The sequence below is a fragment of the Phallusia mammillata genome, chromosome 3 (genome assembly GCF_965637545.1).
Source record: "Phallusia mammillata chromosome 3, kaPhaMamm4.hap1.1, whole genome shotgun sequence".
Classification (NCBI taxonomy): domain Eukaryota; kingdom Metazoa; phylum Chordata; class Ascidiacea; order Phlebobranchia; family Ascidiidae; genus Phallusia; species Phallusia mammillata.
This window is the reverse complement of record NC_137254.1, coordinates 31,162,408-31,390,209: the sequence shown is the minus strand read 5'-3', so window position 1 is coordinate 31,390,209 and position 227,802 is coordinate 31,162,408. Positions and strand designations below refer to the sequence as shown.

Genomic DNA, 227,802 nt, shown 5'->3' with positions numbered 1-227,802 from the left:
CATCAACGATACTCTGACATCCACATACGTGCCTCTTGTCACGGGAAGCGCCAAGATGATTTAGCGAAAGCGGAAATAACGTCACATTAAGTTATAACGTTGCCTGCCAGCTTCCACTGTTGTTTATATCAGTGACAAAATCACATTATTGCTTCACAAGAACCTATAAAAGCTTCGTAAAACACACACCAATGCAAGGAACATAAATAATCTGCCCAACATATGCAGAACAATACTGGTGTGTTTAACTTTTATTCTTAACTGACCAATTCTACCCTAAATGCTTCTCTAAATTCGTCTAAAACATTAAATTGATCAAAACATACTTTGTTGGTATCGTTACGTTTCGTTTCATTGCATTGTCGTAAGTATTTCGTAAACTATGCAGATATTTTACGGATTTAACAAGTTTTTATACATCAGCTATAAACTAAACCATAATGGTAAACTGTACAATACAGTACTAAACTCGTAACCTGCTTCGTTAACTGTTACAACAGCAAGCTACGAATTTGCTTTTTTACTTCTAAGTATAACAACAACCACACTGTTAACGACGTCAACCTTCCCGCTGGTGAAACATCGAAAGAAAAACTACTCGCTCATCGAATTCGTGATAATGTAGACGCAATTTTCAGTTCTATCGCTTGAGTGCCTTTTCTAACCTCAACCGTGAATTGTGAAGGAAAACTGTCGACAATGGATGTTCATCGAGAAAAAAAAAGCGAAATGCCAGGGGGCATTATTTCGCGTCAAACCCAAGTATTTTTTATTGTTACACAACAATACTTCGAAACAGCGACTCGCTGCAAACAATTGATTCTTCCTAAGAACAATTCTGAAGAACAGTTATCACCAAATAAAGGTAAGCATGGGAACTACACATTCACATAAGAAGGCCTTGCATAATTGTCTTCTCCAATCAGAGTTGTAAACGGGCCTAAAATTGGATCCCAAACCCTAAGTACAAGCCCGAAACCCGGCCCGACCCCGAACCCGATCCGTTTTTGAGAAGCCCGTTTACGCCCAAAAGTTTGATTGATTAATTATAGGCCTATACATTGAAGCCTCAGGAAAGACCAAGACAACAAACACAATAGACAATTGGTCTGGAACAAGGCGTTTTCGGGCTGTTTGACATTAGGTAAAGCCCAGCAACTATAGTTACTTAACTAGTTAATTGTTTCAAATACTGACGTAGAGCGTAAAGTCAGCCCCGAATCCGTTTTTTTTTAAAAGCCCGAACCCGAACCGACTTACAGCTCTGCCTCCAATACACTTTTCAGTCATTCTGAAAATCTGCGTTCCTTTCACTATCATGTTTATACGTTCATGTTTTTTTAAAATACATATTGCTTGCCATAAATTACAGAGCGCGAACCACAAATGCCTTGCGACCCAATTCAAATGCCACAATTGTCGCAAACGGATAACCACAAAAACCATAACATATTGCTAACCACAATACAAAACAAACATATTGGAAAGAACGCCACAAAATAGTTACAACACATGAAACTAGAAAGTTGGCTTTTCCTATATATTTCCATTTTATATATTCTATATCCTACTTACAAATTTACTATACACGTCACTATATACACCATTTGATCTACACATATGATTTTTTGCAAACAAAAACGAACGGGTCCCCACACGCGTATTTATGCGAGTTGGCTAAGGTAAAAATGGTGAGATCATATAACGCATTGAAAACAACAACAATACAAAACAGCAACAACAAATTCAATTAACTTTAATTTGGAGCCCGAATACACGGCTGAATATTTGCGAAACTCCGTCTTAAACCTAACACTTGTGCGCGTTTTCATTCTCGACCTGAACGAACTGTTTACCCAACTTCTTAAATCCCGGCACTTTGCGCGAGTTCGCTTCACTTCCAGACGACAAGCGACAAATGGATTCGACGAATTTTTTAACAATAGCCGAGTGATTTTGTTGTTGTTATAGTAAACTTGCGAGGCGAACTGGAGTTACTTAGAAGTCGAAGACCACTTTAGATTGCCACGTAAACTTCGTATCCGGGTTTATACGATTTTCGCAACTAAATTAGAACTTTTGATTTCAAATCCTAACAACCTGGGAACAAAATTAACGCTTTTTAAAATTCAATGCCCTTGAAGAAAAACGAAACTAGCAAGCCCGTATTATGTGAAGAGGCGTTATTATAACATCATAGATGACAAAACGAAAAATTTTATGCACAAAACGGCATTAAGCCAATGTATCACATATACCACATGGTTTGTGTATATATTTAACATGTTTTTAACATTTCTGCACCAGTCAAACATATCGATATTACAACGTTTAAGCATTAACCATCGTCATAGTGATTCAAAAAACAAGCACAACCTAAATATCTTGCTTGGCATTAAAACGGAAAAAAACGAACAAAGCGTTTTTTTCAGATTTTAATGCAAATTTACTTTTTGTTATAACAGCGGAAAGGATACAAATTTCTAACACCAAGTGCACAACTGACACACTTAATCCATGCAGACATAAATAGACCGTAGCTGTACAATTTGACCACAACCATTAACGTAATCTAAAACCACAACATTGTGCTCCCACGAAAACAAACCACAGCCCAACCCATGAACCAATTTCAACGTTTATTTGCTAACAATTGTGCCATTGAGTCGCTGAATTAACATTTGTGACAAATTGATCGGTTTGTTGATTCAGAAACCGCCACTTAAACCGAACATACGAGCGGTTTTAATATCGAAGTTTTGATCCTTAGCGGGTTAAGAGTTTAGATGGGAGGCGAACCCGAAAATACAACTTTAAAATATGGCCAATACCCTATCTGCTTTTTTGAATTATAGCTCGAATTTGGTGATGCAAGTAACGGCCCAAATAGACGTAAAAAGCGACATGGTTTATTGTTTAAACGTTTAGGCAAAAGCTCATGCCATCATCAGTGATATGAAGGGCCACAACAATTCGAATGATTTGTAGTTTTTAGAGACTGACGATGCCTGTATAGGCGAAATAGACATCTCGATTTTAATAACTTTGCGTTTACTGATTTTGAGTCAGAAGCATTTGATTCTTTAACAGGGTTGAAATTAAGGGCGAAATTTGGTATAATTGCGTCAGGCCCGAATCAAACTTAAACCCGAACCCGAAAATCCAACTCCGGCTTACAACACAGGATTATGTATCAACCAACCAATTACTAATTCCACGACCATTATTTAAAACCATCGCGTATAATTGCTTCGATTATGTTCTACAATAGATTTATCACAACTCACTTTGTTACGTCAGGAAACCATAACAACTAAGCATGTTCCGAATCTGCCCCAGGCAAATTATTATCACTCTCGTCTGTGACGAAACAACAGGGATTATCTTCGACCAATCGGGAACAATGGATAACAAGCAAACGTGGTTTGAACTTTTTTCTGTCAACAACTTTTGATGGACTTCTGACTAAAAATTTCTTCACAACTGCAACGCTTATGACGTTTCAACCAGTGACTGTATGATGTCACAATGGTTTGTGACATCACGACTTTGCACGTTTCAAGTGAGTTTTGAACAAGTTTCTTTCTTCTTGCAACGTAACGATGTTCACCAAGAATCACAACAAGAGCTATTCTGATTTTAACCAACACCGCTAAAACTCACTGGTAGAGTTGCATATACAAGTTAACCTCGGTTAATCCGGACCCGTTTGGACCAAAAAATAGTTCCGATTGGGCAAAATTCCGGATTAACCGATGTCGATTAGTTAATGTCTCACCACATTACAAATCATTTGTACCTCAAATTTTGACCGAATTATACGAAGGACCGGATTGGCCTATGTTAGCGTATTTTGAAACAACACTGCTGGAAACAAGAAACAGCGTTAAGTGAACACAAAACCCAGAGCAGGGTCAAAACAGCGATTTTTTACCACATCCGGGTATAGCGATAAAACACACGTCACAATCGATTTATTCGAAAGCAGACAAACAATATCGGTCATCGGATCGCGGGGATATCCGGGTTTCCATTCGAACACACACAATCCCTTTCGCGGTCGCGCGCGATTCGGACAAACACGGTGGGAATTGGAATTCCAAAACCAACAAATTTGTGTCGAATCGTTCACTCGGTCAAGTGCGTGGTTGCCGTGGTTACTGTTGCCTAGCAACGCTGGTAACACGTGATCAGGCAGTACAAATCGTAGACAAAAATGAACGTTTTCTGACTATTTTTACTTTTTTGGATATTGATGTATTTAAACCTAAATAACACACCGGGAGTTCCCCGACATTGTTGCTCCATTGTGACGTTACAAACGGAAAGTTCCTAATTAGAAATTAAAAAAAAAATTTCGCGCGCAAAATAAACGATTTTGATAAAGTAAAGGCACGTTTGTTTACAAAATATGAACCATTCAAAATTGTCTTCACAACAATTGTTACTTAAATCGACATCATATTTACTTTATGTTGGGTTAAAAAAAGACCGAAATTTATCTTAATCATCAATTATTCATCTTGCAAGCCGATGTCTTGATTCCGGTAAGCTTGGACTCAGATAAGGGATCGAATACACGCTGCCAGTATTTGAATGCCTTTACGAATATCTCGTTGTATCAGCTGATTTCCAACATAACACAGGACCATGTAAAATACACCAAGTTAAATTCATGTTGTAAATTTAATAAGCATGGGCCACAAGTTTATTGAATCCCTCACTCTAAACCAGGGGTTCTTAACCAGGGGTGCGAGAACTGTTCGTAGGGAGTGCGGGGATGCTTGTATAAAAATTAAATTACAATGGTTTTGTTATTTGAGCAATTACAGAAGGGGGTGCGAAAATTGGTTGGTGATTTGAAAGGGGTACAGAAAGGAAAAAGGCTAAGAACTACTGCTCTAAACCATTTTTCTCCACCAGGTTTGCATATTTCTGACTTAAAATAAGTATGACAGAAAGCTATTCGCATACCACCTAAAAAGCCCTGGCGTACAACAGGTTTAAAACCACTGCTCTCACCCATGGCTATGCAATTCTTTTGCTACTATCAAATCACATCAAAAGCTTTAGCTGTAAACACGAAACTGTTGACAAGCCCTGGACCACTTGTTCACAATCAGTATATTCGCAAGGGAATAACCTGCCCCGAAACACAAATAATTGTACTCTCTTGCTAGCACTGAACTTTAATAGTCTAGCAAGCCACGCTTTAGTTAGATGCAAAAGTCTCAGTGGGTCGCTGGTTACACACCTCTGCATTATAGACAGTGGTGGGATTCAAATTTTTTGTCAGCCGGTTCTGTCACAAAAGTCATTTTTTTCAGCCGGTTCTGTTACAAAAAGTCCATTGACAGTAACCAGTAATGCTAACCGGTTCGCTGATCTCATAAAATTCCGTGAGACGGTTCTTTAGAACTGGTGCGAACGGGCTGAATCCCATCACTGATTATTGACCATGTTTGTATCCACCGAAGCTTTGCCATTTTATCAACACCGGCCGGAAAATCAATGCTTGGCTTAAACAAGCGCATAGAACAAAACCGGGCGATTTATTCTGCTTTAAATCACTTCCAAGCGTTTAGGAATATTTAGTTTTCTGATTTATATTTCAGGAAACCTTTAAACGGATTAAGTATGAGTGTGCTTTGGTTTAATGTGTCGTACAGGAAAGCCATCAGCGTGTGTGGGAGGTATATTGACCCATTTTTTTATAGAAAAAAACACACAATAGGAATTTCTAACTGACACAGGAAGCTTATGACAGTTGAATAAAATAGATTGTAGATTGTCTGTCTGTTTGTTTTTCTAACCAATTGTTTATTATGCAGAATGATTGGCAGTTGTCGTTCCGTGGCTGTAAAAAAACACCACAACGAATGCTGCAACGTAATCGAACTGCTTTCGGCTCTTAACAACCTCTAAGATATTCTAAACTGGTCGGTTTTCAGTTAAAAAGTCAAAACGTTTAATATATCGCCTGTAGTTTTTTGCCGGGGAACATTTCAACTGTTGAGTTGCAATTGACAGTAAGAAACGCGTTCTTACCCCTCAAGCCTGTTATTAAACGTACAAAAAACAGAGGCAAAAACTGTTTTATAGTTAAAGTGTTGTTGCCAGGCATATTTCAAGGGTAAAACCAAGGCAGACGCCTAAAATCAGACGCCGAAACGTCGGATGAGTTGTTTGTAATTGATTAGCAAGAAGTACTGTTTTCTGGTTGTTGCCTGTAAACGTCCAGACGACCTTGATCAAGGTCATTCGTTGAGTTCAGCCCTCGTCTTACTCTGAATACACAAGAGACACGCGAAGCATAACAAGAGTGGGATTTGTTTGGCCACGACCGTCTGAAGCTTATATTGCGCGCTTTGATTGACATTTCTCTGCTAAAACAAACCGTGACGCGGGTTTATACGGGCTACCTTGGTACGCCAAACTGGCATTTGTCAGGTTGATCATTCCTTCGTTCTGGTAGCATTTTCAACCAGGTTTTAAGTGCTATTAAGTGAGAAATGCGATAAAACCAAGTAAGGGTATTAACTACCTCTACTGATCACGCCAAAACCTCCGTCTAAATAATTCAGTACACGTTTTTTTCGGTTTTTACGGCCAAATATAACTACACAAACTGTTAAGTTCAGTTTCTTCATATTAAGGCAAGAATAACGGACAAACTAAGCAACACATGATTGCCTACTTTCTATAATCAAGCCTAAACCGTCTCTAAATAATTTAAGACATGTGTTTCTCTGGCTGCTACCCCTGATAGCTTTACAAATAGTATAACAATATTTTTTAACAGTTACAACATTACAATCAGTTCTCACGTATAGGTACAGCTCGAAGTAGTTCTAAACCGTTAAACAAAGTTTAGTCCAACCCAAAATAATACAAATCCTTTGTGGGTTATCATTAACATGCGGTGACATTACCAAACCTTCGTTAAACAAAACCAACAACTGCAACGTATATAAACTACATAGCGTTCTTCTGACAAATATATTGTTTTAACCGACGTTTCAACGTCCAGTTCAGGTCGCCTTCATCAGGGTCATAACCAGGGTTGCCATACCGTCCTTATTTCTAAGATTTGTCCTTATTTTGGGGGGGTTATGTCTTAGAAAATGTTATTTTCATCAATTACAAGTCAAATCCCTGCTACAGGTAAAAGCAAACCTAGACCTGGGCTGTGGTGGCATGCACAAAGAACAAGGAGTTGCACGAACAGCTTGTTTCCGACCAAAATATTGCCAGTGATATGTATAACTGCCAAAGATTTGTTAAAACGTTTGTTTCGTTTCGTATGAAAATTTGATTTTTCGTTTGTCCTTATTTTTGGTTTCAAATCGATGGCAACCCTGGTAATAACACTCTAAAAGTTCAAAACAAAAAACACAATAAACAAAACGAAAACAACGACACGATAAAAGAGCAACGTATACTGCTTTTAATAGCTTTGCTAATAACAGCTGTACACCTCATTGAACAGATGATAAATTGTAAACAACAATCCTGCTGACTGGTTGAAAGCAAAACAGCAACCCGACTTCCACAGCAGCCTATGTTTGTTTACAACTTGCCTAACTCGTAGTCCTACTCATGACACATACATACATACGTGATGAGGGTGCTTACTGACAGTCGTTCAGTCTACAACACTTAACAGTGAATCATCATAAAAGGCTGCCACGAATACTTGAAGCTGTACTGGACACATTTCAAGCTGGCAAAGGTTTTCGTTTTAACTGATGATGCACATCGTGGCGGCAGGCGATAAGTCAGCAAAATTTCTTTACTGGACAACGGGTGTTTTGAGTCACTTTACCCCAAACAATACGAAATGCTTGTTAAGTACAAATTGTTCAAGCTACTGGTCGCATTAAACTAGCAACGGAGTTTGTTTTCTGGCTTTGATGATGTCCTTCAGTTGGTCAACAAAACGAACGCATTATATAAACTTAACACGAAGATTTCTTCAAGCTATTCAACACACTAAGCTAACAACAGTCACTGGTTGGCAAAACGTTACAAAAACTACAAGTTATTTAACTAAAAAACGTTTTTTCGTATCACTTTGCTTCAGTTTGACGAACACTGAACTTAACACGAAAGGCTAGCTCAATAACATCAAAACAAATCCTTCAAACCTTAGAGTATTTAAGGGCAATGCACAAGCTGGATCCTACAAGTGCTGCTAGTACTGCTGTGGTGACGATGTTACGAGGGAAATGTAGTTTGAATTAGCGGAAGTTAGTTGCACGAAGCAGTCTGTCAGTAGGGGGAGTTACGCTAAATTATGCTCAGCATCACAAGCCTGTATTAATATTTCAAACATCGCCTGATACCGCTGTTAGTAAGCCACTACCAAGTTTTTCTACAATATGCCAGTCAACTGACTTGCTTGCACGACAAGAAAACGTCTAACAAGAAATTAATATGTAACTGTAAATAGTGACCGGGTTTAGTGCAGTTTGATTTTAACATAATAGTTGGCTTTTTGGCCGCTTATTTTTAACAAACTGGAGTGCCGCGATATGGCTACACTATAGCCAATGCGGCATATTTCTCGTCACCAGCTGCACTAATGAGATCTTATAGGTCGAAACAGTGTGCACTGTCTAGTTTTAGTTTGATTTTAAGTTGAGCATTTCTTTGAGTTTGTACCTCGCAGACCAAAACTTGTTTATTGTTTATTATCAGTTTTCAATATCTGAATGAAGGTCAAATATATGAATGAAGGTCAAATATCTGAATGAAGGTCAAATATCTGAATGAAGGTCAATTATATGAATGAAAGTCATAATATATTGCGAAACGAAAAATTAACGAAACGATTTTACCGTCGGTTTCACGCCTTATGTTGTTTGCCACTCTTTACACAAACGCACTACGTTGATCTGAGTTAAAGTTCAATAAACCAGTAACATTTTGGGTCCGTTATCCCACAAGGTTCGATTTTAGAGTTTTATTAACTTTCAAAAATGGTTTTTATAATAGGTTTACAACGCCTCCAAACGTATTGTTGTGCTGATCTGGCAGACTAACAAACTACACATCCTGTTGTATTAAACTTTTGCCACCGTCAGTGAATACAAAGGAAGGAAACTCGTTGATACATAAAAGTCACCAGCCAACGTTTATTAAAACACAACAATGTGGTAGCGCTAGCGCAGACAATCAAGGGACACAAATCACTGGTCAAGAACCAATTAAGAATGACACAACCGTGTTATCGATGCGTCTTACAAGTGTCAACATTAAATTCTACAAACGAACTTAAATGCTGTTGAGGACGGGAGGATACAGCAAAGTGACCAGTGGAAGCTAACCACGCATTATCTAAAACCATGTAATGACTTCCACAGCGTTTCTATAAAATGTTTGGCGTATAACTTTTCTTCACCACGATAGATAAAAAATCCAAACATGGCCTGTTTTAACCAATTTTGCTCCTTCCTGTGTTTTAGGACTTAATTTCCAAAGTGACATATTTCACAACTTTTGACATCCTAGGGAATTAACCGAACAAGGCAGGACAAAAACAGATTTGAGTCGAGATGGAAAAGGGACAAAAATTTCGGCCTAAATCTGGTTTAAACCAATGTTTTTACAAATCTCTAACTTGGCTCAAAAGTTTTAGTGAAACTTCAGTACGAACCCACAAAGCTTATGGATTAAAAACAACATCGGCAGAAGCGTCCGGTTTTCGACTTAATAGCTACAAACTTTCACAAACGCCAACAACGGAAGACACTAACGCGGTAAAACTGACATAAAACTGCTTTATTCCGAACAACAACAACGAAAAGAAGTAAAACCATGACCACAACTGCAAAAATTACGAAACAACATCTTCGATCGACTTAAGCCTGTGATAGAAATCTGTTGCAGAACTTCAAGAAATCTGTTAACTATCAAACGTTTAAAGAAGATAAATTAAAGATGACATTCGCCCAAGGCGGATAAAATGCGTCAAACATGAAACGCCTGAAGCCCTGAAAAACGAAAAACGCGGCTACATTACATTAAGAATCTAATTTAAAAGATTAGACCCAAAATAATCACTGGACCGCTAAAACTAAAAAATAATCATTGGAAGCTTAAAACCTTAAAAAGGTCGTTGAGATTTATATGTGAGCTTCACAATGTACTTTTTATCCAGACTAACTACTAGAAGTTCAACAGAAAATGGGCTGAATCATAATGTACAGACAACAACACATTTCTGGAAAATACTGAACAGGCGTTTCGTCCACCAGGTTGCATATTTAAACAAATTTGTCGTTCAATTGGTGTAATGCTGAACAAAATACTAATTGTTGTTTTTAAGAACTTGTATTTCGCTAACGTTTCGCCCACCAGAACGGTAGGGCTTCATCAGAGCAATGAACGATATAGTGCAAGCATAACAGATTTTCTGAACACGTTTCTGCTTCTCCAAACATTGAACGGCACAAGCTCTTGTCACGGTCCGTGAAAGCAGAAGAAGGAAGCTATCAACAAACTGCCGATGTCGAGTTAATCTTTACGCTTATAGAGACAGAGATAGTGTATTTTGTTGATTTAACTTATGACATAATTCACGCTGTGTTTCAACAAATATTCGGTTCTAAAACCTCCATTCAATCGTACGCAACGTTGCCTACAATCGTAGAGACAAAGGCAATCTATCCATTTGAAAAGAACGTGTCGCTTCGCCACCAGCTTGTGTAATTCTTAGTTAAATGCTGTCAAACCGTCATGCTCTGCAGCAGGGGTCGGGAACCTCTGGCAAGCGTGCTAAAGTTGGCAGTTGGCACTGGAGGTGATTTTTATGGCACGCTAAACGATTTGCGTGTTTATATTAAAGTACTAAATAAACTTGTTACATTGGCTTTTTCAGTTTTTCTCATCCACTAGTCTTACATCCAGCCTACACGCATAAATATGTCTGTTTTTTGTTTACTGTTGATATCAGCTGGCACGAACCCCCCAAAAAATGTTGGCACGTCTCGCCCTGTTCTGTATAGCATACAACATTCGGACTGCTTAAAACTTCTTTGAAAAAACACAGCAAGCGTTGCACTTAGTTACATGGATGATGAAACATATGCAAAGCCAAAACAACCGCAAACAAATTAAACCCATTACGTCCCAGTAAATCTAATACAGCATAACCAAATTGGTACTACCTTCTTAAACGCCTTCCACAACACAAACACGGTCGGTCTGGTAACTCTCTGGAGCAGTGCTTTTCAACCGGGGTTCCGCGGAACCCTAGGGTTCCGTACAACCCTTACAGGGGTTCCGTGAACTGTAAGATTCGCACAGGGGTTCACAGCGGTTTGGTGTAGCAATTCAAACAAGAATGATTCATAATGTCATTGTTGTGAACAGCAATGCTCGCCTGTACGATCGAGTTAACCTTGGTTACACCATTGATCAACTGTGACATAATAAACACAGTCTTGATACACTTTGGCTAAGTTGCAAGAATGTAGAAATGACCGATCCAAGCAACATGGAAATGCGTTTCAGTGAATCGTTTAATTGAAGTCAACTTTGCGCTTGGGGTGTGTTAAGGAAATGTATGTTTTTTCTTTGACACTTGTATTACAGTAAAATTATAATTATTTTTAAACGAACAAAGCGTTTTTTTCAGATTTTAATGCAAATTTACTTTTTGTTATAACAGCGGAAAGGATACAAATTTCTAACACCAAGTGCACAACTGACACACTTAATCCATGCAGACATAAATAGACCGTAGCTGTACAATTTGACCACAACCATTAACGTAATCTAAAACCACAACATTGTGCTCCCACGAAAATAAACCACAGCCCAACCCATGAACCAATTTCAACGTTTATTTGCTAACAATTGTGCCATTGTGTCGCTGAATTAACATTTGTGACAAATTGATCGGTTTGTTGATTCAGAAACCGCCACTTAACCCGAACATACGAGCGGTTTTAATATCGAAGTTTTGATCCTTAGCGGGTTAAGAGTTTAGATGGGAGGCGAACCCGAAAATACAACTTTAAAATATGGCCAATACCCTATCTGCTTTTTTGAATTATAGCTCGAATTTGGTGATGCAAGTAACGGCCCAAATAGACGTAAAAAGCGACATGGTTTATTGTTTAAACGTTTAGGCAAAAGCTCATGCCGTCAGTGAAGTGATATGAAGGGCCATAAAAGCTCGAATGATTTGTAGTTTTTAGAGACTGACGATGCCTGCATAGGCGAAATAGACATCTCGATTTTAATAACTTTGCGTTTACTGATTTTGAGTCAGAAGCATTTGATTCTTTAACAGGGTTGAAATTAAGGGCGAAATTTGGTATAATTGCGTCAGGCCCGAATCAAACTTAAACCCGAACCCGAAAATCCAACTCCGGCTTACAACACAGGATTATGTATCAACCAACCAATTACTGATTCCACGACCATTATTTAAAACCATCGCGTATAATTGCTTCGATTATGCTCTACAATAGATTTATCACAACTCACTTTGTTACGTCAGGAAACCATAACAACTAAGCATGTTCCGAATCTGCCCCAGGCAAATTATTATCACTCTCGTCTGTGACGAAACAACAGGGATTATCTTCGACCAATCGGGAACAATGGATAACAAGCAAACGTGGTTTGAACTTTTTTCTGTCAACAACTTTTGATGGACTTCTGACTAAAAATTTCTTCACTACTGCAACGCTTATGACGTTTCAACCAGTGACTGTATGATGTCACAATGGTTTGTGACATCACGACTTTGCACGTTTCAAGTGAGTTTTGAACAAGTTTCTTTCTTCTTGCAACGTAACGATGTTCACCAAGAATCACAACAAGAGCTATTCTGATTTTAACCAACACCGCTAAAACTCACTGGTAGAGTTGCATATACAAGTTAACCTCGGTTAATCCGGACCAGTTTGGACCAAAAAATAGTTCCGATTAGGCAAAAATCCGGATTAACCGATGTCGATTAGTTAATGTCTCACCACATTACAAATCATTTGTACCTCAAATTTTGACCGAATTATACGAAGGACCGGATTGGCCTATGTTAGCGTATTTTGAAACAACACTGCTGGAAACAAGAAACAGCGTTAAGTGAACACAAAACCCAGAGCAGGGTCAAAACAACGATTTTTTACCACATCCGGGTATAGCGATAAAACACACGTCACAATCGATTTATTCGAAAGCAGACAAACAATATCGGTCATCGGATCGCGGGGATATCCGGGTTTCCATTCGAACACACACAATCCCTTTCGCGGTCGCGCGCGATTCGGACAAACACGGTGGGAATTGGAATTCCAAAACCAACAAATTTGTGTCGAATCGTTCACTCGGTCAAGTGCGTGGTTGCCGTGGTTACTGTTGCCTAGCAACGCTGGTAACACGTGATCAGGCAGTACAAATCGTAGACAAAAATGAACGTTTTCTGACTATTTTTACTTTTTTGGATATTGATGTATTTAAACCTAAATAACACACCGGGAGTTCCCCGACATTGTTGCTCCATTGTGACGTTACAAACGGAAAGTTCCTAATTAGAAATTAAAAAAAAAATTTCGCGCGCAAAATAAACGATTTTGATAAAGTAAAGGCACGTTTGTTTACAAAATATGAACCATTCAAAATTGTCTTCACAACAATTGTTACTTAAATCGACATCATATTTACTTTATGTTGGGTCAAAAAAAAGACCGAAATTTATCTTAATCATCAATTATTCATCTTGCAAGCCGATGTCTTGATTCCGGTAAGCTTGGACTCAGATAAGGGATCGAATACACGCTGCCAGTATTTGAATGCCTTTACGAATATCTCGTTGTATCAGCTGATTTCCAACATAACACAGGACCAGGTAAAATACACCAAGTTAAATTCATGTTGTAAATTTAATAAGCATGGGCCACAAGTTTATTGAATCCCTCACTCTAAACCAGGGGTTCTTAACCAGGGGTGCGAGAACTGTTCGTAGGGAGTGCGGGGATGCTTGTATAAAAATTAAATTACAATGGTTTTGTTATTTGAGCAATTACAGAAGGGGGTGCGACAATTGGTTGGTGATTTGAAAGGGGTGCAGAAAGGAAAAAGGTTAAGAACTACTGCTCTAAACCATTTTTCTCCACCAGGTTTGCATATTTCTGACTTAAAATAAGTATGACAGAAAGCTATTCGCATACCACCTGAAAAGCCCTGGAGTACAACAGGTTTAAAACCACTGCTCTCACCCATGGCTATGCAATTCTTTTGCTACTATCAAATCACATCAAAAGCTTTAGCTGTAAACACGAAACCGTTGACAAGCCCTGGACCACTTGTTCACAATCAGTATATTCGCAAGGGAATAATCTGCCCCGAAACACAAATAATTGTACTCTCTTGCTAGCACTGAACTTTAATAGTCTAGCAAGCCACGCTTTAGTTAGATGCAAAAGTCTCAGTGGGTCGCTGGTTACACACCTCTGCATTATAGACAGTGGTGGGATTCAAATTTTTTGTCAGCCGGTTCTGTCACAAAAGTCATTTTTTTCAGCCGGTTCTGTTACAAAAAGTCCATTGACAGTAACCAGTAATGCTAACCGGTTCGCTGATCTCATAAAATTCCGTGAGACGGTTCTTTAGAACTGGTGCGAACGGGCTGAATCCCATCACTGATTATTGACCATGTTTGTATCCACCGAAGCTTTGCCATTTTATCAACACCGGCCGGAAAATCAATGCCTGGCTTAAACAAGCGCATAGAACAAAACCGGGCGATTTATTCAGCTTTAAATCACTTCCAAGCGTTTAGGAACATTTTGTTTTCTGATCTATATTTCTGGAAACCTTTAAACGGATTAAGTATGAGTGTGCTTTGGTTTAATGTGTCGTACAGGAAAGCCAGCAGCGTGTGTAGGTGGTATATTGACCCATTTTTTTAAAAAACACATACAATAGGAAATCTTTAACTGACACAGGAAGCTTATGACAGTTGAATAAAATAGATTGTAGATTGTCTGTCTGTTTGTTTTTCTAACCAATTGTTTATTATGCAGAATGATTGGCAGTTGTCGTTCCGTGGCTGTAAAAAAACACCACAACGAATGCTGCAACGTAATCGAACTGCTTTCGGCTCTTAACAACCTCTAAGATATTCTAAACTGGTCGGTTTTCAGTTAAAAAGTCAAAACGTTTAATATATCGCCTGTAGTTTTTTGCCGGGGAACATTTCAACTGTTGAGTTGCAATTGACAGTAAGAAACGCGTTCTTACCCCTCAAGCCTGTTATTAAACGTACAAAAAACAGAGGCAAAAACTGTTTTATAGTTAAAGTGTTGTTGCCAGGCATATTTCAAGGGTAAAACCAAGGCAGACGCCTAAAATCAGACGCCGAAACGTCGGATGAGTTGTTTGTAATTGATTAGCAAGAAGTACTGTTTTCTGGTTGTTGCCTGTAAACGTCCAGACGACCTTGATCAAGGTCATTCGTTGAGTTCAGCCCCTCGTTTTACACTGAATACACAAGAGACACGCGAAGCATAACAAGAGTGGGATTTGTTTGGCCACGACCGTCTGAAGCTTATATTGCGCGCTTTGATTGACATTTCTCTGCTAAAACAAACCGTAACGCGGGTTTATACGGGCTACCTTGGTACGCCAAACTGGCATTTGTCAGGTTGATCATTCCTTGGTTCTGGTAGCATTTTCAACCAGGTTTTAAGTGCTATTAAGTGAGAAATGCGGTAAAACCAAGTAAGGGTATTAACTACCTCTACTGATCACGCCAAAACCTCCGTCTAAATAATTCAGTACACGTTTTTTTCGGTTTTTACGGCCAAATATAACTACACAAACTGTTAAGTTCAGTTTCTTCATATTAAGGCAAGAATAACGGACAAACTAAGCAACACATGATTGCCTACTTTCTATAATCAAGCCTAAACCGTCTCTAAATAATTTAAGACACGTGTTTCTCTGGCTGCTACGCCTGATAGCTTTACAAATAGTATAACAATATTTTTCAACAGTTACAACATTACAATCAGTTCTCACGTATAGGTACAGCTCGAAGTAGTTCTAAACCGTTAAACAAAGTTTAGTCCAACCCAAAATAATACAAATCCTTTGTGGGTTATCATTAACATGCGGTGACATTACCAAACCTTCGTTAAACAAAACCAACAACTGCAACGTATATAAACTACATAACGTTCTTAACCGATGTTTCAACGTCCAGTTCAGGTCGCCTTCATCAGGGTCATAACCAAGGTTGCCATACCGTCCTTATTTCTAAGATTTGTCCTTATTTTGGGGGGGTTATGTCTTAGAAAATGTTATTTTCATCAATTACAAGTCAAATCCCTGCTACAGGTAAAAGCAAACCTAGACCTGGGCTGTGGTGGCATGCACAAAGAACAAGGAGTTGCACGAACAGCTTGTTTCCGACCAAAATATTGCCAATGATATGTATAACTGCCAAAGATTTGTTAAAACGTTTGTTTCGTTTCGTATGAAAATTTGATTTTTCGTTTGTCCTTATTTTTGGTTTCAAATCGATGGCAACCCTGGTAATAACACTCTAAAAGTTCAAAACAAAAAACACAATAAACAAAACGAAAACAACGACACGATAAAAGAGCAACGTATACTGCTTTTAATAGCTTTGCTAATAACAGCTGTACACCTCATTGAACAGATGATAAATTGTAAACAACAATCCTGCTGACTGGTTGAAAGCAAAACAGCAACACGACTTCCACAGCAGCCTATGTTTGTTTACAACTTGCCTAACTCGTAGTCCTACTCATGACACATACATACGTGATGAGGGTGCTTACTGTCAGTCGTTCAGTCTACAACACTTAACAGTGAATCATCATGAAAGGCTGCCACGAATACTTGAAGCTATACTGGACACATTTCAAGCTGGCAAAGGTTTTCGTTTTAACTGATGATGCGCATCGTGGCGGCAGGCGATAAGTCAGCAAAATTTCTTTACTGGACAACGGGTGTTTTGAGTCACTTTACCCCAAACAATACGAAATGCTTGTTAAGTACAAATTGTTCAAGCTACTGGTCGCATTAAACTAGCAACGGAGTTTGTTTTCTGGCTTTGTTGATGTCCATTAGTTGGTCAACAAAACGTACGCATTATATAAACTTAACACGAAGATTCTTCAAGCTATTGAACACACTAAGCTAACAATAGTCACTGGTTGGCAAAACGTTACCAAAACTACAAGTTATTCAACTAAAAAACGTTTTTTCGTATCACTTTGCTTCAGTTTGACGAACACTGAACTTAACACGAAAGGCTAGCTCAATAATATCAAAACAAATCCTTCAAACCTTAGAGTATTTAAGGGCAATGCACAAGCTGGATCCTACAAGTGCTGCTAGTACTGCTGTGTTGACGATGTTACGAGGGGAATGTAGTTTGAATCAGCGGAAGTTAGTTGCACGAAGCAGTCTGTCAGTAGGGGGAGTTACGCTAAATTATGCTCAGCATCACAAGCCTGTATTAATATTTCAAACATCGCCTGATACCGCTGTTAGTAAGCCACTACCAAGTTTTTCTACAATATGCCAGTCAACTGACTTGCTTGCACGACAAGAAAACGTCTAACAAGAAATTAATATGTAACTGTAAATAGTGACCGGGTTTAGTGCAGTTTGATTTTAACATAATAGTTGGCTTTTTGGCCGCTTATTTTTAACAAACTGGAGTGCCGCGATATGGCTACACTATAGCCAATGCGGCATATTTCTCGTCACCAGCTGCACTAATGAGATCTTATAGGTCGAAACAGTGTGCACTGTCTAGTTTTAGTTTGATTTTAAGTTGAGCATTTCTTTGAGTTTGTACCTCGCAGACCAAAACTTGTTTATTGTTTATTATCAGTTTTCAATATCTGAATGAAGGTCAAATATCTGAATGAAGGTCAAATATCTGAATGAAGGTCAAATATCTGAATGAAGGTCAATTATATGAATGAAAGTCATAATATATTGCGAAACGAAAAATTAACGAAACGATTTTACCGTCGGTTTCACGCCTTATGTTGTTTGCCACTCTTTACACAAACGCACTACGTTGATCTGAGTTAAAGTTCAATAAACCAGTAACATTTTGGGTCCGTTATCCCACAAGGTTCGATTTTAGAGTTTTATTAACTTTCAAAAATGGTTTTTATAATAGGTTTACAACGCCTCCAAACGTATTGTTGTGCTGATCTGGCAGACTAACAAACAACACGCCTCTGTTGTATTAAACTTTTGCCACCGTCAGGGAATACAAAGGAAGGAAACTCGTTGATACATAAAAGTTACCAGCCAATGTTTATTAAAACACAACAATGTGGTAGCGCTAGCGCAGACAATCAAGGGACACAAATCACTGGTCAAGAACCAATTAAGAATGACACAACCGTGTTATCGATGCGTCTTACAAGTGTCAACATTAAATTCTACAAACGAACTTAAATGCTGTTGAGGACGGTAGGATACAGCAAAGTGACCAGTGGTAGCTAACCACGCATTATCTAAAACCATGTAATGACTTCCACAGCGTTTCTATAAAATGTTTGGCGTATAACTTTTCTTCACCACGATAGATCAAAAATCCAAACATGGCCTGTTTTAACCAATTTTGCTCCTTCCTGTGTTTTAGGACTTAATTTCCAAAGTGACATATTTCACAACTTTTGACATCCTAGGGAATTAACCGAACAAGGCAGGACAAAAACAGATTTGAGTCGAGATGGAAAAGGGACAAAAATTTCGGCCTAAATCTGGTTTAAACCAATGTTTTTACAAATCTCTAACTTGGCTCAAAAGTTTTAGTGAAACTTCAGTACGAACCCACAAAGCTTATGGGTTAAAAACAACATCGGCAGAAGCGTCCGGTTTTCGACTTAATAGCTACAAACTTTCACAAACGCCAACAACGGAAGACACTAACGCGGTAAAACCGACATAAAACTGCTTTATTCCGAACAACAACAACGAAAAGAAGTAAAACCATGACCACAACTGCAAAAATTACGAAACAACATCGACTTAAGCCTGTGATAGAAATCTGTTGCAGAACTTCAACTTTATCAAACGTTTAAAGAAGATAAATTAAAGATGACATTCGCCCAAGGCGGATAAAATGCGTCAAACATGAAACGCCTGAAGCCCTGAAAAACGAAAAACGCGGCTACATTACATTAAGAATCTAATTTAAAAGATTAGACCCAAAATAATCACTGGACCGCTAAAACTAAAAAATAATCATTGGAAGCTTAAAACCTTAAAAAGGTCGTTGAGATTTATATGTGAGCTTCACAATGTACTTTTTATCCAGACTAACTACTAGAAGTTCAACAGAAAATGGGCTGAATCATAATGTACAGACAACAACACATTTCTGGAAAATACTGAACAGGCGTTTCGTCCACCAGGTTGCATATTTAAACAAATTTGTCGTTCAATTGGTGTAATGCTGAACAAAATACTAATTGTTGTTTTTAAGAACTTGTATTTCGCTAACGTTTCGCCCACCAGAACGGTAGGGCTTCATCAGAGCAATGAACGATATAGTGCAAGCATAACAGATTTTCTGAACACGTTTCTGCTTCTCCAAACATTGAACGGCACAAGCTCTTGTCACGGTCCGTGAAAGCAGAAGAAGGAAGCTATCAACAAACTGCCGATGTCGAGTTAATCTTTACGCTTATAGAGACAGAGATAGTGTATTTTGTTGATTTAACTTATGACATAATTCACGCTGTGTTTCAACAAATATTCGGTTCTAAAACCTCCATTCAATCGTACGCAACGTTGCCTACAATCGTAGAGACAAAGGCAATCTATCCATTTGAAAAGAACGTGTCGCTTCGCCACCAAATTGTGTAATTCTTAGTTAAATGCTGTCAAACCGTCATGCTCTGCAGCAGGGGTCGGGAACCTCTGGCAAGCGTGCTAAAGTTGGCAGTTGGCACTGGAGGTGATTTTTATGGCACGCTAAACGATTTGCGTGTTTATATTAAAGTACTAAATAAACTTGTTACATTGGCTTTTTCAGTTTTTCTCATCCACTAGTCTTACATCCAGCCTACACGCATAAATATGTCTGTTTTTTGTTTACTGTTGATATCAGCTGGCACGAACCCCCCAAAAAATGTTGGCACGTCTCGCCCTGTTCTGTATAGCATACAACATTCGGACTGCTTAAAACTTCTTTGAAAAAACACAGCAAGCGTTGCACTTAGTTACATGGATGATGAAACATATGCAAAGCCAAAACAACCGCAAACAAATTAAACCCATTACGTCCCAGTAAATCTAATACAGCATAACCAAATTGGTACTACCTTCTTAAACGCCTTCCACAACACAAACACGGTCGGTCTGGTAACTCTCTGGAGCAGTGCTTTTCAACCGGGGTTCCGCGGAACCCTAGGGTTCCGTACAACCCTTACAGGGGTTCCGTGAACTGTAAGATTCGCACAGGGGTTCACAGCGGTTTGGTGTAGCAATTCAAACAAGAATGATTCATAATGTCATTGTTGTGAACAGCAATGCTCGCCTGTACGATCGAGTTAACCTTGGTTACACCATTGATCAACTGTGACATAATAAACACAGTCTTGATACACTTTGGCTAAGTTGCAAGAATGTAGAAATGACCGATCCAAGCAACATGGAAATGCGTTTCAGTGAATCGTTTAATTGAAGTCAACTTTGCGCTTGGGGTGTGTTAAGGAAATGTATGTTTTTTCTTTGACACTTGTATTACAGTAAAATTATTTTATTGGGGTTCCGCAAAGTTTGACAAAACACCTTGAGGGGTCCGTGCCACTAAAAAGTTTTAAGAGCACTGATCTGGAGCATGTCGCAACTACAACACCACATCAAGTTACTGAAAACCTTTTGAGACAAAACTTCTCGGGTATCAACTATCAACCCCAGTCTGATGAGCTCTTGCAAGCATTAACGCGTTACAAATGACTGCACAATGCCAACGAACCGTTACATGGGAAATGTCTGACAATAAATAGATCAAAACAATTAGTGATGATTTGTATCAGTCAACTGAATAAAAGCAGGGCGGTTAATATTAATTGTACTTGTTTTGTTTTCATAAACAACATCTCTTTGCAAACTTCCCGCTTAAACTCACGGATAAATTCAACTTAGTTAAGTTTAGCTTGTTAGTACTGAAGATCAAACGAAAATAGGAAATGGTAATTTAAAGATTATACTTTAGATTATCAGCCAGTCAGCGTACCTTTTCCAACTGCCAAGTAATTGTCCATCAGCTACCAAACTGCTTGTTAATTGACTTTTCTTCCGGCTTGACGAACATGTAAAACACATGTGGTGTGTTTTCTCTTTACATTAAGAGAAACAAACTTAGTTATACTGCAAACTTTTGTACATGGTTTTTCAATTCATTCAGTTGTTTAAGTTTACTAATAGAACCAGTTTCATTAGCTAGTTACTGTAAACTGCTAGTTACATCAAAGTGCTGACAATATGCTTTAAGTCTGCAACTGGCATTTAGCTGAAACTGGAACCGTCGGCGCCCCGAGCTATTACAGCAGAAGACCAGAAGTGCCTTCATATTATCGATCGAGTACCGTCCGTTCCCTTTTTCCCTCGACATTTCGGAAGCTTGCCAGAAGCAGCAGGCGAAAGCCATTAGCTTGCCTATAGTCAAAGCAAGCTGTGTTGTTGTTCAGCTGCTGGTAAAGGTTCGGTTAAGCACAGCACGCGTTGTTGCTGGGAGGTTATGTCCAAGGCTACAAGTGTGTTGAAAATGCCTTTACGAATTTGGCACTTTACTTCCCGTGTTAAATGAAGTCAGAAGTTAAGGGGAAAGTATTTTTGTTATAGTGCGAAATGCAGGTTGTACTGTTTCACAGGCGACCAGTTGTGTAGCTTAGCTTGTTGTAACTGTGAGTTTATGTATTTACGGAAAGTATTAAGGTTGTATGTTATTAAGCAGGTTCAACTGTTTCACTTGAGACCATTCGTGTAGTTTGTGGTTATGTCTACGAGGCTATGTTCGAAGATGTACTGGAAAGTGTTTCTCATGAACATTGCGTCTTGTGCAAATAAAAGTGTAAATAAATCCAGATGTTAGAGGAGATGTAAGTTGTACTGTGAAATGATAGTTTTAATGATTTACACACAGCCACGAATGTAGTGTGCTGCTGTGAGTTTTGTCTTGTGTATTGAAAAACCAAATTTGGCTCTTTGATTTTTGAGAAGGCCGCTTGTGCACATCTTTTTGTACATCTAGTATAGAACATGTGCTGAAAGTATAAAAGTTATAATGAAAAATGTATGTTATAATGTCGGCCACAAGTGCGGCTACTTGTTCATGTTATATTGAAAAACATTTCACAGACATTTTACACGTTACTGACAGACGATGTATGTTAGGTTGTGGGTAAAACGTAGCAGACAAGCTACGCCCACCTTACCAGTTGCGGCTCTTAGTCATGATTCCATGTTGTTATGATTGATTTCTTGTTCATCAATTACAATGCCCTTCACGCCACTTCCCCTAATATTGGTGTTACCAGGTAGAACGTTTAAAACAGGCAGCTGTTGTTGTTTTAATGGCGGCTTCTGTAATTTTACACGTGGCTTTGTGAGGTTATACTTAGTCGAGTTGAGTTTACTTCGCTTGGTGAAAGAACACATTGCGACCCAATAGCAATAAAACAATCACAAAGCCGGAAGTAGCCGCTCAACGTTAAAATATTATGAAGCGCCAGAAAGTAAATGACACAATGTGTTGATAGTGGCTAAACGAGCTGCAGCTACACCGCATGTATGCTCCGTGTACTGTTTTTCACAGTAAGTTTATCATCACTTAGTTACGTTAAGTTCTTTTCGTCATAGTCAAGTAAAGACCACATAGCGCCCATGTGCAACAGCAATTACTAAACAGGAAGCCAGTCAAGCAATGGCTGGGCCTCAGTGCCTTACAAAAGAGAGTAGGCGACTATATTTGCCAGTAGTCAGTTTCCCGAACAGGATATTTGTATGTTGTGTACATAAACGCGCTTGTGCTTTATTTCACTGATGATGACAACTGTTTTTGTCGAAAGGTTTTGTCAATGGAATGTCTACGTTTTATTCTACATCGCTAGTAATTCTGTTTTGTACAGTTCAAGGTAGATGTGATAATTTGTATCTTTGTTGTTACTTATTCGCTTATGGCCGTTCCTCAGGTTGGATTTTTAGTCATGTTTGTATTAGAACTGAATTTGTAATATTTGATAAACTTTGGCCGGTGTTGTTAAGTGTTAAACATGCGCCAATTGAGGTTCAGGAAGAAGATATGAAAGCCTAACCATTAAAGTATTGAACAGTTCTGCGCGTAGTGTCTCATAGGAAATCCCTTTGTAGATTTAGTTTTGTTGTAACCGGGAGCTGAAAACCTGCAGCAGTAGTTTCTACGAATTTATACGCCCGCGTATACGTGTTATGAAACAGACTAGTAATCGCAATTGTGCTGTGATAAAACTCGTGACTTCTGAACAGCCCTGGAAAGGCTTTTGAGTTTAGTTTAGAAAAATAAACAGTTTTCATAGTAATGGCCAATGGACGTATGGTTCCTTTGAATTTATGTGGCTTCAACTTTTACGAATACAACCGTCAGCAATAGAAAAAGGCTCATGTGTGGAGCATCGTGTATTGCTGTATAAATAAGCGCAAATGTCATACGAGTGGCTGTGTATTAATACACAAGTTCTGTTGAGTGATGTTATGGTGATATGGTATCGTTCGAAACAACATGTATATAACTGTCAGCGACAAATAGTGAATTATAGGTGATAGCAAATGATACATAGCTAATGTTAACCTTTACAAGCATCAAACCGCTACAACATATCGCTTAAACTTGGCTCACATAATAATGTTGAAAAGTGGCATGATTGTGAATTCCTTGCAACTTTGGACATGTTTTCCATGGCCACTTGCGCACATAGCCTGAAAACATGGCCTGTTCATTTACTCGGCCCCAACGAACAGGCGCAAAACCGCTCGCGTTTCCATGTCCGTTTTGTGATCAACCAGGCGTATAAATGTAGGGGAAGCACCGTACGCGGTATAAGCAGAAGTTGTCTGGCTGAGTATCGGACCAAATCAAAAAGCAAGAAAACTTGTCATGGATCATCAAATAACTCAAGATTTGATTCTCTTGACTGTTTTTGCAATGCACATATCAGTTTTAGCTATTTTATTGCATAACCAAAGTCATTGCCTTCAGACAACAGGTATGTTGGTTGCACAAAAGTCAAATAGTTCAGCTACAGTTAAGAAGAGAAGGTTTTGGATGCTTCAGAGGTATGTAACGTGCATGATGTTCACTTTTACAAATAACTAATGTTATTTTTATGCAAAAACAAGATCTACTGATTGGTCAGATTATAACAACATAGTATTGATGAATTATAATAAAACTATAATGATATGAATTTTTAGATGACAGATCAGTTAGAACACCAATATCACTTGAAAAAGGGATTGCAGTTGCCATATATAAACTAGCTTCAGCTGCTGAATTTAGAGTTGTGGGAGTTACATTTGGTATTCACAAAACATCTGTACATCGATGCTTACACAGGTAAACCTGTAGAATAAAAAGTGCAACAATAACATTTATTTAAACTTCACTGTTATTTCCAGGTTTTGCCAGGCCCTGTGCAGAAAACACAAAGAATTCATTTATCTTCCCGGTTCCAATGAAGCACAGCAAATTGCTTGGAGATTCTTCTGTTGGAGCTTGGTGACTTGCTTGTTGTGAAAGTGTTTCTGTCTGCAATGGTGCGGTGGACTGGGTAAACATGTCAGACTGTGCTAGTGTGTACAACTCTTGTGGAGTTAACGTTTCCTCAAGGATTGTCACTGTATAAAATGCAAAATGTCAAAATTAAGGTAATTGAGAGTTGCAGAAATTATTATGCCGATTACTAACCATCATCAAATTCTGTATATTCTTCAAGTGTCTGTGGTAATGGTTGTTTTCCAGACTCAAAGCCTGAAGCATGATGCATTGCCTAAAAACATGTTAAACATTTTAGGAAATATGATTCAAAATAAAAATGTACACACACACACCAATGATCGTGGTCGTGTTCCAAGAATTTCATCCATTTTTTCAAAGTGAGGCCAGTCCAAACCTTTGGATGAAGCACCGGATCTGTTTAAACCACCTTTGATTTTGTTATATTGGGATTTTAAGAGTCTCCACTTTCGTCGAACTTGGTGTCTGAAAATTTGAAACCTCTAGTTGTACTGCATGAAATAAAAGTGATATTGAAACAAAATACTTCACACATGTCATAATTGTGTCCCTTCTTTCTCATTTCATTCACTGCCTGCTGCATAACATCTTTATTTCTTCTTGATTTACTGTCACTTTGCTCTACCAAATTAAGTTGTTTTGCAATATCAATTAAGTCATTGGTTTCAGCCTCTGTCCACTTTTTAACTGCACCTACCACTTTCGCCATATTTCTCGACTAATGCTGCACAAAATTCTTCGTCTTAATTCACAACTACCCACATCTGCGTTTTCGCTGCGTTGAAATTTCATATCAAAACTCTTATCACTATTTTGAACACGTGCAGAATGACACAATCAGCAAAACTGAAATCGCTTCGGGCCGAGTATACTGCGCCTCAAATCCTTCAGGCAACCCCTTCTAGACCGCCTGACCGATCGGGAGTTGAGGCGCAGTAAAGCGCCTGGTTTCGTTACGTCACTTCCGTTTTTTGACGTTGAGGCGTAGTACTGCGCCTCAAAAGTGGCCATGGAAACGTAGTAATTGTCCGTCGGACTACACAAACTTGCAGAGGGAAATGCGTGAATATCAGTTAACTGCACGAAGCTGGTTAGACCTAGAAACGTGTTTTCCATGTTGTTTTAATTTTCTCCATCAGTTTTAAAAAGTAGTGCTGGCTTCAAGTGCTCTTGTGACATCACAGTTAGCAGAACAATAAAACAACAAACCGATTGTGACCACGACATGAATGTAATACGGACAGACGAGTCAATTCAACTCAACATCATATTGCAGACTACATTTTTCCAGCAATAACTTCATTGAAAGTTTGAACATACAACGGGAGGAATTAAAGTTTAGAAACTTTTCAACAACATAACAGAACCCGGTTATTTAAATGCCTTTAAATCAGTGGTTCTCAAACTTTTTTATTGTCGGGGCCAAATGGTAGTATTTCAAGTGTGTAGGGAGCCGCAAAAAAACGAAACCTGGAGAAAATCACTAGACTATTACCTTGAAAGCTAAAATATCAATGTTTGGTGGTTTTCTGAGGTCTGGTGCGAGCCGCAAAATAAGTAGTTGGGAGCCGTATGCGGCCCCGAAAACCGGGTTTGAGAACCACTGCTTTAAATTGCATAAAAAGTTTAAATACTGCTAATCTTTGAATTTGCATATGCATGAAATTTTATTTTTGTTCAACCGGCAAATATAAACAAACTACCCGATGTTTCGACGTCCTATGCAGGGCGTCTTTATCAGGGTAATTTTTTTACATCCCAGATAAAAAATAAAAGTTTATGAAATATACCTTGCAACAGCACGATGTTCATTGCATGTAAATGATGGAATATTGCAATTTTTTGCAGTGAGCAAGCACAATAGGTTTACGTAACAGCTAGTGTATGTGATGTCACAATACTGAGACCACATGATCACACATTCTTCTGGAAGAAATGCTGTCAAAACGTGTTTCGACGATCGCGTTCAGTTTATTCCTCTCAGCTGTTTTCCTCTACCTCTGGACGAACAATGGAACTGGAATACCAACAAATGAAAACTCGAATTATTACGCGCGACCGAAATACAAAACAATGAAAAGCGCGAGCGTCGGTTGTGACGACATACCTGACAACAGTGACGTCACAATCACTGTCACTGACGTTACAAAGGCTGATAGTGACGTCACAAAGACTGAAAACAAAATCGCGGATAGTGACGTCATAAACTGTGATGACGCAAAGGGAAAGCGCGTTTTTGTTGAAACTAAACTTTTGGAGAATTTGAAACGCGATTGTGATTATTCGGTGGACGATGGCGACTTGGTAAAATGCAAAGATAATTCCTGTGTTCGGTTTTCAAAGTATAAGAGCCAGAAAGCCAAGGAATTTACAGAGAAATTCGCAAATCCTTTCAAGAAAACGATTCCGACGCCCATACTTCCAAAGTTCACGGTTTGTAAACTAATGTTTTCTTTTGTAAAATTATTTACCTTGTTTTGTTTGTGGTATGATTTCAAAAACCAATGCAATAGCGACCTACACTTTTTTAACTGGGTTGTGAGTCGGGTCGGACTTTTAGGGTCCCGTTTGGATTGGTCTTTACTTTGTAAAGGTTTAAAACTTATTGTTTCATAATTTTACCAACTTTAGGAACACTCACTGTCCGGTGGTAACACCGCTTTATTCGTCGTTCCGAAATCCTGTTTACCCGAAAAGAATCAACTAGAATAGTTTCTAAAACATAAACTAATCTGATTTCTATGTTTCTTTGTGGAAGTACGATTTCTATGTTTTTAATAGCACGGCGGTTCAAACGTTGTGAAAAATCCGAAGGAATCGATCAACGAAGGTCAAATCGAATCTGAACTCGCTGTTGAAAGAAAAAGAAGACTCACTCTGGGGGACGATGACATCACCAAGGTGACTTTTACCGAACCGTTCAAGTACCCACTTGATCACGAGAAAAGTTTTACCGCTTTTTCCTGTAAAATTGGCGAAGTGTTATAATTTAATTTAAACTACATACTATAAAAAAAATCACAAGTTGGGAAATTTAAGGTTAAAATTAGTTGATAATCTTATAACGAACAAATACATTTTGCTTAGAAAAACATCTTCAGTGTCTTAATCAAATAGAACCTAGGATTTAAACCAGGGGCGGGCAACATACGGCCCGCGGGCCGGATCCGGCCCGCGACGGGATTTTGAGCGGCCCGCAGACACTTTCTGGTCTTACATGAGTACTTGCTTACTACGTCAAATTATAGTTGTAACAGACAGTAACGCTCCCCAATAGCAAAAAACTTTCCCGCCTTTGTTACCATTGCACTATACATCTATTGTTACGACATAACCCCCAACCTTGTGTGTGGCCTGCTTTCACGGCTTCCTTTGTTTCCACACGTGTAGCCTAGTTAGTGTTTCAGCAATATCTAAGTCTGTGGTGTATGCATTCAATTTGCTGTGGTAAATAATTTTATGTTGTATCAGTTAGATTGTTTGGACTGTATTGTAATTGTGACGTTCTTGATTGTATTTGGTTTAGGACGTTTAGGTGGTCAAAAATCCGTTTTAAATCACTGGATAAATACGCGATTAATGTACCGACTCGGGTATCCGGCCCGCCAAGTACTTCATTTTCCCATATCAGGCCCGCCGACTGGAGAAGTTGCCCGCCCCTGATTTAAACCATACTATATAAATGATTGGTTACTGTTGGCTTTGGCTGAATGACGTAACATTACTCAGCACTGATATGGTGGCGTAGTGTGACTAAGCAATAATATTTTTCCAGATCCCTGAAGTAATTGAAGCGACCAAAACCGACCGAATACCGAACATTATCCACTTCGTTTACTTTGGCCATTTGAGAGTTCGAGTTATTGAATATCAAGCGTGAGTGCAAAAAGAGTTTATGGATTTGTTAATACTTGTGAGTAGGGTGGGGTCTTTTAGAATAGCGATTCCGGGGGATTCGAATCGAAAACTATCCGAAGCTAGAGGTCAATTTGTACCGGATAAAAATTAGTTATGTTGATTTTCGTTTGCTTGTTTGCAGTGCAAAAAGTCTTTGCTGTTTAAAACAGATACCTGCAGGTTAAATGAGAGTTGTAAACGGGCCAGAACCCACTTTTAAATAACACCCAAAGTAGCACTGAAATTAAGGTTTAACAAAATGAAAAAAAAAACGTCTGAGGTCGAATTAAGCCCGATTTATTTAAATTACCTGAAGCCCGAACCTAAAAAACACGGCCCAAATTAGGCATTGGGATTTTGTTTTGTTTACGAAGAATCAAAAGAAGATATATTGCCTCCGATTTTTTGCTCTAATCAACCACTTTGCATTTAATATCCCATTTACTGTTGTTGATTGCCAGGTTTGTAGGAGCTTTACGTTATCAGAAACCAGACTTGATATTATTCCACACTGATAGCGAACCTTCAGGAGAATATTGGGACGCGTTCAAATTCCTGGCTGGGAAGAAATTAAAGATTGTGAAAAGGTCGCCGCCGAAATCTATCTGGGGGATAAACATCAATGTAAGTCAAAACGAAATATCAAAACATAGTTGTGTATGAATCCAAGCAACTCTTTTGTTGCGCTTTGGGCCAGGGTTTGTGTGTTGTGGTCAAATTGTAAAGTATGTAATTGCAAACAAAGTTTGGCTAGAGAGCTTGCCATTGCAGTGTATAACGACCTTAAAGAACAAAACCAAAAACAAAGTCCCAAACGATATTTTTTTAGCTGATTATAAACTTAAAAATGATCGAGCCAATTCATGATATAGCGAGGGACCTTGTAAATCGAAAACAGTGTGCATTATCTGCAGCTTATAAATGAAATTTTTAACAAACCTTGCGACTTTTCCTTACTCTTGTTCGAGTTAACCCTTGAACGCCTCTATAATAAAATCCTACTATTAAATGATCGTATCGGGGTTCAACGCCACAGTTCATATGACCAAGTTGTCACCTGACTGATAGAAATGTATTTTGTTTATTTTTAAGCCCATTTTGGTCCCAGAGTTTGTAATATTGCAACACAAATGAGGCCAAATGTCGGGTCTGAATTAAGTCTGTTTTATTCGATTTATGGCCGAACCTAATTTGAAAAGCCTGGCCAAACTTACAACTTTGGTTGTGCCAAATGACAACATACTTTTGACCAAAGGACAAGCAAAAACTAAAGCTGTACCGCTTTTACAGACTCACAATCGGCGTCAGAGCAAATAAACCATCCATTATAGTTACGTAACGTGGAGGATATAGATTTTATTTCGTATTCCTCCCTTCCCGTTTACACAATATAAATTCAACATTGAATATTGGTTGAGCAGATCCTGAACAAATAAAGTTTCCCGTTTTGTTTGAATATTGATTTAACACTGTAAGGTTGGACTTGAGGCTTTACTATAACTTGAAAACGTCTTGTTTTGAAAGATTTATTGCTTTTTGTGGTTTACGGCGTTCGGAACCGAGTTGTTCGCAATACTTTAGTCCCACTCCCAACATGACAATTGATTTAAAACCCTAACTAGGTCAACAAGTCAAATTTGCCAAATCAGGTTATTTTTGATCTATTTTGGGGTGCAGCCTTTGGCACAGTGGCTAATTTTTCATTACACACCAATCTCTATTTGCAATACACTTTATACCAAAGGTGGGCAACCTTTTTGCATGCGCGGGCTAAAAAGTAATGATATATTGTGGCGGCGGGCCGCGACGGTGGTCATGCAATAACATAGCAGTGCTAGGCAAAGTCAAATACACAATCATTTTGTCTTTGTACGTAACAATGCCTCTTCTCAGTAATAAACTAATAACTCTCAACGTTTAATGTAACAACCCTTTGGTATAAAAATGGGCTTTGACACATACATTCCGTTCGGCCGATCAAAATAAAATACGAGTCGCGCGCCGCTCAAAAGTTGCTCGCGGGTCGGATGCGGCCCGCGGGCCGTAGGTTGCCCACCCCTGCTTAATACTTTAACGCAGGGGCGGGCAACTTCTCCAGTCGGCGGGCCTGATATGGGAAAATGAAGTACTTGGCGGGCCGGATTCCTGAATCGATACATTAATCGCGTATTTATCCAGTGATTTAAAACGGATTTTTGACCACCTAAACCAGGGGTGGGGAACCTTTTTGTTTATAAAAGCTACCTAACGATTTATCGACACTCGTGTAGGCCGCATAGACTATTTCCCAGGCCAAGGGCAGTGATGTTCAAACTTTTTGACTTACAGAATGGTCGTTTTGCTATTTCCTCGTAGTTTGTAGGACTTACGGTCCCAGCTAATTAAAATCCCTCACTACATTTTCATCTTCACTACAACATTCAGGATTTATTTAACCTAGAAATTGCTGAACCTGGAGTTTTTGGTAGTCCTAACTATGGAAATCGCTTTATGTACCACTATGGGACCACATGGGTCTTGTTTGAAAACCGCTGCCCTGGAACTAATCAAAAAATAATCTGCAATAAAGTCAAAAATACGTTTCTGTCTATTTTTTTCAGCGCCTGGTGCAGTCGGTTATATGAACATCTTAAAAATGTATTTTGCCATCGAAGGCCGCACTTAGTGCCCTGAAAGGCCGCATGTGGCCTTTAGGCCGCAGGTTCCCCACCCCTGCCTGAACTAGGCTATACGTGTGGAAACAAAGAAAACCGTTAAAGTAGGACACACACAAGGTTGGTAGTTATGTCGTAACAATGGACGTATGGTGCAATGGTAACAACGGCGGGAATTTTTTTTGCTATTGGGGAGCGTTACTGTGCGTTACAACTGTAATTTGACGTAGTAAGCAAGTAATGGGGGATTGCGGCAGACTGTGGCCGCGGGCCACATTATCATGTAAGACCGGAAACTGTCCGCGGGCCGCTCAAAATCCCGTCGCGGGCCGGATCCGGCCCGCGGGCCGTATGTTGCCCACCCCTGCTTTAACGGTACTTGTCGAAAACCTTACATACAGGCACATATGCGTCTGTTTTCTGATTGCTATTCAAACCAGCTGGCAAAAAACATTGTTACAAAATGTAGGCGCGCGAAGTCATTACCGTTTATTACGTAACAAATAAGTTGGCACGCGGCGTAAAAAATGTTACCAAACAAATAAAAGTTGCAAAATACAACCTTTTGATTTTGGAATTTGCTTTGAAGCTCGTTGAACACAAAGCTGACGTAGCAAGGCTTCAGATTTTGTTGGAAGTTGGTGGAATATATCTCGACACTGATAGTGTTATCCTCACATCGCTTCAGCCGCTCATGGGCAACGATTTGGTTCTTGGAGAGGAGAGTGAAATGGATCTCGGTGAGAAATTCAGCAATAATTTTGATTTTTAAATTGCACGAGTTAGGCATTTTTGGCAGGAAAAAATGTGACATAGGCGCTGGCAAGTTTAAGTACACCGTATAGTTTGTGACAAGATTAAATAGTTTAATCCACGTGTCGGCAAACTGAACAGCATTTCAGGGTTGTTATTTCGGCGTTTATAAGATTGCCGACCCCTGCTTTGATACAAAGTAATTCTTATGCGCAAATACAGCGCCAGAGGATACACTTGGGCCCTGATTCAAGTCTCACCAGAGCGCTTAAATAACACAAACAACTAAACAAAGAAGTTGTATTTAATGTATCGCTTTCAGACGCAAAATATTATGGAACGAATCGTGTTAAAGACCAAACTTGTTATCCATAGTTTTATTGACGTTGGAATATCTTCTTCAGGAGAAAATTCAGTCATAAACTGTTACGACATCATAAATAGGCTTTTTTGCCCATCAGATTTTTGACGTGTTTCTTAATTTTATGACACTCAAGGCCACAAAAATTTGTTCGGATCGTGATAAAGTTTTTATGATGCATTTAAACACAATGTTGCCTTACAGCCAATGGAGTGATCTTGGCGAAGCGGGATTCCTGGTTTTTGAAACGATGGTTTTGGGAATACAAGTATTTTGACGACGGACAGTAAGTTACTTCAGTTTTCTTCGTATCAACCCAAGGTTGGGTATAAACGTAAATGAAGACGAAATTAAAAGCCTTTGTTAGGGAAGGGACAATTGAGTTTTAGATGCAAAAGTTTACAGACTAAAAACTGACCTAAAAGCTTAATACCGTTTCACTATCTGGTTAAACAAATTTTTCAGTCACATATAACTACAAAGCATACCTTAATAGAATACCAAACTTTTACTTTCCCAAACTATTTTGCACAAATAACAAAATTACGTCCGCTAGGTGGGGTAAGAGCTCTGTGGTCGTTCCCTGGGGTCTGTGGAAATCTTTTCCGGACAAAATCTTCGTTGTAAAGCAGAAAATCTGTCGGCCAAACTGGAAAGAGGTGAAACTTCTATTTCACGAACTGATAGAATGGAAAGACCACTACGTTATGCACCTTTATTCCAGGTTTGTGACGTTGTGTATCTTTGTTATGTGTTTGTGACGTCATAGACTTTTGTAACCAGGTTTGTGACGTCATAGGCCCTTTTGTTATTAGGGGTTATTGTGTTTGTTTTTGTTTTTTTTAAAACACCGATTTAACTTACAATGGAATGGGAATTATGCGCTGGCGAACAATTATTGTTTCCTGAGCTTGCCTCCAAAGTCAGGAAACTCAAATTACGGAGTTACGGTGAAATTTGTTGAACACAATTTACACTCACTGTAATATTTTGGGATGTAATTCCCGTTTTCCGTTTAATCACATGTGATTCTAAATTCCAAACCTATCATTTGTCATCATAAAAATATAATTACATAGTAAATGAATTGTTTATGCTTCATACATTTTATGGCAAACGTTTGAACAATTGCTGTTGTCAGTGCAAAGCATTTAAAATATATAAACACAAATACTAATTGTTGCTCACACAATTTTGCTCGAAACAGTTTATAAGTTGTGTTACGCGACAGAGTCTCAACAATGGGTTGGACACGTGTTATCATGTAGACCAGGGGCTCTTAACCAGGGGTGCGAGAACTGTTCCTAGGGGGTGCGGGCATGCTGAATCATTAAGGTTGGTTAGGGCTATTCTATATTTAGGCAATTACAGAAGGGGGAGCGAAAATTGGTTGGTGATTTGAAAGGGGTGTGGCATGGAAAAAAGGTTAAGAACCACTGATGTAGATTTTACTTCACACGAAGTAAAATATCGACTTTTTAGGTTCATGAAAGATTTGGACGGAAAAACTGAACGACCTTTAAAGGAACTGGCTGTCCTCAACACAACTTACGGGGAGGTAGCCCGCCACGCGATATGGGGAAACTACCGGGGGCGTGACGTCACAAACTGGATTGTGACGTGCAATCTGACGCAACAGTTGATCAGGTAGGTTAAGTTGATCCCCATGTCGCACAATACGATTCAGAATTGTAAACGGGCTTGAAACTGGAGCCCGAAACCCGGCCCGAACCCGAATCGTTTTGGGGAAGCCCGTTTAGACCCGAAAGTTTGATTGACAGGCCCATACATTAAAGCCTCAGAAAAGACCAAGACAACCAAAACAATACACAATTGGTCTTGAACAAGGTTCTTTAGGGCTATTTGACAATATAGGTCAGGTTCAGCAGCTGGCTACTTAGCTAGTTAAATTTATTCAAAACAAAATACGGACACAGAGTGTAAAGTCCCGCGGCTCGAATCAAGCCCGTTTTTTAAAGAAACCTAAGCCCGAACCCGGCCCGACTTATTAAAAATTTGTTTCTTTTTACAGCGAGTACAACTCCACAGCGCCGCGCAGTGATGAAAGATGACGTCACCGCGGGATTCCCCGAGACTGAAACCGATGACTTCAATTCTTGCGAATCAAATTTAGGAGATTTTGTCACAACTCTTTGTTTTTTGCCATGGCAGTTCGCAAAATAGTGTTTTTTTTCCAGAGAATGAACTAAGAGTCGCCGGTCACTGTGGATATTCTGTGATCTAAAAACAAACGCGTTTTTTTTCAAAGAACAAAACAAAAGTAGAACTCCGTCCGAATATCGGTTATGTAAAAGTATGCAAACGGTGCAATATTTCAAAACCGTTAATATTGCCATGTGTATTATTTTTATGTTATTATGCCTTCATAGAAGGGGACATATATTGTTTTTGTCCGTATTTTTTTTTCTTTTTTCTGTCTAACGCTGGTTTGTGAGACGCGTTTGGTCAAGAAACAGTGCTTTAAATTTATTCAAATTTGGACAAATGTTAGTTATTAATCCAAATTTGATCCTCCTGAAACAGTGTGAGAATAGTGATCAATGTTACAAAGCATAAACACACTTTTTTCATCTTTTTCACCAGTTTTTTTTCTTTGTTTGTTGCAATATGTTGATGCTGATTCTTGCTACTCTCGGGATTCGTGGTTTCCTTAATAAAATTAAATAAAAGAAGGCCCGCGCATGCAAAATTGTTGCTCACATTGGGTCAAAGTTTATACAAAACATATACTTTGTTTTATATATACTTTGCTTTGGCCTATCCCTAGACATTGTAAAAAATCGTTTTTTACGTTGCAAAGTCGTTTGTTACGTTTACAACGTGTCCATTTACGCAGTAAATTGTATGTGACGCATAATTAAAGTTTTTAGCTGCTCCAACAAGTTCAGTTTCGCAGGCGTTCTGCTCCAATGGTTTCAAGTATCGTTTGTGATTTAACAATAAACGTTGGGAAGAATTTTTTGCGGTTTTCTTTTTTTTCGGTTGACTAGTCGTGAAAGGATTTACTACACAGTTGGCGACGTAATATTATACGTAGCGACTCCTAACCTCCCGTAAGCCAGTTCCTGTACCTCGTTTAACATAGGCCTACCATACGTCCTCTTTTTGGAGGACCTTTTTAACAAAAAGCAAGTTGTCCTCCAAGGACAAATAATAAAATACCCAAATGTCCTCCTTTTTGAATTTTCTGTATTTACTAATAGCTAAGCTAAATTTCAATTGCGCCATTAAAATCGGCCAAATAGTGCGAGTTGTGGTTATTGTTAATTGAAATTCATAATTTATAGTAAGTTAAACTTCATCCAAATTGCACTATAACAAGTGACTGCGTGAAAGTCGTTAAATATCTTGTGCGTTCATTTTCACAGCAGAAAGCGTTAATATTTTTTGTCGGGAATGTGTCCCTCTTTTTGGTTATGAAAATATGGTAATTTTTGGTTATAAAAAAGCAGCAAAATAATTAATACTCTCAAAAAAATTCCTATTTTAACAACAACATTGACGTGCCTTTAATGTTTCAATTTTAACCTCTCGAAGAGGACAATTGTTTTTGACCAGTTCATATGTTGAGAGCATTTAAATCAATTGTGTTCGTTGCGGAATAATAATTGGTCGGAAATGTTTCTAAGAAGTAAATAACGCATGACTAACGTTGGTCTGATTTTTGGGTATGCGAAATAACTGACATGCACGAAAAAGGGCATTAAAATCAGTAAAAAAACACATGTAATTGAGATCTGTGCGTGTCCGTCACAATGCACCAAAGGCCGATCCCTGGTACCAAGTTAAAAGCTATGAGCACTGTCTGCAATCAGACTTGGACAATTACATAATTCTAGTTGTCTAATTGGGCAAATTAGAGCAAAATGGCGGCAATTCTAATTCCAATCAAATTCACAGTTTTCCCAAAATCGCTAGTTTGTCCAACGGCACTTTTAGGCATGTGATCTGAGCAGGCATTTTGTAACCAAAGCGCTCAAAACCATGCAATTTACAAGACCACCAAAGCGCTCAAACCATGCAATTTACAAGACCAAACTACATCACTGAAACACGTTTATCAGTGAAATTTGTCACTCAGCTTCGTTTAAACATGTTTTAGATGCACCGAATCGTATTGTTTTAAACGTGCAAATCTACAAATTTGAAACAAACTAAAGTTGGTTGGCTTAAATCTAATTCTATAGTTTAATTCTAAAATTTCTAAAAAAAGGAGATGCTCTAATTTTAATTCTAATCTAATTTGAAAAACCTAAAAAAAATCTGGTTGTCCAAGTCTGTCTGCAATTAGTGGTATTATGTTGAATTAACTCTCAGCATTTTTATAGGACTTTAAGCGCTTAAACATCAGTTATCACATTGACATTGTTTGTGAAATAAAATCTTTTTGTTTGATTTTTGTTTGTTTAAAGGGGGCGTTTATAAATTATGTAGACATATAAGAGGCGGTACAGGAAAAAAGGTTAAGAAACAATAGTTTAAACAGTTACAAGTATAAACATTTTTTTTTAAATAACAGGACTTGTGTACCTTTGAATACCTTTAAATATTTTTAGTTTTTTGATGAAATAATATAAATGTTGTTTTTTGCAGTGGAGTAATTTCCTGAAAAAATGAGGTCAAAATGTTTTTCGAAGTTAGCCTTCAGTTTATTTGTAGCAGTAGCTGTAGTTTTCTTTTACTTCTGGACGAAGAATGGAAACAGCGCGAGCGTCGGTTATGACGTCATACCAGTAGGCGACAGCAGTGACGTCATAAACGCTGTCATTGACGCAACAAACGATAACAGTGGCGTCACAAAGACTGATAATAAAAGCACGGATAGTGACGTCATAAACTGTGATGACGCAAATGGAAAGCGCGTTTTTGTTGAAACAGAACTTTTGGAGAATTTGAAACGCGATTGTGATTATTCGGTGAACGATGGCGACTTGGTAAAATGCAAAGAGAACTCTTGTATTCGATTTTCAAAGTATAAAAGCCAGAAAGTCAAGGAATTTACAGAGAAATTCGCAAATCCTTTCAAGAAAACGACTCCGACGCCCGTACTTCGGAAGTTCACGGTTTGTAAACTAATATTTTTCTTTTATAATTGACTTGACTAACTAATTTACTATGTTATATATAAGCTATTGCTGCCAGGCAAAATAGCAAGCTTATATAGCTCTTCTGGAAAATGTAGTTTTATTTCGCCTTCAAAATTTCTGTTTTTCTTTGTTTATCGTGCACTGTAGTACTACGCGCATTCAGTGTTATTTACCCTGATGAAGGCGACCTGTATAGGACGTCGAAACGTCGGAATAAAAATACAAGCAGAGCTCTATAAACTTGACATTTACTTTGTCGTTTAAGCTTTAAAACTAAAACCACAGCGAATCGGTCTGGTACTTTTAGGTCAGGGCTCCAATGTCAGGCGTGCTTAATTCTTTGGTTTATGCGTGGTTCTAAAATCCCTAGTTTTAATTGTTGTCGATTAGTTATCAATTATCATTTATCAGAAAAAAATCAACTACATGAGTTTCCGACTCTTATAAGTCATCATATCAACTAATATGATTTCAATATTTGTTTTAAAGTATGATTTCTATGGGGGGTTTTCAGTACGGCGGATCAAACGTTGTGAAAAATCCGAAGGAATCGATCAACGAAGGTCAAATCGAATCTGAACTCGCTGTTGAAAGAAAAAGAAGACTCACTCTGGGGGACGATGACATCACCAAGGTGACTTTTACCGAACCGTTCGAGTACTCACGTGATCACAAAAAAAGTTTTACTGCTTTAAAGTAGCGAAATGCTATAAATTAATATGAACTGTGTTGCATTAAACAGATAATTTGCCTAATTTGGACAAAACCCGAGGTACAAATGATTTATAATGTGGCAAGCCTGGAACTAATCAACATCAGTTAACCCGGAAGCTATATATATACATAAATATATATATGATGGGCTACTGTTTAGCTTATGATGACGTCAGCAATGATGTCTTTTTCCAGATCCCTGAAGTGATTGAAGCGACCACGACCGACCGAATACCGAACATTATCCATTTCGTTTACTTTGGTCATTTGAGAGTTCGAGTTATTGAATATCAAGCGTGAGTAAAGAAAAAAAAGTTCATAAATCACTAAGGCTTGTGAGCGGTAAATCTACTAACACCATACCTCACGGGACACCTAAAATTAGCTAATTTTCGATAGGTGGCGCAAAGAGCACTGTTTTACATTGAAAACGTTATACCTCCAAAAATGCTCACGGTTAGGGCTATTATGGTCGGGGTAAGGTATTATCATTTAAAATTCAATAAAACTAACCCCTCTTTAGCCGCTAAATAAAACTTTCAGCTCTTTACGCCCCCTTGTGAAAGTGAATCTCCCGTGAGGTATGGTGTTAACTATCCTTGTGAAAAGGGTTGGGCAACATAGAATAGCGAATCCGGGGGAAAAATTCTTTGCTGCTGAAAACAGATACTTGCTGTAAGCGTAATAATAGCCTCAAACCCAAAAATAAAGGTTCAAGCAGATCTGAAATTTAGGTTCACCAAGTGTGACCGAGTATAAAGTCAGATCCGAATCAAAAGCTCAAATTTGTTCAAACTAACTAAAATCCAAAGACTGTCGCGAACCCGGTACGACTTGCAACTCCTCATTACTAGAAAAACCATTGTGTTTTTTGAACACGCCGATGTGTTGGGACCGCGATATTTTCTACTTCGACCAACCACTTTGCATTTAATATCCCATTTACTGTTGTTGACTTCCAGATTTGTAGGAGCTTTGCGTTATCAGAAACCTGACTTGATATTATTCCACACTGATAGCGAACCTTCAGGAGAATATTGGGACGCGTTCAAACTTCTGGCGGGAACGAAATTGAAGATTGTCAAGAGGTCGCCGCCGAAATCTGTCTGGGGGATCGGTTTAAACGTAAGTCACAATAAAAAATCGAAACTAAGTTGATCGAGCGACCGCCTATTGCCGAAATTGAATTTCCATTTTGGTCGATGCCTTGGATTTTTGCAAAACCCAACCTCTTGACCTTGAAATTTGTTTTAAAGGTCGTTGAACACAAAACTGACGTAGCAAGGCTCGAGATTTTGCTGGAAGTTGGAGGAATATATCTTGACACTGACAGTGTTGTCCTCACATCGCTTCAACCGTTAATGGGCAACGATCTAGTGCTTGGAGAGGAGAGCCAAGTGGATCTGGGTGAGAAGTTCTGCAATCTAATTTCGGTTAAAAAATGCACGATTTACATGACATCGTGATCTTGGGATAGCAAAGTCGTTGGAATAAGGAATTACGACATGGTTGTACGCTTGTAGGGTGGTAGAAATTAGCCGGTTCCCACCGGTTCTATATAGAACCGTCTCACGAAATTTTATGAGATCAGCAAACCGGTCAGCATTACTGGTTACTGTCAATGGACTGTTTGTAACAGAACCGGCTAAAAATATGACTTTTGTGATAAAACCGGCTGAAAAATATTTGAATTCCACCACTGCGCTTGTAAAAATTAAGCTACAATGTGGTTTCAAATTGTAAGCAGCTTTTTAGTGCAATTTATTTTAAAGCAGTGGTCCCCGAAATTCTGTCAAAACATTGAACAATGATTTTTTCGTTTTAAAAAGCGAAGCTGTGCATGAGCTTCACACGCGCCGGTGCGTGGTTGAAAGCAACAATGATTTTTTCTGGTTCTTGTGGTAGAACAGCATACACCCCACTTATGCTGCTGTGTATGGCGTTGACTTTGTTGGAAAATTAGAAGAAAAAACTGAAGATAGTTATTGATAATGATGATAGTTTAACGAGTTTATAGAGTTTTCTGGCAAATGTATGTTTATTCCGACGTTTCGACGTCCTATACAGGTCGTCTTCATCAGGATAAATAACACTGAATGTGCGACTAGTACAGTGCATGATAAACAACGGATGATAGTTAATCTCTGATTTTGTCCACAGCCAATGGAGTGATCTTGGCGAAGCGGGATTCTTGGTTTTTGAAACGATGGTTTTGGGAATACAAGTATCATGACGATGGAATGTAAGCTTGTTCAGTTTATCCTATTAGCCAAAGTTTGGATGTAAACCCGAATGTATAGTAATCAAAAGCTTTTAAAGAGGGGTGGGCAACCTGCGGCCCGCGGGCCAAATGCGTCCCTTCATTAAAGGTTGTGCGGCCCGCAGAGACGCTTGGATTTCAAATGTACTGACAACCGAGTCCAACTATTATATATTTTTGAGCAGATTAATGCGCCCGTGCTATTTTTCTGCGACCCGGCAATATATGGCTAGAATCAAATGTGAATTTTACTTGTAGTTACGTATATTTGGTAAGAAACAAAAAATCCCCCGTGTTATACACAGGTGCGGCCCGCGAAATAATCTTGGCAATTGTATTTGGCCCCACAGTGGCAAATTTGCACACCCCTGCCTTAAAGGAAGGGAAAATAAAGTTTGAAATGCAGAAGCTTATAGGCTTACTGTGCAAAACTTTATACTGTGCGGCTATCAGGCTAAACAAATTTGTCGCACATGTAACCGGAAAGCGTACCTTAATAAAAGACCAAACTTTCACTTACTAAACTTTTTGCACAAATTACAACAGCTATTTACTTCCGGTAGATGGAGCAAGAGCTCCACGTTTGTTCCCTGGGGCTCTTATTTGACGAACTCATAGATTGGAAACACCATTACGTCATGCACCTTTATTCCAGGTTTGTGACGTCATACACGTTTGTAACCAGGTTTGTGACGTCATCCGCCTGTTTGTCATCCGTTTGTTGCTTGTTTACATATTTGAAAAAACAGTGTTTTTAAGAGGTATTGAATTTGTTTTTTTGGAATAACACCAATTTAACTTATAGTGGAATTGGAATTGTGCATAGTTTTGTTTTAAACAAATCCTTAACACATTTTATGAAAACAATTTTCAATTTGTGCACCTCATTGTTACGCGACAGAGCCTCAACAATGGGTTGGACACTTGTGTTGTTATCTGTAGCAGTGCTCTTCAACCTTTTTTGGTGTGGTGAACCCTTAAAGTTGTTGTGACGAATCCATGCACCCTGTTTACTTAAAATCAAAACTTTTAACGTAAACTTTTTTGAACAAAAACTTTTGACGTAAATTAATGTGAATCTGCACTGTGCGCAAAGCGTATTTTGAAGTAGATCGCACTGAAAGTGTTAGATATCAGCATTTCAAAAAAATAAAATGTTCATTTATAAATCAATTGAAACCTACACCCTTTTTCTAATATCCTGAAGGTCAAATATTAATTATCATTCAAAGTTTGTGATGCACCCTTGTATACCCTTTCGTATTGGTGCACCCCATGCATATTTTGGTGCACCCTAGGGTGCACCGTGCACATCGGTTGAAGAGCACTGATCTAGACTTTACTTTATTGTTAACAAAGTAAAATATCGACTGTTTAGGTTAATGAAAAAACCTGAACGGCCTCTGAAAGAACTCGCTGTCCTCAACACAACTTATGGGGAGGTAGCCCGCCACGCGATATGGGGAAACTACCGGGTGCGTGACGTCACAAACTGGATTGTGACGTGTAATCTGACGCAACAGTTGATCAGGTATTAAGGTTGAGTTGATTTCTATTTCCAACAATACGATTCATATAATTTTCTTTCCGCAGCGAGTACAACTCCACAGCGCCACATAGTGGTTAAAGATGACGTCACCGCGGGATTCCTCGAGACTGAAATCAGGGACTTCAACAGACTTCTTTTGAGAAGAAATTCGTCCGACTGTCGGTTATGTAAAAGTATGCAAACCATACAATATTTTAAAACCGGTAATATTGTCATGTGTATGTTTTTTGTGTTATTTTGTGTATTATCGAAACGGTTAGAATTTTGGACAACCTCGCAAAGCATATACACATTTTTATGGGTCTCCTTCCCTATTTTGTTTTTGTCCGTATTTTTTTCTTTCTTCTTTTTTTGTCTAACGCTGGTTTGTTCTACGCGTTTGGTCAAGAAACGTTTTTGCAATTATATGGCAATAATGATGCAAAAAAATGATGCCTAGAAGGAGCCCAGAAAACCCGGCTATTACAAATTTCTAAACTAATCTACTTATGGAAAGATTCAAAGTAAAATCGTTCAAACCGTACCTACGTGTAATAGTTCCATCGGTTGCTTTATGTGAAACACCAGGTCCGTTTGAGCGACGATCCCGTCCAGTTGCAGGTAGCACACTTACTTCAGCACCACTGTCGATTAAGAAGTTGGCTCCTGTGTTGCGGTCTGACACAAAAAGGAGTTGGTTTTGTCTGCCGGCCGTCGCAGCCAATCTAGGCAGCCGGCTGGCTCCAATCCCTGACAAATGCGTGGTTGGTGGCAACGACGTGCCTTAAGCCCAAAGCGCTGATTGAAAAGGCCTCGTGGATCAAGAGAAGAATTGTTGCTTTTACTCGGCACTTTTGAAACAACAAAATTTGGGTCGCGCCTTGCTTGCCATGAAACATCTGCTCTCTTGGCGAAACTTCGAAGGTCGTCGATGTTTTCTTTTGCCAAAATAATTCTGATGTATTCTGGCATTTGTTGTAGAAATAAATGTTCAAAAAGGAAACACGGCTTGTGATCGCCTAATAAAGCCAGCATTTCATCCATTAGGGCTGAAGGTTTTCGATCCCCTAAATCAGGCAAATTTAAAAGACGAGCGGCTCTCTCTTGCTTTGAAAGAGAATATGTGTCCAACAGTTGTTGCTTAAGCGCTTCATATTTTTCTTCTGCAGGCGGATGTTCCAACAAATCAATTAGACGTTGCGCTGTGTTTTGATCCAATGCAGAAACCACATAATAAAACTTTGTTTTATCGTCAATTATCTTTCGCAAAGCAAACTGTGCTTCTGCTTAATTAAACCAAACATGCGGTTGCCCGGTCCAAAATGTCGGCAACTTCGAAGATACTGCATGCTCTTCCATCCTCCTGAGAAGTGCGTGCTCAGGTTTTCGACAGGTTGCAAATAGAAAAAGGCATGTGACGTATTGTGCGGTTCGGTTACGGGTGGATGAATACGCAGTTGGGGAACACACATAGTTGTCGCCACAATATATTTCAGGGGTCACCAAGCTATGGTCATTTCATCCGGCCTGCGACCTTATTTTTTGGTTTGCCAAATCATGTTGATGACTTTGTAACATTGAAAAATTAATCTACTCCTTACGAAAGTTTTCCTATCGCGAAATGTAAAATTAATATTACGTAGTTTCATAGAATTACAACGCCCAGGATTGATCCAAAGGCAGCTTGTTACGTCACAGACAAGACTGCAGGTGTTAATTGTGCGCAAACTATTGCCTTCTTTTGTGACTTGTGACGAAATATACAGTTTAACAGTCGCATAACCGGATTTTAAATGGGATCGTGGAAAGACTATATCTTGGCGCCCCGATAGAATTCGCTTCGAGGGCTAAGTTTGGAAAGACGGCGCTAGAACATGTAAACTATGCGGCCCGCGCGAATTATTATTAAACTTATCCGGCCCGCAGTGAAAAAAGTTTGGTGTCCCCCTTTCTAGTCTTTCTTCAATGACCAATTTTTTATTTCAACAATGCTTTCTTCCTTATTTGTTGCAATGTGTTCATGCGGCTCTCGGGGTCCATGATTTGTCCCATAAAATTCATCAATGATGAAAAGGTAAAGAATTATGATTTGCATCCAGTAAGCTCTAGCACGCCCCCTAGCGGGTAATAAATTCGCAAAAAATATCTGAAAAATAATTATCCAAAAACATGTTTCGTTGTTGCCACAAAATAGATCGAGAAGTCAATATATTTAGACCTGTATTAGTTCAAGATTGCTTGGAAAAAAATGCGTTCATATACAAAATACAAATAATGACGTCATCACTCATCAAAGACGTCATCACTCGTATAACGTCATCGGCACAAAGCGCAAGGTGTAATATATAAGATGAATCAGCAAAAAAAATACTGTCGATAGCACGATGGGTAAAACACACAACGAAAAATTTCGATAAAATGCACCAGTGGTATTTACATAAAGTAGGTAAGGTGCTAGTGGGAATAGCACCAAAGTTAGGCAACCGATTGTTAAAGCATGTGATAGCTGTGATTTGAGTTCAAATGGTCGTTTAATGGAACTAAAAAAGAATTTTTGGGGGTTGTTATTCCGTATTTATCTAATTGTAAGCCGCAGATTATAAGGTTTTTCCCCCTCAGTTTGTGCGGCTTACTATCGAGTGAATACGGTGATTGTAATTTTGCACAAATAAAGTGGGTTGCTGAACCAGCTATGTGCAGTCAACCGCAACGATGTATTATATCGTATTGATTTTAAGGAAACGATATTAAGGGCAAAACAGTACTACTAATTACACATAAGCAGGAAATGGCTAAATAGGGAACCTTTAATGACAAACCATAACTTTATTTCACAATCAAATTATGGCATCATGGGAAAACAGCACTTAATTGATGACCACATCTATGTATCTACGGTCAAAACGGGTACTCAAAATTTAATTTTAGAAAGCGATTTTACTTATTGGTTGACTGCACAGAGCTAGTTGTGAAACACACTTTAAATGTGCAAAGAAAAACGTTCTGGGTTTGAAAACATGTAAAATGGTTAAACTGTTGAAATGGCGAATCTCCGCAAAATATTTGGTCAAATTTTGACACAAACCTGTAACAGGTCCTTAACATGTAAAGCAGCATAATAGTTGGCAATAAGGTTTGGGTTGCTGAAAGGAAAAGCCCCTTTGCTTCTTAGTTTAAATAACATAAAGTCTACTTGCATGTGACATTAGTTGATTGTTCAATAAGTTTGGCTGGAGTTGGTGAAATTGCACCAGGCCAATTGTAAAGTGAAACATCAATCAATTGCGAATATAACAATAACATTAAGTAAAAAAGCGGGGGACGTTTAAAGTACGTTTGTTAGTTTGAATCAATTTATGCATAAAATAAACAAAATCAGGCAGAATTTAGCAATAAAGTGTTTACAGTTGTGGGATTCAAATGTTTTGTCAGCCGGTTCTATCACAAAAGTCATTTTTTCAGCCGGTTATGTCACAAAAAGTCCAATGACAGTAACCAGTAATGCTAACCGGTTCGCTGATCTCATAAAATTTCGTGAGACGGTTCTGTAGAACCGGTGCGAACCGACTGAATCCCACCACTGAGTATTTATTACACAGTAAACCTCGATAAGCATGGACTTGTTTGAACCAAACAATGCCTGAATATACAGTTACCTCGCTTAAAATTGACCAGTTGGTTTAAACCAAAAATGTCCGAATTTGGCGAAGATCTGGATTAACCGATTTCGATTAGTTAAAGCTTCCCACATTACAAATCATTTGTACCTCAAGTTTAGTCCGAATTAGGCGAAGATCCGGATTAACTGAATATGGTTTAACCGACGTTTACTGTGCATTATATACAGATATTTATTCGCTCAGTCGTAATCTTTCCTTATTTGGCGTTTTTTAAAGATTGGTGAATCAAATTTGCGTCTTTCGGTTTATACCAAAATCATATAATCGACATTTAGTACAAAAATACAACATTTCGACTAATAAACTTTTCTTGCATGTGGCTGAAAAAATAATGAAATGACTTCATATATCAAGAGGTTTGTGAAACACTGAAAACTAAGATTTGACTAAAGATAGCCACAAACATTTAAATTTGTTCAATAATAATCAATGAAGCATTTATATTAATGTGAGTGTCAAATATTCCACAAAAATCATTAACAAAAGACAGACAAGCTGAAAAAATATTGCCTCTTTATCATACTTTTTGGGTATTACCTACTTGATTTTATGTGTCATTCGAAAATGACAAAAGAATTCTCAAAATTTTTGTATTTTTTAGTACTATTTTGGCTTGTCTGTTTCTTATTAAACTCATCTGAGCGACACAATCTTGCTGTTTTCCAACACAATATGTCTGCAAACAATGTTTTGGCAATATTCTAGTTTCTAGGTGAAAGTTCAGTAGGTGACACGACCCGGGGTCAAATCCCCTCACGGTTTCTTGGTGAAGTTTTCAGGGAAAACACCCATACAGGAAGTTGACCCCGTTCCCTCCCATGCTGAACGAGCAATCCCCATCTGCCATCCATCGTCCTATAAAGGAAAAGTTATTTTTTGTGCAACTTTTGCAGAATATTCTGGTTTGATTGATTGCATACGGAGTCTTGCCAACAAAGTATTCCAGCTAATTGCAGAGAAAGCATAAAATTTTTCAGTTATTGAATATTTTTTTCTACAAATGCAGTTTAAACACAAATATGGGAAAGTGGCAAAACCATGCTAATGGCGACAGAAAATTCCTGTTGCCTTGAAGTAGGATGCACAACTTTTTTCACAACAGCATCACAGGTTCTAATTTACCAACAGCTGTGTGCACCTGGTTTTTGCTTACAAATTACATTTCAATAGAGGTAAGATTTATTTGATACTATCTCGTCTGCTTCAGGCTAAAATCAAATTTGGTTTTTAACTTAATACAACCACAGGTTATGCATTTCTGCTTTAAAGTGAAAAAGTATACTCAGGAAACAATTCATGTTAAAAGTGAAGTAGCTATGAGCCTAATTCCGTCCTCTACATTGAAGTTACAATAACAACCAACAAACAACCTAAAACACTGATTTTTGCACAAACACCATTCAAAAAGTTCTGGGCCATAAAAAGTATTAGACAACCTATTAAGTTACTACAGGCTTTATGAATTAAGTGACTTTTCTGTTCCCTACATTGAAGCAAGCAACTGACCTGTTCTTCAGGGTCGGGAAACTCAACGACATAAATAATGTCACCTTTCCCGAAAGTTAGCTCATCCTCATCTGCACCTTGGTAAGGATATAATGCTTGTACCTGAAAAATATAATACAAAGTGTAAGTGTGCCATCCAGCGGTGGGAATAAAATGTTTGTCAGCCGGTTCGATGACGAAAGTCATATTTTTCAGTCCGTTGTATCACAAAAAGTCATACTTTTCAGCCGGTTCTGTTACAAAAAGTCCATTGACAGTAACCAGTAATGCTAACCAGTTCGCTGATCTCATAAAATTTCAGGAGGCGGTTCTATAGAACCGGTGCGAACCGGCTGGATCCCACCACTAGTGCTATTATAAGTAAAGTAGGATTCAAAACATATGGGACATATGTGAGGTATATTAGTCCATTGGGAGCAGACTAGGTTTTGAAATATTACAACATTCAAGTGGCTACTCAGTATCAATTAGGAAGCAAAACATAGGTGAATATACTGTGTACAAATAATGATGCAGCGGGCCTATGGGACCACAACCAAAATTTTATATGCTTTGTGTTGATTTATGTTTTTGTATTTTTGGGGCCTGTTCCTGAATGGAACTATTGAAATACAACACAAACATACCGTGTACAGATAATGTGGAGGCAAAATCACATTCTCATCAGATTTTTCATCTTCCTTCACAGGAGACTTAACTGAATGAAAAGTAATAAAGTTAGTTCATGGGTTCAAATTCCACCACAGGCTAGATTCCAACTGTGCCTTGATATTAACAATAACATTTCAACCTTCTTGTGTAATACTGGCAGATATGTTAGGCTGGTTCAGAAAATTTTTATCAGTATTTTAGCACCATCATAAATATTCGAGTACCACATGTATATACCTTCGATACAGAGTACCGAGTACGATTACCGAGTACTTAAATGTAGTATTGTACTTAGTTGTATATCACTCGATAATTTATCTGCCATGGTTGGGGTACAGGCGTGCACACGCACATGCCGAAAAATGTAATCTCCACGTGATAGCGAAAAAGATATACATAACCTGGCGGAACTTTTTTCCAATTTTGTACTGTCCGAAGCAAATATTGGCATAAATTTGCCCGTATTCTTATGGTGTAAATCGGCCTTTGGTACTCGCACGTTAGTATCGAAAACTGAGACAAAATATTTCGATACCCAGTACGAGTATCATTACCACTGAAATCGTTCGATACCATCGATACCGAGTACCGGGTACCCGTCCCATCACTAAATATTTACCTTCATTTTGTTTCGGGCTTGGTGTGATCACGTCATCAATCTCTGGGACAGTATCATACAAGGGGGATACCCCATTAACCTGACTTGGTTCAACAGGAATCTGAAAAAATACAAGAAAAGTTGTTTCCCTGCGTATTGAGAATTGCAGCAATTTCCTTTAATGGTGAATGTTTTAATAAATTAATGCAAGTTTTAGAGCAAATTGTGTATGACATTTGATAAACATAAATGTTATACGTTGCTATGTTAGTTCATGCGCATGCAAAAATATAAAAACAACAACATTTAGTTTAAAGGAAAAATCAAGAAGGGATTAATATTGCATCAGCTGTAAAACAAAATCAAATAGATTTAATGAAATATACAGAGAAAAATAAAAGGGACAAAAACATTGACAGTAAATTGAAATTGCACTTTTACAAAATCATGAAACACAGAATAAATTGCAAAAAACCTGTTGCTTAATACAATGTTTCTCAACCTTCAGCCTGTAAAACTGTAAAGCAGGGGTGGGCAACCTGCGGCCCGCATCCAGCCCTTCATTAAAGGCTGTGCGGCCTGCAGAGATGCTTGGATTTCAAAAGTACTGGCAAACGAGTCCAATTATTACATATTTTTAAACTGATTAATGCGCCTGATGCTAGTTTTCTACAATCTGGCAAAATGTGGCTAGAATCAAATACGAATTATACTTGTAGTTAAGCATATTTGGTAAGAAACAAAGCAAAATCACTTTGTGTTATGCACATGTGCGGCCCGCGATCCAATTTTGACATTTATAATTGGCCCTACAGTGACAAAGGTTGCCCACCCCTGCTGTAAAGGTTTTCATTAGTCCATGACAACCCACAACATATTAAAAACTATGTTAACTTTTTTTCCATAATTTTTTTGGACTGCATTTGATTCTGCTGGGGCAAATATGGTCCAAGACCTGAAAGGTTGAGAAACTGAACAGACACAAAAACAAACAAAAGTGATTGCACAGTATTGGAAAAAATCAAAAGTACGACAACTTTCAGATGTACTATGTTTTATTGTGAACAGAATTTTGCTTGTTCAGATAATTACAATTGCAGATCAACATGATACATGAATTTGATGGATTGCATTTTGCTTCATTTGCGAGATTTTGGAGCTGCCACAAAAATTAACAACCTTATCATCATTCCCAGGCTTTGTGACATCAGAAGCACTTGATTGTGATGTCACACTCCTAGCATCCACTGGGGTGTTTTCCCCACTTTTGATGACTTCGTCAGAACTTTCATCAAAATCTTTAGGACTTAATTTAGTTTTTGGAACAAAATCAAAATCGTCAGTATTATGACTTTTTTCATCATCAGTAATGACATCATCAGATTGATGAGCGGCATTTTCCTGTTCAAGCATATCTGATGATGTAATGACCTTCTTGATGTCATCATGTACACTTGTTATGTTAACAGCAACAGATGGTGGTTGGACGTTTTGAGCAAAATCATATAAATCTTCGAACGGATTTTCATCAGTGGCTTGTGGTGGAATTTGCTCGTGGTTCGAGATTTCAGGAGTAAAAACATCATCTTCTGCCCCCTGCTGGTGATCGGATGTGTTTGAATCGCTCTCATCAGAAGGAACGACATCGTTTTGACTGACAAAGTCACCAGCAAACTCGTAAAGTGGAGCGCTATGCTCAACTTCCGCATTACCATCATTCCTTGTGACATCATCATCATGCTTTGCGATGTCACTATCACATGGTGCACCATCTAAATCTCTTGTGACATCACTGGGTGTGACATCATGTTGTTGTGGCAACACCAACTCAAAATTTGCCCAGTTTTCAGCCCCACCTTGGTTTGCAAGGCTCGTCCCCGATCCGAAAGGAGTCGATTGTGCCGAAACACTCGAACTCCCACCCAAGCTGACACTGACATCATCAGGAGCAGTGATGTCATTATTATGGTTTATGACATCACCATCAGGATCAGTGATGTCATTATGGTGCTTTATGACATCACCATCAGGCTTTGTAACACCGACTTCCATGTCTTCGTACACGTTGTCGCTGTTTGTCGATTCCACACTTCGTTGGTCGAGATTCTCATAAACATTGTCTTCGCTGTATTCTTGTGTGATTTCTATGTCAGTATTTTCAGCTGCATGAGGCTCCAGACTGCCACCTGCTGACTGAAATTGTGGAGTTTCTACATTAAATGAAAGTTCATCATCGTGTGTTTGAGGCATTGGCTTGAAATCGGGAGATTGTACTTTCTGGAACATCGGCACCTGTGTGGGGGTTTGGGTCATGCTTGGGGGTCCAGTAGGGGCTTTTCGGTGGGGTTTCGGCCCATCACTTGTCGGAGTTTTAGGAGCAGTGGGTGTTTTGTCCTTTTTAGTGAAAAATCCACCTTTTTGTTTGACCTCGGACGATTCTTGTGAACTTTTCTGAGGTTTCGTGAAAAGTTTGTCCAATCCCGTGAAAGACAGAAGTGATCGACGTTTCATCTTCGTGAGTTCATGAAATAAATTTTGTGGTTAGAAAGCAGAGCGTGAAAAGATGGTTGCTTGGCAACATGCAAAGCCAAACGTGGATGAATCCATTTTAAACTGCTAAATTTCAGTCCACAGTTTTAAATTAGTAAAATGCTACCTATGTAATGTGTAAGTTATGTGAATTAAAGATACTTCACATATCGTTCCATATTTACCAAATGGTAGTTTTTTTCTGAAGGTAATTTGGGATTTATATAGATTTATATAGTACCAAAGATTTTTTGCTTCAAATTCCACTGTATTATCATTTTTAGTGTAAGTTTACTTTTATTAGTCAAAGACAACAGATTCAGGACAAATTCTACGTGAAAAACAAAAGGATAAATAGATGTTTCATCCATTTTTGTGTGGAGAAGTGTTAAGATTTTGGTTATAATGCTGTGCATGAGTTGTTAGTGCTGAGAATGACAAGTGAACAACAATTTGTGGTTCACAGAAATGCAAATTACTTATATAGTGCCAAGTTTTTATATAAGTTTATAAAGTTTTATCATTTATTGGTATTATAGTTATTTGGTTGATATATGTAATAATAAAGAAACAAGCTTATTCAATTAGTGTTGCATATTCATGTTTTCTAACATGGTAAAAAGGTTAAAAGTTTTGTCCCTAAAAGTCCCTAAATAAAAAATTATTATAAATTCCACTTGTAAGCGGAAATATATAAAGTTCTATATTTTTCAAATATTCCACTTTGGGCAATATGTAAACCGGTTAGATATGAAACTCGTGGCAATGCATAACCCGGTATCAATCTCATAATCCCCCTGTTACAAACCTCATCTTTGCTAGGTTTCGGAGCACCAGTGTCTTTATCTAAAGTTTTGGATTTATTCTTTGTCCGTTCCATTCCCTGTGGTTTCTGTGCTTCAACTTGTGAATCAGGAAGCGTCATCGTACGAGGCCTCGCCTGTGGTGTGGCATCAACACTTCCACTGGTCGATGACGACGCACGATCATGAGAGAACTCTCGGACTTTAATTCTCGGGGACGGGCGTGGTTTGTCCTCGACATGTTTGTATCCTTCTATGTCAGGTTGGGCTTGTCCGTGCTGGCTTCCCTAATACATCATGCCCATGCAAACATAGGTCCGACATTTACAACATGCAACGCAAGTTTTAGAAACAAATTAAGGGGTAAGGATCGGTTGGTTTATATTTTAGTCAACACCTCGTAATTCAAGTTAGGTTTAGTGCGAAATTATTACTTTTTCAACAGCTAGTTTCCACAAAAAAAGCTAAATACTGCAAACAAACATACTAACTAGATGAAAACAAAATGTGCAAACTAAAAAAACAACAGTTTCCACAAATCAACCTAAAAACTGAAAGCAAACAAACCACTCAAAAACTAAAAGTGCAAAGCTCAGACAGAACTTAAAAACAACCAACAGTCAACAAACAAAAGTGTACAGGGCTACAACTACAAACTATGTGAAGCATGTGTTCTACAATTTTTTTAACACTACTGTGATTCTACAATGCATGTTTAACACATACAAACAATCCAAACCTCATCCTCTCCTGGAACTTCTGTGTACTGATTCTTCACTTCATCCCCATGGTCGTGTCCATTTGTGATTTCAGTCTGCTGCCCAACTTGGATATTCACATACTGATGAGATCTGTGCAATAAAAGTATGTTTATCCTGTTGTTGTTTCGCAATATATTTGCCATTAGAACATCTTACAGGTATAGTTCTGTTGTCAACCACAATTCGAACCACACAAAGTTGCCCGAGGGCAGAAATAAGATTTATAAAATTTGACAACAAAAAAACAACAACAATTTGAACAGCAATTCCAACAAATAATAACAACATCCGAGCAGCAGTGGTTTTTGTACAAAAAATCTGCCAACCCAAACTATTGACAAACATTTTGCTGATACTAATGCTACTATAGTGTTTTACAACATGGGCTATTGCTTTCTGTGCTCAAAAGAGTGTTGAAATCAAGGTATCAAGATTAACTTACGAAGCATCTTTGTCCGACCGATTTGACGAACTTCTTTTCCTCTTCCCTGACTCATCATGTTTGCTGCTACGATGTGAACTAAACAAAAAGGCAAGGATTGATTTAAAGAGGGTAGAGAAATTCAGATTACCCAATAGTGATTGTAGCACAAATGATTATTGCATAACAACTGTTTCACTTGTCACAGTCTGGCAAACCCATTTAAGGCGTTATACTGAATCAGCCGGTCACCAAGCATTCCCATATGGCAAGGAATAGGGTAAAAAAAAATAGCCTGTGGTGGGATTCGAACCAACGACAGTGTGTTTCCAGGACTCGATCTTTATGGAAAGGCTTGGTGACCAGCTGATTCAGCATTACGATAGGCCTGGCATACTATGATTTCTATATGAGTGTTGTGATCCCTGGTCTCCATGAGCACCTTGGGAGTGATCCCAGTTATCATGTTTGCCGCTACGATGTGAACTACAGCTAAGCAAGAGTTTATTTAAAGATGGTAGAGAGATTCACATTATCTAATAGTGATTGAAGCACAAATGCTTATTGCATAAATCCGTTATCTGTTTCTCTTTTCACACTCGGGCAACCCTATTAAAGGCGTTATACTGAATCAGCCGGTCTCCCAAGCATTTCCATGTGGCAAGGCGGAGACTAGAAAAACTTAGACTGTGGTGGGATTCGAACCCATGACAGGAGTCTTTCCGGGATGTGAGGCTTGCTATATATGAATGCTTGGTGATCGGCTGATTCAGTATAACGCCTTTAATAGGCCTGGCGTACTATGATTTAGTAATGAGTGTGCCATGATCGCTGGTCTGCATCATTTTGGGGCTGATCCCAGTTACAAATGTATGTTCCCCTTAACCTTTTCCTCTTATTTACCATTTGGTAATTTTGAAAAGATTTGAACATAAAAATATAAGTATTTTTAACACATTAATCCTCAAATTTAACACAGTAAACAAATGTTAAAGAACCCTATTGGCTGGAAAAGTGTGCACTGTCTGCAGCTTATCATGTATTGGCTGGATGCTTTTATATTGTAATGTTAAAAAAGTTTGAAAACAGATTTTGCATAATACATCAACCTGTTTTGTTTATGTGGTGATGATGACCCGCTATGTCTTCTATCACCTGACGACCTCTCAGAATGACCACGCGACCTTTGACCTGTAACTTCATCAGCTGGGAGAGTGGCAGGGGCCGGAACTTTCGGAGATGTCTCATTTCGACTGTGACAATTATGGTAAAGTGAATGGTTATGCATTTTTTTACAGTAGGCATTGTAACTACAAGTGTCAATAGCACTGATTTGTATAGCGATTTGGTAACAAGTTGGGAGATTTTAACTTAAACAAATAAGTTACACTATTTAGTTGCAAGGCACTATATTTTCAATATTCTTTTTCAGTTCAGAGCCTCTGACTATGGTTTTCATTTGCCATAAAATCTCTACAACATTATTTCCTTGTGTCTCATTATTTTCACAACTTTCCTGATACATGTAAAAACTACATAGTTGCCAACTACATGTTGTGTTGTTAACAAACATATTCCTACATGGGAAAGTTAAGTCTTTGTAGGAATTTCGTTAATAACATAACAGTTAATATATTTCTTACATGGGTGAATGTAGACGTTGTATCCTGTACTCTCCATTGTCGAAGGCATCTCTCACATTAGTGGTGACGTGGTTCAGTTTGGTGCGAACCTGAACAAGATGATATGGTTGTTAAGTTACAAGATAGTAGTGGCATTAGAAATAGTCCTATTCTAGTGCAGATTATCATACAAAACTGAAGCTTTCAATAAACCTAAATCACTTTGTTCTTTTTATATCCATTTAAATACATTCTATTACTAGTTTAGAGCTAAGATAGTCATTCATAATGAATACTAGTGTCAGATTGCTTAACAAAAAGAAAAACATGAAAAAGGAATAAAAACAATGGAGATAAATTCAACCTACCCCGACTGTTCAATATTTTTACAGTTAAAATGTATTTTAGATTGAGCATTATTTCAGATGGATTATGAACAAAGTCCCTACATCCTGCTGAATGTAGGAAATTGGCGTTAATACAACTAGGTGCAGGAAGACTGAAGGATTTTGTCAACAGATACAGAAACGCTACTAGTTGAAAGAAGTATCTCCAAAGATTTAATACAGTAGTATCTCAATTAAACCCCATTAAAGCATAGTATGCCAGGCCCAAAGGCGTGATACCGGCTTGATTTGGGCCTCACGTACTATGAATTACAATGAGTATGCCATGATCGCTGGCTGCATTGGTGCTTCAGGGCTGTTACTAGTATGAATATACTCATCTCAAACCCTATTAAATGTTAAAAATAACTGAGATGATATTATTGCAAACAAAAACAAATACTTAATATTTCCTGGTTATTAAAAAGGATTAGCATTTGTGATTTAGGTCAAACAATAAATGAAGTTACAAAACTTACATCACACAATTCTTCGAAGAAAGATTTTTCAGCGTTTGCAATGTTTGAAATTATACCCGTGCACAACGTCACACGAGAATCATAAAGATCAGGCAGATCATCGTGAAGTTGACTGTTCAGTGTTTCATATGTATCGTGAGCTTGAGTCACATGATCCTGGGCCTGTTGAAAAAAAAACACAAAAATTTGATGGTAAGAAATTGAGAGAAAATTTTTCACAGCAACAGTAGCTTTCTGAATTGTAGTGTAATTGTACATTGAAATATTTAAGACATGATGTGTATTAGAAAAGAACTACAAAATAAAAGAGGTGAATTTCATAACAGTTAATGTTCCACATGTAACTTAAATGTACATGAATTGTCAGCTAGATAATATGTTCAACTTTGAAAGAAATCACTCTTGTAACTTTCCATAGCACTTTTGTTGTTGCAATGTGTTTTTCTTATTAATAGTTTCCCTTTTTGTTTGTAATTTTCATCATCAAACCAACAGAAAAAATATTTTTTATCAACATGAAGTTCAACTCATATTCATACCCTGGTTAGTTTGGACTCCTCCAGTTTCTTAGCACCTTGCAAACTGGCAAGGGCTCGTCGTGAGGCATCAAAATCGACCAGTTTTCGTCCCCGCTTGTTCACTTTCACTTTCATATCATTGCACTGAAAAACACATTAAGCTAATTTACTATCTGATTATGATAACAATATCAAACAAAGGAGTAATTTAAGACCGTTTAATCACTGTACAAGGCATGGGTGTAAACAAAGCATTAGGCTTTCAAATATTGTCAGTGACATTTTTGCCCGATAATGATATTTAGCCATTCAACATCTAAATTGCCTCAAGCAAAATGTATTTTTAGCGAGAATATAAGTAATGGGAGAGCTAAAATTTCAAAGACCAGTTTGTCTTGCAAACATATTTCAGGAATCACTATTGAATTCACAATAAATATTTTAAGTACAACTGTTTGCAATGATTTTATGTCACTGTGTACAGATTATAGTAAGGCTTTTTTCCAGCACGTTCACAATAATTCTGTACATAAAAGTGCATTACCATGTTGCAATGAGCTAAAAACAAGCCACCGTTATAAACATAACTGGCTTTTACTAATGTCTACATTGTATTTATTTCAGTTATGGATTTTGAGGCACTTCATTAGCAATGCAAAATATGAAAGCTTTGTAGCAACATTATCACACAGTGCTATGCACAAAATAATCGAATACACTTGTTACATCCTGTGTTTGAGGGTAAAACAAAACTGCATCCAGCACAACATCCCGTTTAGAAAGGAACAATAACATAAAGATCCTATACCTTATAACACTTTCATTCCATTTTGCAATGTAAGCATGTGCAACTAAAAATTTGCGTAAACATTTAAAACAGCTGCCATATATGACATAAGTTTTGGTAAAGCTTTTTATATTACACATGTTTTGGAAATGTAACTCATGTGGATGAAATGATTTCTAGGTCCTTGTTACTTTTAACATTGGTTTATCAAATTGTTAGAGCCTGGAATTGAGTACTCCTGAGTTTTGGGTGAATGGAGCCAAAGAAATCACTATAAATTTAGACGAAACTGTAGCTAGCAAAGAGATTGTACATTTGATTGATAATGTTTCAAAAATTATTTGTCTGTTGCTACTTGTTTAAGTTATTTCAACCTAGAATTATGTGCTGTAAGTTTGCGTTTGTTGTCACAAATTACACACCAAAACCTTTGTTAAAAAAACTGTGTATAGCGGGTCCATCAGTACATCTGAATGCAAACTTTTAAGCAGTTTTACTGTGATTTTTGCTATTAAGTGACTATGACAAAACAGGAGCTGATGTACAAACCTAAATAATAAGTTTTGTTAACTAAGTATTGGCATTAGACTCAAAATTTATGCACTGTACGTTTTGGGGACATTTCCACAAAAAAACACTAAAACTTATAAAAATACAAAACAAACAAGTGATTGTGTATAGTAATGTAAACTTTTAATTAGTGTTATGATGCTTTTTGCTATCAAGTGACTATAACAGACAGGAGCTGATGTACACACCTGTGTGAGGTGATCTTGCAGAACTGTGATGACTTCATTGTTCAGTCGGGCGTGAAGATCTGTGTAGAGAAGATCGGTGGTCTGGAACCAAAATATTTACAAGCTGAAAATTGTTGTGAGAAGCCAGAAATATTTCGGATTCCTGATTGACTTTAAGTAGCGGAGATTGTTAAGTTACTACAGTATTACAAAAGTCACGTTGTAGTGTAGGGTGTCGTATTTTGCAATATCACTAAAACTAGAAAGGTGGCTTTCTTATATATGTCCATTTTATATAGTCCATGTCCTATTTACAGAATTTCGAGCCATATTGCAGGGCATGGTGCTGTGGTTTGTAACATAACTAAAATTTATTTATCGGAAAAACTCGATTTTTGAATAAAGCCATAAGTTTTATTTTACTTATAAGAAAGGCACAATAAAGCTAACACTGAACTGGAATCAGCTGCTATTTGAGTGTTGTAAAATTCTTGTGGTATTCATTTAATATCGCCTCATAGGCATTAAAAATGATATTTGAGCAAATTTCTTTGGTTACCACAGGTGCTTAGGAGCAGATTCAAGCCCCCCAAATTGCACTAATTTGTAAGTAACAACCGATACAATATGATAAGCTCCTATAACAAGCAATATTTTTTTGTGCTCAAATGTGAAAAGCAAAGTGCCCAATTAATTTCAACCCACACAGTTATGGGTTCTAATGCAATAAACCAACCAATAAATGCCAAGTGCAACTGCCTTGTGTTCACTAGGTCGTGAGTTCTAATCATGTCTCGACCACTTGTGTTTTACCAAACAAGAAATTTAAGCGGCATTGCTCCAACCCAGTGGAACCTGATGGGTTGAACTAAATTAAAGTGAAAGTGATTCCACAGAGTTCCAATATAAACAGGCAGCTTAAGGGCGGACTCATTGTGAGCATAACACATCCAGGTGTTACTTGCTGACTGGGGATAAAAATATAACACACAAAGTTACCTTAGCAAGTGTTCCTAGCATATCCTTCCCCATCCAGTCATCCTCGTATATTTCACCCAGAGATGCATAGAAATCACCTGCTGCCATTTTCATTGCTACAAAATACCAAGAAGATGTTAGAAAACACAAATCCTAATTATTTTAAACAGTGGTTCTCTAACCTTTTTTAATGCTTATGGCACATCAAACAAGTAAATTATTATTTGCGACAAACTCTTTAGTATGAAAACACATAATATTGTTCCAAGAAATTAGTTGACAACATTATTAAGATGGATGAGACTGATTTTGGTAGCAAATAGTAAAGATGTGAGGTTCTAGCACTGTAATAACCAAATTTTATGATCAAATCTTCAAACACGAAATGGGAGTAGCGCTCAAATTTGTCACAGCACATTTGGAAATTGCGTTGTTCTATGGTAACAGTTTGAAAACTACAGATTTAACTGTAGTTGGGTTGTAACTGAACTTTAACTTCTTCCTTGTTTCAATTTAAGTTCTGCAACACCCTTTATGTGATTTACATCTTTTGTACTTGATATCTTATAGAAGGTGTAACATGTGCAAAACACACACAAACCTGTGATGGATTGCAGGTATCTCTTCATGTCGTGCTGGAACTTGCTGAACTGAGCCTGGAAACGAAAAACAGAGGATTACAAACTGGATGAATCACAAATGCCACAATATTAAGGAATTTGAAATGCCAAATACATATCTGATGGTCTGACCTTTAGAACAGGATGTTATTAATATAAAAAGGTAGGAAAGGTATTTATAATATATACATGGGAGAAAAAGTTATCAAGAATTTTTCTAAGTCAACTTATTGTATATATGTTGTCCTTGAAATTATAGTAAAAAGTTCAAAATTATAAAAAGAGGTTTCAAGACATTGGGAGGTAAACTATATAGTTTGACGAAAGTAAACCTTGGTTAAACAGGATTCGGTTAATCCGGATCTTTACCTAATTCTGACAAAACTTGAAGTACAAATGATTTGTAATGTGGTAAGACTTGAACTAATCGACATCAGTTCTTTGCCTAATTCAGACAACTTTTTGGTCCATATAGGTCCAGATTAACCAAGGACTGTATATATTTTGTGCAAGATATAAAGTTAAAACGATAACTTAGGACAAATCAGTGGGATTTGGCGACAAAATATTTAACGGCGATGAACCTGACATGCCTGCTAGTGTACTTGATACAACAATCAAATAAAATATCTCAAGTCAGCCATTGAGAAGCTTGTCACAAGCAAGGACCAACAAATAAAAGAGCAACAAATAACATCTGACAAGTTCATAATTACTGTAGGTGAGCGCCCTCAATATCCTGATATTCCAGGTGCAAAAGAATTCTGCATTACAAGTTGCGTGTTGTGGTTATATCCAAATTCGATGACAATGATTAAAACCATAACATGAGATGTTAAGTGCCTGTGGTTCACTTTTTGAAGAGGTTTTATATTGATTTATGCCGGCCATGATAGTGTGGGGAAAACAAAACAAAATTCATCTTATAACTGTAGCACAATTGGATCATATTTTTACTATGACATAATTGTTGACATTTGGTGGGTAATATTTCAACCACGACAACAGAGTTTCCTTTCACACAAAATCTTATTTACACAAGGAAATACTATGAAATCTTTCAGGTGTGTAAAAACATACAGTTGTCAATAGAGACATATATTGGGTTAAAAAGAGCAGAAAATACAAAGTAATTCTCAAGGAACTAATACGCTTTTCAAAAATGATGATATGTTATTTTGAAAAATGATGTAAAACAGTTAGTTAGGGAGTCAAAATATTTTTGGATCATCATTCAATTCTGTCATTGCTAAGATGGTTTCGTAAAACAGCAAGGCCACCAAAAACCATCCGATATTTATCAAAGGTAATTACGTGCTGCAACAAAGATTAACAATATGATAAAACATATTTTTTTCAGGTCATGCTTTGCCTCTGCTTTATTTTTAAACAATTTCAAATCAATTGAATGTAAACAGAGCCTGTTTAGTAATCCTGCATAATCGTAAGAAGTGGATTTGGTGTCGAATGAATGGAAATTTGACACCACAGAAAGAGGTCTGGACAAAGCGCTCTAACGTTTTTCGGTTTTGAATCTGTAATTAGGTGTAAACAAGACGGGTGTGTGAATGAAACACGCGGCACCCACTGACCCTAATTCAAAAACATCTGCACAATTTTAAAACCTTCAGTTGTTGACTGTTAATTAACTTAAATTGAAACACGATAGGTGACAGTTAAACAAAGCGACATTTTTCGCACAATACTTCAAGGTATTTCTTTCACATATTCTTGTTTATGCTGCAAACAATAACATTTACCAATTGTGATTATTTTTACAGTTGACCTTGTGATATTATCTTACAAGTATTGAATACATAATGGTTGCTTAAGCATTTACACATTTTTAAGTTTTTACACATGTTGTTTTGTCACATAATCATTGGTGCAGCTGCATACAATAGTTAATCAAATACCAGAACCAAAAAAACTAATGTAACCAAAGTAAGAGCGATTTCGCATGATTGTAACTTATATTTGTGATGATTAATCACTAAAATATGTGTCATAGCCACAATTCCAAGCTCAAGAAAATTTAATAGCGTTATCGGACTTAAAACATGTGCATGACATTGCATTAAAATGTGTTTGGTCCATATTGTATTAAAAGTCACAAAAAAATGTTTTTAAATGCTACACACAAATGGAGCAAAAATGCCGAACACTATTATGAAGTCCAGCACAGAAATGGGCAGTTAACTACATGGTAAACATGTCAAACATTTTCACGGAGTATGTAAACAAAAAAGACGAGCTACGGTTTGTTGACAGACGTGTAATGCCGTCATGATGGAATCCATCCCTTACACACACACACATGCAGTCGTAGCTAATCATCAACTGACACATGCAGTTGTGCAAACAAAAAACTATGATGTAACCTTTGCTAAGGAGCAGAGCTGCAGAAAAGCAGCAATCCTCCAGTAGTAATGTAAAGTGCAGTATATGCACACAATGCACCAGTTACATATTTACTGTACATTGCATGTGGAAAGTCTGAATTGTTTTCAGCTTGACATAAAAAGTGCCTTTATCATAAGTTGAATCCTGTGACTGTGATTATGCTAACATGATAACATGAGGTTTTGTACAAGTTTTTTATTTAACAAAATTTTTCAAAACAATTTTAGCAATACATTTGCCATCCGAAACTATTTTGAGTAAAATGTGACAAAAATTGAAAACACATTTTTTAACATTATTTATAATATTCTGGTTGCAAAGTATCAACATTTATATTTCAAATTCCAGTTGACAAGCCAGGGAAATATAAATAATTAATTTTAAAATAACATTTCTAGAGTAGTTGACATAATTTTTAGGTCATGCATAATAATATGCTGCTATGTTGTAACATATTTAACCACAATGCTACCGATAATATTGTTTATTTTAAGTGTATTTGATGTGCTTGCAATTGTCTTCCTAACCTGTTCCATATGATAATGGTCACTGTATTTTTATGTTATGTAATAAATCTCTTAAATTCAATACATTATTTTGCATTAAACAACCAAGAAAATCTATCAAAGAGAAATGAAATTCAGACAACAACTGTTTTTTTTTCGCTTGACAAAAATTCTTTATAGGCAATCCACATTATTAACCTTAATTACAGTCTGAATGCCAATGTCTATTTATAACACAATAAAAAGATATGGATAATCTCTAATCCAGTGCATGGCAATGAATTTGTCACATAAGCTGCCATGTTCACTTAAGCATGAAATCAAAAGCTTTACTGATTGCTGATTGGTAGTTACCTGTTGCTTGGTAACCAGATGAACGTAATTGTCGATAATTTCATCTTTTGTTTCGTCGCCCCTGCCCAAAGTTCTCAGCATCTGAAATTTATAAAACAAGTGAAAATGTTATCAGAAATACAGTGGCTTCTCTGCTATTTTTGCCTTGTTTATTTAAATGGCAAAGAATCATCCGGTTGCTCATAAACTGCGGGGGGGAAATGTTCAGCTCCAAGAAAACATGCAAAGCATTATACTTTATATCACATGTTTTTAACTTCTATATCAGGGGTCGGCAACCCGTGGCATGCTTGCCAAGGTTGGCGCGCGTGGTGGTATTTCATGGCAAGCCAACCGGTTTCCGTGTTATATTAAAGTAAAAATTGTTTCAGTGCTTGTTTATAGTTTTTATCATGCAATTGTCTTAAAATACAGCCTTACAGGCACAAAACACTTTGCTTTCTGTTTATACTTAATATTTGTTGGCATGAACCACTATTATTAGGAAAAACGTTGGCATGCGAGGTCATTAACACATGGAAACAACAAGTAAATTGGCATGCGTCACCTAAAAGGTTGCCGACCCCTGTTCTATATATTGGTAAAATGATCCTATATCTTACATTTTTGAGATTGCTCTATGTTCAAAAGGCAAAGAGGTTTTATCGTTTTCTTCAGTATTTAACTACATCAAGCAGAAAATAAGCCTAAGTGGTTCTATAAGTTCTGACTTTACACTTCAATCAGATTTTGTATTGGGTAGTTCGGTATTTAAATTTGCTTAATCTAAAAGTTTTTACAGTAATTTGAATTCACACTAATTCACAGATGATTATAAACTGATACTGGTAAAAATGCCCTTGATTCAAATGTATTCTTTGTACTAGTGTTTTTAGTATTCTATTCAAGCGGTCTTCATACTAACACAGTGGTTCCCAACCTGGGGTTCGCGGACCCCCAAGGGGTCCGTGAGATGGTTTCAGGGGGTCCGTGGAGGCAAACATTTGTAGTAGCATTAACAACAGTACAATATTTTTAAGTTCCCAAACCGTTTTTACAATCCTGTATATGAGTACAAACTGTTTATCAAACCCTTGGATCAGGAAAACTTCGATTGTTACCTCCATTGTGACATCACAACACACATTAACAATAGAACTTATTGTGCTTTGTTTAAAGTATTGAACACCAGAAAATTTATCTCTTCGTTGCATTGACTGCTACAGTACAAAAATGTATTGAGATTAAAGAACTGTGAAGGTTGATTAAATTCTGCCCCCAAATGCGAAAGTATAGTAACGTATAATGCAGGAAACGAAAAACATAACAAGACTAAATTACGTTGGGGGTCCGCGGACCAATAAAATTTGTAGAAGGGGTCCGTGACTACAAAAAGGTTGGGAACCACTGTACTAACAGGAGTTTTACTTATGTTATTGCATTCAGATTTGCATGAAAGTTTACCTTGGCTTAAAACTAAATAGCATGATTCCAGCACTTATTAAACATTTTAAGTATTTAGTTTTACCTTTTCTCTTCCTCGAAAAGCCAACTTGGTGACATTTCGTTTCAGTCTTGCGCTGTTTTCCTTTCTGCTTGCAGCCGTGTCCGACATTGTTGACGTCCTTTCACCAAATTAAAACACAGAACAATACAATACACCTAAAACTAAAAAATATATACAAAACAAAGTTAATGTATGGTTATTCACACATGCACAGAGGACACAGTGGTTCGCACCAGTCTGCAGAGCTGCATGCTCAATTTGTAAAGAAAAACAATTTTGCACACTAATTTTTACGGTTGCACGTTACAATTCTGAACTAAAGGCAATTGTCCTGCCTTCACCACTATCGCTTGCCTTGCAGCTAATAAAATTGGTCTTGCCTGCAGATTTATGGGTTATGTACATGTGTATGCATGAGGCGCATGTTGGTCCTGCATGCCTAAGATCTCGTTAATGACTGCCATATTTTACAGACAAGCGGTCTTGGATGTTATGTACACATGTGGAACTAAGTGACTTAGGACTTAGTGCCTGCAGACTCAGGGGTTATGCATGCGCACATGTAGGAAAGGTGAGTCTTACGTGCCTGAGATCTCATCAGCAACTGCCATATTTTGTAGACTAACAAATGTGGTGCAATCTGGTTTTTGTTTTTGGAACTGATAAACATAGCAAACATATGGGCAAGGATGCAGTATGTTATAAAACAGATTTAGCAATTAAAACTAACAAAACCGTCTTAACACAAATATGCTCAGTCTGAAGAACATGGCAGTTCCCGACGAGATCTCGCGCGTGCAGGACCTACATGTCCCACGTGCGCGCATGCACGACCCGTAAGTTCACGTGCAAGACCAATTTCAGCAGGCATAATCCAAGTAAAAGAGGTCAAGACAGCCCAACTAAATGGCTTTGGAACAAAATTTTCGCGTGCAAACCCCAAAACTTGGCGTGCACAAATTTTTTTTCAAAAAAAATTGTGCATGCAGCTGCCACACTCTGCAGACAGGAATATGCTTGCACAACTTTTTAATTCCACAATTAAATATTTATGTAACTTAAGACTGCAATACTGAAAGCTTGGTAAATAAAAATTAATTATGTTAGTTCTGCATTGCAACTATAAGTAAACGCTAATGGCAAAGGACTTAGGTAACAGGCAACAATCAGTAAACAAGCCACCAATTTTTGTAACTCCCTGCTATTGTTTGTAACACAATCATTCAAATTCAAGAACTTTGCTGCCATGACATTAAACAATGCATGCATTTTGGTCGTTGACATTTAACGAAACTGCTGCAAACCATTTCTTTGAATTTTGCACCACTAAAGGTTAGCCAGCAATTTTACTTAACAACTACAATTTGCAAATACACACAATACACACATTATTGTTGACAAGAACTGAAGAAAAATCGTCAGTACAACTCACTGCAATCAAAGAATCACAAAAACACTGGACTAAAAAAGTAATTTCTCCAAACATACAAAATCGTTCCGCTTATTGGATTTGAGCATGCAACATTTTTTCGTATCATTGAAAATTAAAAATCCGCTTCCCTTAAATTTACGAAAATTAGAACAAAAGTTTTACGCGACATCTTAAAATTACTATGAACAATATGTCACAATACACTGTCATTGTGGAACACTGCACACGGATCTGTTCATAAGTTTAATAATGAATATAACGGCCCAAATAGACGTTAAAAGCGACATGTTTTATTGTTCTAACGTTTCGGCAAATGCTCATGCCATCATCAGTGATATGAGAATGAGGGACTACATCACTTACAACCGTTATTAACCCCTTGAGTCACATAAAAGATTAATAAAAAGGGGCGAAACAAGCGTCGCCTACAACTATTTCATTACGCAAACAAAACTGTATTCCTATTTAAAGAACATTTTGTAATCGGTGTGCAAATGAAAATATTCAAATAAATACTTTTCCAATGCAAGAATTTGCATTTTTTAAACCTTGAGCGGACAAACGTTTGATTGATATGAAACAAAACACCTTAATGACGCAAGGAAACGTAACAATGGAAAGAGAAGTCTGAAGGGAAATTGGTCGACGTTGATTAGATTCCTTCCAAGAAATTCTAATAATCACAAAAGGGCTTTGCATGGAGTTAAAGAATTTCGCCACAACAACAAACTTATTGTGAAGTTTTAAACGTTTTTATGGATTGCATTATGGAAAGCCGCATCTTCAATTTGATATTTTAAACTGGTAATTTACGCGATAAATAAGGTCAATCTATAAAATCAAAGGCAGATTTTAATAAGATAGCAGAATGAGATGCACAATGAAGAAGTGAAAAATCGTTTAGAATTAGTTTACGAAGTTTAAGAAAGCAAAAAATCTTTTACACCTAACTTCAGTTATCCGTCAAACACTTAAAAACATATCCAGGAAAACAGAAACAGGATTTGCAAGCGATGGCTTAGGTGTGCTTTCGAACCATTACCAAAGAAGTTATAGTTCTAATATATACTAAGAATAATAACCTTTTTAGGCGTGTGGGCGGTAATGTTTTTGGTCACTTTGATTAAAAACAGTTTTAAATGTCGATAATTTGGTTTCAAACGTGCTCAATTAGGGTAATTTTATGCGTTACTTGTATACATGAAGCCACGGACTATTGTATTTGTTGATATGTTATTTTTTACCGGTATTGCCCTTTTGTAAAAACGGGTTAACATGTAAAGTCTGTTACATGAAACGCTAAAAAAGCAGTTACATGTTAGTTTTTGTAGCAGTAGGCAAGTTATTTTTCATGGGTTATGCCTTTCTGTAATATCGCGTTAACCTGTGAAGTTAGTTGCATGAAACGCAAAAAAAACTGTTAAATGTGTTAGTTTTACATAAAGTGATGGGCTATTTGGCTTCTTGACACTGGGTTTATTGTGGATATGTTATTTTTATGGGTTATGCCCTTCTGTAATATCGCGTTAACCTGTAAAGTTAGTTGCATGAAACGCTGAATGAACGGGTGGCATCAGGCAAGGAAAGGTCGCAATATAGGAATGCTGCATACAAAAGCATTAGCGGGATAGGTGGTGTTGTGCTAAGCTAAGCTACACCCACATACTTCAGGGAAGGAAAAGGTATCCCACTTATTTCCTAATCCACAACTTATAGCAGAAGAAGATATACGCGCAGAGGCCGAGCGGGGTTAGATAAGACTTAAAAATAATATTATGCTCAGTTCTAAGTAGCCTGCGTTACTGGGTGTGGCAATTGGAGGTTGTGATTTGAAAGAAAATCTGATTCAGTGAGATAAACAACTTTGACAAAGTTTTTATGACGACATTATGAAGCCATTGTTACAAAGTGGCATATGTTTGTTTATGTTGATTTGAGGATAAACACAACTTACGCAATTATGTTTTGACTATGTTATTTATTGTTTTGTTATTTAGGAGGACTTTTGGGGCAACACATTAGCATTAGCTCATGCCACTACAAAAATAACAGCTTAATAAGAATAAAGTATTAGCAGAGTTTTCATGAATCAATAGAAATAAAAAGTTGTATTACATAGAAGTGTGTCAAGCAATGCATTCGTACAAATGTAATAAGGGTTTAACTATTTTTAAATAATGGATTTATGTGTTACAGAACACAGACAGCTTATGTAAATATCTACAAATAATTGTAAGCACTCGATTAAACGTGATTTTAAAGTAAACGTCTTTACCATTTCAGGACTCGCACAATATCAGTGAATCTTCGTATATTTATCGCTTGTCGATCACTTGCCGACATATTACTTCCTCTCCTTCGACTATTTATACCCTGGGAAAGACGTTTTTCTGAGAATGGAAAGCAACCTAAACGGCTCATATTACGAAGATTATTATTATTTCAATCAAGATTGGAAACTAAACAATGAAACTTTCAATGTGACCGACATTGGTAGGAAATAAAAAAAAACATTTGCTACACTTTATACATTGTTATATGTTTCTTTAGTAAATGTTTGAAACAATAAAAAAGAAAAAAGACTCATTGCACAACAAAAAAGAATTTTAGTTAAAAAAGCGTTTGTCAGAATTTAGTTCTAACATTTTTGTTTTGCAAAATGCAAACGTAAAAAGCCATAAAATAGGCTGTTGCTGCCAGGCATAATGTATAACCAAGTATTGCTCATCCAGCAGTTTTTATTGTAAACAATCGACGTTTCGACGTCCTACACACGACGCCTTCATAAAAAGTCATGTTTTGCAACACTTGTCTAAAACTTTCGAGTTAGGAAGCTAGTAATAAACCGTAACATTGAGCCATTCCTCCTTAAGATTACGTTTCGAGTATTCAGTGAAGATTCAACAACCAAAAATACATCAAAGTATTTTTGTCAATCTCTACTTAAGCATTTTGTTTCGTCAAATGCAACACATATTCTTTAAGCTTGCAACTCTTGTCGAAAATGTTTGTAGTCAAACCATCAAATGCTTTACCCAACATTAATGCCAATTTTACTTAAAAACGCGCTTAAGTGGGTAAAAAACCACTTATATAAACAAAAAGTTTTGCAATGCTTTTCGATAGCGTTATTATCACTACACTTGAGGCAACTTAACTAGCAATGCTTTAGTTGAGCATGCCGCTATCTCCACTTAAGCAATATTATTTCGCAGGATGTGAAAGTGAGAGTGTAGTTCCAATTTGGATTCCAGCTTTAGGAATCGCAATCTCACTTACGGGGCTGATTTTCAACGCCATCGCCATATTCGTCATCATCGTACTGAAAGATTTCAAAAAAAGCATTTCACACTGGTGGGTTAATTGTACCTCACAATCAGAATTATATTACGTCAACGTGATTGTGACGCATTATGCGTGACGTCATTGTGAAAAATTTTGTCGTAATTTTGTAGAAACCTGTTTAGGGCGCATTTTTTGGTGAGCTTGATAAACGGTTTTGATTGATGTCCTTAGTTTTGGAAGCAATTTTAGATCGTCATTTTAAAGATTGTTTTTCCCCTGTGTAAGCAGCAATAAATATAAAGCCGTCTTTAAAAAATGAAAGTCCTTACGAGCTCATATAAAACCAACGCGTTCTTTTACATCAGGGGTGGGCAACCTTTGTCACTGTAGGGCCAATTACAAATGTCAAAATTGGATCGAGGGCCGCACTTGTGCATCACACAAAGTGATTTTGCTTTGTTTCTAACCAAATATGCTTAACTACAAGTATAATTCGTATTTGATTCTAGCCACATTTTGCCAGATCGCAGAAAACTAGCATCAGACGCATTAATCAGCTCAAAAATATGTAATAATTGGACTCGTTTGCCAGTACTTTTGAAATCCAAGCGTCTCTGCGGGCCGCACAAGCTTTAATGAAGGCGCAGGTTGCCCACCCCTGTTTTACATATAGTTTTAACACCACTCGGATAGAAATGTCTTGTTTCTAGAACTTTTCATTCCATCTTCTTCCTTCAGATAAGCCTCCAAATTCTCTTCATCTTCTTCCAGGTATGTCCTCCAACTTGCGATCGCGGACTCGATCTTCCTCGCGATGCTCCCGCTCCGCATCCTCCAGGACATCCGGGGAGTCTGGAGTCTTCCTCCGATCTTCTGCAAGATGTATCAGGGTTTCTTTATGCTCAACTACTACTCCGGGATCTTCTTTCTCACTGTGAGTGATCTACAAGACGTGGGTTCGAATCCCACCTCGGGCTAGAGTTTTCTAGCCTATATCTTGTCATATGAAAACAAGAAAGACATTTTTTATTAGGTGATGAGTTTTGACCGCTATGTGGCGATAGTGCATCCCATGTCGGCCGCTTGGAGGCGATTCCGTACCCATGGCAACGCTGTTCTCATCACGATTGGGGTAACTTAACCTGTTTCAAGTTATTATTGGGCACATGAGAATATATATTGCGTACACGCTGTTCGATTAAAAACGTTTGGTAAATAAATTAAATTAACAAAGCAGATAAAATTTGTTTACTATTTTTTTATTTTTGTTTTAAACCGCAAATTTGAAATTTAAATAAGATTGAAATACAAAAAAAAGGAGAGTAATAATAATTTTTCAACATTCTAAAACTGCCACCTAAAAGCGATTTGAAACACAATTTTACTAGGTGTGGATTCTCTCTCTCGTTGTTTCCCTGCCGCTGTGGATATTTTCGGAAGTAACATGTGTGTGTCAATACAAGTTTCCGTCAACGGTCGAAGAATTCGCTGCACATCACGAAATAAACATCACTGTTGCCCGAACAATAAGTAAAACATCAATTTGTGTCAAAAAAAATCAAATTTTAACATCAAAAACGTTGTATTTGAACCAAAGGTTTTACAGTCCATTAAAAAAGGTTTTTTAAACTCCTTTGCGCGATTTTTATTGCACTATGACGTCAACACAAAGGTCTAATTTAAAGAATAACAGCTTTCCTAAAAAACATTTACAAAAAACGAACAAAACAAAGTTCTTGCAATAATAATTCGCTACTTTATAGATCGAAGATGGAAAGAATATCGTCAAAGCAAAGGCTTTAGCAAAGTTGTGAATCGGACATTTTGTGTCTAAATCGGCCTTCGTGTTTCTAAAAAAGTGTTCGATCTTGTACCTTTTTTGTGTTCAGATTTAAATTTCAGGTCCGTTTCCACTTAGTACTATATAATTGCCCGGTAAATATCGCTGAACTAATCTACAAACCTCAATTTTCATTTTGCCTTTTAAACCAGGCGTGCTTGTTATTTTTTCAGAGTCAGAGAATTTCGTGATGGACCCTGATTATTTCACGGTAAGTTTGTGCTGACATCAGCAGATATTTTTCTAATTATTAAATCCGCTTTAACTTGTTGGTTACAGGATTTGTACACAGAAGGAGAATTCGGTAAGCATTTTTCGCTGGAGGCAGTGTGGAGCTAATTTAAATAAGACTGTGACGTCATCGAACGTCACGTGACACATGGTGACGTAGACATAAAAAAATTAGTTTAGTTTTAAATCTAAAACGCGACATTAGCGAACTTGTTGATTTATTTTATTGCCTTTTTTATGTAGGCATATTATGACGCAAAAACAACACACTTTTAAAGCTAAAACAACAGTTTGTTTCAACTTAAACTACGACAGCTCAAAATGAAACCGTAACACGAACAATAAAATGTAGTTTAAAGTGAAATCAACCCCTACAGTTGCAGTAACACAGACATTTACACTGCTATAATCTCTAAAATAATTTCTCTGGAAATAAACTTTTAACAAAAAGTCGGTTTAACAAGCTTGGACGCCAGGCCTACTAAGACGTTGTACCGAATCTCCCAAGCATTTCCATATGGCAAGGCACAGGCTACAATCTAGTCTGCAGTGGGATTCGAACCCACGACAGGAGTCTTTTCGGGACTCTACATACTGAGCTACACAGGCTCAGTGGAGAAACCGCCGAAAGTCGAATCACAAGCACCGTTGCCTGCCTTGTATGCTGCACATGTCAGCTTCGTAGTAGGGGATCGCCAGATCGACCAATATCAGTTGAGATGGATATATTCATCTTACAATTCCTTCTACTTTTAGTTGTACCTGATGAATTCGGGGAAAGTTTTAACTCGACGAGTGAGGAAAGTTCAAACACGACGAGCATGGCGTGCATTCACAAACCTTACGCTTCGTTCAAAGCTTGGGTTTACGGCAATTTTATCGTCGCATTCATTCTTCCCGTTCTCATTATGACGATTTGTTACAGTCTCATTCTGTGGAGGGTTTTGCATCCGGCTGTCAGGTGAGAAGCGGTGTTCGGTGTGTTGTCTTCGGTTTTGTCTTCTGTTCGGTGTGTTGTCTTCGGTTAAGAGCAATGTTTTCTATAATCTTATGCGTGTCTTTTCACACAACCTCCATAGTGTGCAGTAAGTTTGGTTGAAACTCACCACAGACAAAAGCGTGACAAAAAAGCAAAATCGTTAAACTAAGTGTATGCCAGGTTTATCGTGGCGATCAGTGTTTTTTTAAGGTGTTTTTCTCCAGCGGTTTCCCAAAATTTGGGAAAAAGCAAATATGGCTATTTTTTGGTATTTAAATGAAACACCTGCGGTCTCTTAAAACTACTTAGCGGTCACCCAAACCAAACCTTAAAAAAAACCTGGTGGTGATCATGTTACACGAAGTTTTATTCGTCAGAAATAACTTCCAAATAGTAGCCCTGTATCATAGCCAACACACATCTGTTGATTTGCATATATCATTCAATCAACTTCTAGTTTTTACCTGTAATTCAAACCTAAACTTAGAATCACCCGATTCGTTGCTCGGTGGATGAAGACTATATAATTTCACAGTGTAAAGTAAAGTGTAAAACCATTTATCTCACTTGTTTTCGTTTTTCGGTTTTTAGATCGGCGAACAGGACCGCTGGGCGGCGCAAGAGCGCGGGAGAGGCGCCACCACGTGGGAAGTTGCGATCGTTCATCGGATCTTTGAGATCTTCTTCGACTTCTTCATCCGGTTCAGGAGGAAAGGAGGCAAAAAAATTGTCGCAGAAGCAGAAAGTCACCACGATTGTAGTAAGCATAAGGAAGTGATACTTAAGCTTTCCCAGCACTTGTTTGGGCCAGTTATCTGTAAAAAATCGCCAAACTTTTCTGTAGTTTTAGTAAAATAAATATCTTATCAAGTGATAAAACACAATTTCTCTTGTCACCAGCTGCACTGATGAGACCTTATAGGTCGAAAAAGTGTGTACTGTCTGCAGCTTATCATGTATTGACTTTCACATATAAACACAGCGAACATTTAAGAAAACATTTTGTCAACTCATCAGTGCAATTGGTGACGATTCTTTCTCAAGCACTTGTTTAGGCCAACTGTTGAACCAATTCTTCTGTTGTTACTGCCAAGCTGTGGCATTAAATAGAATAGGTGAGGCATAGCTTTCAGCCTGTTTATACTCCCAACAAACTGGAGTGTCAATGGATGGCTAGACTAGCCAATACGGTTAATGTCTTGCACCAGCTGCACTGATGGAAATTCAGAAATTGCATTTTTGAGCGCTCGGCGACACTAGAGAGCCGGTAACAAGCAACACGATTTCCATCCCAGATTTCGCTGGTGATCATCTTCATCATATGCTGGCTTCCCTTTCACATAAACCACCTCGCCAAGTTCATAGGACTTCCCTACTCCGAATCCACCTGTGTGGTCATCAATGACGTCACGTCGCTGATAGCTTTCGCCAATTCGATGCTGAACCCGATTTTCTACACATTTCTCGGTGAGGATTTGGCAAGTGTTGATTTTTGGTCGTCCTAGCTAGAAGATTTGGGTTGGGTTGAAATTGAAATATAGCACTGAAAAAATGGCCGAAGTCAAAAAAGGAGTTTAGATGCCAAAATGTTGTCGTTTGTTACGTACTCGTGAAATCGCAACGTGACTATCGTTCTTATACTTTAAGTTTATAGAGCCCTTCAAAATATAAATGTAATTTTATATTGACGTTTCGACGTCCTATACAGGTCGTTTTCATCAGGGTAAATAACACTGAATGCGACTAGTACTGTGCACGATTAACAAAGGAAAAAAGAACTAAACGCAAGCACGTCACAACGCAACGAAAACACCGCGCGATAACGAATGATTGGGCCTCCATTTTTTGAACAGGTTCCTGTAATACTCGTGTTTTGTTTTTGTCCAGGTTCGAGATTTTATCGGCGCTTGAGCACCGCCACGTGGTCGTTTTTCCGCGGACGCGGGAAGTCGACACGCTTCAATGGTTTCTCGTACAGCAGGGCGAGTCGCGCTCGGGCGCCCAGTAGCGGACGAAATGGCACAGGGAACGGAACAAGAGTGAGTTTAAACATTTAACAATCTACAGAGCACTGTTTCACGTTTAAAACGTTATATCTCCAAAAATGCTCACGGTTAGGCCTATTAAGGTCGGGGTAAGGTTTTAGCATAAAATTCAATAAAACTAACCCCAAAAAAGTTACTAATGTAAAATTTTCAAAACCTTATTTCCTAACCCAACCCCCCTTTAGCTGCTAAATAAATAATTCAGCTCTTTACGCCACCTATCAAATTAGCTAAATGTGAGGTATGCTGTTAATAGCTCTACCTTAAAGATTGACAATCGATATTCGATTATGACTGTTACGTCACTGACACAAGTTCATTTTTTCATTCATAGATGTCCGACGCCGCTCACCACACGGTGCATTCAACCGTGACGAGCGTGAAAATCTTTCATCCGGGAGATTTGCACAGCGAGCGACACCTAGCGACCGAGGACTTCAGCGAAAGCCAGAGGGCGCCCGATAGCGTCATTGAAATGAAACAGATGACATACTGACTATTTTACGACGCGCTCTATAACCAAGAAGATATTACCGACGTTTGATTGTGACGTGTATTTTTTGTGATTGTGACGTAACATTATGCAGTATAAAGGGTTGGGTTTGTTGAATCAATGCGTCATCTGTGATTGATTGTCTACGATTTTAAGTTTTATTAATAAATGTCGAAACACATTTCCACGCGACCAAAGCAGAGAGTCTATCGTGGAACGAATGTTATTTTGAAGTAAGCTATAAGGAGAACATACACACTTACTGGGATCAGCCCTGAAGTGTTCATGCAGACCAGCACAACGGCACACTTCTACAAAAATCGTAATAAGCCAAGACAATTGAAGGCGTTATATTTAAGGGCCAACCATTTCAGTGCAGTGCTGGCAAGTAATAATAATTTTGTTTTGTTTCGCAATACGTCGGACGATTTAAATTTTAGATAGTTAATGTAATGTTAGAGTATGGTAGGCAACAAAGTTAAGACAACTTAATTGTGTCATATAAAGTGCGATCTGATGTCTTATTATGTTAATAGTTGCACATCCCTCACACGGGTAAGGTATGAAGCGGTGGGATTCGAACCCATGACAGAAGCATTTCACATGTTTACTAAGAATTCAAAATTGGACAATCAATCTGCACAATCGCCTGTCACTTCTATAGCTGCGCGGTAAACAATGGAAATAGATTAGGAAGCAACCGGCTCCAAATTACTTCTTAGAATGATTCCATGGGAACGTTCTGATTTAGGAGTTTCGGTTTCGCAAAATTCATTCTTGCATCGGTTTGCTGCATTAACCAGTGCGTGCAGAATTGAAAAGTTTTGCTTATATGATGATGTCACATTGGTGATGTATGACGTTGTTATGACCGTTATGACGTCATTATCCTTGTGATTATGACATGTATTGTAAATGGGTTTGTTGATAGTGAAGTCATAGAGACAACAAAGGAGTTATGATCCATTTTATGAAGTCATATAACGTGGAAATGCATGCTATCAGAAACTGTGTCAAATCGTTGTCACAGATAAAAGTTGATGAAGTACCCAGAATTAGACACGAAACTTTGGTTTGAAGTAAAATTGTGGCAATTGTGTGAGCGTAAAGTCAGTCCATTGACAGTAACCAGTAATGCTAACCGGTTCGCTGATCTCATAAAATTTCGTGAGACGGTTCTTTGGAACCGGTGCGAACCGGCTGAATCCCACCAATGCCTATAACTTACTGTTATACAAGAAGCAAAGAGACTTACAGTGGCTGATTAGAAGTGTCGGGTGAAACAGGGATAAAGAGTTATGCTGGTCAGCCCACTCATGAAGGAAGCCTCCCACTTTCCATGCTGCACTGTCTGCATAAAACAAACTGATGTCTGGTTTATAACAGTTAACATAAGTTGCATAGAAAGCTACAGAAGATAGTTGAGGTTCTTAACTGTACCTCTCTAGTGAGAATTTGAAATGTTTAGTGTTTTAAAGTACGACACACTTGTACAATCCATAAAGGTTTAATCAAATTTAGATATTTCATTTTCTCCTTCTGGAAACTGAGTATTCACTACGGATATGGTGTTAATTCTAGTGATAGTGGAGTAATCTGGATTGAAATATTGGCAAATCTGAAATTCGCTTTTCATATTTGCAGGTACAGATTTTTGTGTAAATTGATGTAATTTTGTGTCAACGAAGACACGAGGTTTGATCAAGTTCTACCCAAGACCTCAAAAAAGGTGAGTTAAAACTGTTGTTATTGATTGTCTTAATGTCAAATTGTGCTGTCAAAACGTGTGAAAAAAGAAAGAAAATGAAACTACACGAAAAACACAATATTCTTAGAATGAAATAAATAAACCCAAGAGTACAAACACTATTGCTAAAAAGTCACTCTCCAAACACGTTTTTACATCTGTTACATATTTGTAATAGCAAAAAGTGTAGAAAATAACATTACTCTAAAGTTTAGGGTCTAAACACATATGATTGCAAACGTAACAAATGAACATAAAGCTACAAGCAATACTGCTAATAATCCACTATAACACGTTTTAATATCTGTTCGCAACGGTTCTACAAAACCGTCTCACGAAATTTTATGAGATCAGCGAACGGGTTAGCATTACTGGTTACTGTCAATGGACTTTTGTAATAGAACTGTCTAACAAAAAATTTGAATCCCACCACTGGTTTTAATAATTTTCAATCATGCGCCAATTGTGGCCATCGACAAATGGATAGACCACGTGACCTGTCGTGCGCAAGGATGCGTGACGTATTAGTGACGTGACGCGTATAGGAAGTTGTCAAGGGGAAAAGTTGGAAAGGAATTTGTGGCGAAGTTTTATTGACAAATTGTGTCCGAAATATTATTACGTTCTCGGAAAACCGGCGCCAATATCGAGGCCAAAGTTGGTTTGCGCCACAAATTCGGTGGTAGGATTTATTGTACTACTTGCAAACCAAAAGTTTTTAACGTTTCCAGAGAAATTGCGTATAAAAGTTGGTGAAGTGGTTAGCTCTAGTATTTACTACCTCAGGTAACTTTAGATTGTTCAGTTTTCAAAACTTTTGTATGTTTTCATCGAAATTGAATAAGAGCTACAATAAAACCAAGGATTATCTGTAGATTTGGACTACAAAGTGTTATATTGCGCTGAAACTCAAAAATACTGGGATGAAATGATGTTTAAGTCGTGCAGCCGTTTATTAGGACCGGATTTGTAAACCCAGGCAGTGTCTTCTGTCACATTTAAGTTGAAAATAAATATCTTGAATATATTTAGTAATTTAGCCCGCAAAGTGGTATGGTGTGCTGCAACGTAAAAATGCTGTGAGCCTCTGGTAATAACAGTCGTAAGCACGCAGCATTATTAAGAAAGACCTTATTACTCAAGATTTAATTAATTGAGCAATTGCAAGTGAACGTAGCTTTATTCTTTATTACTTTTTATTGCAAGAATGCCTAGGTCGTATGCATTGAAAATGTGAATCTGAGTTTAATAGAGTTGATATGATTCTGTTGATATTGCTTAAACCTTCCATACCTTTGTTATGTCCATTGTGTATCTTTGTTCTAATCCATTGTATACCTTTGTTTTCCTTTGTTCATCCATTGTCCGTCTCGTTCTTTTTCCTTTCCGGTTTGCAGGTCGCGATGGGTTTGCGAATGTTGATGGATATGCTGCGGATATTCTGTGGCGCTCGCATTAGTGGAAACAAATTCGATCCGTTTGTTTCTGCTCGTGCTTCGCGTTATGCAAGCGACAGCCACTCGTATCTGTTGTTATCTGGCGGGTTGAGTCCGCAATTTTCGTGCCGAAATTTCCGGTTACTGAGATTTGTTGTTGTGATTCTGTTGTGGCTCGTTTCGAGCTCTCCAGAGCAACACATCAAAATGTCCATTACGCTGTAGTGGGTTCAGAGTAGTAGTGCTTTCCACCGTAGTTGGAAGTAAATGGTGGCCAGTCTCTGCAACTAGTATTTTTGTCAATTTTTTTTAAAAAGGTTTAAATAAAAAATTGCAATCAATTTAAAAGCTGTCTTTATTTGATTCCAAATAAAATTGAAGCACTGTTGCTGTTTTTTTGCGCTCCATTAAAATTGTAAATTTAACTGTGGGTGGTGCAGATAGGAAGCACGTAGTGGCCAGTCTCTGCAACTAGTGTTTTTTGTCAATTTTTAAACCAGGTTGAAATAAAGGGATTGCAATCAATTTGAAAGCTGTATTAAGATTTATTATAAATAACATTAAAGCACTGTTGTTGCTATTTTGCGCTCCAAATCAAATTGTGAACTGAACTAGTAGTTGGTGCAAATTGCAAATATATAGTAGTCAGTCTTGGAAATTTTTGTTTAAAAAAAGATTTTTGAAAAGAAGTTTAAACCAAGATTGAAATAAACAAAGGATCTGCAATCAATTTGAAAGCTGTCTTTAAACTTCCCGTTAATTATACGATGTCACATTCCAAATAACATTAAAGTACTGTTGCTGCTGTTTTGCGCTCGAAATCAATTTGAACTAAACTGTTAGGTATTAGTTGGAAAACATGTAGTGGTCAGTCTTTTTTGTCAAGGTTTCAAAAAACGTCGAAATAAAGGAATTGCATTTAATTTGATAGTTGTTTTTGGATTTCCCGTTAAATTATACGATGCCACATTCCAAAATACATTAAAGCAAATTATGAAATAAACTGTAATGGGTGTGGTTGGAAATATATAGTGGTCAAATGTAGTGCCAAACAGTTTTATTTTTAATTGAATTGTTTTTTTGCTGTCAAGTTTAGACATTTTAAACACAAAATTAATCAAGAAGAAAAGCCATGAAATGACGTTAATTGCCATCTAAAGTGGATGTTTAACCTTTTCTTGGTTTTCTCCGCAACGTAATGACACAGATTGTGATTCTAATTGTAGTGTCGGTTTGATTGAACCTTGTAACTTTCATGATTTGCACTTTAATCTGTTTTTAAACTTAGGTCTACTAAACGTGTATTTTAAATATTTTTGCGTTTTTTTTTTCGAGTTTAAAGAGCTTAATATTTCAGTTTTAATGTGAGTTGATTGCATGCAGCGGTCGTGTTTTGGGATAATTTATGGGAAAATAAACGTGTCTTAAAATATTTGCGAGTATTTTTGGAGTCTGGAGAGATGGATATTTTAGCTTATAAGTGGGTTAAGCGTGTAATGTAGCTTTGTTTTGCAGATAAATTTGGTTTTTCCACTTTAAAGCAACGTAACTTTGATGGTGAAAATAACGGCCCATATAGACGTAAAAAGCGACATACTTTATTGTTCAAACGTTTCGGCAAATGGTCATGCCATCATCAGTGATATCACTGATGCTTTTTACGTCTATTTGGGCCGTTATTTTCACCATTAAACTTATGGACAGATCCGTATATAGTGTTTCAACGTAACTTTGATTTGCCAAGATTCTGCTGGTTTTGATGTTGCACTTATTTTATTGTTACAAATTAAATGCTAAATGTAGATTTGATTTGTATTGAAGCATTCAAAAAAGCAGAGTACAAACTGTAAACAGAAATCAAAATGCATATATTAATCTTTGAACGGTTTTTCAACCCCCCTGAACATTTACGCCCTTTTAAAGGCATTATTTTGAACAACTGAAAATGTTTATTGAAGAGATAGTTTTTAGAAAATACAGCTTTTTGTAAATAATTTTAAGTACATAATTCATTGGTTTATAAGTTGTTATGCCACATGATTTAAAGTGTCGCTTGATTTTGGGATTTCATTTGTAAACATAGTTAAGTATCTAAAAGTCGTTGGGCGTTTTGACTCTGTGTATGCGTTTAAACCTTAAACCAAGCTTGTATATTGCTGATGTTGTACCAGGCTATTAGTTGTCAATCATACGATTCAATCAATTAGTCGCATTCGAGTCGATTGTTGTGTCACAAATATTCGTGGAAATGGCCGCTAACTTTATTAACAACTTTGCCGGAAACTTTAGTGGAACGACGAATTTTACGGACAATTTAGCGGACAACAACACCATGGAATATCCACCCTTGCCACGTATGTTGTTTCTATGTTTATGACTTATTTATCTCTACTTAGTTGTGTACATGTAGAACAATCTGTTAATTTTGCCTTCATAAAAAATGATTAGTTTTATCCATTATTATGTTTAATTAAGATAATAAAGTCTAATGACGATTATAACAGTCCAAATAGGCGGGAACTTGGCCGAATCGGGATTCGTCCCCGGGAGTATCCTCGGTTCGAATCCCGTGAACGACAAAGGGCAATTCTCAGTTCTCGGACTGCCGCCTGATTGTCGAAAAATACAATAAAACAAAACAAAACAGCCCAAATAGACTAAAAAAGCGACATGCTTTATTGTTCAAACGTTTTGACAAATGCTCATGCCATCATCAGTGATATTTGAAGTCCACATCAGTTACACCCGTGTTGCTTTTTACGTCTATGAGCCTTTGTAGTCATTAAACTAATGAACAGAACCGTGTATAAATAGTGTCTCAAGAGTTTCTATGTTTATCGGAACATTGATGAAATATATATAAGCTATATATTTTGCTTTATATGATAAACCGTGGATGACTTTACGCCTAATATATAGTTTACAGTGAGCCAAAATCATGTTGGTATGTTTACGGCAAAGTATATGTAAAACACAAGTAGTCCAACCCATTGTTACGCGATAGAGCCGCATGGACGCCATTTTGTGTCCAAATTAATACAGCAGGTATAGGGAAAAACACATAAATTGTCTGATTTTTACAAACTGGTGGGCTTTAACGCGAATTTGATAGGCCAAATCGAATAAAGCTTTTGAGTTGTAACATTTGAGCGTGATAATGTTCGCTGAACGCAAATATTTAAAGTTCACATGAAAATTAAGCGGCCAAATTTACATGAAAAACAGCAATTTAGCTTTTAATATTGCGTTGAAATGTTAGAACCCGAAATGTTCATTCAATTTGGCGAATCAAATTCGCGTCTAAGCTCTTCATGTTGTAAAAATCAGACAATTTATGCGTTATTTTTCCATACCCGCTATATCATTTTGGACACAAAATGGCTCCATAGGCTTTATTGCGTAACAATAGGTTGGACAACTTGTGTTTTATACAGACTTTTGTTTACGGCCATATTTGCATGTTAATCTTCAATCAAAAAGATTAAGAAAGACATTCATAAACAAAGTGCTTGCCTAATTATCATGTTAATCTTTAATTCCAGACTACGACGAACATTAATAAACATCAGAACGCCTGTGGTTTTCGAAATAGCATGGGGCCGTTTAAATTATACTGACACAATATTTTAGAAAACGTACGTTACCTTTATGGTACATGATTGCCATTATAACCGCTAAGATATTTCAAACCTAAAGGATAGAAATCAAGTAAAAGAAACGCTAAAATATTTTCCTAATTACCTTACCTACAAATAACCACAAAGCACCATAACCAACCGCATAGCGGCAGAACAGGAGGCCTTACACAATAGGAAAGAAACCTTAATAACTGCCAATTGTAACCCGACACCGAAGCGACAGGTGGATCGTGGCGTTGTGCGGTTTAAGGCTGTTAAACCGGTATTTTACGCGATGATGTTCATATCAGAACCAAGTGGAAATCATTACCAGCGTAAAAGGGCCTGGATCACCAAATACCCTTAATATTCAATACAACGTAGTTCACTAATTTTTACTTGACAGCAATGGTGGGATTCAGCCGGTTCGCACCGGTTCTATAAAACCGTCTCACGAAATTTTATGAGATCAGCGAACCGGTTAGCATTACTGGTTACTGTCAACGGACTTTTTGTAACAGAACCGGCTGAAAAATATGACTTTTGTGATAAAACCGGCTGACAAAACATCGGGATTCCCACCAGTGTTTGACAGGCCTTTCTATAGTTGTGTTAGTATGTGGTTTATAAACTGGGTGACAAACCATGTTTTTTTCAGACCTAAGACCAAACACGTTTATTATCTGTTTATTTATTATTAGAAGAAAAGGGAAATTATGACTTGGTAATCGATTGAAATAAATTGATTAACTCTTAACACTAAATTAGCGCGTAAATGCCGCTAAGTCAAATTAGACAAAGAGATTTTCCGATATAGTATTTTGTGACCATTGTAAGTCAGTTTCCTCTGTGGTTAATACCTAGTTGTGGCATCGAACGGCGAGGCAGACCGTTACTCCCAACAAACTGGAGTGCCGTTATAGATGGCTACGTTAGCTTATACGGTCTATCTCTCGTCACCAGCTGCACTGATGAGGCCTTGAAGGGTCGACCGTATTGACGTGTAGCCATATTTATCACTGACAACAGCAGTATAAAACCCACCCACCCTATATGATCATATTCATGTTTCAGATCCACTTGACGACTTGGAGTTCCACCGTAACATGTGCATAGCAACAGCAGCCAACATCCATCCAGCATGGGTTCCTACCATGACTTCGATCATCGCTATCACTGGGCTCATTTTTAACGCAATCGCCATTTTCGTTATCATTGTGCTGAAAGATTTCAGGAAGAGCATCTCGCATTGGTGAGACCTTGATCTTAAACCAACTAGGATCAGCAGTGATTGCGTTTAAAGCGGGGTTTCTTTTCAGCTTTTCTCATAGTGGTTGTTACATGAACGAAGCGGGTTTCCTAACGAGCATTGTGTGGTCAACCAAGCGCTTGTTACATAATAGTGTTGCAATCTCTAGTGTTGCAAGAAAGTTATCTAAAGAGCTCTGTGTAATCCACAATGACGACTTTGCACACTTAAAACGGGGTTTCAAACAAGTTTTGTGCGGTCAACCACAACGCCTTTTACATGAACGACTTTATGCACTTAAAGCGATTTTCAAACCAGTTTCGCAAAGTCGACCAAACCACTTGTTACTTGCACGACTTTGCAAGCTTAAGGCGCGTTTCCTATAACGAGCTTTGTTCAGTCAACCACAGCGCTTGTTACATGAACGACTTTGACCTTGACATCCACGACCACGAATTGTCTGCCACTCGTTCATGACGTAACAATGAATCAGTTGCCTGAGATTAACTTTCCCCTGAAAATATATTTTACAAAAAACCTGCAAGGATTTTACACACCTTCCTTAAGATCATGTCCTCTAACATTTTTCACCATCATCTTCTTCCAGGTATGTCCTCCAACTTGCGATCGCGGACTCGATCTTCCTCGCGATGCTCCCGCTCCGCATCCTCCAGGACATCCGGGGAGTCTGGAGTCTTCCTCCGATCTTCTGCAAGATGTATCAGGGTTTCTTTATGCTTAACTACTACTCCGGGATCTTCTTTCTCACTGTAAGTGGAGTTAAAGTAAAAATAATTTCTTTAAATGTTTAAAATGATGAAAAGCAAAATCAGTCGATGTAAAAAATAGAAACATATATTTCGCCTGAAATTGACATCGTCAGTTATTGTAAAACCACCAATTTTAGGCGACATATATGGGAACTTTGTGTTTCAATATGTGCCATTATCCTGATAAAGGCGTCTTGTATGGGACGTCGAAATGTCGATTATTTACCTTAAAAACTGCTGGAAGTGCAACAATTGTTAACACAGTATGCCTGGCAGCAACAGTCTATTATAATTTTATGTATTTATACAAGCAAATGTTGTCAAAACTGAATTTGTTACAAGAAGTTAAGCCCGATATAATAATATGACGAACTTGATAGCAAATGCGTTAGGCATTTAAGTTGGCAGGTACTTATTGAGTTAAAACAAGTTACCGAATATTAAACAGTAGAAGCAAAACTTACCAGGGTTTACAAACAGGGTAACAAATCAATAGAAACACATTATTAGATCTAGCTGCTCTGATGTTCATATACGGTGCATACGTCAGCTCAACATGTCTCTGCTGAACGAAATTCTAACCCAAACTACCAGGCGGTATGTATAGAAAGCAGGTTTTAAGCAAAGAGCCTGTTTACTTGATTGATTTCGTATTACGCCTCTAACACTAATGCAGAATCGAACCTACAGGAATCGCATGGTAACCGGTACTCAGCTGTTGTGTTTTAGCGTGGAGATAAACTTAGTGTTTCTATGTTGTCCAGGTGATGAGTTTTGACCGCTTCGTGGCGATTGTACATCCGGTTTCGGCGCCATGGAGACGCTTTCGTACCCATGGCAACGCTGTTCTCATCTCGATTGGGGTAAAAGTTCTTTTTTTTGTTTTTTTGATCAGAAAAACTGTTACTACATGTTGTTGATTTGAATTCCACCATTGTTTTTCTGCCTAGAATTTTCCGCATAATGTTTTTTTGCTTAAATTATTATCGTCTTAAAACATTTTTTTTCGTATCTCTATCTGCTCTCTCATTTGTAGCTTGTACTGCGCAGGTGTGGATACTTTCGATCGTGGTGTCCCTGCCGTTGTGGATATTCGCCGAGGTGAAGTGCGTGTGTACTTACACGTTCCCCTTCTCACACGACGAGTTCGCCGCTGAACATGGAATCGATGCGCAACTGGCCAAGGATATCTGTGAGTCACGTGATCGCTGTTTCTGTGGTAACCGCACTACCTGTCGGCGTGGGTTTCACGTTTAACCCTTCGTGTTTCACTCACTACGGGCCAAACTCTCTTGTGATGGCCTTATAGCTCCACAACGCTTTGCAATACGGTGCAATTGCAGCGCGTTCAACCATGTTCCACCAATTGTGCCCTCCACTATTTTGCGCCCCATAACGTTTTAACGTTGCGCAGCTATTTCCGGCTTGGTGATTGTTTTAGTGCTATTGTGTCGCTATGTGTTCTTTCACCAAGCGAAATAAACTCAACGCAACCCTTTTATATCAGTGTTGCTCGAACGGCACGCCCTGCATGAACCATAAAGTTAACGAAGATAAACATATTCATACTGGAAACAGCCCTGAAGCGTCGATGCAGACCAGCCTGGCTCACTTTGATCCAAAGTTAACGATTGATTTTGACTCTGTTTGTTTTCATCAGCTGAAGAAGACCCGTACGAGTTCAAGTTCAACGAAGATTACGATTATTACAACGTACGTAACAATGAAACAAATTGTTAAAACCTCCAAACCCGCTATCACAAATTTGTTTTACTTTTCAGGGAACTCTCTACGATGGAGAATACGATTTAGGTGAGAAGATGAGATTTTTTATGTGGGAAAATGTATTTTTTCGCATAAGACAATAACGACCTTAAAAGCAAAGCAACCTTGGTTTTTGTATGGTGTTGAATTCCCACAAGCACAAAACCGCGTTACATTTATGATGTCATAGACCAGTGGTTCTCAAACTTTTCTTTGTTGCGACGCCCCTGGACAAGTTTTTCAGGACTTGCGACGCACCAGCAAATAAAAGTTAATGAGGAAACTGATTATTAAAGTTGTGTTTATTGATACAACAACAAAAAGCCACGAAACGGAACTATTCTGCGACGCCCTTGGAAAATTGAAACGACGCACCAGGGCGTCGCGGCGCACAGTTTGAGAACTACTGTCATAGACGATCATTGTAGTATAGTTGGTAAAACAATTTAAACTTTCAACTGAAACACAGCAGCGATACAACAAAACAAAACAATACTACTTTAACCAGCGGATATTGTAGAACTGACAACATTGCTATTTACATTATGACGTAAACACATCTTCGCGCTTTACACGATTGTCCAAACCGCTCGCCCCGAATTATGACGTCACAACACGATTTCGAATTTTATAATTTACAGAAGATCAGTGTTCCTGATAAATTTACCGGTTACTTTTGTTTTTCAGGCGAATCTCATGGAAACTGGGTAAGTTTGAGAAGCGTATGTTATCGTCATGACAACGCGTGTGATATAATAATGCAAGTTACCAGTGGTGAAATTCAATTTTTTTGTCAGCCCGTTCTATCACAAAAGTCTTTTTTTAGCCAGGTTTGTTACAAAAAGTCCATTGACAGTAACCAGTAAAGTTAACCAGTTCGCTGATCTTATAAAAAATCGTGAGACGGTTCCATAGAACCGGTGCGAACCGGCTGAATCCCACCACTGATGTCAAGGACAAATATAACGACGCGTTGGCAGTTTCTAAGAAACGATTAAGTTTTGGCGATGCTCAGAAGTTTTGCTATATATTAGCGCTTATAGTGTCTATAAGCAATAACCTGTAAAACATTTAATAACCTGTAAAAACATGCCACTTTAAGTATACAGTTACCGTAGACACACAAGTATGAGTTCATCTTCTGTGACGTCACACAGACTAATTGTGACGTTGTTTTATTTCCCGTGCAGGCATCGTGTATCCACAAACCTTACGCTTCGTTCAAAGCTTGGGTTTACGGCAATTTTATCGTCGCTTTCATTCTTCCCGTTCTCATTATGACGATTTGTTACAGTCTCATTCTGTGGAGGGTTTTGCATCCGGCTGTCAGGTGGGAAGCGGTGTTCGGTGTGTTGTCTTCAGTTTGTGTTCGGGTTATGAACAATGTTGTTCCTACTTTGGTAGTCCCCAGGCTAAAGTTGGCGGTTTTTTGAAGGAACACTGGTTTCCAAACTGTAGTTAATGAAAACGTTTTTAAGGGGTCACAGTGTATGGTTAGACCTTCGTTTACTCTAATTCCATGGGCCCCAATCTGGTGCTTTTGGTTCCCAAGTGCTGCACTTGGATTGCTCTTAGGATCCATAGAACTGACATACTTTTCTTAATCTCGGTTTTGTAAGTAAGCTGCAGATAATGCGCATTGTTTCGACATATAAGGTCTCATCAGTGCAGCTGGTGACAAGACCGTATTGACTAGTGTGGACATCCAACGGCACTCCAGTTTATTAGGAGTATCATTTATTGGCCAAACTTGACTAAGTTAAAGTCTAAAAATGTGACTTTTTTTGTTTCAGATCGGTAAACAGATCCACCGGAGGGCGTAAGAGTGATGGATTGAAGAGAACTTCCCTCCTCGGATCAGTGAGATCTTCATCATCATCCTCATCAGGGTCATCCGGATCAAGACAGGGAGGTCTGACACAGAAGCAGAGAGTGACGACCATTGTGGTGAGCGCCGTCTAACGGGATCAAAGTTTAGCGTTTAATGAAACTTTAAAAACAAATGAATAGTGGAAATGTCTCCGAGTAATGAGCAGCGCTGTGTTTGATAATATTGTTGGAGCAAGTGTAGTCGTGGTTGTTATTAAAGAACAGGCGTGGTTTTCCTGTCGCCTTTTTGTGCTTTTTTTCACATTTTAATAAAGATTGAAACTACTGACAACCAAAAAGTGTGTTGCACAATTACTAAATTTCTCCCCGGGGAGAAATGCTCCAAAATAAAGCCATTTAATCAATCAAGGCTTATATTTCTTCCAGGTTTCCCAATTAAACACAGAGTAAATGGAAGACGCTAAGTTCCACAAACAACATTTAAAGATACGAGCCTTACATACAAAAATGAAGTGCAATTCCCTGGCCCTGAATTTTGAATTCCTCGCTGGAAAAAAATCCTTATATTTCAAGCCAATCACATTCAACAATTCTCTTCTTTCTTCTAGATTTCCCTGGTCATTATCTTCATCATGTGCTGGCTCCCCTTCCACATAAACCTCATCATGAAGTTTCAAGGTCACCCCTACTCCCACCACACTTGCGTCACCATCAATGACGTCACTTCCATGCTTGCTTTCGCCAATTCGATGCTGAACCCGATTTTCTACACTTTCCTTGGTGAGACACAGCTTAAGACTTGTATGTGTCACTATATTGGGCCTGCAAAAGGCGTTCTGACAAGTTAAATAGTTAATAGTCAAGTTAAACTACAGACAGTGCGCACTTTTTTAACATATAAGATCTCCAACAGCACTCCAGTTTGTTGGGAGTAACAGGCTGAAAAGCCATGCCAGCCTGGGGACTACCAAATTAGGAAGAACGTTGTTCTATTGCTTTCATGTTTGCAGCTTGCTTATAAATTCACTATAATGTTGCATATTCCCGATCGATTTAAAGTTCAACCAAACGTAACCATAGTAACCACGATGTCTTCCTTCCAGGATCCCGCTTCCATCGCCGTCTCACGTCCGCAACTCTCTCCTTCTTCCGCGGCCGCTCCTCCGCAAGGGTCAACTTCTCCTACTCCCGGACCAGCAGAGTGAGAGCATCGAGCAGCGTCCGATCAGCCGGAGGAAATCCCACGAAAGTAGGTCCAATATTCGGATATATAGTAAACCTCGGTCAATCCGGACCAGTTTTTAACCGAAAAATGATCCGGATTAGGCGAAGATCCGGATTAACAGATGTCGATTAGTTAAAGCCTTACCACATTGCAAATTATTTCTTCGTCGAGTTTTGTCCGAATGAGGCGAAGATCTGGACAAATTAAATCCGGCTTAACCGAGGTTACTGTACTTGTTGTGTGACACCGTAATGAAACGGCTCATTTCTGTTTCGTTTAACCACTTCGAAAATTTCAGAAGTTAAATTTAACCTCAAGGTTTATATCACGCTTATTTCCTGTAACTGCCCTGGCTGAAAATTTGCGGGCACTCCTGGTCAAGAACAACTGGTCTATAATATTATGACGTAATACATTGTAACTTGTGTGACGTTATAACATGATGCGTGATCCTTTGTGACTTGTGTGACGTCATAATGTGACGCGTGATCTTTTGACAGACGGGAGATGGACATCAGAATTTTTACGCGGGCGTGAGTGCATCAAAACCGCCGAACCACATCGAGCCGCGGAGCAAACGGCCTCGACAGCGACATCTGTCGACGGCGGAAAGCGATGCGAGTGACCACCAGGTGGGGCAAGAGATGGAGATGGAATTGCTCAAAAAATGAAATCGAATTTCACATGTAATCTCGAAAGAAATGTGGAAATCGAATAAAGACTGAAACTGACTTTTGTACTCTATATAAAATTTCGCTTTGTTTAATCGGGATATTGTCATTTAATGATTTGTCATTTATTCGTGTTTTTTTGCCATTTTTTTTGCTTGCTGTCCCATTCTATTGTGCTTTTGCTCTTTATTGAAAAATATGTAAATGCTTTTTCTGTGCAAACGCCTGTGTTCATTATAATTTTCAAAGGAATTTTGCATTAAAAGTGTTGAAAGTTCCACGACATGGCTTGTAGCCGGATAAACTTACCAAAAACAGTTTACAATTTCATCTATCATGAAAATTCGACGGTTGCAAATAAACAACACAAATAAAAAAACACCGGGGCCAATTTAATATCAGATAATTTTTTCAATACTTATTAAAGTAAACCAATAATCATTTTCAAAACCAGCAGCTGTTGGGTGAAAAATCAAAATTGTTTGAATTAAAATGGTAATTTTGTAGAATTAGAAATTTCTAAAAATTACAATCTTTATGTAAAAAGTAATTTTGAAAGGTAAAAAGACATAAAGAAAACCAGTTTTTGCACCAAAACTTTAAAGGTTTATCATAGACCGCGACATAACTACACTGGCGACACCATTCAATGTGTTTGTGAACAAATAATTACATCAAAAAGTTCACGTGTGGGAGGAACTTGGCCGAATGGCCCAGGGCGCCTGACCCACATAGAGTCATTAAAACCTTGATCGGGATTTGTCCCCGGGAGCGTCCTGGGTTGAACCCTGTTAAAAAAGCTTACGTGACAGTATATTGTAATAGCGGAAAAGCATTATAAAGAGAAACCACATGACAGCCTTATTAGTTCCGTCCCATGAGCGGAGGAAACGACGGCTTCCTTAATGTATCACGTGTTAAGATTCGGTTTCGTAAACAACAAAACAAAATTCAACAAAAAATCTGAATTATCTCAAGTTTTAAAAGCTGGAAAACCGAACACGATTCTACGACACAAATAAATCTCTAGCAGAAACTGACGTCACAATTACTCGACACGATTTAATTGTGACGAAACTAACGTCGTTATGTTGCCCGCGCACGATTTTTGACGTCACACTAGTTGTTGGCTTTATCTGGGCCACGAAATTTCGGGTACAATGTGTTTTCATGTAGTAGGACATGTTTAATTCATGTTCAAGCAGAATGGACTATGTTTGTGTCTTCGTTTTTTTTTTGTAAGTCGTTTAAATTATTTGAGAATATAGTGGTCAGTACAAAAGTACAAACGTAAATTTGAAGCCAGTAGTACCCAATATCTTAGAACTGTTTGTTTATTACAAATCTAAGCTGTTGCTATCAAGTTCATAGAGCTCTTCTGACAATTGTATTTTTATTCCGACGTTTCGACGTCCTAAGCAGGTCGCCTTCATCAGAGTAAATAACACCGAATGCTCGTTGTACAGTGCACGATAAACGAAGAAAAAAGAATTAAACGCAAGCACGTCACAACGCAATGAATACACCTTAAGTAAACTATGTCAAAAGCATCATGTAATGTAGAAGGGCAGGTTTAATATAGAAATTTATTACAGATGTAACTCAAAATCTTACATTAAACCTTTGTTAGTTCATTAGCCCACAGTCAACATTTTTGAAGGCTTAGCTGAAATGAAGTATCTTAGCTGACAATTTCAGGACGATTTCTGTGTTAGTACAAATTGCTTTAAAGTATTTGCAGAAAACACTAGATTTTTACCATATATCTCCTGAATTTACCAATGCTCTTGCCTATTAGTATTTTGTATTGTTTTTGTAGAAGTTCGCAAAAATAGCTTTAGCATGAATTTACGAGAAGTTAGCCATCATCGGCTCGTTTTACTTGTTTTATGTTTTTCTTGTGCAACTTTAACCTCTGGATATTCTCCCAGGAAAAACGTTTGTCCACTCGTCACCGGGTGCAGGTAGGTTTATGACGTAACTAACAGGTTTATGAATCACACTAAAATCAGTTATCTATCTCATATAGAACAAATACATTTTGCTATAGAAGCATCGCAGTGTCTTTTTATAACTGAACCACTTTTTTCCATTATCTTTTTGTTGACTTTAGATGCAAAACTTCTGTATTAAGTTCACATGCCGGGGAGATTTTCGTATCGTGTGAAGGGGATGACCCTAAACTGGAACTGCTGGATTTCGGCAACATCACAACATTTCACTTTCGCAGTAAGACGAGGAACACCCTTAACCTAGCAGTTAAAGCCGTAACTTTACGCTGTGTTTCCGTAGATATAAGTTTCACTGATACGTCCCGTCTAGCTCTCATCGGACGGGCAAAGAAACTGAGGAAGCTTTACTCCTTCGGTTCAAGACAAGCACTGTACGACTGGAGATGGTTTCCTGGTAACAACCACGTGACAAAATTTTGTTGTTATTTTAACCTTGTGCGGAGTGTAGCAGAGTTGTAAGTCGGGCCGGGCTTTTCGGGCTTGGTTTCTTAAAAAACAGGCTCGATTCGGGCCTGACTTTACACTCTGTGTCAGTTATTTTTTGAATAAACTTAACTAGCTAGGTAGCCAGTATCTGGACCTGACCTAATGTCAAACAACTCTAAAACGCCTTGTTCGAGACCAATTGTCTTTTGTGTTTGTTCTCTCGGTCGTTTCTGTCAACCAAACATTGGGGCCTAAACGGGCTTCTCAAAAACGATTCGGGTTCGGGCTCCAGTTTCAGACCCGTTTACCACTCTGATACAGTGTACTGTGGTGGTTGACTGCACGAAGCGTGCTTGCAAACCCACTTTATGTTTTCACACAGATTCGTGCGGCGCAGTGTCTATATCCTATCCACAAGTGGATGTCGTGTTCAGAGCTCATCCGACATTATGCGACGTGCAGCCAACCCTCAACATAAGCTTTCTATCTTACATGGGAAAGGATTCGAATTCAACAATGCCTCATTGTTTCCCTCCCAACCTGCGAACGCTCTCCCTGAAAGATATTCCGTTGCGTAATTTCGCCACAAATACGTCATCAATCACGTGGCCATCGAGATTACGAGGTCTTCAAATCAAATACTCCTCATTTCCCGCCATCGGTGACCACGTGTTTCGTGACGCGCCAACCACTATGCGTACCCTTATGATATCACAATGCAAAACTCCTCTTACGAGTTTACCAAGAGTTTGGCCGGAGAATTTGAAAGTTATCCAGATTTCCCAATGTATGTCGAACAACAGCCATAAGTTGAACTTTGAACTCTTGTCCAACCTCACAAAAATCATATTGCACAACAACAACTTGGTGGCGGTACCGAGCAACCTGCCGCGGTCGCTGTTTAGTCTTAATATCGGTGACAACCGGATCCGACTCGTGAGCGACACCGCGTGGGAAAACGTTTCCGGTTTGTATTTTCTCGCAATGACAAATAACCTTCTACATGCGATCCCGCGTCACCTACCGGCCAGTTTGGTGAGCCTCACACTTTCACGAAACCAAATCGAATATTGCGACCCGAGAGCCTTGCGCCACCTAACGATGTTAAAGGACCTGGATCTATCGCGAAACAGGTGATGTGAAAATTTGATGTGAAGACGTTGATTGGAGCTACTGTGATTTTCAGTGCGTTAAATGTAACAGTTATTAAGTTTATAATATCACTCAAATTTCATGCATCACGACATTTCATTGTGACGTTAAATCACAACGTTGCATTATTACGTAAAAAATTGTAACGTTGTATTATGACGCTGCGTCTTGACGTCTCATACTACAACAGCAAATGTTATCAAACGCCAATTTCAAAATATGCCTTCAGTATTGTTTACTTGTGTAATATGGTTGCATTATGTCGTTGCGTCGTGACGTTTCATAATGACGTCACATCATCACGTTGCATTATGACGTCACAGGTTGCTGAACATGCCGGCGAACCTCCCTCCCACGATGTCTAACCTGAGGCTGAACGACAATCGGATCGCGCTTGTGAAATCGACAGACGATTACGTGTATTGCGGTAATTGTACGTCGTTGAACCTGCAGAAGAACCCGTGGATTTGTAACAGCAAGTTCATCGACATGCTTGTGTGGATGGGAAATCACCTGAGCCTCGCCTATCACCAGGACAACGCGTTACGTGGCAGATGCGCTCCTGTACAAGAAGGTGGGTGGGGTTTGAGTTGACCTAATTTAACCTCACCAAATCATTTAACCCAACTTAACCTCACCAAATCATTTAACCCAACTTAACCTCACCAAATCATTTAACCTTAATTTAACCTTAAACAAATAATAGCATTTTTTTTCTTTTTTTCATGAGAAAGATGAGAAAATCAATGAAAAAGATTTTTTGTGATTATTTGTAATTTTGACGATTGTGAATTTCATTTATCCAAAGGTTTCCGGCTGGAGGATTTGCATGCTGTTTTGGCATACAGAAATCGTTTGACCCAACTTAACCTCACAAACAACTGCCTATTCAACGTCACTTCCCTTTATTGCGTTGACAATGGGTTAGGGGAATTCCCACCGAACCCGCCGGTGCAGATCATCGAAATTGAAATTCGTCGAAATCCAAACCTTACAAAAGTCCCGGATGGGATCTACGTCAACCAGACCAAGATGAAGCAGCAAGTTTACTTTGACTCAGCAAATTCGCCTTATTCGAAATATCTAACAAAATTTTTTTTAGGTTAATACTAGACGAAAATTCGTTGCTCTTTTTTCCACGTGACCTCCCTACGTCACTAACGCGCCTTTCATTAAGTCACAATCGCATCAAAGCGATCACGAGGGATGACGCGTCGACGATTTCGCGTCTAACCAAGTTGACGAACCTCTACCTAGACAACAATGACATCACTATGGTTTACGATTATCAACTCACTCCTATGACGTCACTGAAGTGGATCGGTCTCTATGGCAACCCGCTGGTAGGCCCGATTCGTTTTTCAAATCGGTTTTCCAAGATACGAGTAAATTTGCGAGACGATTAGCTGTGAAACGGTTTGACTCTTTTTGCATCTATTAGTGATGCGCCTTTTAAAATCAGATCGTTTAACTCAGAGGTCGGCAACTGCCGGTCCGCGACATGTTCGTCACCGGGCCGTATAATTTTTCAGATCAAACAAATGAAAATTTGTAGTTTTTTAAAGTCCAATCCGCGATAAAATTTCAGATTTCAAAAACGGTCCGCAGGACAAAAATTTCTGTTTCTGAATTAATTTTGTGTATATATCTGTTAAAAGAATCAATTGTAAATACAAAAGCATCAACCCAATACATGATTTCGACCTATAAGGTCTCATCCGTGCAGCTGGTTACGAGAGATCGGCCATATTGAGCTAATCTAGAATCAAGTGTGATTCTGTAACTTACATCACTCTTAACACTTCACTCATCCGTTTTTGCAGCACTGCGACTGTTCCATCCAATCACTGGTGGTTTATTTGAACGACAACGTGAACTTGGACTTGACGATCTTAGGTCTCATTCACACAACCCCTCGTTGCGCTTCACCGGGTTTGTCAACAAACCGATCAATAGCCCACCTGCACGGGCTGTTCACGTGAGTATGACGTCATAATGAATTTATTGTGTGAGGTAACACAGTTGACGTTTGTTCCGTCATCATCAGCTACCATTACGAGTGCATCCCAGGCCTCTGCAATTGGCTGAAGGAAAACGCTACACTAGACTGTTCTCGGGCGACACAAGCGGTAAGCACTTAAATAAACAGTGAGACTGTGATATGGTTTGGGACTAAAATTTAACATAAAGAACGAGTCCCAGAAAGACTCCTGACGTGGGTTCGAATCCCACCGCAGGCTAGATTTTTCTAGCCTGTGCCTTACCATATGGTGGTGAATGCTTGGTGACAGGCTGATTCGGTATAGCGCCTTCAATGAGCCTGGCATACTGTGATTTACAACTAAGTTTTTAAGTTGGTTTTATTATTGTTATTATTATAAAAACCTCACCCCAACCCTAATAGCCTTAACCGTCAGCAATTTTGCACAAAATGCATTTTAAATATTCGCTAAAGCTCTTTGCGCCACCTATCGATATTTAGAAAATTGTGTGCGTGAGTGATTTCCATTCTTTTCAGTCTTCATGGAGCCACACTAGTGACCCACTTAACCCTCGCAAGCAACCTTACTTACCGGAGAACTCTTACTGGAGGGGACTCGACCTGAGTGGGTTGTCACTCACCCAAGATGACGTCAATCTGATGAACTTAAGCCGAATGGAAAGTTTAGACTTGCAAGGTAGAAACACATACAACTTTTAAAGGTTTTTACTTGTTTTTTTTAACAAGGATAGACGCTTTATTGACCCAAGAAATGATAAGCTGCAGACAGTGCACACTGTTATGACCTAAAAGGTTCGGATCAGTACAGCTGGTGACAAGAGATAGGCCGTATTGGCTAATGTACCAGCACTCCAGTTTGTTGGGAGTAACAGGCTGAAAAGCCATATTCCTTACCTTCTAGTATTGCTTAATGGTGAGAGAATTAGAGCAATTTCAAAGTGGTTTCCTGACAAAGAATTTGTAGACATACTCTCAAACAGATCATGAAATATAACAATGATATCTTTTACGATCTCAGGAAACCATCTTACTTCACTTCCCACAAAACTTCCTCAGAGCTTACGTCACCTGAACGTTGCCATCAACAACATGACGTCACTGTTTGCGTCATCCAACCAATCGTCATATTTTCAACTTCTCAGTTCGTTGGATTTGAGAGGAAACCAACTGAGGTAAGGAAACGCACCTATGACGTAAAATAAACAGCGAAGTTATGATGTCATAATGCTTAGGACATTACATAAGCTATTGCTGCCAGGCATAATTACAAGTTTTTTGTTTATCGTGCACTGTAATACGCGCATTTATCCTGATGAAGGAAACCTGTAAACAGTGGTGGGACTCGCACCGGTTCTATAGCAACGTCTCACGAAATTTTATGAGATCCGCGAACCGGTTAGCATTACTGGTGACTGTCAATGGACTTTTTGTAACAGAACCGGCTGAAAAATATGACTTTTGTGATAGAACCGGCTGACAAAAATAAATTAATCCCACCACTGCCTGTACAGGACGTCGAAACGTCGGTATAAAAATACATTTGCCAGAAGAGCTCTATAAACTTGATGTTTAGGACATTGTCGAATGATGACGTCGCATTTCTGGGAAGGCTGGATCGGGTAGAGTTGACGGGTAACCCCCTGCAGTGCGACTGCGACTTGAGGCCTTTCGTGATTTGGCTGAAATCCAATGCAGACTCACAAAAGTTCAAACACCTCAAGGTAAATATGAACAAAAGCGATGGCGTATCCCTACTGTGACGTCACACTAGTGTATTATTTGTGTCGTAGAATTTAACCTGTTCCGTACAATCCGGATCCCAGTATGACGTCATCAACATCACAGAGGCGCAGTACTGCCACCAAGCGGACACGAAGCATATTTTTATCGCTGCCATTTGCGGCGTTGTTGCGCTTCTACTCGTGGCGCTTGTTATCAGTGTGTTCGTACACAAGGTATGAAACAGCTCTGTTTGTAACAATATTGTGACTTGCTCTAATCCGAGAAAAGTCAACAAAATGTTGTTTATTTGTTTTATTTCTATCTTCGGGCAACGATCGAGCTTTACTTACAATGAGTTCGCCGTCGAACAACCTATACTGTATTGCGAGTCCATTGGATCCTTCTAATCGCTTTGCTTTGTTGGGGGGTGGGGGTGGGGGGGGGGGGAACCGCTGAAGTTTTTGCTCAGAGACGCATGATGCTAAGATGGGATTAGAATCCACAACCTACACATTGTCCATTGATCCATTAATCGCGTCGCGCAAACACGATAGATTAAAAAGGTGCACAGCAGTGATTGACGCGAGGTTGTAGCAAGGTGTAAGCTGGTGCAGAACAACCATAACAATATACGATAATTAATTCTAGCACAAGAACACAATAACAAAACAAGCATTTGCAAGAGGAAATATAAAAAATCGTCCATGTTTTTTTGTTGCAGCGTCGTAAGAAAATGCAGCGTGACGTCATAGTAGAAGGATTCCAGAATCTTTTGTGGCGGCAAAATCAGGCAACTGAGGAAAGTTTTGCCGCCAAATCGGGAAATTCCCCGCTGCAGTTCGAATATGACGCGTTCGTTTCGTTCTGCTCCGATGACGACGAGTTTGTCTTCACACTGGTTGAGGTAAGTGGAAACTTTATTACGAATATTTTTGCTAATTATAACCTGCGCCTTTATGACAAAATCGTCCAAATCTTACTCTTAAAAAAACTAAACTGAACCACCTTTAAGAATATTTAAATGTAAATAAGCTGATCAAATTTTTAAATTCCGCAAAAGTTAACAAACCCAATTGTTTGCAAACAAAGGAACTCGAAGTGAAGCGACAAAGGAAGGTTTGTTTCCACATTCGAGATTTCCTCCCCGGGAAATCGATCGCCGATAATATCGTGCAACTGACGTCACAATCTCGTCACGTGATATTAGTGTTATCGCGAAAGTTCGCAGAGAGCGAATGGTGTCGTTACGAAGCGACGGTTGCTATGAACCGGTTGCACGTCACAAAGGATCGGAAACTTGTTGTTCCAATATTAATTGAGGTGAAACAATAGATGTTGTTTTAATTTTTCTTCAGAATAGTCCAGTTTATTGCATGAATTGCTATTGATAAATCCGGATTATTGCATGGTTCATTTGACTATTTTTTTGCGATTAACCGGATTCGACTGAACCAGTTCATTTACCAGCGAAACGTTTATTTGTTATCAGACTTTGGGGGTCGTTTATGTTTTTTTTGTTTTTTAAAAAAAAAACAGAATTAAATAAATATCATGTTTCTTCTATAAGGAGTAAATAGGAATACAAAAATGTAAGCAAAAAAGAATATAAAAATGACGATAAGGTCATGTTTTCAACTAATTTTAATAAAACGGTCGTTTTAAACTGACCAAAATTTGTTTAGATGCGTATCGTAGCCACGGTACAAAAACCTCATTACAATGTAAATATTAACAGCAAGAAATCAACTCACAAATTGCATTTTCAATTTAATTAGGTTTTGTGTATCTTATCAATAAAACGAAATTACTTTTTGTTTTTAGGATTTTAGCAAAACAGACGATTTCAGTCGAAACCTTCAAACCATGATTTCTGTAAACCCTGTAATCAAATGGCCGCGAGGTGGCGGTATTGAGATGGAAAAGTTCTGGAACAAAGTAAACAGCGCCGTTAGTGGCAGAAAAATTACATCATAACGTTTTTGTGTTTTCCAAAAACTTTACATTCCAGTTAAAATAGCCAGTGTGTGACATTCTGTTATCACGGCTGATATATGCACATTGTTTTATTACAACAATATACATTTTTGAGACTGTTGTTTGGGAAAATGTTTGCCATGAAAGTAAGTCACCACCAATATTTTCTTCATTTATTTGAAAGGAACACTGTGAGCAACTTTAAAAGTACACGCTGTGGCCATGCGCTAGTTATAATGCACCATAGATTTCATGTGTCTGGACATACACACAAGCTCCCTGGGTACACTGGGGACCACTGTGAGCAGCATTAGGTGTGCACACTGTGGCCACACACCAGTTCATGGGTCGCATAGATTTCCATGTGTCTGGACATACACACAAGCTCCCTGAGTACACTGAGGACCATTGTGAGCAACATTAGATTAGATATGCACGCTGTGGTCACTCAACAGCCTAAGATTAAAACAAAAACTGTTTCCAAATCAAAAGCCATGTTAAGTTGAGCAGTTTATTTTGAAAACCAGTAAAACCGAAACAGTCAAGAAATAATTAAAACATTTTCAAACACAAATTTCGTCTATAACCAAATGTAGAAAAAAACGCCTGTGAATAGTTAAACACTGAAAACAGCACTGACACAACAATGTCCCATTTGTGACGTCACAAGCACAAGACAAAGGCGATTAACGTTGGAACAAAAGCGAAATTACTATTGCATTGTGACGTCACATCGAGGTATTGTTGCGTTGTGCGGCAGGGGCTTGTAGTAATTAACTTGGAGACTGCCAGGCTGCAGGGAGATTAGAAATCGATCGTCGCTAAGCAACGCGGCGACGTAATCGGGTCAAATGAATTATTAACCATCTGTCGGGGACAAGCGGAAAGGTCGTTTGCAAGGTCATTCTAAAACACGACAGAAAAAAACAGGTTTTGCTGAAAGAAGCAAATTTGCTATGTGGGTCAAATATACAAGTCCGCAGAATAAATGCTTCACAAATAGTTTTTTTTTTTTTTCAGTTCAATTTCTTGCCAGCCTGACAGTAAAAATTTCACTCATACAAGTTACAAGGTGTAAAATATTTCGTGTTGCAGTCAATTCTTGATCTAATCGATTCTTAGTACAAAGCTGTAATACCCAACTTTCATTCTCATATCATCGATGATGTTCTTTGCATAAACTTTGCAACCAACATTAATATCTTGTCCTCTCTGCAAAACAAAGTGATAGTTCTTAACAACATTGCCACAAAATATTAAAAGCAAGTTGCAATTAAACGGCCAAAAAGCTGAGAAAAAAAAATATCTCCCAGTAACAGAATCTTTCAATGAATTCTATGGAATTTATACATGTTACCTATTTAAAAACTAAAATGTTTGTTTTTTTCGGTCTGACAAACACATTTATACTTGAAATTTTTTTTTCATACTGTGTAAAAAAGCACATTTTTATAAGGTTGCTGCATAATATTTACTTTATAGAGCTCTTCTGGCAAATGTATTTTGTACCAACGTTTCGACAGCCTACAGGAGCAACAGCATTAGTACAAAAATGCAATTGCCAGAAGAGCTCTATAAAGTTAAGCTTTTTGAATGTTACCAATGGGTAAGTTCTTGTAAAATAATCTTATGTTTAAAACCTAACTTAAGTCAGAATAATTGACGAAGCAACAGCGCTTCCTAATCAGAATCAGTCAACAAATGTTATTTAACGATATATATTTCACCAGTCGTCTTATTCAAATAGAATCAAAAATGCCTAACTTTAGTAACGGACAAAAACAAGGCCAACTTACAGTAACATTGTTGAACTGAACTGCAACAAGAGGAACTCTGTAGTTGGGATCACGGTTGTTTCCGTAGTAAGGATAATATTTGAATTCAATTCCTCCAGATCTTGGATAGTACGCAGTTGCTGAGCTGACTTGGTTTGTATCTCCGTTAAGGTTCACCATATCTGCCTCTTTCTGCAAAAAACAAAAAAAAGTGTTTAAATTTGTCATACTTATGATTTTCTTATGATTACAGATTTTTTTCTACAGCTGCATGTAGAAATAGGCAGACAGAGCTACTAATTTTAACTGATTTAAGTCTCTTTATGTTTACTACTACAACCACATTTGTTATATTTTGTCGCATTTGGATACAATTTGGTTAAACGTGCTTGTCTACAACAGTAAAATAATCGATAAAGGTACCTAAAAACCAATTTGTTTACGAAATAACATAAATAAGACTATCACGATCAAAGAAGTGTTAAGGAAGTAGTGTAATTTAGCTATAAAACAATAACAAAACTCCTAAAATTCTGTAATTACTGAAGTTTAAGGTTTTGTTCAACTTACCCTTCCATAGCAAGCAACATACATAATCAGAGGATCGTACACAACACCTCTAGTGGTCAAAACATCTCGCAGTGGCGGAGCTTTTGAGTCACTAGCAGCTACTGCATTATCCAAGTTTGTGAACCCGACCGGAAACCAATTGATGATCTGAAAATAAATTTAAAGTTTATTTTTTGCTGACATTTATTGCTAAATGAGGAAATTCATGCACACTAGATGGTTTGTAATAAAAAAACAAGAATAAAAGTTGTTTTAAACTGATGATACAGGCCGATGTGGTTGATATGTTTACTCTTTTAAGTAATGTAGAGTAAGAAAGATCATTTAGGGCAGGGGCGTGCAACATACGGCCCGCGGGCCACAGTCCGGCCCGCCAAGCTATTTAGTGTGGCCCCCATCAACACACTGATTGAGATTAAAATGCAATTCTTCTGAGAATTTAGCAAAATTTTCCACTAGTTTTTGGTAAATCTTCTAAGTTGCTATACTATACGTATAAGCTAAATCGGCGTTTTCACACCGGTGGATCATACAGCAGTGACAGCAAGTAGCCTCCTGCACCGAATGTGACGTAACAATGCCCTTTGTCTAGTAAACAGTTGTTTTGTGCGAAAGCCAGTGTTGCGCTGAAACTCCGTATGTTGTAGAGAATAAATTTATTGATTCATTTGAAAGAATTTTGAATTTATTGTGCACATGAAAAAAGTTATGTGGCCCTCGCTTGAGGTCCGGAATTGGTTATACGGCCCACCGACGAAAACTGTTGCACACCCCTGATTTAGGGTAATACAACTCGTAATATAGCTCCCCTGCCAAAACTCAGCTTTTAAAAGGTTTGTTTGAATCATGTGGTAAACCATAGAATTCACAACATAAAAAACAGCAACAAATTCAACAAATTTTGTAAATATCTTAAGTCATTACTGCACATGTTTAGTGCTTTAATATTTCTTGAAGTCATTTACCTTGTTAACCTTTACAAGAATGCATGGTTTTCCCACATCGTAACCGTAAGGTTTTACTGCACAAGGTCCGAGAGAGTTTTTGTCGAAGAAGCATGGGGTGTTAATGTTATCTCCAGTGAAAGTGCTGGGGACACCTGGTTTCTGGTTGGTGCAATTCTTAGCCTTGGTCTGGTTTACCGCAGCATAAGCTGAAAAACAAACGCACAGTTAGAGAAGTTTAAAGTTATTACATGTTATTTGTTGCAATGCACACTGTTTTAATCTACAAGATATCATCAGTGCAACTAGATAATGCCTTCTGAACACAGTTATGCTATTAAGCAATAAGAAAAAAGTTGCAAAAGCGTAAAGCCTTTACATGTAACTAAGCTACAGGTAGTGAACACTATTTTGACTTGTATGGTCTCATTACTGCTGCTATTAAAAAGGCAGACTTCACTATCATCCATGCCTCGTCAATACAGTTATGCTACTAACTGCAATATGTTTTAAATATGGGAACAAACAACATAATCAGTTGAGAGCATAGGGGTCGTCAATTGTAGATGTTTGTTAAGAAACTCGGCTGGTTCAAAAGTTTGGCAAAATGGCAATGTGATAAATCGATTCAATTGGTATGCATTAAAACAGAATAAGCGATAAACCTGTGTGCAACTAGGTAAGTCCTAATACTTACGATAGAGGAATTTTTCGTACTGGTTGACAAAGACATTTCTTGAGTCTGCATTACTAACAGTGTACTTGATGTCAGAGCTCAATGATTGACGAGAGTTAAGTCGAGGCTGAATGCTCATTCCTGAAATAAAACACTCAAGTTTATGCATCAAACGACAAGAAATTCACAACTATGATATTTTCAACTACACATACTTATTCATACTTATAGTATATTTGACAACATTTGGACTGATGTTGCAAGTTTAGTTTTTTGAAAACGAAAAATGCTGATTTATTGCACAACAGTTTTATAACTATGCCCAGGCACCTATTCCATATTATTTTTGTATCTGTGAGTGATGTTTTCAGGAATTAACTTGCTTGCAGTTCTTAAAAAAACACAAAATACTGATTTTTAAGGCCAATCATTACTGTGATGTGGAAATTAAAACGTTGGACGAGGAGGAGAAAATGAAACTCAAAAGTGAATATTTACGTTTGATTTTATTATTGTTGTGGGTTTCAAGCAGTGGTGGGATTCAGCCTGTTTGCACCGGTTCTACAGAACCGTCTCACGAAAATTTTATGAGATCAGCGAACCGGTTAGCATTACTGGTTACTGTCAATGTAATTTTTGCAACTGGACCGGCTGAAAAATATGACTTTTGTGATAGAACTGACTGACAAAAAAATTGAATCCCACCACTGGTTTCCTGATGTCTATTTTAATTTTCTACTAATTCCTACCTGGGGTTTGGAGTCGAGTTTGGAATCTTGGGATATCGTTGCTCAACGTACTTAGCACGATGCTGATCGAGGCAGCAAACAAAGCGGCCAAGAACGAGTAGTAGAACATGTAGAAGATCAAGATACGACCTGGAAACAAAACATGATAATAAGTAAATTTCGAAAAAATACAAAACATGCTTTTTAAGAGCAAACCAGGGGCATATCCAGAATATTTAAAGGGAAGGGGTAGACCAACATTTTATTTTTGTGAATTTCACAGAGACACTCTATACATCATTTATCCTGCTTTGGAAAGTTTTACTAGAAGTGTACAAAGCAGAGCATGATAATTAGCAAATTGTGTGGTATTCAAAATCATAAAACAGGCTCTTTAAAAGCAAACTATGTATTTTTGGGCTTAATTGTGTGCTAAAAATGTACAAAAACCATAAAAAAATTTAACAAAAATTTTGATGGCTACTTGTGTTTGTTTAGTTTTGTTTTCAGATTTGTTTGTATTTTGTTGTTTATTGCAGAAAATGTTTTGATGTCAATATATTTTTTACCCCAACTGTTGGCATCGCGACCAAGGACAGTTTTTTCGTCGGTGTTGATGAGAAACTTTCTGAAATCATTGAAAGTTCTTCTTGCCACAACCTGCCACGGTTCCTTCTTTTTTTCTCCCATATTTCTCACAGTTCAACACAATTTAAACCAAATAAATTATGTACCAGCTAAATGAACAACCAAAACACAATTATATAAACTGTGGATCCGAGCTGATTCAGACACTTTGCCGCCAAAAGAAGTCTTAGACAAGTCAGAATTTAACCAAAAAACAAAATTACAACCTTAAACATCATCCACTAAGCTACACAGAGGAGTGAGCTTGCCATAGATCAGCAATGTCTATCGAAAGTTAATAGCTGCAAAGACATACCCTAAGGTCCTTTTTATTTTCGCAAAAAAACATATTTCATTCACTCTAGGAATTAAGAAGATCTACGAGCCACGAGTAAAACAACCAGAAAATAGCTGGTACAAAATCTTTGAAATCATAATGTCCTCAACAGAAATCAAGCAATTTCAAAAAACTTATAAATCAAAGAGCGTTAGCAAAAGGCGACACACCCCCTCTGAGCAGCTCACATTACTCTCGACTAACTCACTACAATAAGCCTTCGACCAACCCAATTTATAGAGTTTCGACCCTAAACAAAAGCGCACACAAAGCCCAGGTAACAGAGTATCAGAGAGATTTACTGGAAACTCAAAATGCTTTACAGCGAAGCCCTAATAATTTAATACAAGCTATAAATCAGAACAATTCAAACCCTAACCTCAATCAACACAAATCCTACTGACTGCTTCCCTTTGTCCTTGAGCTCCCTAAGTTTTATACTTAACTCTAAACCAAGCAACCAATTTGGAGCCGGTTTCATGGAGCACCGATTCCGCCACATCAGCAGCATCAGCACATTTGGTCACGCAAGCGCGTCTCCTAGTAACTTGGTACAGGACGGGATCTATAGGACACCCAAGTAAAATCTGATACCGTTGTCCACGCTTTAGTGAAGCTAGGTAGCCACTCAATGACCGTTTACCAACTAACAGTGCGATTTTATAGAGGGTTGATTCTTATAACATATGGCGCAATAATGCTAAGAAGCGATTAGTAGATTTTGAGAAGATTGAAGGATATTTTAAAAGATTAAAACCGTTTCGACCGATTGTTCGTTCAGTATTAGAGGCGTTTTTCAAGGTCAAACGGCTTTGCCCAACGAAATAGTGAAAAAACGAACGACTAGGTATAACAGAAAGCAAGAATTTGTCGCAGAAACTAAACGAAGTACTTTAAATTTACTGCAGTAAAAAGGATAGAGACTTTAGAAGCGCGAGAAAAATCTTACATTCGCGCTGAAAACTTAGTCGACAGGACAAGAGATAAGCCAGAAAACTTTAAAAGAGCGCATTAACCATAAAATAACAAGTTCTGCTATTTATCACATAACGGCTTCTGCAATCTTAACCTAACAGTAGAAAGATTCCCAACTTAATATGTACAAACAAACCAGCAACGAGAACAAGTTTAGCGGAAGTGTTACAACTATAACTTGCCGCTTTTTACAAAATGTGTTTCAGTATTTGTCTTTGCTTATTTTGTATCAACCGGTTTCTGCCCTCAGGCAAAAGAGCGAAACTTGTTTTACGTTTCGTGTTTCAACGTTCTTTACGGCCAACTTGTAAAAAAGGGTTACTTTGTAAAGTTTCAATGGCGAAATTCACGTTGAAAGCGAGTTTCGTGTTACGTTGTAACAAAAGAAAAATGTTGTAAAAAGAAAAGAGGGAATAATACATTAGGTTTTTGCAGGGCTTAAATCAACACGCTAAGCCATTACACCTAAAATAGTTTTGTACTAATTTATAAGAGTGCAGATTTTCACCTTTGGTATCGCATTTAACTTTTTGTGTATATATATGGCACTAACCATGGTGTTTTTGTTTGTTAAAAATCCAGGTTAAAAATAGTTGCAATATTATGCTTGAACTTCTGTCGTTGTATATTTACTGCGAGAAGAACGGTCGATATGCATTGTTGTGAAGATGCAAGTTCTAATTCGGTGGTCGTTTGCAGTAAGGTAAGTTTCGAAATTAATGATGTCACGTGACGTAGTGCGATGATTTTATTGGGCGATGGTTAAGCGGAAGTTACGTGTGGTTATGACCAACATCTATTGTTTGTTTACTGGTGTGACGTGTCTTAATGGATGGACACAACAACCTTGTTACAGTAACCTAGTTAACCCATTTAGTTTTTCGATTTTTTAACTACAACGCTTGCTTGGTTAAGTTTACGGTTTATTCACCAAAAATAATTGGTTTATATTTTACCAAATGTTAGTAATTGGTAACACAAATAAGAATTGTCTTGTTTAGAACATTTTGTTGAAAAAGTTGGCAATTCACTAAACCATTTGCTTGGTTTCCAAACAAATTGCACTTTTTACAACGTGAAAATGGTTAAATACAACGTTGTTTAGGGTTGTTTAGGCCAAGTAAACGTTTTAATAAAACTACAGTTTTCTTTTTTCGTCGCTTTGTAGTGAAACCAAATAATATGGATGGAAACCACGCATGTGTGTTTACATAAAACGCCGTAACTAATATTTTATTAACAGAGTGAAAGTCTAATGAATAACCTTCAAAACGCAGCGGCAACGAGCACGAGGCAGTCGGCGGGCGTGGTTGTCACGTGACCACGGCTGCGCGCGCATCGACGATACCGGCTTTCGGAAATTTACTGGAAAGACGAACACGCTGTAGCCTCGTGTTCACCTTGCTTGCCCAACAACCAATGTCCTTGCGATCACAAGAAAGGTCGACCTATGGTGGGTCTACTTTACTAACACAGGCATTTGTCACTTTTATATTTCCCTTTTATGATATATCTGCCATTAGTTTTGGACGCATATGTGTTTAATTAAATCCCTTGAAAAAGTTGAATAAATGTTTCATATCGCATAAAATACGACGTACACACAGTGGTGGGATTCAGCCGGTTCGCACCGGTTCTATAAACAGTCTGGATAGAGGGACATGTTAGCATACCGGTTAGCATTACTGGTTACTCAGAACCGGCTGAAAAATATTACATTTTTAATGGAGCTGTCTGACAAAACATTTGAATCCCACCACTGCGTACAAATGTCTTGTCATTTTCCCATTCATGGTAATTGATGCCATTTTCTTAATGCATCTGTGCAATGTTTAATTAAATCCCTAAGTTGAATATATATTCCGAGTTCAATAGAATACAGTGTACATAATTATGTTTCACCACATTAGCACATATTTAGGCTATTTGTCAGTCTCACTCATGGTAAAATCAGTCATTTGTGTTTTGTAAATCAGGGCCATTTGTGATCCTATGATACACACAAATATGGAACTAAGGATATGTTTTTGTGTAGACATCTTCCAACCATTGTATGTGGTAAGAGATGGACATTTCATTGATATCCAGGAATGGGACAAAATAAAGTAAGTAAACCATTGAATGTAAATTAAACAGAACAAACCAACAAAAGCCTGAACAGATTTTCATCACATATACATATGAGGCCTAATTTTGCCTACATGAAGGCAGTTAAACATTAAATCAGCCAGGGAACTTTTAAACGATTAAAACGAAACTTTTCTGAGCATATTTTAGTTTTTATATTATGCCTGGCAGCCACAGTTTATACAAAACCTATTGCTGTATTGGGCAATGAATTTGGTTCCTACAAATGTGGTTTTTATTTTTTTGTTCGTCAATCCAGTGTATGTTGCACTATACATATCTTGGTGCTTAGATAATAAACTAAATTGAATCAAATTGACATGTTGGTCTATAAACTTTTTTGCTGATTTGCAGGACTTGGACATTTTACTGCAGTTGCTGATTTTGGAAATTCATGCTATGGTTTCTTTGTTCAAAGTTCCAAAGTTTTATGAACCTGACTCAGCAAGGTACAGAGCAAATATTTACCCAAGGTTGGAACTTTTTTATTGTTTAAATAGCATTTTGTAAGTTATGGGCCAATAGAAATACTGCATAAGCAAATAGCAGTACCAAAAAAACCCGAAAATTCATTTTAGAAGTTGTGATTATATGTTAATAATTGTTAATTGTCGCTGTATGTTTGCCAAAGGTTTTTGAATCACATTACTGCATTTGTTTGTTAAGAATGTGAAAGATGTGTAATTTCAATCACATCATATTTACTTTTTGCCAACAACATTGAAATTTACAGCTTTATCGAATAGTAATTACATGCTAATCATTGTTTTGTTCATTCCTATAAGTTGCCAAAGGTTTGTTTGTTAAGAATGTGAAAAGATTCGCAATCTTAATCACATGATATTTACTTCAAATTTTGCCAGCAATATTTGTTTGAAATTTATAATTAAAACGTTATTATTCAGATCATATATATATTCCTAAATTTTTAAAGTTGTTGCTTGAAAAAACATAGATCGTTAAATATCCTTACCCCAGCTTTTTCCGCCTCTTCCAAGGACAGTTTTATTCTGTGGGTCCCACAAAAACTTGCGGAAATCTGTCCATTTTTCGCTGATGTCGCGACTGATCGCTTGGCATCGTCCAACCTCCTCTTCAGAGTCTGTACTTCCCGGCATTTTGTTCAATTAGTTAGCAGAAAATAACTAGAATTGCACCTAAAAACACACACAAAACTCAGTGTTCAAAATCATTGACTTTTAGATCATAACAGACATCTCTTTATAAATTCAATCCCACCAATTAATACAATATAACAAACACATAAAATGGTCCTCTAACCAGTGGTGGGATTCAGCCGGTTCACACCAGTTCTATAGAACCATCTCACGAAATTTTATGAGATCAGCGAACCGGTTAGCATTACTGTTCACTGTCAATGGACCTTTTGTAACAGAACCAGCTGAAAAATATGACTTTTGTGATAAAACCAGCTGACAAAAAATTTGAATCCCACCACTGTTTGTAACACAAACTAAAATCAAGACCTTTATATCAAACTTGAACGTTGTGCTTTAACACAAGAAACAATAACCATTACCTTTTTCCATAAAACTAACATTAACAAACTTGCTCTCAAACATAAAGCCAAGCCTAATGCCTTAGTTTACCATCTGAATTCTCTTTTAAACATCACAAACGAGGCTCATAAATTAATTAGGCCAGCAAGCCCTAAAGAAAAAAGAGAACGGCGTCCATTTTAAATACGGCGGCAGCTGTGCATTTCAATCCGCTATCCCGCGTTGCCTTTGTCAAACCTATCACCAGTCATTTCTCTGTAATCTATTGCCAGTATATTGAGTAATACAAAACATCGGTATGTGGTTGTGGTAGCATTAAATTAATGTACTAACAACAAAACGGTAAACACAAATGACAGCATCCTTTACAGAATCTACGTTTAAATATTTCGCTACCAGTTCTGAAAAAGCACAAAGCTTTGCGTAGCCTACGCTAGCTGGTTGAATACCAGGCATTTCATTAAAAGTATGTGGCTTTTTATTGCAGGTATTCAAACACGTGTTTTGAAGAAGTCATCTTATCAGAGCTACAAGCAACAAACATCGTTTTGCTGACCACAAACTTCTTGTAAATTATTAACTGCTCCCCTTTATACCAGAAAAAATTCAATCGAAGGCGCTCCGGTGGGAAATCAAATCCCATGATTGCAAGTCGTTGCTGAAGTTGGTCCAAACATTTGTCAATACATTGATTTATTTTTGTAAAGTGACACGCATCGATATTACCAATTGATTTTACCCACTAATAAACTATCGGTGTAACATGTAATCCCAATGCTTTTCAATCAAGCTTTACAAAGAATTTCCATCTACAAAGTTGCTATAGCTTTTAGCACTTTAGTGTGAAGCTGGTATTACAAAATGGGGTACATTTGCACTCATTAGTCACAGAATCGTGGTCTCACAATCTAAAACATGGCAAAACTTTAGGTACAATGTACCTATCACCACGCATATTGGTTCAAAATGGGGTAATATATGGGTTTTTGCTTTAAATTTAACGATTTAGCCCAGGGTTATTCAACGGGGGCGATTACGTCTACCGAGGGGGCGATGGTGACAATTTTGGAAGTTAGGGGGGCGATTTTACTACAAAGGGGGGCGATTTCAACATTACTGATTGTATAAATATGTACAAGAACTGTGAAACTCAGCTAACTTTAACTTACAAGCAGATACAATTCGTCTTGCAAACAAACACCAGTGATAAGGGACGCATCAGCTTAAACATGCTGCTATTTGAATACATTGTGTTTACTGGTGATTGTTTGTACGTTTTGTGATCTTGAGAGCAAGGTTGGGCATTTAATTTGCCACACGGGACACTTTATTGAGGCTATGTATGGTGACGGGCCATACTTTTTTAATAAGACGGTAATGAGCTTTACCTCAAACTTGTTTCGCTTTCACACTTCTTACAACCGCTTCCTTAACTGCGAAGTATTTGTATCATTTAGGATTCTCCTCTACAGAGTAATGGACCACTGTTTTCAACAAAAAAGGCGATTATTTGCGCATAATCGTAACATTGTTTTGTCTATGATGTAATAATTTTTAACAAATCTTGGATGCGTTAGTTAGAAGAATTGCGGTAAAATGGACCTTACGTGTTGTAGTAGCAATTAAATTAAGTTTTAGCTGTTATCTGAAGCTTTCGTGTTGCTGGATGAATCTAACCGCCCACGTCTGCTCAAAAAGCAGAACTTTTGTACAAATAACAATCTCATAGGGGGACGATTTGGAGACAATTCCTTAATAAGGGGGCGATTGAGCCAAAAAGGTTGAAGACCCCTGATTTAGCCTATTTTACGTTGCTAGGTTTTTTCCTTCGTTTGTGGTTGATAACTTTAAAAACTCAAGCACTTTTTGGGGTACAGTTTTATTGGGTGATATATTCGCATTTACAAAGCAGTTTTTTGTAAGTGCAGGGTGCTTCTGTTTTCTCAAAGATCAATTATATACATTGCATGATTATCTGGAATTTAAAAAGCACAGGAAAGACCAAGACAAAAAATGTTCAACAATCGGTTCTAAAAGTTGTTAACGAAAACATAATCCACAAAGAATTTAAAATTATAGTTAACCCGTCAACACAATGGCATAGTAATGACGTGCTAACAGATGAAGAATCCGACACCAATTGAAGGTGACATTGTAAATGTGCAAAGTTCATAAGTTCACAACACGAAATCCAAGGTGATAAAAATCAAATAGTTTACCGCAAAAACATAAAAATCAATTTGTTCTTAATTGTTATCCTGTCCACTATAACGTCATACAAGGGGACCGTGACTTAATAAACATCTCAAAGGACATTAATAGATTCTTCTACCACACTATAGTCATGGACATGCACTGTGGCAGCAGTTCCGTTTGTTCCAAGGTCATCCAGCTCGTAAACTTCTGATACCTCTTGAATTTCTTCCAGATCTCTCTCCCCTTTCTCCTCTCGCTCCTCTCGCTGCTCTTGCTCCTCTTGCTCTTCGTCTTCCTCGAATGCCTCATTATTGTAGATGACATCACGAGGGGGGTTGGGGACCTCGTTTTGGGGTCTATCGGCAATCGATTTGCGTTTGGCCAGAAGTTTTCGAGTCGCTGGGCGCGGTTTACGCCGGGCTGTTGCCTGGAATTTGGATTTTCGAATCTGGACAACAATGGATGAATTGTAAGTTTAAGTAAATTGGCTCGGGTAAGTTTAAGCCCCAAGCAGAAATTAGCAGGTCACATTTTATCAAAAACAAAGCAGCAGAGTAAAAAATTAACTACAAACGTTGAATATAAAATCACCACTTAAAAGCAGTTTGTCTAAAGATAGCGCGTTAACTTGCACAAAAGTAAAACAAGAATTTAAAGAAAAACTTCAAAAAGGAAAAAAAAGTTACAGTCAACTGTTACAGTCAAAATTTGTTAAAAAGCACACCAATCGTGTTTCAGTTGCTGGAAAGAACCCGGTTAAAAATGATTGCATGCAAGAGACCAAAAACAAGCATTTAGTTCAAAGCAAGCAAAAGGCAGCAGTTGAAAAAGTGGTACAAAGCCCAAGTTGTCGAAAGCCCAGAAGATAAGTTTCAGTCTGCAAGAATTCAACCAATCACAAAGCGCCACGTCATGCCACATTTCTCCAAGCGCCCAAACCTCTGATGTTTCTGTCGATAGTGACGTCACAGTTGTTCGTTTGACGACGTAAGAATGGGCAGGACAAATTGTTTTGGTTTGAAAAGATATTGGTTTAGTGTGTGTAACTTTGTGGGAGTTTTCATTGTAACAAGTCGCTTATAGCAAAAAATATGTACAAGTATGCATAGCCTCAAAGTTGACATTTACATATTACGTGTGTTCTACAAGCGTGTATAAGACTTATATACAATTGTTTCGTGTTCGCGTCTGTGTGTCTGTTATGTTTTAGTGTAAGTTTTTTACTTGTGATGTGTGCGTGTCTGTTATGTTTGTGTGTGTGTGTGTGTGTGTGTGTGTGTTTGTTTGTTTGTGTGTATGTGTGTGTGTTGTGTGTGTGTGTGTTGTGTGTGTTTGCGTCCATTCAGAACTTGGTATCGGACGCAGGCACGCCCACAACCTCCTCGTAATGCGGGGAAATCCCATGACCCCCCTCTTCAAGCACCAGATCGGAGGGGGTTTCCCCTGAGCCATCCGAGACGAATCCAGCGTTGTCTTTCCCGTTCGATTCGGTGGCGTCGGGCCGATAACGCAGAGAACTGCGCTCCTTGCGACGTTTAGAGGCCGAAGCCAAACGCTTAAACTGCGACAACATGCGGCAAAAATAATAAATTAAAATCCCACCACTGGGTGGGGCGATTTCGAATCGGATTCGAATAATTTGGTTAATGAACAAAATAAATTATTATGACTTAAATTTGTGGGTTGTGACGTAACAAAAAATTGATTATGACGTAACAAAATAATTTGTTATTACGTAACTAAAAAATTGGTTATGGCGTAACAAAAAATGGTTATGACGAAACAAAAAAATCACTATGACGTAACTAAATAATTGGTTATGACGTAACACAATAGTTGGTTATGACGTATTATTTAAATGATCATGACAAATAACATAAAGGTTGATTGTGACGGAACATAAAATAATCTTGTATGATTAGTTTCAAATTATAAAAATGGCGGTAATTTTGAACGAAATTGAAATAATAAGGAGACTTACCCTAGACTGGACGCCTCCACGGTGGGAGACACGGTGGCTCTCAAGGTCTGGAATAAGAAATCAGAAATAAAATAAACATACTACTTGCTAGAAAATACAATAAACATGAAAAGTGGAAATGTAGTGGCGTTGCCAGACATACAATATTTAGTGTGAATTGTAATTGTAAGTGTCAACAATGGTATTTTCCAAAATTACCTTATGTAAACAACAGATTGCGACTTGCCTATTCAAATTTTAAAAATGAGCAAAAGGCAAAAATACTGACACAAAAATGAAGCTCTTATTAAACAGCCTTAGTTTATGCATTACTCTTTAAAAAATTGTGTAAAGTTCATTTTTAAAAACATTCATTTTTAAAAAATTGTGTAAAGTTCAAATATACAGTTGCCCCTTGGGCTTGACATAAAGTCAGACACTAGCTATATACTCATATAGTTGAACACCAAACTCAGTAAAGCGTGCAATCACGTGACATACCCTTAAGCTGTTCTTCATCTTCTTCATCCTCCTCGTGGTGGAAGTATTGCTCCGAATCCTGGAGGACGTCGTTGCCGAAGAAGTCAGCCACCATCTGCGGGACCCAGAGATCCATGGCGACGATGATCACTCCGCACAGGAAGGATATGATACCTGGAAGAATTAAAACACGTGATAATGTTATTACTACGTCCGATGAACTAAGATGAACATATACCTGGAAGAGAATAAAACACCAGGTCACTATGTCGTCATACCGATGACCGACCGATGACGATTATGTTAAATTTGATTAAAACAGAAAAAATCTAACTAATGTATAAACACAATGACTAAGATTTGTATTTTTTTGCCAAAAATATGGTTTTTATTTAGTTTGTGGATATGTGTTTGAAGTATAGGCTATTTCTGTGATCTAACATAGTTTGCTAATGTTTCCTAAGTGATCTTGTTGTTTTAACAATGTTGTCGCAATGATGTTAAAGTCACGAATGTTGTATTTTTCTGGCAAAAATGTGTTTTGTTGTTTATTTAACAAATTATTAACGAGTCCGTGGGACTTTGATAAACCTTGTTAGCAGTTAGTTTGTGTGCTAAAACATACTTTGCAAATGTCCTAATAAATTGTTATAACTTATGAAAGTTGTCTAACTATTAGCACATAGAGGCCTTTATCAACACCATGACGTAACACCGGTATATCACGTCACAATAAGGTTTATCATTTACCTCCAGAAAGCACAAGCCAGAAGCTGGGTCCATAGTGAGTGTAAAGGGCGGCGTCTTCAAAGGGGATCACCAGCGGTTGTGTTCCCCATTTGATGGTCGCCCATATTACGTTGCTCACCAGCATAAAGGTTCCAGTGAGAATGAACATCCATCCGGCGTAGAAGAGAACGACCGCTGACAGAATGTTAGCGATCAGCCAGCAGGGAAAAGCAGTCCTGTCAAGCAAAACAAGACCGATCACATCACATGCGTAGTGGGGTTCAGGTTTAGGTATAAGTTTGAATATTTTGGGCACATATAACGTGCTTTTTTGCAGAAGTTTTCGTTGGAAGGTTAAATTATACGTTGCTGTTACGAAGCACACAACACCGTTTGCAACTACAGTACAAGGTTCTTTAACTGAAGTTGTATGCGTTGGTAGAAACGTATTGACTTCACATAGCAACTGGTTAGACAAATGGTGTGTTGACGTCAGTGCAGGTTGTGAATTGTTGAAACGTCTGCATGATGTATTCTATATACACCAGTACTATGGCAGTAATGTTTATGATTAAATTACTTTTCAAGTCCGTGCATAGTGTTACTAAGTTGTAGGCATTTCGGTAACTAAACAATCAGTTTGTAGTGCTGCTTTCTCACCACAAGACTTGATAAGCGAACCATCCAGCAGTTCTATACGACCTCCCCCAGCGAATAAGTTCACCGTCGAGCGCAAAATATTCGGCGATCCACAAGATTGGGAGGGGGAGTCCCCTAAACTGAGCGGCACGAAGTTCTCGGCTGATGCGACCGGCTGGAGGAAAAAAACATAGAGTAAATTAAACGTTAAAATTATGTACAGATAAAATTTGTTAACAAAACAAGGAAAATGCTGCCGGTTGGTGTCGCTCTTGAGCAATATTCTCACTTCCCCAAATCTATTACATCTATCGTATTTTTGTATTCCATTTATAAAATAACACGTTTAATATCGAGATAACAAAGTTAATTGCCGTAACAATTAATGAGCTACCGATTAACCAACGGGCCACGATACGTATTCTATATATTGACAAAAACTGTTGACGTTTAATTATTACTTGGGGTCGCTCTTGCGCACCCTTACTACAAGCGCTGCGTTTTGTTGGGTTGAGTTTATACCGCTAGATAAAACAATCGTAGAAGCACAATTGCGCGAAAATATTCACCAAACCGGAAATAGCTGCGCAACTTAAACGTTATGGAGCACAAAACAGCGAAGGGCACGATAAGTTGACAATGGTTGAACGCGCTGTAGCTACACCGTATTATGAAGCGTTATGAGTTTATTTCGCTTAGTGAATATAGCGACAAAACAGCATCAAAATATTCACCAAGCCGAAAATAGCTGGACAACGTTGTGACGTTAATGACTCAAATGGTAAACGCGCTGCAGCTACACCGCTAAATGACTTATATATTTTCCAAGTCGGAGATAGCTGCGCAACGTTAAGACGTTATAAAGCGGGACAAAGTAGAGGACGCAATTGGGGAATACACGGTAAACGCGCTGTATCGCTAAATGACTTACCTTGTGGGCCGAACCCAAAACGTCCCTGTCTCCAGGCCCAGTAAAATCTCTCGTTGTAGTTGATGGTTTCGGTGAAGTTAAGGAAGTCTGTATGATCTACTCGTTGTTCAACCGGCTCTCCTGCGATAAAATACAGCATAGAAAAAATTTAGATGTTTCGCGTATGTAACAAGTGCGACTTGCAAGGAAAACATTTTGTATTGGGCCAAATTGTTAATGTGAAAGCAAAAGTGTACCACAACAGTCACATGAGGGGGATCACCACGATTGTTAAACTGTAATTTTACGTGTATAGTGTGACGAATCACTAAACCAACTGCAACAAATTTCAACATGGGAGCGCTCCTTAACCAAAAATACAAGTTAATATGACATGTATGTAACAAGTGCTATCTGTTTGCGAGGAGAGCGTCTATAAAAGGTTGAAATGCACTAAAATCGGTTTGTCATAATCTCGAGTTTTGACTGAATTGTGATGTATCTTAGCTCATAATATGCCAGGCTCATTGAAGGCGTTGTACCGAATCAGCCAGGCAAGTAATCACCATACTTTACCACAGGGCTTAATATTTACACTTTTTGTGTCAAAGGAAATCGTAGTGGAATAAAAGCCTACAGTTCCAAGCAATCTATTGGTCTACGAAACAATTTTTAGAAATTCGGGGATAAATTACTTTCAAAGGAAGTTTTTGCTTTACAGAGATTTATTAATTTTTGTCATGTAGTTTTGATGAAAATGTTAGTTAATATTCAACCGATGTACAAGTAACAAGGGGTCATATGAAGGTGGCAACGATTTAATTTTATATTGGAGAAACTAAATTGAAAAGATGAAACGAAATTGGATATTTTATTGCCTTTTCACAATTATATTTTTTACCTCACTTTTAGCATTGTCACTGCAAATTAATAAAAGGTAACTTTAAAAAATGAAACAAGTTTATATTTTTCAACACTGAAAGTTGTGTACTTGGATTCATATAGAGATATTTGATCTTCAAAGTTGAAATTCAGGTTACCGTATGACCCTTGACCCCGCAGCAAACATTAAATGCTCACCACAATGACTCACATTCAGGAGTTAGAATTACTGTAGTTTAATATTCACCAGATTTCGCCAAATTACCTTCGGTGGTTTTAACACAACTGGAGGAGAAATTAACACAAACAAATTGGTCGGCCCCGTGCCGGTACGTGAGGGGTTCGTTACCGGTCCGCATAAAACTTGCTCAAGGTTCACATTAAATCAAAGTTGTAATAACTCTAATTAATTTCAGTGCTGAACATTTGCGGTTTTAGGGGCCGGTCCGTAATAAAAATTTCAGTTTCAAACCGGTCCGCAGTGCAAAACAGGTTGGCGACCCTTGTTTTAGGAAAAAAATGTTAAATTCTGCACAAAATGTGCGAAGTTGTCAAAACTGATAATAACTTGATACAGCGAATTCTATTTCAGTTTGAATAACACAATATGAGTTATTTGGTTGGTTCCATGAAATAGAGAACTACCAAACCCTCAAAGTCAACAAACGAGGCGCCCCCAAATATCCTTCTGAATATTTCCAGCTCTCTAGTCTAATAAACATTCCATCTGACAAGCACGTCACTCGTTGCCATGACAAGCAGAATTTTCGCCCCCGCGAAACGCAGTCAAGCGCGAAACCGACTGTGGTTGGTGCAAACATCTTCGTCACGTGGCATAGCTCGTTTCGCTTGATTTGCGTCGAAAACAAGAGCATTGTCACGTTTCCAAATACTCGAACTGAAGCTATTGTGATGTAACTGACGCGAGGGCCGCAACGGCGGGTAAAATCAACGGGACCGAAAACCACCATGTTTCGGGTGGAAAACAAGTTTCTGTCGTAAACTAGTTTGTTAATTTTGCGGCAAAACTTGGAGTGGATTTGCGATCTATGCAAAGTAGCAGATGTCTCGTGTTAAGTTTCTCGTCTTCGTCAAACCCTAGCACTAGCTCCTCACGTCACAAAGGAATCGCGAAGCATTGATAGCTCCCTACGTCACAAAGGAATAGCGAGCATTGACCTTCACCAACCTTTCAAGGTTATATTCACTGACGCAAGACCGATCTTCATCCCGATTTTAGCATGGATCTCAGTTTTTGTGAAAGCCTTGTATGCAGTTCGGGTCGAAATTTCGGCGCTCTCCCATTCTTGACCGAGAACTCCAACTAAAAGATGAAGAACGAAGCGATTTAATTTGTGTAAAAATTTACAGGCCAGTGTTATGTGTTAAGTTATATATTACAACAAAGGCAAGTTTGTTAAATACCGTTAGGTGGCGTAATGAGCAGCACGAATACTTAAAATGCAATTTGTGTAAAAATGCTGACTGTTATTAAAATCAACCTAAAACCTAGTTCTTTATGTTAAATTTAGTTCCTAGCCCTATCCCAGTTTCACTGTTAATTTAAATAACTGCCTTTCTTACGCCACCGATCGGTATTTTGCAAACCCTTTCTACTGTGAGTTCCTGTGTTAGTAGCTCTACCAAATTTTCAAGATACAAATCATTTTACTTACGTAGGATCGCGGATGCAATGAAGAGAGATACCACAACCCGAATAACGAAGAACAATCTCTGTGCGAAAAAAACAAAACAAAATTACAACTAAATTCAACTATCGTGACGTGAAAGTGACGTCATTGGGTAACTGACGTCATGAACAAGTGTACGTAATTAAAGGTGAATATGGATGTGTTTTTATTTGATTGTGACCGTTGCTTTTTATTATTACTATGATTAAAACTAACAAACAACCATCCGTTTTAAATCAAATTAAAATGAAGTTCATTAATTGTGACGTCATAGGGTATCTAGCGGAAACAGCAAAGAGACAAAGTGCATCTGAAAACGTGAATATGGATGGGTTAGTTCATTCGCATGAGATCTTTACTTTGTATTATTATAAAATGTTACAATTATTTTTGACTTCACATCTACAGTAATTTGAGTGTGCTGATTAGAACAAGTTTAAAACTGACGCACATTCGTGTGTATTTGTGTGGGTTGTACCAAGTTACGCCACTGAATAAATATAATGTGATGTAATACGGTCTGTGTGTTGTCGATGTGTGTTGTGACACTTGTCGCGACAGTTGATGAATAAGGGGAACTGATACTAGTGTGTTGAAACCAATGTTTTAAATGTGTGCTTGGTTTGTCATGCCAATATATGTTAAGCGAACATGTGTCTTAATTATCCGTGTTAGTTTAACCGGTATTTGATTATTTGGCCCTTTATTCTGAAACTGTTAATGGTGACAAATTGGGTTAAAAATCGCGAAGCTTTGTATTGTATTACACACGTTTCCATTTAGTGTGTCGTGACCAACTCCGTCTCGTTTAACCGACTTTCAAATATCCGGTTTCCTTATGTACCGTTTAATAGGGCGATAAATCGGGTTAAAAAGTCTTGTATTGTATTCTATGTGTTTCCATGTTTAAATCATTAATAAAAACGATGCCATATCTTAAATTTCGAGAAACTTCTAAAATGAAAAAAAGAACTGTTTAAATTGTTAAAGACAAGCTGAAGATGTGGTTCAATATATGAATTTATTTATCTGCCTTTTGGGCTATTGTGTTTGGATTTCAAATTATGAATGCATTACCGTTCGAATGCGTAGCAAATAAAGAATTGAATTGAATTGTGGTCGCAGTTACGCTAGATAATTTAATTTAAAAGTTCTGTAAATAAAATACGGGTATCAAAGTTGCATATGAAACACCCCGAGGCAACATTTTAAAACTAACTGCACCCCAAAATATGTGACTACATAAAATAGGTTTTGAGATGAATATGACACTAATCATTACAGCCTTCCTAAATTAGCTTGGGAGATTGTTTCGCTTTGCAAATATCATGTCTAGCTTTGTGTGAGTTTCCACAACAGAACGCTGGAGGCTGAATTCCCCCAACACCCAAATAAAACTTCCCAACGAAACTAGGAGCGTCTATGCGGTTTGGAAACCCCGAGCTAATGGCCGGAGGGAGTGGGAGGGTGGGAGCAGGAGGAGTGAAGAGGAGCAAGGGGTATTTGTTCTACTTCTTTATTGTTTTCCTTTTATAGAAGCGGCAGACACTTCGAGGGGGGCTGTAAAGGTATTTTCTGTGTGTACGGGGATTTCTGCAATTGAGTCCATGCAAATATTGTCTATTGTGTTTTCACGTTTCATGTTATCCAATCCACGGGTGAAAACCACAACAATTATCTTCAACAATGAACAGGTTCCATTTCAGACAGACCCGTCTTTGACGTAACAATCACATTTATCACAAATAAAACAGTCTGTTGCGTAACACTTGGTATAGCATGGATTTTATCCTACATGATGTTTTAGTATAAGATGGCAACGCAAAAAGCCTTAAACTGTTGCAGCAAAAAGCTTTAAAACGTTTCTTGCAAAACTTGACAAAAGAACTCGCAAATCCTCACAAATCCAGACCATTTAACGCTCCAGCGAAGCGAAATGATGGAGATTTCTATAGACTGTGCCTCGTTTCTATGGTAACGGGTCGTTTCTCAACTTCGCAGACAAATATTTCTGACTATTTTCGGGGTAAGCTTGTCCCGTGAGCGGTAAAACGCATTTATAGCAGCGGTTGTACGTGAGCAAATATAAAAGACTTCCGAAGATTCGAATCGTTTCTCTTATGACGCGATAAGCGCGAAACGACCATTGTTCGTTTTTGACCTCAGTTTCGTCCAGTCATGACCCAACAATTTCCAATTCGCGACTTAAATATTTGGGGAAAAGTCGTAAAAATAAATGAAACCCATTTTTGCACCTCCGCTTCCATTACCACGTGACTGCGATTCTGACGTCACAACGGCTAGGTTATTTTCGTTCCAAACGGCCGTTTGTGATGCAATAAAAGTGCGTTTATGGACGGTGATTATTATAGAATGCTGTGATTTGTTTTACTGTTGTGTTTGCTAATATTAGAAATTAGCTTTAGAACAATATGGCTATGATAAAGCTGTTCGTGCTGTGACCAAGTTGGAAATATTTCGCACACAAACTTTACGTTAATGGTGAAACTAATCCAAGTTTCGTTCCAATAAATAAACTGACCACTTGACAAATCGGTTTGTTGCTTATTGAACGCGCTAATGTAACTAAATTTCCACACTATACGTTCACGCTGTTGCGTTTTTTTAACAACAAAATCAGACTTCGCAACTTTAAAAGTTTTAGCGCAACTAAGAACGCTAAAATGCATTGAAGTTATATTTCACAGTCGTTGACGCCGTGAAATTTTTTGTGGGTTTATGCAAAATGTGTTAGTTGCACGCAAATGTATTCGTCAGGTATGGGTGTGAGTTTTTTCATGACATCATATTCTGTAGACAAGTGTTTAACGCTTGTTCCTAACGACGATATTTGCATTATGTCTCTTTGTTTAGAAAACACGAATTCTATTCTATTCTTTTTTTCCTTTGTTTATCGTGCACTGTACCAGTCGCATTCAGTGTTATTACCCTGATGAAGACGACCTGTATAGGACGTCGAAACGTCGGAATAAAATCACATTTGCCAGAAGAGCTCTTTAAACTTGATACTATGCCTGGCAGCAATAGCTTATATACACGAATTCTATTTTGCATAATAGTTAATTACAGATTTGACTTTAGCAGGGAACGTGAATCACAGAGTAAAAAAATAACTTATTCAAATAGAATTCAACAAGGCAAACCATGTTTTTATATGCCTGGGACACAAATGATTCTTTACAAACATAAACACGTGTCCTAAATTGTTTCTTTTGCATGATATGTAGAAATAAAACTCATGTTGCTTAAAAAACGGCATCGGTACCTTATATATAAATATATATATAAAATAGAAAATCAATTAAAATACAAACATTCTATTTGAATAAGATACTAATGATGCTGTTAAGACGAAATATACACACCTTAAAATCTTAAGGACGAATAGCGTAAAGCTTTTATGAGTTGAAATCAATAAACATAAGGTTCATTATAGTCTTTATCCACCAAGAAAATGTTTAAAAAAATTTCGCCTAAAAACTGCATCAGTATCTTACCTTATTCAAATAGAAAAAAATACAAAACTTTATCGTCTTAACTTACCGACCATCCTCTGTATCCAGGAACAATCAGAGCAAAGGAAAAGGCAAGAATAGCGATCGCGAACACGAATCCAATTTCTAGGACATCAGCTGTAACTGCTGTTGGAGTTGGGCCGTGCAGGGTCGGACCCCCATTAACCCTAAATGAGTCGTACACCATTTTGGAGGGGTTAAAATTTGCAAAACAATTGATAACAAAAAACCTGTTCGTCAAAACAAAAGGAAAGTGTGAGCAAAACAATAGATCAATTGTTATCAAACTGTGACGTAACAATAACATTTTAAATTATGATATAACGCGAACACAACAACTGTTTCCAAAAATCTGATACAACTTTCGTTTTAAAGTCTCTGGTAAACTTTTTTGTACCCTTTGTTTCCTATTGTTAAAACTACGAAATACGTTTGCACTGTGACGTCACAAACAAACAGGTCTTTAGGAGTTTCTTCGAACAGATTTAAAGTTTGTCCACGAAAGAGCTGCGATTATGAGCAAACAATGGTGTATACTTTGTGACATCATAATGTCTGGGCATACTGTCGTTAAACACTGTATGTTTAGATAAGAAGTAATAACTACCATGACTTGTTTGCGGAGCTAAACAATCGGAATGAATGGGGCCGTTGGTGGGAAACGAAAACAAATTTCGAAACACAAACATGGCATCAAAGTTCAATAAACACTATATGTTGCTATTAAACATTACATAAAGATAACATATCTGCTCTGACTAACGTATGTTGCATTCAATACGCTAATCAGGCCGCCTTTATCACGATAAATAGCACTTGAAACGCGTTGTATATTCACCAGTTTGTAAAGTAAATTAGTTGCAGGCCACTGTATCATAAAGAAAACCTGTTTTACTTGTAAACAGCTTAAACCTCGCGGCTTAGAATTCAGATTTATCAGTTAAACCACAAATCCCAGTAGTCGTGGGTGTAAAGCTTTATTCAGTGTTTATTCCAAACACGTCAACAAACCAGCGGCGAAAGATCAAATAAACTTCACTAAACAAAATAAAAAAGCTGTTGTTGCCAGGCATAAAGTATAAACAAGTAATGCTCTTCCAGCAGTTTTTTTTTTCCGAAACGTCAATTATTTGTGATAAAACTGCTGGAAAAGCAATACTCGTTTACAAAATTCAAGCAATTCTAACTAAAAATCTTTCAGCCGAACGTATACACCGCACAAACCACAGCTATAGATCCAAAAAACTAACAACATTCTATACTGAGTCCAACTTAAAAAAATCTTCCAACTGAACGGGGACACGCTTTAAGCAACTGACAGGCGAAGTTGAAAACGTTTTGCCCCAAAGCACGGTTGAGGGACCCCGGCTATCCGCACAAACAAGTGCAGCCTTCTTCTTTCTGTGGTGAAAAATTCGCAGAAAAACCCGTTCCCCCGCTCACCAGGAACGCGTAAAACTGGAGCATACCTGGGTAGCGTCTGTTGTGTCACAATGCGGTCAGTGGCGCGGAACGGGTGAAAGATGAGCTTCGTTGCACAAAGAGCAAAGATTGGGAACAAAAGATTTTTCTGATTCACCGAGAAATGGTAGCGATATCCTTTACCCGGCTGTTGCTATGATATTACCGGCATTTAGATTAAAACATCGCCAACTTCAATGCTTCTGTGGTTTATTTGTAACGTTGCAATTTTTTACATTTTTTATGTAAGATGTTGCTGCCAGGCATAATATCAACTTTATTGAGCTCTTATGGCAAATGTATTTTTGCATAAACGTTTCGACCGGCTATACAGGTCGCCTTCATCAGGGTAAATAACACTGAATGCGCTTAGTACAGCGAACGATAAACAAAGGAAAAAGAACTAAACGCAAGCACGTCCAAGCGCATTGAAAATACTTTGCGATAACGAATGATTGGGCCTCCATTTACTTTCATTTTAAGGCTTTTGCAGAAACCCCCTCAAAATAAGTTGCTTTTAAATTACTTTGAAAGGTTTTGAATCACTTTGTCGTACCCCTAATACAGTTTTTTTGGGAAATAGGCTTTCATAACACCCAGCTTATAGGATAGTATTCTATTTAAATAAAAAACTGAAAATGCTTGCATAAGCAAAACATATTTGTTCTCTATACTAAAGCTAACTGATTTCAGCCTCGAAACAAACTTTTCCAAACTTGTGAGCAGTGTTTTTTTTAAAGTGTTTTCAAATTTCTCCAGCGGTTTCCCAAAATTTAATAAATAATTCGTTTAAGCAAATATGGCTATTTTTTGGTATTTAAATGAAACACTTGCGGTCTCTTAAAACTACTTAGCGGTCACCCAAACCAAACCTTAAAAAAAACTGCTTGTGAGATACATAATATGAAAAATGGAAATCGTTACAACAATGGTAACAGAATAGGGAATGATTACCAGAATCAATTTACCAGTTTATAGAAAGCCACTATCATATCATATCATAAAGCAAAAAAGCAAATGCAAAAACAAAAAGTGATAAAGTACAATGTTGAAAATATTACAAACATCCTGTTGTATATCCAGGCACAACAAAATCCCCATCAATCTTATCTGGAAACACTAATGTGGCATCGAGCTCAAAACAAACAAGTTCTGGATAATATTTCATATTCTACGAGGCCTGTCAACCCAGAGGTTCCACAAAGCTGCGTCGGTCGCGTTCCAATACTTACACACTTCAAACTAAAGCAGCGTTCTATAATGATGTTGACGTATTTAGCAGTATAAATTTTACACAATCCCAACGTTTTTACAATACGAGTTCTTCTTGCAAAATAATACTTGATTTCGAAAAACAACTTATCAAATAGTAAACAAAGCTTTTTGCAACTTAAAGACAAAGTAGCGATTGTTCAAACGTCTATATTACATTGTTCTATATTTTATCACAACATACAAACTCTCTTGCAGTTTTACGTTCAATCAAACTGCTTTTTTATGTCCAGTGTTACTAAATAGATCTAAACAATAACTTTATTTACCGCAACAACAACAGTTCAAACAATTTTGTTTACACTTTTTATGTAAAAACAAAACCGTCAACACATAACGGTTTTTACTTATTTTTTAAAATAATTCGAAAACTTTTAATAACTTGCGCAAAAGCGTCGTTTCCGAACTACTGCGCTGCACCATTGTTCTGTCTATTATGACACAACAATGCAGAGCGCGATGTGTCTGTACATAGGAAGCTATCCATGATTGACATACATGAGTCAGATATCGAAAACGTCCGCTCAAAAAATTATGCATTGTGATTCATCAATTAGCGATTGTGCATTGTAAAAGAACAATTCGAATTGTTCGGTATAAATACGTGAATGATTTTGCATTATATATATTTATAGTTTTGTTTGTATTTGAATTTCAATTCGCTGTTTTTTATGATTTCCCTTTTAGTAGCAGCAAAAACTGATGCCAATCAGCAAAAATTGCTATTTTGCACCATTATTCCATATTTTATGACAAATATACAGGCCAATATGGTTGTTTTAAGCATATTTTTTTAAATAACATCAGTCGTTATCAGTGATATTCGTCTTTCCGTTTGTTTAGATTTAAATCAAAACGTATTTAGGACAATTTTACAATTGCGTTTATTTTGAAGTCAAAACTTTAAATACAATGGCCAAAGTTTGCAAATTAAACCAGTACAAACTTAAAATCAAAGTGCTTAATGATGCTAAAAGCTAAATGACTTAATGTGCTAAAATCATCATAAACATGTATTGAATCGTGTAACAGCTGTTGTTTATGAGTTGTGCGTATAAGGGCAATAAAGTTTCCTGTCCTGCGAGTCATAAACAAAACCGGATTAAAAGTGGACCAACATGATATGACTGATGGCTACGCACCAGAGACTAAATGGACATTAGTTTTTTAACCAGTCTGTTGTTTTTGCAACTATTGAAAAGACAAGAGTACACATCTAGTCTGACACCTTGTGGAAATACAGAAAACCTAAATTAGTTATTTTTTCGTATTTTGTTTTTATGGTGACAATTTTTCCAATGTCGTTTTGTTTACATTGTAAGAACAACGAAAAAGAACAACGTAATTTCACAAATAAACGTCAAAATAAATTTGAGTGAAATGCGCTTTGCATTGATGGTTGCATCTGATTTTTATCAAAATTTACATTTAAATCATGGAATATTTTTTGGTCGAAAAAGTCTGAATTGAGATCTGTAAATCGTTGTAAAAAAATCCTGCAACATAAAGGTTATTTATGTCTTCGCATTTTCATCTCAAAACATTCTTGCTTTTTAACATACTACAAATAAAATTTTACCCGTTTCAGCGAAGCCACCTAAAATAGTTTAAGTGCTTGGAAACAAATTGTGACGTGTATAATAACTTTATTGCGTCATATAGAGTTCCTTGTGTGCATGACACGCATGGATGATCACACACTCGTAACAAGTGGAAGAATTAAAACAACTTATTTCGTCACAATGATGCTAAGTCAACAACAGCTGCAGCGGTGGTTGCTTGTGATTGGCTGAACGCAGACACGTGACCATATTGCGTGTCGTTGCAAGTTTCACGTGGAGAATTGCAGTAGATGTAATAGAGTCGAAAAAATAGGTGTGAGTGCTGTAGTGTGATTTGCAAGGCTGGGTTTAGGTTGGACAATGTTTTGTGGCCTGGTCTGTCTATACTTTACACCCGAACTAAGCTCTATAGCGACAAGAGTCCTAATCATGCATTTTAAATCAGAAAATATCAAAGTGTCTGTTGGCATTATTTTGTTTACTGTCTTTAATAAACTTTGCATATTTATTTTAGGGAGCGCATGCGGTTGTTTTGCCGCTACACTTGATTTTACTGAAGGTAGTATATATATGCGTCCAGTCTATATAATTTATTGCTTCTGATATGGATCCCTTATGAACATTAAGAACTAACATTAAAACAGATATTTTATGCAATTGCAGAACAAATTTTAGGCTTGACACAACTTGAAGAAAATATGGCCAAAAAGAAGGAAACCAAAGAAAAGAAACCGGCACAAGAAGTTAATAAAGAGAAAAAAGCCTCAGAAGCCAAAAAATCTCCAGAAAAGAAAACTGTTCCTGACCAGAAAAAAGTTCCAGAGAAAAAAGAAACCAAACCGAGCCCTACTGGTCCGGATGAAGTCAGACAAAGAAAACAATCAGAAAATAAGCAGGAAAATTCCTCTAAACCTGCTCCAGTAGCGCGCGAAAAATCGCCTCCCGCCCAAACTAAATGGTCGCCGCGTCAGGAAAGAAAACAAAAACAGGCCAAAGCCGCAAAACAGCGCGAACAGAAACGCGAAAGACGGCAGGAGAGAATAAAAGAGAAGAAAGTAAAGAAGGTCCCTCCGGCTGTCAATCATTTCTGGGTGACGTATCTGCGCCCGTGGTGTCGACGTCATTATATTCTGGTGACGTCATCGATTGCTTTGGTGTTTTTGTTGTTTGCTCTGTTTCTGGCCAAAGATACGATGGATAAACAACAGCAGCAGCCGAGGTTTAGACATCCGACTGTAACGGATAAGGTAAAGTTATATCTACGGATAAATTGTTGTTGGAGATCATAGTGGGGAAGGGGCACAAATTTAGACCCAACAAAAAAGAATAACATGCCTCTTATGTAAATCATAGTACGGTCATTCAAGCATTCCTATGTACGGAAAGGCGTGTGGTGGGATTCGAACCCACGGCAGGAGTCTGTCCAGGACTTGCGTTATACCAACTGAGCTACACAGGCTAAGGGGGGAGTTTGTCGCCGAAAGTCGAATCACAATCACCGTTGCTTGCCTTGTATGCCGCACATGTCAGCTTCGTAGTAGGGGATCGCCAGATTGACCAGTACCAGTTAAGATGAACATAAATTCATAACTGGGATCAGCATAAACGTTTCAGGGCTGATCCCAGTAGTTATAAACTTATGCATTTCGTAACATGCCTTTGAAAAGCAATTGAGAAAACTAAAACAATTGAAATGTGTTGTTTGTTGTTCTAGGTAACATTCCATGTGAATATTAACAACGAGACGTCGGGAGATCTGGTGCTAGGTTTGTATGGTAAAGACTGCCCTCTAACGGTGGAAAACTTTGTAAAACTTTCAACACACGAGGTCGGATACGGATACAAGGGAACAAAGATACACACCGTATTCCCAGGACATATGCTTATTGTAAGAAATTGTTTGATATTTCAACTTCTTTAAACCGCAAGCTATTTTTACACTTTTGATAAAACCTTATGTATCGCCCGAATAGACGTAAAATGCAACATGCTTTATTGTTCAAACGTTTCGACAAATGCTCATGCCATCATCAGTGATATGAAGGTCACATCAGTTACACCCCCCATGTAGTATAACCAGGTTTTTTTTAAGGTTTGGTTTGGGTGACCGCTAAGTAGTTTTAAGAGACCGCAAGTGTTTCATTTAAATATCAAAAAATAGCCATATTTGCTTAAACGAATTATTTATTAGGCTACTGGAAAATTTTGGGAAACCGCTGGAGAAATTTGAACACCTTAAAAAACACTGAGTATAACTAAAACCAATTTCCATTTTTGTTTAAATAAAAGCGTTCATCCGATTTTAATCAATGCCAAGAGGATGGAAAGCGCCGCAAAACTGTAAAAAACTTTACCCTATTTCATAGTTACCGATTAGTTTTCGGTAAGTTTCTGTTTTTATGCTTCAATAATCACAATGAAAAGTGCAACAAGATTTAAACTGCATATGTCATATATTTTTACCACAGACCATCAATTTTAACATAAATTAAGAGGTAAAAAGCAGCACACAGGTTAAAAACCTTTAACTTTTTTCTATAGTTACTCATTAGTTTTAACAGTTTTGACTTTCTTCCTTTGGTATAGAGTCAATAATCACCATGAAAACTGCAACAAGCTTTAAAGCCACAAATAGCAAACATGTCATATATTCTTACCACAGGGTGGCGACGTTGTGTTCAACAACGGCACTGGAGGGCGCAGCGCGATCACAGAGAATTTCGAAGAAGAAAACTTGAAACTGCGCCACCTATCTCCTGGCACACTAGGCATGGTGGGATTGAAGAACAACAACGACAGTAGCCGGTCGTCGCAATTCTACATCACATTTGGTGAGGCGACAGGCTTTGATGGGATCGCCGTCGTCTTCGGGAGGATTCTAGAAGGTATGACGTAATAATCATTAGCACGAATTCGTCTTTTCGCGTTTGCTATGACGTCATAATTAATTTTGCGAGTTTATCTTTAGGGTTTGCTAAGACGTCATAATTATTATAGCGATTTCGTCTTTTTATGTTAGTTTGACGTCATATTTATAAATGATGTAACAATAAGCATTGTGAAGAGATGCAGGTGGCGATATTTCGATGAAAATCATTTAACGATAATTTACCAAAAAAATGAAAATTAAATCCAATTTCTCTGCATTTATCCAGGTTTAGAATTTCTCAAGAAGATCGGAAAAGTTGAAGTGGTCGGCAAAAGCATGCGACCGAACAAACTCATCGTCATAGAGGACGCCATCCACGAGAAGGCGTGATGACGTCACATTACTATGACGTAATAATATCGGGTTGTAAAGTTTCGGGGCACGTTTGCAACATGTTTTTTTGCGTATTTGATTCGTTTTCGGGATTGCGTGAAATTACTGCGGTGAATACAAATGCGGTTGTATTGGTTTCAAGTTGTTTAATTCAGATTTTTTTTCACGGGGTTCGAACGTAGGACACTCCCGGGGACGAATCCCGATCAAGGTTTTTTTATGTCTGTATATGGGTCAGGCAAACGGGGTGATGTCGCCCCCAGGGGGCTATTTATTTCGACTTACAAACAAGTAAGGGGCGTATCAGCTCAAACATGCTGCCATTTAGATAAATTGTTTAAACTGCTTATGTTTTTTGGAATCTTGAGATTAGGAAACAATGGTTGACTTTTGAATCCAAGAGATGGTCATAAATGAACAATATTGGCATTGATAGGTTACAGCAGGGGTTCTTAAACAGGGGTACGTGTACCCCTTGGGGGTACGAAGCATCAAAGCAGGGGGTACGACATGCAGGGTGAAATTATACGCTATTTAGGAATATTTGTGAAGAATGCGTAACAAGTTACTTTGTTATATATCTAGAACGGGTTGGTTTTGTACTACTTACAATACTGTTTTAATGCATGCATTCAACACCCAAATTATAAATACACTGAGTTTAATTATTACAATTTTATTTACATCCGTCGGCCATTTTAGACAGGGGGCACGAGAAAATTTTATGAAAGCTCAAAGGGTACCAGCGCAAAAAAGGTTAAGAAACACTGGATTATACAGTCATTGTTTAAACATTATTCCAATATTATTGATCCCAAATCTTGGAGTTCCAATTAACAATTGAACTCAGAAAGGTCATGTGCACTTAATTTGGGGGTCATTTGATGCTGCAACTGTTCAGGAACCAAGTGTAGGTCACGAAATTCAATTGACCCCAATCAACAGATGTGAAGCGAAACTTGAAACAACGATCGTAGCGTCACGGAGTCTCAGCTACAAAAGCGTAAATGATCGAAGCAAGAATACGAAACCTGCTGCCCTTTGGCCATAAATCGCGCCGGTTATCGTAACTAGCCGCTAATTTATATTCAAACCCTCAAAGTGTGTAAATGCAATTGGGGCAGAGGTAAAACACATTGACTGTGTTTATACATATCCCTGTATAAACACAGTCAATGTGTGTGTTACCTCTGCCCCAATTGCATTAGGATAATTTGTAACATTTTTTGCAACGCAATTATATTATTGCCCAATAACATTAGGTAAAACACAGTTCCTCGGCCCCACGCTGTTTCTTATGGCCAAAATGCAAGAGTGATTTGTAAATTCATAATTGTTACAAATTATGCAAGAGGATATCGCTAGTAGCTATATTATAATGTGCGTCTTCTATTAAGTTATGATTCCCAACCTTCAAACACTTTTATGTTTCCAGTCAAGTGATGTCTGTAAATAGCAACGGAGCCGATCGAAGTCTATTGTTTGCTCACAATTGTATCGACTGTTTCGGTTAAACCGACGCAAATGGAACGTTCTATTTGTTTGTGGCGCTCGATTTGAAAGCACGATGCGCTTTTGTAGATTTACGCGGGTCACCATACAAATCTTAAATCACGATGACTCACCACCAATATTTAATTAAAGGAAAACCGCAACGCTATTTATTCAGGTTTGATGACGAGCTTCGGTTTAAAGGTAAGGCGAAAGCAATAAATTGAGTTGCTCTTATATTTTTATGGGAAGTATTATGGCCTCAACAAAAGCGAAAAGTCACATGCTTTATTCTTGATGTCAACAAATGTCCTTATTGATGTTCTCCTAATCGCACTTGTCGAAAGATGAGTTTTAATGATGAAAATAACGGCCCAAATAGACGGAAAAAGCGACATGCTTTATTGTTCAAACGTTTCGGCAAATGCTGTCATAATCAGTGATGAAGGGCCACATCGTTACACCCGTTTATACACACATGAGTCACTTGAGATTTGGGTTAGATGTATTTTATATAGGGCCTACACAAGTTATCTGGCAGTAACGTTTTTCATTGGCAAGGCATTTTACCCAACTACATAACCTTTAAAGACAGCACACGCAGGACATTTGAATTGGCTCAAATAGGCAATTTATATCTTTTAATTTCTTTTAACCGATAAATTGAAATTTGAGAATTCCGTTAAACGGCGGCGGTTTCCAAAGCGGTCACGTGAACAAGTATTGAATAGAGACCGGCTTGTTTGCGAAACCGAAGCGCTTTTTCTCGTGACGTTTGAGCGACGCTAAAAAGTGGGTGTGTCCACCCGAGCGAAGGAGTCTTACTAGGCTAAAGTTTGTCGTGAGTGTCACGTGTGTGTTACGTACGGTCATAAAAGTGAGGCTCGATTTTTTGAGGAATACCATATAATAATGTTTTGCAGTGATAGATCAAGGAATAACTACTGTTGATTTCGAAATAGTTATGTATATATCTAGGGATATATATATATTTAACAAGCATATTAACAAGTATGCTAACGCGGGTAAAGATTCGTTGGAGAGAATTAATTCGGTTGTCCCTTATCTCATGCGACAAGCAACTTACATCACTTCTGTTGGTTTCATTCACATAAAGATGATAGTATAGTCAATATGAAAACGTTGAAATGTTTTCATACCGATGTAGTTGTGTAGTAGCCTACTCTTTAGCTAAGTACATCTTGTTTACAAGGAACTAGATTATATTAGTGGAAAGTTTTGGGGTTAGATCGCATGTGATATCAATGTGTCACTGCACGAGGAGATTTCTAAGTATATTTGTGGCGATAAACATTAAGGAAAAGCGCCAGTTCATGATGTTAGTGCGAAATAGAGTGTTCAGTAGAAGGTCAGAATACGTTGGCCCGACTACTTGCTTTTAGGGAAAGGGTTTCATATACGTCCAACGAAGCGTGTATAGTTTACAACAGGGGTGGGCAACCTTTTTTGCACTGCGGACCGTTTTTGAAACTGAAATTTTATCGCGGACCGGTCTTAAAAAAACTACAAATATTTAGCAATAAAAACGCTTAAATTAGTTTATCATTCCCGGGATACATGGGCAAAATGCTTTATAGCATTTAACCTGAAAAAGTATACGACCCGGTAACGAACTCCTCGCGGACCGGTACCGGGCCGCGGACCGGCAGTTGCCGACCACTGGTTTACAACGTGAAGCACCCAGGCATTAAATTACTCAGAGTGAAATAAACTGCTCACACCAAGCTTGTATTGTTTTCCACTATGAACACGCAGTATATGGTTACCATATATGCGTAAGCAAAATCCTGGACGGTTTCAATAAATATATTTGGCAACACCAAACATGCGTTATAGCATGTTGTTGTATGCTAACAACCCAAATGGAAAGTTTTCAGTTCGCCAAAAACGGATGGGAATAGCTTCGCTGCAAAACAGTATTTTTGCTAGCTTTAAAAACATAAACCCAATTGCCTTTCAATTTGTGCTGATCAGTTGTTTCCCATGAATGTAGGTTGTATGGAGCATCAAATACGGCACAAAAAAAACAGTTAAAATGTGAACCATAAAGGGAATTTTCGATCGTCTGGTGGTAACCTTATCTTAGTACGACCTGGAATGTAGTCATGTGCGCCCCAAGATAAGGAGAAAGTAATACTGATACATGATTTCTAACGTAGTGAAGTTAAGAGTCACCGCTATAAAGCAATGGTAGAAATGTTTAAAAGATTGTTGGGTTCACCAAAAACAGAAGTCCCAGACTGTATATTGCAATTTGAAAAGAAATGCAACTATTTGATTGAGATGCTTTTAATCAAACTATTTCCCTAGTTTGTGTTTAGTTGTTGTAAATTTTGATTGTAAATCGGTCCATTATATTATTTGACTTTACATAAAGCTCAAAAACGCCCTAACCCAGTAGTTTTCAAACTGTGCGTCGTTTCGATTTTCCAAGGGCGTCGCAGAATAGTTCCGTTTCGTGGCTGAACTCAGTTTATCTCATAGGAATAAGAATTAACACTTTCAGTGCGGTGACGTATATCTACGTCAAAAGTTTTTGATCAAAAATGCGGCTTCCCGTTAATGTACGTCGAGACCAAACAGCCTTTACAGCAAACGCTTGTCTGAGGCGACGCTTGGCGGACATTAAACTTGGTTTTAAATTCCTCTTTAACTTATATTTGCTGGTGCGTCGCAAGTCCATAAAATTTTTCCAGAGGCGCCGCAACAAAAAAAAGTTTGAGAACCACTGCCCTAAACCGCTAAATCTAAAAGCGAACTTTAAAATCTTTATGTGGCATTTGTGTGGTGGCGGTGATACAATGCTTACACAACCAAGCCATTGTTAAACATCACAACGTCACAATGTAAATAGAAGAGGACAATAATGCGGGAAAGCGGTAAATGGGCTGGACATTTTGAGGTTACAATGTGAAACCGCCATGTTTTGACAGAGGAAAACTCAACCGAAAAACAGTGTAGCACGTATGGTGCATTTTAAACTTTGAAACACAGGAAACACCAAGAAAGTTGTGGGTAGTGTATGTGCATCTGTACATAAGGTATTACAAACGTTATATTTGCTCTGAATTGGGTATGAAAACTTTTACAGCAACTTGCATTTACTCCATAAGTCTGACAGTTGTTTCAAGTTTGCAGCTTTTGTCTTTTTGTATCGGTTTTCTATGGCATTGTCCCTGTATGAAACCAGTGCGTTGGTGGACGAAAATTTCGTGTTGATTGTTACCGCACAAAGCTTATTGTCATAGTTGCTATACTTAGACCAGTCACAATGCCATCGCGAAACGAATTTCCGCACTTAAAACAAGCACCTACTTTGACAGAAAATACAGTTAGTGCAAAAAAGCAACCCTGCAGTGGACGTTTAGCGATAAATCAATTCTATTTGAATAAGGATTTACGGTGAACCACATCTGTTTGTTTAAAGATCTCTGATAAAAGTTTTTTCTGCATTTTGTATTTCGTAAACCGATAATTATTACGTACACGTACGCACGCGTTCTTCAACGCCCAGTGAGTAACAAACTGCGTTGTGACGTAACAATGCTATGTGGATTGGTTTCTTTTTGCTGACTCAGCAATGCGCGAAGCACTACAACTACGTCACAATGCCCATCATAGAACGGAATTTTAATGTTAGACTAAACACGCGTTGTTTAAGGCGTGATTTGCGTAAGTGCAAGAGCGTAGACTCCAGCGGATGTTTGAAAATACACGCAGGTTTATAAAAGGTGAGCGTATCAGAGGATGTCAGTAGGTTGTGTTGGCGGGGTAACTGGTAGCGAGGAATGTGCCGTTGTAAGTATCAGTTGCAGTTTATAAGCTATTGCTGCCAGGCAAAATATCAAGTTTATAGAGCTCTTCTGGCAAATTTATTTTTATACCGATGTTTTGACGTCCTATGCAGGTCGCCTTCATCAGGGTAAATAACACTGAATGCGACTAGTGCACAGTGCATGATAAACGAAGGGAAAAAAAATTGAAGGCGAGCTGTATAGGACGTCGAAACGTCGGAAGAAAAATACATTTGCCAGAAGAGCTCTATAAACTTGCTATTGTAAGTTGTTTCGTTCCAAAATTTGTTTAAAATAACAAGTTGAATAGACAAATAGTATTGCATGACTACATAAAAAAAACCAGTTGTCTTTTTAAGTACACAATGTACGGTTGACAAACAGTGATTGATGAAACGTTGTGAAGTTAAACACACTGATATTGGCTTGTATTTTTGCTGAGCTTGCGTTTTACTGTGACATTCATGACAGACGTTTACCGTTTACAAGCAGACGGCGTTGTAATAAAAGCTACATCCTGTAAATTGAAATTAGGATGACAGATTGTGAAGAGCAATGCAGTCGCGAATGGCTGCTCTATGCTAGTTTGTAAACCTGCTTAAACCGTGCATGAACATGTGCAATAAATATTAAGCTGGCATTTTTTCTTATTTTACAGAATTTTGTTTCAAATAAACTCAACAATTGAAAAGAAGCGCACAACGATAATGGCAATCGAAATGGATTCAGGTAAGACAATAGATCTTGTTACGTAACAATCAACGTAGAATATTAGTCATTGCGTGACTTTGGTATAGAGCACAAATCATGACAAATGTGATTGTGACGTCATTAAGGTTGCGCAGACAAAAATGTCTTGTGAATTTTCTGTGTCAATATTGACCGACACAGGTTGGCAAATAAAAATGGCCTCGTTATTACTGGGGCGTATCTGAAACAGAACACTACATAAATCTTTCAACATAAATCTTTGGACATGGCTTTGACAAAATGAATAAAAAAAGCTTTTTATTTCAAAGCTTATTTTTCCCGCTTTTTTTAGAATTCCGATGCGCTTCACATACACTAGCTTTCAGTATGGGCAGATTTTTGGAAATAGCTATTGCAAATCACTACGTTAAGACAACGTAAACATTTGTGCTGTAGAGATATAGATGCTGGCTTTTCCTGTTTTACACGTTAGGCATAAGTTATATCGTTACTGCAGGCTTATTTACTGTATTGAAGCAATGTATTATGTTTCAAGCTCAGACAATTTAAAACCGTATTTACCCAATAAACATGTACTAATCTCACAGTATTAAGTATAGTTTTGTTTATTGTTTAAGCAGCGTTTCAAATTGTTGTCTGTGAAATATATAATAGTGTAATCTCAAATTGTACAATGTCCAATATTAGCAATTATTTGAGCCTTTAAAGCAATGTTTTTTATATATTATCTTTAATTATCATTTGGTTCACGACCACAGCAGAAAACAAACAGACATTTATAATTGAGTTTAGGGCAAAATTTTTTCTCATTATTTGATTTTAATTTAATTCCGTCGCAAAGAATTTAAGCGGTCGTAGACTTAGCTTTCGCCCATCCGGTTAAATATCTGCCAGTAATCTATACACAACAGCGTTTCCTGTGTTCTAGCTAACAATTGCATGTGTTACGTCATACAGGACGTGACGTCGAATACGCCTTCGAGAAATGGTTTCGCGGGGGAAACCACATCATGCAGAACCTCACGACGAAATGGGATCTTGCAGTGGTTCTCACACTAATGTACGTCGTCATGGTGTTTTGTGGAAGAAAGTTTATGGAGTCAAGAAAAAGGTGATTATTTTTTCCTTCTTTTGAACGACACCGAAATTGCAATAAGTGTGTGCACTATGTAAATAAATAACTCTCGACAAACTGCTGGAGCTGGTTCATGGTATCATGTATTTGCAGATGTATTCATTATTTTTCCCCATTTTTTTTTGACTGAGTTCGAATTTGCAATGCGTTTGTTAATACGTAATCGTAATGTGAATACATTTGCCTCTTTTGTCACTTAAAAATAAAGTAAGGAACCACTTTTGTCACAGAAGACTCATTATTCTGCCAACTTTTACTTGTATAATCGCAAGATCTGCTATTACGTAAAATTGTAGAAATCGCAGTTCCTCTAAAATGGCGCTATATTAATAAAGCACACTGAAAAGCGGATTGACCAAACATGAACTAACAGACAGATTGTGCAAAATATTTACAAGCTCGCCGCAGTTTTATGTTTGATTAAACATTGCCATCTGTGACATTAACACATAACACTTGACCTAGAGTAACCTTCTGTTTGTCACAGATTTGACCTGAGATCACCCCTTATATGGTGGTCGACGTTTCTGGCAATCTTCAGCATAATGGGAACAATACGAGTTTGGAAGTTCGCATTTGAATTGTATTCTGAAGGCGGAATCAGGGCATTGTTATGTGACACTGCCTATTTTGACGCACCAATCGCACAGTTTTGGTCATTATTGTTTCTATACAGCAAATTTCTTGAATATGGTAAGCGAGATTTTCTAAATGTGGTTCTGATGGCTATTTAAATGGTATGTTTTATAAAGTGGTATACTATATGCGAAGAGATAGATAAACCGTCTAAAATAGCTTTTAACAAATTGCTTTCTGTTTATAAATCTTGTATGCACTTGCATACAGCAAATACGGTTTTAGGCTGTCTTATAATTATTTGAAATGTATTGGCTTGAATTATTGGAAAAGTATTAGCTGAAATTTTGCGCACATCGTTTAACTTCGCTTAGATAATCCGCCTGTTTGGCAAGAATAATAGTTCATGACCAAGGTTCGACCCAAGTTCTGTGTTTTATAAAAGTTGTGAAAGGAAGTTAACTTGGGGTGGCCAAAGTTTAGGTAACAACCTTCAGGTTAAACGTACACGAGAAGGTTGGTATCGCTTGATTCGAGCCTGACTTCACGCTCTGCCACATTTGTATTTGTATTAATTCGAGGTTTGTAATACAAAACATTTTGGGTTCGGACCCCGATTCTGCCTGCAACTATGCGTTTGCAATCAAATGTTTTTCAAAAAGCAAGTTCTTATAGTTAAAACAATGTACTTTAATTTAATCATAAACATTACTGCCAAAGAACTGGTGTATATAGAACACGTACAGACGTTTCAACAATCTCTGTTGTCTGCATGATTCTACATACATGAGTTCTTTTACTTTTTAAGACCGTGTAATGTGCTTTAGCATTTACAAAACTTTGAATGTTAAAATGTTCATGGCTCGTATACCAAATAAACAGCAACTACTCACATTTTTTGTTGTTATTCCAGGAGACACTGCGTTCATTATTTTACGCAAACAGCGACTGATTTTTCTTCACTGGTACCACCATCTCACTGTGGCACTCTTCTGCTGGATGACCTGGAGAGGAAAATATGCTGGTAGGTCTGGATGTAACAACAGTGTTTCAAAAAACTTTTTTACTTGCGTGCAGATTGAAGCAGTGGTTCCCCCAAAACAACAGCTCATGCAATTATTGCATCATAAGTACTTTTGCTTGCATTTTGTTTATGACCTATCCAAGAGTACGGCAATTATTGCAACGTTTTCAAATAGCTTATTTTTCGGATATAGGTCAGTGGTCGGATTCAGCCGGTTCGCACCGGTTCTATAGAACCGTCTCACGAAATTTTATGAGATCAGCGAACCGGTTGGCATTGCTGGTTACTGTCAATGGACTTTTTCTAACAGAACCGGCTGAAAAATATAACTTTCGTGATAAATCCGGCTAAAAAAAATTGAATCACACAGCTGCATAGGTGGTACGCGAACAGGTTTTTGCGAGATAAGGAGTGGTACGCAAGTTACGCGTGTTTGGGTAGCATTTGCAAAACTAACAAGTTTGAAAGCATGCTAGTTTGAAGTATTCACGAAAAATTGCGATGCACGAATCGTGCTTTAGGTTGTAATTGTGAATCTGTGACCTTTTTGTATTGGTTATACCAGTGGTGAACAAATAACAAAAACTTAACGGCAAAAGCGCATAAAACACAAAGCGCTTCTTGTGGAAGTTAAGCAAATAACGGCTGACAACCTGACATTTATTAAGCCCGTTCACAGCGATTGTTGCTAACATTTCCTCTTTGTTGTGTAACAAGGGGAAGCTTTGTTCAACCGCGTTTTTGCAAACAATTGCAATAGATGGATGTTATTATTACTACAAAAAGCGACCACTTTTTGGGGTGTTTGGCTATGAACCAACGCAGACACTCTGTTGAAATTACTATAATATTGTTTGCACCTATTATTATATCTCATGTTAATAAGTGTCAATTGTTTAACAGGTGGCCTAGTCTTTATGGCTTTGAACTACGCAGTGCACGCACTCATGTACACTTACTACGCGTTTAAAGCGGCAGGATTCCGAATCCCACGACAATTCGCAAAACTCATTACCACGTCACAGGTACGTTGTGTTACGTCACATAAGCATATATATGTCTTCAAATGCAAAGTAACAAAAGAATCTTTATGACGTAACAGATACTTCAAATGGTAGTTGGGTGTGCGACGGTGCTGGCTGTGGCGTTCTACGGCAAAACCGGACAATGCAAGTCTTCAAGAGAATACGTCATATGTGGTTGCGTTATGTACGCGTCTTACCTTGCGCTCTTTATGCATTTCTTTTACCAAACTTACCTCACGAAACCAAAACAGGTTGGTACTTGTTCGTTTTAATATGAATAAAATTGTTTGAAATTTGAACGAAGGTCTAGGTTTACGTTGGAACGCTATATACCAGGGGTCTGTCCATGAGGTTAATGATGAAAATAACGGTCAAATAGACGTAAAAAGCGACATACATATTTATCGTGTTTATGCGGCGCTTGTTTCACACCCTTTTATCACTATTTTATGCGACTCAAATGGATATAAACGGGTGTAAATGATGTGGCCCTTCATAGCACTGATGATGGCATGAGCATTTGCCGAAACGTTTGATCAATAAAGCATGTCGCTTTTAACGTCTATTTGAGCCGTCATTTTGACTAGTAAACATATGAACAGATTCGTATGTAGTGTTTCAGTTAGTTGTAATCTTGCAAAAAGTGTTTTAAATTGGAAAAAAATACTAAAAGAATTCAAATTTAATGCAAATTTATGCGAAAATAGACGCAAAAAGCTGCGAACAATGCCCCACATTCGGCAACTGACAATGGTAACACTGTGATGTCACACTCGGAAGATCAACGTCATAATGGAACACAAGAGACCGATTTACGCGCCAGGAAGTTGCAGCATCAGAACGGAACGCAGTAAAATGCAAATATGGGGAAAATTGTAATTATGTCATGTAACCAATGCAAAGTTTGTAGATTAGATAAAAGGCTATGAAATTAACTGATGCATATCAAATGTGATTGACGTTGCTTCTAGCATGCCTTGCGTTTATGCAATTGTTATTTATCATCAGGATTTTGTATTTGTTTTAGAAATGCCGTTTTTTCGATTATTATTGTGTGTGCTCTAGTATTTTTAAAAAAAAATTTGTGTTTTATATACTTTTTTACGTTTCGTATCGTAGAGGTCAATTGGTGAACTGGATTTTTGCAAAATTAAGTCAAATAAAAGAGTGCTAACAAAAAAGTGGCTTGGTACGCCGTTGGGCGGCTTTGTGCAACTTTTTTTTTTTTTTTATTTTTTTTTTTTTTATTGATAAATAATAAAAAGAGCGAAAAACGGTAACAAACTACATCACACTTCAGTACATAACAGGCGACACCACTTTTTGCGGTAAGCAAGAAAGTTTCCACGTTTTTTTGATACATGACATTCTGATACACGTACTGAGTTAAGGAAGCATACAAATCTAAATACCGTCGGTTTATTTTCACTATATTTGCATTGGTAAATGACATATCTGGCACATAACAACATACAGTTCACCAATTTATCGCCGGATCCACCATTGTGGACACCAAAAAGTAAGTTCACGGGAGGTAACGTCAGTGGGACTCGGGTTCTAGCACTAATCCATGCACAGACGTTTTCCCAATACAGTCTAGTTACATGACAAGAATAAAAAACATGGTAAACGTTTTCTGTAGCATTTTTACAGAATGTGCACAAGTCGGAGTCAATTTTCCCAAAGGAGTGCAATATTTGGTTGCACACGATGGCATTCAGATTTAATTTAATTTGAAAACTTCTCAACCTATTTTCAATAGTGGAATTAAAGTTGTTAATATATACTTCTCGCCACGGCATCTCAAAATTTATGAAAAGCTTGTTTTTCCAAAATTCTTGGGACTTAACTGGCACGCGAGCCACGCTGTCTTGTAGCTTTGTGTAAATTGTTTTGACGCTGTTTGTGTCTTGCTTTGTGCAACTTTGATGTATTGAAAACTGTAGTGCATCCTGGCGCCCATTTTTGGAAAGAAATAGGCTAAAGTGTATCCACAAAGGGGCGACAAAAATACCAAACATTGAAGATTCTACATAAACAAAATCGACCTATTAGAGAGTTAATTTTTAAATCATTAGTTTGTCAGCGATTTGAGAACAGAGTTAATGGCGAGTTAAAGATTACGAAAATTTTGTAATTTGAAACCGAATAATTTCTTTTATTGTAAATATGCCCGTTCGGTTTCGTTGTAGCGAACTTGAAGGGGGCTCGCGTTGAAATCTTTTTCTGTAAAACTCAGTTTGTGAGGTATAACAATGCGCTCAGCAAACACAAGATATTGGCGCAGAAAGAAGTCATTGTTAAACCACCCGACCTTTTATGACGTAACAATACGAATCGAAGCGATTTTGCTAACAATGCAAAAGAAAAATATTGGATTAACGGATTTGTTACATCATAAACTAAAAGGATGACAAGAGTTTTAGCGAATGGATGGTGCATTAAAAGAGTGAGGTCGTGTTTTTTGATTGTTGGATCAACAAACTTAATAAACTATCCACAACCATCATGTTTATTTCCTAAACTGTTTGTTGTTTGCAGCAAAAGCAATGCTAGGTGGGAAGAAATTCGCAAATTATTTTTATCCCAGCTACAGATTGCAATCTTTTTTCCGGTCGCCCACATGCAACTGACGTCATAGACCGATTTATTACGTAACAATGAATGCACAAATTATTAACGTTCCGCTCCAGTGCTCGTGTCACGAGCGAGAAAAAGTTTTCAATTGTGGCGTTTGTGACGTGATAAGCGCTATTGTTGATGTAGAACACGATGTCACTTTATTTTGCAGAAGATTTCCCTGAGTCAGCAAGGTTACGAAAGTTTAAACTTGTTTACGGTGTTTTTAAGTACTGCTAGCCATGGCGTTATTTGCTTTGCAAGCATTATTTAAAAAAAAATAATGAAAAAAAAGATTGGTGAATAATATTGGAAGGTCACAATCAAATTTGCAGTTTTAATTTGTAGTTGTAACTGTAAGAAATTGCGTTGTTGTTTTTCTATCAGCTGCATAAAATTAATTAAATCTCTGAAATTTCCGCGACAGAAGTTCAATCTAAACTAGCTGCACGGTGCAATCAAAATAACAGTTTTAGTGTCAACATATGTAATTGTGCGCAATTGCGTTGTTTCTTGCAAAAATTATTAAACTTTGCATTTTCAATTCGACACAAGTTTAGTTAAAATAGTTCTGCAGGCTGCGATCAAATTTGCAGTTTTTAATGTCAACATTTGTGACTGAACGCGAGTTTCGGGCGCTCAAATGTGCTTGAGAGTTAAGTGGAAAGGGTGATGACCAGTGGACAGTGTTGGTCACTCGAGTTTGAGGCTGTTGACCTGAAGGGCTGAGTTATGTTGTTGTTGTTGTAGGGATGAAAACCTGATTTAGTTTACAATATCCGGTTCAACTGTTGATTCTTAATCAGACTTGTAAGTCGGACACTGAATTTCTATCGAGTTCGGGCCTAGCTTTAAACTAGGCCACATTTCTTGTAATTTCGTCTTTGTAAATTCAACTTTCGGGCCTACAGGCTCATTTTTTTTTAAAGAATCGGGTTTTTCATCGAATTCGGGGCCGCTTGCAGCTCTGTTCTGTATTAAAAGGATTGTCAAATGTTTTGCGAACTTAAAGTATACTTAAAGTAAGGCCAAACACCAACAAATTACAATATGCCATCGCCAGTATCAACGACAGCGATTGTTGAAAGGTTTTCATTAAAATGTTATCACTTTATACAAGTTCTTGTTTTCGATAAAATGCATGTTGGTTGTAATAGGTAGAGGAAAACAAGTTTGTGCAAAGTTTTCGCATATTGAGACCAATTTACGTTTGTTTTATTATATACCTGTTTTACAGTTTTGAACCAAAACGGTTTGTTCTGAAACAGGTGTGACAGGATGCTTTTGCAAAAATTCAACGCACAAATAGAGTTGCAGCGACGCTTCAGGCCAAATAACCATTAACAACACGCTGAGTTTACCACGTACAAGAAGGCTTTTAAGTTATCCGCGGTCAATAATTGACACAAAGTTGAAGTGGACCTGAAATTGCTAGAAGAACCAAAACCTGAAAGCATAAAGCCGAATCCGAACTGTTGTCAAAAAAGCCGAATAAGGCCCGAAAGTCAGATTTACAAGGTGAAATTACGACACAAATGCAAAAAAGTGTAAAGTCAGGCCCGAATCAGACCCGTTTGGTCAAACTATAGTATGAACTCATAAGTCAAGCCTGGCCTGACTTACGACTCTGGTTTAAAAAGTTAAACAAAGCTTTTTCGCAAATACAAACTTTTCGTAATAAACACCTGATTAATACGAACGCACAAACAGCATGTTTTGAAATATTCTACATTCATTTTGCCTGACTATGACGTCATAGAAACGTTGTGACGGCATACACAGAATTTTTATCTTTGCATTTTCTTGTGCGGACTAACATATTTTGACTGTTGTTCATATTAAGGATGTACCACCGTGGACCGGTGTCCAATAAGCCAACTTAGTTTACGTGTTTACGTTGACAAGCTTAAGTGACGCCCACAGCATCAGAAATTTGGAACAGACTCAATTCAAGCAGGGATTAAAATCGTTTAACGTTTTGCAAGCGACGCGCGATTCGCTCTTTAACGGAGCTCGAAATTCCATTGTTACTACACTATGAGCAATTGTTACCTGATAATCGGTGCTTGAACAATACTTTCGAATGCCGCAATTGTTAGTCGTTGCAGAACTTTAAGTTTAAACACACTTCTAAACTTACATGATAAAGCAAGCATTGTTTAGTTTTAACTTATATTTACTTTGTTACTTTTCATAGTTACTGTTATATAAACTTTTGCTGCCAGGCATAATGTCAAGTTTATGGAGCTCTGCTGGCAATTGTATTTTTATTCCGACGTTTCAACGTCCTATACAGGTCGCCTTCATCAGGGTAAATAACGTTTCATTTGCCAGAAGAGCTTCATGAACTTGATAGTTACTGTTGTTGCTTATATTTTAACAACATATTTTTTTCCTTGTCAGGGATTTATTTCGTTTCCAAACTTGCATAGAGTTCTCCTAATATGTCGCGTCACAGAAGAGTTTATCGTACTTACATTGTTCCATTGTTGACGGAATTTACGTCACAATTCATGGTGACGTTTTGGGGCAGCATGGCGATGAAACCTTACGGAAACGAGGGAGGAACTGGAACTGACAAAAACACAACGTAAGTCCAATCCCATCACAGACTACATTTTTGTAGCCTACGCCTTGCCATATGGTGGTGAATGATTGGTGACCGGCTGATTCCGTATGGCGCCTTCAATGGGCCTGGCGTACTGTGATTTATATAAGTGTGTCTGCACGAACGCTTCAGGACTGAGCCCAGTTATAAATAGAAGTTTCCGTCTATCTTGTCATTTCTAAGTCTAAATTTAATTTTTTAATTTAATCTTTTCCAGAACAACCAACGAAGAAACAAACGTTAGAAGTTGTAATAAAGAAGACGATTATCTCCTCACAGTGTTCATGCCGGCGTTTCAAACAGGACTCTCAGTGTGGATGATGATTGCTGTGTTCTGGAAGATCAGGTGGTCGCGGGTTTGAATCCTGCCTAATATTTATTATTACAAACATCGCATCAGTTTTTAATGATAACACAAGTCAGATGTCCGTCTAAATAAATAATTACATTGTATTTTAGTGGTCGGCAACCGAAGGTCCGCGAGGAGTTCGTTACCGGGCCGTCTAAATAAACAATTACAATGTAGAGTAAAGCATTAAGTTATAGTTAATTCTGCTGTAGAAAGATTTGTCAAATACGTTTTTTTATTACAAAACATTGGTATTTACCAAGTAGATTTATGAATATTCCTGCAATATCAGAAAATTCTTAGCTCTGTTTGCAACTTCTGTGATGCTAAAACAGTTTTATTTACAACAAAACTGTTTGGATTCGCTTTATTTGTTTCATTAATTTGATGTTTTTTGGAACTGTTAGACAAGTTACAAGGTTTAAAACCGCATACTAAATCAAACTTTTTATTTTTTTGATATTTTTTTGTTATTAGCCTTTAAACTTACCATTTTTCCCTTCCAGCGGAGCTCACTTTAACCCAGCCATCTCTATTGGTTTCTTGGTAGCAGGAATACTCAAACCAATCATGTTCATCCCGTATGTTCTGTTCCAATGTCTCGGATCAATTGTAGCCGCCGCTGCTGCAAAGGTGAGTGTAGCGTCGCACCTTCAGTGCAGCGCCTGGACAAGCTACCAGTGCGAGCAACAGAATTTTATTTCGACCAAGATGAATGACGCGCGCAATAAACGCGGTTTTCTGCAAACATAACAACACTAGTAAAAGTCAGAACGAGGAACAACGACAAAACGCATTTACAGGAGAGAAACAAAATAACGTACCAAACTTTGATCGGTCCAGGCATAAGACTTCCCAGTTGGAAATCACAGATTACGGTTTTCACACTGTAAATATCGTAAGTCGTAATCAGTAAAACACATAAAAACACACCAAGATACAGGCCACTACATTAAAACATACCGGCATACAGCAATGCAACCGAGTCACTTCGTCGCACAGATCGATGCAGGCCGAATCTTGCCCACAGTAAATTAATCGGGTCACAATAATCCAATGCTCAGCGCAAAGTTCACAGGTTCAGTTCACTTAGGTACAACTTTTGCACATTTACAATATACTTTCTGTTTCAAACAGAATCAGAAATACGTTACTTAGCTATCACAACTCACTTTCATGCGTTCAGCACATCACAGACACTAATAAACTAATAACCATGCGGTCTCGCACCACAATGGATTTTACGTCACAAAGTCATTGTTGTGACAATAGCAATGCCAGGACGATCTCCCTGGCACCCGTACATAACAGTTTGCGCCGCTAGAGGCAAGAAATCTTACATCCTCCCCCACCAAAATGGGAAACGCTACAGTTAATGCGTTTACAATTTTTTACAACAATTAAAAGATTTGCGCCTCATTAGGCTCCGACGCGCTCGAAATAAACGTTCATGACAGTCCAAATTTTCTACATCCTTGGCTCTGTTTCTTCTTCGTCGCCCCCAGTCTCGGCAGGAACGATAACGCACAGCTTTGCAACAGGTCTCTTCAGAACTCCGCTGGAAGTCTTTACTTCAACGCTTCGGACAATTCCGTTTTTGTCGTGGAATATGTTAAGAACTCGGCCCATAGGCCAGCGCCCCCTCGGGGTCGAATCGTCTACCAACAGCACAATGTCGTTAACGGCAAAATTCTTCTTACGTTCATGCCACTTCTGTCTGGCGATGACCGTCCGAGGGTATTCTTGCATCCAACGACGCCAGAACTCGTCAGCAAGGTACTGAACAGCACGAAACCGGCGTCTCGCGTAGCAGTCGGTCTTCGAAGTATTCACTGGCGGCAAACCGACCGTTGGCTTTAGCTTCAGCAAATGGTTAGGAGTAAGTGGTAATTCCTCTCCTACTTCTAATTGAACTTGAGTCAGGGGCCTCGAGTTCACAATATCTTCAACCTCAAGGAATAAAGTGTGTAGCAAATCGTCGTCGAGTGGTTTGTCTGGAAGCAGCGTCATCAATATGCGGCGGACAGATCTGACCATCCTTTCCCAAGCACCTCCAAAATGACTGGCACTAGGAGGATTAAAGTGCCAAGTTACCGCCCTTTGTCTCAAGTAGTTGTGTATTTGCTGTTGGTTCCATTCATCGACGGACTCTCGGAGAACTCGTTCCGCTCCGACAAAGTTTGTCCCGTTATCTGAATACATGTGCTTGATTGGTCCGCGACGTGCAATGAAGCGTCGCATAGCGTTAATGAAAGCATCTGTCGAAAGGTCGGGGGAAACTTCCAGGTGGATGGCGCGACTGGTCATACACGTAAAAAGGCACCCATAGCGTTTCACTTCACTTCGGCGTATCTTAATTGTGAAAGGTCCAAAGTAGTCCACCCCAGTGTGGGTGAAAGGGGCCTCATTTAATTGTAGTCTGGCCGACGGCAGATCGGCCATTTGCTGCGATCCTGGGTTGGCATCACGTCGTCGGCAAAGTTGACATTTTCGCAAGGCACGACGGATTGCAACTCGCGCGTTAACAACCCAGTAGCGCTGACATAACAGGTTCATTGTATGGTTGACACCTGAGTGTCCCGCTTTCTTGCTGTGGTAGTGTTCAATTAGCAGATCGGTAAAGTGAGATTGGTGTGGGATAATGGCGGGATGTTTAGCCTCGTAATCCAGGCAACAGTTTTCCAGTCTTCCTCCTACTCGCAACACGCCGTCTACCATGATGGGATTTAGCTTGTAGATCTGAGACGTCTTATTTTGGTGCGAGGGAAGGTCTCCTTTAGTCCAATTTGGGAATTCTTGCCGCTGGTTGTATTGTACGAGTGCCTTTTCAGCGTCCTGTAGCTCAATTACGGTGATTGGCGAGCGAGAAAGCGTAGCGGTTTCCCCTTTAGTCTTTTTGTGAAGATATCCTCGGACGCGCAAGAGCCATCCAGTGGCGATTTTAAGACGGTAGAGCGACGAAAAGTGGTTGATCAGCTTATCGGTCGGTGAGCAGTCGCTGATTGAAAGAAACACGTTAGTTGCTTCTTTTAAATCAAAGCTGCTGTAGATTCCCCCCGGTACTTCGGGTTTAGCAAATCCCTTGGGCCACTGATCCGGGGGAAATCGCAGGAAGTCTGGCCCGTTTTGCCATAATTTCGACCCAACGAAGGCGTCGGCCGCCATGCCGCGTGAGGCTTGGTCTGCTGGGTTCGAAGCGGTAGGGACGTGTCTCCAATCATGTACGCACGTAAATTTCTCAATCTGCGAAAGCCTGTTTCGAGAAAATACCGGAAAGTTTTTGCTGTCTGCAAAGAGACTGTAAAGAACAATAGTAGAATCACTTCAAAAAACACAAGGGCAGTTTTCCATACACAGCTCCTTCTTGACTGTCCTGGAAAGCTTGACAGCATCCAGCGCCGCCTCCAACTCCAAACGAGGGATCGTGTGCTTTCCAGAACCTGACAAGAGCGACCTTCCCATTACAAAACTGCAGTGTGCACTGCCGTCTTCCATCGTTGTCCGTAGGTAGCACACACATCCTCTTGCAACTGTAGAGGCATCAGCAAAGAAATGCAATTGTTGGCCTGTTATCTCGTTCGTTGTTTTAGGCCTAAAACATCGGGGAATCCGGACAGCGCGCAAACGTTCCAAGCTGCCGCACCATTTTCTCCATTTTGTCAAGTCAGCTCCACCAACTTCCTCGTCCCAGTCCAACTTCTTCTGGCACAGATTGCGGTACATCAATCGGGCCTCCAGAACGACAGGTGCCACGAATCCCAGGGGGTCAAAAAGGGAATTAGTTACCGAGAGCATACCTCGTCGGGTCAGCGGTTTAGCGGGCAGGTCGACGCTAAATTGAAACTCATCTTCATTCACGTCCCAGTTTATTCCCAACACACGTTGCTGCACGCAATCCCCTAAAGAAACGTTTTGGCATGCCTTGCCTCTTTCTTGGACTGGAACGGATTCCATGACTGCGTCGCTGGTGGAAACCCACTTCGTCAATTTGAATCCACCCAAGGCGAGCAAGCCTTTTAAGTCTTTCACTAACTTAACGGCGCTTGAGTCGCAAGGGGCTGTCGCGAGGCAATCGTCGACATAGAAGTTGTATCTCACAGCATCAGCAACTCTGGGGTCGAAGAACTTTCCGTGCTCCCTTGCAGTTTCACGTAAACAAAACGTAGCGCAGCTGGGGGAAGAGCGGGCACCGAACAAATGTACATTCATCCTGTGCGGAGTAGCCACCTTTGACATGTCTCCTCCTGGCCACCATAAGAACCTTAAAGCGTCGCGATCACGGGGAGCGACCGACACCTGGTGGAACATGGCCTCTATGTCCGCGACAACTGCAACACGATCCTTTCGGAACCTCGCCAAAACGCCAACAAGGTTGTTTACCAAGTCGGGTCCCTTCATTAGCTTGTCGTTAATTGATTGACCCGAGCACTTCGCGGCACAGTCGAAAACGATTCTGACCTTTTCAGGTTTCTTTGGGTTGACGACTGGGTGGTGTGGGAGGTACCATACTCTATTCTTCGTACCAACTTGGTCTTCAGGAATTCGTTCTGCATAACCCTTTTCTAACAGGGTGGCCATATTCTCGATGTACTTATCGCGCATCGCAGAATTCCGCAACAGGCGCTTCTTTAGGCCTTCCAAGCGCCCACTGGCCATTGGCAAGCTGTCTGGGAGAACCTCACTGTCATTCTTCCACGGAAGTGGCAGCTGATAATGCCCGTTGACGCGTTCTACCAGTCGCGTCATCATATCGTAGGCGACTACATCCTCCCTCGAGTATTTCATCCCAAAATTAGAAACCTCCTCGTGACTGCGCAGCCATTGCATCAGAGATTCAACATCGCCGATATCGTCTTCTAGCGATGGGAACGAGCTTCCTTCATCGTTAATAAGTACGTTTCCTAAACAGTCAGCTTCAACATCTGAGGAAAACGCCGTCAAGTAGAAGCTGGATTCTTCCTCCACATACGCTTGTGTCTCCAGAGAAGGGCCCTTCAATAGCCATCCCAGTGGCGTCCTAACCGCATCTGGGGTTTCGCGTGGATTGGGCGCAAAGCGGCTCTCCAGGCACCTGTGTGCGATCGCATTATCGTTCCCAATCAGCAATGTTACAGCGCCACCCTCTATTTGTGGCAAGTCGACACCGCGCAAATATTCGTACTTTTCCAGCCTTTTAGCTTCTGGTACCCGGCTAGGGTTGGCGGGGATCCTATCAACCAATACAACATCAGGGAGTTTCAGCTCTTGTCCCCCCTTTAGCGGTGAAATAAATAGTGACACAGAAGTAGTATCAACGGCTACAGGCTGATCCGTGGTTAATGTGTTTAGCTTAAAGTGCACGCCATTCGCAGTTGTTTTAGCACCCAATTTCTCTGCCAACTGACGTTCGCAAAATGTCATATTAGAACCTGAGTCAATCAAGGCGTATGTATTCACCAGCTTGTGTCCACATCGTACTTGAACAGGAAGTATATCCAGGTAAGCGGACGGTCTCCGTGCCAAACCATTTTCTCTGTTGATGACGGAATTCATGCAGTCATTGTGAAATTCGCCCACATTGCCGTTTCTCTCTTCCTCGGAATCTGTGGGTTTGCTTATCCACTTCGGGTTGTGAAGTAAAGTGTGATGATAGGCACTGTCGCAACCTTCCTCGTCGCAGTTAGTCTCAGCTTTACAATCGCGTACCGAATGCCCAGGAGACAAACATTTGTAACACAGCCCTTTGATTCTTGCAAACTTTCTTCGCTCCTCGTACGATTTACGTTTAAATTGTGTACACTCGTCGATTCGATGAGGCCTTTTGCAAAGTGTGCACAGACGTGAGAAATCAGCTGCGGCGGCACTCTCCGGAGCTGATACGTTTACGTTATACGCAAATACTTTCTGTCTTCTGGGTGCAGCCGTGTCAGCCTTTTCCACAGGAGAAGAAAACAAGCACTTTCCAAAAACCGAATTAGCTTCTCGGCTTTGCTCTATGACAAACTTTGCGAAGTCAGCAAATCTCGCCACATTATTTGTTCTATCCTGAACACGCAACGATTCAGAGACCCATTTTTCCCGCATCTTAAGTGGCAGTTTGTAAGCAATCGAGGAAATGAATCCCACCGAGTCTACAATGGACGTACCAACCATTTTTTCCAGGGAAGCACAGCAATTTCGGAGTAGTACGGCCAGTTTCTCGAGACCGACTGGGTCATTTGAAGTTAGTCTCGGGACATCCTGTAGCAAATTCTCGCAGCGCCGAGCTATTATATGGGGCTGCCCGTACCTTTCGTATAATTCGCGTCGAGCCATTTCGTAACCCTCTCGAGGGCTTTCACACGCAGAATGATGCTTCATATGTTCGTATACACGCTCTTCGCAATGTTGCAACAAATAAATTAGCTTCAGGTCGAACGATTCAACCTTATCCGCAATATGCAGTTGGTAACGGTTGATAAAGCTCCAATAGTCCATGGGGTCACCTTTAAACTTTTCTACAATCGGTTTCGGGAGAAAACGTTCACCAACCTCCAGGTATCGGTTGTGGCTAGCACGGGGCGCTCGAGTTTCGAGTGGTTTGGGGGGCGCCTGATAGGAATCAAATTTAAGTTGTGTCGGCTCATGTGCGCGGCATTGATAAGGCGGAATTGCTTCTTCTTTAACGTATTTCTGGACGAAAGTGTCGCGTTCGGTATATCGCTGGTCTTGCGCATTGTTCTTACAAAGTGCTGTCGGTTGCGCTTTGTAGTCAATGTAGGTATGCACAGGGCTGTCCAGTGGGCTACTCGGCAAAGGCACTGTTGTCGAGCCAGAAAATCCAGGATGTTGCTTACCACAAATGGATTCAGCTACAGACGCATCCTCCCAAGCTCTAGCTTCAGTTTCAGCAAGTTCCAACTTTCGTTGCGACTCTCGGTCTGCTAACTCTCGCTCAAGTTCTGCCTCGCGGTCCGCAAACTCGGCCAAATCTTGCTTTGCTTTTGCCTCGCGGTCGGCCAAATCTTGCTTTGCTTTTGCCTCGTGGTCGGCCAAATCTTGCTTCGCTTTTGCCTCGCGGTCCGCCAGTTCCTGTTTTAATTTCCTTCTAGCCGCCTCCTCTTGCTTGCGTTCCTCGTCCTGTCGCCGGGTCACTTGGGCAATCCGAAGTTTAACTTGACTTTCTTTCAACCTCAAGCTACGCATGGAGCTGGTCGTAGAGCCTATACTCTTTTGATCGTCTACGATAAAGGGACTGTCCACTAATGGCGGTAGAGATGCATTGGAAACTGGAGTTTTTTGCCGCACATCACACAGCCATTGTTCCATACGCTCGTCGAACTCGATCTTGTCTCGAATATAATCTATCTTTCTTGTGCGGCTACCTGGGACAATGTCCCCGTCGGACATTGTTTCGCACAGTGACATTACTCTTTGAAAGTCCTTTTCGACTTCGGGAAGGAATTGTTCAACGACAGGCGCGTCGGTAGGTTTAAGTAACAGACTTTCAGCTCTGACATATTTAGCCATGAGACTTCTGTGAGCGGCAACAATAACTTCATCATCCGGATCCATTGTTGGTTAAGACACGTTGATCAGTTTGAAAACGATGTAGCGTCGCACCTTCAGTGCAGCGCCTGGACAAGCTACCAGTGCGAGCAACAGAATTTTATTTCGACCAAGATGAATGACGCGCGCAATAAACGCGGTTTTCTGCAAACATAACAACACTAGTAAAAGTCAGAACGAGGAACAACGACAAAACGCATTTACAGGAGAGAAACAAAATAACGTACCAAACTTTGATCGGTCCAGGCATAAGACTTCCCAGTTGGAAATCACAGATTACGGTTTTCACACTGTAAATATCGTAAGTCGTAATCAGTAAAACACATAAAAACACACCAAGATACAGGCCACTACATTAAAACATACCGGCATACAGCAATGCAACCGAGTCACTTCGTCGCACAGATCGATGCAGGCCGAATCTTGCCCACAGTAAATTAATCGGGTCACAATAATCCAATGCTCAGCGCAAAGTTCACAGGTTCAGTTCACTTAGGTACAACTTTTGCACATTTACAATATACTTTCTGTTTCAAACAGAATCAGAAATACGTTACTTAGCTATCACAACTCACTTTCATGCGTTCAGCACATCACAGACACTAATAAACTAATAACCATGCGGTCTCGCACCACAATGGATTTTACGTCACAAAGTCATTGTTGTGACAATAGCAATGCCAGGACGATCTCCCTGGCACCCGTACATAACAGTTTGCGCCGCTAGAGGCAAGAAATCTTACAGTGAGTAAACAAAATATTATTTGAATTTCTATTTTTTTTGCTTTTTAAACGACCAGCCAAACTTCAAAAACCAGAATTGCAGTTGACCTCGAAATAGGGAAATGTATTTTTTGAAACAAAGCCTGAATTAGACTTAAATGTTGTTTTTGGAACTTCTGACAAATTTAGCATTTAAAACAACACGTTGTGACCAGATGCAACACCTTTACTGATCTAATGGTCTGCAGTTTTCGATGTTGTTTAAATATTTTAGTGTCATAATTGTGCAATTGTTTTTTGGCTGTGTAATGCAATATGCATTGATAAAAAAAGAAGATTAATTGTAATCTTGATTTCGACATTAATGCCAACAAAGATAGCTGCACGAGCCAATACCCCCTGCCAGGTTTTTTTTAAGGTTTGGTTTGGGTGACCGCTAAGTAGTTTTAAGAGACCGCAAGTGTTTCATTTAAATACCAAAAAATAGCCATTTCCAAATTTTGGGAAACCGCTGGAGAAATTTGGGGGACTGTTTTGGTCCCCCAAAACACCTTTAAAAAAAACACTGCCCCCTGCTAGTGTGCACTATCTGTCTGTAGCTTATCATTCGATGTTATTCTATTTCAGATTATTTTAGGTGAAAACCCAGGAATTATAGCGATTCCTGACCATGTTAACACATCAACAGTATTTCTTAACGAGTTCATATGTGTTGCGTTGCTTATATTCTGTGCATTGACGACATGCGCTGATCCGAAATATGACCAACAAACTGGACTGCTTGCTGTGGGATTGTGTGTATTTCAAGGAATACTGTCGGCGTAAGTTGGTAGAATTTTAAATATTTGGCGAACGTTTTGTTTGCACCAGAAAAATAAAAGCCATAAAAAGTGCTTGGAAAAAGACTTTTAAAATTGCTAACGAAACCTAAATTATGCAAAAAAGTACATATTTTAAACAAAAACTACTTTTAAACGTTTTGCAACTATATATTTGTGACGTAACATACCTTACTGAATGCCATTTTTCTATTAATTATGACGTCACAGGAAGTGGGTTGGAACAGTAGGGATCAGTCCATCACGTGCTTTTGGGCCTGCTGTGATAGTTGGAGGAAAAGCATGGAGTCGGCACTGGCTTTTCTGGGTGGCTGACCTGTGTGGCGGAGCATTTGCTGGAGTTTACTACATGTAAGTGATTATTTGTTGTAATAACTTACAAACAGCGGCTAACTGCTTCTTGCTAAAGAAGGCTTAGGAAAAACATTATAACGATGAAATTAGCTACAACAAAAACACAACCACCAGAAAACCCGAATACACTGACAACTTTTTCAGGGCGAAACTAAAACAAAATTTTGAGACTTTCTTTTACGAAATTAAAACAATTGCAACACACTGTTAGAACAAAAATGAACAAACAAAACAAGACTTGCTTTGCAAAAAACAGCAAGTCCAATTCCGAAGTAACAGCCCTCAAGTACCCAATCCAATGCCCTGGATCTAAATCACTTTAACACTTTGACCAGGTTGTTTTTCGCTCCACCCGACAAGTGCTGGCTGGAAAGAATACACAGGTCACCAAAGAATAATACCAAAGGCAGCGGCAGCAACGAACTCGATTCCATGGTGCACGATGACGAAGAAAAACACGCATGACGTCACCAGTGATGACGTCACGTCGAGACGAAAATGTTTTGGTTCTGTGTGGCCTCTAGTGTCTGGAAAACATATTTTGTTTGCTGCTTACACTGACCTCAAGGTTTCTGCTTCGTTGTAAATTTTTCTTAAGCTTTAGTCAAAAATAAAAGAAAGCGAAAGCAATTGTTGTTGTTATGCATACATTAGAGATTCAAAAACAACTGACATCGCTATATTCTTTCAATTATAAACGTTTCGGTAACTGGTATCTTGGGCTGATTTTGGCTCCATAAAACAAGCTTGCCAGATCTTGTCACATGGAAAGCTATTAGTGCTTAGCCAGTTATGTTGCAAACACTGATAAAAATGTAGGTTTTACCGTATTTACTCGATTGTAAGTCGCGGCATATATTGTTTTTTAGCTGCCGTTTGTGCGGCTTATAATCGAGGGCGGCTTATATTTTAATTTTGTACCGAAATTATTTCTACACTCCAACGTTTTAAATTATTTGGGGTTCGAAACATGTATGCGTGTACAGATTATACGTCGATATACGTTCTGTTGGGTACAGTTATCGACGTAACTAACAGATATGGGCAAATAGTCATACCATATAACAACAGAAAGATGTATTAAGAAACAATCGTATCTAAAATTGCAGCGTGCGGCTTACAATCGAGGGCGGCTTACAATCGAGTAAATACGGTAGGCAAAACTCACCGCGTGATCTTGCTCTTAATAAAGAAACAAGTAGAGCGAGAACTTGATGAGAGTGAGAGGTGCTTCAACGCTAAAAGCAGAAGAGAAGCACCAACATCTTAAAATCCAACTTTTTATTGTTTTTTTTAATTTTTTTTTACAAAAATGTGACTGTTATGCGACCTAGAATATGTGACAATCTTTATTGACTACTTTAAGAAATCCATAACTTATTTTACAGACTTTGGCAAAAACCAAATACTTTTGAGACCGAAAACAACTAATTACATTTTAAACGAACCATACGACTCAGGCACTTTACTTGGAATAGGATTATTTTGCAAGAAATATGTTTAACAAATTAACAGTTGTTAAAATTCCTTAATTGGACATTTTGTAGTTTTAGTGAAAGTTTAGCATGGATATAAACAAGAAAAACTAAAAGATTTTAGTTTGTTTTTGGGTTTTCCTCAAATTGAAAAAACAATTATAGTTTCAGTTGACTTTTTATTATTTACACTGGTAACTGCTAACAACCACAAAATACCACAACTTGCTTAACAAGCAAACACGTGTTAGGGTTTCTGACGTCACATTCGAAAACAATAGAGGACAAAGGACAAGAGATTTTATGTGAGTGAAGTTATTTAGTTGCAGGTTTGTGTTTATAAAACAGTTAAAATAGACATTAAATAAACTATTTAAGAACTAGGCGATGATGTTAATAAAAAGTTTAGTTAGTATAACAGGCAAAACCCTTTTTTAGGCTCACTAACTTTTTGACAATTGCCAGCTAAAACAAATTCAGCAAGGTCCCAGCAAGCCGTAAAAATTAATTCTGTTGCCTTTATTGTTTATGATGATGTTCAAACTTAGCAAGTTTAGAATATTTTAAATCAAACATGTAAACTTAAGCTATAAGAATAATCTTAACGAATGTAGTAACAGTTAAAAAAACAAACTAGTTAAATTACTTTTGAGGCACATGTCATAATTAAGTTATTCATTCCAGCACATATACTAGTGTAGTTTACATATTGTTGTCCACGTCATTATAGAGATACGTAACACGCGTCGTGACGTCACTCTGACGTCAAACATATTTTTTGACACAGAAAATTGTTATTTGTAAGTATATGCTATTTTGTACACGATTTTTTGCAAGTAGTCAATTTGTAAGGTGCTGTAGGCCTGGATGATTTTGCTTTTTAGCTTTAGGGAGGAATTTTGCTTGAGGCGTGATTACAAAGACGCACATTTTCGCGCGTAATTGGTTTTGCCGCATTTTTGCTTTCAGCCTAATTTTACAGCACAGCTGGCAGCCTTATTGTGATGAACACATTTGCTATGTAGGTCTCTATTTGTCTATGTTTCATAAAATAAGGGTGTCAAGTATAACAATCTTGGCTATGTCATGAAGCACCTGAAAGTCCAGGCAACCAAGGTAATATTTTGTTTACATTTTTGTTGTAAAGTTGTTTTGAAATATCATGCTCTTTGATATTTTGGAATTTAACTGTTGCAAATATGACATGTTTGGCAGGCTGTCATGTAGTCTGATTAGTTTATTTATCAAAACTTGCTGTTTTTGCTACATTTATTTGTGTGTTATTGTAGTTGTGATTTAAAGTTAACCATCGATTTAATCAAACACTGTTAATTGTCCTAGTAAGCAGATTTTGGGAATCATTCCCTATGGCAATGGTTCCCAACCTTTTTTGTCCTGTGCACCCTTTTAGTCGAAATTGAAATCTACAAATTTAGTTTGCTAAAATATCGTCCAGCAGTAACACATAAAATAGACAATCGGTAAGAGATTAATATTATGACACAAATTCCCCCCTACAAACTACAAAATTCTCCCCTAGTCGGGAATTCTCCTCTGGTTGGGAACCACTGCCCTATTCTGTTACCATTGTTGCAACGATTTCCACCTTTTATTCTATGTGCCACAAGTTTGGACACGTTTGTTTCAAGGCTGAAATCAGTTAGCTTTAGTAATTATAAAGAACAAATATATTTTGCTTATGCAAGCATCTTGTCTTATTCAAGTTAAATAAATTATATTTGGCAAACACAGTTAAAATATCTTTGACAAAATGCACAAAAAAATGTTTTTTGTTTAATTTTCTTCTTCGTAATCAGAATCAAACGACGACGAACTCCTGCTGTTGAGCTGTGACGTAGTCCGTTCTGACGTCACTACGGTGTTTTCGTATGACGCAGTTCGAGCGTTGCGGACGAACTACAGCCGTCAAGGACTGATGACGTGGTGCTGGTCTTGGTTTGAGTGACGTGGTTCGAGTTGGGATGTGGGGAGGAACCTCACCCTGTGTGACGTCATCAGGAATGACGTGTCGTTTGATGACTTGTGTTTTTGCGAGGTAAGGTCTCCAGGGTTTAGTTTTGTTGGAACTTAAGGTTAGTTACGTTGTAGAGACGCGTCATTTGGACCATAATGGCAGTAACGTACGTCATAGCATTGCGACGTCACTGACATAGCTACATCTAAATCAGTGATTCTCAATCTCGGCTCTCAAAGCCGCATGCGGCTCCCAACTCCATTTCGCATGCGGCTCGCAACAGACTAGAAAACCACCAAAGATTGCTATTTTAGCTTTCAAGGCAAAAATAAACTTTTTTAATTTTCGCCAGGTTTCGTTGTTTTGTGGCTCTCTGCACAGTTAAAAAACTACTATTTTGACCCGACAACGCTAAAGCTTGAGAACCACTGTTCTAAATCAATACCGACATGGTTACTCAATAGATGCGTCCTATGGCTACTAATGTCACTTCCGTTTGTGTGCTGATCTCGTGGGAAAACACTTCGAAACAAACCACGATACTTAACTGATAGTAGGCTATGGATCACTAGTTGTGCAGTTTAGTAGGTGAAGTTTATCCTTTCGTTGAAACACTGGTCTATGTTGTGTCAAAATTTCAGAGTCGTGCCATTTTCAGTTTCCTAGATATTGTGTCAAAATTACAAAATCGTGTCATTTATGTACACAAGACACGGACTTAAATAGTAGCTTTACTAAAAAACAAATTGCCAGCGAAGTGAAATAAAACGTTTTCATTTTATTAATCAGACTGTTCGACCAAAGCGATTGTCATCATCAGTGAAAGTAAAATACAAGCGGAAACAAGCGCGTTTATATACATTCACTGATGATGACAATGGTTTTTGTCGAAACGTCTGATTAATAAAATGAATACGTTTTATTCCAATTCGTGTCATTTATGGTTTTCAATTAGGTATTGCGTTGCGCTGCTTTTGTCTTTCGGGTGTGTTGCAGGTAGTTCAATTTTAGAGCCAGGTTGTAAATATGAAGCGGTCTACCTTTACACGTCCGTGTGGGTGGCCTGCTTTCACGGTTTCCTTTGTTTCCACACGTGTAGCCTAGTTAATTCAGCAGTATCTAAGTCTGTGGTGTATGCATTAAATTTGCTGTGGTAAATATTTGTATGTTATATCAGTTAGATTGTTTGGACTGTATTGTAATTGTGATGTTCTTGAATGTATTTGGTTTAGGACTTTAGGTGGTCAAAAATCCGTTTTAAATCACTGGATAAATACGCGATTAATATAAATAAATACGCTATTGGGGAGCGTTACTGTCCGTTACAACTATAATTTGGCGCAGTAAGCAAGTAGTGGGGAATTGCGGCAGACTGTGGCCGCGGGTCAAATTATCATGTAAGACCTGAACCTGTCTGCGGGCCGCTCATAATCCCGTCGCGGGCCGTATGTTGCCCACCCCTGGTCTGATAGTTAGCGGTGTCACAACAAAACTAGGAAAATAACATTGTGCAAAAGTGTGTGTAGTTATAAACCAGTGGGCCCAAACCGGTGTCACAACAAATCGAAGAAAATAACGTTGTGCAAGTATTCTTGCTGTTGACTAGCATAAAAGCCTTGATGTAGATCACAGTAACCTATGAAATTAATAGGCCACAGTCGTTTTGCTTTGCGCTTTCTGTTGTGTTGCAGGTATCAACTTTAGAGCCAAGTAGTAAATATTAACCGGTCTACTTTTACACGCCCTTAATAACGGCTTCTACATTAACTCATGGGTGATTGATTGTAAACCAGTGTTTCACACAGTTAGCAGCAAAACAAAATAATATAAGAAAACTATGGATATAAGTTAAGAAAAAACATTTAGTCGTTCATCCTTTAATTTTAAAGATCGCTTTAACAGCATCGTCAGTATCTACGAACAAGCAAAAAGATTAAAAGAAAACTAAATAGAAGTCATGATGCAATGAAAGAAGACATAACAATATACAAACGCGGTCTTGTTTTCGACTAGCATTTACGCCCTACGGCAGTTCACAGTTATCTATGAATTAATAAGCCACAGTCGTTTCGACAAACAGTATGAACTCAATTTACTGATCAGTAAAATAAGAGTGATAAAATTAAATTGAGCATCCTCATTTTAGCGTCAGTCTGTTTTTATTTAGAGAAATAAGCCCGCACTGTTGCTGAAGCTATACGGGCAATGCTTAAGGAAGTACTTAATCATATCGAAATATAACTAACGTACCCTATTAAATTTCGCTCAGTGCTAGGCAGTGGCACGTTGAAACTGTAAACACCGTGGTAGTATGAAGTTAAGTTCGTGTATTAAGGCGTTTGTTGTGCTTGGCGTCATTGTCGGACAAAACTCAGGTACATTTTTTAACAAGTTTTATGTAATAGTGATTTGTACTTTTGTGTTTAACGTTTGGTGTTTAATTTGTACGCTCAGGTACATGTTTTAACAAGCTTTATGTAACAATGGTTTTTACTTTTGTGTTTAACGTTTGGTGTTTAATTTGTACGTTTATACAAAAATCAAATTGTATTTATCAAACTGCAAGAGTGATTGTATGCAGCAAAAGTTTGATCAATCGTTTTGTGTGTGTCAAGTTTGTAGAGCTCTTCTGGCAAATGTAGTTTTGTTCCGACATTTCGACGATCGCCTTCATCAGGGTAAATAACACTGAATGCGAAGTAAAGGGTAATAAAACTTGATATTATGCCTGGCAGCAATAATTTGATCAAGCGTTTTGATGGCGTTTTTATTTGACGCAATTTCTCTAAGCTACATTTAGTGTGTAAACTGTCATTATTGTAAAGTTTGTCGATAGAAATGTAGTAAATGGCCTTAGTAACGTGTTTATCAACACCGCGATTATGTTGGTAATTTTGCGTATAGATCGTGATAACGATCAGCTTTTTCTGGATCTCGAATGATCAGTAGGTTGAAACTATACGTCGTGGTGATACACCTTCGGTCGGTATTATATGGACTTATTTGCACGGCAATGTCTGTAGTCTACTAAACTCTTCTCTAGGCGGTAGTTCAAAATAGTCTACTTGTGAGCAGTTCGCAAAAACTTAATCCAACTCGAAATGATTATTTCCGTATCATAAAAACTTAGCCTGTGAATTCTGTTTAGCATAGTAACTCAAACGACCGTTTCATTTAGAACGGGTACAACAATATTTGCGATTGTATACTTCTATAATTGCGGTGTTCGACTTTTCTTAACATAAAAAAACTCGAAAATGTGAAATGGTTAGTGAAAATGAGCCACAAACGTCACGGTCTACGAAAGGAACCACTGCTCTTGCACAAATTCCCACACAAAGCAGCGTCCAATCACAGCACAGGACAAAACATACGGTAAAAGCTTGCAAACACCAGATCACAAAGTCGCATCTGCATCTTAATTAACTGCGACAGGAAATATTACAAAGTCCGAACATGATTTGTCAATACAGTTGGATTGATTTCCTACACAATTTTAACTTCCTCGTGAACAACTATTGCAGAATTTGCAGAAATGATGTTGCAATCGCTTCACACGAGTCTCAAGGGCACGTACAGAATTCTGAAAAGTTTGTCATTTTATGAGAAAGATTCTTATTACTATGACTATGATGAACGTGAGTGACAACAGAGATTGTTGGAACGTCTGCATGATGTATTCTATATCAGCGGTGGCCAAACTGCTGCTCTCTAAGCCTTTGTTTGCGGCTCTTGAATGTTGGCCATGTATTTTCCCATCTTGCCAAGTTGTTTATCCCGTTGATAAAACAATGCGTTCTATCATGTATTAACAATAGGCTGACTGTTTGTAATAACCAATGTACATTCCGAAAACCGAAAAGAACATTATTGTACAGAAGCGTGATAGCTTGTGGATTGTAGTCAAATGTATTGTCAGATTGAAGCTGAAAGTCAGGGCGGACATTAAAAGCATTTTGCATTTGCATTGCTGCTTATACTAACAATAACTGCAAAGTTTAGCCATAAAAATGTCGTTGAGAAATAATTGCAAAAAGATAAACTGGAGAATATAGCTTTTAAAACAGAATGGGAGGAGGAGTTTGCATTTATTGATAATGGAGGTAAACCTGTGTGTCTTATTTTTCAAGCTTCGCTCAACCATTACCAAACTCGTAACTTGAAACGTAATTACGAATTTAAACGCAAAAACTTTCCCATCATATCAGCCTAATTTCAAACACCTTGCAGCCCAGGTGGAGACTCACAGTATCACCACACAACAATAATCATTATTTGATAGCTTACACTTCATTGTCATGGAAGACAAGTTCTATGGCAGTTATGTTTAAGATTAAATTACTATCCAAGTCCGTGTATAACAGGGTTGTCAAACATTCGGCCCTTCAAGAGGTTTTGTGCGGCCCGCGAAGTAACTTTTAGAAGTTATATGTTTTACCCAGGCGTAATACCCTGTCAGAAGTTCACATGATCCAATTACACAAAAATTAGGATGATCTTTAGATTCAGCAATTGCAATTGTTGCGTCATTGTATGCCATTGTTTTCACACAAAGCAATAAAGCACAGTTGGTTCTTTTACTCTGCTACACTGTATATCTTTTTGTTATTTATGACAATGTTTTTTTAACATTTTTGAACATTTTGATTTTAATGAACATTTTACTTTTAAATTATCCATTTTGGTTGTTGTTATGTTAAACTGTAACAAATGTTTCGAAAGTGCGGCCCTCGACTCAACGTTGTTTGAGTTTGACACCCCTGGTATATAGTGCTCTTATTTTTAGAATACGTTTCTTTTACGTGATAATGTTTGATTTTAAAGTATTCGGGTGGCTTTATAAAGACTGGACCACTGACATAGATTATAAACCAGTTTAAATGTTTTGTTTTTTTGCAGTTGGTGGTTTTGTGCAACCTCTCATGAACGTTACACAAACACCAACAAACATATCAGCTACAAACACAACAATAGCAACAACATTACCACCAACAAACATATCAGCTACAAACTCAACAATAGCAACAAACATATCAGCTACAAACCTAACAATAGCAACAACTTTGTTACCAACAAACACAACATCAGTGCCAACAACAACAACGCCATTACCAACAGCTACAGTAGCAATTAAGACCAACAGTACAACGACAGCATACTCGGGGCCAGTCGAGAATGGAACTTCTGTTGATCCAGGCATCTCAACAACAACCGACAATTCACCAGTAAGTTTTGAAACTATGTTCGAACAGAAATTTTTCTGAAATCACAATACGCCAGGCCTTTTACCGTCTTCAATAGGTCTGGCGTACTGTGATTTACATATGATTATGATGTGATCGCTGGTCTGTATAGATCAGTGGTTCCCAAACTTTTTTCTTTTAAGGCGCATTTTAGAAAAAACAAAAATTATTTGGCGCACTTCGAACATTTGAATAAAAATATGTTTGAATTTTGTTATTTCAGTTTAAAATGGCACAGTAAATTAGCTGACAAAGGCACTAACTATGAGGTCATAAAGCCGCTGTACAGGTCACTCTCATAGTTAAATAGCCTAGTTGAACATCTCAGAGACGTGGAGCATGTTGGCCTAGTAGTCTAAACACCTGGTACTACTACTCTACTTGATTGATTTTAATTTCAATATTTTTTGTGGCACACCTAATGACATCTCGCGGCACACCAGTGTGTAGCGGCGCATAGTTTGGGAACCACTGGTATAGATGCTTCAGGGCTGATCTCAGTTATGGATTTATATCTTAACTCAGGGGTGGGCAAACTACGGCCCGCGGGCCGCATGCGGCCCGGCAAAGGAGTTCATGCGGCCCGCCAAATGTTAGTGAATTTTAAAGAGAATGTTAGTAACACTGAATAGTATTATGAGCACAGCCGACGAGTTTTAAAAAATACCGGGGTTGCGACTTGCCGATACCTATACCATGTGCAATATCTGTACCCGTACCATACTTTGGAACTAAACACAGACACTTTTAACGTGCTTTATAGCCGGTTGTGTCTGCCACGTTATTTTGCAAATCGTCACTTGACAAAATTTCTTCGTTCGATAAAGGTAAATAAAAGTAAAAGCGATTCACGTTTTCAAACAGCCCATTTTGCACTGTTGACGCCAAAACTTTTATCACATTGGATCAAGTTTAGGTCGTTGCAATACTTTGCAAACGGACATTAAACACGGCTTTAGAATCGTTAACACATTAATGTTGGCGCAATAATTTCTTGACAAAAAGACGTGGTGTAGCCTATGTTGCAACAAATGCTTGTTTATTTTGAAACATTTGCAATTGTGGGGTTTCAACCAATATTTGTCCAATAATTTCAGTGACAACTAACGTATTTGCACATAGCTGAAAATATACTCCGTTAATATTTTGGGCAAAATCAGGGGGGCACAACTTGCGGCCGTACGGCTACATGCGGCCGCGGAGACGAGTTTGTGAGGCGGTGACCATGTATGTCAAAAAATACACGTGCTGGCGGCGGTGACGTAACTAAATTATTTTGCCAAATATTTTGATTTTGAAACTGCTAAAAACAGATTTCGTAAGACTGGAAAAAAAGATTACCAGCCTAGTAACCGATTGCGCCAGGCTTTTTATCTGCTTATTGTGTGCAAACAATGCGAAAGAACAGGCACCGCAATCGTCACAACACAGATTATGACGTCATAAACAGTTAGCTCCGTTTAGCTAAACTTATGCGTCAAGTAAGAAATTTTTGATCTGAGCATTTTAGGCGGCTTTAAATGGTATATATAGGATACAAACCTAATTCTTTACACCAGTTATATAAAAAAAAACAAGCAAGCAATTGGGGGCCGTTGGTAAAATACTATGCGGCCCCCTGACATTAAGAACTTTTGAATGCGGCCCTTGCACTGAAAAGTTTGCCCACCCCTGTCTTAACTCGTCCCGAAGCACGTATACTCAGTAAAGACGATTCCACTTGCGGATAAACACAAAACTGAAGCGTTCAGTACACTTGAATCAGTCTCTGGTTTTGTTGTTTGGCAATGTAGTTAAAGTAACCAAACAGCATACTAGTAACAATGTCGGTTTTGCCGCTCTTGTGGCATCCTTGGTTCAAAACTGATTGAATTACGTTTGTAAAGATCATCTAGCAGTTTTTCGTCCCTCATTAGAGCCTCATTGACTATATTTTTGTTACAGTTCTGGACTTGGCTTACATCACAATTTAGTGGAAAACTTGTTGCTTGTTCACTTGTTACTATTTATTTTAGATCACCAGTAATTGACTCCAGTATTGAATGTGTTCTGCGCTATTTTGTGTAATATTTCTCAGCTAACATTTAATCTGTGGTTCCCAAACAGGAAAGAATTTTAAACTTGAGGAGAGGAATTTACTTAATTTTTACATGTGGTTTGTAAATAGACAATTTAACTCTGAGAATATAACCTGTGAAGTTGATAAAAGACCTAGTTTTAAATAATCTTTGTGTGGTTAGCATCTACTATGTAATATATTGGGGATGAAAATGTTTGGAATTATTAAGTGAGGAATTCGTCGTCAAATATTGGGAACCACTTATTTAGATTGTTCAGTTTTCAAAACTTTCAAATGTTTTCTTCAGAAGTTGAACCAGAGCAACAACGAAAATGACATGATTCAAAACATCCAGCAATTCACTTCACAAAACTCGTCAAATCAACAAATAGCAGTGGACGCGTTGGCGAATTTGAGTGCTTCCATGACCAACGTTAGTGTAAGTATAACCAACAACTAATCCAAGGTCGGAAAACTGTAACTACTCTGTCGGATGGTGAACCAGTGATTTTCAAACTGTGTGTCCAGTGGTGGGATTCAGCCAGTTCGCACCGGTTCTGTAGAACCGTATCACGAAATTTTATGAGATCAGCGAACCGGTTTGCATTAAGGTTACTGTAAATGGACTTTTTGTAACAGAACCGGCTGAAAAATATGACTTTTGTGATAAAACCGTCTGAAAAAATGTAAGAAAAAAATTTTGACCAAAAATTTGAATCCCACCACTGAGTATAAATAACAACTAATCCAAGGTCGGAAAACTGAAACAACTATGTCAGACTGTGAGCCAGTGATTCTTAAACTGTGTGCCAAACAAAAATTGTAAATGGCAAACTCGTGTTGAAATTCAGTACTAATTTTGGCTTTAAACAATTCAAATGGAGTAAGCGACGAACTGTAATGCTGACAAACCTCTATACGGATAAAGAATGTTAGGGAATAAAGATATTTGCAGCACACACTCAATCAATTCTGTGCATTATGAAACAACACGACTCACTGATTTTAGCGGGTGTTTCTTGTGGAGCTAAACCCGTGCCCTGAATGAGACATAGAAACGTCGTATTAGTTACGTACAATTGCCTGTTGAGCAAAACGAAAAATTTATGAAAAAAAGTGGCAACAACACTATTTTTGCAACGACCCTAACTGGTTACGTAATTGTGGCATCAAAATTCTAAAATATTTTAACGTCATAAAATCTCTTTTTTTGCAACACTTACAATGTTAAACAAGCTATTGCTGCCAGACTAATGTATAACCGAGTATTGCTCTTATAAAGCGACGAATTGCAACCAGAAATTTGTCTTGCAAGATATGCCATTATCCTGATGAAGGCGTCTTGTATGGGACGTCGAAACGTTGGTTGTTTACAATAAAACTGCTGGATGAGCAATACTCGGTTATACTTACAATGTTGCTTCAAAACTGTGACACCGCTGCTATTATTTTATCTAAAATTAGTCTCGATTTTTCGTTTAGCGTTAAAGCTATTTTGGTTTAGAGTTGCTATTTCTGCAAAACTGTTTTTTTAATGTTTGGTATGTTTTTTTAGGTCAGCACACTGGAAACTGTCCTCAACATCACAAGTAACATCATCAGCAACATCGGAAACAAGTAGGTTCAGGGTTCAAACCTCACGCCTGCCAACAATACTCTAAGCCAGCGGTTCTTATCCTTTTTTCTATGTTGCACCCCTTTCAAATTACCAACCAATTTTCGCACCCCCTGGGTTTTTGTATTCATGTAGAATAAGCCAAACCAACCTTAATGATTCAGCATCCCCGCACCCCCCTAGGAACAGTTCTCGCACCCCTGGTTAAGAACCCCTGCTCTAAGCCAAACGGGAAGGATTTTCATTAAATGATTTTTGTATGGTTTATATCCGCTGTGTAGTAAAGTGGGGGGGATGAATATGTTTTGAATTGTTAAATGAGGAATTCAACGGTAGAGTTTGGGAACCACTGCACTAACGTTTAAAACCCCGCACACATTAACGAACTTGTTGTTTTAGTTAGAGTCACTGAAATAAGGGTTATAACTTAGTAACTGAAGCTTTCAGTGCACCTAAATCAATCTGTGTTTTTCGTGTTGCAATGTATTGTAAATAATATCGATTTCGCCGATATAATGGCATCCTCAGTTCTAAACAAGAAATAAAATAAAATTAAGTATTTATTTTTTGTTTAGAACTGAGGATGCCATTATATCGGCGAAATCGATATTATTTACAATACATTGCAACACGAAAAACACAGATTGATTTAGGTGTACTGAAAGCTTCAGTTACTAGTTGTGATTATCCGTAACTTGAATCATCTGTATTGAGCGCACGTTGGTTCAGGACGATTTCTGTAAAAGCACAGCTATATATGAAATAAGGGTTAGTTTCAATTTAGTTTACATTTTAATGTTACTGAGCTAAGATACATTCACATAAGCCCGGAAGCGTTCATGCAATAATGCCACTGATATATTAATCACATTATTCAGATACCTATATAACGGTGTAACGCCTTCAATTGACGTTATATAATGACTTTAATGTGACAAACGAGACGTTTTGGGCAACACTTTCTCAACAAGTGGGCCAAAGCTCGTTGATTGGCCACAGAGCAGTTTAAAATGGGCCATAAAGCTTGGCGAATGTACTGGAATCTTTGTTTTATTATTAGCATTAATACATTTCTTAAGACACTCTTTGATTATATTCAAAAGCATGTTTCTCACTATAATGTATGATATATTAAAGTGGGGCACTTCAAAACAATGCCTATACGAGTCACAACAAGATTAAATGATGACGCTTTGCCATGCTGTCGAGAGAGTGGGTTATAAGAATCTAAAAAAGCGTTTTATGGGCCATGTAAGAAAAAAAGTTGAGTAATAGGGATATAAGAAGATCATTGTTTAATACAGGGGTCGGCAATCTTTTTTCTACTGCGGACCATTTTTGAAACTGAAATTTTATCGCGGACCGGCCTTTAAAAAACTAAAAATATTTAGCAACGAAAACGCATAAATTAGTGTATCATCCCCGGAAAACATGGGCAAAATATTTTCGCGCATTTAACCTGAAAAATTATACGGCCGCGGACCGGCGGTTGCCGACCACTGGTTTAAAAGAATAGGCACAAGGTTTATTATAGTCTTCATCCACCAAGCAACGAACTGGGAGGTTCTAATTTTCAGTTTGAAGTAAAAGTGACCCTACGGGCCCGTTTGTGCCAAAAAATTTATCCAGGTTAACCGATGTCGATTAGTTCAAGTCTTACCACATTACAAACCATTTGTACCTCAAGTTTTGTCCGAATTAGGTAAAGATCCGGATTAACCGAATCCTGTTTTACCTAGGTTTACTGTGCGACTATTAAACATAAACTTATATGAATTGAATGTTTATTGTCGAAAACAGTTTTTTAATATTTTTTTTTCAGCTTCAGCGTATTACGACAACCCGAACAAGTTGCGCAAATCATTCAAAACTTCACATTCAACCTGCAGCTCCCGCCTAAAGCTACAAACGTCACTATTACGTCATCAACCACAGTAATCCAGGTGGGCATGACGCAATAATGACACAGAGGTAGTTGCAATATAACTAATACAAGGTAATGTTTTTGAATGAGTTTCAATTGTTGTGTAAATGCACGTACCATGAAACACTATACGCTGATCTGTTCATAAGTTTATTGGTGAAAATAACAACTCAAATAGACGTAAAATTCACATGCTTTATTGTTCAAACGTTTCAGCAAATGCTCATGCCATCATCAGTGACGTAAAGGGCCACATCAGTTACCCCCGTTTGTATCAGCTTGAGTCACGTGAAGAAATGATAAAAAGATGCGAAACAAGCGTCGCTCCAATTGGGCCGTAATATTGGTTATTATACTTATAAACAGACCCCTTTGTAGTGTTTGAAGCGTATGAAATATAAAGCATGTCGCTTTTTACGTCTATTTGGGCCGTTATTTTCACCATTAAACACGTACCATGTTTTTGGTGTTTTTTCGCCGCGATATTTCAGTTTCAAACTAGTTGTAGCCGGTTTCTGTATGTCATTGGGCCTTTGAACATGTTTACCAAGCACTGTAGGCAGAACAGTGCTACAACGTCGCACGTCTTTGTAGTAAAACGAAAAACGACTTTCAATTGTTGTGTAAAAATAAGTACCATGCTTTTGGTGTATTTTCGCCAGGATATTCCGGTTTCAAACTGGATTATAGCCGGAACTTTTGTGCGTTCCTTATCTTGATTGTTGCGTGGTCAGTCAGTTTAGTCTGCTGAGCTTTCAGTTGAGGAATGATCGTGTTTGTGAAGGAACTATTGGTTTTTTCTAATTTCAATCCCTTTTATTGCTCTCTATAGACACTGGAGGCGCTATTTAGCGAAATTAATTTGTTTTTATAACACTGTGAACCGATTTTAACCTGGAAGCAAATATTTCCCGACTTGTGAAATACATATAATGAAAGGTGGAAATCGTTGCAACAATGGTAATAGAACAAGTAAATGATTCTCAGAATCAATTTAACAGGTCGATTCTAAAAAGTAATTACCAGTAATTAAAAACCAATTACTTTTAATAATAAACATTTCCACTTGGTTCGACTCAGGTTAACGAGCCGAAGCAGCAAGGAGACGGTGGTTTCAAAAACGTCACTTACCAACCCTCAAACGTCACTTCCGCCGTCCCAGCTGTGCACGTGACCATCCCCGGCTCCTCATTGGACGAGGCGTTGTTGGTCGCTAAGCAACCGGTCCGAGTATCGTTTCTCATCTTCAACACCGACGTATTGTTTCCATCTCTGGAAAGAACCAACCTAGTGAGTGTGATGTCATACGGGGACTTTATTCGCTAATAAGAGGAAACAAGTCTAACGTCTTGGTGGTAAAATAGCTAGTATATGTTTAATCGCTAAATACGTATGCCATCGTTTGGGGCCACTTTAAATCAGTTGGGTTCACGAACCAAAAACGGTTGCAAGGCTATAGCCTTTCCGTCGATTTTTCAATTCCAGTTTCAATTTCACTTTTCCGATTGCAATCTAAACCTATTGGGGGATCGGTAGGAGGCCATAGACGTCTAGAATCCATTTGAAATTAGAATAATCCGGCACAAACCCATCAGAAATTGAATATTTCCCCAAATTTTTACTATTTTTTTATCGAAAACGGTTGCAAGGCTATCCCCTTTCCGTCGATTTATTAATTCCAGTTTCAATTTCACTTTTCCGATTGCAATCTAAACCTATTGGGAGATCGGTAGGAGGCCATAGACGTCTAGAATCCATTTGAAATTAGAATAATCCGGCACAAACCTATCAGAAATTGAGTATTACAGACGAATCCGGTTAATCGCATATCGGTTAATCGCATAATCCGTTTAATTGCATCACAATCAAAAATCCCAAACCGTCGCCCATGGTTTGTTAAGAAAATCGTCCGGTTAATCGCATACCGGTTTATCGCATAAACCGGATATTCGCATCTATTTTCAACAAAATATGCGATTAACCGGATTGATGATCTCTATGTGAAAGTCGAACAGACCGAGTTTTTCGACTAAAAAACGACGATATGATAGTAAAATCAACCGATCTGTGCGCAACCTTAACTAAGCAATCCCTTTTGATATTGTGCACGTCTAATTGCCTGCCCCGTAGCAACAGTTAAAAATTCAACTGGACTTTTGTTTGATTGTTTTAATTAATGTAAAAGGAAGATCAACCTTAGCTACGCATTAGTTTTTTAAGATAACTATTCCACTAACCGTTAATCCCAGAATAGCTGCGCAATGTTTCAACGACTTAGTGTAGTTGCTTTTGAATAACTTACATGCAAATATTTCCGGAACTCCTCCGGAGGTAATGTACGCGAAAAATACGTAGATTCGCATTCGACACCAAATAACGCATCTAATTTTAACGTTCTAAATGGCACGTCCCGACCATAAAAGAGTTTTGAAAAGTTAATAGGAGATTAAATCGGCGTTCAGTTTACCGCTGTGCGGTAGCAAGGAGTAGTTATCTCAAAGCCCGCCAAACACGTAATGGTTGTAAAAAATGTTAGATCGCAAGTAATCACACGATGTTGTTTAGATTCACACAATTGGTAACGTGCCAATGATTGCTATATTTCATGTCTTATATTCGTGACCTTAAGCAACATTATCAGGTGGATGATAAATTTTTCAAGCAACGATCACACGTTGATCACGTGACAGTCACGCTAATCTTGCAGCTGCAGTTTTGCTGAGTAAGCCAAAAAGTAGCGCCGCAATCTGAGGCTTTAAAGGTTTGTTAAAATCAATTATTCTTTTTGTCTACTGGATAATGGGTTATAAAAGAAACTGATGCAGCTCACCGTAGCGCCCTTGCGCTGTAGAATGTGCCAAAGTTGTAAGTTTGACCAGGTTTCGGTCGTGTACTTTCGGATCTGGGCTTGCTTACAAATATGCACCTAGCACTTGTATATTAAGCGAGAGGCCTAGCACATTTATAAGGGAAACTGCGGAAAAACAAAACTAAAACGTCATAAACCGTCGTCATAGGGAAGTTCCTAAATTGAAATGTTGGGTCCCTTGGCTACGATGCGATGTAACATATCTTTTCAAATAAACCTTACTGCAAGAGAAAGCACAAATCAAGCGAACTGTGGCGTGTGCGCCAATTAAAGAGTGTGTGTGCGTTTCTAATGTTTCTTCAACACACTTGGGCGATTGCACCATAGCCAACACAGTTAGGAAGCATGACGTCATGTATTGCGTGATAAATCTAGTTTTGACTTGAGAGTACTTTTTTCAATTCTCGGCAACAAAAGAGAGAAATCGCTACTCCGTTGCCATAGTTGAGCGTCACTGCAACTTTGTTTTAGCTGGGGAAGTGAAAATGAGCACTTTTGTTAACGACGTGTGCTGTTTACATAGCAACCGGATTATCGCATAATCCGGTTAATCGCATCAAATGTCCTTGGCAAATGGATGGTGCGATTAACCGGATTCGTCTGTACTTCGAATTTTTAATATTTTCGCACCGAAAACGGTTGCTAGGCTGTAGCATTTCCGTCGATTTATCAATTCCAGTTTCAATTTCACTTTTCCGATTGCAATCTAAACCTATTGGGAGATCGGTAGGAGGCCATAGACGTCTAGAATCCATTTGAAATTAGAATAATCCGGCACAAACCCATCAGAAATTGAGTATTACTTCGAATTTTTTGATATTTTCGCATCGAAAACGGTTGCAAGGCTATAGCCTTTCCGTCGATTTATCAATTCCAGTTTCAATTTCACTTTTCCGATTGCAATCTAAACCTATTGGGAGATCGGTAGGAGGCCATAGACGTCTAGAATCCATTTGAAATTAGAATAATCCGGCACAAACCCATCAGAAATTGAGTATTACTTCGAATTTTTTGATATTTTCGCACCGAAAACGGTTGCAAGGCTATAGCCTTTCGGTCGATTTTTCATTTCCAGTTACAATTTCACTTTTCCGATTGCAATCTAAACCTTTTGGGAGATCGGTAGGAGGCCATAGACGTCTAGAATCCATTTGAAATTAGAATAATCCGGTTCAAACCCATCAAAAATAGAATATTTCCCCAAATTTTTATTATTTTTTCATCGAAAACAGTTGCAATGCTATAGCCTTTCCGTCGATTTTTCAATTCCAGTTTCAATTTCACTTTTCCGATTGCAATCTAAACCTATTGGGAGATCGGTAAGAGGCCATTGACGTCTAGAATCCATTTGAAATTAGAATAATCCGGCACAAACCCATCAAAAATTGAAAACTTCCCCAAATTTTTACTATTTTTTTTATCGAAAACGGTTGCAAGGCTATAGCCTTTCCGTCGATTTTTCATTTCCAGTTACAATTTCACTTTTCCGATTCCAATCTAAACCTATTGGGAGATCGGTAGGAGGCCATAGACGTCTAGAATCCATTTGAAATTAGAATTATCCGGCACAAACCCATCAAAAATAGAATATTTCCCCAAATTTTTATTATTTTTTCATCGAAAACGGTTGCAAGGCTATAGCCTTTCCTTCGATTTTTCAAATCCAGTTTCAATTTCACTTTTCCGATTGCAATCTAAACCGGCACAAACCCATCAAAAATAGAATATTTTTCCAAATTTTTATTATTTTTTCATCGAAAACGGTTGCAAGGCTATAGCCTTTCCGTCGATTTATTAATTCCAGTTTCAATTTCACTTTTCCGATTGCAATCTAAACCTATTGGGAGATCGGTAGGAGGCCATAGACGTCTAGAATCTATTTGAAATTAGAATAATCCGGCACAAACCCATCAAAAATAGAATATTTTTCCAAATTTACAATGTTTTTGACCGAAAACGGTTGCAAGGCTATAGCCTTTCCGTCGATTTATCAATTCCAGTTTCAATTTCACTTTTCCGATTGCAATCTAAACCTATTGGGAGATTGGTAAGAGGCCATAGGCGTCTAGAATCTATTTGAAATTAGAATTATCCGGTTCAAACCCATCAGAAATTGAGTATTATTTCGAATTTTTTGATATTTTCGCACCGAAAACGGTTGCAAGGCTATAGCCTTTCCGTCCATTTTTCAATTCCAGTTTCAATTTCACTTTTCCGATTGCAATCTAAACCTATTGGGAGATCGGTAAGAGGCCATTGACGTCTAGAATCCATTTGAAATTAGAATAATCCGGCACAAACCCATCAAAAATTTAAAACTTCCCCAAATTTTTACTATTTTTTTTATCGAAAACGGTTGCAAGGCTATAGCCTTTCCGTCGATTTATTAATTCCAGTTTCAATTTCACTTTTCCGATTGCAATCTAAACCTATTGGGAGATCGGTAGGAGGCCATAGGCGTCTAGAATCCATTTGAAATTAGAATAATCCGGCACAAACTCATCAAAAATCCAATATTTTTCCAAATTTACAATATTTTTGACCGAAAACGGTTGCAAGGCTATAGCCTTTCGGTCGATTTTTCAATTCCAGTTTCAATTTCACTTTTCCGATTGCAATCTAAACCTATTGGGAGATCGGTAGGAGGCCATTGACGTCTAGAATCCATTTGAAATTAGAATAATCCGGCACAAACCCATCAGAAATTGAGTATTACTTCGAATTTTGTGATATTTTCGCGCCGAAAACGGTTGCAAGGCTATAGCCTTTCCGACGATTTTTCATTTCCAGTTTCAATTTCACTTTTCCGATTGCAATCTAAACCTTTTGGGAGATCGGTATAGGAGGCCATAGACGTCTAGAATCCATTTGAAATTAGAATAATCCGGCACAAACCCATAAAAAATAGAATATTTTTCCAAATTTACAATGTTTTTGACCGAAAACGGTTGCAAGGCTATAGCCTTTCCTTCGATTTTTCAAATCCAGTTTCAATTTCACTTTTCCGATTGCAATCTAAACCGGCACAAACCCATCAAAAATAGAATATTTTTCCAAATTTACAATGTTTTTGACCGAAAACGGTTGCAAGGCTATAGCCTTTCCGTCGATTTATCAATTCCAGTTTCAATTTCACTTTTCCGATTGCAATCTAAACCTATTGGGAGATTGGTAAGAGGCCATAGGCGTCTAGAATCTATTTGAAATTAGAATTATCTGGTTCAAACCCATCAGAAATTGAGTATTATTTCGAATTTTTTGATATTTTCGCACCGAAAACGGTTGCAAGGCTATAGCCTTTCCGTCCATTTTTCAATTCCAGTTTCAATTTCACTTTTCCGATTGCAATCTAAACCTATTGGGAGATCGGTAAGAGGCCATTGACGTCTAGAATCCATTTGAAATTAGAATAATCCGGCACAAACCCATCAAAAATTGAAAACTTCCCCAAATTTTTACTATTTTTTTTATCGAAAACGGTTGCAAGGCTATAGCCTTTCCGTCGATTTATTAATTCTAGTTTCAATTTCACTTTTCCGATTGCAATCTAAACCTATTGGGAGATCGGTAGGAGGCCATAGACGTCTAGAATCCATTTGAAATTAGAATAATCCGGCACAAACCCATCAAAAATTGAAAACTTCCCCAAATTTTTATTATTTTTTTGTCGAAAACGGTTGCAAGGCTACAGCCTTTCGGTCGATTTTTCAAATCCAGTTTCAATTTCACTTTTCCGATTGCAATCTAAACCTATTGGGAGATCGGTAGGAGGCCATTGACGTCTAGAATCCATTTGAAATTAGAATAATCCGGCACAAACCCATCAGAAATTGAGTATTACTTCGAATTTTTTGATATTTTCGCGCCCAAAACGGTTGCAAGGATATAGCCTTTCCGTCGATTTTTCATTTCCAGTTTCAATTTCACTTTTCCGATTGCAATCTAAACCTTTTGGGAGATCGGTATAGGAGGCCATAGACGTCTAGAATCCATTTGAAATTAGAATAATCCGGCACAAACCCATCAAAAATAGAATATTTCCCCAAATTTTTATTATTTTTTCATCGAAAACGGTTGCAAGGCTATAGCCTTTCCGTCGATTTTTCAATTCCAGTTTCAATTTCACTTTTCCGATTGCAATCTAAACCTATTGGGAGATCGGTAAGAGGCCATAGGCGTCTAGAATCTATTTGAAATTAGAATTATCCGGTTCAAACCCATCAAAAAGAGAATATTTCCCCAAATTTACAATATTTTTGACCGAAAACGGTTGCAATGCTATCGCCTTTCGGTCGATTTTTCAAATCCAGTTTCAATTTCACTTTTCCGATTGCAATCTAAACCTTTTGGGAGATCGGTAGGAGGCCATAGACGTCTAGAATCCATTTGAAATTAGAATAATCCGGCACAAACCCATCAAAAATAGAATATTTTTCCAAATTTACAGTATTTTTTTATCGAAAACGGTTGCAAGGCTATAGCCTTTCGGTCGATTTTTCATTTCCAGTTACAATTTCACTTTTCCGATTGCAATCTAAACCTTTTGGGAGATCGGTAGGAGGCCATAGACGTCTAGAATCCATTTGAAATTGGAATAATCTGGCACAAACCCATCAAAAATAGAATATTTCCCCAAATTTTTATCATTTTTTCATCGAAAACGGTTGCAAGGCTATAGCCTTTCCGTCGATTTTTCAATTCCAGTTTCAATTTCACTTTTCCGATTGCAATCTAAACCTATTGGGAGATCGGTAAGAGGCCATAGGCGTCTAGAATCTATTTGAAATTAGAATTATCCGGTTCAAACCCATCAAAAAGAGAATATTTCCCCAAATTTACAATATTTTTGACCGAAAACGGTTGCAATGCTATCGCCTTTCGGTCGATTTTTCAAATCCAGTTTCAATTTCACTTTTCCGATTGCAATCTAAACCTTTTGGGAGATCGGTAGGAGGCCATAGACGTCTAGAATCCATTTGAAATTAGAATAATCCGGCACAAACCCATCGAAAATAGAATATTTTTCCAAATTTACAGTATTTTTTTATCGAAAACGGTTGCAAGGCTATAGCCTTTCGGTCGATTTTTCATTTCCAGTTACAATTTCACTTTTCCGATTGCAATCTAAACCTTTTGGGAGATCGGTAGGAGGCCATAGACGTCTAGAATCCATTTGAAATTAGAATAATCTGGCACAAACCCATCAAAAATAGAATATTTCCCCAAATTTTTATCATTTTTTCATCGAAAACGGTTGCAAGGCTATAGCCTTTCCGTCGATTTTTCAATTCCAGTTTCAATTTCACTTTTCCGATTGCAATCTAAACCTATTGGGAGATCGGTAAGAGGCCATAGGCGTCTAGAATCTATTTGAAATTAGAATTATCCGGTTCAAACCCATCAAAAAGAGAATATTTCCCCAAATTTACAATATTTTTGACCGAAAACGGTTGCAAGGCTATAGCTATTCGGTCGATTTTTCCATTTCAGTTTCAATTTCACTTTTCCGATTGCAATCTAAACCTATTGGGAGATCGGTAAGAGGCCATTGACGTCTAAAATCCATTTGAAATTAGAATAATCCGGCACAAACCCATCAAAAATTGAAAACTGCCCGAAATTTTTACTATTTTTTTTTATCGAAAACGGTTGCAAGGCTATAGCCTTTCCGTCGATTTATTAATTCCAGTTTCAATTTCACTTTTCCGATTGCAATCTAAACCTATTGGGAGATCGGTAGGAGGCCATAGACGTCTAGAATCCATTTGAAATTAGAATAATCCGATTCAAACCCATCAAAAATAGAATATTTCCCCAAATTTACAATATTTTTGACCGAAAACGGTTGCAAGGCTATAGCCTTTCGGTCGATTTTTCAATTCCAGTTTCAATTTCACTTTTCCGATTGCAATCTAAACCTATTGGGAGATCGGTAGGAGGCCATAGACGTCTAGAATCCATTTGAAATTAGAATAATCCGATTCAAACCCATCAAAAATAGAATATTTCCCCAAATTTACAATATTTTTGACCGAAAACGGTTGCAAGGCTATAGCCTTTCGGTCGATTTTTCAATTCCAGTTTCAATTTCACTTTTCCGATTGCAATCTAAACCTATTGGGAGATCGGTAGGAGGCCATTGACGTCTAGAATCCATTTGAAATTAGAATAATCCGGCACAAACCCATCAGAAATTGAGTATTACTTCGAATTTTGTGATATTTTCGCGCCGAAAACGGTTGCAAGGCTATAGCCTTTCCGACGATTTTTCATTTCCAGTTTCAATTTCACTTTTCCGATTGCAATCTAAACCTTTTGGGAGATCGGTATAGGAGGCCATAGACGTCTAGAATCCATTTGAAATTAGAATAATCCGGCACAAACCCATAAAAAATAGAATATTTTTCCAAATTTACAATGTTTTTGACCGAAAACGGTTGCAAGGCTATAGCCTTTCCTTCGATTTTTCAAATCCAGTTTCAATTTCACTTTTCCGATTGCAATCTAAACCGGCACAAACCCATCAAAAATAGAATATTTTTCCAAATTTACAATGTTTTTGACCGAAAACGGTTGCAAGGCTATAGCCTTTCCTTCGATTTTTCAAATCCAGTTTCAATTTCACTTTTCCGATTGCAATCTAAACCGGCACAAACCCATCAAAAATTGAAAACTTCCCCAAATTTTTACTATTTTTTTGATCGAAAACGGTTGCAAGGCTATAGCCTTTCCGTCGATTTATTAATTCTAGTTTCAATTTCACTTTTCCGATTGCAATCTAAACCTATTGGGAGATCGGTAGGAGGCCATAGACGTCTAGAATCCATTTGAAATTAGAATAATCCGGCACAAACCCATCAAAAATTGAAAACTTCCCCAAATTTTTATTATTTTTTTGTCGAAAACGGTTGCAAGGCTACAGCCTTTCGGTCGATTTTTCAAATCCAGTTTCAATTTCACTTTTCCGATTGCAATCTAAACCTATTGGGAGATCGGTAGGAGGCCATTGACGTCTAGAATCCATTTGAAATTAGAATAATCCGGCACAAACCCATCAGAAATTGAGTATTACTTCGAATTTTTTGATATTTTCGCGCCCAAAACGGTTGCAAGGATATAGCCTTTCCGTCGATTTTTCATTTCCAGTTTCAATTTCACTTTTCCGATTGCAATCTAAACCTTTTGGGAGATCGGTATAGGAGGCCATAGACGTCTAGAATCCATTTGAAATTAGAATAATCCGGCACAAACCCATCAAAAATAGAATATTTCCCCAAATTTTTATTATTTTTTCATCGAAAACGGTTGCAAGGCTATAGCCTTTCCGTCGATTTTTCAATTCCAGTTTCAATTTCACTTTTCCGATTGCAATCTAAACCTATTGGGAGATCGGTAAGAGGCCATAGGCGTCTAGAATCTATTTGAAATTAGAATTATCCGGTTCAAACCCATCAAAAAGAGAATATTTCCCCAAATTTACAATATTTTTGACCGAAAACGGTTGCAATGCTATCGCCTTTCGGTCGATTTTTCAAATCCAGTTTCAATTTCACTTTTCCGATTGCAATCTAAACCTTTTGGGAGATCGGTAGGAGGCCATAGACGTCTAGAATCCATTTGAAATTAGAATAATCCGGCACAAACCCATCAAAAATAGAATATTTTTCCAAATTTACAGTATTTTTTTATCGAAAACGGTTGCAAGGCTATAGCCTTTCGGTCGATTTTTCATTTCCAGTTACAATTTCACTTTTCCGATTGCAATCTAAACCTTTTGGGAGATCGGTAGGAGGCCATAGACGTCTAGAATCCATTTGAAATTAGAATAATCTGGCACAAACCCATCAAAAATAGAATATTTCCCCAAATTTTTATCATTTTTTCATCGAAAACGGTTGCAAGGCTATAGCCTTTCCGTCGATTTTTCAATTCCAGTTTCAATTTCACTTTTCCGATTGCAATCTAAACCTATTGGGAGATCGGTAAGAGGCCATAGGCGTCTAGAATCTATTTGAAATTAGAATTATCCGGTTCAAACCCATCAAAAAGAGAATATTTCCCCAAATTTACAATATTTTTGACCGAAAACGGTTGCAATGCTATCGCCTTTCGGTCGATTTTTCAAATCCAGTTTCAATTTCACTTTTCCGATTGCAATCTAAACCTTTTGGGAGATCGGTAGGAGGCCATAGACGTCTAGAATCCATTTGAAATTAGAATAATCCGGCACAAACCCATCAAAAATAGAATATTTTTCCAAATTTACAGTATTTTTTTATCGAAAACGGTTGCAAGGCTATAGCCTTTCGGTCGATTTTTCATTTCCAGTTACAATTTCACTTTTCCGATTGCAATCTAAACCTTTTGGGAGATCGGTAGGAGGCCATAGACGTCTAGAATCCATTTGAAATTAGAATAATCCGGCACAAACCCATCAAAAATAGAATATTTCCCCAAATTTTTATCATTTTTTCATCGAAAACGGTTGCAAGGCTATAGCCTTTCCGTCGATTTTTCAATTCCAGTTTCAATTTCACTTTTCCGATTGCAATCTAAACCTATTGGGAGATCGGTAAGAGGCCATAGGCGTCTAGAATCTATTTGAAATTAGAATTATCCGGTTCAAACCCATCAAAAAGAGAATATTTCCCCAAATTTACAATATTTTTGACCGAAAACGGTTGCAAGGCTATAGCTATTCGGTCAATTTTTCCATTTCAGTTTCAATTTCACTTTTCCGATTGCAATCTAAACCTATTGGGAGATCGGTAAGAGGCCATTGACGTCTAAAATCCATTTGAAATTAGAATAATCCGGCACAAACCCATCAAAAATTGAAAACTGCCCGAAATTTTTACTATTTTTTTTTATCGAAAACGGTTGCAAGGCTATAGCCTTTCCGTCGATTTATTAATTCCAGTTTCAATTTCACTTTTCCGATTGCAATCTAAACCTATTGGGAGATCGGTAGGAGGCCATAGACGTCTAGAATCCATTTGAAATTAGAATAATCCGATTCAAACCCATCAAAAATAGAATATTTCCCCAAATTTACAATATTTTTGACCGAAAACGGTTGCAAGGCTATAGCCTTTCCGTCGATTTTTCAAATCCAGTTTCAATTTCACTTTTCCGATTGCAATCTAAACCTATTGGGAGATCGGTAGGAGGCCATAGACGTCTAGAATCCATTTGAAATTAGAATAATCCGGCACAAACCTATCAAAAATAGAGTATTACTTCGAATTTTGTGATATTTTCGCGCCGAAAACGGTTGCAAGGCTATAGCCTTTCCGTCGATTTTTCATTTCCAGTTTCAATTTCACTTTTCCGATTGCAATCTAAACCTATTGGGAGATCGGTATAGGAGGCCATAGACGTCTAGAATCCATTTGAAATTAGAATAATCTGGCACAAACCCATCAAAAATAGAATATTTCCCCAAATTTTTATTATTTTTTCATCGAAAACGGTTGCAAGGCTATAGCCTTTCCGTCGATTTTTCAATTCCAGTTTCAATTTCACTTTTCCGATTGCAATCTAAACCTATTGGGAGATCGGTAAGAGGCCATAGGCGTCTAGAATTTATTTGAAATTAGAATTATCCGGTTCAAACCCATCAAAAAGAGAATATTTCCCCAAATTTACAATATTTTTGACCGAAAACGGTTGCAAGGCTATCGCCTTTCGGTCGATTTTTCAAATCCAGTTTCAATTTCACTTTTCCGATTGCAATCTAAACCTTTTGGGAGATCGGTAAGAGGCCATAGACGTCTAGAATCCATTTGAAATTAGAATAATCTGGCACAAACCCATCAGAAATTGAAAACTTCCCCAAATTTTTACTATTTTTTATCGAAAACGGTTGCAAGGTTATAGCCTTTCCGTCGATTTTTCATTTCCAGTTACAATTTCACTTTTCCGATTGCAATCTAAACCTATTGGGAGATCGGTATAGGAAGCCATAGACGTCTAGAATCCATTTGAAATTAGAATAATCCGGCACAAACCCATCAAAAATAGAATATTTCCCCAAATTTTTATTATTTTTTCATCGAAAACGGTTGCAAGGCTATAGCCTTTCCGTCGATTTTTCAATTCCAGTTTCAATTTCACTTTTCCGATTGCAATCCAAACCTATTGGGAGATCGGTAAGAGGCCATAGGCGTCTAGAATCTATTTGAAATTAGATTTATCCGGTTCAAACCCATCAAAAATAGAATATTTCCCCAAATTTACAATATTTTTGACCGAAAACGGTTGCAAGGTTATAGCCTTTCCGTCGATTTTTCAATTCCAGTTTCAATTTCACTTTTCCGATTGCAATCTAAACCTATTGGGAGATCGGTAGGAGGCCATAGACGTCTAGAATCCATTTGAAATTAGAATAACCGATTCAAGCCCATCAAAAATAGAGTATTACTTCGAATTTTGTGATATTTTCGCGCCGAAAACGGTTGCAAGGGTATAGCGTTTCCGTCGATTTTTCAATTCCAGTTTCAATTTCACTTATCCGATTGCAATCTAAACCTATTGGGAGATTGGTAGGAGGCCACAGACGTCTAGAATCCATTTGAAATTAGAATAATCCGGCACAAACCCATCAAAAATAGAGTATTACTTCAAATTTTGTGATATTTTCGCTCCGAAAACGGTTGCAAGGCTATAGCCTTTCCGTCGATTTATTAATTCCAGTTTCAATTTCACTTTTCCGATTGCAATCTAAACCTATTGGGAGATCGGTAGGAGGCCATAGACGTCTAGAATTCATTTGAAATTAGAATAATCCGGTTCAAACCCATCAAAAATAGAATATTTCCCCAAATTTACAATATTGTTGACCGAAAACGGTTGCAAGGCTATAGCCTTTCCGTCGATTTTTCAAATCCAGTTTCAATTTCACTTTTCCGATTGCAATCTAAACCTATTGGGAGATCGGTAAGAGGCCATAGGCGTCTAGAATCTATTTGAAATTAGAATTATCCGGTTCAAACCCATCAAAAAGAGAATATTTCCCCATATTTACAATATTTTTGACCGAAAACGGTTGCAAGGCTATAGCCTTTCCGTCGATTTTTCAATTCCAGTTTCAATTTCACTTTTCCGATTGCAATCTAAACCTATTGGGAGATCGGTAAGAGGCCATAGGCGTCTAGAATCTATTTGAAATTAGAATTATCCGGTTCAAACCCATCAAAAAGAGAATATTTCCCCATATTTACAATATTTTTGACCGAAAACGGTTGCAAGGCTATAGCCTTTCCGTCGATTTTTCAATTCCAGTTTCAATTTCACTTTTCCGATTGCAATCTAAACCTATTGGGAGATCGGTAAGAGGCCATAGGCGTCTAGAATCTATTTGAAATTAGAATTATCCGGTTCAAACCCATCAAAAAGAGAATATTTCCCCAAATTTACAATATTTTTGACCGAAAACGGTTGCAAGGCTATAGCCTTTCGGTCGATTTTTCAAATCCAGTTTCAATTTCACTTTTCCGATTGCAATCTAAACCTTTTGGGAGATCGGTAGGAGGCCATTGACGTCTAGAATCCATTTGAAATTAGAATAATCCGGCACAAACCCATCAGAAATTGAGTATTACTTCGAATTTTGTGATATTTTCGCGCCGAAAACGGTTGCTAGGCTATAGCCTTTCCGTCGATTTTTCATTTCCAGTTTCAATTTCACTTTTCCGATTGCAATCTAAACCTATTGGGAGATCGGTAGGAGGCCATTGACGTCTAGAATCCATTTGAAATTAGAATAATCCGGCACAAACCCATCAGAAATTGAGTATTACTTCGAATTTTGTGATATTTTCGCGCCGAAAACGGTTGCTAGGCTATAGCCTTTCCGTCGATTTTTCAATTCCAGTTTCAATTTCACTTTTCCGATTGCAATCTAAACCTATTGGGAGATCGGTAAGAGGCCATAGGCGTCTAGAATCTATTTGAAATTAGAATTATCCGGTTCAAACCCATCAAAAAGAGAATATTTCCCCAAATTTACAATATTTTTGACCGAAAACGGTTGCAAGGCTATCGCCTTTCCGTCGATTTTTCAAATCCAGTTTCAATTTCACTTTTCCGATTGCAATCTAAACCTATTGGGAGATCGGTAGGATGCCATTGACGTCTAGAATCTATTTGAAATTAGAATTATCCGGTTCAAACCCATCAAAAAGAGAATATTTCCCCAAATTTGCAATATTTTTGACCGAAAACGGTTGCAAGGCTATAGCTATTCGGTCGATTTTTCAATTCCAGTTTCAATTTCACTTTTCCGATTGCAATCTAAACCTATTGGGAGATCGGTAAGAGGCCATAGACGTCTAGAATCCATTTGAAATTAGAATAATCCGGCACAAACCTATCAAAAATAGAGTATTACTTCGAATTTTGTGATATTTTCGAGCCGAAAACGGTTGCAAGGCTATAGCCTTTCCGTCGATTTTTCATTTCCAGTTTCAATTTCACTTTTCCGATTGCAATCTAAACCTTTTGGGAGATCGGTATAGGCGGCCATAGACGTCTAGAATCCATTTGAAATTAGAATAAAATCCGGCACAAACCCATCAGAAATTGAGTATTACTTCGAATTTTGTGATATTTTCGAGCCGAAAACGGTTGCAAGGCTATAGCCTTTCCGTCGATTTTTCATTTCCAGTTTCAATTTCACTTTTCCGATTGCAATCTAAACCTTTTGGGAGATCGGTATAGGCGGCCATAGACGTCTAGAATCCATTTGAAATTAGAATAAAATCCGGCACAAACCCATCAGAAATTGAGTATTACTTCGAATTTTTTGATATTTTCGCGCCTAAAACGGTTGCAAGGCTATAGCCTTTCCGTCGATTTTTCAAATCCAATTTCAATTTCACTTTTCCGATTGCAATCTAAACCTATTGGGAGATCGGTAGGAGGCCATTGACGTCTAGAATCCATTTGAAATTAGAATAATCCGGCACAAACCCATCAGAAATTGAGTATTACTTCGAATTTTGTGATATTTTCGCGCCGAAAACGGTTGCAAGGCTATAGCCTTTCCGTCGATTTTTCAATTCCAGTTTCAATTTCACTTTTCCGATTGCAATCTAAACCTATTGGGAGATCGGTAGGAGGCCATGGACGTCTAGAATCCATTTGAAATTAGAATAATCCGGCACAAACCCATCAAAAATTGAATATTTTTCCAAATTTTTACTATTTTTTTTAATCGAAAGCGGTTGCCAGGCTATAGCCTTTTCGTCGATTTTTGAATTCCAGTTTCAATTTTATTTTTCCAATTACAATCTATACCTATTGGGGAATCGGTAGGAGGCCATAGACGTCTAGAATCCATTTGAAACTAGAATATTCTGGCACACACCCATCAACAATGTAGTATTTCCCAGAATTTTTATTATTTTCGCTCCGAAAACGGTTGCAAGGCTATAGCCTTTCCGTCGATTTTTCATTTCCAGTTTCAATTTCACTTTTCCGATTGCAATCTAAACCTATTGGGAGATCGGTAGGAGGCCATAGACGTCTAGAATTCATTTGAAATTAGAATAATCCGGTTCAAACCCATCAAAAATAGAATATTTCCCCAAATTTACAATATTGTTGACCGAAAACGGTTGCAAGGCTATAGCCTTTCCGTCGATTTATTAATTCCAGTTTCAATTTCACTTTTCCGATTGCAATCTAAACCTATTGGGAGATCGGTAGGAGGCCATAGACGTCTAGAATTCATTTGAAATTAGAATAATCCGGTTCAAACCCATCAAAAATAGAATATTTCCCCAAATTTACAATATTGTTGACCGAAAACGGTTGCAAGGCTATAGCCTTTCCGTCGATTTTTCAAATCCAGTTTCAATTTCACTTTTCCGATTGCAATCTAAACCTATTGGGAGATCGGTAGGAGGCCATAGACGTCTAGAATCCATTTGAAATTAGAATAATCCGGCACAAACCTATCAAAAATAGAGTATTACTTCAAATTTTGTGATATTTTCGCTCCGAAAACGGTTGCAAGGCTATAGCCTTTCCGTCGATTTTTCATTTCCAGTTTCAATTTCACTTTTCCGATTGCAATCTAAACCTTTTGGGAGATCGGTATAGGAGGCCATAGACGTCTAGAATCCATTTGAAATTAGAATAATCCGGCACAAACCCATCAAAAATAGAATATTTCCCCAAATTTTTATTATTTTTTCATCGAAAACGGTTGCAAGGCTATAGCCTTTCCGTCGATTTTTCAATTCCAGTTTCAATTTCACTTTTCCGATTGCAATCTAAACCTATTGGGAGATCGGTAAGAGGCCATAGGCGTCTAGAATCTATTTGAAATTAGAATTATCCGGTTCAAACCCATCAAAAAGAGAATATTTCCCCATATTTACAATATTTTTGACCGAAAACGGTTGCAAGGCTATAGCCTTTCCGTCGATTTTTCAATTCCAGTTTCAATTTCACTTTTCCGATTGCAATCTAAACCTATTGGGAGATCGGTAAGAGGCCATAGGCGTCTAGAATCTATTTGAAATTAGAATTATCCGGTTCAAACCCATCAAAAAGAGAATATTTCCCCAAATTTACAATATTTTTGACCGAAAACGGTTGCAAGGCTATAGCCTTTCGGTCGATTTTTCAAATCCAGTTTCAATTTCACTTTTCCGATTGCAATCTAAACCTTTTGGGAGATCGGTAGGAGGCCATTGACGTCTAGAATCCATTTGAAATTAGAATAATCCGGCACAAACCCATCAGAAATTGAGTATTACTTCGAATTTTGTGATATTTTCGCGCCGAAAACGGTTGCAAGGCTATAGCCTTTCCGTCGATTTTTCATTTCCAGTTTCAATTTCACTTTTCCGATTGCAATCTAAACCTATTGGGAGATCGGTAGGAGGCCATTGACGTCTAGAATCCATTTGAAATTAGAATAATCCGGCACAAACCCATCAGAAATTGAGTATTACTTCGAATTTTGTGATATTTTCGCGCCGAAAACGGTTGCAAGGCTATAGCCTTTCCGTCGATTTTTCAATTCCAGTTTCAATTTCACTTTTCCGATTGCAATCTAAACCTATTGGGAGATCGGTAAGAGGCCATAGGCGTCTAGAATCTATTTGAAATTAGAATTATCCGGTTCAAACCCATCAAAAAGAGAATATTTCCCCAAATTTACAATATTTTTGACCGAAAACGGTTGCAAGGCTATCGCCTTTCCGTCGATTTTTCAAATCCAGTTTCAATTTCACTTTTCCGATTGCAATCTAAACCTATTGGGAGATCGGTAGGATGCCATTGACGTCTAGAATCTATTTGAAATTAGAATTATCCGGTTCAAACCCATCAAAAAGAGAATATTTCCCCAAATTTGCAATATTTTTGACCGAAAACGGTTGCAAGGCTATAGCTATTCGGTCGATTTTTCAATTCCAGTTTCAATTTCACTTTTCCGATTGCAATCTAAACCTATTGGGAGATCGGTAAGAGGCCATTGACGTCTAGAATCCATTTGAAATTAGAATTATCCGGCACAAACCCATCAAAAATTGAAAACTTCCCCAAATTTTTACTATTTTTTTGATCGAAAACGGTTGCAAGGCTATAGCCTTTCCGTCGATTTATTAATTCCAGTTTCAATTTCACTTTTCCGATTGCAATCTAAACCTATTGGGAGATCGGTAAGAGGCCATAGACGTCTAGAATCCATTTGAAATTAGAATAATCCGGCACAAACCTATCAAAAATAGAGTATTACTTCGAATTTTGTGATATTTTCGAGCCGAAAACGGTTGCAAGGCTATAGCCTTTCCGTCGATTTTTCATTTCCAGTTTCAATTTCACTTTTCCGATTGCAATCTAAACCTTTTGGGAGATCGGTATAGGCGGCCATAGACGTCTAGAATCCATTTGAAATTAGAATAAAATCCGGCACAAACCCATCAGAAATTGAGTATTACTTCGAATTTTGTGATATTTTCGCGCCTAAAACGGTTGCAAGGCTATAGCCTTTCCGTCGATTTTTCAAATCCAATTTCAATTTCACTTTTCCGATTGCAATCTAAACCTATTGGGAGATCGGTAGGAGGCCATTGACGTCTAGAATCCATTTGAAATTAGAATAAAATCCGGCACAAACCCATCAGAAATTGAGTATTACTTCGAATTTTGTGATATTTTCGCGCCGAAAACAGTTGCAATGCTATAGCCTTTCCGTCGATTTTTCAATTCCAGTTTCAATTTCACTTTTCCGATTGCAATCTAAACCTATTGGGAGATCGGTAGGAGGCCATGGACGTCTAGAATCCATTTGAAATTAGAATAATCCGGCACAAACCCATCAAAAATTGAATATTTTTCCAAATTTTTACTATTTTTTTTAATCGAAAGCGGTTGCCAGGCTATAGCCTTTTCGTCGATTTTTGAATTCCAGTTTCAATTTTATTTTTCCAATTACAATCTATACCTATTGGGGAATCGGTAGGAGGCCATAGACGTCTAGAATCCATTTGAAACTAGAATATTCTGGCACACACCCATCAACAATGTAGTATTTCCCAGAATTTTTAATATTTTCGCTCCGAAAACGGTTGCAAGGCTATAGCCTTTCCGTCGATTTTTCATTTCCAGTTTCAATTTCACTTTTCCGATTGCAATCTAAACCTATTGGGAGATCAGTAGGAGGCCATAGACGTCTAGAATCCATTTGAAACTAGAATATTCCAGCACAAAAACCATCAGAAAATGAATATTTCTTCAAATTTTTAATATTTTTGCACCGAAAACGGTTGCAAGGCTATAGCCTTTCCGTCGATTTATTAATTCCAGTTTCAATTTCACTTTTCCGATTGCAATCTAAACCTATTGGGAGATCGGTAAGAGGCCATAGACGTCTAGAATCCATTTGAAATTAGTATAATCCGGCACAAACCTATCAAAAATAGAGTACTACTTGGAATTTTTTGATATTTTCGCGCCTAAAACGGTTGCAAGGCTATAGCCTTTCCGTCGATTTTTCAAATCCAGTTTCAATTTCACTTTTCCGATTGCAATCTAAACCTATTGGGAGATCGGTAGGAGGCCATTGACGTCTAGAATCCATTTGAAATTAGAATAATCCGGCACAAACCCATCACAAATAGAGTATTACTTCGAATTTTGTGATATTTTCGCGCCGAAAACGGTTGCAAGGCTATAGCCTTTCCGTCGATTTTTCAATTCCAGTTTCCATTTCACTTTTCCGATTGCAATCTAAACCTATTGGGAGATCGGTAGGAGGCCATGGACGTCTAGAATCCATTTGAAATTAGAATAATCCGGCACAAACCCATAAAAAAATAGAATATTTTTCCAAATTTTTACTATTTTTTTTAATCGAAAGCGGTTGCAAGGCTATAGCCTTTTCGTCGATTTTTGAATTCCAGTTTCAATTTTATTTTTCCAATTACAATCTATACCTATTGGGGAATCGGTAGGAGGCCATAGACGTCTAGAATCCATTTGAAACTAGAATATTCCGGCACACACCCATCAAAAATTTAGTATTTCCTAGAATTTTTAATATTTTCGCTCCGAAAACGGTTGCAAGGCTATAGCCTTTCGGTCGATTTTTCAATTTTAGTTTCAATTTCACTTTTCCGATTGCAATCTAAACCTATTGGGAGATCAGTAGGAGGCCATAGACGTCTAGAATCTATTTGAAATTAGAATAATCCGGCACAAACCCATCAAAATTAAATATTTCCTCGAATTTGTAATATTTTTTTCATCGAAAACGGTTGCAAGGCTATAGCCTTTCCGTCGATTTTTCCATTTCAGTTTCAATTACACTTTTCCGATTGCAATCTAAACCTATTGGGAGATCAGTAGGAGGCCATAGACGTCTAGAATCCATTTGAAACTAGAATATTCCTGCACAAAACCCATCAAAAAATGAATATTTCCCCAAACTTTTAATATTTTCGCACCGAAAACAGTTGCAAGGCTATAGCCTTTCGGTCGATTTTTCAATTCCAGCTTCAATTTCACTGTTCCGATTGCCATCTAAACCTATTGGGGGATCGGTAGGAGGCCATAGACGTCTAGAATCCATTTGAAATTAGAATTATCCGGCACAAACCCATCAAAAATAGAATATTTCCCCAAATTTGCAATATTTTTGACCGAAAACGGTTGCAAGGCTATAGCCTTTCGGTCGATTTTTCATTTCCAGTTTCAATTTCACTTTTCCGATTGCAATCTAAACCTATTGGGAGATCGGTAAGAGGCCATAGGCGTCTAGAATCTATTTGAAATTAGAATTATCCGGTTCAAACCCATCAAAAAGAGAATATTTCCCCAAATTTACAATATTTTTGACCGAAAACGGTTGCAAGGCTATAGCCTTTCGGTCGATTTTTCAATTCCAGTTTCAATTTCACTTTTCCGATTGCAATCTAAACCTATTGGGAGATCGGTAAGAGGCCATTGACGTCTAGAATCCATTTGAAATTAGAATAATCCGGCACAAACCCATCAAAAATTGAAAACTTCCCCAAATTTTTACTATTTTTTTGATCGAAAACGGTTGCAAGGCTATAGCCTTTCCGTCGATTTATTAATTCCAGTTTCAATTTCACTTTTCCGATTGCAATCTAAACCTATTGGGAGATCGGTAAGAGGCCATAGACGTCTAGAATCCATTTGAAATTAGAATAATCCGGCACAAACCTATCAAAAATAGAGTATTACTTCGAATTTTGTGATATTTTCGAGCCGAAAACGGTTGCAAGGCTATAGCCTTTCCGTCGATTTTTCATTTCCAGTTTCAATTTCACTTTTCCGATTGCAATCTAAACCTTTTGGGAGATCGGTATAGGCGGCCATAGACGTCTAGAATCCATTTGAAATTAGAATAAAATCCGGCACAAACCCATCAGAAATTGAGTATTACTTCGAATTTTTTGATATTTTCGCGCCTAAAACGGTTGCAAGGCTATAGCCTTTCCGTCGATTTTTCAAATCCAATTTCAATTTCACTTTTCCGATTGCAATCTAAACCTATTGGGAGATCGGTAGGAGGCCATTGACGTCTAGAATCCATTTGAAATTAGAATAATCCGGCACAAACCCATCAGAAATTGAGTATTACTTCGAATTTTGTGATATTTTCGCGCCGAAAACGGTTGCAAGGCTATAGCCTTTCCGTCGATTTTTCAATTCCAGTTTCAATTTCACTTTTCCGATTGCAATCTAAACCTATTGGGAGATCGGTAGGAGGCCATGGACGTCTAGAATCCATTTGAAATTAGAATAATCCGGCACAAACCCATCAAAAATTGAATATTTTTCCAAATTTTTACTATTTTTTTTAATCGAAAGCGGTTGCCAGGCTATAGCCTTTTCGTCGATTTTTGAATTCCAGTTTCAATTTTATTTTTCCAATTACAATCTATACCTATTGGGGAATCGGTAGGAGGCCATAGACGTCTAGAATCCATTTGAAACTAGAATATTCTGGCACACACCCATCAACAATGTAGTATTTCCCAGAATTTTTAATATTTTCGCTCCGAAAACGGTTGCAAGGCTATAGCCTTTCCGTCGATTTTTCATTTCCAGTTTCAATTTCACTTTTCCGATTGCAATCTAAACCTATTGGGAGATCAGTAGGAGGCCATAGACGTCTAGAATCCATTTGAAACTAGAATATTCCAGCACAAAAACCATCAGAAAATGAATATTTCTTCAAATTTTTAATATTTTTGCACCGAAAACGGTTGCAAGGCTATAGCCTTTCCGTCGATTTATTAATTCCAGTTTCAATTTCACTTTTCCGATTGCAATCTAAACCTATTGGGAGATCGGTAAGAGGCCATAGACGTCTAGAATCCATTTGAAATTAGTATAATCCGGCACAAACCTATCAAAAATAGAGTACTACTTGGAATTTTTTGATATTTTCGCGCCTAAAACGGTTGCAAGGCTATAGCCTTTCCGTCGATTTTTCAATTCCAGTTTCCATTTCACTTTTCCGATTGCAATCTAAACCTATTGGGAGATCGGTAGGAGGCCATGGACGTCTAGAATCCATTTGAAATTAGAATAATCCGGCACAAACCCATAAAAAAATAGAATATTTTTCCAAATTTTTACTATTTTTTTTAATCGAAAGCGGTTGCAAGGCTATAGCCTTTTCGTCGATTTTTGAATTCCAGTTTCAATTTTATTTTTCCAATTACAATCTATACCTATTGGGGAATCGGTAGGAGGCCATAGACGTCTAGAATCCATTTGAAACTAGAATATTCCGGCACACACCCATCAAAAATTTAGTATTTCCTAGAATTTTTAATATTTTCGCTCCGAAAACGGTTGCAAGGCTATAGCCTTTCGGTCGATTTTTCAATTTTAGTTTCAATTTCACTTTTCCGATTGCAATCTAAACCTATTGGGAGATCAGTAGGAGGCCATAGACGTCTAGAATCTATTTGAAATTAGAATAATCCGGCACAAACCCATCAAAATTAAATATTTCCTCGAATTTGTAATATTTTTTTCATCGAAAACGGTTGCAAGGCTATAGCCTTTCCGTCGATTTTTCCATTTCAGTTTCAATTACACTTTTCCGATTGCAATCTAAACCTATTGGGAGATCAGTAGGAGGCCATAGACGTCTAGAATCCATTTGAAACTAGAATATTCCTGCACAAAACCCATCAAAAAATGAATATTTCCCCAAACTTTTAATATTTTCGCACCGAAAACAGTTGCAAGGCTATAGCCTTTCGGTCGATTTTTCAATTCCAGCTTCAATTTCACTGTTCCGATTGCCATCTAAACCTATTGGGGGATCGGTAGGAGGCCATAGACGTCTAGAATCCATTTGAAATTAGAATTATCCGGCACAAACCCATCAAAAATAGAATATTTCCCCAAATTTGCAATATTTTTGACCGAAAACGGTTGCAAGGCTATAGCCTTTCGGTCGATTTTTCATTTCCAGTTTCAATTTCACTTTTCCGATTGCAATCTAAACCTATTGGGAGATCGGTAAGAGGCCATAGGCGTCTAGAATCCATTTGAAATTAGAATAATCCGGCACAAACCCATCAAAAATTGAAAACTTCCCCAAACTTTTACTATTTTTTTTATCGAAAACGGTTGCAAGGCTATAGCCTTTCGGTCGATTTTTCAATTCCAGTTTCAATTTCACTTATCCGATTGCAATCTAAACCTATTGGGAGATTGGTAGGAGGCCATAGACGTCTAGAATCCATTTGAAATTAGAATAATCTGGCACAAACCCATCAAAAATAGAATATTCCCCCAAATTTTTACTATTTTTTTTATCGAAAACGGTTGCAAGGCTATAGCCTTTCGTTCGATTTTTCAATTCCAGTTTCAATTTCACTTATCCGATTGCAATCTAAACCTATTGGGAGATCGGTAAGAGGCCATAGGCGTCTAGAATCTATTTGAAATTAGAATTATCCGGTTCAAACCCATCAAAAAGAGAATATTTCCCCAAATTTACAATATTTTTGACCGAAAACGGTTGCAAGGCTATAGCCTTTCCTTCGATTTTTCAATTCCAGTTTCAATTTCACTTTTCCGATTGCAATCTAAACCTATTGGGAGATCGGTAAGAGGCCATAGGCGTCTAGAATCTATTTGAAATTAGAATTATCCGGTTCAAACCCATCAAAAAGAGAATATTTCCCCAAATTTACAATATTTTTGACCGAAAACGGTTGCAAGGCTATAGCCTTTCCGTCGATTTTTCATTTCCAGTTTCAATTTCACTTTTCCGATTGCAATCTAAACCTATTGGGAGATCGGTAGGAGGCCATTGACGTCTAGAATCCATTTGAAATTAGAATAATCCGGCACAAACCCATCAGAAATTGAGTATTACTTCGAATTTTGTGATATTTTCGCGCCGAAAACGGTTGCAAGGCTATAGCCTTTCCGTCGATTTTTCAATTCCAGTTTCAATTTCACTTTTCCGATTGCAATCTAAACCTATTGGGAGATCGGTAAGAGGCCATAGGCGTCTAGAATCTATTTGAAATTAGAATTATCCGGTTCAAACCCATCAAAAAGAGAATATTTCCCCAAATTTTCAATATTTTTGACCGAAAACGGTTGCAAGGCTATCGCCTTTCCGTCGATTTTTCAAATCCAGTTTCAATTTCACTTTTCCGATTGCAATCTAAACCTATTGGGAGATCGGTAGGATGCCATTGACGTCTAGAATCTATTTGAAATTAGAATTATCCGGTTCAAACCCATCAAAAAGAGAATATTTCCCCAAATTTGCAATATTTTTGACCGAAAACGGTTGCAAGGCTATAGCTATTCGGTCGATTTTTCAATTCCAGTTTCAATTTCACTTTTCCGATTGCAATCTAAACCTATTGGGAGATCGGTAAGAGGCCATTGACGTCTAGAATCCATTTGAAATTAGAATAATCCGGCACAAACCCATCAAAAATTGAAAACTTCCCCAAATTTTTACTATTTTTTTGATCGAAAACGGTTGCAAGGCTATAGCCTTTCCGTCGATTTATTAATTCCAGTTTCAATTTCACTTTTCCGATTGCAATCTAAACCTATTGGGAGATCGGTAAGAGGCCATAGACGTCTAGAATCCATTTGAAATTAGAATAATCCGGCACAAACCTATCAAAAATAGAGTATTACTTCGAATTTTGTGATATTTTCGAGCCGAAAACGGTTGCAAGGCTATAGCCTTTCCGTCGATTTTTCATTTCCAGTTTCAATTTCACTTTTCCGATTGCAATCTAAACCTTTTGGGAGATCGGTATAGGCGGCCATAGACGTCTAGAATCCATTTGAAATTAGAATAAAATCCGGCACAAACCCATCAGAAATTGAGTATTACTTCGAATTTTTTGATATTTTCGCGCCTAAAACGGTTGCAAGGCTATAGCCTTTCCGTCGATTTTTCAAATCCAATTTCAATTTCACTTTTCCGATTGCAATCTAAACCTATTGGGAGATCGGTAGGAGGCCATTGACGTCTAGAATCCATTTGAAATTAGAATAATCCGGCACAAACCCATCAGAAATTGAGTATTACTTCGAATTTTGTGATATTTTCGCGCCGAAAACGGTTGCAAGGCTATAGCCTTTCCGTCGATTTTTCAATTCCAGTTTCAATTTCACTTTTCCGATTGCAATCTAAACCTATTGGGAGATCGGTATAGGCGGCCATAGACGTCTAGAATCCATTTGAAATTAGAATAAAATCCGGCACAAACCCATCAGAAATTGAGTATTACTTCGAATTTTTTGATATTTTCGCGCCTAAAACGGTTGCAAGGCTATAGCCTTTCCGTCGATTTTTCAAATCCAATTTCAATTTCACTTTTCCGATTGCAATCTAAACCTATTGGGAGATCGGTAGGAGGCCATGGACGTCTAGAATCCATTTGAAATTAGAATAATCCGGCACAAACCCATCAAAAATTGAATATTTTTCCAAATTTTTACTATTTTTTTTAATCGAAAGCGGTTGCCAGGCTATAGCCTTTTCGTCGATTTTTGAATTCCAGTTTCAATTTTATTTTTCCAATTACAATCTATACCTATTGGGGAATCGGTAGGAGGCCATAGACGTCTAGAATCCATTTGAAACTAGAATATTCTGGCACACACCCATCAACAATGTAGTATTTCCCAGAATTTTTAATATTTTCGCTCCGAAAACGGTTGCAAGGCTATAGCCTTTCCGTCGATTTTTCATTTCCAGTTTCAATTTCACTTTTCCGATTGCAATCTAAACCTATTGGGAGATCAGTAGGAGGCCATAGACGTCTAGAATCCATTTGAAACTAGAATATTCCAGCACAAAAACCATCAAAAATTGAAAACTTCCCCAAATTTTTAATATTTTTGCACCGAAAACGGTTGCAAGGCTATAGCCTTTCCGTCGATTTATTAATTCCAGTTTCAATTTCACTTTTCCGATTGCAATCTAAACCTATTGGGAGATCGGTAAGAGGCCATAGACGTCTAGAATCCATTTGAAATTAGTATAATCCGGCACAAACCTATCAAAAATAGAGTACTACTTCGAATTTTTTGATATTTTCGCGCCTAAAACGGTTGCAAGGCTATAGCCTTTCCGTCGATTTTTCAAATCCAGTTTCAATTTCACTTTTCCGATTGCAATCTAAACCTATTGGGAGATCGGTAGGAGGCCATTGACGTCTAGAATCCATTTGAAATTAGAATAATCCGGCACAAACCCATCACAAATAGAGTATTACTTCGAATTTTGTGATATTTTCGCGCCGAAAACGGTTGCAAGGCTATAGCCTTTCCGTCGATTTTTCAATTCCAGTTTCCATTTCACTTTTCCGATTGCAATCTAAACCTATTGGGAGATCGGTAGGAGGCCATGGACGTCTAGAATCCATTTGAAATTAGAATAATCCGGCACAAACCCATAAAAAAATAGAATATTTTTCCAAATTTTTACTATTTTTTTTAATCGAAAGCGGTTGCAAGGCTATAGCCTTTTCGTCGATTTTTGAATTCTAGTTTCAATTTTATTTTTCCAATTACAATCTATACCTATTGGGGAATCGGTAGGAGGCCATAGACGTCTAGAATCCATTTGAAACTAGAATATTCCGGCACACACCCATCAAAAATTTAGTATTTCCTAGAATTTTTAATATTTTCGCTCCGAAAACGGTTGCAAGGCTATAGCCTTTCGGTCGATTTTTCAATTTTAGTTTCAATTTCACTTTTCCGATTGCAATCTAAACCTATTGGGAGATCAGTAGGAGGCCATAGACGTCTAGAATCTATTTGAAATTAGTATAATCCGGCACAAACCTATCAAAAATAGAGTATTACTTCGAATTTTGTGATATTTTCGAGCCGAAAACGGTTGCAAGGCTATAGCCTTTCCGTCGATTTTTCATTTCCAGTTTCAATTTCACTTTTCCGATTGCAATCTAAACCTTTTGGGAGATCGGTATAGGCGGCCATAGACGTCTAGAATCCATTTGAAATTAGAATAAAATCCGGCACAAACCCATCAGAAATTGAGTATTACTTCGAATTTTTTGATATTTTCGCGCCTAAAACGGTTGCAAGGCTATAGCCTTTCCGTCGATTTTTCAAATCCAATTTCAATTTCACTTTTCCGATTGCAATCTAAACCTATTGGGAGATCGGTAGGAGGCCATTGACGTCTAGAATCCATTTGAAATTAGAATAATCCGGCACAAACCCATCAGAAATTGAGTATTACTTCGAATTTTGTGATATTTTCGCGCCGAAAACGGTTGCAAGGCTATAGCCTTTCCGTCGATTTTTCAATTCCAGTTTCAATTTCACTTTTCCGATTGCAATCTAAACCTATTGGGAGATCGGTATAGGCGGCCATAGACGTCTAGAATCCATTTGAAATTAGAATAAAATCCGGCACAAACCCATCAGAAATTGAGTATTACTTCGAATTTTTTGATATTTTCGCGCCTAAAACGGTTGCAAGGCTATAGCCTTTCCGTCGATTTTTCAAATCCAATTTCAATTTCACTTTTCCGATTGCAATCTAAACCTATTGGGAGATCGGTAGGAGGCCATGGACGTCTAGAATCCATTTGAAATTAGAATAATCCGGCACAAACCCATCAAAAATTGAATATTTTTCCAAATTTTTACTATTTTTTTTAATCGAAAGCGGTTGCCAGGCTATAGCCTTTTCGTCGATTTTTGAATTCCAGTTTCAATTTTATTTTTCCAATTACAATCTATACCTATTGGGGAATCGGTAGGAGGCCATAGACGTCTAGAATCCATTTGAAACTAGAATATTCTGGCACACACCCATCAACAATGTAGTATTTCCCAGAATTTTTAATATTTTCGCTCCGAAAACGGTTGCAAGGCTATAGCCTTTCCGTCGATTTTTCATTTCCAGTTTCAATTTCACTTTTCCGATTGCAATCTAAACCTATTGGGAGATCAGTAGGAGGCCATAGACGTCTAGAATCCATTTGAAACTAGAATATTCCAGCACAAAAACCATCAAAAATTGAAAACTTCCCCAAATTTTTAATATTTTTGCACCGAAAACGGTTGCAAGGCTATAGCCTTTCCGTCGATTTATTAATTCCAGTTTCAATTTCACTTTTCCGATTGCAATCTAAACCTATTGGGAGATCGGTAAGAGGCCATAGACGTCTAGAATCCATTTGAAATTAGTATAATCCGGCACAAACCTATCAAAAATAGAGTACTACTTCGAATTTTTTGATATTTTCGCGCCTAAAACGGTTGCAAGGCTATAGCCTTTCCGTCGATTTTTCAAATCCAGTTTCAATTTCACTTTTCCGATTGCAATCTAAACCTATTGGGAGATCGGTAGGAGGCCATTGACGTCTAGAATCCATTTGAAATTAGAATAATCCGGCACAAACCCATCACAAATAGAGTATTACTTCGAATTTTGTGATATTTTCGCGCCGAAAACGGTTGCAAGGCTATAGCCTTTCCGTCGATTTTTCAATTCCAGTTTCCATTTCACTTTTCCGATTGCAATCTAAACCTATTGGGAGATCGGTAGGAGGCCATGGACGTCTAGAATCCATTTGAAATTAGAATAATCCGGCACAAACCCATAAAAAAATAGAATATTTTTCCAAATTTTTACTATTTTTTTTAATCGAAAGCGGTTGCAAGGCTATAGCCTTTTCGTCGATTTTTGAATTCCAGTTTCAATTTTATTTTTCCAATTACAATCTATACCTATTGGGGAATCGGTAGGAGGCCATAGACGTCTAGAATCCATTTGAAACTAGAATATTCCGGCACACACCCATCAAAAATTTAGTATTTCCTAGAATTTTTAATATTTTCGCTCCGAAAACGGTTGCAAGGCTATAGCCTTTCGGTCGATTTTTCAATTTTAGTTTCAATTTCACTTTTCCGATTGCAATCTAAACCTATTGGGAGATCAGTAGGAGGCCATAGACGTCTAGAATCTATTTGAAATTAGAATAATCCGGCACAAACCCATCAAAATTAAATATTTCCTCGAATTTGTAATATTTTTTTCATCGAAAACGGTTGCAAGGCTATAGCCTTTCCGTCGATTTTTCCATTTCAGTTTCAATTACACTTTTCCGATTGCAATCTAAACCTATTGGGAGATCAGTAGGAGGCCATAGACGTCTAGAATCCATTTGAAACTAGAATATTCCTGCACAAAACCCATCAAAAAATGAATATTTCCCCAAACTTTTAATATTTTCGCACCGAAAACAGTTGCAAGGCTATAGCCTTTCGGTCGATTTTTCAATTCCAGCTTCAATTTCACTGTTCCGATTGCCATCTAAACCTATTGGGGGATCGGTAGGAGGCCATAGACGTCTAGAATCCATTTGAAATTAGAATTATCCGGCACAAACCCATCAAAAATAGAATATTTCCCCAAATTTGCAATATTTTTGACCGAAAACGGTTGCAAGGCTATAGCCTTTCCGTCGATTTTTCATTTCCAGTTTCAATTTCACTTTTCCGATTGCAATCTAAACCTATTGGGAGATCGGTAAGAGGCCATAGGCGTCTAGAATCTATTTGAAATTAGAATTATCCGGTTCAAACCCATCAAAAAGAGAATATTTCCCCAAATTTACAATATTTTTGACCGAAAACGGTTGCAAGGCTATAGCCTTTCGGTCGATTTTTCAATTCCAGTTTCAATTTCACTTTTCCGATTGCAATCTAAACCTATTGGGAGATCGGTAAGAGGCCATTGACGTCTAGAATCCATTTGAAATTAGAATAATCCGGCACAAACCCATCAAAAATTGAAAACTTCCCCAAACTTTTACTATTTTTTTTTATCGAAAACGGTTGCAAGGCTATAGCCTTTCGGTCGATTTTTCAATTCCAGTTTCAATTTCACTTATCCGATTGCAATCTAAACCTATTGGGAGATTGGTAGGAGGCCATAGACGTCTAGAATCCATTTGAAATTAGAATAATCTGGCACAAACCCATCAAAAATAGAATATTCCCCCAAATTTTTACTATTTTTTTTATCGAAAACGGTTGCAAGGCTATAGCCTTTCGTTCGATTTTTCAATTCCAGTTTCAATTTCACTTATCCGATTGCAATCTAAACCTATTGGGAGATTGGTAGGAGGCCATAGACGTCTAGAATCCATTTGAAATTAGAATAATCCGGCACAAACCCATCAGAAATTGAGTATTACTTCGAATTTTTCGATATTTTCGCACCGAAAACGGCGGTTGCAAGGCTATATCCTTTCCGTCGATTTTTCAATTCCAGTTTCAATTTCACTTTTCCGATTGCAATCTAAACCTATTGGGAGATCGGTAGGAGGCCATAGACGTCCAGAATCCATTTGAAATTAGAATAATCCGGCACAAACCCATCAGAAATTGAAAACTTCCCCAAATTTTTACTATTTTTTATCGAAAACGGTTGCAAGGTTATAGCCTTTCCGTCGATTTTTCATTTCCAGTTACAATTTCACTTTTCCGATTGCAATCTAAACCTTTTGGGAGATCGGTAGGAGGCCATAGGCGTCTAGAATCCATTTGAAATTAGAATAATCCGGCACAAACCCATCAAAAATAGAATATTTCCCAAATTTTTATTATTTTTTCATCGAAAACGGTTGCAAGGCTATAGCCTTTCCGTCGATTTTTCAATTCCAGTTTCAATTTCACTTTTCCGATTGCAATCTAAACCTATTGGGAGATCGGTAAGACGCCATAGGCGTCTAGAATCTATTTGAAATTAGAATTATCCGGTTCAAACCCATCAAAAATAGAATATTTCCCCAAATTTACAATATTTTTGACCGAAAACGGTTGCAAGGCCGTCGATTTTTCAATTCCAGTTTCAATTTCACTTTTCCGATTGCAATCTAAGCCTATTGGGAGATCGGTAAGAGGCCATAGACGTCTAGAATCCATTTGAAATTAGAATAATCCGGCACAAACCCATCAAAAATGTAGTATTTCCCCAAATTTACAATATTTTTGACCGAAAACGGTTGCAAGGCTATAGCCTTTCCGTCGATTTATCAATTCCAGTTTCAATTTCACTTTTCCGATTGCAATCTAAACCTATTGGGAGATCGGTAGGAGGCCATTGACGTCTAGAATCCATTTGAAATTAGAATAATCCGGCACAAACCCATCAGAAATTGAGTATTACTTCGAATTTTGTGATATTTTCGCGCCGAAAACGGTTGCAAGGCTATAGCCTTTCCGTCGATTTTTCAATTCCAATTTCCATTTCACTTTTCCGATTGCAATCTAAACCTATTGGGAGATCGGTAGGAGGCCATGGACGTCTAGAATCCATTTGAAATTAGAATAATCCGGCACAAACCCATAAAAAAATAGAATATTTTTCCAAATTTTTACTATTTTTTTTAATCGAAAGCGGTTGCAAGGCTATAGCCTTTTCGTCGATTTTTGAATTCCAGTTTCAATTTTATTTTTCCAATTACAATCTATACCTATTGGGGAATCGGTAGGAGGCCATAGACGTCTAGAATCCATTTGAAACTAGAATATTCCGGCACACACCCATCAAAAATTTAGTATTTCCTAGAATTTTTAATATTTTCGCTCCGAAAACGGTTGCAAGGCTATAGCCTTTCGGTCGATTTTTCAATTTTAGTTTCAATTTCACTTTTCCGATTGCAATCTAAACCTATTGGGAGATCAGTAGGAGGCCATAGACGTCTAGAATCTATTTGAAATTAGAATAATCCGGCACAAACCCATCAAAATTAAATATTTCCTCGAATTTGTAATATTTTTTTCATCGAAAACGGTTGCAAGGCTATAGCCTTTCCGTCGATTTTTCCATTTCAGTTTCAATTACACTTTTCCGATTGCAATCTAAACCTATTGGGAGATCAGTAGGAGGCCATAGACGTCTAGAATCCATTTGAAACTAGAATATTCCTGCACAAAACCCATCAAAAAATGAATATTTCCCCAAACTTTTAATATTTTCGCACCGAAAACAGTTGCAAGGCTATAGCCTTTCGGTCGATTTTTCAATTCCAGCTTCAATTTCACTGTTCCGATTGCCATCTAAACCTATTGGGGGATCGGTAGGAGGCCATAGACGTCTAGAATCCATTTGAAATTAGAATTATCCGGCACAAACCCATCAAAAATAGAATATTTCCCCAAATTTGCAATATTTTTGACCGAAAACGGTTGCAAGGCTATAGCCTTTCCGTCGATTTTTCATTTCCAGTTTCAATTTCACTTTTCCGATTGCAATCTAAACCTATTGGGAGATCGGTAAGAGGCCATAGGCGTCTAGAATCTATTTGAAATTAGAATTATCCGGTTCAAACCCATCAAAAAGAGAATATTTCCCCAAATTTACAATTTTTTTATCGAAAACGGTTGCAAGGCTATAGCCTTTCGGTCGATTTTTCAATTCCAGTTTCAATTTCACTTATCCGATTGCAATCTAAACCTATTGGGAGATTGGTAGGAGGCCATAGACGTCTAGAATCCATTTGAAATTAGAATAATCTGGCACAAACCCATCAAAAATAGAATATTCCCCCAAATTTTTACTATTTTTTTTATCGAAAACGGTTGCAAGGCTATAGCCTTTCGTTCGATTTTTCAATTCCAGTTTCAATTTCACTTATCCGATTGCAATCTAAACCTATTGGGAGATTGGTAGGAGGCCATAGACGTCTAGAATCCATTTGAAATTAGAATAATCCGGCACAAACCCATCAGAAATTGAGTATTACTTCGAATTTTTCGATATTTTCGCACCGAAAACGGCGGTTGCAAGGCTATATCCTTTCCGTCGATTTTTCAATTCCAGTTTCAATTTCACTTTTCCGATTGCAATCTAAACCTATTGGGAGATCGGTAGGAGGCCATAGACGTCCAGAATCCATTTGAAATTAGAATAATCCGGCACAAACCCATCAGAAATTGAAAACTTCCCCAAATTTTTACTATTTTTTATCGAAAACGGTTGCAAGGTTATAGCCTTTCCGTCGATTTTTCATTTCCAGTTACAATTTCACTTTTCCGATTGCAATCTAAACCTTTTGGGAGATCGGTAGGAGGCCATAGGCGTCTAGAATCCATTTGAAATTAGAATAATCCGGCACAAACCCATCAAAAATAGAATATTTCCCAAATTTTTATTATTTTTTCATCGAAAACGGTTGCAAGGCTATAGCCTTTCCGTCGATTTTTCAATTCCAGTTTCAATTTCACTTTTCCGATTGCAATCTAAACCTATTGGGAGATCGGTAAGAGGCCATAGGCGTCTAGAATCTATTTGAAATTAGAATTATCCGGTTCAAACCCATCAAAAATAGAATATTTCCCCAAATTTACAATATTTTTGACCGAAAACGGTTGCAAGGCCGTCGATTTTTCAATTCCAGTTTCAATTTCACTTTTCCGATTGCAATCTAAGCCTATTGGGAGATCGGTAAGAGGCCATAGGCGTCTAGAATCTATTTGAAATTAGAATTATCCGGTTCAAACTCATCAAAAAGAGAATATTTCCCCAAATTTACAATATTTTTGACCGAAAACGGTTGCAAGGCTATCGCCTTTCGGTCGATTTTTCAAATCCAGTTTCAATTTCACTTTTCCGATTGCAATCTAAACCTTTTGGGAGATCGGTAGGAGGCCATAGACGTCTAGAATCCATTTGAAACTAGAATATTCCTGCACAAAACCCATCAAAAAATGAATATTTCCCCAAACTTTTAATATTTTCGCACCGAAAACAGTTGCAAGGCTATAGCCTTTCGGTCGATTTTTCAATTCCAGCTTCAATTTCACTGTTCCGATTGCCATCTAAACCTATTGGGGGATCGGTAGGAGGCCATAGACGTCTAGAATCCATTTGAAATTAGAATTATCCGGCACAAACCCATCAAAAATAGAATATTTCCCCAAATTTGCAATATTTTTGACCGAAAACGGTTGCAAGGCTATAGCCTTTCGGTCGATTTTTCATTTCCAGTTTCAATTTCACTTTTCCGATTGCAATCTAAACCTATTGGGAGATCGGTAAGAGGCCATTGACGTCTAGAATCCATTTGAAATTAGAATAATCCGGCACAAACCCATCAAAAATTGAAAACTTCCCCAAACTTTTACTATTTTTTTTTATCGAAAACGGTTGCAAGGCTATAGCCTTTCGGTCGATTTTTCAATTCCAGTTTCAATTTCACTTATCCGATTGCAATCTAAACCTATTGGGAGATTGGTAGGAGGCCATAGACGTCTAGAATCCATTTGAAATTAGAATAATCTGGCACAAACCCATCAAAAATAGAATATTCCCCCAAATTTTTACTATTTTTTTTATCGAAAACGGTTGCAAGGCTATAGCCTTTCGTTCGATTTTTCAATTCCAGTTTCAATTTCACTTATCCGATTGCAATCTAAACCTATTGGGAGATTGGTAGGAGGCCATAGACGTCTAGAATCCATTTGAAATTAGAATAATCCGGCACAAACCCATCAGAAATTGAGTATTACTTCGAATTTTTCGATATTTTCGCACCGAAAACGGCGGTTGCAAGGCTATATCCTTTCCGTCGATTTTTCAATTCCAGTTTCAATTTCACTTTTCCGATTGCAATCTAAACCTATTGGGAGATCGGTAGGAGGCCATAGACGTCCAGAATCCATTTGAAATTAGAATAATCCGGCACAAACCCATCAGAAATTGAAAACTTCCCCAAATTTTTACTATTTTTTATCGAAAACGGTTGCAAGGTTATAGCCTTTCCGTCGATTTTTCATTTCCAGTTACAATTTCACTTTTCCGATTGCAATCTAAACCTTTTGGGAGATCGGTAGGAGGCCATAGGCGTCTAGAATCCATTTGAAATTAGAATAATCCGGCACAAACCCATCAAAAATAGAATATTTCCCAAATTTTTATTATTTTTTCATCGAAAACGGTTGCAAGGCTATAGCCTTTCCGTCGATTTTTCAATTCCAGTTTCAATTTCACTTTTCCGATTGCAATCTAAACCTATTGGGAGATCGGTAAGAGGCCATAGGCGTCTAGAATCTATTTGAAATTAGAATTATCCGGTTCAAACCCATCAAAAATAGAATATTTCCCCAAATTTACAATATTTTTGACCGAAAACGGTTGCAAGGCCGTCGATTTTTCAATTCCAGTTTCAATTTCACTTTTCCGATTGCAATCTAAGCCTATTGGGAGATCGGTAAGAGGCCATAGGCGTCTAGAATCTATTTGAAATTAGAATTATCCGGTTCAAACTCATCAAAAAGAGAATATTTCCCCAAATTTACAATATTTTTGACCGAAAACGGTTGCAAGGCTATCGCCTTTCGTTCGATTTTTCAAATCCAGTTTCAATTTCACTTTTCCGATTGCAATCTAAACCTTTTGGGAGATCGGTAGGAGGCCATAGACGTCTAGAATCCATTTGAAATTAGAATAATCCGGCACAAACCCATCAAAAATAGAATATTTTTCCAAATTTACAATATTTTTGACCGAAAACGGTTGCAAGGCTATCGCCTTTCGGTCGATTTTTCAAATCCAGTTTCAATTTCACTTTTCCGATTGCAATCTAAACCTTTTGGGAGATCGGTAGGAGGCCATAGACGTCTAGAATCCATTTGAAATTAGAATAATCCGGCACAAACCCATCAAAAATGTAGTATTTCCCCAAATTTACAATGTTTTTGACCGAAAACGGTTGCAAGGCTATAGCCTTTCCGTCGATTTATCAATTCCAGTTTCAATTTCACTTTTCCGATTGCAATCTAAACCTATTGGGAGATCGGTAGGAGGCCATTGACGTCTAGAATCCATTTGAAATTAGAATAATCCGGCACAAACCCATCAGAAATTGAGTATTACTTCGAATTTTGTGATATTTTCGCGCCGAAAACGGTTGCAAGGCTATAGCCTTTCCGTCGATTTTTCAATTCCAATTTCCATTTCACTTTTCCGATTGCAATCTAAACCTATTGGGAGATCGGTAGGAGGCCATGGACGTCTAGAATCCATTTGAAATTAGAATAATCCGGCACAAACCCATAAAAAAATAGAATATTTTTCCAAATTTTTACTATTTTTTTTAATCGAAAGCGGTTGCAAGGCTATAGCCTTTTCGTCGATTTTTGAATTCCAGTTTCAATTTTATTTTTCCAATTACAATCTATACCTATTGGGGAATCGGTAGGAGGCCATAGACGTCTAGAATCCATTTGAAACTAGAATATTCCGGCACACACCCATCAAAAATTTAGTATTTCCTAGAATTTTTAATATTTTCGCTCCGAAAACGGTTGCAAGGCTATAGCCTTTCGGTCGATTTTTCAATTTTAGTTTCAATTTCACTTTTCCGATTGCAATCTAAACCTATTGGGAGATCAGTAGGAGGCCATAGACGTCTAGAATCTATTTGAAATTAGAATAATCCGGCACAAACCCATCAAAATTAAATATTTCCTCGAATTTGTAATATTTTTTTCATCGAAAACGGTTGCAAGGCTATAGCCTTTCCGTCGATTTTTCCATTTCAGTTTCAATTACACTTTTCCGATTGCAATCTAAACCTATTGGGAGATCAGTAGGAGGCCATAGACGTCTAGAATCCATTTGAAACTAGAATATTCCTGCACAAAACCCATCAAAAAATGAATATTTCCCCAAACTTTTAATATTTTCGCACCGAAAACAGTTGCAAGGCTATAGCCTTTCGGTCGATTTTTCAATTCCAGCTTCAATTTCACTGTTCCGATTGCCATCTAAACCTATTGGGGGATCGGTAGGAGGCCATAGACGTCTAGAATCCATTTGAAATTAGAATTATCCGGCACAAACCCATCAAAAATAGAATATTTCCCCAAATTTGCAATATTTTTGACCGAAAACGGTTGCAAGGCTATAGCCTTTCCGTCGATTTTTCATTTCCAGTTTCAATTTCACTTTTCCGATTGCAATCTAAACCTATTGGGAGATCGGTAAGAGGCCATAGGCGTCTAGAATCTATTTGAAATTAGAATTATCCGGTTCAAACCCATCAAAAAGAGAATATTTCCCCAAATTTACAATATTTTTGACCGAAAACGGTTGCAAGGCTATAGCCTTTCGGTCGATTTTTCAATTCCAGTTTCAATTTCACTTTTCCGATTGCAATCTAAACCTATTGGGAGATCGGTAAGAGGCCATTGACGTCTAGAATCCATTTGAAATTAGAATAATCCGGCACAAACCCATCAAAAATTGAAAACTTCCCCAAACTTTTACTATTTTTTTTATCGAAAACGGTTGCAAGGCTATAGCCTTTCGGTCGATTTTTCAATTCCAGTTTCAATTTCACTTATCCGATTGCAATCTAAACCTATTGGGAGATTGGTAGGAGGCCATAGACGTCTAGAATCCATTTGAAATTAGAATAATCTGGCACAAACCCATCAAAAATAGAATATTCCCCCAAATTTTTACTATTTTTTTTATCGAAAACGGTTGCAAGGCTATAGCCTTTCGTTCGATTTTTCAATTCCAGTTTCAATTTCACTTATCCGATTGCAATCTAAACCTATTGGGAGATTGGTAGGAGGCCATAGACGTCTAGAATCCATTTGAAATTAGAATAATCCGGCACAAACCCATCAGAAATTGAGTATTACTTCGAATTTTTCGATATTTTCGCACCGAAAACGGCGGTTGCAAGGCTATATCCTTTCCGTCGATTTTTCAATTCCAGTTTCAATTTCACTTTTCCGATTGCAATCTAAACCTATTGGGAGATCGGTAGGAGGCCATAGACGTCCAGAATCCATTTGAAATTAGAATAATCCGGCACAAACCCATCAGAAATTGAAAACTTCCCCAAATTTTTACTATTTTTTATCGAAAACGGTTGCAAGGTTATAGCCTTTCCGTCGATTTTTCATTTCCAGTTACAATTTCACTTTTCCGATTGCAATCTAAACCTTTTGGGAGATCGGTAGGAGGCCATAGGCGTCTAGAATCCATTTGAAATTAGAATAATCCGGCACAAACCCATCAAAAATAGAATATTTCCCAAATTTTTATTATTTTTTCATCGAAAACGGTTGCAAGGCTATAGCCTTTCCGTCGATTTTTCAATTCCAGTTTCAATTTCACTTTTCCGATTGCAATCTAAACCTATTGGGAGATCGGTAAGAGGCCATAGGCGTCTAGAATCTATTTGAAATTAGAATTATCCGGTTCAAACCCATCAAAAATAGAATATTTCCCCAAATTTACAATATTTTTGACCGAAAACGGTTGCAAGGCCGTCGATTTTTCAATTCCAGTTTCAATTTCACTTTTCCGATTGCAATCTAAGCCTATTGGGAGATCGGTAAGAGGCCATAGGCGTCTAGAATCTATTTGAAATTAGAATTATCCGGTTCAAACTCATCAAAAAGAGAATATTTCCCCAAATTTACAATATTTTTGACCGAAAACGGTTGCAAGGCTATCGCCTTTCGGTCGATTTTTCAAATCCAGTTTCAATTTCACTTTTCCGATTGCAATCTAAACCTTTTGGGAGATCGGTAGGAGGCCATAGACGTCTAGAATCCATTTGAAACTAGAATATTCCTGCACAAAACCCATCAAAAAATGAATATTTCCCCAAACTTTTAATATTTTCGCACCGAAAACAGTTGCAAGGCTATAGCCTTTCGGTCGATTTTTCAATTCCAGCTTCAATTTCACTGTTCCGATTGCCATCTAAACCTATTGGGGGATCGGTAGGAGGCCATAGACGTCTAGAATCCATTTGAAATTAGAATTATCCGGCACAAACCCATCAAAAATTGAAAACTTCCCCAAACTTTTACTATTTTTTTTTATCGAAAACGGTTGCAAGGCTATAGCCTTTCGGTCGATTTTTCAATTCCAGTTTCAATTTCACTTATCCGATTGCAATCTAAACCTATTGGGAGATTGGTAGGAGGCCATAGACGTCTAGAATCCATTTGAAATTAGAATAATCTGGCACAAACCCATCAAAAATAGAATATTTCCCCAAATTTACAATATTTTTGACCGAAAACGGTTGCAAGGCTATAGCCTTTCGGTCGATTTTTCAATTCCAGTTTCAATTTCACTTTTCCGATTGCAATCTAAACCTATTGGGAGATCGGTAAGAGGCCATTGACGTCTAGAATCCATTTGAAATTAGAATAATCCGGCACAAACCCATCAAAAATTGAAAACTTCCCCAAACTTTTACTATTTTTTTTTATCGAAAACGGTTGCAAGGCTATAGCCTTTCCGTCGATTTTTCAATTCCAGTTTCAATTTCACTTATCCGATTGCAATCTAAACCTATTGGGAGATCGGTAAGAGGCCATAGGCGTCTAGAATCTATTTGAAATTAGAATTATCCGGTTCAAACCCATCAAAAATAGAATATTTCCCCAAATTTACAATATTTTTGACCGAAAACGGTTGCAAGGCCGTCGATTTTTCAATTCCAGTTTCAATTTCACTTTTCCGATTGCAATCTAAGCCTATTGGGAGATCGGTAAGAGGCCATAGGCGTCTAGAATCTATTTGAAATTAGAATTATCCGGTTCAAACTCATCAAAAAGAGAATATTTCCCCAAATTTACAATATTTTTGACCGAAAACGGTTGCAAGGCTATCGCCTTTCGTTCGATTTTTCAAATCCAGTTTCAATTTCACTTTTCCGATTGCAATCTAAACCTTTTGGGAGATCGGTAGGAGGCCATAGACGTCTAGAATCCATTTGAAATTAGAATAATCCGGCACAAACCCATCAAAAATAGAATATTTTTCCAAATTTACAATATTTTTGACCGAAAACGGTTGCAAGGCTATCGCCTTTCGGTCGATTTTTCAAATCCAGTTTCAATTTCACTTTTCCGATTGCAATCTAAACCTTTTGGGAGATCGGTAGGAGGCCATAGACGTCTAGAATCCATTTGAAATTAGAATAATCCGGCACAAACCCATCAAAAATGTAGTATTTCCCCAAATTTACAATGTTTTTGACCGAAAACGGTTGCAAGGCTATAGCCTTTCCGTCGATTTATCAATTCCAGTTTCAATTTCACTTTTCCGATTGCAATCTAAACCTATTGGGAGATCGGTAGGAGGCCATTGACGTCTAGAATCCATTTGAAATTAGAATAATCCGGCACAAACCCATCAGAAATTGAGTATTACTTCGAATTTTGTGATATTTTCGCGCCGAAAACGGTTGCAAGGCTATAGCCTTTCCGTCGATTTTTCAATTCCAATTTCCATTTCACTTTTCCGATTGCAATCTAAACCTATTGGGAGATCGGTAGGAGGCCATGGACGTCTAGAATCCATTTGAAATTAGAATAATCCGGCACAAACCCATAAAAAAATAGAATATTTTTCCAAATTTTTACTATTTTTTTTAATCGAAAGCGGTTGCAAGGCTATAGCCTTTTCGTCGATTTTTGAATTCCAGTTTCAATTTTATTTTTCCAATTACAATCTATACCTATTGGGGAATCGGTAGGAGGCCATAGACGTCTAGAATCCATTTGAAACTAGAATATTCCGGCACACACCCATCAAAAATTTAGTATTTCCTAGAATTTTTAATATTTTCGCTCCGAAAACGGTTGCAAGGCTATAGCCTTTCGGTCGATTTTTCAATTTTAGTTTCAATTTCACTTTTCCGATTGCAATCTAAACCTATTGGGAGATCAGTAGGAGGCCATAGACGTCTAGAATCTATTTGAAATTAGAATAATCCGGCACAAACCCATCAAAATTAAATATTTCCTCGAATTTGTAATATTTTTTTCATCGAAAACGGTTGCAAGGCTATAGCCTTTCCGTCGATTTTTCCATTTCAGTTTCAATTACACTTTTCCGATTGCAATCTAAACCTATTGGGAGATCAGTAGGAGGCCATAGACGTCTAGAATCCATTTGAAACTAGAATATTCCTGCACAAAACCCATCAAAAAATGAATATTTCCCCAAACTTTTAATATTTTCGCACCGAAAACAGTTGCAAGGCTATAGCCTTTCGGTCGATTTTTCAATTCCAGCTTCAATTTCACTGTTCCGATTGCCATCTAAACCTATTGGGGGATCGGTAGGAGGCCATAGACGTCTAGAATCCATTTGAAATTAGAATTATCCGGCACAAACCCATCAAAAATAGAATATTTCCCCAAATTTGCAATATTTTTGACCGAAAACGGTTGCAAGGCTATAGCCTTTCCGTCGATTTTTCATTTCCAGTTTCAATTTCACTTTTCCGATTGCAATCTAAACCTATTGGGAGATCGGTAAGAGGCCATAGGCGTCTAGAATCTATTTGAAATTAGAATTATCCGGTTCAAACCCATCAAAAAGAGAATATTTCCCCAAATTTACAATATTTTTGACCGAAAACGGTTGCAAGGCTATAGCCTTTCGGTCGATTTTTCAATTCCAGTTTCAATTTCACTTTTCCGATTGCAATCTAAACCTATTGGGAGATCGGTAAGAGGCCATTGACGTCTAGAATCCATTTGAAATTAGAATAATCCGGCACAAACCCATCAAAAATTGAAAACTTCCCCAAACTTTTACTATTTTTTTTATCGAAAACGGTTGCAAGGCTATAGCCTTTCGGTCGATTTTTCAATTCCAGTTTCAATTTCACTTATCCGATTGCAATCTAAACCTATTGGGAGATTGGTAGGAGGCCATAGACGTCTAGAATCCATTTGAAATTAGAATAATCTGGCACAAACCCATCAAAAATAGAATATTCCCCCAAATTTTTACTATTTTTTTTATCGAAAACGGTTGCAAGGCTATAGCCTTTCGTTCGATTTTTCAATTCCAGTTTCAATTTCACTTATCCGATTGCAATCTAAACCTATTGGGAGATTGGTAGGAGGCCATAGACGTCTAGAATCCATTTGAAATTAGAATAATCCGGCACAAACCCATCAGAAATTGAGTATTACTTCGAATTTTTCGATATTTTCGCACCGAAAACGGCGGTTGCAAGGCTATATCCTTTCCGTCGATTTTTCAATTCCAGTTTCAATTTCACTTTTCCGATTGCAATCTAAACCTATTGGGAGATCGGTAGGAGGCCATAGACGTCCAGAATCCATTTGAAATTAGAATAATCCGGCACAAACCCATCAGAAATTGAAAACTTCCCCAAATTTTTACTATTTTTTATCGAAAACGGTTGCAAGGTTATAGCCTTTCCGTCGATTTTTCATTTCCAGTTACAATTTCACTTTTCCGATTGCAATCTAAACCTTTTGGGAGATCGGTAGGAGGCCATAGGCGTCTAGAATCCATTTGAAATTAGAATAATCCGGCACAAACCCATCAAAAATAGAATATTTCCCAAATTTTTATTATTTTTTCATCGAAAACGGTTGCAAGGCTATAGCCTTTCCGTCGATTTTTCAATTCCAGTTTCAATTTCACTTTTCCGATTGCAATCTAAACCTATTGGGAGATCGGTAAGAGGCCATAGGCGTCTAGAATCTATTTGAAATTAGAATTATCCGGTTCAAACCCATCAAAAATAGAATATTTCCCCAAATTTACAATATTTTTGACCGAAAACGGTTGCAAGGCCGTCGATTTTTCAATTCCAGTTTCAATTTCACTTTTCCGATTGCAATCTAAGCCTATTGGGAGATCGGTAAGAGGCCATAGGCGTCTAGAATCTATTTGAAATTAGAATTATCCGGTTCAAACTCATCAAAAAGAGAATATTTCCCCAAATTTACAATATTTTTGACCGAAAACGGTTGCAAGGCTATCGCCTTTCGGTCGATTTTTCAAATCCAGTTTCAATTTCACTTTTCCGATTGCAATCTAAACCTTTTGGGAGATCGGTAGGAGGCCATAGACGTCTAGAATCCATTTGAAACTAGAATATTCCTGCACAAAACCCATCAAAAAATGAATATTTCCCCAAACTTTTAATATTTTCGCACCGAAAACAGTTGCAAGGCTATAGCCTTTCGGTCGATTTTTCAATTCCAGCTTCAATTTCACTGTTCCGATTGCCATCTAAACCTATTGGGGGATCGGTAGGAGGCCATAGACGTCTAGAATCCATTTGAAATTAGAATTATCCGGCACAAACCCATCAAAAATAGAATATTTCCCCAAATTTGCAATATTTTTGACCGAAAACGGTTGCAAGGCTATAGCCTTTCGGTCGATTTTTCATTTCCAGTTTCAATTTCACTTTTCCGATTGCAATCTAAACCTATTGGGAGATCGGTAAGAGGCCATAGGCGTCTAGAATCTATTTGAAATTAGAATTATCCGGTTCAAACCCATCAAAAAGAGAATATTTCCCCAAATTTACAATATTTTTGACCGAAAACGGTTGCAAGGCTATAGCCTTTCGGTCGATTTTTCAATTCCAGTTTCAATTTCACTTTTCCGATTGCAATCTAAACCTATTGGGAGATCGGTAAGAGGCCATTGACGTCTAGAATCCATTTGAAATTAGAATAATCCGGCACAAACCCATCAAAAATTGAAAACTTCCCCAAACTTTTACTATTTTTTTTATCGAAAACGGTTGCAAGGCTATAGCCTTTCGGTCGATTTTTCAATTCCAGTTTCAATTTCACTTATCCGATTGCAATCTAAACCTATTGGGAGATTGGTAGGAGGCCATAGACGTCTAGAATCCATTTGAAATTAGAATAATCTGGCACAAACCCATCAAAAATAGAATATTCCCCCAAATTTTTACTATTTTTTTTATCGAAAACGGTTGCAAGGCTATAGCCTTTCGTTCGATTTTTCAATTCCAGTTTCAATTTCACTTATCCGATTGCAATCTAAACCTATTGGGAGATTGGTAGGAGGCCATAGACGTCTAGAATCCATTTGAAATTAGAATAATCCGGCACAAACCCATCAGAAATTGAGTATTACTTCGAATTTTTCGATATTTTCGCACCGAAAACGGCGGTTGCAAGGCTATATCCTTTCCGTCGATTTTTCAATTCCAGTTTCAATTTCACTTTTCCGATTGCAATCTAAACCTATTGGGAGATCGGTAGGAGGCCATAGACGTCCAGAATCCATTTGAAATTAGAATAATCCGGCACAAACCCATCAGAAATTGAAAACTTCCCCAAATTTTTACTATTTTTTATCGAAAACGGTTGCAAGGTTATAGCCTTTCCGTCGATTTTTCATTTCCAGTTACAATTTCACTTTTCCGATTGCAATCTAAACCTTTTGGGAGATCGGTAGGAGGCCATAGGCGTCTAGAATCCATTTGAAATTAGAATAATCCGGCACAAACCCATCAAAAATAGAATATTTCCCAAATTTTTATTATTTTTTCATCGAAAACGGTTGCAAGGCTATAGCCTTTCCGTCGATTTTTCAATTCCAGTTTCAATTTCACTTTTCCGATTGCAATCTAAACCTATTGGGAGATCGGTAAGAGGCCATAGGCGTCTAGAATCTATTTGAAATTAGAATTATCCGGTTCAAACCCATCAAAAATAGAATATTTCCCCAAATTTACAATATTTTTGACCGAAAACGGTTGCAAGGCCGTCGATTTTTCAATTCCAGTTTCAATTTCACTTTTCCGATTGCAATCTAAGCCTATTGGGAGATCGGTAAGAGGCCATAGGCGTCTAGAATCTATTTGAAATTAGAATTATCCGGTTCAAACTCATCAAAAAGAGAATATTTCCCCAAATTTACAATATTTTTGACCGAAAACGGTTGCAAGGCTATCGCCTTTCGGTCGATTTTTCAAATCCAGTTTCAATTTCACTTTTCCGATTGCAATCTAAACCTTTTGGGAGATCGGTAGGAGGCCATAGACGTCTAGAATCCATTTGAAACTAGAATATTCCTGCACAAAACCCATCAAAAAATGAATATTTCCCCAAACTTTTAATATTTTCGCACCGAAAACAGTTGCAAGGCTATAGCCTTTCGGTCGATTTTTCAATTCCAGCTTCAATTTCACTGTTCCGATTGCCATCTAAACCTATTGGGGGATCGGTAGGAGGCCATAGACGTCTAGAATCCATTTGAAATTAGAATTATCCGGCACAAACCCATCAAAAATAGAATATTTCCCCAAATTTGCAATATTTTTGACCGAAAACGGTTGCAAGGCTATAGCCTTTCGGTCGATTTTTCATTTCCAGTTTCAATTTCACTTTTCCGATTGCAATCTAAACCTATTGGGAGATCGGTAAGAGGCCATAGGCGTCTAGAATCTATTTGAAATTAGAATTATCCGGTTCAAACCCATCAAAAAGAGAATATTTCCCCAAATTTACAATATTTTTGACCGAAAACGGTTGCAAGGCTATAGCCTTTCGGTCGATTTTTCAATTCCAGTTTCAATTTCACTTTTCCGATTGCAATCTAAACCTATTGGGAGATCGGTAAGAGGCCATTGACGTCTAGAATCCATTTGAAATTAGAATAATCCGGCACAAACCCATCAAAAATTGAAAACTTCCCCAAACTTTTACTATTTTTTTTATCGAAAACGGTTGCAAGGCTATAGCCTTTCGGTCGATTTTTCAATTCCAGTTTCAATTTCACTTATCCGATTGCAATCTAAACCTATTGGGAGATTGGTAGGAGGCCATAGACGTCTAGAATCCATTTGAAATTAGAATAATCTGGCACAAACCCATCAAAAATATAATATTCCCCCAAATTTTTACTATTTTTTTTATCGAAAACGGTTGCAAGGCTATAGCCTTTCGTTCGATTTTTCAATTCCAGTTTCAATTTCACTTATCCGATTGCAATCTAAACCTATTGGGAGATTGGTAGGAGGCCATAGACGTCTAGAATCCATTTGAAATTAGAATAATCCGGCACAAACCCATCAGAAATTGAGTATTACTTCGAATTTTTCGATATTTTCGCACCGAAAACGGCGGTTGCAAGGCTATATCCTTTCCGTCGATTTTTCAATTCCAGTTTCAATTTCACTTTTCCGATTGCAATCTAAACCTATTGGGAGATCGGTAGGAGGCCATTGACGTCCAGAATCCATTTGAAATTAGAATAATCCGGCACAAACCCATCAGAAATTGAAAACTTCCCCAAATTTTTACTATTTTTTATCGAAAACGGTTGCAAGGTTATAGCCTTTCCGTCGATTTTTCATTTCCAGTTACAATTTCACTTTTCCGATTGCAATCTAAACCTTTTGGGAGATCGGTAGGAGGCCATAGGCGTCTAGAATCCATTTGAAATTAGAATAATCCGGCACAAACCCATCAAAAATAGAATATTTCCCAAATTTTTATTATTTTTTCATCGAAAACGGTTGCAAGGCTATAGCCTTTCCGTCGATTTTTCAATTCCAGTTTCAATTTCACTTTTCCGATTGCAATCTAAACCTATTGGGAGATCGGTAAGAGGCCATAGGCGTCTAGAATCTATTTGAAATTAGAATTATCCGGTTCAAACCCATCAAAAATAGAATATTTCCCCAAATTTACAATATTTTTGACCGAAAACGGTTGCAAGGCCGTCGATTTTTCAATTCCAGTTTCAATTTCACTTTTCCGATTGCAATCTAAGCCTATTGGGAGATCGGTAAGAGGCCATAGGCGTCTAGAATCTATTTGAAATTAGAATTATCCGGTTCAAACTCATCAAAAAGAGAATATTTCCCCAAATTTACAATATTTTTGACCGAAAACGGTTGCAAGGCTATCGCCTTTCGGTCGATTTTTCAAATCCAGTTTCAATTTCACTTTTCCGATTGCAATCTAAACCTTTTGGGAGATCGGTAGGAGGCCATAGACGTCTAGAATCCATTTGAAATTAGAATAATCCGGCACAAACCCATCAAAAATAGAATATTTTTCCAAATTTACAATATTTTTGACCGAAAACGGTTGCAAGGCTATCGCCTTTCGGTCGATTTTTCAAATCCAGTTTCAATTTCACTTTTCCGATTGCAATCTAAACCTTTTGGGAGATCGGTAGGAGGCCATAGACGTCTAGAATCCATTTGAAATTAGAATAATCCGGCACAAACCCATCAAAAATGTAGTATTTCCCCAAATTTACAATGTTTTTGACCGAAAACGGTTGCAAGGCTATAGCCTTTCCGTCGATTTATCAATTCCAGTTTCAATTTCACTTTTCCGATTGCAATCTAAACCTATTGGGAGATCGGTAGGAGGCCATTGACGTCTAGAATCCATTTGAAATTAGAATAATCCGGCACAAACCCATCAGAAATTGAGTATTACTTCGAATTTTGTGATATTTTCGCGCCGAAAACGGTTGCAAGGCTATAGCCTTTCCGTCGATTTTTCAATTCCAGTTTCCATTTCACTTTTCCGATTGCAATCTAAACCTATTGGGAGATCGGTAGGAGGCCATGGACGTCTAGAATCCATTTGAAATTAGAATAATCCGGCACAAACCCATAAAAAAATAGAATATTTTTCCAAATTTTTACTATTTTTTTTAATCGAAAGCGGTTGCAAGGCTATAGCCTTTTCGTCGATTTTTGAATTCCAGTTTCAATTTTATTTTTCCAATTACAATCTATACCTATTGGGGAATCGGTAGGAGGCCATAGACGTCTAGAATCCATTTGAAACTAGAATATTCCGGCACACACCCATCAAAAATTTAGTATTTCCTAGAATTTTTAATATTTTTGCACCGAAAACGGTTGCAAGGCTATAGCCTTTCGGTCGATTTTTCAATTTTAGTTTCAATTTCACTTTTCCGATTGCAATCTAAACCTATTGGGAGATCAGTAGGAGGCCATAGACGTCTAGAATCTATTTGAAATTAGAATAATCCGGCACAAACCCATCAAAATTAAATATTTCCTCGAATTTGTAATATTTTTTTCATCGAAAACGGTTGCAAGGCTATAGCCTTTCCGTCGATTTTTCCATTTCAGTTTCAATTACACTTTTCCGATTGCAATCTAAACCTATTGGGAGATCAGTAGGAGGCCATAGACGTCTAGAATCCATTTGAAACTAGAATATTCCTGCACAAAACCCATCAAAAAATGAATATTTCCCCAAACTTTTAATATTTTCGCACCGAAAACAGTTGCAAGGCTATAGCCTTTCGGTCGATTTTTCAATTCCAGCTTCAATTTCACTGTTCCGATTGCCATCTAAACCTATTGGGGGATCGGTAGGAGGCCATAGACGTCTAGAATCCATTTGAAATTAGAATTATCCGGCACAAACCCATCAAAAATAGAATATTTCCCCAAATTTGCAATATTTTTGACCGAAAACGGTTGCAAGGCTATAGCCTTTCGGTCGATTTTTCATTTCCAGTTTCAATTTCACTTTTCCGATTGCAATCTAAACCTATTGGGAGATCGGTAAGAGGCCATAGGCGTCTAGAATCTATTTGAAATTAGAATTATCCGGTTCAAACCCATCAAAAAGAGAATATTTCCCCAAATTTACAATATTTTTGACCGAAAACGGTTGCAAGGCTATAGCCTTTCGGTCGATTTTTCAATTCCAGTTTCAATTTCACTTTTCCGATTGCAATCTAAACCTATTGGGAGATCAGTAAGAGGCCATTGACGTCTAGAATCCATTTGAAATTAGAATAATCCGGCACAAACCCATCAAAAATTGAAAACTTCCCCAAACTTTTACTATTTTTTTTATCGAAAACGGTTGCAAGGCTATAGCCTTTCGGTCGATTTTTCAATTCCAGTTTCAATTTCACTTATCCGATTGCAATCTAAACCTATTGGGAGATTGGTAGGAGGCCATAGACGTCTAGAATCCATTTGAAATTAGAATAATCTGGCACAAACCCATCAAAAATAGAATATTCCCCCAAATTTTTACTATTTTTTTTATCGAAAACGGTTGCAAGGCTATAGCCTTTCGTTCGATTTTTCAATTCCAGTTTCAATTTCACTTATCCGATTGCAATCTAAACCTATTGGGAGATTGGTAGGAGGCCATAGACGTCTAGAATCCATTTGAAATTAGAATAATCCGGCACAAACCCATCAGAAATTGAGTATTACTTCGAATTTTTCGATATTTTCGCACCGAAAACGGCGGTTGCAAGGCTATATCCTTTCCGTCGATTTTTCAATTCCAGTTTCAATTTCACTTTTCCGATTGCAATCTAAACCTATTGGGAGATCGGTAGGAGGCCATAGACGTCCAGAATCCATTTGAAATTAGAATAATCCGGCACAAACCCATCAGAAATTGAAAACTTCCCCAAATTTTTACTATTTTTTATCGAAAACGGTTGCAAGGTTATAGCCTTTCCGTCGATTTTTCATTTCCAGTTACAATTTCACTTTTCCGATTGCAATCTAAACCTTTTGGGAGATCGGTAGGAGGCCATAGGCGTCTAGAATCCATTTGAAATTAGAATAATCCGGCACAAACCCATCAAAAATAGAATATTTCCCAAATTTTTATTATTTTTTCATCGAAAACGGTTGCAAGGCTATAGCCTTTCCGTCGATTTTTCAATTCCAGTTTCAATTTCACTTTTCCGATTGCAATCTAAACCTATTGGGAGATCGGTAAGAGGCCATAGGCGTCTAGAATCTATTTGAAATTAGAATTATCCGGTTCAAACCCATCAAAAATAGAATATTTCCCCAAATTTACAATATTTTTGACCGAAAACGGTTGCAAGGCCGTCGATTTTTCAATTCCAGTTTCAATTTCACTTTTCCGATTGCAATCTAAGCCTATTGGGAGATCGGTAAGAGGCCATAGGCGTCTAGAATCTATTTGAAATTAGAATTATCCGGTTCAAACTCATCAAAAAGAGAATATTTCCCCAAATTTACAATATTTTTGACCGAAAACGGTTGCAAGGCTATCGCCTTTCGGTCGATTTTTCAAATCCAGTTTCAATTTCACTTTTCCGATTGCAATCTAAACCTTTTGGGAGATCGGTAGGAGGCCATAGACGTCTAGAATCCATTTGAAATTAGAATAATCCGGCACAAACCCATCAAAAATGTAGTATTTCCCCAAATTTACAATGTTTTTGACCGAAAACGGTTGCAAGGCTATAGCCTTTCCGTCGATTTATCAATTCCAGTTTCAATTTCACTTTTCCGATTGCAATCTAAACCTATTGGGAGATTGGTAGGAGGCCAAAGACGTCTAGAATCCATTTGAAATTAGAATAATCTGGCACAAACCCATCAGAAATTGAGTATTACTTCGAATTTTTCGATATTTTCGCACCGAAAACGGCGGTTGCAAGGCTATATCCTTTCCGTCGATTTTTCAATTCCAGTTTCAATTTCACTTTTCCGATTGCAATCTAAACCTATTGGGATATTGGTAGGAGGTCATAGACGTCCAGAATCCATTTGAAATTAGAATAATCTGGCACAAACCCATCAGAAATTGAAAACTTCCCCAAATTTTTACTATTTTTTATCGAAAACGGTTGCAAGGCTATAGCCTTTCCGTCGATTTTTCATTTCCAGTTTCAATTTCACTTTTCCGATTGCAATCTAAACCTATTGGGAGATCGGTAAGAGGCCATAGACGTCCAGAATCCATTTGAAATTAGAATAATCCGGCACAAACCCATCAGAAATTGAGTATTACTTCGAATTTTGTGATATTTTCGCGCCGAAAACGGTTGCAAGGGTATAGCGTTTCCGTCGATTTTTCAATTCCAGTTTCAATTTCACTTATCCGATTGCAATCTAAACCTATTGGGAGATTGGTAGGAGGCCAAAGACGTCTAGAATCCATTTGAAATTAGAATAATCTGGCACAAACCCATCAGAAATTGAAAACTTCCCCAAATTTTTACTATTTTTTATCGAAAACGGTTGCAAGGCTATAGCCTTTCCGTCGATTTTTCATTTCCAGTTTCAATTTCACTTTTCCGATTGCAATCTAAACCTATTGGGAGATCGGTAAGAGGCCATAGACGTCTAGAATCCATTTGAAACTAGAATATTCCGGCACACACCCATCAAAAATGTAGTATTTCTTAGAATTTTTAATATTTTCGCTCCGAAAACGGTTGCAAGGCTGTAGCCTTTCCGTCGATTTTTCCATTTCAGTTTCAATTTCACTTTTCCGATTGTAATCTAAACCTATTGGGAGATCAGTAGGAGGCCATAGACGTCTAGAATCCATTTGAAACTAGAATATTCCAGCACAAAACCCATCAAAAAATGAATATTTCTTCGAATTTTTAATATTTTTGCACCGAAAACGGTTGCAAGGCTATAGCCTTTCCGTCGATTTTTCAATTCCAGTTTCAATTTTATTTTTTCGATTGCAATCTAAACCTATTGGGGGATCGGTAGGAGGCCATAGACGTCTAGAACCGATTTAAAATCTAAAAATTCTTGCAGAAATCCACCCAAAACTAAATTGTACGATTTTTTTCAAAACTAAACGGCTCCTTTCGACCCATTTGATCCGAACGTTTTTATTTCAACAGGTGATATCCGCTGGTATTCGGAATTTCAACCCCGCCCATTTGAAACAACCAATCACGATCCAGTATTCCAACGAATCCAGGAAACAGGGCGATGTACGGTTGCCCAGCAACCGACTAAAGGTACTTGTGACCTCATAAGCAAGTTACGTTACATTTGCGCTATAACAATCACCCCGAAATGGCTGCGCGATCTTACAAATACGAATTTCGAAGCGATTATTGATTTAACAACCATGGCAGCTGGTTATTAGGCAATCAATCAAACAATCGTATTTTATCTGTCAAGTAGCGGCTTTATTGTGATGAGACAATCAACAAATTGAATTACTAATGACACGAAGACGTTGACTCCAACGCTAATATTAAAATAAATTAATTGAACTACTAATTCGTGTGCAACTGAACCAAGCGGTGGCGTTTGAACTTGTAGGGTTTGGCTCAGAACTTTGCGCAACTTTATTTCCCTGATATTTGGTCGTCGGCGAGCAACTAAGCATTGCACATGTGCCTTTTCCGCACTTGTCATTATCTAACTTAAAACTAATTTACAGTTTTAGCCTAGAATTTGTTGCTACAACATTCCTAGAAAACTTATCACTGTTTAGTGTTTTTTGTGTGTTTTGATGCTTTTGTCTCCTTTAAAGAAGTTTGTCTTTCAAGATATGCAATATCCTGATGACGGCGTCTTGTATGGGACGTCGATACGTCGTTTTTTATAATAAAATCCGCTGGATGAGCAATACTCGTTTGAAACGTAAACTTTTGGTTTTAATGTTTGTTTTGTGTTTTACAGAGCAATGTGACGAAAACCCAGTGCAGCGTTTACACCGGCCGCAAGTGGGCGCCACAGCAATGTCAGCTTGTTCCATCGTCCGTACCACCAGAGTGCAGATGTTATCAACTCGCCAACTTCGCAATGATCGTGGTAAGGAGCACACTTGAGTCACCATAATATATTTTAGCATAAAGCCTTTACTGTATATGATTTCTGGTTGGTGCAGTTCTTGTCCCTGGTCTGAATCACTGCAGTATAAGTTTGAAAAAGAGGTTAAATGAACGAAATATAGTTGTAAAGTCATTAGGACTTTATCATGATATCTAGTTAACAGTGTACACCCGGGGCGTGCAACATACGGCCAGTGTCCGGCCCGCGGAACCTATTTTCGTGGCCCTCGCAGACTTCAAATTACTCTATAATTATGAATACTTTATACTGTTAGAGCATGGAATGCTATTTGTACACCATCACTGGTATTTTTAATTTTGTACAACGTCACACTGTGATAAGGTTTAATCAACTGTGACGACATATTCCCGTTATTGCATCATAGTGTGCATTATGAAAGAACTGCCTTTCTAGCAATGATTCAGAAACATGATTTATAGGTGCAGTAAATATATTGAGATTTATTCTACGAAAAGGTTAGCAGATGTCCCATTGATCAAAGAGTACTCAAAAAGTAACTTGATTGTGTGCGCCTGGTTATTTAAATAAACTGTTTAAAAAATGTATATGTTGCCTAATTGTCTGGCCCTCAGCACTATTTTGAGTGTAAGTTGTGGCCCACTGCGATAAACAGTTGCACGCCCCTGGTGTACACTGTTGTAGCCAGTGTCATGAGTGTAGCGGGCGGCATCAAACAGGTTTTGTGAGGCATTTCATTTTAGTCGGTTAAGCTAAAAAACTGACCTATACCGCAAATGTCTTGTCACCGACTGCACTGATAACACCGTAGTCACACTTTACTTACATGTCAAAACATAAACAATAGTGAAAAATCACATATGTTGTCCTTTACTCAAGCAGTGAAACTAATAGTTTAAACCAGTGGTTCTCAACCTTTTGTGGACCGTGGCCCCCTAAAAGTAACTTTTGGGCTTCGTGGCCCCCTTCAAGTAACCCTGTAGGACCTGTGGCCCCCCCTAAAAATGTAAATGGCAATCTCGTGTTGAAATTTGGTACTAATTTCGACTTTAAACAGGTTCAGTAGCGTAAATAAGAATCCGTAATTGTGAAAACCTCACTATAAACAAATAGTATGTGAAATAGTCGAATGTTAAAAAGAAAATGGCTTTTAGTGGGTGTTTCTGGTGAATCTACACCCGTGGCCCCCCGGACCACAGCTCGTGCCCCCCCTGGGTGGTTGGGAACCACTGGTTTAAAACTTATCATGTACATATCTTTAACCAAGAACCGATTTAGTCTAACAAGGGTTTAAAAGACCAAAATACCGAGTGTTTTTTTTTTAAACGAAAATTAAAAAACAAACAATTTAACAACAATCGACCACAGAATATAGTAAAATGGGTTTTTTATAACGAGGTCCTCTTGCTTTTAGTTAATAATGGCAGTTTATGGGCAGCAAGAAATTAAGCACTTGCCTTTTATAAAACTTCCTCATTTTTTATATTTTTTAGTCAACGAAAATTCTTCCGAGCGCTTTCGAGATGGGCATTGTGACGTATGTGGGGTGCAGTTTGTCCATTGTGACGTTGATAATCACTATCGGAATCTATGTTGGAATCAGGTAAAACATATGAAGGGGGTTTGTTACTAATTTGTTATGCAGCAACAAACAATTTTGTTATATACCCGCTGTATCATTTTGGACACAAAATGGCGTCCATGGTGCCAAAAGATGCAACCCACTGTTACGCTCTATGACGTAACAGTGGGTCAGACAACTTTTGTTTAATATAGAATTTGGTTTAATGAATCTGCAACTGAAGCAATAATATGTTCACTTTGCAGAGAACTCCGAAATCGTCAACCAACATCATTTCTTATTCACATTTGCGTCACTCAGCTCATCATTTACGTCATATTCATCTTCGGAATGGGAAACGTCACAAAGAGAACCGACTGTTACGTCACAGCCGCCTTTCTGCAGTACTTCCTGCTCGCCAACTGGTCATGGATGACTGCGAACGCCTATAACATGTATAAAGCGTTTGTAAAGGTAAAAGATGTTTTATTGGTGATCAAAACGACAACTTGAGTAATAGATCAAAACCATCAGCAGCAGGGCTTAAACAGACGATCACTGTTTATCCTTTTTAACTATAATACACTAAAACCAATAGACTGTAAAATCCTTGGTTAAACAGAATCAGTCGGTTCATAGATGATTCTATCGTTCATTGGTTTTACTGTTTTGTTGATTATAAATTTGTAAAGGTGGTAAATATATGAGTGAAGCAAAGTTGTAAGATTGACTTGACTTTTTTCAGGCCAAACTTTATACTCGACGTTAAGCCTTGTAATTTAAAGGGAAGAGGTAAATTTAACCCTATAAAGACGGTGTAAAATTTTGTAAAAGCAGAACAGATATGTTGGGTTTTGCACCTCACAAATTCGAGTCATTTTTACCACAGCTTATGATTTGTTAATTTAGATCTTTCTGGTTTCAGATAATTGGAGGATTGTCGGAAACTTTGCCGAATAAGTGTTTGCTTCCATGTTATGGCCTTCCCTTCATCCTAGTTATGGTGCACGTGGGCGTTGCTGCGATTTACATGGACGGGAAGAATTACAGGGCAGGTAGGGTTCGGCTAGATCAGTGTTCCTCAAACTGTAAAAACTGTGTTGCTCACTACGTTTTTCGATGTACTAAGGGAGCGCGTGGGTGTTTTTAAAGTACATTTATTCAATCCAATAGCTGCCTAAGCTTTTACATTGAAACCTTGTTCACTATTTCAAACATAAACTATTATGACATCACACAGACGACATATTCTTCGAATCCGCTTACCGATCTCGTCACGTGTGTTGGCTTCATCTCGCATCTCTCAACTTCGGATTCCTCCTCCCGACCGGGATCCTCCTCACCATCAACATCTTCCTCACATCCATCGTGTTTGCCAAGGTCACCTGCAAAAGACTCAAGGTTAAGACGCACTTAAAGCATGGGTTTAGTTAATTTGGACATGGGTTCAGTAAGGATAGGATTGGTTTCATTTGAATTAGGTTAGGTCATGGGTTTTAATTAGGTTAAGTTTGGGTATTCTCTTGAGGAAGTTTTAGGAAAAGTATGGGTTCTGTTATGTTAAACTGGGAGTGGCTTTAGTTAAATCGGGTTAAGTAAGAGTTTAGTTATGTTAGGTTAAGTGAGGGTCCTGTTCAGTTAAACTGGGTTAAGTATGGATTTAGTTATATTATATAGGTTAGGTATGGGTTCATTTTAATTAGTTTATGCATGAGTTTAGTTATGTTAGGTTCTGTAAGGGTTTAGTTATATTAATTGGGTATAGATTTAGTTACATCGGGTTAAGTAAGGGTTTAGTTATGTTAAATTGGGAATGGGTGTAAGTATGTTGGGTTAGGTTTATGTGGGTATGGTTTCAATTTAGTTATTTTAAACTAAGTTTATGTTATTTTGGGTTAAGTATGGATTCAGTTTTTTAAACTAGGTTTGGTTTAGTTATGTTAGGTTAGTTGTGGGTTCGTTCCGTTATATTTAGGGTCTAGTAAAATTGAGTCAAGTATAAGTTTGGTAATTTTGATCTGGGTTTAGTGATGTTACCCTGGGTTTAGTTAGTTTAGTTTATGTATGAATTTAGTTGTGTTGAACTGGATACGGGCTTGGTTACGTTAGGTTATGTACGGGTTCGGTCCGGGTTATGTATGTATGAGTTGAGTTATTTCATTTAGGTATAAGTATGGGTTAAGTTTTGCTAAACTTGACTAGGTTAAGTTGGGTCATATCTGGGTTCAGTTATATTAGGTTAGGTAAGGGTTTATTTTAATTAGTCTATGTATGAGTTTAGTTATGTTAAAGTGGGTATGGGGTTCAGTTTAGTTGTGGTAAAGTTAAGCCAAATTGGGTGATGTTGTATGAGTTTAGTAAAATTGGGTTAAGTAAGAGGTTAGCTATGCTAATTTGGGTTCAGTTATGTTAGGTATGGGCTCATTTAAATTAGGTTAAATATGGGTGCAGTAAAATTGGGTGAAGTATAAGTTTAGTTATGTTTAACAGGATAAGCATGGGTTCATTAGGTAAGGGTTCTGTTTAGGTTAGGGTAAGTATGGGTTCAGTTGGGTTTGAGTAAAATTAGCTTTGTAACAAGAAAAAAAGCGACATGAATGCACTAGAACAGCCATAACGATGGGAATAGTCAGTAAAGGCACACTGTGTTTCATAGTGGGTGCCCCTCTCCTTGGGGGTTTATGGAAAATCAACCTAGAGAATAAATAATGGGGGCACTAGCGAATAAATAGGCATTGTGGGAGGCTGGAATTAATCTCGCCACATACATTGAAATACAGTGACAAGGGAAATGTGGTGATATATCTCGTTAGCGATCAACATAAGCGATTTGTTGAAATATTTTTGTAGCACTGATCAGTTCTAACATAAAATTCAAAGTATACATTAACTATCAGGGTACGAACCAAGAACTCAGGATCTAGTTTTTCTTTTATGGGGGAGGGGCACTTTAAAGTCAATAAGCTGTTAGAAGTCGGTTGCAAGAAAAGTTTAGGAAACCTTAATTTAAATCATTACTTTGTTTCAGATCCAGTCGTCAGCTCACAAACAAAACACGACGAAGAACTTCATAATCGCAGTGAGTCTGGTAATCAACACTGGTATCTGCTGGACCACGGGGTATTTGACGCTCGTGGCAGACAACGAAGTATATTTAAGTGTTGTGTCGTGGATATTCACTCTTCTCATCTCAACACAGGTAAATACATTAAGATATATCTCTAGTTCAGTGGTTCCCGACCTCAATGGACTACATAATATATGCTTAACCATACAGGAATCATGCTAAATCATACATAGCAGATGCTAACCATTTAAAATTGGGTCGCCTTTTTGCAACTTCACTGGTTGCATCTCCAGAGCTTAAGTGTCATTTACAAACCACATCTAAAAATTAAAGTAAATTCATAAGTTTTGGGAGAATTTCGATTGAAAACCACAAGAAATAGGCAAATTTGTAGATAATTTCATCCTATACTTTTCATTCTTTTAGGGGATTTCGCTTTTCGTGCTTCACTGTGTCCGACAACGTGACGTCAGGTTGCTATGGTTACCACGTTGCGTCAAACCGAGCAGGAGTGAATCGCGACCTTCAACCCTGTTGGGTTCAACTACGACGAAAAGCACAAAAGTTTGAGAGACATCAAGCGGAAAATCTTCCAAAAAATGAACAATATTCTATTTATTTTTTACTTTACTTGTGTTTAAACACTGATGAAAATACAATTGCAAAAAACCTGAATGATGTTGATGTGAAATCGATAATTGAAGCAGATAATAAGGTAATAGGTAAAAGTGAAGTTAAAGTCCTTTAGTTTACCTCTGTGGAGACCCATGCGTTACTGCTTTTTAGTGGGACCCATGCGTTACTGCTTTTTAGTGGGACTCATGTGTTACTGCTGATTTGGAAACCCATGCGTTGCTTCTTTTTAGTGGGACCCATGTGTTACTTCTTTTTGGTGGGGACCCATGTGTTACTGCCCGAACCGGAATTGACCCTTGTGTTTCTTCTTTCACGTTATTTGCGGTCACCCATGTGTTTCTGCTTGTAAGAAGTAACGCATGGGTCCCCGCAAATATTGTCAAAGCAAAAACACATGGGTCTCGTAATTTGAACTGTTGTTTGGGACCCATGCGTTACTTCTTGATACAAGCAGAAACACATGGGTGACCGCAAATAACGTGAAAGAAGAAACACAAGGGTCAATTCCGGTTCGGGCAGTAACACATGGGTCCCCACCAAAAAGAAGTAACGCATGGGTCCCCACCAAAAAGAAGTAACGCATGGGTCCCCTCCCAAAAAAGAAGTAACGCATGGGTCCCGGCATAAATACAGAAACGCATGGGTCCACACCTACTGTTTCATGGAGTAATATTGAGCTATTAATGTTTTACGTTTTTCTGCCTTACCAGCCAAAATAGGTACTTTCTGCCTGTGTAAACCTCGTGTTGTTACATTTGTAAGTTTAATTTTATTGCGACACAACAAAGTCCAGTAAAAAATAAAGCAGAAATAAGTTAAACCAAGGCACGAAGTAGCATTCCTGGAGTTTGAGGCCATCATGTAACACTGAATGGAATGGCGCATCTGTATCTGTAGAGGAAAGTGTGTAAAGGAATGAAAAAAACAAACTTATTCTTTGCCCAACAGCCAAAACGCGCAAAGGGTAATATCAAAACAAATATATTTGGGAATGAAAACTGGGTAAACACTGAGTTCTGCAGGTTGATCTTGGTTTAAAAGCCATTGCACCACGTCAAGGTGTCAACCCACGCAATGGGTTTCATCTAAGGCAGTAGAGAAACCCTCGTTCGGTGCAGAACTACAACCGAAACGAGGAAAACAGACTGGCGCACGAAAAGCGCAAGCTGAAAACAGGGTAAAGTAAATTAAACAGCGTTAACAATAATAAAAATACACAAAAATATCACAAAACATATATATATCTGTTAACGTAAATCAGTAACAGATATAGACACATATATCTGTTACCGAAACAGATATATATATATATGAACAAATACTACAGCTACAAACAATTAAGCCTATACAAACGGGGATAAACGCCTAGTAAAAACAGAAACAAACATACACACACACACACACACAAACATACACATATCAAAAAACAAAAAAAAAAACAATATTACATTAGTGTTAACTACTATTTACAAATAAAAGCATATTTAAACATATATTAC

At 37.9% G+C, this 227,802-nt stretch overlaps 15 protein-coding genes and 2 pseudogenes across 25 annotated transcripts; 10 read left to right on the top strand and 7 right to left on the bottom strand.

The window, feature by feature from the left end:
• Positions 1 to 24,214: 24,214 nt before the first annotated feature.
• LOC145220659 (uncharacterized) lies at positions 24,215 to 25,819 on the bottom strand. The gene is made up of 4 exons (XM_080087874.1): positions 25,330 to 25,819; positions 25,111 to 25,261; positions 24,968 to 25,049; positions 24,215 to 24,897 (listed from the first exon to the last, which is right to left on the bottom strand). The coding sequence occupies exons 1-4, from the start codon at positions 25,503 to 25,505 to the stop codon at positions 24,656 to 24,658; spliced, it is 651 nt and encodes a 216-aa protein (XP_079944000.1). The 5' UTR covers positions 25,506 to 25,819; the 3' UTR covers positions 24,215 to 24,655.
• Positions 25,820 to 26,616: 797 nt separating this feature from the next.
• Positions 26,617 to 35,158, top strand: LOC145220658 (uncharacterized). The gene is made up of 9 exons (XM_080087873.1): positions 26,617 to 27,229; positions 27,578 to 27,697; positions 28,572 to 28,672; positions 29,155 to 29,317; positions 31,937 to 32,087; positions 32,666 to 32,747; positions 33,018 to 33,185; positions 33,944 to 34,108; positions 34,494 to 35,158. The coding sequence occupies exons 1-9, from the start codon at positions 26,732 to 26,734 to the stop codon at positions 34,531 to 34,533; spliced, it is 1,488 nt and encodes a 495-aa protein (XP_079943999.1). The 5' UTR covers positions 26,617 to 26,731; the 3' UTR covers positions 34,534 to 35,158.
• Positions 35,159 to 37,119: 1,961 nt separating this feature from the next.
• On the top strand, positions 37,120 to 42,977 carry LOC145218492 (uncharacterized; annotated as a pseudogene). The gene is made up of 9 exons (XR_013857630.1): positions 37,120 to 37,545; positions 38,059 to 38,203; positions 38,479 to 38,579; positions 39,246 to 39,408; positions 39,540 to 39,690; positions 40,444 to 40,525; positions 41,107 to 41,198; positions 41,922 to 42,074; positions 42,137 to 42,977. The product of XR_013857630.1 is annotated as an uncharacterized LOC145218492 (transcript).
• On the bottom strand, positions 42,723 to 43,430 carry LOC145219982 (uncharacterized; annotated as a pseudogene).
• An 844-nt stretch (positions 43,431 to 44,274) lies between these two features.
• On the bottom strand, positions 44,275 to 64,092 carry LOC145218160 (myc box-dependent-interacting protein 1-like). Of its 3 annotated transcripts, XM_080085554.1 has the most exons (16): positions 63,918 to 64,090; positions 62,411 to 62,491; positions 59,129 to 59,183; positions 58,549 to 58,643; positions 57,571 to 57,651; positions 56,047 to 56,169; positions 55,508 to 55,669; positions 54,664 to 54,752; positions 54,130 to 54,273; positions 53,042 to 53,119; positions 52,578 to 52,689; positions 51,844 to 52,125; positions 48,528 to 48,627; positions 47,884 to 47,954; positions 47,258 to 47,359; positions 44,275 to 46,606 (listed from the first exon to the last, which is right to left on the bottom strand). In XM_080085554.1, the coding sequence occupies exons 1-16, from the start codon at positions 64,002 to 64,004 to the stop codon at positions 46,505 to 46,507; spliced, it is 1,764 nt and encodes a 587-aa protein (XP_079941680.1). In that variant the 5' UTR covers positions 64,005 to 64,090; the 3' UTR covers positions 44,275 to 46,504. The 3 variants fall into 3 exon arrangements, with proteins under 3 accessions (XP_079941680.1, XP_079941682.1, XP_079941679.1); XM_080085556.1 differs by lacking the exon at positions 51,844 to 52,125 and having other exon boundaries at positions 63,918 to 64,089; XM_080085553.1 differs by lacking the exons at positions 44,275 to 46,606; positions 47,258 to 47,359; positions 47,884 to 47,954; positions 48,528 to 48,627 and adding an exon at positions 49,555 to 51,017 and having other exon boundaries at positions 63,918 to 64,092.
• Positions 64,093 to 67,627: 3,535 nt separating this feature from the next.
• Positions 67,628 to 74,369, top strand: LOC145219211 (somatostatin receptor type 4-like). The gene is made up of 12 exons (XM_080086606.1): positions 67,628 to 67,821; positions 68,544 to 68,682; positions 69,385 to 69,547; positions 69,647 to 69,745; positions 70,002 to 70,143; positions 70,627 to 70,664; positions 70,733 to 70,757; positions 71,441 to 71,645; positions 72,255 to 72,423; positions 72,959 to 73,130; positions 73,551 to 73,702; positions 74,043 to 74,369. Exons 1-12 carry the CDS (start codon positions 67,725 to 67,727, stop codon positions 74,202 to 74,204), a joined length of 1,563 nt encoding a protein of 520 aa, XP_079942732.1. The 5' UTR covers positions 67,628 to 67,724; the 3' UTR covers positions 74,205 to 74,369.
• Positions 74,370 to 79,557: 5,188 nt separating this feature from the next.
• Positions 79,558 to 88,835, top strand: LOC145219210 (somatostatin receptor type 5-like). Its single transcript, XM_080086605.1, has 13 exons — positions 79,558 to 79,738; positions 82,076 to 82,253; positions 82,858 to 83,020; positions 83,785 to 83,883; positions 84,071 to 84,212; positions 84,681 to 84,733; positions 84,802 to 84,832; positions 85,472 to 85,491; positions 85,975 to 86,114; positions 86,578 to 86,731; positions 87,223 to 87,394; positions 87,718 to 87,863; positions 88,340 to 88,835. The coding sequence occupies exons 1-13, from the start codon at positions 79,633 to 79,635 to the stop codon at positions 88,508 to 88,510; spliced, it is 1,575 nt and encodes a 524-aa protein (XP_079942731.1). The 5' UTR covers positions 79,558 to 79,632; the 3' UTR covers positions 88,511 to 88,835.
• A 1,517-nt stretch (positions 88,836 to 90,352) lies between these two features.
• LOC145219980 (uncharacterized) lies at positions 90,353 to 97,912 on the top strand. Its single transcript, XM_080087276.1, has 16 exons — positions 90,353 to 90,474; positions 90,624 to 90,739; positions 90,803 to 90,916; positions 91,331 to 92,081; positions 92,424 to 92,674; positions 92,909 to 93,140; positions 93,203 to 93,443; positions 93,924 to 94,078; positions 94,148 to 94,229; positions 94,619 to 94,778; positions 95,121 to 95,274; positions 95,676 to 95,823; positions 95,893 to 96,057; positions 96,531 to 96,728; positions 96,914 to 97,144; positions 97,646 to 97,912. Exons 1-16 carry the CDS (start codon positions 90,353 to 90,355, stop codon positions 97,796 to 97,798), a joined length of 3,273 nt encoding a protein of 1,090 aa, XP_079943402.1. The 3' UTR covers positions 97,799 to 97,912.
• Positions 97,913 to 98,295: 383 nt separating this feature from the next.
• LOC145217969 (sodium/potassium-transporting ATPase subunit beta-2-like) lies at positions 98,296 to 107,735 on the bottom strand. Of its 2 annotated transcripts, none has more exons than XM_080085360.1 (7): positions 107,531 to 107,735; positions 102,513 to 102,641; positions 101,785 to 101,904; positions 101,109 to 101,296; positions 100,144 to 100,290; positions 99,595 to 99,765; positions 98,296 to 99,010 (listed from the first exon to the last, which is right to left on the bottom strand). In XM_080085360.1, the coding sequence occupies exons 1-7, from the start codon at positions 107,673 to 107,675 to the stop codon at positions 98,906 to 98,908; spliced, it is 1,005 nt and encodes a 334-aa protein (XP_079941486.1). In that variant the 5' UTR covers positions 107,676 to 107,735; the 3' UTR covers positions 98,296 to 98,905. The 2 variants fall into 2 exon arrangements, with proteins under 2 accessions (XP_079941486.1, XP_079941487.1); XM_080085361.1 differs by lacking the exon at positions 107,531 to 107,735 and adding an exon at positions 103,061 to 104,438.
• On the top strand, positions 104,488 to 108,846 carry LOC145217970 (uncharacterized). 6 transcript variants are annotated; one of them, XM_080085363.1, is made up of 5 exons: positions 104,488 to 105,133; positions 105,708 to 105,883; positions 106,466 to 106,535; positions 106,912 to 107,006; positions 108,565 to 108,846. In XM_080085363.1, exons 1-4 carry the CDS (start codon positions 105,099 to 105,101, stop codon positions 106,937 to 106,939), a joined length of 309 nt encoding a protein of 102 aa, XP_079941489.1. In that variant the 5' UTR covers positions 104,488 to 105,098; the 3' UTR covers positions 106,940 to 107,006; positions 108,565 to 108,846. The 6 variants fall into 6 exon arrangements, with proteins under 6 accessions (XP_079941489.1, XP_079941488.1, XP_079941493.1 ...); XM_080085362.1 differs by having other exon boundaries at positions 106,912 to 107,030; XM_080085367.1 differs by having other exon boundaries at positions 105,674 to 105,883.
• A 1,094-nt stretch (positions 108,847 to 109,940) lies between these two features.
• On the bottom strand, positions 109,941 to 121,350 carry LOC145218775 (dual oxidase maturation factor 1-like). 2 transcript variants are annotated; one of them, XM_080086177.1, is made up of 9 exons: positions 121,129 to 121,350; positions 117,550 to 117,607; positions 117,063 to 117,197; positions 115,013 to 115,132; positions 114,103 to 114,256; positions 113,464 to 113,678; positions 112,735 to 112,887; positions 112,255 to 112,301; positions 109,941 to 110,721 (listed from the first exon to the last, which is right to left on the bottom strand). In XM_080086177.1, exons 1-9 carry the CDS (start codon positions 121,285 to 121,287, stop codon positions 110,383 to 110,385), a joined length of 1,380 nt encoding a protein of 459 aa, XP_079942303.1. In that variant the 5' UTR covers positions 121,288 to 121,350; the 3' UTR covers positions 109,941 to 110,382. The 2 variants fall into 2 exon arrangements, with proteins under 2 accessions (XP_079942303.1, XP_079942304.1); XM_080086178.1 differs by lacking the exon at positions 109,941 to 110,721 and adding an exon at positions 111,543 to 111,834.
• A 4,743-nt stretch (positions 121,351 to 126,093) lies between these two features.
• On the top strand, positions 126,094 to 128,793 carry LOC145219979 (uncharacterized). Its single transcript, XM_080087275.1, has 4 exons — positions 126,094 to 126,642; positions 127,110 to 127,283; positions 128,058 to 128,280; positions 128,551 to 128,793. The coding sequence occupies exons 1-4, from the start codon at positions 126,094 to 126,096 to the stop codon at positions 128,652 to 128,654; spliced, it is 1,050 nt and encodes a 349-aa protein (XP_079943401.1). The 3' UTR covers positions 128,655 to 128,793.
• A 4,343-nt stretch (positions 128,794 to 133,136) lies between these two features.
• Positions 133,137 to 139,602, top strand: LOC145218944 (very long chain fatty acid elongase 6-like). Its single transcript, XM_080086364.1, has 8 exons — positions 133,137 to 133,210; positions 134,622 to 134,692; positions 135,632 to 135,785; positions 136,297 to 136,502; positions 137,299 to 137,409; positions 138,313 to 138,434; positions 138,512 to 138,685; positions 139,142 to 139,602. Exons 2-8 carry the CDS (start codon positions 134,671 to 134,673, stop codon positions 139,286 to 139,288), a joined length of 936 nt encoding a protein of 311 aa, XP_079942490.1. The 5' UTR covers positions 133,137 to 133,210; positions 134,622 to 134,670; the 3' UTR covers positions 139,289 to 139,602.
• Positions 139,603 to 139,623: 21 nt separating this feature from the next.
• Positions 139,624 to 140,455, bottom strand: LOC145219978 (uncharacterized). The gene has a single exon (XM_080087274.1). It carries the CDS (start codon positions 140,453 to 140,455, stop codon positions 139,724 to 139,726), a length of 732 nt encoding a protein of 243 aa, XP_079943400.1. The 3' UTR covers positions 139,624 to 139,723.
• A 1,862-nt stretch (positions 140,456 to 142,317) lies between these two features.
• LOC145218196 (aquaporin-like) lies at positions 142,318 to 154,083 on the top strand. Its single transcript, XM_080085592.1, has 7 exons — positions 142,318 to 142,571; positions 143,457 to 143,643; positions 143,879 to 144,007; positions 144,517 to 144,643; positions 152,888 to 153,081; positions 153,310 to 153,450; positions 153,789 to 154,083. The coding sequence occupies exons 2-7, from the start codon at positions 143,498 to 143,500 to the stop codon at positions 153,916 to 153,918; spliced, it is 867 nt and encodes a 288-aa protein (XP_079941718.1). The 5' UTR covers positions 142,318 to 142,571; positions 143,457 to 143,497; the 3' UTR covers positions 153,919 to 154,083.
• LOC145218195 (uncharacterized) lies at positions 144,692 to 147,175 on the bottom strand. The gene is made up of 2 exons (XM_080085591.1): positions 144,835 to 147,175; positions 144,692 to 144,751 (listed from the first exon to the last, which is right to left on the bottom strand). Exon 1 carries the CDS (start codon positions 147,173 to 147,175, stop codon positions 145,478 to 145,480), a length of 1,698 nt encoding a protein of 565 aa, XP_079941717.1. The 3' UTR covers positions 144,692 to 144,751; positions 144,835 to 145,477.
• A 4,923-nt stretch (positions 154,084 to 159,006) lies between the features above and the next one.
• On the top strand, positions 159,007 to 226,342 carry LOC145220143 (adhesion G-protein coupled receptor G2-like). Its single transcript, XM_080087429.1, has 14 exons — positions 159,007 to 159,278; positions 161,803 to 162,128; positions 164,513 to 164,644; positions 165,761 to 165,822; positions 167,643 to 167,763; positions 168,825 to 169,034; positions 220,115 to 220,234; positions 220,908 to 221,039; positions 222,533 to 222,642; positions 222,867 to 223,074; positions 223,526 to 223,655; positions 223,841 to 224,001; positions 225,629 to 225,799; positions 226,094 to 226,342. Exons 1-14 carry the CDS (start codon positions 159,215 to 159,217, stop codon positions 226,235 to 226,237), a joined length of 2,091 nt encoding a protein of 696 aa, XP_079943555.1. The 5' UTR covers positions 159,007 to 159,214; the 3' UTR covers positions 226,238 to 226,342.
• Positions 226,343 to 227,802: the final 1,460 nt, after the last annotated feature.

Coding starts and splice junctions, on each gene's coding strand:
- LOC145220659 (XM_080087874.1), bottom strand. CDS start 25,505: ATGGCGAAAGTGGTAGGTGCAGTTAAAAAGTGGACAGAGGCTGAAACC. Junction 25,262..25,329: donor AAGGGACACAATTATGACAT/GTGTGAAGTATT, acceptor TCAAATTTTCAG/ACACCAAGTTCGACGAAAGT. Junction 25,050..25,110: donor GAACACGACCACGATCATTG/GTGTGTGTGTGT, acceptor ACATGTTTTTAG/GCAATGCATCATGCTTCAGG.
- LOC145220658 (XM_080087873.1), top strand. CDS start 26,732: ATGCTGTCAAAACGTGTTTCGACGATCGCGTTCAGTTTATTCCTCTCA. Junction 27,230..27,577: donor CCATACTTCCAAAGTTCACG/GTTTGTAAACTA, acceptor TGTTTTTAATAG/CACGGCGGTTCAAACGTTGT. Junction 33,186..33,943: donor GTTATGCACCTTTATTCCAG/GTTTGTGACGTT, acceptor TCGACTTTTTAG/GTTCATGAAAGATTTGGACG.
- LOC145218160 (XM_080085553.1), bottom strand. CDS start 64,004: ATGTCGGACACGGCTGCAAGCAGAAAGGAAAACAGCGCAAGACTGAAA. Junction 59,184..62,410: donor ATCTGGTTACCAAGCAACAG/GTAACTACCAAT, acceptor TTTCGTTTCCAG/GCTCAGTTCAGCAAGTTCCA. Junction 54,274..54,663: donor CAACGTCTACATTCACCCAT/GTAAGAAATATA, acceptor TAATTGTCACAG/TCGAAATGAGACATCTCCGA.
- LOC145219211 (XM_080086606.1), top strand. CDS start 67,725: ATGGAAAGCAACCTAAACGGCTCATATTACGAAGATTATTATTATTTC. Junction 69,746..70,001: donor CTGTTCTCATCACGATTGGG/GTAACTTAACCT, acceptor CAATTTTACTAG/GTGTGGATTCTCTCTCTCGT. Junction 70,665..70,732: donor TGGACCCTGATTATTTCACG/GTAAGTTTGTGC, acceptor TGTTGGTTACAG/GATTTGTACACAGAAGGAGA.
- LOC145219210 (XM_080086605.1), top strand. CDS start 79,633: ATGGCCGCTAACTTTATTAACAACTTTGCCGGAAACTTTAGTGGAACG. Junction 84,734..84,801: donor AAGATTACGATTATTACAAC/GTACGTAACAAT, acceptor TTTACTTTTCAG/GGAACTCTCTACGATGGAGA. Junction 87,395..87,717: donor GATTTTCTACACTTTCCTTG/GTGAGACACAGC, acceptor TCTTCCTTCCAG/GATCCCGCTTCCATCGCCGT.
- LOC145219980 (XM_080087276.1), top strand. CDS start 90,353: ATGAATTTACGAGAAGTTAGCCATCATCGGCTCGTTTTACTTGTTTTA. Junction 93,141..93,202: donor AACCAGACCAAGATGAAGCA/GCAAGTTTACTT, acceptor AATTTTTTTTAG/GTTAATACTAGACGAAAATT. Junction 97,145..97,645: donor TTGTTCCAATATTAATTGAG/GTGAAACAATAG, acceptor TTTTGTTTTTAG/GATTTTAGCAAAACAGACGA.
- LOC145217970 (XM_080085363.1), top strand. CDS start 105,099: ATGCAAGTTCTAATTCGGTGGTCGTTTGCAGTAAG. Junction 105,134..105,707: donor CGGTGGTCGTTTGCAGTAAG/GTAAGTTTCGAA, acceptor TTCAAAACGCAG/CGGCAACGAGCACGAGGCAG. Junction 106,536..106,911: donor CAGGAATGGGACAAAATAAA/GTAAGTAAACCA, acceptor GCTGATTTGCAG/GACTTGGACATTTTACTGCA.
- LOC145217969 (XM_080085360.1), bottom strand. CDS start 107,675: ATGCCGGGAAGTACAGACTCTGAAGAGGAGGTTGGACGATGCCAAGCG. Junction 102,642..107,530: donor AAGAGGCGGAAAAAGCTGGG/GTAAGGATATTT, acceptor TTTTGTTTCCAG/GTCGTATCTTGATCTTCTAC. Junction 99,011..99,594: donor TTCAGTTCAACAATGTTACT/GTAAGTTGGCCT, acceptor TTTGTTTTGCAG/AGAGGACAAGATATTAATGT.
- LOC145218775 (XM_080086177.1), bottom strand. CDS start 121,287: ATGGTGTACGACTCATTTAGGGTTAATGGGGGTCCGACCCTGCACGGC. Junction 115,133..117,062: donor AGTGAATATAACCTTGAAAG/GTTGGTGAAGGT, acceptor ATTTTATCGCAG/GAGAGCCGGTTGAACAACGA. Junction 110,722..112,254: donor GTGGAGGCGTCCAGTCTAGG/GTAAGTCTCCTT, acceptor ATTGTTGTCCAG/ATTCGAAAATCCAAATTCCA.
- LOC145219979 (XM_080087275.1), top strand. CDS start 126,094: ATGGCCAAAAAGAAGGAAACCAAAGAAAAGAAACCGGCACAAGAAGTT. Junction 126,643..127,109: donor ATCCGACTGTAACGGATAAG/GTAAAGTTATAT, acceptor TTGTTGTTCTAG/GTAACATTCCATGTGAATAT. Junction 128,281..128,550: donor CTTCGGGAGGATTCTAGAAG/GTATGACGTAAT, acceptor GCATTTATCCAG/GTTTAGAATTTCTCAAGAAG.
- LOC145218944 (XM_080086364.1), top strand. CDS start 134,671: ATGGCAATCGAAATGGATTCAG. Junction 134,693..135,631: donor GGCAATCGAAATGGATTCAG/GTAAGACAATAG, acceptor TACGTCATACAG/GACGTGACGTCGAATACGCC. Junction 136,503..137,298: donor CAGCAAATTTCTTGAATATG/GTAAGCGAGATT, acceptor TTGTTATTCCAG/GAGACACTGCGTTCATTATT.
- LOC145219978 (XM_080087274.1), bottom strand. CDS start 140,455: ATGTTTGGTATTTTTGTCGCCCCTTTGTGGATACACTTTAGCCTATTT.
- LOC145218196 (XM_080085592.1), top strand. CDS start 143,498: ATGTCGCGTCACAGAAGAGTTTATCGTACTTACATTGTTCCATTGTTG. Junction 144,008..144,516: donor GCTGTGTTCTGGAAGATCAG/GTGGTCGCGGGT, acceptor TTTCCCTTCCAG/CGGAGCTCACTTTAACCCAG. Junction 153,082..153,309: donor TTTCAAGGAATACTGTCGGC/GTAAGTTGGTAG, acceptor ATGACGTCACAG/GAAGTGGGTTGGAACAGTAG.
- LOC145218195 (XM_080085591.1), bottom strand. CDS start 147,175: ATGGCGGCCGACGCCTTCGTTGGGTCGAAATTATGGCAAAACGGGCCA.
- LOC145220143 (XM_080087429.1), top strand. CDS start 159,215: ATGAAGTTAAGTTCGTGTATTAAGGCGTTTGTTGTGCTTGGCGTCATT. Junction 159,279..161,802: donor CATTGTCGGACAAAACTCAG/GTACATTTTTTA, acceptor GTTTTTTTGCAG/TTGGTGGTTTTGTGCAACCT. Junction 221,040..222,532: donor CCAACTTCGCAATGATCGTG/GTAAGGAGCACA, acceptor TATATTTTTTAG/TCAACGAAAATTCTTCCGAG.